General features: G+C 42.0%; 1 protein-coding gene and 1 pseudogene across 4 annotated transcripts; both read left to right on the top strand.

Annotated features, from left to right (window-relative positions):
• The first annotated feature begins 7,078 nt into the window (after positions 1 to 7,078).
• Positions 7,079 to 197,265, top strand: LOC140205987 (cytosolic phospholipase A2-like). Of its 4 annotated transcripts, XM_072273964.1 has the most exons (20): positions 7,079 to 7,328; positions 12,187 to 12,206; positions 12,710 to 12,948; positions 13,249 to 13,421; positions 68,282 to 68,363; positions 87,070 to 87,218; positions 87,842 to 87,958; positions 106,225 to 106,262; positions 119,427 to 119,571; positions 121,179 to 121,315; positions 122,167 to 122,389; positions 133,152 to 133,266; positions 134,256 to 134,393; positions 139,554 to 139,649; positions 153,812 to 153,880; positions 160,856 to 161,110; positions 166,862 to 167,046; positions 184,414 to 184,609; positions 190,240 to 190,397; positions 192,611 to 197,265. In XM_072273964.1, exons 4-20 carry the CDS (start codon positions 13,389 to 13,391, stop codon positions 192,776 to 192,778), a joined length of 2,304 nt encoding a protein of 767 aa, XP_072130065.1. In that variant the 5' UTR covers positions 7,079 to 7,328; positions 12,187 to 12,206; positions 12,710 to 12,948; positions 13,249 to 13,388; the 3' UTR covers positions 192,779 to 197,265. The 4 variants fall into 4 exon arrangements, with proteins under 4 accessions (XP_072130065.1, XP_072130063.1, XP_072130064.1 ...); XM_072273962.1 differs by lacking the exon at positions 12,187 to 12,206; XM_072273963.1 differs by lacking the exons at positions 12,187 to 12,206; positions 12,710 to 12,948.
• On the top strand, positions 21,413 to 22,651 carry LOC140206418 (eukaryotic translation initiation factor 4E transporter pseudogene; annotated as a pseudogene).
• Positions 197,266 to 288,168: the final 90,903 nt, after the last annotated feature.

Genomic DNA, 288,168 nt, shown 5'->3' on the forward strand with positions numbered 1-288,168 from the left:
TCATGGGCATGCCTGTAGAGCAGCACTGAGAGGAAGTGTGAAGTACTTTTGAACAAAAACTAAAACTATGCCATGAACGTTTTTATTGGTCACGGGGAGCAAATGAAAATTCCATATAGACAGCACCAAAGCTCATGATCAAACCGAGGTCACTGAAGTTGTGAGGCAACAACTCGATTAAACATATGTCTGGATTGTTTCGAAGGCTTTCCTCCTTGCTATATCCAATGCACAGCCATTTCTTGATTGTGGAGTAAATCCATTAGCTGATGCCTGGCTTCTCTGATGGTGTAAACACCAAGAGAGGCTGGAATGGGTAATTTTGTGAGATGTTAGGAGCAAACGTTTCAACTTCACCTTCATTACATAGATGTTAGATGTACCCTGGGTGACATATGGTGACATAGATGTGTCAACAGGAATGCAGGAGATTTTGTGAAAATCTGAAAAATTGCTTGTACCTTAGTCAGCCTGCCAACATGTTGAATTGAACTTCTGTGAAACTGCATTACACAGAATACAACAATGTCTTCACTTAAAAATAATATTGTTACAAGCAAGATCAGCAACTTACTGCCATTTAAGTAGTACTCTTTCTGAGGATTTATTTGGTCATCATTGGTTTCATGAATTTTGGATTCTGTTTCATTCATGGTGTATTTTGGTCAATGTGCCAATGGCATTGATCCCAATTCCAACATGCTGCACTAGGAACTTGGCCCTGTAGGTCACAATTCTCATGTACACATTCAAGTATATTTAGGAACCACGTGAGATTCTTCAGATGCTGGAAATCTTGAGCAACACACACACACAAAATACTGGAGAAACTCATCAGGGCATCTACGGAGGGAAATAAACAGTCAACGTTTCAGGCTGAGACCCTTCATCAGGTCTGATGAATCCAGCTGAAAGGTCTTGACCCAAAACATTGACTATTTCCCTCCACAGATGCTGCCTGACATGCTGAGTTCTTCCAACATTTTGTGTGTGCTGCTCAAAGCAGTGATGCACTATTCACAAAGGTTAGATATACTGAGAGATTATTTTTAAAATGTATTAGCTATAAATCAATATTGATAATTACGATTGACATTAGCTACATAATCAAATTAGAGAAAAATAAAATGGAACTTTGCCAATTATAGGCTTGTAAAATATTAGATTATTGCCTTACTGTAAAAAAGCCAGAATTTCTGCAGAATTTCTCAAAAGCTAATCCTGAATGATCAGATGTACTGTAGTTATCTGAGTGCTGTGCTCACTGTGACAGTATTTGCTGTAACAGCCTAACACACATCTCCCTAAGATAAGAAAAGTTCTTATCGAAGGGCAGGGCCAGTACCTTATTAAAGAATCTGATTAAATTTCACCAGCAGATTGAAAAGGTGGCGAATACTTTGATGAAAGGATTGCCTGTTCTTAAACTCAACATGCAAGCTTTCTCATAAGACAAATGCAAGTGCAGTCGTAACTAAACAAACATTACATGATGCTGAAAATTTAATAAAAGTACGACAGATTCTGGGAATGTGGGTACTTTTCCTGTTTTTACATTGGACTTACATTCAAGTAATGTTCCTGTACCACACATGGCACAAAAGCAATGGTAATAATGGGGATCAAAGAAATAGTGGTCAAACTGAATTGGAAGAGAGTCAGGGGACTCTTCGCAATAGTAGCTATTACTAAGGAAAAGGTATTGTGAAACTGAAAGGTCTGAAGGCAAGTCAGCTGGATTGGACAAACTACACACCAGTATTCTGAAAAAGGTAGCTGAAGAGATTGTGAAGACATTAGTAGCAATGTTTCAAGAATCTTTAGAGTCTGGAATGGTTCCAGACTGGTGAAAAATCATGAAATTCACTCTACTTTTTAAGAAGGGAAGGAGGTAAAAGACAGGAAATTATAGACAGTTATCCAAACTTCCATAGTTAGTAAGATGTTAGAGTCCATTTTAGTAAGTTGTAAGTTCAAGTTTATTATCATCTGACTGTACATAAATACAACCAAACGAAACAACAATCCTCTGGACCAAGGTGCACCCACAATACTTATATCACACACAATACATAAAGAAAAATATCATCACAAATAAGTTAATAAAATATAATTCAAAATGCATGTGAAGTGCACAGCACAGGTAAATAATAAACAGCAGAGTTAGCAGCTCGCTGACCAAGTGATGAGAACTTAGTGGTGGCATGGTATTCATTAGTCTTATAGCCTGGGGGAAGAAGCTCTTATCCAGTCTGACAGTCTTAGTCCTGTTGCTCCTGTAGCTCCTTCTCTATGGTAGTGGGTCAAAGATATTGGCATATCTCTTTGCCAATCCAGTAAATGACACAAATGGGGGTCGGGGGGGGGGGGTGCAGGAGGAAGACTCCGGAGACCCTCTCCGTGGCTTTTACTATCCTCTGTAGGATCTTACAATTCAATGCCTTGTAGCTTCCGTACCACACAATCATGCACCAGACTGAACACACTCAATGGTACTCCTGCAGAAAGTTGTTAGAACGGGGGCAGACAGCCTTGCACACTTCAATCACCTAAGAAAGTGCTGATGCTGCCGTATGTTCTTGACTAGTGAGGAAATATTGTGGGTCCAAGTTAGATCATCCATTATGTGCCTACCAAGGAATTTTGTGCTCTTCACTCTCTGCACAGCAGAGCCATTGATATGAGGAATGGTCGACCTACACTTTCCTGATATCCACAAAAGCCTCCTTTGTCTTGCTCATGTTGAGATCCAGGTTGGTTTTTTTCACACCATTTGACAAGCCTCTCTACCTCCTCTCTGTATGCCGACTTATCATGGTTGCTGATGAGGCCAACCACTGTTGTATCATCAGCGAACTTGGTGCGGTTTCAGCTGCATCTGGCAGTGGTCGTGAGTCAGCAACGTGAACAGCAGTGGGCTAAGCACACAGCCCTAGGGGGCACCAGTGCTCAGCAAGATGGAGCTTCAGATGTTGCTGCCAACTCGGACTGACTGGGGTCTTTCCATCGAGAAATTCAAGATCCAGTTACAGAGACAGGTGTTGAGCCCCAGTGAGGATAGTAAACTACCAGCCTTTGAGGGATGATCGTGTTAAATGCTGAGCTGAAGTTGATGAATAACAAGCAGGAATATTTGGCATCATTTTCTAGGTGGGATAGAACGGAGTGGAGGACTGAGCTACGGCATCATCAGTGAACTGGTTTGAACAGTAGGCAAACTGGAAAGGGTTCAATGTAACTAGAAGGCGGGATTTTATAGGATCCATTAGCAGCCACTCAAAGCACTTCATGATTGTCAGTGCCACTGGGGGGGGGGGGGGGGTAATTGTTTAAGCCAGTTACCATCACTCTCTTGGACAGCAGAATGATGGTAGCAGCCATGAAGCCTGCAGGGACAGCGGAACTGTTGCAGAGAGATAAAGGTGTCTGTAAAGCTGTGTCATACAACCCTCAGCACCCGGCCAGGTACAGTGTCCAGTGCTGCAACTTTGTGTGGGTTTACCCTGGCTAGGATCCTTCTCATCTCTGCTACAGTCAGACATGCTGCCTGTTCCTCAGTAGGAGACGGGGGTTTCCTCGATGTCATGTCATTCATTACGAAGATGAGGTTTCAGAATACGTGGAAACACATGACAAAATAGGCCAAAAACAGATTGGTGTCTTCGAGATCCTGTCTGAAAAATCTGTTTAAATTCTTTGAGGAAGTAACAGGCAGGATAAAGAAAAGACAGTCCACCAGGGTAGTGAATTTGCGGAATTCATTGCCACAGACAGCAGTGGAGACCAAGTCATTGGGTATATTTAAAGCGGAGATTGATAGGTTCTTGATTAGGAAGGGTGTCAAAGGTCTGGGGAGAAGGCAGGAGAATGAGAGAGAAAATAAATCAGCCACGATCAAATGGCAAAGCAGAACTGAATAGGCTGAATGGCTTAATTCTGCTCCTATGCCTTAGGCTCTTTTTTCTAAGGTGCTGTTTGGAGAAAGTCCAGAGGAGAATTATGAGAATAATTCTGGAAGTGAAAGGGTTAACATATAAAGGGTGCTTGATGGCTCTGGGCCTGTACTCATTGGAATTTAGAAGGCTGAGTTATCTGATTTCTGAATGGACATTGAAACCATGAACACTACTTTACTACTTTAGCCAGACAGTGGTGAATCTGTGGAGAGTAAGTCATTCGGTATATGTAAAGCAGAGTTTCACTGGTTTTTGATTAGTAAGGGTGTCAAAAATTATGGGGGGAGAAGACAGGAGAATGGGGTTGAGAGGGAAAGTAGATTAGCCATGATCGAATAGCGGAGCAGACTCTATGGGTCAGATGGCCTGATTATGCTCCAATGTCTTAGGGTCTAAGTGTTTATAAATGTGCTGAGGGTGTTTGCCTTTTTTGCAGTGTGGTGTAGAATCCCACCACATTCCAACTTTCCTCATCTCCCCTGTAATATTTCCTTTTTTTTCAGAATCATGTGCACTGGGTTTTAGCCTAACTTTGAGAACTGTTCTCATCTTTTTACTCTGCCTAGCCCCTCCCCTCATATTTTTAACCAATTTAAATATCTACCATCAGTCCTTAATGATTTAAAAGGACCAGCTTTAATTTAACTATTCTTTCCTCAGGGTTACAAGTTTCTTATCCCAACAACTTTTCAGAATCCCCTCTGATTTGCTTTCGTGCATCACAGCTGTTCTGCAATATGGTACCAAAGATAGACACATACTTAAACTGTGACCTAACTACATAAAGTACAATGCATAAGTTCATTTTCTTCCATTTTATGCTCTGGGGATAATAAATAAAAGGAACCCAAATGTACATTTAATCAACTTACTGGCCAATGAAATTATTTTAAGGATCTATGAATGCATAATCCAAGGTCGCTTTGATCCACTACACAAATCAATAAAGGCTCTGACTCCATCCTCCCGCCACCCCACTAGGAATAGAGTTCCCCTTGTCCTCACCTACCACCCCACCAGCCTCTGGGTTCAACATATAATTCTCCGTAACTTCCGCCACCTCCAACGGGATCCCACCACTAAGCACATCTTTCCCTACCCCCCCTCTGCTTTCCGCAGGGATCGCTCCCTACGCGACTCCCTTGTCCGTTCGTTCCCCCCCCCCCCGATCCCTCCCCACCAATCTCCCTGCTGGCACAAATCCTTGTAAGCAGAACAAGTGCTACACATGCCCTTACACTTCCTCCCTCACCACCATTCAGGGCCCCAGAGTCGGCTAGGGTGATATACTGCGTCCGGTGCTCCCGCTGTGGCCTTCTATATATTGGCGAGACCCGATGCACACTGGGAGATCGTTTCGCTGAACACCTACGCTCTGTCCGCCAAAGAAAGCAGGATCTCCCAGTGGCCACACATTTTAATTCCACGTCCCATTCCCATTCTCATATGTCTATCCACGGCCTCCTCTACTGTAAAGACGAAGCCACACTCAGGTTGGGGGAACAACACCTCATATTCCGTCTGGGTAGCCTCCAACCTGATGGCATGAACATTGACTTCTCTAACTTCCGCTAATGCCCCTCCTCCCCCTCGTACCCCATCCGTTATTTATTTATATACACATTCTTTTTCTCTCTCTCTCCTTTTTCTCCCTCTGTCCCCCTCACTATACCCCTTGCCCATCCTCTGGGTTTCGCCCCCCCTTTTCTTTTTCCCTAGGGCCCCTGTCCCATGATCCTCTTATATCCCTTTTGCCAATCACCTGTCCAGCTCTTGGCTCCATCCCTCCCCCTCCTGTCTTCGCCTATCATTTCGGATCTCCCCCTGCCCCTCCCACTTTCAAATCTCTTACTAGCTCTTCCTTCAGTTAGTCCTGATGAAGGGTCTCGGCCTGAAACATCGACTGTACCCCTTCCTAGAGATGCTGCCTGGCCTGCTGCGTTCACCAGCAACTTCTACGTGTGTTGCTTGAAATTCCAGTATCTGCAGATTTCCTTGTGTAAGGCTCAATTTATATACTTTAAATACAATTCCCTTGATCCTCAATAAGATGCAGTTCTTAGAAACAAATTCCATTTGCTGCTCTTGAAGATAGATGAAGATGAAAAAATAGCTTTACTTGTCACTTGTGCATCAAGGACCAACATAGTCCGAGGATGTGCAGGGGACAGACAGCAAGTGTCGCCGCATTTTTGGCATCAATATAACATGCCTCCAACTTACTAACCTTAACCTTTGTCTTTGGAATGTGGGAAGAAACCAGGGCACCCAGGGGAAACCCATGATGTACAAGTTTCTCACAGACAGCAACGGGAAGCAGACCCTATTTGATCAAAAAAACACTCTCAAATATGTTTCTGTATCATTTGCATTTTTATCGTGTCCGCTGTAAAGTAAAGGCATCCATTAGTCTTGTCTTCACTCTCCAGGGCACAGACCTGGCCAAGGTTGTATGGCAGTTGCCCATGCTGCAAGTCTCCCCTCTCCACGAGACCCCAATGTTGTCCAAGGGAAAGGGAATGGACCCATACAACTTGGCACCAGTGCCTTGCTCAAGGACACAACACGTCCCCTCGGCTGGGGCTCGAACTCACGACCTTCAGGTAGCTAGTCCAATGCCTTAACCACTCGGCCGCGTGCCCTCTGTACTTCATGACAAAAAGTAAAAGACTGAGTATTGAGCACCGAGAACCGAGCAAATGGGATTGGTTTCGATGGTTGGCATGGACACGGTGGGCTGAAAGATCTGTTTCAATGCCGTTTGCCTCAATCACAGAAAAATTGATTGACGATCACTCTTTGCTACCTGCAAAGATTTTGGATTCAATTTGTTAATCTTCCTTGTATTCCCCCAAACGCCGTCTCGAGGAACCTTATCGAAAGCTAGGAAGTTTGTATCGAAATGCCGTCTTCATCGGGACCTACATGTAAACAAAACTGCATGGCTGCAAAATGTTGCTGTCTTCTAGGAACAATACACACGTCTTTTAAAACTGCATAATGAAACATAATATTCAATGGGATAAGTAGAGCTACCAAATATCCCAACGTTCCCTGAAGGGCGGGCGTCAAAAAAGGAGACGTGACCTCCGCTTTGAAACAAAACGGGGAAAGGGGCAGCGAGAACTGAACCCAAGCGAGAAGGTGTGAAGTGGGGTTGTGAAAGGGTAAGAGTGTGGAGAAACTCACTGTGTTAAGTCTGCGGGTCCCAACAGCCTCGCTCGGCGTGGAAGATCCGCCCTCCGGTGGGGTGTGTAATATCCGCCTTCGCATCTCATCTTCTCTATTTTTTCGCTTTTTCTTCATTGAAACGCTTCGAAAGAGCCGCCACGGAAGAAGGTAGAGGCAATTGAGAACCCAGCCCCATCCGAGGTAATGTAAAGTTTTATTGGGACGCTGGAGCGATTGGCGGGGTCGGTATGTGGGGTAAGGGGAGAGACTTTGGCAGAGTTTCGGAGTTTGACTTTCTCTTGAGAGGGGAAGGAAGGAAGGAAGGGAAGAAGTCGGCTTCTGGAAGAAATAGGCTAGTCCGTTTGTCAGTTCCCCCGGACCTCCTAAGAGAAAGGGACGGCCGCGACAGGAGCCTGGGTACGAAACTTACGCTTTTCCGAGCAGCGATCTCTGACTTCCCTCAGCCACAAAACCATTCTCCCGCGCCCCAGTTTCCGCATCTCCGCTGCGCCAGCATTAGGAATGTTGGATTAAAAACAAGTTTCGGTACTAAGGGAAAGGTGAATTCAAAGAATTTGTACAATTCCCCCCCCCGTAAATGTTTTAATTTCCTATCAAGAACAAGTCAAACTCTACATGTAGTGAAAGTTTCCTGTGAGCTGGAAGTTGAATGAAACGAAACCAGAAAATACTGGAAACACAGCGAATCGGGCAGCATCAGTGGAAAGAAAAAGACTTTCAGGTCTGAATTAATATGAAATTAAACAAAATGGAATTAAAGTAAAATGTATGAATTACGAATCTCTCTACTCCCTGCCTTCAAAGTTCAAATTAAATATATTATCAAAGTACATGTATGATACTATATTCTATCTTGAGATTCATTTTCTTACTGGTATTTACAGGGGGTAAAAGAAGCAATCGGATTTTACAAAAAGCTATACATTAACAAAGACTGACAAACAACTCCCACACCCCTCATGCAAACTCTTCTCTCTCCTGCCATCTGGCAAAAGGTACCGAAACGAAGCATTCAGGCTCTCACTACCAGACTGTGCAACACTTTCTTCCCCCAAGCCATCAGACTGCTTCATACCCAGAGTCTAGACTGACATCTACATCATTTATTATTATATTGTAATTTGTCCTCTACTGTGCCTATTGTCTTGTTTATTATTTATTGTACTGCCCTGCACTGTTTTGTGCACTTTATGTAGTCCTGTGTAGGTCTGTAGTCTAGTGTAGTTTTTGTGTTGTTTTACGTAGTCTAGTGTAGCCTTGTGTTGTCTCACTTAGTCTAGTGTACTGTAGTTTTGTGTTGTTTCATGTAGCACCATGGTCTTGGAGGAATGTTGTTTCGTTTTTGCTGTGTACTGTACCAGCAGTTTATGGTCGAAATGACAATAAAAAGTGACTTGACTAATGTGCAAAATTAAACTGCAAATGAAAATAATAACAAGAATGAGTTGTAAAGTCAAAGTAAATTTATTATCAGTGCACACAGCATACATATCACCATATAGTACACAGGTTCATTTTCTTGCAGGCAAATTGAGTCTGCAGATTGTAGAATCAGTTCAGAGTAGTAGTGAATGAAGTTATCCACAAGGGTTCAGGAGCCTGGATAGTTGTAAGGTAATAACTGTTCCTGAACCTGGTGGTGTGGCGTTTAAGACTTCTATAACTCCTGTCAGATGGTACTCGAGATAAAAGGGCATGGCCTGGATGGTGGTAATCTTTAATGATGGATGCTGCTTTCTTTTGGCAGTTCACCATGTAAATGTGCTTAGAGGTGGAGAGGGCTTTGCCTGTGATGGGTAGAGTTGTATCCACTATTTTCTGTAGCCTTCTTTGTTTCTGGGCATTGGTGTTTCCATACCATGAGGTGATGCAACTAGTTAGGATATTCATCATTGCATCTAGAGAAATTTGTCAAAGTTTTCAGTGATATACCAAATCTACACAAATTTCTAAGAACTTAGAAGCTCTGTTGTGCCTTTGTGATGACTCTTATGTTCTGGTTTCTAGACAGTTCCTCTGATCTGTTGATGCCAAGGAATTTAAAGTTACTACCATACTTCTGACCCACTAATGTGGATGGGCTCACAGTCCTCTGCTTTCTTCCTACTGTCACAATGGAAAGTGAGGTATTGTGATCTGCTTGAAGTGGAGCTATTTCCATTCAGGTAGGGGAGGGATCCAAAAAGAAATGGGCACATAAAAGTGACCAAATCCATCAGGGAATTTTTGAGAAATATTTCTACCCAGTGAGCAGTGAGAATATGGAACCTGCAGGCAGGTGGAATAAGTAAATTGGCATTTAAGGGCAGACTGAAAGGAAGATGAGTCATTGGCTGTTTATTATCTGTGAAGAGATAAAATGCTGAGTCATTGAAGCCTTTGAACATCTTCTATTGTGGATTCACTGATGGATTTTGAAGGTTCGTAACTGCAAAGTCCAGTCTTGCTGGGATTTCTTATAGATCTTATTTGACCAAATTGAGAAGGGTATAAAATTGTGAAGGGCAAAGATACGGTGACTACACACAGTTATTTTTTCCCCAGGGAAAGTGAATAGCAAAACTAGTGGGCATAGGTTTAAGGTGCGAGGGAAAAGATTTAAAAGGGAATTGAGAGGCAACTTCTTCATGCAGAGTATGGGAATTACATGGAATGAACTGCCAGAAGATGTTGTTGAGGGAGGTAAGATCATTTAAAAGCTCCTTGGGCAGGTTCACAGATAGAAAAGCTCTAAAGGGGTATGTGTCAAATGTGGGTAAGTCAGACTAGCTTAGACAGGCATCTTGATTGGCATGGACGTTGGCACAAAGGGTCTGTTTCATTATGTTGTTCCATGATGGAAGAGGAATTACTTACTTAAAATTGCTTTATATTAAAATTTTAATAGTTTTCATGAATTAAACTATCTCTATCTCACTAAACTATCTTTTTAAATTAGTTACTTCGAATATCTGATATTTGATGTCCCTTATTGTCAGGAAATAGTAACTTCTTTGACAACTTTTGTAGCTGGTAAAGCTCGGTCCCAGCTGATCTAGGATCTAACGAGAGAGCATCATTGGAGCAGGGAGGGATTAAATAGTTTACATTTTAGCCATGACAACAAAATTGCAGTGATTTTAGTTTATTTTTTGCCTTTGGAGATCTGAGAATATAGATTCATACAAGTTACTTCGAGTAATGTAAAGAATGTTTTGAATGCTTTACAAAGAAGGGGTGTATTTAGCGGTTGGATCTTTGTGGCCGTTTATACTCCTTGCCAAAACAATCCAATGTGCTTTATTTTTTCACCATTGCCTTTAAATTGCTTCCCTTCAAAAACTGATGCATTTAGTAGTTTAAAAACGCAAACACAGGGTGCCCTGACGAAGGGTCTCGGCCCGAAATGTCGACTGTACCTCTTCCTAGAGATGCTGCCTGGCCTGCTGCGTTCACCAGCAACTTTGATGTGTGGTACTTAGTAGTTGCTATCTTAGCAACACTGGTTACAGACTACAGCAGTGGCTGCATTTAAAAGCTTTCGTGAGATCCTCCTCCTTATGTAAATTATCAGTCATTCCAATTTCTGTGACCCAAATTCTATCTCCAAGAATTGTGATGTTCATGATTTTGTATTGTTTAGTCCTTCAATAACTTAAATTTTAAAATTCTCAACTGTGTTCACTTTTCCAAGATCTCCTTACTTCAGCAACCTCCTCCTATGTTACAACTCATCACCAACCACATATTCTAATCCAGTGATTTCCAGGTGCTTACCTAGCCTTGCTTCTTTACTCCTGCCTTGCTGGAATGCCTTCACCCACTTGGACTTGTCTCCTTCGCTTTTACTCCTTGCCCACTTTCTCCATCTCGTTTGAGTTTCACAATGAAACATAGTTTTCTGAACTTTAGGGTATGCCTTCTAATAGTGACTTGCCATTCCTATTTTCTACTTTGTAGAGTATCTCAAGGCACTTTTGCATCCATAATTGTGATGTTTTTTTAACCAGTCTAGACCTATTCCTTAAACTTACACTGACCAAATAATCAGAAGTAATTATTTAAAAATGGAATAAATTGCTTTATTAAAATTGATCAAAATACAAAGAGATAATACGGAATTGTAAATTCTGAGGCCTCAAAATCGCCTAGAGAGATAGTTGCTAGTTTAAAATGAAAACATGAGCTCCACAGTATATTATTTCAAAACAATTTTTATTAAAGCTAAAATACAATGCCTCCATATCTTGCCAGAGTGCATGTAGCAAACTTCAAGGGATATAATAGTCTAGTGGTTAAGGTCCTTTCTTTGGGAATTTGAACTACTGAAATGGCAAAAAGGGTCTCAGTGTAAAATTTCATCTGAACAGCTGAGCCCAGTGCAAAACTTATCTCTTGGTTATGACCCACTGAAGTGAGCTATGGCTGCCTTTTACTAAAGAAAGTTTCTTGGCTCCTCTTTCATGCTAAATGACAATGATATCCCTTCACTGAAGAGGTGTATCTACTGACCTATTAAACTATAATAAATGCCACTTCATACAGTTTATTTTCTAAAATGCAGATACAGAAAAAAATGCATGAATCACGTTGAAATGAATGAACTTCAGAAGAAAAAAGTCATTTTTTAAGCTTGTTTGCTGTTTAGTCTTGGTGCAATATTTTCACAATTGTGCTAATATTAGATCAAAATTCTGACGTGTCAAATTCCTGTTTAAAGCTGATGCTGTAAGCAAAGTGGAGAAGATAATAATTGGAAGATCAGGGAAACCTAAATTAGGGGTGATAAAATGTTTATTTTTGATTCTCAGAGAAACATTCTTAACACTGTTCATAGAATGTGGAACTCACTGCCACAAATTAATTTGAGGCAAATAGTATAAATGCATTTCAGGGGAAGCTGGGTAAGCGTATGATGATGAAGGAAGTAGGACGATTTGCTGATTGGCTTAGATAAATAGGAAAGTGGGAGGTTCAGGTGGAGCATAATCTTTTGTTTCACATTGGACTGTATGACCTGCTTCTCTAATGTAAATATGATGTAATTCTATGTAACTAGATATATCTGGAGATGTGTGGGTAAGTACTGATTTAAGTGATTCTCTGCTGTTTGGGATGGAGTGATTGCCATCTTTAAAGCAGACACAAGCTTTAACATTAGTGACCGTGATTTTTACTTTATTTGGGGAGGATGATTTACCCCCAGCTACATCGTCAATTCCCCAGGTATGGCTACTTACTAATATGTAGTGCATTTCTTGCTGCTAAGACAACAGGAATTGCCTCCTCCGTCAATTGGATCAGCAAAGAAAATATAACTGATTGATAAATGTGTTGGTGGAAGACCAAGTAAAAACTGCTTCATCACGTATATTTTGCATGCGTGATTTGTGCATGTGTTTTGTGGAGGTGTTCTATGTATGTTCTGTGCACATGTATGTATGTGTGCATTTGTATTTTTATTGTTTGATAGAATAATCTAACTGGTACCTGGAATATTTGTAGTTGAGTAGAATTTGGATATTTGTAAATTTATAATACTAATGTTCGTGAATAAATGTGTTTTTTTTTATTTTCCTAAGATTACTCTGCCCCTCTTCAAAGTTCAGTTGGACCTCATTCTACAAGTATAATTCAATTTCAGTAGATTGTCACAATTTCTTTCCGGTGACTGCATCAGACATACTCTGCAAATAGTTTGTCTTTATTAAAATCAACAACTTGATGGACAACTTGAAGTAAAGGAGAGAAAACAAAATAGTATTGAAGGGTAGAACAGAGCTACATCAAGACCAACATACTGCAATGATGGGGCTTGTGGGTAAGGATGCTGGGGTGGGAGGAAGGCTTAGGGTAAGAACTTTATTTAAAAATTGCAAACTTGACATTAATGCATGAGGAATTTTCACACTGTAAACATAATGTACCAGACTTTCTGATGTGATGACGGAGACAAAGCCTTCTGATCACGTATGGATAAGCTGAATGATGGAGAGAATTAAATGGGTTGTACTTGGCTGACTTTCTTCATTCTATTAATTGATAATTGACTATTATACAGTACACGTTAGTACAGAGATTAATTGGTTGAATGGCTACTAATTGTTATTCTGTATTACAGGAATGAAGACAGATGTTTGCTGAAGATTGCTTAATTTATTCATCTGCAAAGAGGAAACTTCAAGTTACAGATTATTTTCATTTGTTGTCACTTGAATTCATTATAAAGTGCACTGGAGTTCTGTTAACTGGTGATAGAGAATGGCTTCAATAGATCCATACCAACACATAATAGTAAGTACCACATATCACTTCTAACACAATTTTCTGTTTGCTAATTATGTTCCTTATTTTTAATGCTGCGCATGCTTTTATTGGAAAATAAAACAATTCACATTTCAAGAACTCAGTGCTGACAGATTTAAAATAGCCAGCTGTGTTGCAGTGCAGCTTTAACTCTGCACAGCAGTACTCGTCAGTATTAACCATACAGTACAGAGAATAACTTTGACATTTTGTATGCCAATTGGGACTACCCAATTATCATTTTGAAATGGTGAAAATTTTTGGACACTTTGATGTTACTTTTCCTTCTTGGAAGTACAAAGAAAACTGGATTGAAGTGAGCCAGACTCATTCTACTCTGAATTGTTGCTATCATTCTCTTTGGCCCAGGTGTGGAAGTGCACAAGTAAAGATTTAGACTGGGGTTATTTGCTTAAGGGTTCTGCACATCCGGTCATTTTTGCTGCCTCAGCTTATCCTGTATAGAAATATTTCAGTGAAAGTGCATTGCAGTTACATTGTAGATTTAAAAAAAAATGCTGGAGCAACTCAGCAGGTCAGGCAGCATCTATAGAAAGGAATAAACAGTTGATGTTTCTGGCCAAAAACCACTTTCAGGACTGAGAAGGAAGGGGAAAGATGCCAAAATAAAAAGGTGGAGGCAGAGGGGAGAGGCTAGCTGGGAGGTAATAAATGAAGCCAGGTGGGTGGGAAAGGTCAAGGGCTAGAGAAGAAAGAATCTGATAGGAGAAGAGAGTGGACAGTGGAAGAAAGGGAAGGAGGAGGAGATGGGGGAAATGGGAGGCAGGTGAGAGGAAGTAAAAGGTCAAAGTGGAGAATAGGTGGGGGAGGGGTGGAATTTTGTTCATCAGAAGGAGAAATCAATATTCATGCCATCAGGTTGGAGGATACCCAGACAGAATATAAGGTATTTCTCCTCCATCCTGAGTGTGTCCTCATCTTGACATGAGGAGGCCATGGCTCGACATGTTGGAAAAAGAATTAAAACGCTTGGTCACCGGGAAGACTCGCTTATGGCAAATGGTGCGGAAGTGCTCAACAAAGCCATCCCCCAGTTTGCAATGGGTCTTATCAATGTAGCGAAGGCTGCATTGGGAGCACTGGACACAACAGACGACCCCAGCAGATTCACAAGTGAAGTGTTGTCTCACCTGGAAGGACTGCTTGGGGCCCAGAATGGAGGTGAGGGAGGAGGTGTGTGGGCAGGTGGAGCACTTAGACTGCTTGCAGGGATAAGTGCCCGGAGGGAGATTAGTGGGGAGGGACAAGTGAACGAGGGGATCATGGAGGGAGTGTCCCTGGGGAAGGTGCTTAGTATGCTTAGTAGTAGGATTTGTTTGGAAATGGTGAAAGTTGTGAAGGATAATGCGTTGGACGCGGTGGCTGATGGGGTGGTAGGTAAGACACAAGAGGGACTGTATTGCTATAAAGGCAGTGGGAAGTTCGGGTAAGTGCAGATGTACAGGAAATGGAGGAGATAAGGGTTAGAGCCACATCAATAGTAGAGAGAGGGGAACCCAGTTCTTTAAAGAAGGATGATATCTCTAATGTCCTGGAATGGAAAGCCAGGTCCTGGGAGCAGATGCAGTGGAGCCGAAGAAACTGAGAAAAGTAATAGCACTTTTACGGGGGGGGGGGGGAGGGCGTGAAGAGTTTTGGTCATGTTAACTGCGGGAATCAGTAGGTTTATAAAAGCTGCCAGTTGACATTTTGTCTCCAGAGAGATCAAGAAAGGGGAGGGAGGTGTCAGAGATGGACCATGTGAATTTAAGAGCAGGTTGTAAATATCCTGCCAGCTGTTGGATTATTAAAAGATCTACAGGACTAGAACTAGCCATTCAGACCAACTGGTTATGTTCCAGTTAACCTAACTCCTACTCTAATGATTTCTGCTTTTTGCTGTACATCGTAGAAATGAGCCCTTTGCTTCATCTTGTCCAGGCCTACTGTGATGTCTGTCTACTCTAATCACATTTGCCTCCATTAGGCCCATATCCTACTTTTCTTTTGCTATTCAAGTGTCTGAGCAAATGTGTTTTGAACATTGTAATTCTTTTGGCCTCTATTATTCCTCTGGCACTTCATTCCATGTATTCACCACCTCTTAATGGAGAATCTTACAGCTCACGTCTCCTTTAAGTTTCTTCCCTCGCACTTTATACCTGTGCCCTCTTGTTTTAGAATTCCTTCACCTGCAGACAAGACCCTATCCATAGCTCTGAATTGTATCATGAACTTTTTCTGGTTTTTAAAAAAAGGAGGTGCATGGCAGGTATATGGAGACAGGAACAAATGGGGAGTATAAGAAATACAAGAGAACATTTAAGAAGGAAGTCAGGAGGGCTATAAGAAAGTGTGATGTTACTCTAGCAGACAAGGCGAAAGAGAATCCCAAGGGTCTCTACAGACATGTTAAGAGTAAAAGGATTGCAAGGGACAAAACTGGCCATCTGAAAGATCAACGAGGTAATCTAATGTATGCATAGGGCTGAAAGAGATGGGGTAGATCTTAAATGGATTTTTTGCATCTGTATTTACTCGGGAGATGGACACAGAGTCTCTCGAAGTGAGTCAAAGCAGCAGTGAAGTCATGGACCCTATACAGATTACAGAGGAGGAGGCATTTGCTGTCTTGAGGCAGAGTAGGGCGAATAAATCTCAGTGCCTGCCAAGGTGTTCTCTTGGACCCTTGCTATTACAGTGTAGAAATTACAGTGCTCCAAGCAGAGATAGTTAAAATATCCTTAGCCACGGGTGAAGTGCCAGGGGATTGGAGGATAGCTAATGTTGTTCCTTGTTTAAGAAGGGCTCTAAGAGTAAGACAGGAAGTCATAGGCTGCCATCACTAAAAGGAAAGTGACTAGATGGTATTCGGTAGGACTGGATGTGTAAGCATTTGTATAGACAGGGACTGATTAGGAATTGACATCATGGCTTCATTCCATCAACACATGTCAGCACTAAATTCCATCTGCCAGTTTTCAGCCCATTGTTCTAGCTGGTCCAGATCCCACAGGAAGCATCCACAAATTTGCTGATCCAGTTTACTATATTATCATACAAGATTGTGGTAGGTCATATCCAACCAAACTTGTAGAATCTTTTTGAGGAAAATACCAGGAAAGTGATGAAAGCAAGGCGGTGGATGTTGTCTACGTGGATACTAGCAAGGCCTTTGACAAAATTGGTCATGATGAGGTAGTAAATTGAAGTTGACATTGGGTTTGGGGGAGAAGCCAGAGAGTGGTTGTAGATGGAGACCTGTGACTGGTGGTGTGCCGCAGGGAGTGGTGCTGGGTCTGTTGCTGTTTGACATCTATATCAATGGTCTGGATGACAGTGTGGTAAACTGGATCAGCAAATTTGTGGATGCTTGTGGCGGAATCTGGACTAGCTGGAAAAATGGGATTAAAAAATGGCAGATGGAACTTAAAGCAAACAAGTGTGAGGTGTTGCACTTTAGGAGAACCAATAAGGGTGGTCTTACATGGTCAGTGGTAAGCTACTGAGGAGTGCGGTTGAACAGAGGGATCTGGGAATACAGATCCATAATTCCTTGAAAGTTGCATCACAGGTTGATAGGGTCATAAAGAAAGCTTTTGGAACTTTGGCCTTCATAAATCAATGTATTGAGTCCAGAAGTTGGGATGTTATTTTGAAATTATTTAGGACGTTGATGAGGTCTAATTTGGAGTATTGTGTGCAGTTTTTGGTCACCTGCCCACAGGAAAGATGTACTGTAAATAAGATTTGAGGAGTATAGAGAAAATTTACAAGGATGTTGTCGGGACCTGAGGAACTGAGTTATTGGGGAAGTTTGAAAAGGTTAGGACTTTATTTCTTGGAACGTAGAAGATTGGGAGGAGATTTGATAGAGGTCTACAAATTTATGAGGAATATAGATAGAATAAATGCAAGCAGGCTTTTTCTATTGAGGTTGGGTGAGACTACAACTGGAGGTCATGGGTTAAGGGTGAAAGGTGAAATGTTTAAGGGGAATATGAGGGGGATCTTTACTTAGTGCTGGTGAGAGTGTGGAATGAGCTGCCAGTGCAAGTGGTGGATGTGAGTTTGGTGTCAACGTTTAAGAGAAATTTGGATAGGTACATGGATGAGGAAATTATGAAGGGCTATGGGGTACACATCAATGGGACCAGACAGGTTAATGGTTCAGCACAGACTAGATGGACTGAAGAGCCTTTTTCTGTGCTGTTGTGTTCGATGAATCTATAAGCCTTCATGAGGTCACCCTTGAACCTCTTTTGTTCTAGTGAGAATAAATTCAGTCTATCCAATCTCTCCTGATAAGTGAAGCCCTCTGTCCCAGGAAACATCCTGGTGAATCGCTTGTGCGCTGTTTCTGAAGTTACCATATTCTTCCTCAGTGTAGTGAACAGAACTGTACACAACACGGCAAGTATGGCCTGACCAACATTTTGTATAGCTGCAACGTGACAGCCCAACTCTTGAGCACCCCACAATCCTTCTTCACTGCGTATTCAACTAGGTCACTATTTTCAGAGAGCTCTAAACTCCACTAAAAGGTCCCTGTGTATCAAAGGTATTTACTGTGTGTGTCCTATTAGTATTTGGAGGTTTTGGCTGGCACGATAGTTAGCAGTTAGTATAATGCTATTACAGCAGCGACAGTACCGTTGGGGTTTGATTCATGCCACTCTCTGTAAGGAGCTTGTATTTCTCCCCCTGACTGGGTGGGTTTCCTCCAGGTGTTCCAGTTTCCTCCCACATTTCAAAGACGTACACCTTAGGGGTAGTGAGCCATGGTATGCTATGTTGGCGCTGGAAACATGGTGTCACTTTGTTGATTTGATTTGGTCAAATGAAGCGTTTCACTGTATGGTTTGGTGTACATGTAACAAAAAAAGCTCAGCTTCAATCTTTAAAAAGCATTACTTGATACTTGTCTCAATTAAATTTCATTTCCCATGACTCTGTCCAACTTTACAAATTTAAGGTGACATTATTAACTGAAAATGTCCTTACTCCAGATATTTCTGCCGTGCTTACTTTTATAATCTGCCAAAGTCAAAGTAGCCAAAATGTACATCCTTGACTCAGCTAGTTTGAGTGGTAACTCCTTTGCAGTTGGTTAGACTGTCATTCTAACAACGTCATGTTTAAATCCCTTAGATTCTGTGAGAGAGTATTATTGAAATGGTTCAAAATCGCCTTCTCTCATTTATCTCGGTGGAGCTTGCCAGCCTTTTTCCAAACACTCTGGGTAATATTTTTGTTTCAGTTCTGTCTATTCTAACTGAGTGTCTCCATCACTTCTCAAGTTCGCCAACTATTCCTCTTCCTTATCTACAAATTCCTCGCTTTACCTGTATCGGCTTGGGATGAGTTCCAAGCAAATCCCCCAGCCTCTGCACTAGACACCTGGAGCTGCCAGCCATACCTCGGACACACCGAGATCCAGACTCCCTCTCCTCTGGCCTCACTTTCTCCATGGCGGTGAGCTGGTGGTGCCTGGAAGGCTGGAGGTTTTGCCTCTGATTTTTTTTTTTTGCAAACCACTGGGCAGCAAGGTATTGGACAGCATGTTACAATGACACTTCTCACGTTGGATTTATGCACAGAGTGATTCAATACATGTAAAGCACACTATAACTGTTGCACACTTTTTATATATGTTTGCAATCTTCTTGGGGGAATCCATGTTGGCACCAGTGCAGTGAACAACAATACACCTGATTAATTCAAGGAACATCCTGTCTCATTTCCCAGGTCATCCTGATTGCTCCAGCCGCTTGTGATGTACTCATGTATATTTTGACCCTTACGGGTTGCTGTCAAGCTTCCCCGTATATTATGTACTGAATGTCCTGTGAGAGGGCATTCAGAGTAGATGATTACAAGTAAAATAACGGCAGCACCTTTGTTCCTCACCTCTCCGTCTCTCATGTGTGTTAGTCACGGCCACTCAGCTTCCCAATACCACAAATATAACCACTGGCGACGAGGTGACAGGTCCTCACGTGATACTTGTTGTTCTGTCTCCTTCGGCAACAAAAGTCTGGGTGTACCGCTGTGTAATGTGGGTGGGTGAGAAGAAAATGGCCGCAGAAAGAGTGGTGAGTGAAGAATCGCGAGGGGAGAGAATGAGAACAGGGTGGTTAAAACAAATTAGAGGGTGGAGTGAGAAAGGGAAAGAGGTGGATAAGGCTAGTTAACTCTTCTGGAAAATGAGTGTGTTTGAAAATGGCAACAGTGGTTGGAAGTAGGGCTTGATGAACTGACAGAGCAATGGAGTTCAAAGGCTGAAAGATTTTAATATATTGCACTGGCAAATCAAATTTCAGATGATATTCCTGTTCCAACTTTTCTAACTGTGATGGGTGCAAAAACGTTTAATTTATTACACAGTCTTGTGCAGTCTGCTGAGCCTGGTGCTAAGCTTTATGAGGACATAGTCTTAAAAGACCAGTGTTCACCTAAACCTTTCATTATTGCTGAGAGGTTTAGATTTCATAAAAGGAATCAAGTGGAAGGTAAGTCTATTTCACAGGTTGTGTCTGTGCTGAAGCAACTGCTTGAACACTGTGATTTTAGACAGTCGCTTAGTAACATGTTATGACTCATATGTGGTCTGCTTAGTGAGGCAATCCAGAATGGTTTGCTTACAGAAGATAGGCTAACATTACAGAAGGCAATTAAAATTAATACATCTATGGAGATGGCAGTTAAAAATGCAGCTATTAAATGCATCTTCCCAAGTTCATAAAGTTTCTACTGACTGTAAGAATGCTGGCTAGAGGTGTAGTGGCATCAGCACCAGCCTTCCAGGCAAGTAGTCCTGGGTTCAAATCTGGCTGGCTCCTTTCACGCTTTCCATCCGTGCTGGGTTGAGAGTCAAGTGACCTCATTTTTTTTGCAAGGTTGTCACCTGATGCACCACAAGGGCACTGAGAGGACTGACAGAACATTTGACCTTAAGGTTAAGAGACCTTTTGGCAATCAGTGTTGCTGTAATGCAAAACTGGGCATTCAGTAAAAGAATGCTGGTATAAGCATTTAGATTGCCGAGGCTGTGGCAAAAAGGGGCATATTGAATGTGCCTGCAAATGCAAAAAGATACTGTCAACAAAGACACTGTATTCAGGAAAAATGATTTTTGGAAAAAGAGAGAAACGTGTGAACAAGAAGGGGCATACCGAGGACAGAATGAGTGACTCACTCTGTGGTCGAAGAAAGTTTGCATGTTTTGTTTTTGGACACACACACACACAATTATTGGATAATCCTGTGGTTATATGGGGCAACAGTGAGCATGTAGGTGGACACGGGTGCTGGTGTTAGAGACAATGGTAAGGAGAAATTGCAGTAACTCACCCCAGAGGGGCAAGATTGATTTTAAAGACAAGGTTGTTCCAGAGAGGGGAGTAGTACATACTATAGAAACATAGAACATAGAAAACCTATGCTATACCCGCAATGCTGTGCCAAACATGTACTTACTTTAGAAGTTACCTAGAGTTACCCATAGCTCTCTATTTTTCTAAGCTCCATGTACCTATCCAGAAGTCTCTCAAAAGACCCTATCGTATCCGCCTCCACCACCGTCGCCGGCAGCCCATTCCATGCACTCACCACCCTCTGCGTAAACAAAAAAAACCAACAACAACTTACCCCTGACATCCCCTCTGTGTCCACTGTTATAGTGGAGATTAATGAACAGAAACACTGTACATTGGTAACAGGTAGTTATTCAGTGTTTCTGGGCAGCTAAGACTTAACTGGCAATAAGTGCACTTGATTGGTGGTAACACTAGTCTCCAAGAGGTTTTGAAGAAATATGCAGAAGTATTCAACAAAGAACTGGGCAGTATGAAAGGAATCACTGTTAAGCCTGCGTTCTAAGCAGAATTGTGGAGGTGGTTGCTGAGCCTTGGTGACAGCATGGATTTAATAAAAAAAAGGGATTGAAGAAAAAAGATCAATTAAATGATACAATAAAAATGTGTGGCATGAAGAAACCATATAGATATTACAAGGAAAGGCTGCTAAAAATCAAAGAGTACCCATATGCAAAGGAGAGACCAGCGTGTCTTTTGGAAAAATATGACAGGGAAGGCATCTGGGACCCTGTAAAGTGGCAGGCGTCCTTGTATCCCAGTTCTGGCAGGAGTTTGCCACTGGGTGGAACTAAGAAAGATTATGCGTTAGATTTGGAGTGAGGAGTTCTCAAGCGAAAAGTTGTAGATCCATGAGAGAGAATAAAGGAAGAATATTTTGATGTTGTACTCTATCCTCAGTGCTGAAGCTTTGTTGTTGGCTGTCGAGTGACTAATACCTTTATGAGTCAATGACCTGGACGCGTATTTGGAAAATAAGGAAAATGAAAATATTTGTCAGTTGGGTACTGGTGGAAAATTAGAAGTGGATACAAAATAACACTAAGATCCTTTGGTCAGGATGGCAGAGACCAAGACTTGTGTGACAAAGAAGCTAGAGAAGGAAGGGAACGAGACTATATGGAAAAGCGCATTCGAGAGTTTGGTGATGGTAAATGTGTTGATGGTGAGCAGAGGTGATGTGATTCTTATCAGAAGCTGACCAAGAAGTTCCCAGGAACCGGTCTGACTTAAGCCCTCATTGGGAAACTTTGACCTCAACAAGGAGAAACGTGTACCTGGACTAGCATCGATGACTGAAGAGGTGCTTAGTGAAGGGTCAGTGTCATCCAGCTGGTTCAGTCAATGGTTTTCAAGTAACCAGGTAGTCACTCCAATGGCCTACAGTTTACCCCACATGAAGAGCTTGAGTGACATGCTGTTCTGGAGCAGGAGATCCCAACTGCTGTTTCACAGCTTGCAAACTACTTTGCTCCCATTCCATCAACTGAAGATATTAAAGAAATTAATGAAAAGGTCAATATTTTAGAAATGCTGTGAAAAGAAAATGTGGATGTGAAATGACTGCTGTCTAGTCGTACTGCCAACAAGGAGAGCCTAAAGGAGAGTTCAGACTGGGGTGGTTTTGTCTGTGGAAACAGAACTGAAAGGTCTCAAAATGGAATCTGAAAGGAAGCTTGCCATCCTGTTCATCTGAAACAGACTCTAACTACATCATTTGGTCCTCAAAAATACAAGAAAAAGGCACATATGACTGCTTTCAATAAGCTAGTTAACGGAATGAAGGCAAGTAGTACATTGCCTTTGCAGTCAAAATCCCCTGAAATTCTACTGCCCCTGTAATGTGGCCTGCATCCCCTGATATTCTAGGTGACCTGCTTGCCCATCAGAATCATCAAATTGCTGGTGAATCAGCAAGGCCATTCATGCCCCATCACCTGATGCCCCCTACTGACAATGCAGTGTGCAAGCCAGATCCATACATACAGGACCAAGAGATAAAATGGCTTTGGTGTTATCGCTAGGCTGTTGACACCCTCCTAGGCGGTCTCCGGATATATTGAACCTCTCGTGATAAACCCTCAGCACATGGGGCAGAACATTCCCAGGGTTATGTCTGGGACTAGAGACAGTCTACCCTGTTTCCCTAGTTTAGAAAAAAATGCTCTTTGTTGTTTCAATTTAATAATTACTCCATTAATAGTTCAGCAGCTGGTTTGTATATGGGAAGAGGGAGAAACCTTTAAAATAAGGGGGGAGGGATATGTTATATATTTATGTACAGTTTAACCCAGGGGTCCCCAACCTTTTTTGCACCGCGGACCGGTTTAATATTGACAATATTCTTGTGGACCGGCCAACCTGGCGGGGGGGGGGGGGCGGTGGTGTTCAAGTAGGGTTAAACTCACTTCAACGTGTCTTTTACAGTTAAGATTGCCAACTTTCTCACTCCCAAATAAGGGACAAAAGTAGCAGTCAAATCCCGGGACACTTTACCCCAGGAAAGACTAGCATGACCATGAAGCCTTGCGTGGGCACCTGTGTGTTCATGCGTGATGTGCGCGTAGCTGTGCACATGCGCGTATTTGCCGATTTTTTTTTTCCCACAAATCTGTTTTGCCTTCATCTTCCCGACAATACTGTACATACATTATTTCTACTTTATATAGGCTGTGTATTTATCATATCATTTCCCATATAAATTAATAGTAATTGCTTCACAGCATTTCAGCACGAAAGGTTTTATAGGAACGCTCTACCTTAGCGGGAGAAATACAGGCCAAGGGAGGTCCTGTATGGGACAAACCAATTTAGCCCAATATACGGGATGTCCCGGCTAATACGGGACAGTTGGCAACCCTATGTTCAAGTTCAACAGTGCGTGACGGAATGAGGAAAGGTGCAGCTGACTCACATCGTTTCCTGCACCCCGGTACCAGTCCGTGGCCCGGTGGTTGGGGACCGCTGGTTTAACTCTTATGGGTAGCTGTCAAGCTTCCTGGGTGTGTTATGTACTGAAAGTCATGTCGGAGGGCATTCTGGGTAGATGACTTACAAGTAAAATAAACAGCAGCATGTATCTTCCTCACGTCTGTCTCTCATGCGTTATTCTTGGCTACCCGGCTTCCCAGTACCACAAATCTAAAACCTCTAATGAGTGGCTCTGCTGAGAAATGCCGGCACACTTACCAGCATGTTCCAGGTGGAACAAGGATAACGGTGGAAATCAGACGCAGGACCACCACAGCTTTTGCTCCATTCCTAGAGCAGGGGAGCAGTTTCTAATGTCACTGAGATGAGAACATAGAACGTAGAACATAGAATAGTACAGCACAGTACAGGCCCTTCGGTCCACAATGTTGTGCCGACCCTCAAACCCCACCTCCCATATAAGCCCCCACCTTAAATTCCTCCATATACCTGTCTAGTAGTCTCTTAAATTTCACTAGTGTATCTGCCTCCACCACTGACTCACGCAGTGCATTCCACGCACCAACCACTCTCTGAGTAAGAAGCCTTCCTCTAATATCCCCCTTGAATTTCCCACCCCTTACCTTAAAGCCATGTCCTCTTGTATTGAGCAGTGGTGCCCTGGGGAAGAGGCACTGGCTATCCACTCTATCTATTCCTCTTATTATCTTGTACACCTCTATCATGTCTCCTCTCATCCTCCTTCTCTCCAAAGAGTAAAGCCCTAGCTCCCTTAATCTCTGATCATAATGCATACTTTCTAAACCAGGCAGCATCCTGGTAAATCTCCTCTGTACCCTTTCCAATGCTTCCACATCCTTCCTATAGTGAGGCGACCAGAACTGGACACAGTACTCCAAGTGTGGCCTAACCAGAGTTTTATAGAGCTGCATCATTACATCGTGACTCTTAAACTCTATCCGTCAACTTATGAAAGCTAACACCCCATAAGCTTTCTTAACTACCCTATCCACCTGTGAGGCAACTTTCAGGGATCTGTGGCCAGATTCTCTTTGTGTTTTGCTTTTTGGCTTTATGCCAGCAATAGGTGGCACCTATAGCATATGCACACTGACTAGTCTGATCACTAACCATCAATAAAATGATAAGCCAAGTTAAGTAATTTGTGTTTCTTAACATTTATTTTGACTTAATATTTTCAATTGACTTACATAAGTAAACACTTATATTTTTTAAATATGTTTCAATTAGTTAAATGTATTTCCACTGTTTGTAAATATCTCTAATCTTTGGAGGTGTTGGTTTAGTCTTCTGACAGTATAAATTAGTAGGTGACTTGCAGACAGGGCGACTTTGTGGAGATGCGGCAGCAGTGAGACCTCACTATTTTTAGTTGTGCATCCACACAAGGGACATGCAAGTAAGCCATTAACTTTGTGGATTGACAGCCTTTGGTGCACTGAAGCACTTCAATGACCAAGGTTAAAGATAAGTGTAAACAATTATGAACATGGAAAGGATGCAGAAGTAGCTTGAAATGAAGTGGAGGAAACTCGGACTGAGGCTGATGGTTTGTTTCAGTTCTGCAAATCCTGTGCATTTCTGTTTAAATTGCAGACATGTGACTCTGCAGTTAGGAAGGAAAAGTAAGTTCATGAATTTTTGGTGAAAGGTTTTTCAATGTGGAAAAGCAGTCAATAAGCCAAGTGATTGCAAATGAAAACTGTTCAGTCTGGTTGTGTCTTGCCAAGGCCATAGCTTAAGTTAATGAATTCAGCAATAACATTGAAAACACAAGGATGATATTGCACTGTCAGAGCAGTGCAGCAAAATATTATGAGGCAGTTCCTTCCAAAACTAAACTCTGCTTCTTGCTGATGCAGTCATGAGCTCTGATGCAGGGCTGACTTTCAGCAACCTCTTTCCTTCCGCACGTGCTTCTTGATGTGCTAAGTTCTTTCCCAGCAGATCGTTGTTCTTGATTCCATCATGTGCAGTCTCTTGTGCCTCTCACTGTTGCTGAATTTTATTTTAGATCCAAAGGAAAATCGTTTAGAAGGCATGTTCCCCTCTTCTTTAGTTCAGCAAACTTTTTTTTATATATATACTTGTTTAAATTTCCTCATCCTCCGACCATGTAATCTCAGTTTTGACTAATTCATGAATTCTTTTTAAATTTAGTCATACAGTTCTGTACATGGCCACAGATATCTAACCTTTCCAGATTGTTCTTCCTTGATCCTATTTCACTGTACCTCTCCATAATCTGTAATACAAATTATAATTTGATTTTTGTTTCCACGCTGTGTTGCTAAGGCAATTTCTGGAGAGAAACCGACCCTTCAGCCTCCCAACTTTTCAATACCAAATCTGTTGTGAAGTTCAGGGGAAAAAAACTGCATAATCTGAAAATCTCAAACAAGAACAAAATACTGGGGAAAAACCCAGCAAGCTGGGCAGCATCTGTGGCAAGAGAAACAGTTAATGTTTTGGGTCTGCAACTCTTCATCAGAACTGACTCCATTTTATTCTCCCCACATCCCCATCAGCTCCTGACATCCCACCCCCTCCCTTGTCTGCCACTGCCCATCAAATTGTACCACCGTTCTACACCTGAGGACTAAATTAGTGACCATGCATGGGATATTGGAGGAAACCGGAGTAACCAGGGGAAATCTACACAATCTCAAAAGCAATGTGTGAACTCCACACAGCCAGCACCAGCAGTTTGGGTTGTTGGAGCTGTGCATTTGCACTCAGTTGTCACATTATTAGGCACACCTGCTTGTTAATGCAAATATCTGATCAACCAATCATGTGACAGCATCTCAATGCATAGAAGCATCGAGACAGCATCAAGGGACTCAGTTGTTGTTCAGATCAAACATCAAAATGGGGAGGAAATGTGATCTAAGTGACTTTGACTGTAGAAAGATTGTTAGTGCAGAGGGAGTGATTTGAGTATCTCAGAAATTACTGATCTCCTGGGATTTTAATGCACAAATGTCTCTACAGTTTGCAGGGAATGGTGTAATTTTTGTTTTAAAAAAGAAAACAACATCCAGTGAGTGGCAGTTCTGTGGGTGAAATTGTCTTGTTAATGAGAGAGGTCAGAGGAGAATGACCAGACTGGAAGGCTACAGTAACTCAGGTAGTCATGCCTTATAACAGTGGTGTGCAGAAGAGCATCTCTAAATGCACAACATGTCGAACCTTGATGTGGATGGACTACAGCAGTAGAAGACTATGAACATACAGAAATACACCCAGTGGCCACATTATGAGCTCAAGGAGGCACCTAAGAAAGCTTTTGAATATTTGCATTTTCAAAGTGTAGTAACACCACTGAGGTACTTACTATAGATTCAAATTGATTCAAAATTCAGGTTTATGTATCACATGTATATCAGAGCATACAGGGAAATGCATTGTTTATGTTATATTAAAGTAATGAGAAAAGCCGTGGTAAGCTGTCATAAAGACTCCTGAAATAAACATCCAGATCATTGTCATTTTAGGCATTGGGTTGGGATGAATGCTGGCCAAAATATCAAAGCAAAGTAGTCAAACTATAGAGCCCACTGGCTTAAGCAGGATGGTAAAGCCGCACCCTTTGTGTACCTCAGCCTGTTAATAAGCCAATGCAATTCAGTCGACACAGGGAAGCTAATGATTGATAATGTCTGTTCATTTCCTGAAATGGAACCGAAAAGTATACTAAGGTTATTGTATGTCACTGATGATGCAAGTCAAAGCATACCCGGACAGTTTGGTCGTTGAGTAAATTTTGCTTTGGGTTAAAAATGAAAGCAATCAGCTATGCAAATCTTTTCTTTGGAGAAAGACAATGAAGAGGAAAGTTTCAAAACTTGGAGGGTTAATTCAGTGGTGTCAGACTTGGTCTGAACAACAATGTGAAAAAGAAATAAATGTTTTAAATGTTGTAAGCACTCAGCAGTTCAGACAATATCTGTGGATAGGGAAACAGTTAATTTTAAAGGTTGAAAGCCCTTCATCAGAACTAGGAGACAGGGGAAAAAAATGGTCCTATGTTGGTGGGAGGATTCTATCTATCTCCCTCATTATGTTCTCTGCAATGTAAAACTACCATTTTATTTCTTTCCCACTTCTGGAAGAAGGCTAGCCTGAAACGTTATCTTTATTTCTCCTTTCACTCCTGTTGCCTGACCTCCTGAACGCTTCAAGTCCTTATTTCAGATTTCCAGCATCTGCAGATTTTAAAAAAAAAACACTTCCTTAAGCTTAGTTTCAGGTAAGGATCATGATTGTGGTCGGGCTAGCAAAGTTGTTCTGGAGAGAGCAAGGAAATGGAGGAAATGTCTGTCTGTCTTGCAATTTCACAGGGGTTTCAGACTTTTAAACAGCATCATTAAAATTGCTTGATTTTGTTTTCTTTGTTCCTTTTACCATCTTGTGTATTGCCAGTGGCTTTCCAGAACATCATTAATGAAAACATAAAACTTAATTTTGCTCTCGCCCTGTCTAAATCTTGACTTTTGCATTGTTTTGGGAGGATAAACTAAATATTAAGTCTGGCATAACTGACTTGTACCAAAGTTTGTGATCTAGGAGACTCATCCTTCTCTTTTTCACCCGACTCTTTTCTTTCTAATGCATCTCTGTATGCTCCATGTAATAACTTGATTTGGATTGTAGTCATTCAGTCTGAACAGCTTCCCACTAGTTCTGGAAAAATTAACTGCATAACTATGTGAAAATTGTCAGCATGAGGTGAGGAGGACTGAAAAATGCGTTGGAGCAAAAATACAGTTTTGTTTTTGTTCTGTGACATTAATCATCCCCTCTTTTGTAAACCTAGTCATCAGGATTATGGCTTGCAAGCTGTCAGCCCAGGAAATAATGCCGTTACACTGAAGCCCAACACAGAGTCAAAGAGCATTGCCTTGTGGGCTTAGTGTTGATTTCTCCAAACTGAGGTAACACAAGTTCACTGTCTGTATCAGAACTGGTCATTTTTGCTGTAGAACATCCATCTATTATAGGGTTTTATTTTTCTCTTCTCACTGGCATAGCCTGTGCTGCTGGAAATGACCCACATAGCCTTTCTGTTTGCAACACGTCATTGTTCTTTGCCAGTATTGTCTCCGTTAACTATTTTACTCCATAACTGTTGCAGCTCACTGGCATAGTAATTCTGATCTCACCCCATCACAAATATTCCCTTGTCCTTTTCTGCAATTTAAAATCACAGTACCTTTTAATTTTTCCCACCCAGTCTTTGACCTAAAAAAGCAACCTTTATTTTCACTTTCCACAGCTGCTGATTGATTTTTTTTTTCTGGCCTCAGTCCTTGGTTGGTGCAGGAAGTTAGCACTGGAATATTGGGATTTTCCCCTTGCCTGCTTTGCTCAGTATGTGAAATCATCCTTTGTAATACTAATGTTTTAGAGGTATTTATTGCTGTTTGTGAGAAAGTGTTTCCATAAATACCTGACGTCAATATGGCCTTTTTTTTATTGGAATGGAATGCACAACCACGGAGCTGGCAGAACGCCACCGACAGAAGAAATTCTGCGGTGCTGGAAGTGCAGAATAACACACACAAGGAGGAATGTGGCGGGTCAGTCAGCAGTTATGGAGAAGATCCTCTCTATAGATGCTGCCCGACCACTGAGTTCCTCCAGCATCTTGTGTGTCACTGCTGTCTAAGTTGCACAAGAGAGAAAAGACATACTTTTCCTGGAGGAATGCTTGTTTGCATATTTTCATTAACAGTGATGGCGGGAGGAGAAGATAGCAGTGCACTGCGCGTGCGCAGCTCTCCAGTGAAAAATGATGTTGTATCTGTTAAATAGGGGCTGTGGACAATTCTGATTTGATGGAGAATGGACGTGAAATCCCAGAGGGACATCTGGAGAAATTTCTTAATCGCCCGTTCGCTGCTGTTGTTACTGCGCAGTCGGGAATCTTCCGAAGGGTAGGCCTCAAAATCCCCGGCCTTGCCTGATTTTGGCGACCAAGAAGGAGGTCAAATCTTTCGGCAGAAATGCCGCTTGGTACTTGGTGTCGGAGAGTTGATCAGAGCTCGAAGTTTTCGGATGACTCAGAGTCGGATTGTGGTCGGCATGGCAGGGAGAGTTTTTCTTCCCTCTCCCGTCTGCATGAGGTGTGGGACATTTGAGAAACCTTGAACTTTGCTGTGCTCACAGACTTTCTTCATCAAGTTATGGTATTGTGCACTGTTGTAACTATATGTATAATTATGTGGTTTTTTCAGTTTTTTCAGTCTTGGTGTGTCCTGTGTTTTGTGATATCACACCGGAGGAAATAATGTACCATTTCTTAATGTATACATTACTAAATGACAATAAAAGGGGACCACGTGTCTTCATAATCTTAAAAAAAAAACTCTTGGTTTTTTGTCTCGTTGAAGCACTCATGATATGAGACAATGCTTAGCCCATGAAGTAGTTAGTTTTTAATTTCTCCTCCTCTATCTGTTCTGTTTTTTTTAAAGAATAAAAACAGTCTGCACCTTTAAGTAATTGGTATTCTATTAACATCAGTTCAATTAGTAACATACAGTAAGTTCGAGGTGACCTTCACCCGAGGATTGAGTACATACTCAAGGTGAATCATGCATTGTCACAAGTTCTTCACCTGAGACCTTAAGGCTCTGTCCCTTTGTCCTGTTGTTTAGGAAGCCACTTAAAATTGTCTAGCACTAATTAAAGTTCATGTTTAATTCCTGATGAAGTATGTGCCACATTTGTGTAGGTATCTTAAAGATGTTGCTGTTGAATATTTTTGTTTGAAAGGTGCCGTTCCCCTATTTTTATAAATGAACAAATATACGTTGGAGAGAATGAGATAATGGGCTACATTTTTATTGGAGATAACATTTCCATGAATACAGTATTGGTTAATATTTGAACTTTCTGTTATAGTGTCCTGGGGGGGTGGGGGGGGTGGCACAATTCAAAGTTCAAGTGCACGGTAGCATAATGGTTAGCACAACGCTTTACAGTATAGATGTCTAAGGAGTTTGTGCGTTCTACCCGTGCGTGATTTCCTCCAGTGTTCCAGTGTACTCCCACCATTCAAAGACGTACTGGTTGGTAGGTCATTGTTAATTGTCCGGTCATTAGGGTGCGATTAAATCGGGGGATTGCCGGGCAGCGAGGCTCAAAGGGCCTATCCCACACTGTATCTCTGTAAGTAAATAAGAAAACCAGAAACCAAACAAGGGCCGCATAGGGGTGCAGCTGTTTGACAATTCCACTAGTTTTGGGTTCATTCTGAGGGTGCTTGCTTGGAGTTTGCCCATTCCCTTTCTGACTGTATATTCCTCCTAGGTTCTCCAGTTTCCTCTCATCTCAAGAACCTGCTGATTAGTAAGTTAATCTATCTATATACTACTAAAACTCTCATGCTCTGTTTGTGACCTCCAATTATTGCAAACGGTGCATTGCAGCGGCACTATTTTTGGCTAAGTCGACTTAAAATGCGCTAACTTATAGAATGCAGGCAAAGTTCAGGGGTTATATGTTCGTATAAAATTGCTCACTCGCCAAGATCAACAGCCCCGCTTTCACCCGAGAGCCGATGTCAGCCATGATGGAAACTGTGATGCGACACCACGACGCATGCGCACGGCCACCCTCAGAAGCGACTCACAATGCTCACAGCAGCGACACCAACCGGAGCAAAAGGGAAGGGCAGCTCTATTTCGAGTGGTCACATTCTGCTAATCACCATCAGCATGTGCAGGATTGGGACAGATCAAACTGAGACCCACCAATAAGAGATAATTAAATCTTATTGTAATTACATACTTCGAGACACCCATCAAACCCTTTGCTGCAGTCAAAGGACAGCAGTGACTATATCACGTCCATTTAGGAGAGCACCAACCACATCATCAAGAATAATCAGCATCCTGGAGGCTTTGGTGTTGCTGCTTCGTATCTTCTATCCAGCATTAGGGTAAAAAAATATGGCCAGCCTAATTATGCCGCGTGGAAAGAGAAGTGTGACGTTATGGTCAAGAGATGACGCCAAATGTCGTTGGGAAGCAGCAAGGAGAAGGAGAGGGAGAGAACAAGAATCGGATGAGGCCAGGGCCGCACGACTCCAGGATCAAAGAGTCAGGACAAAAAAGATGAGAGAAGAAGAGACAGAGGAGGAGGAGAGACATGAACGTCTTCAAAATGACAACAACTGGCATAGAAGGAGGAGAGAGGAAGAGACAAAGGAGCTGAGAAATGCATGTCTGCAGGATCAGAGACAAAGAACAAACAGCAGAAGAGATGAAGAGACAGAGGATGAAAGGGTTGCATGTCTCCAGAATGACAACGAGAGGCACAAGGGTGACAGATCAACCAGAAATGATGCCATCAAAAGAGTCCTTCGTTAAACGAGGAGGAGCTATATTTGCCTTGCTATGCGTCGTTCTTCTTTAATAAACTGAGGTTTTCTGCTTCAATTTCCAAAGCAAAACGATACCAATAGCATTCAGGAAAATTTAATGTTCATTCTGGTCACATCAGTCTGCACTACCCTTCTCTCAAAGGGTGCCCCAACAGGTCACCCCATTGTCTAGCTGTACACTGAAATTATCCCTTGGTGTAGATGGCTGGTAGGGGAATAAGAGGAGTCGATCGGCGTGAAAGGGAATAGGTCATAGAGGAATAATTGGGAGAATGGAATCACTCCATGAGTTGACATTGTCTCCGTGGACTGAATTGAATATAGTAAATACACTTGGTGGCTCCAAAGAGAATGTCATGGGCTGGGCATCAAGGGATAGCATAAGTTATTTAATAGATGCTAATATCATTTGATATGAAAACTATAAACCTAAACTTAAAACTATGGGATGCAGACTTAGTTGACACTTGTAAACATCAGCTCAAAACCTATTTATTTATTTGCTTTTAAATAAACATTTGTCTTTTATATTCACGTTTATTTTTATTTTAACTTTTTATTTTCATGCTTGTATTTTATCCCATTGTAAAGTACTTTGAACTACATGATCTGTATGGTAAGTGCTCTATAAGTAAAATTATTATAAAAGGCAATGCGACAGATGTTTAAAATGTACTTGTACATTTGCAGATACAGAATACTTTTTAAATAAAATGGGTGAGCTATCTGTGATGGGCTAGCTGATAGGTATTTTACACATGCAGTGTTTAATCATATCTAGAAGTTTAAGACATGTTGGATATGATGTCACTTCCAAGCAATGGTTTCAGTTCTTGATTCTATTTGTTCACTTTCTGATTCTTATCTGAAGAGAAATGTTGAATCAGATCTAAATGAATAATTGAAGTTGGCTAAGTCAGGGTGAACCGGCTTCCAAATGTGCATTGGATGTGTCCTACAGTTGCCTTGAGTGTACGTGTAGTCATCTGACCAATTGCTTTCAGTTCTAAATCCCCTGCAGTTGGTTATGTCTTAGTGTTCTGGGTCCGCTATTCTTTGCAATCTTCATTAAGGTAACATAACAAATCCCTCACAGGGATTTGTGATGTATGGAGTCTGAATGACATGGAAGCAGATAAGTCGACTGGAATAGACAGTTGTGGCTGAAAAACTGCTTGAGATAGTGTAGGTTTATACGAATGTTCGTACTAGCCGGAAATATGCATTAGTTTGGTTTGCCTCCCCTTCTGTGAATGAATTGACATTTTACAGAAATGATATGGCAGCACAGTAACATAGTAATTAGCACAACGCTTTGCAACAGATGACCCAGGTTCAGTTACCGCCACTGCGTGTAAGGAGATTGCATGTTCTTCCCGTAACCATGTGGGCTTCCTCCAGGTGCTCTGGTTTCCTGACACAGTCCATTGGTAAGTTAGTTGGTCATTGTAAATTGTCCCATGATTAGGCCAGGATTAAATTGGGGAATTGCTGGGCAGCTTGGCTCGAAGGGTCAGAAGTGCCTACTCCGTGCTGTATCTCGATCAATAAATAGCGTCAAAATCTTGTTTATTCAATTCATTTGAATTCAAGTTTAATACTCATTTAACTAATATGAATATTTATAAGTATAGCCAAATGGGACAGCGTTACTGCTGGGTCAAGGAGCAAAGACACATTACCGACAGTCCCACACAGTAAGCACACACAAGAGTCCCAACATTCACCCCCTCCCCCCCCAACCCCGCGACTTGATGTTCAGTCCTCCTACATTAAAGTCAACAAACGCAAAGAGAATATAAGCAATACACAATGATGCAGAATGTACATATTTATATATTGTCCAGACTCCCCCAACCCATCCCACTAATATCATCTGTCATCTGGCTCCGACACCTGCAAGGTGACCCTGTGGGTTTGGGGCCTGGTGCTTACCCATTGCTCTGCTCTCGGGCGCTTCTCCTCTGGTGGCAGAAAAGCAAGTGACCCTGCAGCTTGAGGCCCAAGTCCATTGAGAGCCGATAAAAAAAAAAATCTGCAGCCAACCACAGCAGAGCTTGTCTTCTGCAGAAACTCTGGGAGGGGAGCTCCAGCTCTATTCTGGAAATCATGCCACACCGCCCCCAGTGAAGCACAACAGCTTCATCCCCTGACTCCGGGCGGCTGCAAACAGGCAACACTGTGGCTTCAGGCCTAGTCCTTGCTATGACTGAGGACTAGGCTCCCTCTATCTACCCCTGCTCACATCCAATAAATCAGCAGATCGAACTTGTGGTGCACCAGATTAAACAGTGCCCAAAGGGGTCTTACGATCACAAGAAAAGCAACCATGATGACCACTCGCTATTTGACTGTGAACCTCCATCGACTCAGGCAACAGCACGATGCACAGCTCCTTCACTTTCTCCACCAGCAAACAACTTGCTGAAGGCGTAGACCTGTAGTACCTTGAGTTCTTAACATACACGTTGAGACTTTTTACCGTGCCCATGGTCTGTTCTTTATCAAATTATGGTATTGCTTTGCACTGTTGTAACTATATGTTATAATTATGTGGTTTTTGTCAGTTTTTCAGTCGGTTTGTCATGTGTTTCTGTAATATCATTCTGGAGAAATATTGTATCATTTCTTAGTGCATGCATTACTAAATGACAATAAAAGAGGACTGCGTGTCCTCATAATCTAATCAAATCTATAGCAGGATCATCAGATGAACATTTAAGTAGTACAGTAGCACCTTTTGTTGAGCCCTTAGAAGCCACTGCGACAAGTTGTGCCTCCATTTTGCCAGATGTGGAGAAGGTATTTCTTTCACATGGTTGCTTAAAGTCCAGTATTGAAACTATTGCACAAAGTGTTATCCTTCACTTGAATGACATCACAGGGCTCACCTTATGTGCTGAAGTTAATGTACTTTAAACTCTCTGATAAATTGAGCCAGGCTGCAGGCCATTACTGAATCAACTGGGGATGCAGATAATCTGTTTCCCCATCTCCTCTGCAAACTGCTGATGGCAGGCAGATTCGAAACAAAAGCAGAACATGGTGGAAACACTTGGAGGAAGAGAGTTAATGCTTCAGGCTGAAGACCTCGGCAGAACTGGGAAATAGCAATAAAAGAGATAAATTTAAATTGCAGATAAGGCAGCAGGAGGATTAGATCGGGAAATTAGAATATCTAAAGTCTGGTTAGATGGTTTAATGGGTTATTTAGATAATTATGTTTTTGTCTCAATATGTGTTATTAATTACAGGGCTGTGGCTCCTGAGTGGATGTGGAGAGGTTGTTTCCTATAGTCATGGAGTCTTGGACCCGAGGACATAGCCTCAGAATAGAGGGACATCCATTTAGAATAGAGATAGGGATGAACTTCCTTAGCCAGAAAATGGCGAATACAAAAACGTTGAGTTAATTGGTGTTTCTCAATGGTATGATTGGAAGTGTACTGTACATTTTGCAACTGGAATGCAACAAGCCCATATTCTTTGGAGCTGCTACAGGCCATGCACTGAAATCATTATGACATCTATTATTCACTGATAACGAACTTCTAATTCCAGTATTGCACCTCTTTCCAAAATTGAAATGTGAATGACTGCAGTCTGCATAATGTGGTTATAAAATATATTACAAAAAATTGGAGCAATGCAGTGGTGTAGTGGTTAGCACAATGCTTTCCGATGTAGGTGATATGGTTTCAATTACAACCACTGCTTGTAAAGAGTTTGTACGTTCTGCTCATGACTGTATGGGTTTCCACCGGGTGCTCCAGGTTCCTCCCACAGTCCAAATATGTACCAAGTGGTAGGTCCTTGGTCATTGTAAGTTGTCCTGTGATTAGGATTAAATCGTGAGATAGCTGGGCGACGTGGGTCAAAGAGCCTATTCCATGTGGTATCTCAATAAATAAATAAATAAATAAAGCTATACGAGTGGGCAGAGCAAAATTCAGGAAGTATCATTGTTGGATGACTCACAGCAGAAGTGGCCAAGTCTAATACAGTCAGAGAAAGTCGGTGACATGAAGTTGGAGGATTTGATATCAGTCTGGAAAGCTACATTATACAACTCTGCAACTTTGCATTGAGTCTCATTGCAGTGGTGCAGGAGGCCACAATAGGAATTGGATGGAGAGTAAAGTAACAGGGAACAGAAGACAGTGTCATTCCTGTGAATTGACAGCAGGTACATCATTCAGCCAGCGTTTGGTTCTGCAACGTGGAGGAGTCCACATTTGTGAATGAGTGGAAGTAGTGCAGGTGAATTGTTGCTTAACCTCGAAAGACTGTATCTCTGAGTTATAGGAAGGGAAGAGATGAAAGGGCAGATGCTGCATCTGCACTACAACTTTAAACAAACCTACTTTTCTCCTTTTCCCAATCCTGACAAAGGGTCTTTGAACCAGAAAAGTTCATTCAATTTCTGCTGCCTAATGTTTCTAGCACTTTCTGTTTTGGTTTCAGAATTCCAGAAATGTAAGATTTTTAAAATTTTCTGGCTGGGATTAGATGCTGAGGAGAATAGCTAGAGAGAGGTACTGCTGTGCAAACTCAGTAGGACCATATTACAATGGGACCATAGGAGCAGAATTAGGCCATTTGGCCCATCAAGTCAGCTCCGACATTTTATCATGACCAGTCCATTACCCATTCAGCTCCAATCTCCTGCTTTCTCGCCATAACCCTTTATGCCCTCAAGAACCTATCGACCTCTGCCTTAAATTTATCCAATGATTTTGCCTCCACAGCCACTTATGGCAATGAATTTCACAGATTCACCTCTCTCTGGCTAAAAAAAAATCTCCTCACGTCTGTTCTAAATGGACGTACCTTCTGTTCCAAAGCTGTGCCCCCCGGTCCTAGACTCGTCCACTGCAGGAACTGGCCAACATTCGATACGTTTCAATGAGATCCCCCCTCATGCTCTGAGTTCCAGTGAGGATAGACCCAGAGCCATCATACGGTAAATGTTTCAATCCCAGAATCATTTTCATGAAACTCCTTTGAATCCTCTACAATGTCAACACATCCTTTCTTAGGCCCAAAACTGCTCACAATACTTCAAGTGAGGCGTCACCAGTGATTTATAAAACCTCAACGTTACATCTTTGCTTTTATATTCTAGTCCTCTTGAAATGAATGCTAACATCACATTTGCCTTCCTCACCACTGACTCAACCTGTAAATCAACCTTTAGGGAACCTTGCACAAGAACTCCCAAATCCCTTTGAATTTTTTTTTCCATTTAGAAAATAGTCTGCATTTTTATTTCTGCTACTAAAGTGCATGACCGTACATCTCCCGTCACTGTATTACATCTGCCACTTCTTTGCCCATTCTCCTAATCTAAGTCCTTCAGCAGCCTCCCTGCTTCCTCAACACTACCTACCCCTCCACCTATCTTCATATCATCCGCAATCTTGGCTGCAAAGCTATCAATTCCGTCATCCGAGTCATTGACATATGATGTAAAAAGAAGCTGTCCCTCTGTGGAACACCACTGATTACCAGCAGCCAACCAGAAAAAGCTCCCTTTATTCCCACTCTTTGCCTCATGTGAATCAGCCACTGTTTTATCCATGTCAGAATCATTACTGTGGGCTCATAGATTGTTAAGCTGCCTCATGTGGCACCTTGTCAAAGGCTTTCTGAAACAACATCCATTGATTTCCCCTTTGTCTATACTGCTTGGTTTGTCAGGCAAGATTTTCACTGCACTAACTGTGCCCTCACAGACAAAGAATGAAGAACAAAAAACAATATTATCCTTTAGTTACGTTGACAATCTTTTTTGTGTCTTCCCAATCATACTGATACCAATCTCTGAAGTTGTGTAATCTGCTGTTTTGATTTGGATGAGGCGAGTGCACCTGGCCAATGTGAATTGTAATCTTTACAAATGTAGAAACTTTAAAGATGTGTGTCAGGAAATTGTGTACGAGTTGGTGTTTATCATAACTGAGGCTTTAAGATATTTACAGAACTGTGTCTTAAAGCAGCTTCTTGATCTTGTAACTCTATCTCATGGTTATTATATGAGGGGTGATTGATAAGTTCATGCCCTAAGGTAGAAAAAGTCAATTTTAGAAAACCTAGCACATTTATTTTTCAACATAGTCCCCTCCTACACTTACACACTTAGTCCAGCGTTCGTGGAGCATACGGATCTTGGACCTCCAGAAAGTGTCCACGGATGGGTGATTGATAAGTTTGTGGCCTGAGGTAGAAGGAGATGAATTATACAGCTTTCTTTACGTGCACATGCAGGTCAACTCTTTGAGTGATTATGCAGGAAGTTTGAAGTTAATAACTCCTCTCCTACCTTAGGCCACGAACTTATCACTCCTGATGAGTTATTAACTTCAAACTTTCTGCATAGTCACTCAAAGAGTTGACCTGCATGTGCATGTAATGAGAGCTGTATAACTCATCTCCTTCTACCTTAGGCCATGAACTTATCAATCACCCCTGCTGTGGACACTTTCTGGAGGTCCAAGATCCGTATGCTCCACGACCGCTGGACTAAGTGTGTAAATGTAGGAGGGGACTATGTTGAAAAATAAATGTGCTAGGTTTTCTAAAATTGATTTTTTCTACCTTAGGCTATGAACTTATCAATCACCCCTCATACATGGTTGTATAGTCAAAGGTAATGTAACTCGGGACTTCTGCTACTGAAAGGTTTGTATGCCATTTACTTTCTGAAGGGTCTCCTTTTCCCTCATGATCTTTTCCACATCATCCCTCAGTTGGGAGCATGCAGGTTATGGTTATATAATTACATGCATTTTTACCAACCATTAGAGATGTCACAAAAGAGTCAAGGCTGAACATGACTCGTGTTACTCTCATATCATGTCAAGCTGACATTGAAGAACTCTTGCATAGCAGGTAGTTATGCACAACCTTGCATAACCACAACTAAATCCATGTTTAGACATTGCTTTTCTTTGTCAATGGATTTTAAAATCGTGGCTTGGTGTTCCTAAAATTCCTAAGTTTTACAAGGAACTGAAGCTGGCCTTGACTCAGATCTTATTTCGCTGTAACTTTGACATCCACTTGCAGTCTTCAACTTGCAGTCATGCCCACTTTGTGTCTGTTGAACTGTCATTTTTTGACAAATTTAGCATTCTTTGAAAGACATCTTGACAGGCCTTAGTAATACAGAAACCAATGTTCAGGTGGTGATATTGTTGTGCCTCTGAGTATGTGTATCATCAGTAAGATGCAACCACACGCGGTCATTTCCACAGCAACTGACGTGCTGGCTGACTACTGTCAATTTTCGATAGCGCATGAGCTTTTTAAAAAAATCGTTGCAAGGACTTAACTACGTGGGAAATTGGTGCCAAGTCAACACTACTTCAAAAGAGTCTCATTTTAAATTGTTACCAGTATTATCAAATGAGGTATGTACCCATTCTTGAATAGATATTGAAGTTGTTTTCTATCAGGTTAACACATGATATTAAAACAAAGAAAATCAAATCGGTGTTGAATAACAGAAAGTTCTAAATAATTTTTCATCAGTTGATAAGTTATTGCCAATCTTGGTTGTTTAATGGTTTAGAAATTGCTAGATCTTGTGAGATAACATCTAAAAAGCCAAAATGACCTGCTAAATGATATTAACATCCTGTCTGACCTAGAAAGTAAGAAAGTGCAGTGTGATCAAAAGCCACTGAAAATTTTTGGAAATGTACTCTGTTTCAGACTAATCCAATTCATGTCCTCCTCCCAAATGTCATTCTACATATAGTAAGTATTCAGTGATTTCACAATAGTTTTCAAATTCTATTTGAAAACATCAGTGGTTCACTACATTGCTCTTCAAGTGGTTAGCCAAAGAGATGAGCTGCTGCCGTAAGGTCAAATTGCATGCAAATTTGTGCCTCAAGAAATTCAAAGCATAATGGCATACTTCTTTCAAGAGAGTGAACCGTCACAAGGCATAAGGCCCTATTGGTGTAGCTGGTAGGGCTCTGGGAAAAACCTGTGCCAACCAGCTGGCAAGATTATTTAAGGACATCTTTAGTCTCTCACTGCTGCAGTCAGAGATTCTCACTTGCCGTAAAAGTGCCCAAGAAGAGCAGAGTGAGCTGCCTCAATGACTATCGCCTAATGGCACTCACATCTATTGTGATGAAGTGCTTTGAGAGGGTGGTCATGGCCAAAATCAACTCCTGCATAAGCATGGACCTGGACCCAATACAATTTGCCCATCGCCACAATAGGTCTACAGTGAATGCAATCTCACTGGCTCTCCACTTGGCATTGCACCAGCTGGACAATAGCAAAACCTACGTCAGGCTTCTCTTTATTGATTACAGCTCTGCGTTCAACACTGTTATTCCCTCAGTACTAATCAACAAGCTACAAAACCTGGGCCTCTGTACCTCCCTCTACAAGTAGATCCTTAATTTCCTCAGCAGGAGACCACAGTCAGTGCAGATCAGAAAATACATCTCCTCCTTGCTGACAATCAGCATGGGTGAAGCTTGAGGATACGTGCTTAGCCCACAGCACTGTTCTGCTCTACACCCACAACTGTGTGGCTAGGCACAGCTCAAAAGCCATCTATAAATTTGCTGATGACACAATTTTTGTTGGCAGAGTTTCAGACGGTGACAAGGAGGCGTATACGAGTGAGATAGGACAACTGGTTGAGTGGTGAAATAATGACCTTGCCCTTGCATCAATAAAACCAAAGAGTTGAATGTGGACTTCAGGAAGGAGAAGTTGAGGGGGCACACACCAGTCCTCACTGAGGGATTAGCAGTTGAAAGGGTAATCAGTTTCATATTCCTGGGTGTATCTCTGAAGATCTATCTTGGGCTATATGACATTACAAGTTTGAGGAGACTTGGTATGTCACAAATTCACTGGCAAGTCTTTACAGATGTACCATGGAGAGCATGCTAACTGGTTGCATCACCATCTGGTACGGAGGGGCCACGGCACAGGACTGGAAAAAGCTGCCGTAAGTTGAAAATTCAGCCAGCTCCAATATGGCCACTAGCCTCCCCAGCATCGACATTTTCAAAAGGCGATGCCTCAAAAAGGTAGCATCCATCATTAAGAGCCCCCATCACTTAGGACACATTCTCTGCTCATTGCTGCCATCAAGGAGGAGGTACAGAAACATGAAGACACACACTCAGCATTCCCATCCACCATCAAATTTTTGAGTGGAGAATGAACCCAGGTAGACTACCTCACTATTTTTCTCCTCTCTTTGCATAATTTATTTAATTTATCAGGTTACCTAATTATGTTCAGGCTGAGGAACTTACTGCATTTATCCAGTTTAATCATGTCTTCAAATGCAGTTTGAATATCGTTTTCAAGGGAAACCACTCTCCCTGATGTCTCTTTTGCCCTCTGTCTTGTGCTTATGTTAGTCCCATTTCATTTCTTTTATTCTTTTGCTACCACTGGAATATTTGTTTCCCAATGCTTTCCTCCCCTGATTCTTGAGCTGTGCACTGACTATCAAAATGCCAGTTTACTCAGAGTTTACTGCTCAACCACCTTCAAGGTAACTTCCATTGGCTGCTGATCCCTCAAAGTGTCAACTTCAAATTCCTCTCCATCTCTGCACATCCTTACTCAGCAAACATTTTCCCTCCCAACTGCAATCTCTTTCAGCTCTTTATCCCATCTTGAACTCTGTTGTCCCACTTCTATTTTGCATAGCACTTTCTCCATTTTTAGAATAGTACAGAAATGTTATGCTCTTCTGCCTGCTTCTCTGTTTTTGATGATCTTTGCTAACCCCTCTTCTGGTTGCTGCTCTGACTGAAATTCCAAGTTTGCTTTTGTGTTTCCTTTTCATTACTCCTGAATTCTCCAAAATGCCAGTGATCCTTTCCAGCTCCTTGCTATGGTCAGTAGACTTGCAATATGAAAAATTTTGCGCACCAGCTGTGAGTTTTAGATTTTTGCTAGTGTATAGTTGGAGAGGAAGAGTGATAGAGGTTTATAAGTTTATGAGAGGCATAGATAGAGTAGACAAGGAGTATCTGTTTCCCCGGGTTGAAATGTCTAACCCCAAAGGGCATGCATTGGAGGTGAGAGGGGATAGATTCAAAGAGGATGTGAGGGGTAGGTGTTTTTTTTAAACTCAATGGTGGATGCTTGGAATAGGCTGGTATGGTGGTAGAGGCAAATACATTAGAGGCTTTTAAGAGATGTTTAGATAGGCTCATTAATGTGAGGAAGATGGAGGGATGTGGACATGGTGTAGATAGGAAGGATTCGTGTTTGGGTGTTTTGATTTGCTTTTTAGCTGGTTTGGCACAACACTGTGGGCTGAGTGGCCTGTCCCTGTGCTGTACTCTCCTTTGTTCTATTCTGTATATTTAACATGAGCACCAGGTCAACTGTACTCTCCTCTGTTCTATTCTACATATTTAACATCAGCATCAGGTCAACTGTACTCTCCCCTGTTCTATTCTATATATTTAACATCAGCATCAGGTCAACTGTACGCTTCTCTGTTCTATATATTTAACAGCAGCATCAGGTCAACTGAAAGATTGCATTAGGTAATAAGCAACAATGGAGGAAGAAGAACTGCAATTTGAAGAAATAAAACAGGAATTCAGTAGATTCTGGTTAATTGGGATGCATGGGGACTAGTACATTTTGGCCCAATTATGTGGCTGCCCCAATTAGCCAAAGTTTCATGGAAATAGTTTAAAAGTATGAAAGAGACAAGTTACTGTTTAACTGAGTAACAATCTATGTATTTAAATGAAATACAGAATCAAATAGAACACTACCACTACCTCTAAATTACTATAAAGCTATGTATTAGTTTCCTAATAGTTATCAACAGAGGAATTCATCTATCGTGTTCTTTTGATTGACTGTAATTGAATAAAATCAGTGTCGACACCTGGTGCAAATAATGGAATACCTTCATACAATACTTGCGATGATTGCGTCCTTCAAATCTTCATTTTCATTGTAACATTCAAGATGATTGTCAATACCTTCAAATTTTTCGCAGTTCCTAACTTGTTGAAGTAGTGAAATTATTTAATCTTTACTCCCAGCAATTTCTGGCATCTCCAAGTCAGAATGCTTGAACCACAGTGAGCAAAGCAGTTCTGAGTTGTCTTACTGCTTATTTCTCACCACCTATCAGTGACAAAACTCTCTGCTTTTTGGACACAAGCACACGCAACTGGCGCTACTTAAAATCTGATCGTTCTAAGCATTGTGTAGTGTCTCAACGGCCACGCAACTGATGCTAGTTAGGAACTGTTCAGCAACAGTCTCCTACCCACGTTAATAGTATAGTGTCCCAACCAGACGAAGGGAATCACAGCTATTTTCTCAATTTAGTTTGTGTTCTTTAAGAGTTGTCCCAAGTAAACGGCTGCCCCAATTAACCAGAATGCACTGTATTTGGTAAATATAGTGCATATTGCAAAAATACTCTGTTATGAGAGGTTAATATTTTTGAGTTAAAAGTCTATAAGTTGAAATGTTTTGTAAGTTGTTCTAGATTGTTTGTGCAACTGCTTATAGATTTTACTATAATTTCATTTGTTGACCATTGTTATTTTGTGGGCTTATATCCAGTGCGACATGATTGAAAGTGCAATTTTTTGTTGTATTTGGATACCATTACCAGAAGTGGGAATTTCAATTACTTATGGACTCACGCACACTTTTTTAAACATTTCAATATAAATTTCAGGTAAAATAACCACTTCCCTTTGCCTGTTCATTCATTTTTGTTGCTAAGTATTGAGTTAATATGCTAATATTGACTTGTACCACCTGTATCCATTCCTGTCTTTGGTGTAATCTGGGCCATGTGACTGCAAAAAATGAAATTTGGAGAACATCCAGGAAATGGCCTAATTTTGAATTGTGTAATAGACTTGCCTATTAGCAGCAGAACAGTGAGCAACTTTGAATTATTTCCCCTTCTTTTTGCTTGGTTGCCACTGTGGTTGTTCTTGATCCCAGAGGACAAGTGAAGTCAGAACACCTGACTGTTTCCTGAAGTGATGTTCCCATATATGGATGTTCCAGAGGAAGTTACAGGATAGTTTTTGCATTAAATCTTCATCTCTTCTGTCCGTAAAAGCATTTTAAAATATCAGTCATAATATACATAGATTAAAGGGAGTGGGTAGGACCACTGAAGGACAAAGGAGGGTATTTGTGCCTGGAGCCGGTGAAAGTGGGTGAAATCCTGAAGAATTACTTCACATCAGTATTTGCTGAGGAGGAGGACATGGAGGATAGTGAAATCAGGGAGGAGTATGCTAATGTTCTATGATGTGTTGACATCGAGGAGGAAGTGTTCGGTCACTTGACGTACTGTAAGGTGGATTCGTCACTAGGGCATGATGAGATCTATCCCAGGCTATAGACAGAGGCAAAAGAGGATATTACTAGGAATGTGACAGAGGTGTTTGTATCCTCTTAAATCACAGGCAAGATCCCAGAGTACTGGAGACTAGCCAGTGTTCCTTTTCAAATACATGTCCAAATCCCTTCTGAAAGTCGTGACTAAAACTGGTTTCACTATCTTTTCATCTAGTAAATTGAATAGTAGTTCTTGTTCAAAAAGGTCCATGCTCGTCTGCCAGAGATAGTCATAGGATGAATGAGCTGAACAAAATTTTGTCTTTTTTTTAAACCAAGATCAAACTACATACCGTTAGCAGGGAAATGTGAATGAGGTTTGGAGCCCTGTGACACACGTAGCTGTGCGCTGCCCTCTTTGGATAGGACTGGGTGGAGATTGAGTCATGTGCTCAGTGACCGAGTTTTGCCAGTGTACTTTCTTTCCCTGTACTTGATTATTATATATCTCCTTCATGAAGGCAGAAGATATTTGTTTAACTTATTTGCTATTAGGGTGTCACTCCAGTCTCTGTCTTTATGGCACTCAGGTTAACTTTTACATTTGTGTTTCTTTTTGCATACTTATGCAATCTTTTACCGTTTTGCTTTTGGCTGGAATTACCCTTAACAATTTTCTGGTTCTCCTTTGCTGGAGCCTGACAATCTTCAGGCTTTGTGCACTTTGGTGATAAGCCATTTCCTATTGATTTTTTTTGTTTGTGCCTTAGAAAGAAATACATTTGCAGCAAAGCGTGTGTAAGTACTAGTTATGCTGGTTTACTGTCAACTCTTTTAAATTATTTCCCCAACCCTCCACAGCCAACTAACATTTCATAACTGCATGGATTATTTTATCTAGATGTTAAGATGCTGATTCTAGCTTGAATGAAATGGTTTTTATTCCTTTTACAAAAAGATTATCCTATCAGTATAATTTTTCCCTAAATGCTATTTAACTACTACATTATTAATAAAATCTCTCATTGACCATCCCTTTGCCTCAACAGACGTTGCATGACATGATGATTTTTTTCTTTGTCCAGTGTTAGATCTGGAAAAAAAAATTGCCTGGACACTTAAGCAACACACATCAAAGTTGCTGGTGAATGCAGCAGGCCAGGCAGCATCTCCAGGAAGAGGTACAGTCGACGTTTCAGACCGAGACCCTTCGTCAGGACTCAGACTTCGTTAGTCCTGACGAAGGGTCTCAGCCTGAAACGTCAACTGTACCTCTTCCTGGAGATGCTGCCTGGCCTGCTGCATTCACCAGCAACTTTGATGTGTGTTGCTTGAATTTCCAGCATCTGCAGAATTCCTGTTGTTTGCCTGGACACTTGTTTCTTCTTTATACTCTTTATACTCTTGTACAAAGTTATCTCTATAGAGTCCACAGCTTCAATAGAGTATTTTAAGACCCTCTTAGATAGGTACATGGAGCTTAGAAAAATAGAGGGCTATGCGCTAGGGAAATTCTAGGCAGTCTCTATAGTAGGTTACATGGTTGGCACAACATTGTGGGCCGAAGGGCCTGTAATGTGCTGTAAATTTCTACGTTTTATGTTCAACCTCCATTCCCTTCTTTTCCCTCTTGACTGACCAATCATGCAGATCTTAATTCAAGGGATGTGGCTGTCTCTTGGAGAAAACTTTAATCCCCTGCATGATTCCTGGGACTGTCTGAATCTCAGATTCCAGCTCATTTGGCCCAAGTCCCTTCAGCTGCTTTTGCAATACATTTCTAACTACTGGCACTTAGCCAATCTTGTTGTCACAGTGGTTTCCATGAGCTCCCACATGTTGCAGCTGCAACACATTATCTGTGCACTATTGTATGTCAGATTTATGTAACTACTTTTTGAAGTTGCATTACTTTCCAGGTTCCTGACACTGGAATGTCCAAATGTGAACCCACTGATGAGAATCCACACTGTAGTTCTCAGTAGACAACGCATGCTGTACCATCACTCAACATGCCGGAGAAGGTACATAAAGGTAGCATAGGTCTGACAAAGAGTTGTGGACATGCATATCATCGTATAAGCCGGCTTCCCTTCCATAGACTCTGTTTATGCTTTCTGCTTCAGTAAAACAGCCAGCAAAATCAAAGACCCCACCTACTCTGGACACTTTCTTTTCTTCCCTTTCCTGTTGAGCAGAAGATATAACTACCTGATGGCACATGCTACCTGGCTCAAGGACAGCTTCTAGCCTGCTGCGATAAGACTACTGAATGGTTCCCTAGTATGATAAAATGGACTCTGACCTCACAATCTGCCTTGTTATGATCTTGCACTTATTGTATACCTGCACTGCACCTTCTCTGTAGCTGTTACACTTTATTTTGCATTGTTATTGATTTATCTTGTACTTTGTAAGGAATTGATCTTTATGAACAGTACACTAGACAAGTTTTTCACTATACCTCAGTGTATGTAATAACAATAAACCAGTTACAATTCCAAGGTCCCCAACAACATTGAATTGAATTGCACATAAGAGTCCAAAGCACTACCTGATCGTCCCAAGTTTTTTTCTACTCCCTGGATTGGGCCTGTAACTGATTGTAGGGTGATGAGGGTAGGGGTTGGTTTAGTTGTGTGAATGGGCTGAGGGCTTATGACGGGGGATATTGAACCTTTTGGGGATGGTGGTGCTGCTGTGTTTGGACAGAAGATTGGATGTTGGTAGGAAGAACATGTTGGCTGGATAAATCCAGCACTGGTGGCCTTTGCATGCTGGCAACATCCCTGATTTCTGGCAGCTAGGGCACAGGAGGGTGCAAACAAAGGTGAAGGAAATGACTTGAAGGAGGACCTAGCTGCAGCACAGTGGATGCCTTGGACAATATGGCAGTGCAGTTGTTCAGTTGGACCCCCTTTAATTAACATTAAAGTAGATTTCAATTCTTTTGCTTGTACTATTCATGAGGCTTGGTCACTTGAAAGAATTTTGAACTAGTGATGAGAAGAGTCTTATGGCATGCTGTTTGAAGTTACACTGTTTGGCTATTCACTGTCTGGCTCTCTATCCATATGTATCATGTACAAATCCAGTTTAATGCAATGTGAAGGATGCAAATAAATTTAATGATTTCAAAAAGCGACTGTGTGAGGTGCAGCAAAGCGATGGGACAAGAAAACGTCCAATCTGCAGTACAGAAGACCTGTGCTCCAGAACTTGCCATACCCCTGGCCAAGCTATTCCAACACATTTCCAACTATCGGCACTTATCCAATCTTCTTGAAGATTGCTATTTCCCTATACCTCAGCACAGCTTTGGTCCAAGCCTGGACCAGAGCAGTGAATTCTAGAGGTGAAGTGTGAGTGGCTACCCTTGGCATCAATCAACATTTGTTCAAGTATGGGATCCAGGAGTAGAAAGAAAGGCTCTCAAAGTGATAACTCTCCATCTGCCAGATTTGTGCCTCAAGCAAAGGAAGGTGTTGGAAGTTAAACATCCTATATCTGTAAAAAGACTAAGGAGCTGGTGGTAGACCTGAGGAGGGCTAAGGCACTGGTGACCCCTGTTTCCATCCAGGGGGTCAATGTGGACATGGTGGAGGATTACAAATACCTGGGGATACAAATTGACAATAAACTGGACTGGTCAAAGAACACTGAGGCTGTCTACAAGAAGTGTCAGAGCCGTCTCTATTTCCTGAGGAGACTGAGATCCTTTAACATCGTCGGACGATACTGAAGATATTCTACGAGTCTGTGGTGGCCAGTGCTATCATGTTTGCTGTTGTGTGCTGGGGCAGCAGGCTGAGGGGTAGCAGACACCAACAGAATCAACAAACTCATTGGTAAGGCCAGTGATGTTGTGGGGTTGGAACTGGATTCTCTCACGGTGGTGTCTGAAAAGAGGATGCTGTCTAAGTTGCATGCCATCTTGGACAATGTCTCCCATCCACTACATAATGTACTGGTTGGGCACAGGAGTACATTCAGCCAGAGACTCATTCCACCGAGATGCAACACTGAGCGTCATAGGAAGTCATTCCTGCCTGTGGCCATCAAACTTTACAACTCCTCCCTTGGAGGGTCAGACATCCTGAGCCAATAGGTGGTCCAGGACTTATTTCCTGGCATAATTTACATACTACTATTTAATTATTTATGGTGCAACTGTAATGAAAATCATTTTCCCTCGGGATCAATAAAGTATGACTATGACTATCTTAGGATATTACTACAAAAGATCCAAGCCGCACCATTAATGTGAACAATATTTGCATCTAGTAAGACCGAAAAAATGTTCAGAAGTCAGCTGATAAAAGATGAGTATCAATTATTTCAGTTACCATTGATACTTTGATGGATTTCAATTTCCAAGTTCCCTGTTGATGGAGTCACCATTGACCGTGAACTTTACCAGACCACTCACATGAATTTAGTTCTAAAAGCAGGTCAGGAACAGGTTTCCTTTAATTCACCATATGACACCCTGTAGATTTTCCAATATCTATAAGACAGAAGATAGAAATGTGGCAGAGGACAAGGTCTGTGCAACTATCACAGATCAACACGGAGCTCACTGTGGCTCGTGTTGCAAGGTGATTTTCCCAATACAAACTGCAAACCCGCAGGCACAAGAGATTGCAGATACTTGAAGCTGGAATAACAGAAAAAGCTGGAAGAACTCAGTAGGTCAGGCAGCATCTATGGACAGTCAATGCTTTGGGTCTTGATACTCTCAGAGCTTCTTCCAGGTTCATCCAGGAGCATGGATACAATAACTAAGGAAGGTGTTGTAAAGCCACAGGTTCATTTTCATGCCAATATGCTTGAAGTATGTGACACAATCTGTGTGGAGAAATATAATCAAAGGTCAGCACTGACCACTAAATCAAACTGGTAACAAAAGACTTTGGAGGTCAGCAAGAATTTTGATACAAAAAACATTATTATTGGGAGTTGTCATTTGAGTTCGGGTGAGATGTCCAAGAGCCGGTGCTTGATGGATTTGTGGTGAGTGACTTAGAGTGTAGTCAAGTGGCTTTCCGGTGTTTATTTTGTGATGCCTGTGGAAACACATAATTTTATATCTAACATTTAATAAAGTCTGAAGCCACTAAAACGGAATAATGTTTTGAAGGCAGCATGGCTTTTAAGTCTTATCACAGTGAGATAGAGTACCTTTATGTGGTTAAAGGTAACCTACCACACTTCCAACCACAAATGTCTCACAGCATAGCACTTGGAGAACAAAGGTTTAAACATGGTAAGATTTTCTTCTTCTTTAGTCTAAATCATCGAACAACAATGGGTGAGAAAAGTAAATGGGTTAAGAGAGTTTCTCCATTAAATATTTATACCATATTTTTCATTTAGTTATTTCTTTCATCAATTTTTTAGTAGATGAGCACTTGCCCTTTAATAGAAAGTTTTAACTTTGAGCAAATCATGGGCAAATGATTCAGATCTTTTGATTATTTATACAGTGGATTCTGGTTAATTGGAATACATCAAGACCAGTACATTTTGGCCCAATTAAGCAGCTGTCCTAATTACCTGAAGTTTCATGGAAAGAGTTAAAAAAGTATAAAAAGACAAACTACTGTTTAACTGGGTAACAATTTGTATATTTAAATGAAATACAGAACAAATTAGAACACTACCAATACTACTATTTATATACTACTAAAACTCTCTTGCTCTGTCTGTTTGTGACTTCCGATTAGCGCAAACCGTACATTACAGCAGCACTTTTTTTGGCTAAATCGAATTAAAATGCACTAACTTACAGAATGCAGGCAAAGTGCAGGGTTATATATTCGTATAAAATTGCTCATTTGCCAAAAATCAACAGGCTGCCTTTCACCCGAGACCCTATCGACCATCATGGAAATCGGGATGCCACAGCCCGACGTATGTGCATGGCCAGCCTGGGCAGCGCCTCACAATGCTGACAGAGTTGGCTCCAACTTCTATGGAGACTGCGACGCCACACCACGACGCATGCACGCGGCCTGCCTCAGCAGCTACACCTACCGGAGCAGAAGGGCAGGGCAGCTCTATCTCGAGGGCACAAAATAATCTGCAGATGCTGGGGTCAAAGCAACACTCACAACACACTGGAGGAACTCAGCAGGTCAGGCAGCATCCATGGAAAAGATCAGTCAACGTTTCGGGCCGGAACCCTTCATCAGGACTGGAAAGGGAGGGGGCAGGGGCCCTATAAAGAAGGTGGGGGGAGGGTGGAAAGGAGAAGACTGGTAGGTGCCAGGTGAAAAACCAGTTAGAGGAAAGAAAAAGGGGTGGGGGAGGGGAGGCAGGGAGGGGATAGGCAGGAAAGGTGAAGAAGGAATAGGGGAAAACACAATGGGTGGTAGAAGGAGGCGGAACCATGAGGGAGGTGATAGGCAGCTGCGGGAGGGGGCAGAATGAAACTGGGATGGGGGAAGGGAGGGGGAGGGGTGGGATACTGGGATGGGGGAAGGGAGGGGGAGGGATTTCGAGGGGTCATATTCTGCTAATCACCATCAGCGTGTGCAGGATTGGGACAGATCTAACTGCCACCCATCAATAAGAGATAATTAAATCTTATTGTAATGACGTACTTCGAGACACCCATAAAACCCTCTGCTGCAGTCAAAGGACAGCGGTGACTATATCACATCCATTTAGGAGAGCACCAACCACATCATCAAGAATAATCAGCATCCTTTGGAATTAGTGCTTCGTATCTTCTATCCAGCATTAGAGTAAAAAAAAAATGGTCAGCCTAATTATGCCGCGTGGAGAGGGAAAGGGGACATTATGGTCAAGAGATGATGCCAAATGTCGTCAGGAAGCGGCAAGGAGAGGGAGAGAACAAGAATCAGGTGAGGCCAGGGCCACACAACTCCAGGATCAAAGAGTCAGGACAAAAAAAAGATGAGAGAAGAAGAGACAGAGGAGGAGAGGCATGCACATCTCCAGGATCAGAGATAAACAGCAGAAGAGCTGAAGAGACGGGAGATGAAAGGGCTGCACATCTCCAGAATGACAACGAGAGGCACAAGGTGGCAGATAAACCAGAAATGATGCCATCAAAGGTGTCCTTCGTTAAATGAGGAGCAGCTATATTTGCTTTGCTATGCGCCATTCTTCTTTAATAAACTGAGGTTTTCTACTTCAGTTTCCAATGCAAAGCAATACCAATAGCATTCAGGAAAATTCAATGTTCATTCTGCTCATATCAAATTGCACTACCCTTCTCTCAAAGGGTGCCCCAGCGGGTCACCCCATTGTCTAGTAGTGCTATAAAAACTGTGTATTGGTGCCTGATAATTATTAATAGAGGAATTTATACAGTGTATGGTGCCATGTTCTTTTGATTGACTATTAATGAACAAAATCAGGGCAGACACCTAGTACAGATAATGAATTGACTCTAATGATTGCATCCTCCATATCTTAATTTTTATTGTAACATTCAAGATGATTGTCAACACCTTCACATTCTTCATAGTTCCTAACTTGCTGACGTAGTGAAATTGTTTAATTTCCATTCCTAACCATTTCTGGCATCATGCTTGAAACTCTGGTGAGCAAAGCAATTTGGAATCGTCTTACTGCTTATTTCTCGCCAATTTTCGGCAACAAAGATCACTGCTGTTTAAACACAAATGTAACTGGCGCTATTTAAAAACTATTTGCTCTAAGTATGGTGCAGTGTCTAATGGCCACACAAGTTGCACATGACTGACATTAGTTAGAAATTGTTCGGCAACAATCTCCTATCCCAATTAAGAGGCATAGTGTCCCAAATAAACAAAGGCAATCCCAGCTATTTTCTAGATTAGTTTTTATTCTTTTGGTTGTCCCAAATAAGTGGCTACCTCAATTAACTGATGACCCAATTAATTGGAATCCTCTGTATTTCTCTTCAGTGTTATTGGATGGTCAAAGTTGAGCTCTGATAGTCCCTTACTGTATTAGTTGTTCTACCCTTCGACTTCCACTGTATTTCCTATTGCAAGTTGCCTGAACATTGATTATTATCATTGAAGATCAGTGTAGAATGATTTAATTCTGATCAAGAGAGGCTACTTCAGCAACTCCTTTAATATAAGGGATGTTAGGTGCTTCAACAAACATCCATTTATTAAATAGAACAACTACAAACAATGCCATTTGTCAAGTCCTAATAATTATATGGATTTTTTTGAAGGCATTTATATTCTTCCAAGGTGTCCAGCCACGTGGAGGCAATAGCCAAGAAAATACTGCAGTAACTTTCTCCTTAGAAAGCTAAGGAAATTTGGCATAACTGATAACTCTCACCAATTTTTATATATCGAACAGGGTGAGCTGCCTCAACGACTATTGCCCACTCACATTTACTGTGATGATATGCTTTGAGAGGTAGATCATGACTAGAATCAACTCCTGCTTAACCAAGGACCAGAACCCTCTGCAATATGCCTTTTGCCACAATAGGCATATAGCAGATGCAATCTCACTGGCTCTCCACTCAGCCTTCGATCATCTGAACAATAATAATACCTACATTAGGCTGCAATTTATTGATTACAGCTCAGCATTCAATGCAATCGTACCTCCAGTTCTAATCAGCAAGCTCCGAAATCTGGGCCTCTTTATCTCCCGCTGCAATTGGATCGTTAACTTCCTCACAGAGAGACCACAGTCTGTGCAGATCGGAAATAACATAGAACATAGAACAGTACAGCACAGGAACAGGTCCTTTGGCCTACAATGGTAGATTAGATTAGATTATGAGGACACGGAGTCCTCTTTTATTGTCATTTAGTAATGCATGCATTAAGAAATGATACAATATTCCTCCGGTGTGATATCACAGAAACACAGGACAGACCAAGACTGAAAAACTAACAAAAACCACATAATTATAACATATAGTTACAACAGTGTAACAATGCCATAACTTGATGACGAACAGGCCATGGGCACAGTAAAGAAGTTCAAAGTCTCTCAAAAGTCCCACATCTCACGCAGACGGGAGAAGAAAGAAAACTCTCCCTGCCATACCCAACTACAGTCCGACTCTGAGTCGTCCGATAACTTCGAGCCTCCGACCAGCCCTCCGACACCGAGTACCAAGCACCATCTCTGCCAAACGCTTCGACCCCAGCCTCGATCACCAGCAGCAGGCAAAGCCGGGGATTTTGGGGCCTTCCCTCTGGAGATGCTGGATCGCACAGTATCAGCAGCAGCGAACCGGGCATTGCAGAAATTTCTCCAGATGCTCCTCTGTGCTTCTCACGTCTGTCTCCATCAAATCAGAATTGTGCATGGTAACACACATCAAAGTTGCTCTTGGCTCCATCCCTCCCCCTCCTGTCTTCTCCTATCATTTTGGATCTCCCCCTCCCCTTCCCACTTTCAAATCTCTTACTAACTCTTCCTTCAGTTAGTCCTGACGAAGGGTCTCGGCCTGAAACGTCGACTGTACCTCTTCCTAGAGATGCTGCCTGGCCTGCTGCGTTCACCAGCAACTTTGATGTGTGTTGCTTGAATTTCCAGCATCTGCAGAATTCCTGTTGTTTGTGCACGGTATCCTACTTACAAATACAATATCATTTCACCGGAGAGCTGCACGCGCTGTGTCGCGCTGCCATCTTCTCCTCCCACCAGTGTTGGGCTGAACCAGCTAAAAAGTAAATTTAAATAACCCAGAAGCTAATCCCTCCTATCTACACAATTTCTGTATCCCTCCATCTTCCTCATATTCATGTGCCTATCTAAACATCTCTTAAAAGCCTGTAATTTACTTGCGTCCACCATCATATCAGGCAGTGCATTCCAGGCATCCACCACTCTGAGTAAAAAAAAAACTTATCCCTCACATCTCCCTTGAACCTAACCCCTCTCAATTCAATGCATGTCCTCTGGTATTAGACATCTTTACGCTGGGAAAAAGATTCTCCCTGTCTACTCTATCCATGCCCCCGTAATCTTAAAACCTCGATCAGATCTCCCTCAGCCTCTGCCACTGCAGAGAAAACAACCCATAATTGCCCAACCTGTCATGATAGCATGTGCCTTCTAAACCAGGCAGCATCCTGGTAAACCTTTTCCACACTCTCTCCAAAGCCTCAACATCCTTCCTATAAGTGGAGCAACCAGAATTGTATGCAAATTTTCAGATGTGGCCTAACCAGAGTTCTATAAAGCTGCAATATATTAAATTCAATATCTCAACTAGTAAAATCGCAAGCATTCCATAAGCCTTCTTAATCACCCCATCAACCTATACAAAAGCTTGAAAACACATAGCACTTGGCTCAAGGACTGCTTCTATCCTGCTGTCTGTGGTAAGTTTCTTGAACAGACCTCTTATATGATAAAGTTGAACTCTTGATCTCTCAGTCTACCTTGTCACGGCCCTTGCACTTCGTCTATCAGCACTGTACTTTCTCTGTAACCCTACCACTAAACCTTGTATTCTTTGTTTTTCCCTATGTACTGATGGATGGCATTGATTTGACTGGATGGCACACCAAATAGATAGCTTTTCCTTGTACCTTAGTAAACCAATTACATTTCATCATATTTAATAAAGGACTTGTATTAGTAGACCAGCAGGGTCCTGGCACCATCAACCAGCTGTTGACTGCCCTATCGCTTAGGATTTGCATTGTCTGAATCACGAGTTGAGAGGTCGGATGCCCTCTCTCCATTTGACTCCACCTTTTCAATAATCCTACTAAAGCTGTGAAAGAAGATTTAAGTAAGCCTCCCAGCACCATTGAGTTACCTTTTGTCTATGCTCTGAAGAAAGAACCACTATCTTGGCAAGGATTGATCTGAAAGGAGCCACATCGAGTAGTTCAATGCTGCCTCGTAATAGAATAAGTCATTCAGTTCCTCTGTTCAGGGTAAGAATTCATGTTCTAATCATCTCATTGCCCTGAGGAATGTAAGTATTTATTGCCTCTAGTGACTAGAGTCTAGCCCATTCAATGTATATCTATAGAAAAAGATGTTCTGAATCTACTTTCAGAGGTTTAGTTATAATTACTCTTTTCAAATACAGGGTAAAGGTCTTTGGCTTATTGATGCTAACATACAATATCAAGAGATTTGTCTGTAAATTGAAACTTCTTGGTCATTGAAGGAATTTACTAAGGCCGTGCCTTAACAGCTGGCTGCAGGTTTAAATAAGCTTTTGTGAACTTAATGTATGAATGATTACTGCTGTAAATGGGAGGGTCAGTTTCTGTACTCTGTGTTCAGGTTAAATGTATGAAGATTCAAGATTTTTTAATGTCATTTCATGATTATGTAACATGACTCTCAGGTGGCTTAAATCTTCATAATGATTTTGTTACTTTGTGCTGTATTTCACTTAAATTACTGAAAGAGAGAAATGTTAGACAACAACTTCCATTTGGCTGTAACCTTAACATTGCAAAGGTGGTTCAAAGCATCATCTCAAAAATTGACAACAAGCTACGTAAGATAGTAGGACTAATGACCTAAGGCTTCTGCTGAGCAACTGAATGAAGGCAAAAAGATTTGGGAGGGAATTCCAGAGACCATGGTAGCTGAAGAAATGGCTTCCAATGGTAGAGTGATCATATTTAGAGATAACCAGAAGACCAGAATAAAACCAAAGCAGAAATCTCATGGAGGAAATGGGACTGGAGGGGGATTTTGGAAATGTGGATGGGGCATGGGACCATAGATGTATTAAAAAGGATGAGAAATTTAAACAGGTTCCCATTTAAGCAACATTATGTCGGTAGTCACAGAGTTATAGGTGAACAGGACTTGCTCAGGGTCGGATACTAAGATTTTAGATAGCGGTCCCCAACCACCAGGCCGCAGACCGGTACCGGGCTGCAAAACATGTGCTACTAGGCCGCGAGGAAACAATATGAGTCAGCTGCACCTTTCCTCATTCCCTGTCACGCACTGTTGAACTTGAACATAGGATTGCCAACTGTCCCGTATTTGCCTGGACATCCCGTATATTGTGCTAAATTGGTTTGTCCCATACGGGACCACCTTTGTCTCATATTTCCCCCGCTAAGGTAGAGCGTTCCTATGAAACCTTTCGTGCCAAGATGGCGTAAGGTGAAGGAACAATTACCATTAATTTATGTGGGAAAAACTTTTGAGCATTCCCAGACCCAAAAAATAACCTACCAAATCATAACAAATAACACACAAAACCTGAAATAATACTACTAACATACAGTAAAAGCAGGAATGTTATGATAAATACACAGCCTATATAAAGTAGAAATAATGTATGTACAGTGTAGTCGGGAAGATTAAGCCAAAACCGATTTGTGGAAAAAAATCAGCGTGTACGTGCATGCGTACACAGGTGCCCACGCAAGGCTTCATGGTCATAGTAGTCTTTCCTAGGGTAAACACAAGTGTCCCGTATTTGACTGCTACTTTTGTCCCTTATTTGGGAGTGAGAAAGTTGGCAACACTAATTGTAAATGACATGTTGAGGTGAGTTTAATCCTACTTGAGAAGGTACATAAAGGTAGCATAGGTCTGACAAAGAGTTGTGGACATGCATATCATCGTATAAGCCGGCTTCCCTTCCATAGACTCTGTTTATGCTTTCTGCTTCAGTAAAACAGCCAGCAAAATCAAAGACCCCACCTACTCTGGACACTTTCTTTTCTTCCCTTTCCTGTTGAGCAGAAGATATAACTACCTGATGGCACATGCTACCTGGCTCAAGGACAGCTTCTAGCCTGCTGCGATAAGACTACTGAATGGTTCCCTAGTATGATAAAATGGACTCTGACCTCACAATCTGCCTTGTTATGATCTTGCACTTATTGTATACCTGCACTGCACCTTCTCTGTAGCTGTTACACTTTATTTTGCATTGTTATTGATTTATCTTGTACTTTGTAAGGAATTGATCTTTATGAACAGTACACTAGACAAGTTTTTCACTATACCTCAGTGTATGTAATAACAATAAACCAGTTACAATTCCAAGGTCCCCAACAACATTGAATTGAATTGCACATAAGAGTCCAAAGCACTACCTGATCGTCCCAAGTTTTTTTCTACTCCCTGGATTGGGCCTGTAACTGATTGTAGGGTGATGAGGGTAGGGGTTGGTTTAGTTGTGTGAATGGGCTGAGGGCTTATGACGGGGGATATTGAACCTTTTGGGGATGGTGGTGCTGCTGTGTTTGGACAGAAGATTGGATGTTGGTAGGAAGAACATGTTGGCTGGATAAATCCAGCACTGGTGGCCTTTGCATGCTGGCAACATCCCTGATTTCTGGCAGCTAGGGCACAGGAGGGTGCAAACAAAGGTGAAGGAAATGACTTGAAGGAGGACCTAGCTGCAGCACAGTGGATGCCTTGGACAATATGGCAGTGCAGTTGTTCAGTTGGACCCCCTTTAATTAACATTAAAGTAGATTTCAATTCTTTTGCTTGTACTATTCATGAGGCTTGGTCACTTGAAAGAATTTTGAACTAGTGATGAGAAGAGTCTTATGGCATGCTGTTTGAAGTTACACTGTTTGGCTATTCACTGTCTGGCTCTCTATCCATATGTATCATGTACAAATCCAGTTTAATGCAATGTGAAGGATGCAAATAAATTTAATGATTTCAAAAAGCGACTGTGTGAGGTGCAGCAAAGCGATGGGACAAGAAAACGTCCAATCTGCAGTACAGAAGACCTGTGCTCCAGAACTTGCCATACCCCTGGCCAAGCTATTCCAACACATTTCCAACTATCGGCACTTATCCAATCTTCTTGAAGATTGCTATTTCCCTATACCTCAGCACAGCTTTGGTCCAAGCCTGGACCAGAGCAGTGAATTCTAGAGGTGAAGTGTGAGTGGCTACCCTTGGCATCAATCAACATTTGTTCAAGTATGGGATCCAGGAGTAGAAAGAAAGGCTCTCAAAGTGATAACTCTCCATCTGCCAGATTTGTGCCTCAAGCAAAGGAAGGTGTTGGAAGTTAAACATCCTATATCTGTAAAAAGACTAAGGAGCTGGTGGTAGACCTGAGGAGGGCTAAGGCACTGGTGACCCCTGTTTCCATCCAGGGGGTCAATGTGGACATGGTGGAGGATTACAAATACCTGGGGATACAAATTGACAATAAACTGGACTGGTCAAAGAACACTGAGGCTGTCTACAAGAAGTGTCAGAGCCGTCTCTATTTCCTGAGGAGACTGAGATCCTTTAACATCGTCGGACGATACTGAAGATATTCTACGAGTCTGTGGTGGCCAGTGCTATCATGTTTGCTGTTGTGTGCTGGGGCAGCAGGCTGAGGGGTAGCAGACACCAACAGAATCAACAAACTCATTGGTAAGGCCAGTGATGTTGTGGGGTTGGAACTGGATTCTCTCACGGTGGTGTCTGAAAAGAGGATGCTGTCTAAGTTGCATGCCATCTTGGACAATGTCTCCCATCCACTACATAATGTACTGGTTGGGCACAGGAGTACATTCAGCCAGAGACTCATTCCACCGAGATGCAACACTGAGCGTCATAGGAAGTCATTCCTGCCTGTGGCCATCAAACTTTACAACTCCTCCCTTGGAGGGTCAGACATCCTGAGCCAATAGGTGGTCCAGGACTTATTTCCTGGCATAATTTACATACTACTATTTAATTATTTATGGTGCAACTGTAATGAAAATCATTTTCCCTCGGGATCAATAAAGTATGACTATGACTATCTTAGGATATTACTACAAAAGATCCAAGCCGCACCATTAATGTGAACAATATTTGCATCTAGTAAGACCGAAAAAATGTTCAGAAGTCAGCTGATAAAAGATGAGTATCAATTATTTCAGTTACCATTGATACTTTGATGGATTTCAATTTCCAAGTTCCCTGTTGATGGAGTCACCATTGACCGTGAACTTTACCAGACCACTCACATGAATTTAGTTCTAAAAGCAGGTCAGGAACAGGTTTCCTTTAATTCACCATATGACACCCTGTAGATTTTCCAATATCTATAAGACAGAAGATAGAAATGTGGCAGAGGACAAGGTCTGTGCAACTATCACAGATCAACACGGAGCTCACTGTGGCTCGTGTTGCAAGGTGATTTTCCCAATACAAACTGCAAACCCGCAGGCACAAGAGATTGCAGATACTTGAAGCTGGAATAACAGAAAAAGCTGGAAGAACTCAGTAGGTCAGGCAGCATCTATGGACAGTCAATGCTTTGGGTCTTGATACTCTCAGAGCTTCTTCCAGGTTCATCCAGGAGCATGGATACAATAACTAAGGAAGGTGTTGTAAAGCCACAGGTTCATTTTCATGCCAATATGCTTGAAGTATGTGACACAATCTGTGTGGAGAAATATAATCAAAGGTCAGCACTGACCACTAAATCAAACTGGTAACAAAAGACTTTGGAGGTCAGCAAGAATTTTGATACAAAAAACATTATTATTGGGAGTTGTCATTTGAGTTCGGGTGAGATGTCCAAGAGCCGGTGCTTGATGGATTTGTGGTGAGTGACTTAGAGTGTAGTCAAGTGGCTTTCCGGTGTTTATTTTGTGATGCCTGTGGAAACACATAATTTTATATCTAACATTTAATAAAGTCTGAAGCCACTAAAACGGAATAATGTTTTGAAGGCAGCATGGCTTTTAAGTCTTATCACAGTGAGATAGAGTACCTTTATGTGGTTAAAGGTAACCTACCACACTTCCAACCACAAATGTCTCACAGCATAGCACTTGGAGAACAAAGGTTTAAACATGGTAAGATTTTCTTCTTCTTTAGTCTAAATCATCGAACAACAATGGGTGAGAAAAGTAAATGGGTTAAGAGAGTTTCTCCATTAAATATTTATACCATATTTTTCATTTAGTTATTTCTTTCATCAATTTTTTAGTAGATGAGCACTTGCCCTTTAATAGAAAGTTTTAACTTTGAGCAAATCATGGGCAAATGATTCAGATCTTTTGATTATTTATACAGTGGATTCTGGTTAATTGGAATACATCAAGACCAGTACATTTTGGCCCAATTAAGCAGCTGTCCTAATTACCTGAAGTTTCATGGAAAGAGTTAAAAAAGTATAAAAAGACAAACTACTGTTTAACTGGGTAACAATTTGTATATTTAAATGAAATACAGAACAAATTAGAACACTACCAATACTACTATTTATATACTACTAAAACTCTCTTGCTCTGTCTGTTTGTGACTTCCGATTAGCGCAAACCGTACATTACAGCAGCACTTTTTTTGGCTAAATCGAATTAAAATGCACTAACTTACAGAATGCAGGCAAAGTGCAGGGTTATATATTCGTATAAAATTGCTCATTTGCCAAAAATCAACAGGCTGCCTTTCACCCGAGACCCTATCGACCATCATGGAAATCGGGATGCCACAGCCCGACGTATGTGCATGGCCAGCCTGGGCAGCGCCTCACAATGCTGACAGAGTTGGCTCCAACTTCTATGGAGACTGCGACGCCACACCACGACGCATGCACGCGGCCTGCCTCAGCAGCTACACCTACCGGAGCAGAAGGGCAGGGCAGCTCTATCTCGAGGGCACAAAATAATCTGCAGATGCTGGGGTCAAAGCAACACTCACAACACACTGGAGGAACTCAGCAGGTCAGGCAGCATCCATGGAAAAGATCAGTCAACGTTTCGGGCCGGAACCCTTCATCAGGACTGGAAAGGGAGGGGGCAGGGGCCCTATAAAGAAGGTGGGGGGAGGGTGGAAAGGAGAAGACTGGTAGGTGCCAGGTGAAAAACCAGTTAGAGGAAAGAAAAAGGGGTGGGGGAGGGGAGGCAGGGAGGGGATAGGCAGGAAAGGTGAAGAAGGAATAGGGGAAAACACAATGGGTGGTAGAAGGAGGCGGAACCATGAGGGAGGTGATAGGCAGCTGCGGGAGGGGGCAGAATGAAACTGGGATGGGGGAAGGGAGGGGGAGGGGTGGGATACTGGGATGGGGGAAGGGAGGGGGAGGGATTTCGAGGGGTCATATTCTGCTAATCACCATCAGCGTGTGCAGGATTGGGACAGATCTAACTGCCACCCATCAATAAGAGATAATTAAATCTTATTGTAATGACGTACTTCGAGACACCCATAAAACCCTCTGCTGCAGTCAAAGGACAGCGGTGACTATATCACATCCATTTAGGAGAGCACCAACCACATCATCAAGAATAATCAGCATCCTTTGGAATTAGTGCTTCGTATCTTCTATCCAGCATTAGAGTAAAAAAAAAATGGTCAGCCTAATTATGCCGCGTGGAGAGGGAAAGGGGACATTATGGTCAAGAGATGATGCCAAATGTCGTCAGGAAGCGGCAAGGAGAGGGAGAGAACAAGAATCAGGTGAGGCCAGGGCCACACAACTCCAGGATCAAAGAGTCAGGACAAAAAAAAGATGAGAGAAGAAGAGACAGAGGAGGAGAGGCATGCACATCTCCAGGATCAGAGATAAACAGCAGAAGAGCTGAAGAGACGGGAGATGAAAGGGCTGCACATCTCCAGAATGACAACGAGAGGCACAAGGTGGCAGATAAACCAGAAATGATGCCATCAAAGGTGTCCTTCGTTAAATGAGGAGCAGCTATATTTGCTTTGCTATGCGCCATTCTTCTTTAATAAACTGAGGTTTTCTACTTCAGTTTCCAATGCAAAGCAATACCAATAGCATTCAGGAAAATTCAATGTTCATTCTGCTCATATCAAATTGCACTACCCTTCTCTCAAAGGGTGCCCCAGCGGGTCACCCCATTGTCTAGTAGTGCTATAAAAACTGTGTATTGGTGCCTGATAATTATTAATAGAGGAATTTATACAGTGTATGGTGCCATGTTCTTTTGATTGACTATTAATGAACAAAATCAGGGCAGACACCTAGTACAGATAATGAATTGACTCTAATGATTGCATCCTCCATATCTTAATTTTTATTGTAACATTCAAGATGATTGTCAACACCTTCACATTCTTCATAGTTCCTAACTTGCTGACGTAGTGAAATTGTTTAATTTCCATTCCTAACCATTTCTGGCATCATGCTTGAAACTCTGGTGAGCAAAGCAATTTGGAATCGTCTTACTGCTTATTTCTCGCCAATTTTCGGCAACAAAGATCACTGCTGTTTAAACACAAATGTAACTGGCGCTATTTAAAAACTATTTGCTCTAAGTATGGTGCAGTGTCTAATGGCCACACAAGTTGCACATGACTGACATTAGTTAGAAATTGTTCGGCAACAATCTCCTATCCCAATTAAGAGGCATAGTGTCCCAAATAAACAAAGGCAATCCCAGCTATTTTCTAGATTAGTTTTTATTCTTTTGGTTGTCCCAAATAAGTGGCTACCTCAATTAACTGATGACCCAATTAATTGGAATCCTCTGTATTTCTCTTCAGTGTTATTGGATGGTCAAAGTTGAGCTCTGATAGTCCCTTACTGTATTAGTTGTTCTACCCTTCGACTTCCACTGTATTTCCTATTGCAAGTTGCCTGAACATTGATTATTATCATTGAAGATCAGTGTAGAATGATTTAATTCTGATCAAGAGAGGCTACTTCAGCAACTCCTTTAATATAAGGGATGTTAGGTGCTTCAACAAACATCCATTTATTAAATAGAACAACTACAAACAATGCCATTTGTCAAGTCCTAATAATTATATGGATTTTTTTGAAGGCATTTATATTCTTCCAAGGTGTCCAGCCACGTGGAGGCAATAGCCAAGAAAATACTGCAGTAACTTTCTCCTTAGAAAGCTAAGGAAATTTGGCATAACTGATAACTCTCACCAATTTTTATATATCGAACAGGGTGAGCTGCCTCAACGACTATTGCCCACTCACATTTACTGTGATGATATGCTTTGAGAGGTAGATCATGACTAGAATCAACTCCTGCTTAACCAAGGACCAGAACCCTCTGCAATATGCCTTTTGCCACAATAGGCATATAGCAGATGCAATCTCACTGGCTCTCCACTCAGCCTTCGATCATCTGAACAATAATAATACCTACATTAGGCTGCAATTTATTGATTACAGCTCAGCATTCAATGCAATCGTACCTCCAGTTCTAATCAGCAAGCTCCGAAATCTGGGCCTCTTTATCTCCCGCTGCAATTGGATCGTTAACTTCCTCACAGAGAGACCACAGTCTGTGCAGATCGGAAATAACATAGAACATAGAACAGTACAGCACAGGAACAGGTCCTTTGGCCTACAATGGTAGATTAGATTAGATTATGAGGACACGGAGTCCTCTTTTATTGTCATTTAGTAATGCATGCATTAAGAAATGATACAATATTCCTCCGGTGTGATATCACAGAAACACAGGACAGACCAAGACTGAAAAACTAACAAAAACCACATAATTATAACATATAGTTACAACAGTGTAACAATGCCATAACTTGATGACGAACAGGCCATGGGCACAGTAAAGAAGTTCAAAGTCTCTCAAAAGTCCCACATCTCACGCAGACGGGAGAAGAAAGAAAACTCTCCCTGCCATACCCAACTACAGTCCGACTCTGAGTCGTCCGATAACTTCGAGCCTCCGACCAGCCCTCCGACACCGAGTACCAAGCACCATCTCTGCCAAACGCTTCGACCCCAGCCTCGATCACCAGCAGCAGGCAAAGCCGGGGATTTTGGGGCCTTCCCTCTGGAGATGCTGGATCGCACAGTATCAGCAGCAGCGAACCGGGCATTGCAGAAATTTCTCCAGATGCTCCTCTGTGCTTCTCACGTCTGTCTCCATCAAATCAGAATTGTGCATGGTAACACACATCAAAGTTGCTCTTGGCTCCATCCCTCCCCCTCCTGTCTTCTCCTATCATTTTGGATCTCCCCCTCCCCTTCCCACTTTCAAATCTCTTACTAACTCTTCCTTCAGTTAGTCCTGACGAAGGGTCTCGGCCTGAAACGTCGACTGTACCTCTTCCTAGAGATGCTGCCTGGCCTGCTGCGTTCACCAGCAACTTTGATGTGTGTTGCTTGAATTTCCAGCATCTGCAGAATTCCTGTTGTTTGTGCACGGTATCCTACTTACAAATACAATATCATTTCACCGGAGAGCTGCACGCGCTGTGTCGCGCTGCCATCTTCTCCTCCCACCAGTGTTGGGCTGAACCAGCTAAAAAGTAAATTTAAATAACCCAGAAGCTAATCCCTCCTATCTACACAATTTCTGTATCCCTCCATCTTCCTCATATTCATGTGCCTATCTAAACATCTCTTAAAAGCCTGTAATTTACTTGCGTCCACCATCATATCAGGCAGTGCATTCCAGGCATCCACCACTCTGAGTAAAAAAAAAACTTATCCCTCACATCTCCCTTGAACCTAACCCCTCTCAATTCAATGCATGTCCTCTGGTATTAGACATCTTTACGCTGGGAAAAAGATTCTCCCTGTCTACTCTATCCATGCCCCCGTAATCTTAAAACCTCGATCAGATCTCCCTCAGCCTCTGCCACTGCAGAGAAAACAACCCATAATTGCCCAACCTGTCATGATAGCATGTGCCTTCTAAACCAGGCAGCATCCTGGTAAACCTTTTCCACACTCTCTCCAAAGCCTCAACATCCTTCCTATAAGTGGAGCAACCAGAATTGTATGCAAATTTTCAGATGTGGCCTAACCAGAGTTCTATAAAGCTGCAATATATTAAATTCAATATCTCAACTAGTAAAATCGCAAGCATTCCATAAGCCTTCTTAATCACCCCATCAACCTATACAAAAGCTTGAAAACACATAGCACTTGGCTCAAGGACTGCTTCTATCCTGCTGTCTGTGGTAAGTTTCTTGAACAGACCTCTTATATGATAAAGTTGAACTCTTGATCTCTCAGTCTACCTTGTCACGGCCCTTGCACTTCGTCTATCAGCACTGTACTTTCTCTGTAACCCTACCACTAAACCTTGTATTCTTTGTTTTTCCCTATGTACTGATGGATGGCATTGATTTGACTGGATGGCACACCAAATAGATAGCTTTTCCTTGTACCTTAGTAAACCAATTACATTTCATCATATTTAATAAAGGACTTGTATTAGTAGACCAGCAGGGTCCTGGCACCATCAACCAGCTGTTGACTGCCCTATCGCTTAGGATTTGCATTGTCTGAATCACGAGTTGAGAGGTCGGATGCCCTCTCTCCATTTGACTCCACCTTTTCAATAATCCTACTAAAGCTGTGAAAGAAGATTTAAGTAAGCCTCCCAGCACCATTGAGTTACCTTTTGTCTATGCTCTGAAGAAAGAACCACTATCTTGGCAAGGATTGATCTGAAAGGAGCCACATCGAGTAGTTCAATGCTGCCTCGTAATAGAATAAGTCATTCAGTTCCTCTGTTCAGGGTAAGAATTCATGTTCTAATCATCTCATTGCCCTGAGGAATGTAAGTATTTATTGCCTCTAGTGACTAGAGTCTAGCCCATTCAATGTATATCTATAGAAAAAGATGTTCTGAATCTACTTTCAGAGGTTTAGTTATAATTACTCTTTTCAAATACAGGGTAAAGGTCTTTGGCTTATTGATGCTAACATACAATATCAAGAGATTTGTCTGTAAATTGAAACTTCTTGGTCATTGAAGGAATTTACTAAGGCCGTGCCTTAACAGCTGGCTGCAGGTTTAAATAAGCTTTTGTGAACTTAATGTATGAATGATTACTGCTGTAAATGGGAGGGTCAGTTTCTGTACTCTGTGTTCAGGTTAAATGTATGAAGATTCAAGATTTTTTAATGTCATTTCATGATTATGTAACATGACTCTCAGGTGGCTTAAATCTTCATAATGATTTTGTTACTTTGTGCTGTATTTCACTTAAATTACTGAAAGAGAGAAATGTTAGACAACAACTTCCATTTGGCTGTAACCTTAACATTGCAAAGGTGGTTCAAAGCATCATCTCAAAAATTGACAACAAGCTACGTAAGATAGTAGGACTAATGACCTAAGGCTTCTGCTGAGCAACTGAATGAAGGCAAAAAGATTTGGGAGGGAATTCCAGAGACCATGGTAGCTGAAGAAATGGCTTCCAATGGTAGAGTGATCATATTTAGAGATAACCAGAAGACCAGAATAAAACCAAAGCAGAAATCTCATGGAGGAAATGGGACTGGAGGGGGATTTTGGAAATGTGGATGGGGCATGGGACCATAGATGTATTAAAAAGGATGAGAAATTTAAACAGGTTCCCATTTAAGCAACATTATGTCGGTAGTCACAGAGTTATAGGTGAACAGGACTTGCTCAGGGTCGGATACTAAGATTTTAGATAGCGGTCCCCAACCACCAGGCCGCAGACCGGTACCGGGCTGCAAAACATGTGCTACTAGGCCGCGAGGAAACAATATGAGTCAGCTGCACCTTTCCTCATTCCCTGTCACGCACTGTTGAACTTGAACATAGGATTGCCAACTGTCCCGTATTTGCCTGGACATCCCGTATATTGTGCTAAATTGGTTTGTCCCATACGGGACCACCTTTGTCTCATATTTCCCCCGCTAAGGTAGAGCGTTCCTATGAAACCTTTCGTGCCAAGATGGCGTAAGGTGAAGGAACAATTACCATTAATTTATGTGGGAAAAACTTTTGAGCATTCCCAGACCCAAAAAATAACCTACCAAATCATAACAAATAACACACAAAACCTGAAATAATACTACTAACATACAGTAAAAGCAGGAATGTTATGATAAATACACAGCCTATATAAAGTAGAAATAATGTATGTACAGTGTAGTCGGGAAGATTAAGCCAAAACCGATTTGTGGAAAAAAATCAGCGTGTACGTGCATGCGTACACAGGTGCCCACGCAAGGCTTCATGGTCATAGTAGTCTTTCCTAGGGTAAACACAAGTGTCCCGTATTTGACTGCTACTTTTGTCCCTTATTTGGGAGTGAGAAAGTTGGCAACACTAATTGTAAATGACATGTTGAGGTGAGTTTAATCCTACTTGAACACCACCCCCCCCCCCCCCCCCGGTTGGCTGGTCCACAAGAATATTGTCAATATTAAACCAGTCCGCAGTGCAAAAAAGGTTGTGGACCCCTGTTTCAGATCACTTTAACTTTGTAAATGGTTGAAAATGAGCCACTGGCCAGGAGTGCTTTCAAATGGCCAAGTTTAAGGTATAAAAAAATACCATTGATGATTTTGGAAAGTAGGTCGGCTGATATGTGGTTGCGGTCACTCAGTATTGTGGAGATGCAGGAAAGATGTCCTTTTAGTATTTCAAAATGGAGGGAAAAGCTGAGAAATGCATCCACCCAGCGCTTCAATTTTGGACATACTTCCCTTCAAGGAGGTTCCTGGGGAAGTGCTACTAATATATCATTAATAAATGTCAGACCTTCTGCTGTGGGTTATTGAAATATAGAGCAGAGTGGGACAAGTACTATTAACATACCATAATTCTAACTTTAGTTTGTGGTCCTGCAGCATGGATTGTGGGAGAATGATGTTTCTTTGCTGACCTTGAGTTGTTTACATTCTTATTTGAATTGCAGCATAGACATCAAGAGAGATTAGAATGCATTGCAGTCTCTCAAATTCTACCCACTGAACATGAAAAGGCCTCTTACATTCTTAGCCAGTGTAGATATTGTACCTCCATGGTTTAACCGAATGTTTAGCATGTAGAGTAACAGTCAAAACAGGCATAAAGTATATACATACAATTCATCAAATATTTTTCCTAATCTTGAAACATTTTTGACTTTGCTTAGGGAGGCTTTGCACATTTTAAACTTTTTCTTTCCTGTTTTATTTTTAGGTAGAACATCAGGTTTCTCATAGATTAATCGTGTGCATTCTACGAGCTAAAAATGTGACCAAAGGAACTTTTGGTGATCTACGTAAGTACATTTTAGAGAGCTTTGTCTATTCCTTTTACCCACTTGCCCTTCATTCTTTCACATGTTATATGCAGGATTGTTTATCAAAGGACATTCAGACTGATACTCTAGGGCAATACATGAGGTGTTAATCTAAGGTCCAGTCTGGCTCTGAATTTGTGATTCAGGTGGAAAAACATTAAAAATAACAAAGATCAGGATATTTTGTCCTGCCCAATATTACTTCCTCAGTCACAATGGTAAAAAGGCCAAATAGGTTAATTGTTCATCTTGTTTATTATGCAATAAAGTTGTGGCATTTGCTAAAATAACAGACTGCACTTTAAAATTAACTCACCATGTTCTTGGAGAGGCATGATAAGCAGTAGTGGTTTTGGTCGATATTACAAATGATGCTGAGCATTTTTGAGGCATTTGCCTGCAGAGCCTCATACACTACATTCACAGCATTTCAAACTGCGAAAATAGAAAATGATCTAAAAACTGATAAAAGGTCTTGCTTAAAAATAAGATCATGCTTTGAAAATTGCAGCACTGTGATGCATTTCCCAAAGTGGTAGAATAATCAGCTGGCTTATGTTTTATTTGCAGGCAGTATTGAAGGGTGCACCATCATGACATCTATTAGTAGCAATGCATAATGGACCGTCATTAAAATTATAGATTTATTGTGGTATGCATATGTATTTTATTCAATGTGGTTATGTTTCAAAGCGAACACAATGTAATTGTTTGCAAAGAAGCCATCTTGGTGTTCTAACATAGAACAATATGCGTAACAGGCAAAAATTTGAGTGCTCTTTACTGGAATAAGGATAGCAATTACTTGATAGGGACTACATCTATTAATGGTTTATTGCTATATTCCTGATGTACATATGTTGTGAAAATATCTTAGCTTTTTATTACCTGGGTCCTCTGAATGAGTTTTATGTTTTTTTTCCCAAACCAGCTCTGAGCTGATGAATTCCAGGCAGATGTATCATGTGACTCAAATTTTGAACAATTCAATTAACTTGCACAATCTTTTTTCCAACCTCCATTACTTGGACAGAAAAAAACCAAAAATGTGTTAAAGAAAATGAAAATAATAATCTTCCAAACTAGTTTAATGATTCTTTTCTTTTAACTTCATCTTATTAGTTGCCAGCAGTTTAATCTTTAACTCTTGAATGGCCCAGGATATTTCTGGGTGGTAATGTCTGCTGCATTCAGATATGGTAACTAACATAAAAAGAGAGTTTGAGTAAACTGTCCCACTTTGGATTAACTTACAGTGCAGGTGGGTCCTGAGAGATACAGACTAAAACACATACTCGCAATAGCAATTGAATTATACAGGTGGATTTTGCTTATTTGTTTTTCAGCCCATATGTCCAGCAATACTACCTTAACCAGGTTTTACTGTCAGTGATATAAGCACTGCCACTCAGCACAGCACAATTCTTGCAATCATCTTGGTTTCAGACACCATCATGATGTACAACATCATTATAACCAGATATCAGCCTCTGATTCAGTCACTATAATTTCTCTCATCTGCCAGATCTCTGATATCACTGCAAAATGACGTAAATAGAATCACCAATATTACCACTATAATTTCTAATATCACCATAATGAATAATTTTTCCAAGTAATCTTCTAATATCAAATTCCATATCGTCCATAAATAACAAGAATAAATGTGGGTTATCTGCCTCCATCCATTTTTCAATGATTCTCTTTGTGATTGTGAGCAATGTGTTCTTACAAGTTGGCATTTCTGGTCCAATTAAGAAAGCTTGCTTGTTGCCATCAGATATAATGAGAAAGCAATTGTACCAATTCTTTGAGTTTGATAGATTTAGTCCAGGCAGCAGAAATCATACAGACCATTGCACAATGATGTGAGGCTGTCATCAATTTGTGTTAATAGTGTGTGAGAGATCTGATTATAGATCACCCAGGCCAACTTTGAAGAGATAAGTACATGCATCAAGTACCACAATGTGCTGTGCATCATTTGGTCACATGATCTCAATGTAGTGTTTTTTGCTGACTCTTCTAACAATTTGGATGGAGATGATCAGATAGGATGAGTGGTGGAAGAGAGAAAAAAATGTTAGTCCTTCAAATCATGTACAGTGAAAAATAGTAAACTTAATATGTTTTACACAAATAGTAATTACATAGGCTAATTCTTTCTCTGGCACTCCTGCCCTTCTTGAATCATAAAGATTCTCTTCCTTTCCTTCTGGTCATGTTGGCTTCAGCTGGGGTTGAGTCAGGCTGTTCACATCTCTGCGATGCACTTAGCTGCCAACCTTTGAGCTTTGTAAAACTTTATGGCTGCTCTACCTTTTGTTGCTACTCCCAAGTGGTCAACATCTCCCAAGGCAAAGATCAAAGTAAAATTACAATGACTGAGGTTGATATTACAGAAAATGGAAATAAATGAGGTTTCGGGTCAGGAGCAAGTGGCTACAGTGGGTGAGAAGTCACAGTTTCAGTGAACTTCTGCACTTCACTGTGCCCAAACTGCAGTGCTAAATTCCAACTCCTACAAATTCCATATTCAGAATAGCCCTTGACACATTCCAGCTGAGGTGACCTCTCATTTAACAGGTCTTCATTCTGCTTGCTGGTGTGCATTGCCCAAGCCCAGAGATAAAATTTGATGGAACAGCTGAATTTCCAGACCGGTGAAAAATGTACTGAATTGGCTTCGAGATGGGTGGTGACTAAAAGGAGATGAGAAATTTAGTAAAAACAGACCTCACCACTGCAGCCTCCTCTCACTGACCCCATTCCCATATGTTACAATGAGAGATAATAACGGCCAGGATCCGGAGCAGATGGGACAGCTACAAGCTCTACACAATAATACCATCTTCCTCTGAAATGTCATGATCAAACCCCCTATCATTGCTATCCTGAGCATCACCATTGATTATTGACAAGGTCATTACCAATAAAATTTAGTGTGGAGAAATTTCACATTTTAGAACGTAGAATAGTACAGCACAGTACAGGCCCTTCGGCCCACAATGTTGTGCTGACCCTCAAACCCTGCCTCCCATATAACCCCCCACCTTAAATTCATCCATATACCTGTCTAGTAGTCTCTTAAACTTCACTAGTGTATCTGCCTCCACCACTGACTCAGGCAGCACATTCCACGCACGAACCACTCTCTGAGTAAAAAACCTTCCTCTAATATCCCCCTTGAACTTCCCACCCCTTACTTTAAAGCCATGTCCTCTTGTATTGAGCAGTGGTGCCCTGGGGAAGAGGTGCTGGCTATCCACTCTATCTATTCCTCTTATTATCTTGTACACCTCTATCATGTCTCCTCTCATCCTGCTTCTCTCCAAAGAGTAAAGCCCTAGCTCCCTTAATCCCTGATCATAATGCATACTCTCTAAACCAGGCAGCATCCTGGTAAATCTCCTCTGTACCCTTTCCAATGCTTCCACATCCTTCCTATAATGAGGCGACCAGAACTGGACACAGTATTCCAAGTGTGGCCTAACCTCAGTTTTATAGAGCTGCATCATTACATCGCGACTCTTAAACTCTATCCGTCGACTTATGAAAACTAACACCCCATAAGCTTTCTTAACTACCCTATCCACCTGTGAGGCAACTTTCAGGGATAGTGGACATGTACCCCCAGATCCCTCTGCTCCTCCGCACTACCAAGTATCCTGCCATTTACTTTGTACTCTGCCTTGGAGTTTGTCCTTCCAAAGTGTACCACCTCACACTTCTCCAGGTTGAACTCCATCTGCCACTTCTCAGCCCATGTCTGCCACCTATCAATATCTCTCTGCAATCTTTGACAATCCTCTACACTATCTACAACACCACCAACCTTTGTGTCGCCTGCAAACTTGCCAACCCACCCTTCTACCCCCACATTCAGGTTGTTAATAAAAATCACGAAAAGTAGAGGTCCCAGAACAGATCCTTGTGAGATACAGTAGTCACAATCCTCCAATCTGAATGTACTCCCTCCACCATGACCCTCTGCCTTCTGCAGGCAAGCCAATTCTGAATCCACCTGGCCAAACTTCCCTGGATCCCATGCCTTCTGACTTTCTGAATAAGCCTACCGTGTGGAACCTTGTCAAATGCCTTACTAAAATCCATATAGATCACATCCGCTGCACTACCCTCATCTATATGCCTGGTCACCTCCTCAAAGAACTCTATCAGGCTTGTTAGACACGATCTGCCCTTCACAAAGCCATGCTGACTGTCCCTGATCAGGCCATGATTCTCTAAATGCCCAGAGATCCTATCTCTAAGAATCTTTTCCAACAGCTTTCCCACCACAGACGTAAGGCTCACTGGTCTATAAATACCCGGACTATCCCTACTACCTTTTTTGAACAAGGGGACAACATTCGCCTCCTTCCAATCCTCTGGTACCATTCCCATGGACAACGAGGACATAAAGATCCTAGCAATCTCTTCCCTCACCTCGTGGAGCAGCCGGGGGAATATTCCGTCAGGCCCCGGGGACTTATCCGTCCTAATATATTTTAACAACTCCAACACCTCCTATCCCTTAATATCAACATGCTCCAGAACATCAACCTCACTCATATTGTCCTCACCATCATCAAGTTCCCTCTCATTGGTGAATACCAAAGAGAAGTATTCATTGAGGACCTTGCTCACTTCCACAGCCTCCAGGCACATCTTCCCACCTTTATCTCTAATCGGTCCTACCTTTACTCCTGTCATCCTTTTTTTCTTCACATAATTGAAGAATGCCTTGGGGTTTTCTTTTACCTTACTCGCCAAGGCCTTCTCATGCCCCCTTCTTGCTCTTTTCAGCCCCTTCTTAAGCTCCTTTCTTGCTTCCCTATATTCCTCAATAGACCCATCTGATCCCTGCTTCCTAAACCTCATGTATGCTGCCTTCTTCCAGCTGACTAGATTTTCCACCTCACTTGTCACCATGGTTCCTTCAACCTCCCATTCTTCATCTTCCTCACTGGGACAAATTTATACCTAACATTCTGCAAGAGATCTCTAAACATCGACCACATGTCCATAGTACATTTCCCTGCAAAAACATCATCCCAATTCATACCCGCAAGTTCTAGCCTTATAGCCTCATAATTTGCCCTTCCCCAATTAAAAATTTTCCTGTCCTCTCTAATTCTATCCTTTTCCATGATAATGCTAAAGGCCAGGGAGCAGTGGTCACTGTCCCCCAGATGCTCACCCACTGAGAGATCTGTAACCTGACCCGGTTCATTACCTAGTATTAGATCTAGTATGGCATTCCCCCAGTCAGCCTGTCCACATACTGTGACAGGAATCTGTCCTGGACACACTTAACAAACTCTGCCCCATCTAAACCCTTGGAACTGATCAGGTGCCAATCAATATTAGTGAAGTTAAAGTCACCCATGATAACAACCCTGTTATTTTTGCACCTCTCCAAAATCTGCCTCCCAATCTGCTCCTCTGTATCTCTGCAGCCACTGGGGGGCCTATAGAATACCCCCAATAGAGTAACTGCTCCCTTCCTGTTCCTGACTTCCACTCATACTGACTCGAAAGAGGATCTTGCTATATTACCCACCCTTTCTCTAGCTGTAATAGTATCCCTGACCAGTAATGCCACCCCTCCTCCCCTTTTTCCGCCCTCTCTATCCCTTTTAAAGCACTGAAATCCAGGAATATTGAGAATCCATTCCTGTCCTGGTGCCAGCCAAGTCTCTGTAATGGCCGCTACATCATAATTCCATGTATGTATCCAAGCTCTCAGTTCATCACCTTTCTTCCTGATGCTTCTTGCATTGAGGTACACCCATTTCAGCCCTTCTACCTTACTGTCTTAACACCGTTTATTCTGCTTCTCTTTCCTCAAAGCCTCTCTATATGTTAGATCTGGCTTTACTCCATGCACTTCTTTCACTGCTCTATCGCTCTGGGTCCCATCCCCCTTGCAAATTAGCTTAAACCCTCCTGATCCATGCCAGCGAACCTACCTGCAAGGATATTGCTCCACCTCAAGTTCAGGTGCAACCCATCCAATTTGTACAGGTCCCACCTTCCCCAGAAGAGATCCCAATGATCCAGAAATCTAAAACTCTGCTCCCTGCACCAACTCCTCAGCCACGCATTCAACTTCCATCTCCTCCAATTCTTACCATCACTGTCACTTAGCACTGCCAGCAATCCTGAGAACGCCACCCTTGAGGTCCAGTTCTTCAGCTTTCTGCCTAGTTCCGGAAACTCACACTTCAGGACCTCATCCCTCTTCCTGCCTAGGTCGTTGGTCCCAACATGTATCACGACTTCTGGTTGCTTTCCCTCTCGTACCAGGATGTCGTGCACCCGGTCAGAGACATCCCGGACCCTGGTACCCGGGAGGCAACAAACCATGCGGGTGTCCTTCTCACGTCCACAAAATCTCCTGTCTGCTCCCCTGACTATGGAGTCTCCAATGACGACAGCTCTCCTCTTCTCCGTCCCACCCTTCTGCACCACCGGGTTTGACTCAGTGCCGGAGGCCCTGCCACCGTGGCTCACACCTGGTCGGTCGCCCCGCCAGCAGTATCCAGGATGGTAAACTTATTATTCAGGGGAATGGCTACAGGGGTGCTCTGCACTACCTGTCTGCTCACCTTCACTTTCCCCCCTCTGACTGTCACCCAACAACCTGCTTCCGACAGCCTAGGTGTGACTACCTCCCTGTAGCTCTCATCTATGACTGCCTCATTCTCCCTTATGAGTCGAAGGTCATCCAGCTGCTGCTCCAGATTCCTTACACGGTCTTCCAGATCTCCCAGCTGTAGGCAGTTCTGGCAGATGTGACTCTGCGGGAGAGAGGCGTTCCCCCAAGACTGCCGCATCTCACATGAGAGGCACATCACCGTCTCAGGAGGCATTGTAAAGACTTAACTGCGAGCAAGCTGGTCCTCTGCCTCTTCTCGTCGAAGCCTCAAAGCTCCACTCCTTCACTGGCCCACTCACTCACTCATTTTGATGGGAAGAGTATAATGAAGAAATAAAAATTGGATGATATGATGCTAAAAACATGGATTTGCAAGGTCATTAGGAAAGCTGTGAGATTGGGGATGAGTTGGATCGTTTATATTGAGCTAGTGTCTACTTGAATGACTGAGTGTCCCTTTTCCACATTCTAGCTATTTTGTGTTTACAAACATGACCACAGGAGCAAGCCTGAGATGTTAATTCTTTCTCCTCCTGGCTTCCCAACTAGAGATATGGGGAACATGTGCATAGCTTGCAATAGGTGGCAAGGCAGGTTGGGGAAGTGGTAAAGAAATCACAACACAACTATCAATTTTAGCAATTGAGTTTAAGTGCAATAACATCATAATGAGCTTTGTAAGAAGTGGTTTGGACACATCTGGAGTATAGTAGCCAGCTCTGGGCACCCCACATTGGAGAAAAATGCAAAGGTTTTAGAATGGGCACAGAAGAGGTATACCAAAATGAAACTAGGGATAAATGACTTGTACATGATTGATTAATGTAGATATACTGGAGAACCTTGGAACCAAGAAGGTTGTGAATGGATCCAATAGTTATTTAAAATAATGAGGGGCTTAGACATTCCTATGGCAGAGTGGTCAAGAATTAGTGGATATAGAACAAAGGCGATGGGAAAAAGACTAATAGTAGAATGAGTGATTAGAGTCTGGAATGCACATCTTGTGGAGGCAGATTCAATTGTAATATTCAAAAGAACGTTGGATAACTTCTTGAAAATAAAGAAATTATGTGGCTCCTGGGAGAGGGTAAGGAAGTGGAGATTAGCTAGATTGCTAACGTTTTGCAATTATAGACATGGTGGACTGTGGCTTCCTTATACATTCTAACTATTCTGTGATTAAAATTATATAGACCAGCCATGCAACTATGACTAGAGGAGAAGGGTAGAGGTGGAAATTGGTTTCCTCTCCTGACTTCCCAAAAGTTGTTCTGCTGTTAATTAGGGATGTGACTTCAATATTCTCCAAATAGTTGGATGTGTGCAACTCCATTAATGTTAACCTTGTTACCACCAGCAGCCTGCTTGATCATTAAACAACGTCCTAACCTTAAGCGTTGATTCTCATTAACATTAACACATCATGGCACCTACAAAACACATCTCTGCTCATTGCTAAGGCTTCTTCGAGAGATCACCTAAAGTACCTAATTCTAACACTCGGATGGAAAAGGGTAGCAGGCTTTTGTGTGTTTCACCACCTGTGAGTCTCTTCCAAGTTACATAGCTTCCTGAATGAAAATATACCATTAGTCCTGCATTGGTACACCACCGGGTTCAGGAACAGTTACTACCCCTCAACCATCAGGCTCTTGAACCAAAGGGGATAACTTCACTCAACTTCACATGCCCCATCGTTGAAATATTCCCACAGCCAATATACTCACTTTCAAGGACTCTTCATGTCATGTTCTCCATATCATTCTTTCTTTATTTATTTGCTCAGTTTGGTGTCTTTTGAACACTGGTTGTCCGGCCAAGTTTCTGCGCTCTTTCATTGATTCTGTTATGGTTATTATTCTACAGATTTATTGAGTATGCCCACAAGAAAATTAATCTCAGGGTCGTATAGGGTGACATGGATGTATTGATTAAAAATGTACTTTGAGCTTTGAATTTTGTTATTGATAGTACTGGTTCTTGCTACTTAACAATATGATGCAAGTGGCTTCACTTTGAGGGCTATGATCACCTTGATCAGTACGTAGAATTACAGTGTTATTGCCATTACAGAGGCCTGCTTGCATGAGGGACTGGAATGGCAGTTCAGCATGTTAAAGAGGGGTTTAAAAGATGTTGAGGGAGAATTCCAGATGAGCACACAAAGGCCACACTGGAGGGCTCATCTATAGAGGCCATTTCAGTGGCTCCTAAATAAGAAAAGTACATTTATGCTGATACTATTGAACCAGGGGATCCCAACCTTTTTTTTTAAATGCCTTGGACCCCAGCATTAACTGAGGGGTCTGTCGGCCCCAGGTTGGGAACCCCTGCTATAGACCCTCAAAAGCCACTGAGAAGTGGAAGAATAGATATGTAAACAACAGGGTTTTCATTGTGGGGGACTTTAACTTCCCCGGTATTGATTGGAGGTTCCTTACTGTGAGAGGCTCAGATTGAGCAGGATTTCTTCAATGCATCTAAGAAACGGTAGTCGGAAAACCCAACTAAAGAAGAAACCATATTGAACACTGGTCATAGAAAATGAGCAAGGCCAGGTGACAGACCTGATAGTGGGTGAACGTTTTGGAGTAAGATTTAAGATCATTATGAGAAAGGATAAAATTGAGTAGTGTAGAAAGGTACAAACTTGTGGGAAAATTATGAACATTATAAGACAGGAGCTAAGTAACAACTGCTGTCAAACAAGTTGACATCTGACATGTGGGAATTGCTTAAAGACCAGATAAATAGAGTTCAGGATTAGCATATAAGGAGTAAGGACAGGGATGATAAGGTAAGTGAACTTTGTATGACCCTAGGGATGCTAAATTTAGTCATGAAGGAAAAGAAAGTATATGTAAGATTTAGGAAGCCAAAATCAGACTGGACTCTTCAGGAATATAAAGACATCAGGAATGTACTCAAGCAAGCAATTAGGAAGGCCAAAAGGGGCCATGAAATGCCCTTGGTGAACAGGATTAAAACATTTTATACATATTAAAAACGAAAGGATGACTGAGGAGAGGGTAGCTCCACTCAAATATGTGCTTTGAGTTATATCAAGTAGGTGAGGTACAAAGTGAGCACTTTGTGTTGGTATTTACTAAGGAGAGGATTTGGAAGATAGTGAAACAGAATGGGATATGTTAATGTGCTGGGACATTTTGAGATTAAGGAGGAATTCCTAGATTTTCTGAATAGCATTAAGGTGGATAAATCCCCAAGGGCTAATGTCCCAGAATATCAAAAGAAACAAGATAAGCTATTTCTGGGGCTTTGACAAATATTTTTGTGTCCTCACTAACAACAGGAGAGGTCTCAGGGGACTGGAGAGTAGCAAATTTTGGGTCTTTGTTCAAGAGACAAAATAGGAATAATCCAGATAATTATAGACCAGGGAGGCTCACTTTAGTTGAATGATAGCTATTGGATAGGATGGTTGTGCATTTAGAAAGGCATGCTTGCTTAGTAACGATCAGCATGGATTTGTGCGGGGAAGATCATGTTTTACAAACTTGATTGCGATTTTTGAGGATATGACAAAAGAGCTTGATGAGGGTAAGGCAGTGGAATCTATGAATCTATTAGTAAGGCATTTGAAAAGATCTACTGTGGTAGGTTGATTCAGAAGATAAACATTGTTGGGATCCAGGGGGCTTGGATTCAGAGCTGGCTTGCTCACTGAAGACAGAGTAGGACTGGAGGACTGTTGTTCTAGCTGGAGGTCCATGACCAGTGATGTTCTCCAAGGATTGGTTCTGGGACCTCAGTAGAATCAGAATCAGGTTTAGTATCACTGGCATATGCTGTGAAATATGTTGCTTTTTGGCAGAGTACATTGCAATACATAACAAAAAAAAAGAACTAAATTACAAAAAGAAATGTATTTACATTGAGCAAGTAGTGCAAAAATAGAGCAAATATAAAGAAGAAAATACAGTGAGTTCATGTACTTGGGTTCATTGTCCATTCAGAAATCTGATAAATGATTTAGGTGAATATGTGCTCAATGGTGGGGTGGGCTTTTCCCTTGATAGATTCAGCCCAGTCCATCACAGACAAAGCCCTCCCCATCATTTTGTGCATTTACAAGGAGTGCTGCCACAGGACCCCCACCACCCATGTCATGCTCTCTTCTCACAACAACCATTGGGAAGGAGGTACAGGAGCCTTGGGCCCCACACCACCAGCTTCAGGAACAGTTATTACCCTACTACTGTCAGGCTCTTAAACTGGCATGGATAACTTCACTCACTCAAGTCTGAACTGATTCTATAACCTACAGATTTACGTTCAATGACGTTACCATTCATATTCTCTGAATTATTTATTTACACAATTTGCCTTCTGCACGTTAGTTGTTTGTCCATCTTTATGTATTATTTTATGTAAATTACAGTGTACTTCTTTATTTTCCTGTACATGCCTGCAAGAAAATGAATTTCGAGGTGGTATATAACTTGTACATACATTCAGTGGCCAGTTTATTAGGTACAGGAGGTGCCTAACAACGTGGGCACTGAGTGTATGTTTGCGGTCTGCTGTAGCCCATCCACTTCAAGGTTCAACTTGTTCATGCAGAGAAGCTCTCCTGCACACCACCAGTGTAATGCATGGTTACTTGAGTCACCTTCCCATCAGCTTGAATCAGTCTAGCCATTTTCCTCTGACCTCTCTCATTAACAGGGCATTTTTGCCAACAGAACTGGCACTCATTGATTTTTTTTGTTTTTCGCAGCATTCACTGTAAACCTTAGAGACAGTTGCATGAAAATACAAGATCAGCAGTTTCTGAGATGCTCAAGCCACCCCTTCTGGCACCAACGATTACTCCATGGTCAAAGTCACTTAGATAACATTTCTTCCCCATTCTGATGTTTGGTCTGAACAACAACCAAACGTCTTGACCATGTCTGCATGCTTTTATGCATGGAGTTGCTGCCAGATGATTGGCTGATTATATATCTACATTAACTAGCTGGTGTACATAATAACATAACTACTGAGTGTACTTTGATCATAAATCTAATTTGGCCTTGACTTTAAAAATGTACTGTAAATGGGCGGCTTAGCAAGTTTGCAGATAACTCCAAGATGGACGGACTTGTGGACATGTAAACGACTATCAAAGAATAGAGCGGGAAGTGGATCAGTTACAGATATGGCCAGAGAAGTGGCAGATGGAGCTTAATCTGGGCAAGTGTGAGTTGTTGCCCTTTGGGAGGTCAGATGAAAGGAGAAAGGATGGTAGAACCCTTAATAGCATTGAGATACAGAGGGATCTTGAGGTTCAGGTCCTTAAGAGGCTATGGAAGTGGATATGTTGTGAAAGAAAGCCTTCAGTAGCAGAGATATTAATTATAAGGGTAAGAACTTTTCGCTCTTGAGCATTGTGTGCAGAAGGGGTTTGCCAGGATGATGCCTGGATTAAGGGATATAAGCAATAAGGAAAGATGGTACAAATTTGGGTTGTTCTCCCTGGAGTATCATAGGCTGAGGGAAGACCTGATAGAGGTTTCTTTTTTTTTAAATTATGAGAGGCATAGACAGGGTAGGCAGTCAATCTTTTTCCCAGGGTAGAAATGTCAAACACCAACACCAGATTGGGGGAAGGGGGTGGGTTACACAACATTGGTCAGTGCATGGAATAGATTACCAGTGGTAGTAGTAGAATCAAACCGTTTGGTGAAATTTGAGGTTTTTAGATAGACACATCAATATGAAGGGAATGGAAGGATATGGATGTCACACAGGAGGAGGACATTTTGTATAAACTGGTACCTAGGTCAGCACAACATCGTGGGCTGAATGGCCTGTGCAGGGCCGTGCTGTTCTGGGGTTATGATAGCTCAAGAGGTTTGGGATGGGCAGTAAATGCTTGCCTGCCAGCAATGCTTATCCTGTGAATGAGTAAGTAATATTGAAACCCCTTTCCCTGAGTTTTGCTTCCCAAGATTTTGCTGGCACACTAAGGCCAGTGACTGAGATGAAGTGTGTCTTCACTTAATGTTGGAAGTGCTGTCAGCTGAGCCACACAGTTTCTGTCGATGTACATTGCAATTGGTAACTTGAGCAGGTTGATCGAACCCTGGGCACTCCTTCAGGTGATAGTATGTTTGTGTCATTTTTGGCCTTAAGTATGTTTTTATTTGGCAGATCTTTCTGCTAGGAAACCGGAATCCTGGATTATTGGCATTTACACAGTGGCACAATCTCTGGCTTCCAGTGGAACTCAATTACTCATGTTCTTGATTTGAATAGATGCTTATGCAAAAGTCAGGTTTGCCTTTGGCCTTTCGGTCTGTTAAGGACTTTTGTTAGTTGTCTGTAAGGTGAATCTAATTACAAACTGGTAGTGTTAAGGAATCTGATTTACGTGAAAGTATTTTTTAAAGGCAAATTTGTGGACTTAGCTGATGTGTAAGAATTTGATTTGTTTTTCATCAATGTTGCTTTTACACATTGGCACGTGGTTACTATCTTGTTTCTTTCATGGGCTCCTGACATCAGTAATGACCCATCCCCTCCAGGCCACTGTTCCAATCCCCAATCCCCTGAAATAGAAACATCTTGGCCAAAACAGTAAGATTAAAAAAACAGCTTCTTCCCAATGGCTGATATGCAGCTGAATAATGCTACACTCCAGCTTGCAAATGACCCTTCAGTGTTATGGACAATCAAACATATGAGATTTGAAGAAAAAAACACCATACTGCATGCATTGTGAATATGTTTTGCATGGACTGGGGCTGCATCTCAATCTGGTTGTCTTGGGCAATGACAATAAAGTTCAATTCTATTCTACATGGCAATGAACTGTTCATGAATACCCAGGATAGACAAAAAGTTTAGTGGTAAAAGTTTTGAAACTTTTAAAAAGGATGCTTTGTATGTAACATAATGATACTTTTCAAACCAGAGAAAGCTAATGATAGTGCTTAAAGTGGGTGGTGAGCACACATTGTTCCTGTCCCTTGTCCACGGTTAGTAGAACGTGATGATTAGGGCGGTGTTTCTCAACCTTTTTGAATAAAATCCCCATTTGTTTGCACTTAAAGTACATGGCTCTCCCCTGCCCCCCCCACCCCCAGCATTCCCTACCTCATAAATGCCTGAGGATGTTGTGGGTCAGAGAATTTAAATGATCTGGAATTCCTGCAGATTGCCAGCAGCTAATGTGCTGAGCAGAGTCATTTAGCGCAGAAAATGGCTTTTCGGTCCATCTGGCTCAAGCCAAGTTAAATTGCCATTTTACCCATGTCCCACCAAACTTATCCCATCCGTGTACTTGTTTAAGTGTCTTTTTAAATGTTGTTAATGTATGTGCCTCAACCACTTCAACTGGCGGTTCACTTCATTTACTTAACACTCTCTGGTGCATGTTTTCACTGTTTAAAAAAAAATAACTGGATCATCTCAATACTTTGAAAGCCTTGTGGATACCTTGTGATCTTGGAAGACCACTGAAGAGACTGTATATCCCAGAGCGGGAATGACAATGCCTCTGAATGTGAGGACCATATATATTCAAAGCTTGTCTGTCTTTGTCAGACTGAGAATTCATTCTGCCTATTTCCGGTGGAATCTCTGAGAGGCTAATGGTTCCACTGTTAAGTGGATGTATACCTTATCAAAGAGTAATATTTTAATGATCTTTCAATCTGTGCAATCTTAGTATTTTGTTAAACATTTTCTGATCTTTTTCACTAAAACCAATGAACAACAAATTCCCATTGTTTCTATCAAGACTAGTTCCTGCCATGAGGATTGAGAGATGAGTGCAGAGGGAATATTTCTCTAATTTTCAAAATATCTCATATCTTATTGTAGTCCAACCTGACTCTTCCCAACACCATGAATTGCAGCTCAGTCAATCCATACATGAGGCCTTCATATCCTTTTTTGGCTAGCTGACATCCAGTTCTGGGTTCTGCAATGACCAGGATCATTGGGTGGGTGGAGAGTGGGCTGAGTTGCTGTAGTATTCAAAGAACCTTGGAGCTGATTGAAAATAGATGTGCAATCTCTAAACTTCTGGTTTAATGTGTTTGGAAATTGACTGACGGCTGTGAAGGTAGTGGGGCGTGGAGACTGTTTCCCGTAAATCATTTGCATATTTTAAGACATAACAGCACTAGAAGCCCATGTTTATACAGCAGTAGACAATTTTGATTTTGCCAGGCTCTGATCTTTACTTGTTGTTCATGAACTAACAATGACCTTTTCTCACATCAAAAGCAACCCTGGAATTGAAAAGTTAGTTTATTGATTTGTCACGGGCAAATCCTAACGCACAAAACAGTTGCTCTTCTTTTTCTAATTTCTTGGTGTTTATTCAAATTAATTTGCATGAAAATTTAAAGCATATGCAAAATCTTGGCTAAGCTTTTTGCGTGGTTAAACTTCAGCTATGAATACATAATAAACAGAGGCAGGAAAAGCTAATTGGCTCTTCAAACTAGGTTGGCCATTTAATAAAGTCATGGCTGACCCAGTCTTGGTATCCACATTACTTTTTTTTGTTCTCTCCCCATTCCCTTTCACTGTGTAGTATTTCAAATGACTGAAGGTCTTTGCTTTGAATGTATTCAAGTCTTTCATATCAAAGTCAAAACTCTTAGTCAGTATGTATTGTTTGTTTGTCTCAGAATTACCGGTTCTGCTGTTGGTTATTTATTTGTAACACTATCTCAATTTTTCTCCATACCCAGAGCCCAGACACTTCCTGCTGTACAAGGCATTTATAACATGCTCCTCTTTATTTTGGTTCTCTTCAATAGATCTGACCTGTATGTTACAACTTTTACATGATCCTTTGTTCTCTCTTGTTCCTTTTCTCCCTCCCCCGCCCCTGGCATGTGCTCGGCCCCTCCCTCGCATGCTCTCATTCTTTTTTGTGCTCTCCCCATCACCTACACTCCAACTTCTCCTCCCTAACCCCCTTGCCTCCCAGTTCTCACGCCCCCCTCCGCCTCTCACACCCCTCCCGCTCCTGGCTCTCATGCACCCCCTCCTTGCCTCCCTCTCTCGGCCCCCCACCTCACTGCCCAGCTCGCACCGCCCAGCCCTCTCGAGTCCCCCCCCCCACCTTGCCACCCTGCTCTTTTAATCCCCTATTCTTTATTCACCTGCTACTCCACTCCCTGTTCCCTTCCCCTCCCTGGCGCAACCTGCGGGCTGTCCTACACCCTTCCTCAGTCCACCAATCGCCTCAGATTCTGCTCTCACCACTCCCCTTGTTATATTGGCTACCTGGCCTCCCTCACTTTCAGTCCTATTGCAGGGTTTTGTCAATCTCTATACTTCCTCAGTTTTTGATCAATGTGTTGAGTTCTTGCAGCAGATTGTTGCTTCACTGGCTTCACCTACAGTTACCTCCCTCAGCTTTCTTGGTTGAATGTGAGGATTAAGTCTTTTGATGGCTTCTTTTTTAGTTTTTAAAGTTATCCTTAAATGAATTTAAGATTTCCTTGTGGAAAGTGATTTCTGTTAAATGTGCCATTAGTATAAATTTGCAGAAAACATCCCACAATAACAGCCTAGCTAAATTAACAAATAGTGCCATGTTGATTTGGGTTCAGGAAAAATGGTCCTTCACTCAAGATGTGCCAGTGTTTCCTGTGCAAAAACAGCGGGGCGATCAATTACATTAAGGGTCAAAAGCCAAACCCGTGTTCTTCTTTCTTTTTCAATATTTTTATTGATTTCTATATAGAAGAATACAGAGTCCAAGAGAATACATATTATAAAACAAAAGAAAAAATATAATAATACCAGATACAGTATATTGAATCACATTAATGAACTCCTTACCCTATATTCATATAGATTAGATTATTTTGTATATTAGAATATAAACAATTTTATTTATAAAAAGATCTACACCCATTACCAAAGTCGAAGCTGTTCGGGGAAAAAAAAAGAAAAAAAAAACCTTATCAGATAATAAACTATGCTATTAACCAACTTCTGTACTTTAACAAGAAGTCAAAGATTATGAAAATAATTTTAAAACGGCACCCACAAATTTCAAAAATCTTGGTTAGATTCAGAAATTGAACAATGAATCTTTTCTAAATTTAGGCATGCCATAACATCCCATAACCACTGAGCATGGTTAGGCGGAACAGCATCCTTCCATTTAAACAAAAGTGCCCTCCTAGCCATAAGAGAGATAAAAGCCAGAATGTGCAAATCTGATGTCTTCAAGATGATATCTTTCCCTCCAACAATACCAAATAGGGCAGTCAAAGGATCAGTGTTAAACTCGGTGAATGTGTTAACCCAATATATTTTAGGAATGTTTCTCAAGCTACGTTTGTTGTTTTATAGCTATGTGATACAGAATTGTCTTCCATTTACTTGACACTTCCAGACTGCAAAACTGTTTCAAGCATTCCACAAAATAAAGAAAATAAAGATTTCTCAGACACCATTAGTTTCTATTTTTAACAAGATGCATAATTATTGGTGCCAGTTAATACGCACTATGGCAGTGTTAATTGTAGTTTTTAACTCTCTATTCTAAGGCTAGTTTGTAATTCCTTTGGCAACAGTGTGGTTTATATTATTGAACCAACATCCATCAATCCACAAACACAGAATTTTCTTTTTTAAATGCTTTTCCTCATGCTACTCACAATATATGTTAATGAAATGATTGAAGGAACCAAATGTAACCTTAGAAACATTACAAAAATGAGTGGGAATGCAAGTTGTCACGAGAATACAGCGAGTTTCTGAGGCAGTTTAGATGGGAGTGAATATGCCAATATCTGGTAGGTGTGATACAATACAGATTGATATGAAGTCATCCATTTTGCTGGCACCTTCAGCCGAGGTTCAAACCTCTGTTCAATATGCCAGGTATGTTTTCCTAGTGACCTCTCCTTTTTATACAGAGTGACTGACTTGGGTACTTTGCTTACACAGCACAGGATAGATAACAAGGTCTTTTCAGTCTTATTACAGTAGATGTTAAAAGAAAATTCCAAACCTCAGATTTAATATCCCACAAACTAATGATCATGCCATTTCCATAAAAGCAGAATAACGATATCCGTTGGCATCAAGATTTGTTATGCTGAGGCTAAATACAAGAGTAAAAGTATGTACGTCATAGACCAAGGAGATCATTGTGGACTTTAGGCATGCTAGGAGCCACACTCACATCCCCATCTACATCAACGGAGCTGTAGTAGAGTGTGTATCAAGCTTCAAATTCCATGGTGTCCACATTTCCGAGGATCTCACCTGGTCCCTGAACTCCTCTATCCTGATCCAAAAGGCGCAACAGCGCCTTTATTTCCTGCGGAGCATCAGGAAAGCTCACCTCTGTCCCAGGATACTGACGGACTTTTACCACTGTACCATTGAGAGTATACTCACCAACTGCATCTCAGTGTGGTACGGCAATTGTCCCGTATCGGACCGCAAAGCACTCCAGTGTGGTGAAAACTGCCCAGCAGATTATCGGCACCCAATTGCCCACTATTGAGAACATCTACCATAAACGCTGCCTGGGCAGGGCAAAAAGCATTATCAAGGATACATCTCACCCTAACCATGGATTTTTTACTCTCCTCCCATCCGGTAGGCGCTACAGGAGCCTCCGCTCCCACACTAGCAGGTACAGGAAGAGCTTCTTCCCTGAGGCTGTGACCCTGCTGAACCTCACATCACTGCGCTAAGCAGTATTGCACCCATATTGTACTCTCTCAGTACTTTTATATTTGTGTGCAGTAGCACTTACTCTTTATTCGCAGTTATTTTGTAAATAACACTGTTCTTTGCATTTCTGGTTAGATGCTAACTGCACTTCATTGGCTTTGTATCTGTACTCAGCACAATGACAATAAAGTCTAATCTAATCTGTAAAAAACATTATTTTTAACTGAAATTTCAATTTACAAACCTCATTTATACAGTAGAATAAAAGATCTAAGCTTCGGGGGTAAATCCCATTGCAAGTAAGCATCTTTGAGCAGTGATTTTTTTTTTCCTGTTCTGACTACTCAGTTGACACTCCCGACCCTTATGTGGAACTGTTCATCCCCTCGGCGCCAGAGGGTCGAAAACGGAGCAGATACCTCAACAATGTTGTCAACCCTGAGTGGAATGAGACATTTGAATTTCTTCTTGACCCAAACGAGAAGAATATTATGGAGGTAGAGTATCCTCTTTCTGAAAATAGTTATTGGATATTCAGTTCAATTCTATGTAATTAAGTGTAATGAAGGTAGGCATGAAGGTATGCATTTATTGTGGAAAAACAGATCACTCCAAAATCTTGAAAGATTGCTTTAGCTTTGCTGTCCTTACTTGAATGAACATTATCCTGATGACATGTTGTTCAGGAATATTTGCTATGAGAATGCATGTAAGATCATTGTTCCCTTCCTCACATATTGGAATTCTAACTGAAATGGCAGCAGCTCTTTCTCCCTTCCTTGCCCAAATGAAAGGCACCATTTTAAATCTTGTTCCAGTAATGATGTGGCCATCTTCATGCAGGAGGTTGTGTATCAGTTTACCCCAGAATGAAGCTTCTTGTGCTGTGATCCTAACATTGAGATATAAATTGTGACTGAAGTCATTTCTTAATATAATAACTGTTACTCCAGCAACCACCTGACCCAATGCCTCTCTCTCCCATTGTGTAGAAGGATTTTGTGCTTGAATAAGTATTCAGTTCAGTGTGGAGAAAAAGCTGCGTTGTTACCTTAATGTGTAGCTTGCTTGTACTACTGTAGATATTTGTGCATGAAAGATTTAATGTCTACTTTTTCAGATTACTTTAATGGATGCAAATTATGTGATGGATGAAACCTTGGGCACTACCTCTTTTAATATTGGAGAGAATATTAAAGTGGGAGGAAAAAAGGAATTTTCCTTTGTCTTCAATAATGTAAGTAAAATTTTAAAACCAAATGTAAAATTATAGAAGTATAACATGCCATACAAGTGCCTCTCTTAATCTTGGACGAACTCTGATAGCCATCTCCTCTTCATATCACAACTCACTTAAGCCCTTCTCCAGAAATACACCATCCCTTCCATCTTCAAACTCGCTGTCTCAGTGTCCTTCTCCGCCAAATTCATCACACGTCTCATCTTGGACAGTAATCCCAGCTATGAATTTCCTTATTTTTCCTAGCTTTGTAAATTTGAATTCTTTTTCTCTAGTTTAAAGCCATCTATCCAAAGTAGTTGTATCATTTTTTGAAGTATCTTGAATGTTTTTATTGGGCCATCTTATTTTCCTGTTTCCATAAGGGAATGATTTATCAAGTTAACACTTCATCACCTTTCAGTTGACTGGCTTTGATTAAAATGTTGGCCAAAAGGTGGATTAATCTAAAGGGGATGGAAATTCAAAGCTAAAATTCATAATGCAGACTTTGGGTCTTTTAGTTAAAAATAAATTAAGCTGCTTCTATTTTTTTTACTGTTTTCCTCCTTGTATTAAGCTGCTGTATGCTTTAGGGGAACAATAATGCAATTTCTCTGAACTAGATAATTTTGGTAAATTTAAAAAATCAAGTAATTTTGATCCTGCAACATTTCAAACAAATTCTGTTAAAGTACACATCACAGACTTTTATGGTGCATTGTTAGTGGGCTACTTAGCACTGTTCTAAAATCTCCATGTCACCCAGTAAACAATTAGATAGTACTTCTACGGCGTTGTTACATTGAAAGACACCATATAAATGAAGGCTCTCGGCCCGAAATGTCGACTGTACCTCTTCCTATAGATGTTGCCTGGCCTGCTGCATTCACCAGCAATTTTTATGTATGTTGCTTGATATAAATGTCATTGCTGTTGCAACCTAATCAGCATCCTTTATGACGCACACTCTGAAAGCAGAGTACCCCTCAGAACAAATCTGCACAATCAAGAAGAAAGAAAGTTGGTCATCTAGATTAAAATTGCTTTGCCTCTAGTGAAAATGTTGCCAGCAAGTGATTGCAGTGTCCTATCTTGGAGTTTGTCAAATAGCAAGTTACAGCAAGACATGAAGGGGGCTAAAGAAGCCAGAAGGGATGTTACTTAAGAGATAGGGACATAACTGACATTTTAACATCCATCCTTCATAGTCCCTGGAGGTAGCAGTTACAGTTCAACCACACTCATGGTCTGGATGTGCATTCAGGCCAGACTGGTTAAGAATGACAGATTTTCTCCCTGAAGCAAGTTTGTGAACTAGTTGGATTTGTATAACAATCCATTTGTTTTGTAGGTTGTGCAACTAGGACTGTCTTTTTATAAAAGATCAGATTTAACTTGAGGTTCAGTTACTATAGTAGGATTTGAAATTTTCTTCTGATTACTAGTCTAAGATTCCAGCTGCTACTCCAGCAACTTAACCAACTATTCCACTTTTCTTCAGATTCTATGGTATTTATACTAATTGATGACAAACTGCAATTTGCCATATAATTTAGGCTTTGTAATAAATATTTATCAGTCACAAGGATACATTTCCAGAGACTATCTCCATACTTGATTCATGTAATCTTCCAGCCTTCTGTTTAACACTTAACTGCACGGTTGTGTAGGTTAGAGGGTAAGCCAATTCTAGGTTCATTTCTTTGTTAGTTGGTTAATTTCACAAGATTGCTGTTTGTCACAAAATTCTAAGGTAGGAAGAAATTGTGAGATACAAACCAAAGAAAGCAGGTCAAGAGTGTGGCTTAGAAATTGCTTTGTGCCATTTGTGGGTCATGTTTGCAGTGTTTATGAACATGGCAATAGACCACAAGATATAGGAGTGGAATTAGGCCACTTGGCCTATTGAGTCTAGGCTGCCATTATGGCTGATTTATTACTCCTGTCAACTTCATTTTCCTGCCTTCTCCCTGTAACCTTTGATGCCCTGACTAATCAACAACCTATCAACCTCTGCTTCAAATATACGCCATGACCAGCCTCCACAACTGCCCATAGGAAAGAATCCTACTACCCTCTGCTAAAGAAATTCCTCCTCATCTCTGTTCTAAATGGATGTTCCTCTATTCTGAGGCTGTGCCTTCTGGTCCTAGAGGCACCCACTATAGAAAACTTACTTTCCACATCCACTCTATCTATTTGATAGGTTTCGATCAGATTACCCCTCATTCTTCTAAATTCCAGCAAGTACAGACCCAGGACCATCAATTGCTCCGTTCTTTCCCAGAATCATTCTCATGAACCTCCTCTGGATCCTCTCCAATACCAGCACATCGTTTCTGAGATAAGGGGCCCAAAACTTCTCACAATACTCAAGTTAGGTCTGACCAATGCCTCAGCATCATGACCTTTCTTTAGTATTCTAGTCCTCTCAAAATGAATGTTCACACTGCACTTGCCTTTCTTAATACCAACTCAGTCTGCAAGTTAACCTCTAGGATTCCCAAGTCCCTTTACACCTCAGATTTTTGAATTTCCTTCCTATTTCCACACCTTAATTCCTTCTACCAATGTGCATGACCATATACCTCCCTACACTATATTCCTTCTGCCCTTTCTTTCCCCATTCTCCCAATTTGTCTAGGTACTTCTGAAGATTCCCTGCTTCCCCAACACTACCTAGTCATAGTCATAATCATACTTTATTGATCCCAAGGGAAATTGGTTTTTGTTACAGTTGCACCTTAAATAATTAAATAGTGATAAAACCAAAAATAATTAAATAATAATATGTAAATTATGCCAGGAAATAAGTCCAGGACCAGCCTATTGGCTCAGGGTGTCTGACCCTCCAAGGGAGGAGTTGTGAAGTTTGATGGCCACAGGCAGGAATGACTTCCTGTGATGAGTCTCTGGTTGAATGTACTCCTGTGCCCAACCAGTCCATTATGTAGTGGATGGGAGACATTGTCCAAGATGGCATGCAACCTCGACAGCATCCTCTTTTCAGACACCACCGTCAGAGAGTCCAGTTCCATCCCCACAACATTACTGGCCTTACGAATGAGTTTGTTGATTCTATTGGTGTCTGCTACCCTCAGCCTGCTGCTCCAGCACACAACAGCAAACATGATCGCACTGGCCACCACAGACTCGTAGAACATCCTCAGCATTGTCTGAAAGATGTTAAAGGACCTCAGTCTCCTCAGGAAATAGGGACGGCTTTGACCCTTCTTGTAGACAGCCTCAGTGTTCTTTGACCAGTCCAGTTTATTGTCAATTCGTATTCCCAGGTATTTGTAATCCTCCACCATGTCCACACTAACCCCCTGGATGGAAACAGGGGTCACTGGTGCCTTAGCCCTCCTCAGGTCTACCACTAGCTCCTTAGTCTTTTTCACATTAAGCTGCAGATAATTCTCTCACACCATGTGACAAAGTTTCCTATCGTAGCCCTGTACTCAGCCTCATCTCCCTTGCTGATGCATCCAACTATGGCAGAGTCATCAGAAAACTCCTGAAGATGACAAGACTCTGTGTAGTATTTGAAGTCCGAAGTGTAAATGGTGAAGAGAAAGGGAGACAAGACAAGACAAGACCTGCATTTCCATCTACCTTTGTATAGTCTGAAAACTTCATCACAAAGCCATCAATTTCGTCATCCAAATCATTGGCATATAACTCAAAAAGGAATGGTCTCAACACCGACCCATGTGGAACATCATGAGTCACTGGCAACCAACAAATGAAGGCCACCTTTATTCCAACTCACTGTCTCCTGCCAGTCAGTCAATCTTCTATCCATGCTAGTATCTTTCCTGTAATACCATGGGCTCATATTTTAATTATTAGCCTCATGGGTAGCACCTTGTCAAACGCCTTCTGAAAATCCAAGTAAACAATATCTACTAACTCTTCTTTGTCTATCTTGCTTGTTATTTCCTCAAAGAATTCCAACAGATTTGTCAGGTAAGATTTCCTCTTACAGAAACAATGCTGACTTTGGCCTACCTTATCATGTGCCTCCAAGCACCCTGAAATCTCATCCTTAATAATGGACTCCAGCATCTCCCCAACCACGGAAGTCAGGCTAACTGGCCTATAATTTCCTTTCTTCTGCCTCTCTCCCTTCTTAAAGAATGGAGTGACATTTATAATTTTCCAGTCCTTCAGAACTTAGTGATTCTTCAAAGATCATCACTAATACTTCCACAATCTCTTCAGCTACCTCTGTCAGAACCCTGGAGTGTAATCCATCTGGTCCAGGTGACTTATCTACCGTCTAATATTTTAGTTTCCCAAGCATCTTCTCCGTAGTAATAGCAGCTGCACTCATTTCTACTCTCTGACACTCTTAAACCTCTGGCATACTGCTGGTGTTTCCACAGTGAACAGTAGCACGAAATAAAGTTCATCAGTCATTTTTGCCCCCCATTATTACCTCTCCTGCGTAATTTTTGCAGCGGTCCAGTGCCATTCTTGCCTCACTTTTTTGCACACAGACAAACACACACACACACACACAGAGATATATATACATGCAAATTTTCATGGTTGTCATCATCTAACTCTGAAGGTACCTTTTTAAAAAGGTGTACCAAATGTAAATAACCTTCATCCCATTACATAGCAGTTGTTGACAGCAAAAGATGTTGAAGAGTTTTCCTGGGAAGTTAGATCAAACTAAACAGGCTAGTGAAGAGCAGAGGCCAGTGAAGCTATGTTCTTTTTGTGGGAGATCCTCCAGGGCTATAATCAGGCACTTGTCGGTAGGTATTTGCTAAGGCACAAGGGCAGTTTCCGTATTCGTGCAATGCAAGTAAATCCCTGCATCTGCTCTGCATGTACCTGTGGACTAAAGGAAAAGTAGATGGCCTCCTCTCCTTGAGCGTGGAGTGCGGCTGAACTGCTAAAGGCAACAGAGACTGGCAAATCATATAATGAGCAGCAGCCGCCTGCAGTGGTTTTGAAGCTTGATAAAAACACAGACTTCGTGATCAAAGCAGTAAGGGCACAGAGAGTCATAGACCATTTCAGCACAGAATCAGGCCTTTCTGCCCATCTACTCCATGCCAGCCTGGTTATATGCGTACGGTTCTGTTTGAAGCTATTGCTCTCAGTGAAGACAAGAATGAGAATTATTTTGGCCTTTTATATAATGCGGTTTCAGAGTAAATTGGATTAATAAAACCTAATAGAAAAGCAAGAAACTGCAGGAGATGCTGGAAATCGGAAATAAAAACAAAATGCTGGAGATACTCAACATAAATGGTGGAGAGAGAAACATAATGTTTTTGATTGATGCTGTACTATTGGAATGGGAAAAGTGGGGAAGAAAAGCAGGGTTCTTTAAGTTCCAGAGAAGGGAAAGGATGGGGATCTTAAATGAATTTCTTGCATCAGTACTTACTTAGGAGACAGGCACAGAGTCTCAGTTGCTCAGGCAAAAAAGTACCAAGGTCATGATCTGCGTGCTGTCTTGAGGGTGTTTAGGATGGATAAATCCGCAGGGCCTGACAGGTTGTCCCCTCAGACCCTGCAGGAGGCTTTTGCAGAAATTGCAGGGGTTCTGGCAAAGATGTTTAAAATGTCCTTGCCACAGGCGAGGTGCCAGAAGACTGGAGGATAGTTCCTCCAGCATTTTGTGTCACCAGTCAACTTCCTAGCTCTTTGCTTTATCCCTCCCCCCCCCCAAGTTTCACCTGTCACCTGGCGTTTCTCCCTCTCCTCCCCTTACCTTTCAAATCTACTCCTCAGCTTTTTTTCTCCAGTCCTGGCGAAGTGTTTCGGCCCGAAACATCGACTGTACTTTTTTCCATAGATGACGCCCGGCTTGCTGAGCTCCTCCAGCATTTTGTGTGTGTTGTGGAGATTTCCAGCATTTGCAGATTTTATCTTGTTTGTGGAGGATAGCTAATATTCTGTTGTTTAAGAATGGCTCTAAGAATAAGCCAGGTGATTTTAGGCTGGTGAGTCTGACGCTGGTCATGGGTAAATTATTGGAAGGTATTCTAAGGAACGGAACACACAAGTATTTGGATAGACAGAGCATTATTAGGTATAGCCAATATGGTGTTGTGTAGAGTACATCGAGTCTAACCAGTCTTACAGAGTTTTACAAGAAGGTTACCAAGAGGTTTGATGAAGAAAAGATGGTGTCCATTGTCTACATGAACTTCAACAAGGGCTTTGATAAAGTCCTGCGTGGTTTAGAAGGTTAGGTGACTGCATTCAGGATGAAGTAGTCAATTGAATTCAACTTTGGCTTGGAGGGAGAAGCCGGAGAGTGGTAGTAGATAGTTGCCTCTGTGACTAATGGTGTGCCACAGGGATCACTGCTGGGTCGTTTGTTATTTGTCATGTATTAATCATTTAGATGATATTGTGATAAAGTGGATCAGCAAATTTGAGGATAACAACAAGATTGGGAATATAATAGACAATGAGGAAGGTAATCAAAGCTTGCAGCATGATCTGGACCAGGTGGGAAAATGGGCTAAAAAATGCCAGATGGAATTTAATGCAGACAAGTGAGGTTTTTCACTTTGGGAGGACAGACCAAGGTAAGACCTGAGAATGAAATGTTTAATGTATAAGGACTGTTTGATGTTTCCAGGCCAGTACCTGCTGGAGTTTAGGAGAATGAAGGGGGATCTCATTGAAATGTACTGAATATTAATAAGCCTAGATAGAATGGATGTGCAGAGGATGTTTCCAATATTGAGAGTACAAGACCAGAGGGTACGGCCTCAGAATAGAAGAATGTCTCTTTAGAACAGAGAAGAAGAGGAATTTCTTTCATCAGGGTGGTGAATCTGTGGAATTTATCACCACAGACGGCTGTGGAGGCCACATCATTGGATATATTTAAAGCAGCAGTTGATTGATTTTTTGATTAATAAGGGCATCAGATGTTTTGGGGAGAAGGCAGGAGAATAGTAATACGTACTTGATAATAAATTTATTTTGAATCCTGAACTTAATGAAGTCTGAAGGAAGTGGTGTGTAAAGTAAATGGTGCACATTGTTTAGCAATGAACAATGCCAATCTAATATAGTTTCACTCTGGCAGTGTGCTTCATTCAGCTTCTCCACAAAGAATTCAATACATGCAGACAATTTGTATAGTGGGAATGATACTAACAACACACACAAAAAGCTGGAGGAACTCAGCAGGTCAAGCAGCATATATGGAAATGAGTGAACAGTTTGAATTTTAAGCCAACAACCTTCTTCAGGATTGGAAAGAGGGGAAGACATCGGAATAAAAAAATGGGGGGGGGGAAGGAGTACAGCAAGAAGGTGATAAGTGAAGGCAGGTGGGTGGTAAAGGTAAAGGGCTACAGACAAAGAAATCTGATAGGAGAGGAGAGTGGACCATGGGAGAAAGGGAAGGAGGAGGGGCACCAAGGGGAGGTAATAAGCAGGTGAGGAGAAGAGCTAAGAGGCCTGAGTGGGGAGGAAGGAAAAAGGAGGGAAAAAATTACCAGAAGGAGAAATCCATGTTCATGCTGTCAAGTTGGAGGCTACCAAGATGGTATATGAGGTATTGCTCCTCTACCCCGAATGTGGCAAAAGAGGTGGCCGTGGACTAACACGTGCAGTCCCTCAGTGTACAACGAGTTTCACCAATGTAGAGGAGGCCTCATCAGGAGCACCGGATACAATAGACCGGCCCAGCAGATTCGCAGGTGAAGTGTTGCTTCATCTGGGAAAACTGCTTGAGAAATGAATGGAGGTAAGGGAGAAGGTGAATGGCCAGATGTCGTATATCTGTTGCTTGCAGGGATACGTGCCAGGAGGGCGATTTAACTGGGGAGGGATGAATGGGCAAGAGAATCACAGAGGGAGCACTCCCAGTAGAAAGCGGAGAGTGGGGAGGAAGGTAAAGATGTGTTTGGTGGTAGGATCTTGTTAAAGATGTTGGAAGTTACAGGGAACGATGTATTGCATGTGGAGGCTCATGGGGTGGTAGGTGAGGACAAGCGACTTCTACCCCTGTTAAGGTGAAGGGAAGATAGGCTGAGCGTAGATGTCCAGGAAATGGAGGAGATATGGGTGAGGCTAGCATCAATGGTGGAGGAAGGGAAGCCCCATCCTTTAAAGAAAGAGGATATCTCTGATATTCTGGAAAGGAAAGCCTCAGCATGGCAACAGGAGTGGCAGAAATGAGAAAGGCGGAGAAAAGGTTGATGACCTGAAGAAAGCCTTGAAGGTAGACGAGAGAAGCTCACAACATGGATGTGGATTAGAAACATGGATTTGTGAAACTCAGAACGTTTGCAAGAAAATTTCAGAACGTTAGCTCGGAAGGTGTACTTAGGAGATGACATTCGCATCTAAAGCTAATCGATATCATTATGCCACTGTTTAATCTTCACTGAGTCCATCGCCTGGTGGGGTCCTTCTGTCATGATGTGCACTGACAGTATTGAAACCTAAATGCAGAGGAAAGACAGACTCCAATGTAGAGACGATGACCAGTGTTCATTCATAAGATTTGCAACAGAACGCTGGAGCCTCAGCTGAGCAACACCACGAGATGTAACATTCTTAAAACTAGGACCTTGTGATTAACTCTAATTGGGCGTCCAGTTAAGTAATACAGGTAACATGGAATGCCTAAGCCTATCAAATTAAACTTGACAAATTTAAACAGAAAGCATCAGGAGACCACATTACAAAGAGCAAATCGCTCGAGTAAAAACACCAGGAACTCTAAACAATTAACCATCTCAGGTGTTCTAAAAACGTTGGAGCCCAATGCTCTCCAGCTCCCTGCACAAGTCCAAAGAGCTCATTACATTTAGTTTTCAAATTATGAGTTAAAATCTGGTCAGTGGAATGTAACTGAAGTAGAATTGCGTTGGGGAGAACAGTTAATAAGCATTTTTCATGTGTTGCTATAAATATCTTCATATGCTTTGTAACTAGTCTTGTTGAAGCAAATGACAATTACAATTTTTATAAGAAGTAAACTTGGGCAATATTTGATACATTGAATGAGAGCGAACAGTTTGATTATTTTGGATTTTAATAAACACAGATAATAAACATAGAAATAGCAACCATTCATGCCCCTCTGTGGATTTTGTGTCACTTTCATTTTTAACTCCCTTGCCAAGGCAGCTTATCAGATGTTGCTGCGATGCGTTTAACTGGAATTTGTGCCAACGTGCTCCTCCTGCCTTTCCCCTTCTATTTATTTTGGATGCATTTGGTTTCTGCTGACAGATCACAAATTCAAGGATTATGTTTAAAGAAAAATTTCCTTTGAGGCTGTGTTTGAACTTCAGTCACAGAGGGTTTTGCAGCCCACCTTTACACTGACATGAAATGTTGGGGTAGACACGATCAGAGAGAAAACAGTGTCAATCTGTGTCAGTAAAGACAACACCACCTCATCTGTGGCCTTTCCAGTGGGAAACAACAGAAACCCAGGAAGAATCTCAAAGATAGAGCTCTCTTGCATAGTGAGAGACCCCTAAGTTATAAGGCATGTCAGGTGTCAGAACCTCACATAGCCCCATTGTTGTGGGGTGGATGATATCACCGGAGACACAGAGTTACTGGTAGATACAGAGCAGCTTCTTTATTCGACACAGCCAGGTACAGCAGGCATCATATGGACAAAGACGCTTTCTGTAGAGAGGTCTGCTAGCCCAATGCGGGCTCAATATTTATATGCTAAACACAAAGGGCAATCGCTATTTACAAGGTTATAGACAATGCTTCCTTTTAAAGCTACGTACAAAACATCACACCTTCTGACTTCGTCCTTTCCTCCCGATGCCAACATGTCTGGGTTGGTACTCACAGCCTTTAGGAGTGCAAGTCAAATCCACAATACATTTATTTGGTATTTTACGTGCTAACATAGAGGACAATTAATATTTACAAAGTATAGATAGGGCTGTCTTCGAAACTACCTGTAAACTTCACACTTCCATCCGCAGCATCTGACTAGTATTCCAATATTCACAGCTTTTAGGAAATGCATTGTTATGAACTCAGTCCACAGTACTTTGTCAAACAGAAGACTGGTGACCAAAGTCATTTAAGTGTTAGCGAATCATCTACCCAAAAACCCACTCCAAAGTCCCTCCTATTGGCCCTCCTGGATAAAAATTAAATTTGTGTCAGGAAAGGCCAACCTCGAAGGACCTGCTCAAATAGGGCAGCAAAAACGCCCTGTCTCAAAATTTCCCCCCCAATTTTATGTACCTCCATATCTATCCTAGCATTACCTACCAAATGTTAAGCAGAGAGGCTGTTCCAAGTCTTTAGGAATGCAGCTCCTTTTGTGTGCCTGCAGGCTGACTGCATCTTAATCACATTCCTTTGTTTCAGCCCTTTATCCTCTGGTCGCTGAAACTCTCCTTCCAGGAGCGCTCACAGGCTCTCTCATCGATGTACAGGAAGGGGTTGGGGTGGCACCCCCTTCCAAGTTGTTCTGTTGATCACTGGCTCAACTGCTGAAAAGGGCCCAGCTCCTCAGACTCAGGGTGACTGCTTTCAGATGCCATGTGCAGTCTGAAATGCCATCGAAGTGGTGGAACTTGCCGTCTTTGCTTTAACTCAGAAATTCCTCCCTATTTCCCAATAAATTTCTATACTATGCTATAAAATTAACCATCTATCTTCAGCAACCAGCTTTCTTTACAGAGTACCATCGTCATCACACTTTAGCAGGCTATTCATGGTTTTCCAACACGTTCTCAGTGTCCCCTGCCACGCTCTCGGCGTTTTCTGCCTTAGCATTTTCTCCGGGTATGTTTTCATCAGCTGTGGTCGGGTCTGGCATGGCCGGCTGGTGTTCCTCTCTTAGGTTCTCTGTAATTACATGGTTACTGGGTACACTTGGTTCCCCACTCTGTCTGTGAGAACAACAAGAGGGTGAGTCGTATACTTTAACCTGAGTCCAGTGTTTGCACTGGCTGCCTCGCCGAGTCTGTACACACACACACGTATCATTGGTTAAGAATACCGTCTGTGGTCCTATCCCCTTCGGGGAAAACCCTGGCCTTTCCGGCAGCATCCTCACCATAACTTGGTTGCCGGGCTGTGGAAGAACTATCCCCTTTCCCTCTGGCTCTCTCTGATCAGCGATGTGCTGCTGTTGTTTCACTCGGTCCTTCAACACTTTAAGCTGGTTACAAAGGTCTTTCACATATTGGGTCATTCTATCCCTGTAAGCCCCAGGCTTCCTGCAACCCATAATTACCCCTTAAGGGAGTTGCATTGCTCGTCCCATCAATAATTCGTAGGGGCTGAGACCCAAAGTGCGGTTCGGGGTTGCGCGCAATCTCATCTGGATTCCTGGTAAGACATCAACCCATGTCTTTCCTGTCTCAGCTATAGCTTTGGCTAATGCATTCTTGATTGTTCAGTTCATCCTTTCTACCATCCCTGAAGTCTGGGGGTGGTAGGGTACATGGAACCGTTGTCGAATCCCTAGCATTCGACACATTTCCTTCATCACTTTCCCCGTGAAATGTGCTCCCTGATCTGAATCCACCTGAACTGGGGTTCCCCACCTCGGGAAGATTTCCTGAACTAGGATCCATGCGGCGGTGCGGATGGTGCAGTCCCTTGTTGGGAAAGCCTCTACCCACCAGGTGAAGTGATCCATAATTACTAGACGGTAGCTTCTCCCCCTGCTTTTTGGCAGGGGCCCTGTGAAGTCTATCTGGATGTTTTCCCAGGGTCCCCTCGGCTGAGGCTGATTTGCCATCTGTAGCTTTCTGCCCTTACCAGGGTTATGCTGGACACAAATGATACAACAGCGGCAGAATTTCTCAACATCCCCGCCCATCCCTGGTCACTACCAGTCCTGCTGGAAGGTTGTGATCATGCTCTGCCTTCCCTGATGCATCACCCCATGATATAACTTTAGTAGTATCGGTCTAATACAGGGTGGGGCCACCGTGACTCTTTCCTCCCCATGTGTCCAGCACCTATCTGGTCCCTCCTTTGCTCCTTTTCTCCTCCATTTTTCCTTCTCTTCTGCCTCTACCTCTTCATATAATTTTACTAAGCTGGCTTCTGTCGTTTCTTCCTGCACACTTGCAATTTCAATTGCCTCTTGTTCCCCTGCTTCCTTATTTGCAGTAATGTCTGCCCTCGGAGGAACTGGGAAAACTTTATGTTCTGGAGTGGCCACAGCATCTCCGGGTACCCCCTGGTGTTTTTGTTCCTTCGCTATACCCTGAACAGCGGTCAGTGTGTCATTTTGTATAGGGTCCTGCTTAGGAGGTTTATACAGACCCTCCTCTATTTTAACTGGGTTTATCCTTACTCAACCACAATCTTGCTTGTGTGTAGTCCACACAGCTGGGAACTGCTGACAAGGTAACCCATGGACCCCATCCGGGCTGCAGTCTCTGGTGATCGGGGCAGCTGCGACTATGCTAGGCAGGTTGTGTATACTGTCGGTTGTACCCGTCCGCTGCCCCTGACTCGTCCATAGTATTTCTCCCTTTCCCGAATCTGTAACAGCTCCTGCTTCCCTTAGGATGCCTATTCCAAGGATCGTGCCCTCATTATTTGGACATACCCAGAAATACACTGGAAGCTGCACTCCCCGATTTCCAGTATATGCGATTCGCTTCTTTCTGCTTTTACTGTTTTCCCTCCAACACCCCTGATATAACTGGCCTGTCCTGTTATTGGTAAGGGTAAGTCTGTTATCGATACTGATATTGCATTGCCGTCCCCCTAACAATGCCGTTGTGTACATCGGCGGGTCACCAGCGCTGGCAGTGGAGCCCGCTGCCACATCCTTTTCTGCCCTAAGAGACGCCGTTACTAGCTCTTTGATCTGATCGACAGTCAGACTGGTTGCTGATGGGGTGAGTGACTGGGTGTCTGCCGTGACCTTCGCCTGGGTTTTCCCCCTCTTGTTTGGACACTGTCTCCAGCCATGTCCCGATAGGCCACAGCTGTAGCATATGAACTCCTTTACCGTTTTATACCTGTGCTAGGTGCCCTGGTTGTTACAAACCCTCCGGGACATCACAGCAGCTGCATCCACTATACCCACTTTACGATTTATCTTGCCTTTTCTTTGGTCTATCTCACTGGCCCACGAAACTATCGCAGAGTAGTTGGACCCCACCGTCATACCTAAATCTAAGACTTCCTGGTGGGCTGAGCTCAGGCCTTCCTTCAGCATTTTTAGGAAGACTAGGTCGTCCCTCCCTGGATTATCCAATCCTGAATACTCCTCATGTGCTCGATATTTATGTTCTACATAATCCATGGCTGTCTCGTCAGCCCTCTGGGTCACTGACATTATCGTTCCCCAGCTACTCTTGACTCCCCCCAGTCACTGCCTCACTTCCCCTTTAAAAGAGCGATATCTGTCTTCATTACTGGCGCTCCCAGTAGTTACCCATGTACCATCCCGCACCCTCTGGGCCATTCTGTCCCACGTATTGCTCAGGCACTTTGCTTTTACCAACACGTGTATATTTTTAAGGTGCATCTGGTGAATTAAAACCATTTCCTCGAGCTTATGCCAGAATTCTGAATTCCCACAGGCGACTTTAAGTGAAGGTAACTCAGACAAGATACTCTGTTTCTCCCTGGGGGTGACGGGCTTGTAAATGGTCATAATCAAGGTCAAGGGCTGGCTCGGATCATCAGGGTTCTCAACCTGGTGTTGCCTGACCTCAATAGGTGCCATTCTGGTAGATCTATCTGGGTAAAACCTCTCCCTGAGATATCCTCACACTAATTCCCACACTACGCAAAATATAAAAGATGGGTAGCAGTTAAATAGTACATACTTAAAACCACAGAGTATGTATTCCACAATCTGCCACTTTTGAATACCTGAACTCATGATGCCTGCTGTTTCCCTTTGCATCACACTTGCAAACGCATGCACTAAAATGCCGCTCCCTGAACGAGTATACACGCCCCTACTCTGGCGTCTCGAACCGTACCGTCGGTTACCACCTTTTGCAGCAAGGTGGCTCCATCTCACCAAGTTAACCAATTTAACACACAAAAAAACACACGTACACGCACACACTACTTTTATATCTACCAGTTCAGCTCTCCACATTCGTGATACCTCGTGTTCCCGTATACCACCGACCAAACAGATCCAAGTGTGAGTGTTATTTTAGAAAAATACTCACCAATTTAGACTGCTAGGAACGCTGGCCACACGACGGGTCACGAAGTATCCCACCCCTGACACCAAATGTTGTTGGGTTGATGAAATCACTGGAGAGACAGAGTTACTGGTAGATACAAAGCAGCTTCTTTATTCAACACAACAAGGTACAGCAGGCGTCACACGGACAGAGACGCTTTCGATAGAAAGGTCTGCTAGGCCAATGTGGGCTCAATATTTATATGCTAAACACAAAGGGCAATCACTATTTACAAAGTTATAGACAATGCTTCCTTTTAAAGCTACATAAAAAACATCACACCTTCTGATTTCATCCTTTCCTCCCGATGCCAACATGTCTGGGTTGGTACTCACAGCCTTTAGGAGTGCAAGTCAAATCCACAATACATTAATTTGGTATTTTATGTACTAACATAGAGGACAATTAATATTATAAATCATAGATAGGGCTGTCTTCAAAACTATCTGTAAGCTTCACACTTCCATCCGCAGCATCCGGCTAGTATTCCAATATTCACAGCTTTTAGTAGATGCATCGTTGTGAACTCAATCCACAGTAGTTTGTCAAACAGAAGACTGGTGACCTAAGTCATTTCAGTGTAAATGAAACATCTACCAAAAAACTCACTCCAACACTTGTGTGATGATGATAAGAAGAATAGAGAGTATACAGCAGTACCTAATCTACTAAACGTATAGCTTTTAACCTGCATAGTAGGATATAAGAACATAAGAAATAGGAGCAGGAGGAGGCCATCCGGCCCATTGAGCCTTACCCGCCATTCAATAAGATCATGGCTGATCTGCCCGTAAACTCAGCTCCATCTACCTGCCTTTTCCCCATATCCCTTAATTCTCCTACTATATGAAAATCTATCTAACTTTATTTTAAATATATTTAATGAAGAAGCCTCAACTGCTTCCCTGAGCTGAGAATTCCACAGATTCACCACTCTGGGAAAAACAGTTTCTCCTCATCTCCGTCCTAAATCTTCTCCCCTGAATCTTCCTAGTTCTAGTCTCACCTACCAATAGAAACAAATTTCCTACTTTTATCTTATCTATCCCTTTCAAAATTTTGTATGTTTCTATAAGATTCCCTTCTCATGAATTCATCCCCTCTCTCTGAATTCCAGAGAGTATAGTCCCAGGCAACTCAGTCTCTCCTCATAGGTTAACCCCTTCATCTCTGGAATCAACCTGGTGAACCTCCTCTGCACTGCCTCCAAAGCCAGTATATCCTTCCTCAAATATGGAGACCAGAACTGCACACAATACTCCAGGTGCGGCCTCACCAGTACCCTGCATAGTTGCAGCATGACCTCCCTGCTCTTGAGTTCAACCCCTCTAGCAATGAAGGCCAACGTTCCGTTTGCCTTCTTAATAACCTGTTGTATCTGCAATCCAATTTTTGCAATTCATGCACTAGTACTCCCAAGTCCCTCTGCACAACAGCATGCTGCAATCTTTCACCATTTAAATAATAATCTGCTCTTCTATTATTCCTTCCAAAGTGGATGATCCCGCGTTTACCAACATTGTATTCCATCTGCCAGACCTTGGCCCACTCACTTAACTTATCTATATCCCTCTGCAGACCCTCCACATCCTCTGTACAATTTGCTTTTCCACTCAGTTTAGTGTCATCAGCAAATTTTGCTACGCTACACTTAGTCCCCTCTTTCAAATCAGCAACGTGAATGGTAAACAGCTGCGGGCCCAGCACCGACCCTGTAGCACCCCACTCAACACCGACTGCCAACTGGAGAAACACCCATTTATACCTTCTATTGGTTAACTAATCCACTATCCATGCCAATACACTTCCTCTGACTCCATGCATCCGTATCTTATTTATAAGTCTCTTGTGTGGCACCTTATCGAACGCCTTCTGGAAATCCAAGTATACAATATTCACCTGTTCCCCCCTATCCACTGCACTCATTATGTCCTCAAAGAACTCCAGTAAGTTTGTCAAACAGGACCTGCCTTTTCTGAATCCATGCTGCATCTGTCTAATGGAATCACTCCTTTCTAAATGTTTCGCTATTCTTTCTTAATGACAGCTTCAAGCATTTTCCCGACTACAGATGTTAAGCTAACTGGCCTTTAGTTGCCCATCTTTTGCCGACATCCTTTTTTAGAAAGTGGCGTGACGTTTGCTGTTTTTCAATCTGCCGGCACCTGCCCAGAGTCTGGAGAATTTTGGTAAATGATTACCAACATGTCTACTATAACCTCCGCCAATTCCCTCAGCACCCTGGGGTGCATTCTATCAGGACCAGGGGACTTGTCTACCTTCAGGCCCTCTAGTTTGCTCATCACTATCTCTTTAGTGACAGTTATTTTATCAAGGTCCTTGCCTCCCATTTTGTCTATAACATCATTCTTTGGCATATTAAACATGTCCTCCACCGTGAAGACTGACACAAAATAGTCGTTCAATGCCTCAGCCATTTCCTTATCACTCAATAACAATTTCCCCTTATCGTCTTCTAAGGGACCTACGTTGACTTTAGCCACCCTCTTCCACTTTATATGTTTATAAAAACTTTTGCTATCTGTTTTTATATTTTGTGCTAATTTACTTACATAATCTATCTTCCCTTTCCTTATTTCTTGTTTAGTTGTTCTTTGTTGCTTTTTAAAGTTTTCCCAATCCTCCAGTCTCCCACTACCCTTTGTGGCTTTGTACACTTGAACTTTTAATTTGATACTATCTTTTATATCTTTAATTATCCAAGGCTGGCTCTCCCCACACTTACTGTCCTTACTTTTGACTGGAATATTCTTTTGTTGAGCACTGTGGAAAAATCTCTTGGAAAGTATTCCACTGTTCCTCAACTGTCCTACCAAATAGCCTGTGTTCCCAATCCACATTAGCCAACTCCTCCCTCATCCTGTTGTGGTCTCCCTTGTTCAAGCATAATACACTAGTTTTAGATCTAACTATTTCATCCTCCATCTGTATGCGAAATTCAATTGTACTGTGATCACCCTTTCCAAGAGGATCCCTGACTACAAGATCATTAATCTTACCTGTCACATTGCACAGGACTAGATCTAAGGTGTCATTTTCCCTTGTCGGGTCACTAACATGCCTCTCAGGAAAGCCATCACAGATGCATTCTATGAAGTCCTCCTTAAAACTTCCTTGACCAACCTGATTCACCCAATCTACGTGGAAGTTAAAATCCCCCATGACAACTGCCGTTCTGTTCTTACAAGCCTCAGTTATTTCTTGGTTAATCGCCTCTGCCACTGCAATATTTTTATTAGGTGGCCTATAGACAACTCCTACCAGTGATTTTTTTTCCCCTTTACTATTCTTAATCTCTACCCAGATGGACTCAACATTCTGCTCCATAGATTTTATATCGTCTCTCACAATCGCCCTGATCTCATCCTTAATTAAGAGCGCCACCCCACCTCCTTTGCCTTCCTGCCTATCTTTCAGTATTACCTGATACACTTGGATATTTAATTCCCAGTCATCTCCACCTTACAACCAGGTTCCTATAATGGCCACTAAATCATATGCCTTGGTACTGATCTGTGCCACAAGTTCACTAACCTTGTTTCTAAGACTACGGCCATTTAGATAAAGTGCCCTTATACTCATTGTCCTTTTAGAATCTAGTGACCTATGTGATTTTTGCTTTTTACTTTTATGCACTCTACTCCTACGTTTTTCTTCACTAACTGTAGCTTTGGTCTCTGCATCACTTCCCTCCTCTTTTCTGTGTGGGTTCCCATCCCACTGCCATATTAATTTAAAAACTAGTATAGAGGGTACTACAGTTAGTTTCATTAGCTGCAGTCCACAGATACCCAAAGTTAGTCAATGCCTCAACTATTGTACAGTATATTTGTGTGAATGCTGGCTATGAATGCAGTTGAGCTTGGTGCTGAAGCATTCTGTAGCAGAACTGCCTGCCAGGATTTGCAATCAGGGTTTGTGCCCCACCTTTTCAGCATGAAAGGGAGAATATTTTAGAGCAACTATAAATTTGGTGTGTTTTGTGATTCCATTTATAGACCTGCTCCCATCAAAGCTTTGTTTCCATGAGTGCTGATAAGCAGTTGCTAGGCTGCACAATGCTCCATATTAATCATTTCCTTAATCTTTTTCCAGGTGACTACTGTATTTTTGAACATGTCCTTGGAAGTTTGGTACGTATTGTGATAAAGCTGGAATTCATGCCTTGTTACTTGTTAGAATTGGGAAGCCGGATGCTGGGCCTTTGCTGGCTTGCCTTGGTTGGATCTCATGGGCTTCAGTAAATTCCACGGTGGTTCAGTGAGCTTCCACTGCAGCATGAGCCCCCTGGAGAAGTCATACTGATGGTCCAGTACGTTGTTTCTTTGGATTGTTACCAAAGCTTCAGAAGGGAATTGTAGAAGCTCTGGTGAAGTAATAATTAATGATCTGTGAAAGTTTGAAATGAAAAAAACGAATGAAATATGAGTTTTTTTTTAAATTTCACTCTCACATATTTACCTTATAAGATGTCATTGTTTGTTGACATTTGTGGACTTGTGTGCAGAATGATGATCTTTGGCATTAGAGTTGCGAGTTATGTTGTAACTCTAGAGCTGAGATCTAGGAAAGCTGAGGCACTGTAAGTTGAGCTTCTGTGTCCCAATGTGGCATGGTGGAATGGGCCAAGAGATGGGGGTAACCTAACCATGGACTGTTTCTGAAGGCAGACATGCCGTCCCTATTTATAGGTTTACTATGCCCAAGGTGTAGTATTTATACAGGAAATTCAATCATTCAATAGTTGAGGAAACAAACAAGAGATTCTGTGAAAGTGTAAGAGGCACCCAGTTGGTACAATGCCTCCCAGGTGGCAGATGTCTCCGAATGAGTCCACAGCATTCCTAAGGGGGAGAGTGAGCAGCCAGTGTCTTGGTACATATTAGTACAAACGACATAGCTAGGGAAAGGGATGAGGTTCTGAGGAGCAAATATAGGCAGCTAGGATGGCAGCTGAAAAGCATGACCTCAAAGGTAGTAATTTCTGGATTTTGCTCCTGTGCCGGTGAGGGTAAGAGCAGGAAGATACGGCAGGTAAATATATGTCTGAAGAATGAGTTCAGGATGCATGGTTTCAGATTTGTGAATTATTGGGATCTCTTCTGGGGTAGTTAGGACCTGCACAAAAGGGATGGGTTACACCTAAATTCGAGAGGGACCAATGTCCTTGTAGGCTAGTTTGGTAGTGTTTTTTTGGAGGTTTTAAACTAGGTTTTCATGGAGATAGGAACTAGAGTGATAGGTCAGATGATGAAGCAGTTGGTGTAAAGGTAGATACAATGTGTAGAGAGACTGTTGGGAAGGACAAGCAGAAATTGGGGGTTAAGTGCAGTTGGATAGGTTGAAATGTGCTATTTAAATGTGAAAAGTACTTGGCTGTCACAAGGGCAGGAATGGCTGCTGGATGTTCCAGGTTTTATATGTTTCTAAAGGGACAGGGATGGAAGTAAAAGAGGTGGGGGAGTGGCGTTGCTAATCAGGTGCAGAAAGGGAGGACATCGTGGCAAGATCTTCTACTGTGTCAGTGGAAGTCAGAAACAGGAAGGGAGCAATCACTCTATTAGCAGTATTTTGTAAGTCCCAGAATAACAACAGGGTTACTAAGGAGCAGATTGGGAGGTAGATTTTGGAAAAGTGCAAAAGCGATAGATTTTGTCGGGTGTGACTTAAACTCCCCCAATATTGATTGGCATCTTGAAAGTATAAGAGGTTTAGATGCGGTTGAATTTGAAGGTGTGTCCAGGAAGGCTTCCTAACACAATATGTGGACAGGCCAACAAGAGGAGAGTCTGTACAGGATCTAGTAGTAGTCAATGAACATGGTCAGGTGACAGATTTCTCAGTGAGAAAGCATTTCAGAAAGAGTGACCACAACTCACTGACTATTTGGACAAGGATAGGAGCAGATGGTATGGGAAAGTATTTAATTGAAGGAGGGGGAATGATATTCAACAGGACCTCAGAAGCACAACTTGAGAACAGATGTTCTTAGGGAAATACAGTAGGTGGAAGTTTAGGGAGCACTTGCATGGGCTTCTGGATTGGTTTGTCCCATTGAGGCAGGAAAAAGATGTAGGTTGGAGGAACTATGCTGGACAAGTTGTAGAACGTTTAGTCAAGAGGAAGAAGGAAACGTATTTAAGGTTTAGGAAACAATGATCAGGCAGGACTCTTGAGCGTTATAAGGTAGCCAGGAAAGAGCTTAAGAATGGAACTATAAGGGAACATGAAAAGGCCTCAGCAAGTAGGATTAAAGAAAATGCCAAGGTGTTCTACGCATAAAAAAGAACAGGAGGGTGATTAGAATGAGGGTAGGACTGATTGGGTATAAAAGAGGAAAGATGTCTGAAATTGGGGAAGGGATGAGAAACCCTTAATGAATACAGTGGATTCCAGTTAATTGGGACCAGTACATTTTGGCCCAATTAAGCGGCTGCCCCAATTGGTCAAAGTTTCATGGAAATAATTAAAAGGTACAAAGAAGACAAGCTGCCGTTTAACTGAGTAACAAATGATGTATTTGATTGAAATGCAGAACAAATTAGAACACTACCAATGCTACTACAGTACTATAAAACTGTATTAGTTCCAAATATTTATAAACGGAGGAATTCACCCAGTGTATGCTTCCATGTTCTTTTTATTGACTGTAAATGAACAAAATCAGTGCAGGCATCTGGCGCAAATAATGGACTGCCTTTATACAAGGCTGTCGATGATTGCAAGCTCTGAATCTTCATTTTCATTGTAACATAGACAATAGGTGCAGGAGCAAGCCATTCAGCCCTTCAAGCCAGAACCACCATTCACTGTGATCATGGCTGATCATCCACAATCAGTATCCAGTTCCTGCTGAATCCCCATAACCTTTGATTCTGCTATCTTTAAGAGCTCTATCCATCTCTTTCTTGAAAACATCCAGAGACTTGGCCTCCACTGCCTTCTGGGGCAGAGCATTCCACATATCCACCACTCTCTGGGTGAAAAAGTTTTTCCTCAACTTCGTTCTAAATGGCCTACCCCTTATTCTTAAGCTGTGGCCTCTGGTTCTGGACTCACCCATCAGCGGGAACATGCTTCCTGCCTCCAGCGTGTCCAATCCCTTAATAATCTTATATGTTTCAATCAGATCCCCTCTCATCTTTCTAAATTCCAGTGTATACAAGCCCAGTCACTCCAATCTTTCAACATATGACAGTCCCGCTATCCCCGGAATTAACCTTGTGAACCTACGCTACACTCCCTCAATAGCAAGAATGTCCTTCCTCAAATTTGGAGACCAAAACTGCACACAATATTCCAGGTGTGGTCTCACCAGGGCCCTGTACAGCTGCAGAAGGACCTCTTTGCTCCTATACTCAATTACCCTTGTTATGAAGGCCAGCATGCCATTAGCTTTCTTCACTGCCTGCTGTACCTACATGCTTGCTTTCAGTGACTGATGTACAAGAACACCTAGATCTCGTTGTACTTCCCTTTTCCTAACTTGACTCCATTTAGATAATAATCTGCCTTCCTATTCTTACCACCAAAGTGGATAACCTCACATTTACCCACATTAAACTGCATCTCCCATGCATCTGCCCACTTTACCCAGCCTGTCCAAGCCACCCTGCATTCTCATAACATCCTCCTCACATTTCACATTGCCACCCAGCTTTGTGTCATCTGCAAATTTGCTAATGTTACTTTTAATCCCTTCATCTAAATCACTAATGTATATTGTAAACAGCTGCAGTCCCAGCACTGAACCCTTTGGTACCCCACTGGTCACGGCCTGCCATTCCGAAAGGGAGCCGTTAATCGCTACTCTTTGTTTTCTGTCAGCCAACCAATTTTCAATCCATGTCAGTACTCTGCCCCCAATACCATGTACCCTAATTTTGCCCACTAATCTCCTATGTGGAACTTTATCAAAGGCTTTCTGAAAGTCCAGGTACACTACATCCACTGGCTCTCCCTTGTCCATTTTCATAGTTACATCCTCAAAACATTCCAGAAGATTAGTCAAGCATGATTTCCCCTTTGTAAGTCCATGCTTACTCAGACCTATCCTGTTACTGCCATCCAAATGTGTCGTAATTTCATCTTTTATAATTGACTCCAGCATCTTTCCCACCACTGACGTCAGGCTAACCCGTCTATAATTCCCTGTTTTCTCTCGCCCTCCTTTCTTGAAAAGTGGGACAACATTAGCCACCCTCCAATCCACAGGAACTGATTGGAACATTCTAGATGATTGCCGATACCTTAAAATTCTTCATAGTTCCTAACTTTTTGAAGTCATTAAATCATTTAATTTTCACAGCTGGCCATTTCTGGCATCTCCAAGCCTTAATACTTGAAAACACAGTAAGCAAACAATTCTGAATTGTCTTACTGCATTTTGTTCTTGCCAACTATGAGTGAAAAAAATCCGTTTTTTGAACACACATACAAATGATGCTATTTTAAAATCTATTCACTCTAAATGTGGTGTAGTGTCTAATGGTCACACATTGCGTGTGACTGACTCTAGTTAGAAACAGTTCAGCAACAGTCTCCTGTCCCATTTAAGGGGCATAGTGTCCCAAGTAAGAGGCTGTCCTGATTAACAGATGGCCCAGTTAACTGGAATCCACTGTACTATGCTTCAGTATTCACCAGTGAGAGAGACCTTGACAATGGTGATTAGAACAAGCTAATGTGCTGGAACATGTCGAAGTTTAGAAAGGGGCAGTGTTGGAACTTTTAAAAAACATTACGATAGATATGTCCCTGGGCCAGATGGGATATACTCCAGCTTACTACTAGAAGTAAGGGAAGAGATTGCATTGCTGTTGGTGATGATCTTTGTGTCCCCACTCACCACAGGACTAGTACCAGAAGATTAGAGGGTGGCCAATGTTATTCCTTTGTTCAAGAAATGTAATAGAGATAATCCTGGGAATTATAAACCAGTTATTCTTACATCAGTGGTAGGCAAACTATCGGAGAGGATCCTTAGATACAGGATTTATGAGCACTTGGAGAAGCGTAGTCTGATTTGTGATAGTCATCATTGTCTTGTGAGGGGCAGATGGTGTTTTACAAGCTGGATTGACTACAAGGAAGTCCAAAACAAAATAATGAAGCTAGAGCTGTGGATGTGGTGTATATGGGTTTTAGTAAAGCATTTGACAAGGTTCCCTGTGGTAGGCTCATTCAGAAAATCAGGAGGCATGGGATCCATGGAAACTTGACTCTGTGGATTGGGAATTAGATTGCCTGTAGAAGATGGTGGGTGGTAGTAGATGGAGTGTATTCTGCCTGGAGGTCAGTCACTAGTGGTGTTCTGCAGGGATAATTCTGGATAATTTTGTGACTTTTATAAATGACTTGGATGAGGAAGTGGAAGGGTTGGTTAGTAAGTTTGTGTTGTAGATACTGCAGAAGGTTGCCATAGGTTACAACGGGACATTGGCAAGATGATGAGCCAGGTTGAGAAGTGGCAGATGGAATTAAATGCTGTGAATGATACACTTTGGAAGGTTAAACGAAGGGAGAGTACAGGATTAACAGTAGAATCCTTAACAATGTGGAAGAACAGAGGGATTTTGAAGTCCACATCCACAGATCACTCAAAGTTGCTATGCAAGTTGATAAGGTAGTTGAAAAGGCATGTGTTGGGTTGGTCTTCCTTTGCTGGGGGATTGAATTCCAAATCGCGAGGTAATTTTGCAGCTCCTTATAACTCTTGTAAGATGCCATTTGGAGTACTGTGTTCAGCTTTGGTCACCTTATTTTAGGAAAAATGTGGAAGCTTTAGGGAGAGCATAGATAAGATTTACCAGGATACTGTCTCGGTTGCAGAATGAGTCTTATGAGGAAAGATTGAACAAGCTAGGACTTTTCCCCTTGAAGTGAAGAAAGATTGGAGGTGTATAAGATGGTAAAAGGCATGGATAGAGTGGACAGCTAATGTCGTTTACCCAAGGCAGCAATGGCAAATATGAGAAGACGTTTTTAAGGCAATTTGAAGAAAGTATAGGAGGTTATCAGAGGTTGTTTTTTTAAACGGAGTGTTAAGTGCATGGAACACACTGCTGGAGATGGTGGTAGAGGCAGGTACATTAGCGACATTTACGAGACTCACATGGAAGAAAGAAAATTGGAGGGCTACATGGAAGAGGATTATATTGATATTGGAGTAGGTTAAAATGTTGACACGACAGTGTGGACAGAGGAGCTGTGTTGTACTCTTAAAACTACTGATATGGAGGGGATGGGAGACGTCATGAAGGAAATCGGGGAAAAATGAGTGGCAAAAGGAATGTGGAAAGATATCAGAGAGGGACCAAGAACAGCATATGGAAGAAGTGGCAATGAGGCAGAGGAAAAGGCATTGCAAAGTGAAATTGAAATTCAGGGTCAAATGGAGAAGGAAGATGGGAGTGTCTCTGAGAAGAGAGAATAAGGTGTGATATTCCAGATAGAAAACATGAAACAAAAAGGTGCAAAAATGCATTAAAATACAAAAGATAGTTCAAAATGTTAAAATGTGGTCCTGGATATTGGAGAATGCTGTTTAAAATATTGTAGAAATAGAGTAACTTGAGGGACCTATTGACTCTTTAATATAGGGCAGTGCTAAAGGCAATGTCAATGTGATTCATAGGCATTACAGTATACATTTTTGGACGATAAATTTCTCCTCCTACAGGGACAGTGAGACAGGACCTGGGGTTACTGGTGAAAAGATAAGTGGTCACAACAGTTGGGGTGAAGAGGAGGAGCAGGGATTGCTGATTGAAACTCCAGGAGGCTGATAAAGGTCTTTGGAATGAGAACTGATTATATGCTAAGACATGCCAGGGTATTGAAGGTGATGTGGTCAAGGTCATGGGGGGGGGGCGGGGGTTGCTGTGGGTGAGCATTGTGGGTAGGGAATGAACTTGCTGGTCCATAAGGAGAGGACGGAGTTTGTGTCTAAGCCTCAGTAGAAAAATCCAGCCTTCTGAGAAATGACACAGGAGCAAAAGCAATAAGGATTGGCCTACAAGTTACAATTGGAGATAGAAAGTGCATGCCAAAAGGGCAATGTTACAATAGTCATGGGGAACTTCAATGTGCAGATAGATTGGGAAAATCATGTTGGTGCTGGATTACAGGAGGGAGAATTTCTAGAGCACCTACAAGATGGCTTTTTAGAGCAGCTTGTGGTTGAGCCCACTAGGGGATCAGTTATTCTGGACTGGGTGTTGTGCAAAGAACCAGAATTGTTTAGGGAGCTTAAGGTAAAAGAACCCTTTGGGAAGTCATCATAATCTGATTGAATTCACCCTGACCTGAAATTTGAGAAGGAGAAGCTAAAGTCGGCTGTATCAGTATTACAGTGGAGTAAAGGGAATTACAAAGGCATGAGAGAGGAGTTGGCCAGAATTGATTGGAAAAGAACATTGACATGGATAACAGCAGAGCAGCAACAGCTGGAATTTCTGGAAGTAATTCGGAAGGCACAGGATATATACATCCCAAAGAGGAAGAAATATTCTAAAGGAAAGATGATAGAACCGTGGATAATGAGAAGTCAAAGCCAACATAAAAGCCAAAGAGGGGGCATATAATAGATCAAAAATTAGTGGGAAACTTTTAAAAACCAACAGAAGGCAACCAAAAAAAGTCATTAAGAAGGTAAAGATGGAATACAAAAGTAAGCTAGCCAATAATATTAAAGAAGATACCAAAAGTTTCTTCAGATGCATAAGTGTAGAAGAGAGGTGAGAGTAGATATCAGACCATCAGTAGATATCAGAGGTAGTAATAGGGGTTAAGGAAATGGTAGATGACATGAATAGATATTTTGCATCATTCTACACTGTGGAAGACAAATTTCCTACTGAATTACAAGTCACTGCTTGGGAAACAGTATTACAAGAGAGTGTTTGTTTTTTCTTCTCTATATTCTGTTCTCTGCCTAACCTAAAATTCAGATCTCTGGCTTTTTATCTTGACAAACATTAGACGATTCTTTGCCTTATTGCTCTGTTGACCCCTCCGTCTCTGTTATTGGGTTTCATTCTTCACACCATTGTTCAGTGAGTGACTACTAACCATCAATTAACAGTTGCTCCCAGAACAAAAGATTCAATTTTCCCCGCAGGATTTCACAGTATGCCAACTACAGGATTGGCAGAAGGGTGAAACACAGCTAGAGCCAGGTTGAATTTACACTGGATCATTAAATGTAACAAAAACATTACAATTGATATTTTGCCATCTCTTGATTGTGGATCAATCAAGGTAATGTTACAGCTATACATGACCTTAGTTAGACTCCACTTGGAGTACTGTGTTCAGTTCTGGTCCTCACTTACAGAAAGGATGTGGATACTATAGAGAGAGTGCAGAGGAGATTTACAAGGACGTTGCCTGGATTGGAGAGCATGCCTTATGAGAATAGGTTGAGTGAACTTGGCTTTTTCTCGTTGGAGCAACAGAGGATCTGATAGAGGCATATAAGATGAAGAGAGGCATTGATCTTATAGCCAGAGGCTTTTTCCTAGGGCTGAAAAGGCTAACACAAGGGGGTATAGTTTTAAGATGCTTGGAAGTAGGCACAAGGGAGATGTCAGAAGTAAGTTTTTCAGACAGAGAGTGGTGGGTATGTGGAATGCACTGCCAGCAAATTGGTAGAGGTGGATACAATAGGGTCTTTTAAGAGACTCTTAGATCAGTACATGGAGCTTAAAAAAATAGAGGGTCTGAGGGAGGGAAATTCCAGGCAGTTTCTAGAGTAGATAACATGGTTGGCACAATATTGTGGGCCACAGAGCCTGTAATGTGCTGTAGATTTCTGTGTTCTATCTGCTTATGCTCAAAGAAACAGTATTGTAATTTCTGCGCTCCATACCATGACAAAATCTTTCAGATCCAGGGAATTTTTTTTTTCCCGGTCTGGCTGTCTTTAAGAGCTGCATGCACTCCATTTCCCTGACAGTACCAAAAGCATGTGGAATTGGAACTACACCAGGGAAATTAAATGTAGGTAAAGGACCTTCATCTGACTGCCGATTTATGTTGTCTTTACAGAGGACATAACAATGTTGTTCCTGAGATACAGTCAAATCTCCTGTAGAAGCTTGTAATATGTTTTTTTAAAAAAAAACATAGCATATTCTAAGTTGTTCACGTTCCAAAGTCTGTCTAAGCTCACTGACAGCAAACATGGCAACTCCCTAGTTACAAAGCAAATCTGGTGACAAGCTGCCTGATTCATTCACATTGCCTCTTTGAATTGAAGTGCTGATCCTCCAAACTGAAATTACTTTCTTATTCTCATAGTGTATCTGCTTTTAGAAGCAGATTCCAATTTTACTAACCTTTGCTGTTTGCAGTATATTGGTATTAAAGGTTTGTTAAATGTCATAAGATTATTTTAATAGGAATGTTTTCAAAGTTTCCTGAGCCAAATTATCTGTGCTGGGAAACTTTGAATACATTTTTTTATTGGTTTGGCTCAAGGTTGGGTAAACGTCCTTCCACTGACGTCAGAGTATATCATCCAAACACGTATTGCCTGTTATTCTCAGATCATACAAGATTCAAGATTAATTTATTGTCAAAGAATGTATAAATTATACAACCTTAAGATTTGTTTGCTCACAGGAAGCCACAAAGCAAGAAACCTGAAATAAGCCAATTAAATAGATAAAAAGAATAAAAAATAAAAATAAAAGACCAGCATTCAATTCACAAGAGAATGAAACAAAAACACAAATCATGCAAACAATTGAAGCGAACAGCAACATTCCGAACTAAAACTGAGTCCTCAGATCCGAACCCTGGAGCAGTTCTCATATGTCAGAACTTCAATAAATTTCTGATTTCTGTCGTTTGACTTTAATAAATAATCCTATACTCGGTCATATATCTATTAATTTTCTCCTTTTGATATTGTCATGCCTGCCAATCTGCCTCTAGGCACTGCTGGAACAATCCAGCATCATTGTGGTCTGGCCATCATTCAGATGTCGTTTTCTTCATCAGTCCTTAAGACATTACCTGTCACTGGTGGCCCTGGAGACCTACCACTATTTCCCTCCGCTGATGCTGACTGTCCTCCTGAATTCCTCCAGCATCTTGTTTGCTTCAGATTCCAATGTCTTCAGTTTTTTGTTTCTCGACAACTGAAAACAGGGTTCCCTCTTTAGATGATGCTAATAGCTAAATTATATTTGAAGCAGTGGCATATGTCCTATCAAAGCAAATCAACACCTATCTCAGGAGGCTGCTTATTATGTGATTCCTTGTGTTCTAATCTTAGTCATTTCACCATGAGATACCATATCCAAGACATTATGTGTACACCTACAGTGTTGCATGAATATTTCTTTGTTACTTTGTCTAAATAATTCAATGAGGTTCATCAAGTGTTAAATTCCATTTTAAGCCTTTCCTTGTGTTATTCTTTAGTAATTTTTCCCTTTAAGTGTTTTTCTATTGTATTTTTAAGTAAATAATCCAATATCCCAACATGAATTTATCTGATATAAAATCCCTTGGATTTATTACTTCTCCTTTTGATTGGAGCCAATATTTGCTGCCCTTTTAGTTCCTTCACACTGAAGTTCTTTCAGACTAGAATTTCTGTTTAAACGTGAGTATCACTAAAGTGTCTTTTCTGTTTATCTTTACGAACTACCATTACGTGGAGTCATGATCATAGAGTTGTACAGCTACCATACAGGCCCCTTGGCTGATCTCATCCATGCCTACCAAGCTGCCTACCTGAGATAGTATATTTGGATCATATCCTTCAAAAAACTTCCTATCCAGGTATCTGTTCAAATGTTATTTAAATGTTATAATTGTATCTGTCTCTATTCTTCCTCTGGCAGTCTGTATGGAAAAAGTATCCCCTCGGCTTCCCTTAAATCTTGCCTTTCTCACTTTAAATCAAGTTTTAGATTTCACTAAAAACTGTGACCATTCAGCTTATCAATATCCCTCACAATTTTGTATATCTCTAAAAGCCCACATGTTAGGTCTCTATATTCCTGGGGGGATAAAAGCCCCAGCCTATCTAGTCTCTCTTTGTAACTCACGCCCTCCATTTCTAGTAACATCCTTGTTAATTTTTTCCTCACCCTTTGCAGCTTAATAATATTGTCTTTTAGCTCAGTGACCAGAACTGAACACTATACTCTAAGTGTGGTGTCACCAATGCCTTGCACAGTTGTAATGTGCCTCCCCAACTCTTCTCGTCAGTGCCCTTAATGATTAGGGCAAGTGTGCCAAATACCCTCGTCACCACTTAAAGGGAATTATGTCCTTGTACACCAAGGTCTCTCTGTTCTACAATGCTCTCTTCAGGCCTGTGAAGCAATACTTCACACTCATTATAAATGTTGATGATATTAGATATTTTCTTCTATTATCTTCCTTAGTCTCTAAAGTTTAAAAAGCCCTGAGTTAAACTAACTAATCAATATTTTTGTCTTTCTCTTTTGCTACCTTGATTTTATTTGCAAGACTGTTATTAGCATGTATCTTAATTTTACTTGTTTTATTTTGAGCCCTTGGACTACTTTCTATTCTTGTTCACCTTGCAGAACCTATTCTGTTCTTTTCCAGTAAACCTTTTCTTTCAGCTCTGTGGCCTCAGAGGTTATTGCTTCATTCTTCCTGTGGCTGGCATTTGGCATGCGTCCCCAGGACAGCAGAACAGGAATGCTGAAAATACTCCTCATTTTTGGCATCAAGAATCAGTTGAGAACATAATGGCCTTCATTGCAAGGGTTTTGAGTGCAGGAGCAAGGATTGTTTTTCTGTAATTACGCAGGGCATTGCTGAGGCCAGACCTGGGGTAGTTTTAGTCACCTTAGCTAGGGAAGGATAAACTTCCCATGGAAGGAATGCATCGACAGTTCTCCAGACTGATTCCTGGGATGGCCAAACTATTGCTTGAGGAAAGATTGATTGACTTGGTTTTAATAAACAAAGTTTAGAGGCTCAACAGGATGTTTCCCCTGGCTTGGCGGAGCAGGGGTGGCATTGTGGTTTAGGAAAAGGATTACAAAGTGAGGATACACTTAGGACTGAGTTGAGGAAAAAATTGTTGATGTAGATTGAGGTGAACTTGTGAAACTCTCACAGAAACCAGTGGAAGACAACTCACTAAATATATTTCTTGGCAGCAAAGAAATCAAAGGGTATGGGGAGAGAAATGAAATGTATTGCATTCAGGTTAATTGGGTCATTGGTAAATCAGGGTAGCTGCCTAATTTAGACAACTCTTAAGGAACAAAAACTAATCGAGAAAATAGTCGGGATTCACTTTGTTTACTTGGTACACTATGCAACTTAATTGGGACAGGAAATTTGCCAAACAGTTTCTAACTAGCATTAGTCACCTGCATTTGTGTGGTCATTAGACACTACACTGTACTTAGAGAGAACACTTTTTAAATAGTGTCAGTTGCTTGTGTTTGCATTCAAAAATCATTGATTTTTGTCACTGATATTTGGTGAGTAATAAGCTGTAAGAATGCAGAATTGTTTTGCTCAATGCGAATTCAAGCATTCAGGCTTGGAGATGCAAGAAATGGCTAAGAGTGAAAATTTAGTGATTTCACTAACTCAGTAAGTTAGGAACATGAAGAATTTGAAGGTATGACAATCATCTTGAATGTTACAATGAAAATGAAGATTTGGAAGATGCAATCATCAAAGTCATGGTATGAAGGCATTCCATTGACTGCATTAGGTGTGTACGCTGATTTTTTGCATTTACAGTCAATCAAAAGATCATGGCCACGTACACTGGATGATTTCCTTCATCAATAACTATTAGGAACTAAAGCGCAATTTTCTAATATTGTAGTAGTATTCATAGTGTTCTAATTTGTTTAATATTTCATTTAAATGCATAGTTTGTTACTCAGTTAAAATTAGTTTGTATTTTCATACCTTTTTAACTATTTCCATGAAATGTCAACTAATTGGAGTTGGTGCTTAATTGGGGCAAAATGTACAGGACACAATTTGTCCTAATTCACCGGAATCCACTGTATGGTATCAGGACCAAGAATCAGTTGAGGAGGCAAATAAGTAACTTCACCTCTTATTTTTCTATGTCCTAGCAGCCAAAGGATGTATATTTATTTTCACTAAAAAAAATTGATGAAAAATGCATCTGTCATCTGTGAAAATTTAACATAGTTTGTTTGATTCTTATGATTTTATCCAAATGGTAAAAGGTTGTGCTGAAACTCCCACTAACACTGTAATATATTCTCTATTACATTTCATTGCAATCACTCCCAATTTCCTTCTAGTTCTTCAGTTGATCTTCGATTTAGCATGGCACTGTGTGATGAGGAGAAGTCATTCAGGCAGAAGAGGAGGGAAAATGTGATGGAGGGAATCAAGAAGCTCTTGGGCCCCAAGAATTCCATGAATGCACCACAATCAATCCGGGAGGTAAACAGTCAGCTTGTTGAAGACTTTGTATTAGGGGACCAAGTCTAATATTTGGCACTTATTGTGTTTTATCAAACTGGAAATGAGGTTAGTAAACTTTTTGTTCCAATATGCTTTATGGTGAATGGAGCTTGTTCCCTGTTTCTACCCCAGGAACTGAAATTACTTTTTTAAACTGCTGTTACTATGGACATGCAAGTGATGTAACAGCATTTGAAATAATAGAACAAATGCTCTTCTTTTATTGTCAGTTGTGAGATAAATACTAGGCGTGACACCAGGAGATTTTCCCTGCTCTTCCAAGTGAACTCTGGGATCATTTCTGGCCTCCCAAGAGGCCCTGGTTTAGTGCAAATTAAAATTCTGGTTTTGATTTAAATCTCATTGAATACAATTAAGTTAAAGTTGGTTTCATTATCCCAAAACAATTGCTCAAAGCTCCTCTGAAGGTTCAATACTTCATTGAAGTATCAGCTGAATTATGTGATCACATCTGGGGCTGGACCCAACTGGCTCATGAGGCCAAGGCAAGACTTCTAACAAAAGGCCATATTTGGCATTTATAATCTGGCTTGATCATTTCCCCAACCCAGTCCCAACAGACCTGAAGTTGTATTAATATTTTTCCCAGCTGCTCCTTGTTCAAATGGCCTATAAAGATAAGCCTATAGAATGTTAAAATTGTGTGAAGTGACCATGATTCAATTACTGAATAAAACTAAGATGATTTTTCTTTTGCAATGATTCCAATATATCTTTAACCAGTTTAAATGATATCTAGTTCCACCTTGGGACCGTGAAGGGCTGTCTCTTATTATCTTCATATAGCCTTTGTATTTTTCTGTCTTTAAGTTATCTGCCCCACAGTACAGTCGAGGAGGGGTAGGTTAACCGGTTATGTTAAAATTATGCGGGCAGGAACTGTTACATAATTTAATGCAGGGGTTCCCAACCTTTTTCCTGCATTGGACGAATGCCGTTAGCAAGGAGTCCGTGGACCCCAGGGTGGATACCCCTGGTTTAATGCAAATTAGAATTCAGTAATTGGGCTAACATTAGTTGAGTACATCCTATCCACTTTACAACACTGCAGCATAGTCCAGATGTGATAAGAATCCGAAAATGAGTTACAATGACTTGGAACAGAATATTTGAAACATTCACAAGAACCATTACAGATTGAGTTTGCCATGACAGATGTCCTTCACTGTCAGTCCAGCTCAAATCTCGAGTAAAGCTAAATCAACAATAATGCATTTGCCAAAAGTGCTTGAAGTGATCTTTATTTAAATAGCTGTGTTTGTGTGCCCTGCAGCATTAGGCCAAATCATGCTGGACTGAAACCAGGCCTTACATCCGTCCTCTCTGATCCCTATGGTCAGTGACCTGCAGTCTACTTCGGCTGCAGGAATGGCTGCCACAGTCATCCGGTAAAGTAGAATGATCCGCGACTGGTGATTAGGCCTCAGGAGACTGAAGTCAGATATGTCAGCAATCCATTGGGTAAAAAGTAGGAATATACCATTCTATGTGCGGCTCATAACTGGCAGCCTCGCTGGAACCACAGCTTAAGAGGCCACCATGCTAAACTCTTGGTTATTTTTCAGGTGCCAACAATAGCTATTTTGGGTTCTGGAGGAGGATTTAGAGCGATGGTCGGGTTTTCTGGTGTAATGAAGGCATTGGTGGAATCTGGAGTCTTTGACTGTGCAACTTACATCGCAGGACTCTCTGGTTCTACTTGGTAAGTTCCAGTCAGAGGCGTTCTCTTGGTAGCCTTAATAAAACTAACATGATAGATTTATTTAGTCTCTCTTAATGGCCAGTTAAATAAGTGTCCTTTGTGTATGTGTGTGTGTTTTTTTAAAGGATATTTTGGTCAAATTGTATCCAAGCTTGATCACTCCTGTGCTAGGTTAGCTGATCATGGTGGATTCATTGACAGAAAACAATGTTGTTGGCTTTAATTCCGTAGCTAAGATGAGGGATAAGACTGATGCCTTATCATAATACTGTCTTTCATGTTGGTAACGTTTTTGCGGTTGAATTCAACCATGATGAACACATACCAGTTACTTCCAATGTCACATGCAAAGAGAAATGGTTCTACTGTTGTCCATGGAACCATACAAAGATTGTGAATGAACTTGAAATATTATGTTAGCTTTTGGCAGTTTACTCTTTTGGAAGAGTGTCATAAGTACTGATAGTATTCCCAAAGAGCAACTTATGACTGGTGACTAAGGAGCAGTATTTATCATTAGGTATGGCTGGAAACCCAGAATATTTATTGGGCATTTTAATTTTGCTCCTTCGCTCGTTTCAGATTTGATATAAAATATAATCATATTATTTAACTTGGCAACTAAAAATTCCACAGTTTAATACCAAAATCTGCAGTTTCACAAGGCCAAAAATTGTCATGACATGCTGTGTGCATCTTATTGGATATTGAGGAATAAGTGTTGGTGTTCAACTTTCTTTCTTTGGAAAGGCTTGGTTGTCAGGTAGAGAATACCAGTGCAAAAAAAGGAAAACATGGAAGTACTAAAAAGTTCTTAAATTATTGTCTTCCACATCTCCCCCTTCAATCAGGTACATGTCAACATTATATTCTCATCCGGACTTTCCAAAAAAAGGACCTGGTGAAATCAACAAAGAGCTGATGGAAAATGTCAGCCACAATCCAATGTTCTTGTTGACTCCTCAGAAGGTCAGACGATATGTTGAGGCCCTGTGGAAAAAGAAGAGCTCAGGACAGCCTGTCACTTTTACTGATGTGTTTGGAATGCTCATTGGTGAAACGTTGATTCCAGATGTAAGTTGAGAAGATTTTTTTGTTTCATGATGTCTGAATCCAGAGCCCAAGAGGCTGATGTGCTGAAGAGATTTTCAAATACAAGTCTTCCATAAGGCTTGAGTAAATTCAATTCCCTGCATTACTGCGTATTTCAGTTCACGCAACCTGTTTTATGATTAAGTTGAGATACCTGAGGCATAGTGAACCATGACTTGCTGAGATGAAATACAGTGCTGAGAAATCAGGTACTGAATCATTCAGCATAATGAAGGTTATAATTTGGTTGGAGGAAAAAGAAAAAATGTAAACTTGAAGGCATTGTTCTAAAAGGGGTCTAAGAACAGATCTATCTAATGGAAAATTTTGAGGGTAGCATGAAATGATCAGATGTGATTGTTATCAGTTAGACATCCATAGTGAAAATGAGGTGGTCAGAGCTAGGGAATTGCAAGTTTTTGAAGTGATCAATCATATGCTCTCAATCTTCCCACCTATATGCTCTGAGGAAGATGGTGGAGTTTGTCATTGAACCACCAGTTATGATGATACCTGTATCCAGATGGAAGTCCAAGAAGAGTTTATTTGTGCATCCTCAATAGTTCACATGCTCTTGATCTGCTCAACAACTTTCAGTTCCCTGGCCCTGACTGCCTAATTTTTTTACCATGGATGTACAGTCCCTATACATGTCTATCCCCCGTCAAGAAGACCTTAAAGCCCTCTGCTTCTTTCTCAACAACAATTCCCCTCCTCTGTCTGGCAGAACTGGACTTCACCATCAATAATTTCTCCTTCAACTCCCCCCACTTTCTCCAAAGTCAAGGGGTTGTCATGGGCACCCACATGGACTCGAGCTATACCTACGTTTTAATTGGCAACGTAGAGCAATCTGTGTCTCAAGCCTTCCCTGTTAACACTCCCCAACTCTTCATTCACTACATTGACGACTGCATTGGTGCTGCTTTATGCACCTATGCTGAGCTCGTCAATTTCAGCAACCTTGCCTCAAACTTCCACCCTGTCCTTAAGTTTACTTCGTCCATTTCTGACACCCCTCTCCCCTCTCTTGATCTCCTTGTCTCTGTCTCTGGAGATAAACCTACTGATTCCCACAGCTATCTTGACTATATCTCTACCCACACTGTCTCCTGTAAAATTGCTATTCCCTTTTCTCAGTTCCTTCATCTCTACTGCATCTATTCCCAGGATGAGGTTTTCCTTTCCAAAACATCAGAGATATCTTTCAAAGAACGCTCACCCCATTTTCCCGCCACCTTAACATTGATAGTTTTTCTTGTCCTTGCCTACCATCCAATGAACTTCTGCATCCAATACATCGTTGTCCGCAACGTCCATCATCTCCAAAGGGGTCCTACCACCATACACCAAACATCCCCCTCGTACACAAGAGAGAATCTGCAGATGCTGGAAATCCAAGCAACACACACAAAATGCTGGAGGAACTCAGCAGGGCAGGCAGCACCTATGGAAAAAAAAAGTACAGTCAACATTTCCAGACAAGACCCTTCGACAGGACTGGAGAAAAAAAGATAAGGATTAGATTTAAAAGCTGGGGGAGGGGAGAAAGAAATACAAGGTAATGAGTGAAACCGGGAGGAGGAGGGATGAAATAAATAGCTGGGAAGATGATTGATGAAACATGTAGGTCTGGAGAAGGGTGAGTCTGATAGGTGGGGATAGAAGGTCAAGGAAGAAAGAAAAGGGGGGAGGAGCACCAGAGGGAGGCGATGGACAGGCAAGGTGATAAGGTGAGAGAAGGAAAAACGGGATGGGGAATGGTGACAGAAAGGGTGGGGGGGCGGGCAATAGAGGAGGCCATGGATTGACATATCAGAATGGGAAAGTGGCCTCCTGTAAGTCAGTGAAACCCAACGTAGATTGGGAGACAGCGTCGTTGAGCACCTACACTCCGTCTGCCAGAAGAAGCGGGGTCTCCCAGTGGCTAACCATTTTAATTCCACTTCCCAGTCCCATTCCAATTTGTCAAATCATGGCCTATCTACTGTCGCGATGAGGCCACACTCAGGATGGAGGATCAACACGTTGTATTCTGTCTGGGTAGCCTCCAACTTGTGGCATGAACTTCGATTTCTTGAACTTCTGGTAATGGGCCCTTCCTTCCCCACCTTTTCTTCACCATTCCCCATCCCCTTTTTCCCTCTCTCACCTTATCTCCTTGACTGCTCGTCACCTCCCTCTGGTGCTCACCCCCCCTTTTCTTTCTTCCATGGCCTTCTATCCCCACCTATCAGACCCCCCCATCTCCAGCCCTGTATCTGTTTCACCAATCAACACCTACGCTCTGTCCGCCAGAGAAAGCAGGATCTCCCAGTGGCCACACATTTTAATTCCACATCCCATTCCCATTCTGACATGTCAATCCACGGCCTCCTCTACTGTGAAGATGAAGCCACACTCAGGTTGGAGGAACAACACCTTATATTCCGTCTGGGTAGCATCCAACCTGATGGCATGAGCATCGACTTCTCCAACTTCCGCTAATGCCCCACCTCCCCCTCGTACCCCATCCGTTATTTATTTATATACACATATTCTTTCTTTCACTCTCCTTTTTCTCCCTCTGTCCCTCTGAATATACCCCTTGCCCATCTTTCTTCCCGAACCTCCTGTCCCATGATCCTCTCGTATCCCTTTTGCCAATCACCTGTCCAGCTCTTGGCTCCATCCCTCCCCCTCCTGTCTTCTCCCAGTGGCTAACCATTTTAATTCCACTTCCCATCATTTCCTATCATTTTGGATCTCCCCCTCCCCCTCTCAAATCTCTTATTAACTCTTCCTTCAGTTAGTCCTGACGAAGGGTCTTGGCCTGAAACGTCGACTGTACCTCTTCCTAGAGATGCTGCCTGGCCTGCTGCGTTCACCAGCAACTTTGATGTGTGTTGCTTGAATTTCCAGCATCTGCAGAATTCCTGTTGTTTGCAACTTCCCGGACATTTATTTTATCCCTCCCCCTTCCGGTTTCACCTATTACCTTGTGTTTCTCTCTCCCCTCCCCCAACTTTTAAATCTAATCCTTATCTTTTTTTCTCCAGTCCTGTCGAAGGGTCTTGTCTGGAAATGTTGACTGTACTTTTTTTTTCCATAGGTGCTGCCTGCCCTGCTGAGTTCCTCCAGCATTTTGTGTGTGTTGCTTCCCCTTCACACTCTACTTTCCACTAGGGATCGTTTCCTCCGTGATTCCCTTGTCCATTTCTCCCTCCCCTCTTATCTCCTTCCTGGCACTTATCCCCACAAGTGGCCAAAGTGCTACACCTGTCCATTACCTCCATTCAGGGCCCTAAACAGTCCTTTCAGGTGAGGCAACACTTCACCTGTGAATCTGTTGGGGTTGCCTATTGTATCCAATACTCCCAGGGTGGCCTCCTCTACATTGTACATTGGGGAGCTGCTTTACTGCCCACCTTTGTTCTATCCACCAAAAGCAGAATTTCCCGGTGGCCATCCATTTTAATTCTTGTCCCCATTCTAGTACTGACATGTTGGTTGATGGTCTCTTCTTTTACCACGATGGAGCCACGCTCAGGTGGAGGAGCAACACCTTGTATTCCGACTAGGTAACCTCCAACCTGATGGCATGAATATCGATTTCTCCTTTGGGTAATTTTTTTCCCTCCCCCTTCTATCTTCTATTCCTCACCCTGGCTTCTTACCTCTTCTCCTCACCTGCCTACTACCTACCCTGGTGTCCTCCTACTTCCCTTTCTCCATGATCCACTCTGCTCTCCTATCAGATTCCTTCTTCTCCAACCCACCCACCTGGTTTCACTTATCACCTTCTAGTTGGTCCCCCTTCCCCTCCCCCCCATCTTTTTAATCTAGCATTTTGCCCCATTCTTCCTGGGCTGGAGATGCATCTCAGTCCAAAATGCTGACTGTTTTTTCATTTCCATAGATGTTACCCAACCTGCTGAGTTCCTCCAGCTTTTTTTGTGTGTTGCTCTGGATTTCCAGTATCTGCAGAGTCTTTTGTGTTTCTGATTTAAAAGAGGTTACTGGCTGCATTTAAGTTAGTAGTCATTTATTAGTCAAGTGAAATTTATTGGCGTATGTACTAATCTGGTGAAGTACAGGTACAGTGAGAAACTTGCTTTCGGCATGTAGATTCAGACAACACACAGAGCATAGCTATGCATAAATTATATACAACAGTGAAGAAAAGACTGCAAAACAAGTGCTTTAAAAAATCAGGGAGAAGTCCATGGTAGAGCAGGAGGTCAATAGTGTTCCATTGCTGAGGTAGAATTAGGATTGTGCAGGTTGGTTCAAGAACCCAATGAGTGTGAGAAAGTAGCTGTTTCTGAACCTGCTGGCATTGGACTTCAGGCTTCTGTAATTCCTGCCAGTTAGTAGTAGCAAGAAGGTGTGGCCCATCTGGTGGAATCATTGAATTGAATTGACTTTATTTCTTGCATCCTTCAAATACATGAGGAGTAAAAATCTTTACGTTACATCTCCATCTAAATGTGCAATCATAGTCATTTATAATAAATAGAACAGTCAATGTAACATAGAAATACACTCAAATCAGTGTGAGTTAATCAGTCTGATGGCCTGGTGGAAGATGCTGTTCCGGAGCCTTTTGGTCCTGGCTTTTATGCTGTGGTACCGTTTCCCAGATGGTAGCTGCTGGAATAGATTGTGGTTGGGGTGACTCAGATCCCCAATGATCCTTTGGGTCCTTTTTTCACAACTGTCTTTGTAAGTGTTCTGAATCATGGGAAGTTCACAACTACAGATGTGCTGGGCTGTCCGCACCACTCTCTGCAGAGTCCTGCGATTGAGGGAAGTACAGTTCCCATACCAGGCAGTGATGCAGCCAGTCAGGATGCTCTCAGTTGTGCCCCTATAGCAGGTTCTTAGGATTTGGGGACCCATACCAAACTTCCTCAACGGTCTGAGGTGAAAGAGGCGGTGTTGTGCCTTTTACACCACACAGCTGGTGTGTACAGACCACGTGAGATCCTCGGTGATATGGATGCCGAGGAAGTTAAAGCTGTTCTCCCTCTTAACCCTGGATCCATTGATGGCAATAGGGGCTAGCCTGTGTCCATTCCTCCTGTAATCCACAACCAGCTCCTTTGTTTTTGTGACGTTGAGGGAGAGATTGTCTTCTTGATACCACTGTGACAGAGAGATGACTTCTTCCCTGCAGGCCACCTCGTTATTGTTTGAGATTAGGCCAATCAATGTAGTGTCGTTGGCAAATTTAATTAGATTGGAGCTGTGGGTGGTGACACATTGATGACAGATCCTATCTATTTGTGGCAGTGCCTTGTGTAAATGTTCTAAATGTGGGCTGGGATGTGGCCATTGATGGTACTAAGATGAGTCACTGCAGCCTCTTGCATTCCCGTAAATTTGAATTGTTAGATTATGGCATGATGCAACCTGTCGTCTGTAGAGTGTTTGGTAACTTGCCAACTATCCTTAAATTTCTAAGAAAGTAGAAGTGCTGATTTCTGTTGGTGTAATCAAAAAAAAAAGTGTAAAAGCCTGGACATGCTTTAGAGTTCATTAAATTTTGTTGCAGTAAGTATGTAAGGCATGGTGTGGCCAGTCATCCCGAAAGACAGCATGACTGCTCAAATAAACGAGGGCAAACAGAATATGTATAACAACTGATAGAAGGAGGGGGAGAAAGCAGTGATCCTGCGTTCAAGAAACATTCTCGTACCTAGACCTCAAAGAAGCCTACAAGGTTCTTCAGCAAAAGCACCCATGTTTCATCCATAATTCCAGTCAAGGAGAAGGGGCAAGGACTGCTTTGTCACTGGTTGTCAAAGGCACCATAACCACGATTTTTTTTATCCATAGAGTTACCCCAGCCGGAGCTAGAAATATCTACAAATTTGAAATGTAGCCTGACCTGGAGAATAGGCAGAGGTCATGCAGTGCATGACACTGCTATAGAGTGGGGAGGGGAGAACGAGGGAGGTGTTAACAATTCAGTGGGCTTAGGAAGCATTCTTCTGTACGTTCTCAATGCTTCGACTCGAATGTCATTGTTGAAATTTATTACCTTCTCAATCCACAATCCACATCTCCTTTGGGGTGCGGGTTACCTTTGAGTAACTTCTCACAATTTCAACCCATTAGCACAGCATGTATTTGAATATAAGACCTTAAGATATAGAAGCAGAAGTAGGCCATTTGGTCCATGGAGTCTGCTCTGCCATTCAATCATGGACTGATCCAATTCTTCAAGTCATCCCCACTCCTCTGCCTTCTCCCCATTCCCTTTGATGCCCTGGCTAATCAAGAACCTATCTATCTCTGCCTTAAATACACCCAATGACAGCCACTCATGGCAACAAATTCCACCCTCTGACTAAAGTAATTTCTCCATACCTCTGTTCTAAATGGACGTCCTTCAATCCTGAAGTCATGTGCTCTTGTTCTAGATTCCCCTATCATGGGAAATAACTTTGCCATATCTAATCTGTTCAGGCCTTTTAACATACAAAATGTTTCTATGAGATCTCTCCTCATTCTCCTGAACTCCAGGGAATACAGCCCAAGAGCTGCCAGATGTTCCTCATATGGTAACCCTTTCATCCCTGGAATCATTCTCGTGAATCTTCTCTGAACTCTCTCCAATGTCAGTATACCCTTTCTAAAGTAAGGAGACAAAACTGCACACAATACTCCCAAGTGTGGTCTCACGAGCACCCTTATAGAGCCTCAACATCACATCCCTGCACTTATATTCTCTACCTCTAGAAATGAATGCCAACATTCCATTCACCTTCTTCACCACTGACTCAACCTGGAGGTTAACCTTTAGAGTATCCTGCACAAGGACTCCCAAATTTTGAATTCTCTCCCCATCTCAATAATAGTCTGCCCATTTATTTCTTCCATCAAAGTGCATGACAATACACCTTCCAACATTGTGTTTCATTTGCCACTTGTTTGCCCATTCCCCTAAACTATCTAAGTCTCTCCGCGGACTCTCTGTTTCTTCGACACTACCTGCTCCTCCACCTATCTTTGTATCTTCGGCAAATTCAGCCACAACTCCATTAATCCCATAGTCCAAATCATTGACATATATCGTAAAAAGCAGCAGTCCCAACACTGACCCCTGTGGAAATCCACTGGTAACCAGCAGCCAGCCAGTATAGGATCCCCTTTATTCCCACTCTCTGTTTTCTGCCAATCAGCCAATGCTCCACCCATGCCAGTAACTGCCCTGTAATTCCATGGGCTCTTACCATGCTAACCAGCCTCATGTGCGGCACCTTGTCAAAGCCCTTCTTAAAATCCAAGTACGCCACGTCTACTGCATCTCCTTTGTCTACCCTGCTTGTAATTTCCTGAAAAAATTACAGTAGGTTTGTCAGGCAGGAGTTTCCTTTCAGGAAACCATGCTGGCTTTGGCCTATCTTGTCATGTACTTCCAGGTACTCTCTAATATCATCCCTAACAATCGGTTCCAACAATTTCCCAACCACTGATGTAAGGCTCCCACTCTTCTTAAATAGCAGAGTAATATTTGCAATTTTCCAGTCATCCCAGTACAATGCCAGAATCTATCAATTCTTGAAAGATCATTGTTAATGCCTCCGCATTCTCTCCAGCTACTTCCTTCAGAACTCGAGGGTGCATTCCATCTGGTCAGGAGATTTACCCACCCTCAGACCATTAAGCTTCCTGAGTACCTTCTGAGTCGTAATTTTCATTGCACATACTTCTCTTTCGGGACACTCTTGAATATCCTGTATACTGCAGGTGTCTTCCACTATGAAGACTGATACAAAATGTGCATTCAGTTCCTCTATCATCTCTACGTCTCTTATTACCATCTCTCCAACGTCGTTTTCTATTGATCCTATATCTACACTCAACTCTCTTCTACCCTTTGTATACTTAAAGAAGCTTTTAGTACTTTCTTTGATATTAGTCGCCAGCTTCCTTTCATAATTCATCTTTTCCTTCCTAATGACCTTCTTAGTTTCCTTCTGCAAGTTTTTAAAAGCTTCCCAATCCTCTATCTTCCCACTAGCTTTGTCTTCCTTGTATCCCCTCTCTTTAGCTTTTACTTGGGCTCTGACTTTACTTGTCAGCCACAGTAGTGTCCTTCTTCCATTCGAAAATTTCTTCATATTTGGAATATATCTGTCTTGCACTTCCCTCATTTTTCGCAGAAACTCCAGCCATTGCTGTTCTGCTGTCCTTTCTGCTAGTGTCCCTTTCCAGTCAACTTTGACCAGTTCCCTTATCATGCCATTGTAATTTCCTTTATTCCATTGAAATACTGGCACATTGGATTTTAGTTTCTCCTTCTCAAGTTTCAAAGTGAACTTGATCATATTGTGATCACTGTTCCCCAAGTATTCCTTAACCGTTAGCAGCTCTCTATCACCTCCAGAACATTGCACAACACTCAATCCAGTGCAGCCAATCCTCTAGTGGGTTCAACAACAAGCTGTTCTAAAAAGCCACTCCTTACATCTTCTACAAACTCTCTCTCTTGAGGTCCAGTGCTGGCCTGGTTTTCTCAATCCACTTTCATGTTAAAATCCCCAACGATTATCATGACATTGCCTTTCTGACATGCCTTTTCTATCTCCTATTGTAATTTGTAATCCACATCCCGGCTGCTGTTTGGAGGCCTGTATACAACTGCCATTAGGGTCCTTTTACCCTTGCCATTTCTTAACTCAACCCATAGAGACGCTACACCTTCTGATCCTATGTCATCCCTTTCTAATGATTTAATATTATTTCTTATACCCAGGGCCACACCACCCCCTGGGTGTGAATATATGCAGTATATCAACACAGACACCCCCACCCCCTTAAGTAGAAATGAATGCACAGCTCACCCTCTTGCTTCACCTCTTTCCAGAACTGTGGTAAGACTGAGGAAGTGTCAGGGTTATGGCTGATGTGAAGTGGGTGTGGTGTTTGTGCATGAGAGATCAATTAAAATACAACATAAATATTTTGCAGAATAGAACCATAACATGACCAGCTTACATACTGTAACCACAGGATCACAAAACTAAATACCTAATTAAACTAGAGGGATAAACATAAAAAAGCTGGCTGATTAGTCTGCAAGACACTAAAACTGTGGAAAAATATTTACTTCTGTTTGTGTTGGTGATTTCTTAGGAAAACTGCTTAAGCTATATAAACATATTTACTCTTTATTTTTAACGTTAAAATTATACCATTAGGTTATGTCTTTGAAGAGTTTTCATCTTAGAAAATATAGTATGCCTATCTCTTGGTGTGCAGCAGTTAGGTGCTTGAGTCCAGTCTGGTCTGTACGATCTGCTGCAGATACAGGTGAATCTGGGAGGGGAGAACAAGGCCACAGGGGAATGGAGTTGCTGTAAAGGCCAGAGATTCCAGGGTGTGTGATTAACAGTGAAGTCAGAGTCCTCAGGAGTGGGTTGGATGATGCTGATCATCATAGTAGAGGCCTGGTATTTTAGTCTGTGGTTTTTGCAGTATTGCAGTTTTAGTAGGGTCATGTTCACATTTACTACTTATTGATATCCATTGACCATAGATCTGCCCTTAGCTTTAAAATAAACAAAGAATAATTGCTGGGACACAGTGCTGAATGTCACAGATGGAAATGTCCCTCTATTAAGCTACATATCTCATTGTGCTGCCATCTACAATGTTGTCTATCTTGGTGTAATTGACATACATTACCATGTGGCTTTTTATCTCATAAAGCAAGCATAGCCAATTAAAAGTAGCTATTATGTATGTGTTTTTAAAATTATCTTTGATATGAAAGGTGTTTTAACTTGGCTGGATAATTGGGTAAGAAAATATCACCTGTAGTTGTTTTTTGTTAGTTGATCTGGATTTGTGACATTCCTTGCTGTGGTTCATGGCCGCATTAGCTCTTCTAACCTTGATCACAAATCCCTAGGGAACTCAATCATTTTGAATTTACATTTCTTACTAAGTTACTTGTCCTTTGTTGAAAGCTATGTGGCTGGAGAAGTCCAGGTGAAACATTACCTCTGAATCCAAATAGGGTGATTCAGCAATAGAAAAGCAAAAATTTTGGTCCCCATATAACACACATATCTGAGAGCTTCAAACTTATTTCTTTGTATCTTTTACTTTAGTTGAATTGAAATATTTATCCCAAAGTGTACAAATGAAGCACAATAGTCTATTCCACTTTAAGACATTGTTATGAGTCTACTAGACGTAGTCAAGCCATAGTGTTTAAGTGAACCTAACATCGTTTAACCCATTGTCATTTTCCTTCTGAGGTCACTTGCCGAGTAACGGTTCCATCTGTGACACTTAGCATCATATTCTGCCTGTTATTCATTATGATGGTAAGAAGTCTAATAATCTTAGATATCGGATGTTATTTTGTATCTGTGTTCACTGTCTGTGGCACTGAAACGTCCATTATTTTCTGACAGGTGTTGTTTGTATCTTGCCCTTCCTAAATGATCTTCAGCAGTAGGGCAAAAGTTATGGAGGCAATGGGCACACTGTGTCTGGCTGCTGAAGGGTGAACAGTCAGCAAAATCCTCAGCTTGTGATTGGAAGTAAGGGGGAATATGTAGACATTTGGAAGGTAGATAAACGAGAGAAAAAATAATCAATGAAACTGCAAAATTAATGGATTGTTGTTTAAGTTGGAAAAGGAGAATGTGATTTTGAAATTGCTGTACCATTTCCACTTCAGTAATGTATTTTGATTGTTTTAGAAATCTCAAGCTCTATTCTGTTTCCTGTTATATTGCAGAGAATGAACTATAGAATGAGTGAGCTGAAAAACAAGATCCACAAAGGGCAGTGCCCAATGCCCTTATTTACCTGTTTACATGTAAAGCCCGATGTCTCTGAACTCATGTTTGCAGGTAGGTCCACTTAATTGGGTAATTATACATCAGTTGGTATACATGAGTTTGTATAACCAAGATGCTGCTTTATCATTCACAGCTAACCTTCAGGCTTTTCAGTTGGTGTGTGTGTGTGTGTGTTACATTCCTATTTTCTTAAATTATGAGCTTTATTTGATTATTATATCTCTTATTACTTCTATTTTCATAATTTGTAGAAATCAATTTTGACAAGTAATAGAGTTAAGTCTATGGTGAAGTGCTGAGAACCATGAATGTTATCCTCAAAATGACAAACTAAACCCACCACATTCTGCACTATATGTCATGAATTTCCTCCTTGGGCATGCAGCAGGCTTCATATCTTCATACCTGCCCACTCGCACATTCGTTCTGCCAATGCCCAGATCTGCCAATACACCTCTTTCCCATTAGAGTATATCAACACTTCAAAATTGTGAAAGCAAGGAATTGTGGCTGTCTCACCTGCTTGGTCTTGATTTTGAGATGGCATTACAGTATTTATGCTTGATGTTGACCTCAAAGAAAGCTGCCCTTGAAGATCTAATGATCACTGTGGCAATAACTTCTCTCTTCAGTGGCTGTCGGACATCAGTTCAGTGAGCATCATGACACCCTGAAGCTGTTAAGACATCAATCTGCCTGAGTAACCAATCACAATGAAGAATTCTCAAAGGTGAAATTCTTCAAATTTTTCAAATTCTCTGAAAATCCTGCCAGTGTTCTAAAACCAAAGTGCAAGATTATATATTCATGTGCAAACTAAAGTTTTCAATTTCATATGTGACCCTGTTTTGAACCCATGTGACTACAAAAATAAACTATTAGGTCAAATATATATTCCTATGCTAAATGGAGAGATTTAGGGATATACTGACTAACACTAAAAGGAGTACTTGGCGTTTATGTAGTAGATTGAATTAATGATGTCTTTCACAATGACTCTCTCTTCCTTCCTTACTTAAATTTGTTTCATTAATTTATAGACTGGGTAGAATTCAGTCCGTATGAGATTGGAATGGCGAAGTATGGAACATTCATGCACCCCAGCATATTTGGCAGCAAGTTCTTCATGGGAACATTGGTAAAGAGATATGAAGAGAACCCACTTCATTTCCTAATGGGTAAGAAGCAGTTTGATGCAACTGTGGCTGGCATTGGAAGTCAAAGAAAGCATAAAAGCAGAGATAGGCCATACAATATTGCAAAAATTGGCGGGAAACTGGAGGATCGGGAAGCTTTTAAAAACCAACAGAATGCAACTAAAAAGCAATAAGGGGTGAAAAGATGAAATAGAAGGGCAAGCTTGCCAGTAATATAAAAGAGAATCTCAAACTTTTTTTTGAGATATTTAAAGAGTAAAAGAGGGGCAAGAGTAGACATTGGACTGCTAGACAGTGATGCTGGTGAGTTAGTACTGGGGAACAAAGGAATGGCAGATAAACTGGTTAAGTATATTGTGTCAGTCCTCACTGCAAGACACCAGCAACATGTCAGAAATTAGGGAGAGTTAGGTGGGGGGACAGAAGTCAGTGTAGTCACTATTACTAAGCAGAAGGTGCTTGGGAAGCTTATAGGTGTGAAGGTAGATAAATCACTTAGACCAGATGGGTTTTGAAAAAGGTAGTTGAGGAGATTGTGAAGGCATTAGTAGTGATAATTCAAGAATCACTTGAATCTGGAATGTTTCCAGAGGACTAGATAATTACAAATGTTACTTCACTCTTTAAGAAGGGAAAGAGGGAAAAGACATTGAATTACAGGCTGTTTAGCCTGTATTCAGTGATTGGTAAGATTTTAGAGTCCATATTAAGGATGGGGTTTGCCATACTTAGAAGCACATGATTAAAATAGGGTGAAGCCAATATCGTTTCCCGAAGGAGAAATCCTTCCTGACAAATCTGTTGGAATTCTTTGAGGAAGTAACAAGCAGGATAGATAAAGGAGAGTCAGTAATTGTATACTTGGATTTTTAAGGTCTTGCACAAAAGGCTGTTAAACACGAGCCCATGATGTTGCAGGAAAGGTGATAGCATGGACAGAAGATTAGCTGACTGACAGACAACAAGGAGTGCGAATAAAGGGACTTTTCTGGTTAGCTGCTGGTGACTAGAGCTGTTTTGCTGTAAATGGTGATACATTTTCTATTTTATATGTTAATGATCCAGATGATGTAATTCAAGCTTGGTGGCCAAATTTACAGATAATGCAAAGATAGGCAAGGGGTTTGGCAGTGTTGAGAAAGCATTCAGTGTTCATAAGGATTTGGTCAGGTTCGGAAAATGGGCAAAGAAGTGACAAATGGAATACAACATAGGGAATGCATGGTCATGCACATTGGTTGAAAGAATAAAGACGTGGACTACTTTCTAAATGGGGACAGAATTAAATCAAAGGTGCAAAGGGACTTGGGAGCTCTAGTGTAGGATTTCTTAAAAGTTATTTTGAGTCGGTAGTAAGGAAGGCAAGTGCAATTGTAGCTTTTGTTTAAAGAGTACTAGAATATAAAAGCATGGATGTAATGCAGAGGATTTATAAGGCATTGGTCAGAACACATTTGCAGTATTGTGAGCAGTTTTGCACCACATATCCGAGGAAGGATGTGCTGCCATTGGAAAGGGTCCAGAGAAGGTCTTGGAGAATGATTCCAGAGATGAAAGGGTTAATGTACAGTGGCATGCAAAAGTTTGGGCTACCCCAGTCAAAATTTCTGTTACTGTGAATAGTTAAGTGAGTAGAAGATGAACTGATCTCCAAAAGTCATAAAGTTAAAGATGAAACATTCTTTTCAACATTTTAAGCAAGATTAGTGTATTATTTTTGTTTTGTACAATTTTAGAGTGTTAAAAAAGGAAAGGAGCACCATGCAAAAGTTTGGGCACCCCAAGAGATTTGAGCTCTCAGATAACTTTTACCAAGGTCTCAGACCTTAATTAGCTTGTTAGGGCTATTCACAATCATCATTAGGAAAGGCCAGGTGATGCAAATTTCAAAGCTTTATAAATACCCTGACTCCTCAAACCTTGTCCCAACAATCAGCAGCTGCCCAGTGCTCTGAAAATTAAAATAACCGATGCCCACAAAGCAGGAGAAGGCTATAAGAAGATAGCAAAGCGTTTTCAGGTAGCTATTTCCTCAGTTTGTAATGTAATGAAGAAATGGCAGTTAACAGGAACACTGGAGGTCAAGTTGAGGTCTAGAAGGCCAAGAAAACTTTCCGAGAGAACTGCTCGTAGGATTGCTAGAAAGGCAAATCAAAACCCCTGTTTGACTGCAAAAGTCCTTCAGGAAGATTTAGCAGACTCTGGAGTGGTGGTGCACTGTTCTACTGTACAGCGACACCTGCACAAATATGACCTTCATGGAAGAGTCATCAGAAGAAAACCTTTCCTGCGTCCTTACCACAAAATTCAGCATCAGAAGTTTGCAAAGGAACATCTAAACAAGCCTGTTGCATTTTGGAAACAAGTCCCATGGACTGATGAAGTTAAAATAGAACTTTTTGGCCGCAATGAGCAAAGGTATGTTTGGAGAAAAAAGGGTGCAGAATTTCATGAAAAGAACATCTCTCCAACTGTTAAGCACGGGGGTGGATCGATTATGCTTTGGGCTCGTGTTGCAGCCAGTGGCACGGGGAACATTTCACTGGTAGAGGGAAGAATGAATTCAATTAAATACCAGCAAATTCTGGAAGTGAACTTCACACCGTCTATAAAAAAAAATGCTGAAGATGAAAAGAGGATGGCTTCCACAACAGGATAATGATCCTAAACACACCTCAAAATCCGCAATGAACTACCTCAAGAGGCGCAAGCTGAAGGTTTTGCCATGGCCGTCACAGTCCCCCAACCTAAACATCATCGAAAATCTGGGTAGACCTCAAAAGAGCAGTGCATACAAGACAGCCCAAGAATCTCACAGAACTAGAAGCCTTTTGCAAGGAGGAATGGGCAAAAATCCCCTAAACAAGAATTGAAAGGCTCTTAACTGGCTACAGAAAGCATTTGTAAGCTGTAATACTTGCCAAAGGGGGTGTTACTAAGTACTGACCATGCAGGGTGCCCAAACTTTTGTTTCAGGCCCTTTTCTTTTTTTGTTATTTTGAAACTGTAAAAGATGGTAATAAAAAAGTAATCTTGCTTAAAATATTAAAGAAATGTGTCATCTTCAACTTTATGCCTTTTGGAAATCAGTTCATCTTTTACTCACTTAGCTATTCACAGTAACAGAAGTTTTGACCAGAGGTGCCCAAACTTTTGCATGCTACTATATGAGGAGCTTTTCATGGCTCTGAGCTGTACTCACTGGAACTTAGAATAATGAGGGGGATCTCTTTGAAAGCTGCTGTAAGTCCTGAACAGAGTGGATACAGAGAGGACATTTCCAGTATTAAGCGAGTCTAGGACCAGAGAGCTTATCCTCAGAGTAAAAGGACATTGCTTTCGAACAGAGATAGAAGGATTTCTTTTATTAGCCAGAGGATGGTAAATCTGTCACAAAAGGCTGTGGGGCCCAAGTCATAGGGCATATTTAAAGTGGAGGTCAATAGATTCTTGATTAGTAAGGGTGTTAAAGATTGGAGAAAATGCTGAAGAATGGGGTTGAAAGGGAAAACAAAATCAGCCATCATATTATGGTGGAGCAGACTTGATGGGAGAATAGCTTAATTCTGTGCTTATAGATTTTTTTCTTTGAAAAATGGGCTTTCTGGTCAATGTTGTCCTGGACAATGCCAATAGCTTATTATCAAATAATAATTTTAACATTTCTATTAAGTCAACCTGCTTAAAAGAAAACTCTTATTGAATTAATCAACTTGCATTTGGCTCAACTTCTCCAGAGCTTTATAGGGAGTCTAATCATAAATGAGTAGAATTTGTCCCCAGATATGTTTTGCATGGATCATAGTAGGCATCATCAGCTCCTACCACAAGTTCCAGCTATTTTTCTCTAGCAATTCGTTTTTCAGGCTTTCAATTGTCGCAGGTTAAAGAGACTTGTTATTGACTGGATTTTTGGGGTGATAATAGAGAAGATGATCGAGCAGTGTTTTCATTAGTATCAATGGGATTATTTGCAGGAATTGGACCAAGGATATCAAGAATGGAGATGGAGTGTAGATCGGGAAAATGTTTAGGATGCCACTTGTAAATCTTTTTTTATAACTCTTCCTGGACAGATAATTTGTCTCTGAGCTGGGACTATTCAGCTAATCTGACAATGAAATTATATCCCTCCAAGAATAAATTACTGGAACTCTTATTCTGTCTTTGTTAAAATGAATGGGACAATCTTCAGAGGGAAAAAAAAACAGATAATTTTAACTTTGTAATAATGAAAGTAGGGAATGTGGATTTACTCTGCATTATGTATTTTTCCTGAGTTTTTTTAAAATGTTCATTAAGATCAATAGACTTTTCAATTCTGAGTTCAAATTAGTAAAACTAACTTCATACTTCTTTGTCTTCTTCCCACTGGAGTACTGGACACCCAACCAGCTACAATAGCTGCACTGCAAGCTGAACTGCTTCACAAACTGAATTTAATTTGAAGCTAGCACATTTAATTTCAATGACCCTTAGCTTTTTCCACATCCAGAGAGCAGCACAATTTTAATGAGTTATTAATGTTGCATTTTGCCTTGCTATATGCTGCTGAAAGGTACGGATGTACATTTTGCTCTCTTTGCTCTTCTGTTCTGTTAAATGTTGAGTATTTTCATAGTAGCTACCTTTTTGGAACGCTGTACTTGACAGCTGTAAAATAAAGAAAGAAATGGGAGCATGAGCCGCACCAGTTAGTGCTTTGTGTGCATATCTGACCTGTCCCTGGCTCGGTTGCTAGGAAGAGGTTACTGGAGCAGAAATATAACCCTCATTGAAGAACAATGGGGCTGCAATAAGATCTGTGTTCGGGCGGACAGGGTGCCAACGGAGTAGTTTCGTTGACCCTATTTTACAGTGGGTAGAAGACAGATTAGTATGATGTAGTTTGTTGTAATCCAGTCAAATGGTCTCATCCAGTTTTTGATATGGCACGTAAGTTGTGGATAAATTTGTCCTTGGTCACTGGTTGTGCGTGAGAGCAAGCGTACAGGCTGTTGGCTATATGCACCATCCTCTTCAGTGGAACCAGATGTCAATCATAAGTGCAACTGGTAGCCAATATTCTCACTCAGCCACGATGAATTTCTCCCATCTTGCTTCTATTCATATTGTAGTATTAACTTTTTTTTAGTGGAATCATTATTGTTTTAATTTTATTTTCCTTTATTGCATTGATAGGTGTTTGGGGCAGTGCATTTTCCATACTATTCAATCGAGTGCTTGGAGTAAGCAGTTCCAGCAACCAAGGCACCACCACTATGGAAGAAGAGCTAGGTACTGCACACGTTATTCAATCTTAAACCTCAGCGTAAGATTTTAAATTGTTTCATTGTACTATTTATCATACTCTTTATTTCTTGTCCCCACTCCCAACACATTCAACAGTACAACAACCAAAGAAAATCCCTGCAGGATGCTGTTACCTACGTGAAACTTACTCACAAAATATTCTACACTTCTAGGATTTATATGAATGCATTTTCAGAAACACTGAAATGTTCTTCATGACCTTCTTGGAACATACTCTTACAGGCCCTGGACAAATATTGATCCTTTCCCCAGGGCTCTTTGCATGTATCAGTTAACTGTCTCCCATCTTTAGCTCAGAAGGTTGTACTTAATCACTCAAGGGGAAATTGTGTGATTCTGCAGAAAACTAGATGCAGTCAGCAATACGTGGGGTAAGGTTCAGTTTGAGTTCTGTAAACTGGTGAGTTGTGTCAGCACAATGCCCTCTAGAGGGGAGCTTTTGCACTTCTCCGCAAAACAAGCAACCAGGTGGACTGAAATCAGTAAATTCTGGTTAATTGGGATATATTGGAACCAGTACATTTTGGCCCAATTAAGCAGCTGTCCCAATTAGCTGAAGTTTCATGGAAATAGAAACATACATAGAAAATAGGTGCAGGAGTAGGCCATTCGGCCCTTCGAGCCTGCACCGCCATTTATTATGATCATGGCTGATCATCCAACTCAGAACACCGCCCCAGCCTTCCCTCCATACCCCCTGACCCCCATAGCCACAAGGGCCATATCTAACTCCCTCTTAAATATAGCCAATGAACTGGCCTCAACTGTTTCCTGTGGCAGAGAATTCCACAGATTCACCACTCTCTGTGTGAAGAAGTTTTTCCTAATCTCGGTCCTAAAAGGCTTCCCCTGTATCCTCAATCTGTGACCCCTCGTTCTGGACTTCCCCAACATCGGGAACAATCTTCCTGCATCTAGCCTGTCCAATCACTTTAGGATCTTATACGTTTCAATCAGATCCCCCTCAATCTTCTAAATTCCAACGAGTACAAGCCCAGTTCATCCAGTCTTTCTTCATATGAAAGTCCTGCCATCCCAGGAATCAATCTGGTGAACCTTCTCTGTACTCCCTCTATGGCAAGGATGTGTTTCCTCAGATTAGGGGACCAAAACTGCACACAATACTCCAGGTGTGGTCTCACCAAGGCCTTGTACAACTGCAGTAGTACCTCCCTGCTCCTGTACTCGAATCCTCTCGCTATAAATGCCAGCATACCATTCGCCTTTTTCACCGCCTGCTGTACCTGCATGCCCACTTTCAATGACTGGTGTATAATGACACCCAGGTCTCGTTGCACCTCCCCTTTTCCTAATCGGCCACCATTCAGATAATAATCTGTTTTCCTATTTTTGCCACCAAAGTGGATAACTTCACATTTATCCACATTAAATTGCATCTGCCATGAATTTGCCCACTCACCCAACCTATCCAAGTCACCCTGCATCCTCTTAGCATCCTCCTCACAGCTAACACTGCCACCCAGCTTCGTGTCATCCGCAAACTTGGAGATGCTGCATTTAATTCCCTCAACCAAGTCATTAATATATATTGTAAACAACTGAGGTCCCAGCACTGAGCCTTGCGGTACCCCACTAGTCACCGCCTGCCATTCTGAAAAGGTCCCGTTTATTCCCACTCTTTGCTTCCTGTCTGCTAACCAACTCTCCACCCACACCAATACCTTACCCGCAATACCGTGTGCTTTAAGTTTGCACACTAATCTCCTGTGTGGGACCTTGTCAAAAGCCTTCTGAAAATCCAAATATACCACATCCACTGGTTCTCCCCTATCCACTCTACTAGTTACATCCTCAAAAAATTCTATGAGATTTATCAGACATGATTTTCCTTTCACAAATCCATGCTGACTTTGTCCGATCATTTCACTGCTTTCCAAATGTGCTGTTATCACATCCTTGATAACTGACTCCAGCAGTTTCCCCACCACCGACGTTAGGCTAACCGGTCTATAATTCCCCGGTTTCTCTCTCCCTCCTTTTTTAAAAAGTGGAGTTACATTAGCCACCCTCCAATCCTCAGGAACTAGTCCAGAATCTAACAAGTTTTGAAAAATTATCACTAATGCATCCACTATTTCTTGGGCTACTTCCTTAAGCACCCTGGGATGCAGACCATCTGGCCCTGGGGATTTATCTGCCTTCAATCCCTTCAATTTACCTAACACCACTTCCCTACTAACATGTATTTCGCTCAGTTCCTCCATCTCACTGGACCCTCTGTCCCCTACTATTTCTGGAAGATTATTTATGTCCTCCTTAGTGAAGACAGAACCAAAGTAATTATTCAATTGGTCTGCCATGTCCTTGCTCCCCATAATCAATTCACCTGTTTCTGTCTGCAGGGGACCTACATTTGTCTTTACCAGTCTTTTCCTTTTCACATATCTATAAAAGCTTTTACAGTCCGTTTTTATGTTTCCTGCCAGTTTTCTCTCATAATCTTTTTTCCCCTTCCTAATTAAGCCCTTTGTCCTCCTCTGCTGAACTCTGAATTTCTCCCAGTCCTCAGGTGAGCCACTTTCTCTGGCTAATTTGTATGCTGCTTCTTTGGAATTGATAGTATCCCTAATTTCTCTTGTCAGCCACGGGTGCACTACCTTCCTTGATTTATTCTTTTGCCAAACTGGGATGAACATTTGTTGCAGTTCATCCATGCAACCTTTAAATGCTTGCCATTGCATATCCACCGTCAATCCTTTAAGTGTCATTTGCCAGTCTATCTTAGCTAATTCACGTCTCATACCTTCAAAGTTACCCCTCTTTAAGTTCAGAACCTTTGTTTCTGAATTAACTATGTCACTCTCCATCTTAATGAAGAATTCCACCATATTATGGTCACTCTTACCCAAGGGGCCTCTCACGACAAGATTGCTAATTAACCCTTCCTCATTGCTCAAAACCCAGTCCAGAATAGCCTGCTCTCTAGTCGGTTCCTCGACATGTTGGTTCAAAAAACCATCCCGCGTACATTCCAAGAAATCCTCTTCCTCAGCACCTTTACCAATTTGGTTCACCCAATCTACATGTAGATTGAAGTCACCCATTATAACTGCTGTTCCTTTATTGCACACATTTCTAATTTCCTGTTTAATACCATCTCCGACCTCACTACTACTGTTAGGTGGCCTGTACACAACTCCCACCAGCGTCTTCTGCCCCTTAGTGTTACGCAGCTCTACCCATATCGATTCCACATCTTCCCTGCTTATGTCCTTCCTTTCTATTGCGTTAATCTCTTCTTTAACCAGCAACGCCACCCCACCTCCCCTTCCTTCATGTCTATCCCTCCTGAATATTGAATATCCCTGAACGTTGAGCTCCCATCCCTGGTCACCCTGGAGCCATGTCTCTGTGATCCCAACTATATCATAATCATTAATAACAACCTGCACTTTCAATTCATCCACCTTATTACGAATGCTCCTTGCATTGACACACAAAGCCTTCAGGCGCTCTTTTACAACTCTCTTAGTCCTTTTACAATTATGCTGAAAAGTGGTCCTCTTTAATGCTTGCCCTGGATTTGTCGGCCTGCCACTTTTACTTTTCTCCATAGTACTTTTTGTTTCTACCCTCACTTTACACCCCTCTGTTCTCTGCACTGGTTCCCATCCCCCTGTAGTGAACTAACCTCCTCACGCCTAGCCTCTTTAATTTGATTCCCACCCCCCAACCATTCTAGTTTAAAGTCACCACAGTAGCCCCTGCTAATCTCCCTGCCAGGATATTGGTCCCGCTAGGATTCAGGTGCAATACTTAAAAAGGTGTAAAAAGACAAATTACCATTTAACTGATTAACAAATTATGTATTTAAATGAAATACAGAACATATTAGAACACTGACGATACTAGTACAGTACTATAAAACTGTGTATTAGTTCCTAGTAGTTATCAATGGAGGAATTCTTCCAATGCACTCTGCCGTGTTCTCTTGCTTGACTGTAAATTAACAAAATCAACGTAGACACCTGGTACAGATAATAGACTGCCTTCCTGAATGAATTAGTGTCGTAATCATTCAAAGTCAAAATAAAAATCAAAATGATCAAAAATCACCAATTTTTGAATCAGTGTCCGTCAGCCCAAATAGATAACACAACATGAACACGGGCAACTCTAAACACGGTGTAGTGTTCAACGGCCACACAAGTGCACGCAACTGACACAAGTAAGAGAAACACACACAAAATTCTGGTAGAACTCAGCAGGTCAGGCAGGATCTATGGAAATGAATAAACAATCGACATTTCAGGTCGAGATTCTTCATTAGGGCTATTAACGCTGGTTAGAAACTGCTGGGCAACAGTCTCCTGTTCTGATTAAGCGGCATAGCGTCCAAAATAACTGGTGGTCCAATTAACCAGAATACACTGTATCCTTCAATCAAAATAAAACAATCAGAATATTTCATTCCATATAAAATCATGAGCATAAAATGAGTTAAGTAAAGAGGAAGGGGGGAACTTAAATGTAAAAGGGATTGCCCTAGAAATCCTACACCATCAGGTGATGCAAAGTAAGCCAACTCCCCCACCCCCCCATTCATTTCATTTATTTTCTGTTCAAAAACTAATTGAAAAAATAGTTGGTATTCCTTTCACTTATTTGAGGCACTATGCACAATAAAACTTCTAGGAATCTAGAAACTTCACAGTGGAAGAAAATGTTTTCAGAAAATAAATTTAAACTTTTTTTTTAAACTTTGATATTTGAAATCTGGAGCAATAAGACTTCAAAGTTACTACATTAATTATTCAGTGTCATATATTTTTGGGAATAAGTTTGCTCTGTTTGTTGTAATTGCCATGCTTGCTAGGGATATTGTTAGTAGGCCCACAAATTGTGTACGTGGAAGAGGCATCTCGGACAGAAACCATCCTAGTTTTAGCTGTTAACCACAGAACTAGATACTGGAAATTTCTCCCTGATGTCCCTTAGTGTCACAAATGTTAATTGTACTAAGCAGTTTTTCAGGCTTTAATGTCAAGTGACTTATTGTATGTATCACTCTAAATGTCAGCATACTGATTTGACTCATTTGTTTTTAGTACCCAGGATGTTATAAGATGAATTTGTATTATAACATATCACATTACACAGGATTTCCCTAATGTTTCACATGCAGTGAAATATGTTTCAAATGCAGTCACATGTAGTAAGCAGATGATGTCATGAAAAGCACTGAGCTATTAATAGTCTCTTAAAAATCTCCAATTTGGAGTGCTGAACAATGTTTATCAATGGCAGACAGTTATCTATTGCAAAAATTTACAGAGGGCTTCTTTGTACAGTCAAATCTATTGGCTGAGCATGTGTGAAACTTGATATTTCTTGTATGTATGACAATGTAGAAATATTTATTTTCTCACAAAATGAGTGGTTTGTCCTTTATGATGTTGCAGACATTCTCTGACAGACTCTGTTCAGTCTCTATCTTTGAGAGTTATGGAACACCTTGAAAATATCTTCAGTGCCCCTTGATTAAGGAGGTGAAAAGTCAGCCAGGACACAGCTCCTTATTGCTGTTCCAGCTGAAAAGTACATATAATCTAGTTTGAATGAGACACAATTGTGTTCAGGTTACAATTAACCTAAAGGTATGACATGGCATTCTAGAATTTATCATTTTAAGTTACTTTGAAGCATTTCTAACAAATCTTCTCTAAGAATTACCAAACCAGGTTCCTTCCCATTACTTTACAGGGCCCAGAGTATTTTGTGCAGTTTTGTTCTCCATCCATAATGGTGCAGAGGCAGTATAAAGAAGGTTCACCAAACCGATTCCATGGACGCTGGGTCTGTCTGTGGGGAGAGATTGGGTTGTCAAGATCTGCCATCACAAGAGTTTAAAATAATGAGCAGTCTGATAGAAAAGCTTGACGGTCTAGGTGCAAGGAAGCTGTTTCCCATGGGTTCCCAGTCTCATGATACACAGTAAGACATTGAGGACTGAGGTGAACAGAGATGTCTTTACTCAGAAGCAGATGGTCCTGTGGAACTCTGTAGAAAGAAGTCAAGTTGGTGTATTTGTCTAGTGTGACTTCTAGACCTAGAAGTCAACAAATTGTATCAGAAGAGAAATGTTATTGAAATGAAGGATTGGCCATGATTAAATTTAACGGCAGAGCAAGTGTGAAAGGTCAATTGGTTAACTGCTTCTCTTATTTTCCCCTATATTCTGTTCATTTTACTCCCCCTTTAATTATTTGGTGTTGTGTGTTAAGAGCAGTTTTTTTTTCTAAACTGGGCTATGTTCTTTCTTTTTAAAAAAAAAGGAGGAAGAGTTAGAAATTTCGAACAGCTCAAGCAGCATCTGTGGTGCAAGAGATAAAGGGCTGAAGAAAAAACAATCTGATAGGACAGGACAGTAGACCATGCAAGAAGGGAAAGGAGGAGATGGGCAGGTGAGGAGATGCGAAAGGGTGAGAGGGGAACCAGAACAGGGAATGGAAAAAGAAAGAAAGGGATATGGGAGGAGAAATTACCGGAAGTTAGAGAAATTGATGTTCATGCAATCACAGGTGTAGTGTCGCCTCCTTATTCACTTGACCCTCCCCACTGATTTCCCTTCTGGCATTTATCCCTTCAAGTGTACCAAGTGCTACACCTCCCCGACACCTTCTCCCTCATCACGATTTAGGCCCTGTAAGTCTGTGCAGCCATCTATTGTATCTGGTGCTCCATGTGTGGCCTCCTCTACATTGGTGAAGCATGACATAAATGGTGCGGGGTGGGGGGCGCAGGGAGAGGACTGCTTTGTCGAGCATCTTTGTTCCATCTGCCACAAAAGGCAGGATTTCCTGGTAGCATCCCAATCCCAATCCCATTCCCATTCCCATGAGCTCGCTTTTTCCACCTGACCTACTGAGTGATCAGCAGTTTTTCTTTTCAATTCAGATTTCCAGCATCTAGTTGCATGATTTTCCAGTATTACTTGACTAATCTCTTTGGACACTGGCTTAATTCACTTTCACTTCAAATGATGTGGAAAAAGAAACACAGCATGCTGCGATTAATATTGTGTTCTTTTACTGCTATTTTGAAGGTCATTTACCTTGGTCATCATTTTCTTGAGGAGGGGATTATGTATGTTGGCAACACTTCTGGCCGATCCCCAGTTTTACCTGTCTCGCTTTTGGGTGGCTGTCCCTTGCTGATTTTTATTACATAATTAGATTAATCTGGTGTTTCTGTGGAATTTAGGACAATTAGAGAAACGTACAGAAGTTGATTCCCAGAGTTTCTTACACAGTCTGTAAGCCCTTAGCTCTCAGAAGGCTGAATTATAGACAGAAAATGTTGGAAACATTGATTTGGTAGGCAGCATCTGTGTGAAACTGCTTTCCATCAGATTGGTTGCAGTATAAAAAGGCAAAACTGCAAGTGTGGGAACTGTGAAATAAAGATGGGAAAATGCTGAAAATACCCATGCAGCATCTCCCAGAGCAGTATTGCATTGTGCTTCAGTGTAACCTGACCAGGACAGGGAAACTAGTATTTGCAGATTCTCTTCCTCTAAACTCCACGGAAAGACTTCATGCTCCCACTTTGCCTTTCATGGGATCCTGCAGAATATTCAGCTGATGATGCAGTTTGGAAGTGTCAGAAGTTTCTTTGGCAGGCAGCAGCCATCTGCTGCCAGAAGTGCCTTTCCTGTCAGCAGCTGACCACTGCAGCTTGTCTGTATTAGGCCAGCATCCAGCTGATATGTGTCGAAGTCGGGGAGGAGAGTGTTTGCCTCACTTATCTCGTATCCAGCTTAGAGCTTCTGTTTCCCCTTTAAGTAAAGTGTGCATGCTGTGTGTAAGATGGTGGTTTATAGAAGGATATTTGGTATTGTTAAACGTTCATGGTGATAAGGTTATAAACTTCACTTCAATGTTATAATTTAAGCCTTTCCAGTATGGAAGTTATTTTTCCTCATTGAAAATAGAGGAGCTGGCAAACTTTCAAAGTGAATTTACAAGTGGCTTCATGGCTGAGGGTGCGGTGGAAACAACAAAGGGATGCAAATCGTTACATCGGTCCTTGCCCTCCTGTACTGTCATGACGTGGCCATTCTCAGATTGAAGTTGCAACACCTGATATTCCCTCTGGGTAGCCTCCAACCTGATGGCATGAGTATTAATTTCTTTAACTTTCAGGAATTTCTCCGCCCAGCCCAGTCTCTCTCTTTTTCTATTCCCCATTCTGACTCCCTCTTACTCCTTCTCGTCTACCCGTCACCTCCCTCTAGTGCCCCTCCTCCTTCCTTTTCTCCCAAGGTCCGCTCTCTTCTCCTCACAGACATCTTCTTTAGCCCGTTACTCTTTCCACTTATCACCTGCCCACCTTCCCTCTCATCTGGTGTCACCTATCACCTACTAGTTTATATTCCTTCCCCTGCCCCACCTCCTTATTCAGGCTTCCTCCTCCTCCTTTTCCAGTCCTGAAGAAGGATCTTGCCCCAAAATGTTGACTGTTTAGAGATGTTGCCTGACTTGCTGACTTCCTCCAGTATTTTATCTGTGTAACTCTGTGGTAGCAACACTTGTACAAGGATTTGTACAAGTCTTGTAGAATCCACCTCGAGGCTAAAATAGGACGAATTCATTGCAAAGAAATGGATTTGTAATTCTCTTCACTTTATTCACAAAATACATGTAAAATAGAAGATTTCCAGTCTTTTTAAGAAGACTTGAAATTGTATGGATATAATGAAGGCATGAAATGAGAGTGGTGGAGGGAAGACAGCCGATTCTGTCTTACTGATTAACATCAATAGTTCACTAATGGAATTTTTATGCATATGAAACAGATAAGATCTGGGTAAGTATGAGCATCTCAAAAGAATTTTTTTTGTAGTCTAATCATGAGAAGCAATCTAGTTTAAACAGGATGCTTGGTCAATTTGAAGGTAAATAACTTGCTTAAGTTAAATAAAGCCTGAATCAGCTTCTCTACTGTCTAGAGAGAGAGGAAAAACTCAGTGGTTTCTGTTTTATTTGCTCATTTGCCACCTTCCACTGCCGCAATAAGTGCATTTCATATGGGTTTAATTTTTTGACTAAGAATATGCCATTTTGTTGTCTACCACTGGTATACACAAGGTTGCCTTCAGGCTACTTCCTTCTGTATTTAGTTGGAATTCTGGTCATGTCAACTACCTCTTGATACATTTCAATTGAGGAAACATGTCACCAGTTCATTTTGCAAGCCGTAACATTTTTTAGCTGTCCCTAGTATTCAGAACTTCCAGATCAAATACTGGTGTTTACAAATGCAGCAACTCTCCTGTCTGCTGGGGGTTTACACAAAGCTCTATCTGCACTGTGTCAGTGCAAGGGTCCTATACGCCCTGTAAGTCAGACTGTTAGCCTCAAATTGGTGGAGGTTGTTTACTACAGGCCTGCAGCTTCGACTAACATACAGAATAGTTATTCACAAAGAAACAGCATTGGCTGGGAGCTCTAAATTTGACTTACATCAATTTCTTTCCCCTCAGTGTTGCCTAGCTAAGCAAATTAGGCATTGCCCAATTTAAATACTAATTGGTCCAGTTTCCAGACCTGCTGGTGAGTAGTCTCCTTTGATCAAACAGGATTGTCACCATTTTCTTTCCAATTCTGCTTGCTTACTCAAGCCCATTGTCCTTACTGGGGTAAAGGCCATCAACAGCAACTCATGAGAGTCCTTTGTCCTGGGCCAACCTTTTAAGTTGTCCCCAGGTTTAGCCCATCTTGGAAAATCCTTCCCCTCCCAAGGGCTTCTGTTGGTGTCTCTGTAGCTCTGGGATTTTACAGGATGGGGTTACTAGCCCCATGCTCAAACCTTCTCCTTTTGCAGTCGGGTGTGGGACTGTCCATGGTGGAGCTTTTACAATTCTAAGTTAAATTTTATTAATGGTATGACCTTTACCCTATTCATGAAAAAAAACTTAGTATTTTTTTTTGCTAAAATGCAGGAAGTTTATATGGAATGAAAGGAGATTTTGGTCTCTCCAGAAAATATTTGAAAACGAGCATTAGGGCTTGCCAGGGTAGATATGGAATGTTCATTTCCCGCAGTTGGGGTGTACAGAACTAGCTGCTACTGTCTGAAAACAGGGATTCAGTCATTCAGGGCAGAAGCAAAGAAATTTCTTCATCCACTGGCTGGTAAATCTTCGAAGTCTTCTAACCAAGTGCGATGTACCTAATTGCTCTGTGTGACAAACAGATCATTTTTGAGTCTTTGAATATGTTCAAGAGAGACACCTTTGGATATCATTTAGTTCAGGAATGTGGTGGAGATGAAAAATCAGCCAGTATGATATTGGATAGCAGAGCGGGTGTGAGGGTATGAATGGCCTTGTCCTGTTTTGTGTGTGCTTACCAACTCTGCCTGTAACTCCTGTGTAAGTGAAGCTAGCTTCAATAGCAATTAATTAGTCACATAGAGATACGGTGTGGAAGCAAGACCTCACCCCAAGTGGACCATGCCAATCAAGGTGTCTCCCTGCGCTATTCCAATTTGCCTGCAGTTGGCCCCTGTGCCATGAAACATTTCATATTCATGAGTTGGTCCAAATTTCTTTTGCACGTTGTAATTGTACCTGCCTCTACCACTTCCTCTGGCAGCTTGTTCTGTATAACCAACTTCACATTCTTATCAATCACCCCTGCCCTACCCCGGCTTCTGCCAATCACGTACACATTAGGTTCAATTGACAGTGGCAAATGAATTTAATAACACACGTGTTTGGAATGTGGGAGGAAGCACAGGGCGAATGTGCAAGTGTTACCCAGGCAGCAACTGAAGTCAAGACTAAATTCGGGTCACGGGCACTGTGAGCACTGCCTCCACTATTGAGTTACACTTCAGCTTAGATTGTGTTATCATGACTTGTGACATGAGCCAATTCCTATTCATTTATGTGATTGAATCACCCCTCCAGTTTTGAAGATCTCAAAGTGAGATGTTTTATGCACTGCACACTGCAAACTGAGACTTTATACTTTATTATCGCCAAACAATTGGTACTAGAACGCACAATCATCACAGCGATATTTGATTCTGTGCTTCACACTCCCTGGATTACAAATATTAAATATTAAAAATATTAAAAATAGTTAAAATTAGTAGACATTAAAAATTTAGATTATAAATCATAAACAGAAAAATGGGAAGTAAGGTAGTGCAAAAAAAAAAACGAGAGGCAGGTCCAGATATTTGGAGGGTACGGCCCAGATCCGAGTCAGGACCTGAGGATGCAGTCCTTGATAACACTGTATTGTTTGGTTTCCCAGTGGTAGCATTATGACATTTATGGTCTTTGGAATGTCTAATCAACAAAGTCAGAAATGGTTTTCTTTGCCTTTGTCATAATATGTTTTGTATTGGCAGTCTAGATTTGAAATCCCAGCATTGCTGTTGACAATGCTGAAGTCAGAGCTGAAAGAAAATGTCAATTGGCTGCAGAAGAAGATGCACCCCACTTACACTTTGTGTACAATAGTGTAAACCTCTGAAAACAAATCACAGAAGTTCGTACAATCCTTCTCTTTAATGTGTTACAGCACCTTTCTGAAGAATTCGCTTTCATTTATGTTTTTTTTTCCAGAAGTGATGAACAATTGATAAACCAGAAAGAATTTTGACCCAGGTTTTGCAAGCCATGCACCCACTTCTAGAAATATTTCCTTGTGACATGTAATAATGATCAGTAGAGTCCCGTCAGTTGTAGGCACATGCAATTTGTATTTGATTCTCTTGATCACTCCAGCTTACTGACCACCCCCCAGTGCTGATCTTCTAGTAACACATGCAGCAGGCCAGGCAGCATCTCTAGGAACAGGTACAGTCGATGTTTTGGGCTGAGACCCTTCCTCAGGACTAACTGAAAGAAGAGCTAGTAAGAGATTTGAAAGTGGTAGGGGGAGGGGGGGGATCCAAAATGATAGGAGAAGACAGGAGGGGGAGGGATGGAGCCAAGAGCTGGACAGTTGATTGGCAAAGGGGATATGAGAGGATCATGGGACAGGAGGCCAAGGGAGAAGGAAAGGAGGGCGGGGGGAAACCCAGAGGATGGGCAAGGGGTATAGTGAGAGGGACAGAGGGAGAAAAAGGAGAGAGAGAGAAAAAGAATATATGTAAATAAAATAATAATAAATAAATAACGGATGGGGTACAAGGGGGAGTAGGGGCATTAATGGAAGTTTGAGAAGTCAATGTTCATGCCATCAAGTTGGAAGCTACCCAGATGGAATATAAGGTGTTGTTCCTCCAACCTGAGTGTAGCTTCGTCTTTACAGTAGAGGCCGTGGATAGAACATATCAGAATGGGAATGGGACGTGGAATTAAAATGTGTGGCCACTGGGAGATTCTGCTTGAAATTTCAGCATCTGCAGATTTCCTCGTGTTTGCTGGTCTTCTAGTCATGTTTTCCACCAGTTAGCGAGTATGATTCAAACTGAGAGTAAAAGCATAAAGGAAAAAAAACAAAGAGCTATTCTCACACTGCTCTACTCCAGGCATAAACACTGCCAGACATGAACTCGAGCGCTGACGCTCCCGGCTTCTATTTGAGTGATTCTATTAGTGACTCTTTCCTGATACTTTCCAAATGTGTATGAGTAAACATGCACTGTGGGGGGGTAGGGGCTTCAGTGGTTTGGGAGGGGATTGATCACTCAAATCATTTCCGAGCTCCACTTGCATGGAAAATGTTTTGTTTTAATTGCACCCAAACAGTTACTAATATTTATTGCTACGTTATGAAGACACAACCGCTGGAGTTTATTAACAGTTCATTTTCTGTTTCCATCTCAACCAAATAACAAACCAAGAATGGTTTCCTTATTTTAAATGCAAGAAATAGTAACGTCATTTTTATGTGGCTGAAAGCAAGATTTGAAGTGATTTTTTTTTACAGCCCTTTTGAATGCTGGACGCTTGATGGCAGCTTAGGTTTTTGATCTAAGCATCACTTCATATTTATAAAAGTGAAAAGTTTAAATCTATCTTGCTAATTAAAATATATAACAAAATAGAAATTGCAACAGAAGTTGCAACTACATTGCAACATATCAATTTCTACTCAGTGCAGACCCCTAGAGATCAGATGAGGTAAAATCAGTTTTGCTGCATTGTGATCACTAAAATACATCCACAAGCTGATTCTGGCTGATCTTTCCTTCTTTCCTGGCTCTACGGCACAATGCTCTTGCTCTCTTTAGCCACCTATCGCTGATGATAATTATTGTAGTACCATATAACTGTCCTTTTCCAGCTTGGTAAATCTGTACCAATTGGACTGAGTGGGGGAATATTGGGCCATTCACTCAATTATAATTTTCTTCTCATTTTAAAGTCATACAAAATTGTACAATTCAGTACTTAACATATTTCATATTTTAACTAGAATTGTCTTCGTAAAACTGTCAAATTGTGATTACACCTGTGTACCAGTTTTAGTATTGTAACTGTGGAGGATGGGATGTGACCTGTAAAACTTTGATCTGTTATATTTTTAATAAGACTGACAATCATAAATTCCAGATTTCATATTTTTGGCACAGTATCAGTTGATCTTGACTAAGTCAGTCACAGAGAAATGCCATGGCTATCTCAGTACCTATACACTAGGAAGGAATAAAATCAAAATCGACGTGTCATAATCCTTTCCTATTGAGTGTTGTTATTCCTTGTGTGGTGATATCAGTTTCACATTAATACAAGAAAACTAACAATATGATAGAATACATTTAGTATTTGTAAATAAAAATACAGAGAGTACTGCAAGAATAGATTTGACACAAGACTTATGAGGGGTAACTCTTTTACAGATACCCAAAGTCTGTTTACAAAGTGATTACCTTTTGACTCAGACTTCTACTTAAGTAATGGAGGTAAAGCTTCTGAAATGGATTTGGAAACAATATGAAGAAGTGTGATGAGTATGGGGTCACCCTCCATATAGGAACTAAGATCGTCTGGATAATTCACCCTTTGACGTTCTGAAATCCTGGAGCTATTTATCTCATGGAAAATGGAAATCAGACACTTAACATAAAACAATTCAGTAACTGATTTCAAACACTAATGTAATGCTTGGGTGATTTATTTCTTTTCATTTATATTACAGCCCAAATTCAGACCAAACATTTAATTGGAAACGACAGTTCAGACAGTGACGATGAATCACAATCAAAAGGTAAGAATTTAAATGCAGAGCCTCTGTGGATTTTAGAGGAAAAGGCTTATCTAAGCCAAGCACTAGACTTTTCACTCTGAATTTTAGATGTGCCTGCTTCACATATGCAGGATCATTACATGCGGTGGACTGGCTGTTTGTGAGGTGTGTGGAGAGACAGTAGGGAGCAATGTTTGAGAAGGTAATACTGAACAACAACTTCCATCTATGTAAACTTTAAAGTGCATCAAGGCACTTCATAGGAACAATAATAAATGCTTCATGGCACTTCACAAGCATGATAACAAACAAAATGTGCACCCTAAGCAGCACGTACAAGTATATCATCCAACAGGGATGACTTAACTGCTTTAAGGAGCATTTTAAATATTAGCTTTATTTATCATATGCACATCACAATATTGAAATAATAAATAAGTAAATCAATTATGTATATTGAATAGATTTTTTAAAACATGCAAAAACAGAAATACTGTATTTTTTTTTTAAAAGTGAGATAGTGTCCAAAAGTTCAATGTCCATTTAGGAATCGGATGGTAGAGGGGAAGAAGCTGTTCCTGAATCGCTGAGTGTGTGCCTTCAGGCTTCTGTACCTCCTACCTGATGGTAACAGTGAGAAAAGGGCACGCCCTGGGTGCTGGAAGTCCTTAATAATGGACGCCGCCTTTCTTAGACACCATTCCCTGAAGATGTCCTGGGTACTTTGTAGGCTAGTACCCAAGATGGAGCTGACCAGATTTACAACCTTCTGCAGCTTCTTCGGTCCTGTGCAGCAGCCCCTCCACACCAGACGGTGATGCAGTCTGTCAGAATGCTCTCCATGGCACAACTATAGAAGTTGTTGAGTATATTTGTTGACATGCCAAATCTCTTCAAACTCCTAATAAAGTATAGTCACTGTCTTGTCTTCTTTATAACTACATCACTATGTTGGGACCAGGTCAGATCCTCAGAGATCTTGATACCCAGGAACTTGAAGCTGCTCACTCTCTCCATTTCTGATCCCTCTGTGAGGATTGGTACGTGTTCCTTCATCTTACCCTTCCTGAAGTCCATAATCAGCTCTTTCGTCTTACTGACGTTGAGTGCCAGGTTGTTGCTGCGGCACCATTCCACTAGTTGGCATATCTCACTCCTGTATGTCCTCTCGTCACCACCTGAGATTCTACCAACGATGATTGTATCGTCAGCAAATTTATAGATGGTATTTGAGCTATCTCTAGCCACACAGTCATGGGTATATAGAGAGTAGAGCAGTGGTCTAAGCACACACCCCTGAGGTGCGCCAGAGTTGATCGTCAGTGAGGAGGATATGTTATCACCAATCCGAACAGATTGTGGTCTTCCAAAGATGTAATATTGAGACTTTATGAAACACTGGTGAGACCTCACCTGGAATATTGTGAGCAGTTTTGGGCCCCATATCTTAGAAAGGATGTGCTGAAGTTGGAGAGGGTTCAAAGGAGGTTCAAGAAAATGATTCCAGAGTTGAATGGCTTGCCAAATGAAGAGCGCTTGATGGCTCTGGGCCTGTATTCACTGGAATTCAGAAGAATGAGGGGTGACCTAATTCAAACCTATCGAATGGTGGAAGGCTTTGGTAGAGTGGATATGGAGAGGATGTTTCCTGTGGTGGGAGATCCTAAGACCAGAAGACACAGCCTCAGAACAGAGGGGCATCCTTTTAGGATGGAGATGAGGAGGAATTTCTTTAGCCAGAAAATGGTGAATCTGTGGAATTCTTCGCCACAGGCAGCTGTGGAGGCCATCTTTATGTATATTTAAGGCAGAGGTTGATAGATTCTTGATTGGCCAGGGCATGAAGGGATACGGGAAGAAGGCAGGAGATAGGGGCTGAGAGGAAAATCAGATCAGCCATGATGAAGTGGTGGAGCAGTCTCGATGGGCCAAAGAGCCTAATTCTACTCCTACGTCATGTAGTCTTATGGCTTTAAAGGAGCTAATAGAGTTAGCGATATTGGGGAAGGATATTCTCATCCAAGCTGCTGATTAAATTTGCTGACAACACTACACTGATTGGCCTAATCTCAAATAATAATGAGGCAGCCTACAGAGAGGAAGTCATCACCCTGACAGAGTGGTGTCAAGAAAACAACCTCTCCCTCAATGTCCTGGTACAAGAGGGAAAGCAACCAGAAGTCGTAATACATGTTGCACAATGACAATACATGTTGCACCAATGACATAGGCAGGAAGAGGGATGAGGTCCTGAAGTGTGAGTTTCGGGAACAAGGCAGAAGGCTGAAGAACAGGACCTCAAGGGTGGCGTTCTCAGGATTGCTGCCAGTGCTACGTGACAGTGATGGTAAGAATTGGAGGAGATGGCAGTTGAATGCGTGGCTGAGGAGTTGGTGGAGGGAGCAGGGTTTTAGATTTTTGGATCATTGGGATCTCTTCTGGGGAAGGTGGGACCTGTACTGATTGGATGGGTTGCACCTGAACTCGAGGGGGAGCAATATCCTTGCAGGTAGACTTGCTAGCATGGTTCGGGAGGGTTTAAACTAATTTGTGAGGGGGATGGGACCCGGAGCAATAGAGCAGTAAAAGAAATGCATGGAGTAAAGCCAGGTCTAAAATATAGAGAGGCTTTGAGGAAAGAGAAGCAGAATAAAGGGTGTAAAGGTAGTAAGGTAGAAGGGCTAAAGTGCATGTACTTCAATGCAAGTAGCATCAGGAACAAAGGTGATGAACTGAGAGCTTGGATACATACATGGAATTATGATGTAGTGGCCATTACAGAGACTTGGCTGGCACCAGGGCAGGAGTGGATTCTCAATATTCCTGGACTTCAGTGCTTTAAAAGGGATAGAGAGTGTGGGGGGGGGGCTGGGGAGGAGGGGTGGCATTACTGGTTAGGGATACTATTACAGCTACAGAAAGGGTGGGTAATGTAGCAGGATCCTCTTTTGAGTCAGTATGGTTGGAAGTCAGGAACAGGAGGGGAGCAGTTACTCTATTGGGGGTATTCTATAGGCCCCCTGGTAGCAGCAGAGATACAGAGGAGCAGATTGGGAGGCAGATTTTGGAAAGGTACAAAAATAACAGGGTTGTTATCATGGGTGACTTTAACTTCCCTAATATTGATTGGCGCCTGATTAGTTCCAAGGGTTTAGACGGGGCAGAGTTTGTTAAATGTGTCCAGGACGGATTCCTGTCACAATATGTTGACAGGCCGACTGGGGGAATGCCAAACTAGATCTAGTACTAGGTAATGAACCGGGTCAGGTCACAGATCTCTCAGTGGGTGAGAATCTGGGGAATAGTGACCACCACTCCCTGGCCTTTAGCATTATCGTGGAAAAGGATAGAATCAGAGAGGACAGGAAAATTTTTAATTGGGGAAGGGCAAATTATAAGGCCATAAGGCTAGAACTTGCGGGTGTGAATTGGGATGATGTTTTTGCAGGGAAATGTACTATGGACATGTGGTCGATGTTTAGAGATCTCTTGCAGGATGTTAGGGATAAATTTGTCCTGGTGAAGAAGATAAAGAATGGTAGGGTGAAGGAACCATGGGTGACAAGTGAGGTGGAAAACCTAGTCAGGTGGAAGAAGGCAGCATACATGAGGTTTCGGAAGCAAGGATCAGATGGGTCTATTGAGGAATATAGGGAAGCAAGAAAGGAGCTTAAGAAGGGGCTGAGAAGAGCAAGAAGGGGGCATGAGAAGACCTTGGTGAGTAGGGTAAAGGAAAACCCCAAGGTATTCTTCAATTATGTGAAAAACAAAAGGATGACAGGAGTGAAGGTAGGACAGATTAGAGATAAAGGTGGGAAGATGTGCCTGGAGGCTGTGGAAGTGAGCAAGGTCCTCAATGAATACTTCTCTTCGGTATTCACCAATGAGAGGGAACGATGACGGTGAGGACAATATGAGTGAGGTTGATGTTCTGGGGCATGTTGATATTAAGGGAGAGGAGCTGCTGGAGTTGTTAAAATACATTAGGACAGATAAGTCCCCGGGGCCTGACAGAATATTCCCCAGGCTGCTCCACGAGGCGAGGAAAGAGATTGCAGAGCCTCTGGCTAGGATCTTTATGTCCTCGTTGTCCATGGGAATGGTACCGGAAGATTGGTGGGAAGCGAATGTTGTCCCCTTGTTCAAAAAAAGGTAGTAGGGATAATCCGGGTAATTATAGACCAGTGAGCCTTACGTCTGTGGTGGGAAAGCCGCTGGAAAAAGTCCTTAGAGATAGGATCCCTGGGCATTTAGAGAATCATGGTCTGATCAGGGACAGTCAGCATGGCTTTGTGAAGGGCAGATCGTGTCTAACAAGCCTGATAGAGTTCTTTGAGGAGGTGACCAAGCATATAGATGAGGGTAGTGTAGTGGATGTGAGCTATATGGATTTTAGTAAGGCATTCGACAAGGTTCCGCACGGTAGGCTTATTCACAAAGTCGGAAGGCATGGGATCCAGGGAAGTTTAGCCGGGTGGATTCAGAATTGGCTTGCCTGCAAAAGGCAGAGGGTCATGGTGGAGGGAGTACATTCAGATTGGAGGGTTGTGACTAGTGGTGTCCCACAAGGATCGGTTCTGGGACCTCTACTATTCGTGAACGACCTGGATGTGGGGGTTGAAGGGTGGGTTGGCAAATTTGCAGACGACACAAAGGTTGGTGGTGTTGTACATAGTGTAGAAGATTGTCGAAGATTGCAGAGGGACATTGATAGGATGCAGAAGTGGGCTGAGAAGTGGCAGATGGAGTTCAACCCGGAGAAGTGTGAGGTGGTACACTTTGGAAGGACAAACTCCAAGGCAGAGTACAAAATAAATGGCAGGATACTTGGTAGTGTGGAGGAGCGGAGGGATCTAAGGGTACATGTCCACAGATCCCTGAAAATTGCCTTACAGATAGATAGGGTAGCTAAGAAAGTTTATGGGGTGTTAGCTTTCATAAGTTGAGGTATAGAGTTTAAGAGCCAGAGGTAATGATGCAGCTCTATAAAACTCTGGTTAGGCCACACTTGGAGTACTCTGTCCAGTTCTGGTCTCCTCACTATAGGAAGGATGTGGAAGCATTGGAAAGGGTACAGAGGAGATTTACCAGGATACTGCCTGGTTTAGAGAGTATGCATTATGATCAGAGATTAAGGGAGCTAGGGTTTTACTCTTTGGAGAGAAGGAGGATGAGAGGAGACATGATAGAGGTGTACAAGATAATAAGAGGAATAGATAGAGTGGATAGCCAGCGCCTCTTCCCTAGGGCACCACTGCTCAATACAAGAGGACATTGCTTTAAGGTAAGGGGTGGGAAGTTCAAGGGGGATATTAGAGGAATGTTTTTTACTCAGAGAGTGGTTGGTACGTGGAATGCACTGCCTGAGTCAGTGGTGGAGGCAGATACACTGGTGAAATTTAAGAGACTACTAGACAGGTATATGGAGGAATTTAAGGTGGGGGTTTATATGGGAGGCAGAGTTTGAGGGGTCAACACAACATTGTGGGCTGAAGGGCCTGTACTGTGCTGTACTATTCTATGTTCTATGTTCATTAATTGTGGAATTGAATTTAGGAGCCGAGAGGTTGTTTTGCAGCTATATAGGACCCTGGTCAGACCCCACTTGGAGTACTGTGCTCAGTTCTGGTCACCTCATGACAGGAAGGATGTGGAAGCCATAGAAAGGGTGCAGAGGAGATTTACAAGGATGTTGCCTGGGTTGGGGAGCATTTCTTATGAGATCAGGTTGAGTGATCTCAGCCTTTTCTCCTTGGATCGACGGAGGATGAGAGGTGACCTGATAGAGGTGCATCAGATGATGAGATGCATTGATCATGTGGATAGTCAGTGGCTTTTTCCCAGGGCTGAAATGGCTGCCACAAGAGGGCACAGGTTTAAGGTGCTTGGGAGTAGGTACAGAGGAGATGTCGGGTAAGTTTTTTACGCAGAAAGTGGTGAGTACGTGGAATGGGCTGCCGGCAACGGTGGTGGAGGCAGATACGATCAGGTCTTTTAAGAGACTTTGGATAGGTACATGGAGCTTAGAAAAATAGAGGGCTATAGGTAAGCCTAGTAATTTCTAAGGTTGGGACATGTTTGGCACAGCTTTGAGGGCTGAAGGGCCTGTATTGTGCTGTAGGTTTTCTATGTTTCTATGAAACAGTACCGCAGCACAGGCTTTGGGACAGCTTCTTCACCAGGCCATCAGACTACTTAATTCATGCTGATGCAACTGTATTTCTATGTTATTTTGACTAACCTGTTGTACGTAATATTTATTATAAATTGCTATAATTGCACATTTGAACAGAGATGTAATGTAAAGATTTTAACTCATGTATATGAAGGATGTAAGTATTCAATTCATATGTGGAGCATTGGCAGCTACCAATGGAGTAATTCACTTTCGAGCTAAGTACAAGACTGGAACTGGAGGAAAACTGATACCTCAGAGGAATGTAGTAAACTTGATAGAGATACTCAAGTTAGTGAAACATTTCAATATCGCAGGCTCACTAAATCAGTAGATAAGGAAGCAACTTGAACCATATCATTCCTGAAATGTTGGAGAGAGAATTGTGCATTCACTTTGAGGTTTCAATACATGACTAGGAAACCTAATTTGCAATTTACAGACATTGTATTCTTAGCACCAACTTCAAAAGAGTAACTACCAAGAGTCAAATTGCCAGATGATCTTTGCTCGCCAGCAGTTAACTCACCAAGAGTGTTTCAGTTTCAAGTTAATTGTTCAACCAATTATGATTATGTTGTAGGAACTATTATGGATGGTTACCTACTAACTTTGCTCAGGCAACTTTGAACCAGAATTACTTGGTACAGATCCCAGCAACGTAAGTTGAAACTTTGCAGAATATGTAACATGAATGGCAAATAAGTCATTGCATGAGACACACAGTACTTTTTTTTAAGCAACGTAAAAGCAGTGAATTGAATGCTAAAGAACAGATTGCAGTAAACATACTCAAGAGAAACGTGTTTGCCTTTTGACAGAGGAGCGGTATGGGAGTGAAGCAGCAGAGGCAGAAGAGGAGAGTCAGCAGATTAACCAGGATAGCTGGGTACAGAGGATGGTAAAGACCCTGTTTAGTGACACTGCACTTTTCAACACGCGGGAAGGCCGAGCTGGCAAAGTGCACAACTTTATGCTGGGCCTTAACCTGAACACGTCATTTCCACTGTCTCCCCTTGGTGACCTGATGCCACAAGAACTGCTGGAGGATGATGAAGTAGATGCTGCAGTCACAGGTTTGTAGTTCTCTTTTGGCCAGCGTAATGGACATAAAATCTTCCTTACACAAGTTATTCTTGTTACAGTTAACAAGCTTTTCCTTTAGTTGGAAGTATGAGAAGTGGCAATATAAACAAAGGGCATAATTTTAACAGACCCATGTAAACAGAGATTTAAGGTGTAACAGCATTGGATGTTGAAGACCGCATAACAAGTTGAAAAAGTTACTTTAAAAAGCACTTGGGATTCTGGATTTAAGAGTAGCGATTATAACGTGAGGAAGCCATGAGGAACCTTTATAAAACATGGGTTCAGATGCAACTAGAGCAATTTTGGGCTCCTTACCATGTGAAAGATGCAAAATCTTTGGAAATGGTGCAAAAGGATTTATGATAAAGATTCCAGGGATCAGGGAATTGAGTGATATGGACACACTGGGGAAGGATTTGGAACAAGGATTTTGCAAGGACAGCTAATAGAATTATTTAAAATCATGGAGGGTATAGGTACAGTAGATAGAGAGAAATTGTCCTCATTGACGGAGGTCTCAACAACTAGATGTGCAATGAAGGTGATCAGCAAATGAACCCAAAATGACCTGAGAGTTTCAATTCAGCAAGTAGTTAGCCTTGCCAGGGGAGTAGTGGAGGTAGTTTCACTTGTAGTATTGAAAAAGGAGCATCGTTAGTATTTGAAGAGTAAAGATTGTAGGGTTATGGTGAGAGTAGATTGAAATGGGATGAACTAAATTGGTATAGAAGATGAAAAAGCTGTAACCATTCTGTGACTCCTCTACTGACCCCACTTCATTGGATTTAAATAAACTATATCTGTAAAGGTCTGCTGTGCCTGCTTTCACTGGGGTATGCAGAGCATTCCCCTCACTTTTTTACAGTTCATTGTGACTGGAACAGCTTCTTCTTCATGTGCCTTGCGTGTTACACGCTTAGGCGATCATGGCTCTCCACATCGAATGATTCCATGCAGCATCAATGATATCTGGCACACTTAGATCTGTTAGTTCTTTCACAGTGTCCATATATTTTCTTTTTTGCCTTTCTCTTCTGTGTTTCCCAGGCATTCTATTTCTCCCTCTCTGATGACACGGCCCAGGAATTTAAGTTTCCTGTCATTTAATGTTCTCATTAAAGATCTTATTGTATGGGCACGTTGGAGTACTGTCTCATTAGTTACCCTATCTCTATATGATATTTCCAACATTCTTCTAAGAAACCACATTTCTATTGTTCCTAAGTTTCTTTGGAGTTCTGGTGTTATAGTCCATGTTTCGGAAGCATACAGCAAGATTGACCAGATGTAGCATTTTAGTAGCCTAAACCTTGTTTTCATAGAAATGTGTCTGTTGGTAAAAATGGTTTTAATTTTTTGGAAGTTGGTTTTGGCAATGGAAGTTCTTCTTTTTATTTCTACTTCACTTCTACCATCTTGTGATATAAAGCTACCAAAGTAATTAAAGCTGGTCTTTTGTTCAATTTCTTGGTTGCCGATGTACAATTGGCAGTTGGGAGTATCCTGCTGTTTTGATATTACCATACATTTGGCTTTTTTTTACGGTTGATGGTTAGACCAAAATCTGCACTTGTTTGTACTACTTTGTCTAGAAGAATTTGTAGGTCTTCTGCAGCACTTGCTATTAGGGTGGTATCGTCTGCATGTTTATCCCATTTAGGCCTTCTATTTCTCTGAGAATCATTTCACTATAGATATTAAATAATTCCGGTTAGGCAACGCATCCCTGTCTAACTCCTCTTTGAATTTTAGTCCAACTACTTATATTATCATTAATTTTTATCGCCGCCATTTGGTTCCAATATAAATTTTGAAGCAGTTGTTGGTCCCTTCTGTCAATGTTTAGTTTACTGAGAACTTGAAATAATTTTTCATGTTGCACTTTGTCGAATGCTTTAGTGAAATCAATAAAACATAAAAAGACATCATTTTGATATTCAATTGCCCTTTCTGAAAACATTGGTAGTATGAAAATTGCATTCCTAGTTCCTCTATCCTCAATAAATCCATATTGCAGTTTAGAAGTTTCTGGCCTTAACTTGTTTTTAATTCGACACAGAACAATTCTCAACAAGATCTTTATTATGTGACTCATAAGACTGATTGTTCTATAATTTTCACAATCAATAGTTCCAGGAATTTTTGGCAGAGTTATAAATACTGATTTCAAGAGATCTTCAGGCAATACACCAGACTCATATATTCCATTAAACAGTTCAAGAAGAATATCTGTGCCCAAATTTTCTAGGGCTTGTATCATTTCTACTGAAATTTCATCAGGTCCAGTGGCTTTACCATGTTTCATGCTTTTCATTGCTTTAGTTATTTCTTCTTTGGTAATAGGTGGGCCCGAATTAGGGTGCTTAATATCTGAGGGTCCCCCTCTATTATCTTCAAAAAGCTGCTCTATGTACTGAATCCACCTCTCACATACTTAATCTGGATCTGTTAGTATGGATCCGTCTGCTGATCTTATGCATCCTGTAGAGGATGTTTCCTTAATACCAGTAATTTCCTTAATTTTCTTGTGCATTTCTTTGCTGTTGTTAATATAGCCTTCTACTTCATTGCATTTTTGATTCAGCCATTCTTCCTTTGCAAAATTGTCTGGTCTGTCTGTCTTGCTCTCTGTATTGCACTTCATTATTCTTCACTAACCTCCTTTGTTCCATCAGATCTAGAATTTCTTGGGTTATCCACCCTTTGTTGGTGTGTTGGATTTCTTGCACTGGGATTATCTCCTCTGCTGATTGCTGTATAGCATATTTAAATCTGTCCCAAATAGGTGTTGTTAAGTTTTCGTTGAGGTGTTCTTCTACAGCTGTCTTAAATTGTTGCTTAAGTATGCTATCCTTTTTAAGTTCTCCCAACATATACTTCTTTCTCTTTTTTCCACGTGTCAGTTTCTTTAATTTTGTTTTAATGGTAGCTATTACTGGATGGTGATCTGAACCACAGTCTGCTCCTGGGTAAGCTTTAGGATTTGTGATACTATTTCTAAAGCATTCATTGATGGTAATGAAATCTATTTGATTCTTTGTTCTATCTCCAGGGCTAATCCAAGTACACAATCTACGTGGGTGGTTTTTATACCAAGTATTGGTGATCACTTGGTTGTTTCTGACACACCAATCAGTAAACCTTCCTCCATTTTCATTTTTCTCCCCTAATCCAAAAGGTCCTATGATGTTACCAACCCTTTCCTGTCCAACTTTGGAGTTAAAATCTCCCATGACTAGTTTTATATCCTGGGATTTACATTGCTCATAAGCACTGTCGAGGTTTTCATAAAACATGTTGATATCCTTATCCACATCATTTGCTGGTGCATAGGCTTGGATTATGCTAATGTTAAAAGGGTTAATTTAACTAAAAGCAGTCGGTCAGCTATCGCCCAATATCCCATAAGACATTTTGATACTTGTTTGTTTAAAATAATTTCAACTCCATACACATGCTGTTGACCTCCAGAGTACATTATCAGAGAACTATTCTTAGTGAATTTGCCACTGTCGGTCCATCTCATTTCTGACAGGCCTAAGATATCAACTTACAACCTTTTCATTTCATTTAATGTGTTGTCCAACTTTCCTTTCTGGTAAAGTGTACGTATGTTCTATGTTGCTACCCTTAGCCTTTCATTATTGCTTACAGTCTCTGGATGATGGTCTGGTGTCACCTGCAGCACATGACTACCCCGACCGAGCGAGGTGTTCTTCTGTTGATTAGAATCAACCCCATTCACGCTGTTGTCTTGTTTCCTTCCTTTGTTTCTTTCCGTGATTGACTAGGCAGAAATTACAACAGTGGTTTGCCATTGACTTTTGTTGCTGCAGTGCTCATCTAACTAGAGCATTTGGCCTCTACTGGTGTTCCCGATTGGGAACCATACACTAGACGTCGCCCAGCCTTTGCTGTTGTTGTACAAAAACAATCCTCTACCAAAGCCTGGAATCCATCTCCCTGCTGCTGGAGACTTCAGTGATTTTAGCTGACACCACCACCATTGGTCTGGTTATTTTTCTGGCGCCAAACACTCGCCATAGACAGAGCTCCTTTGGCGAGACAGCGTGCACCCAGACCTAAGAACTACGTGAAGGTAGAGTTGTCTTGGGTGGTAGAAGCTATATAATCGCTATTGTCATTTCTTGATATTTAGTCAGAACCCAACCACCCCATATACCCCGACTGGAACAGCACCATTTCCAAATTAGAAAGTCTCTACAGCTTCTTCCCTTACTTTCCAGTTTCAGCTTGTCCACTTCCAAATATTTCGCTAACTTCTGTATTTACGTTTCTGGGAAACTCCTAACCAATATCTACCTTAAGTCCACCAATTCCACTATGATGTAGGTAATGGAATGGGCATGTCTCCATTTGACCAGCTTTGCTGTCTATAGCTCATCTATTATGCTACACTCCACACCAAAGCCTCCAGTTTATTTTTTGTCCTCAAATGAGCATTGCCCTTCTGTGATGTTGACCACATTTGTCACATTTCCACATTTCTTTCATTCCTTCCCGTTCTTCACAGAACCATTAAGCTTTCCCTCATCCTCATTCTTTGCCCTCCTCCCCTCCCACCAACATCTTTACTGAACCGATCATTCTCCAGTTCTTCTACCAGCTCTGGCAAGACATTACTGGCAGATGATTTTCTTTGCCCTCCCATCCATCATTCAGAAAAGACCATTCCCTCCACAACCCTGTAGTTCACTCTTCAATCAGTTCTAGCATGTGTTTCACTTCCTTTGCTTTCACAGGACAAGGAACACCTTTTTTACTTCCTTTTACTTCCTCCTCCACTGTCAAGTCAATTTATTGTCATTTAACTATATACATGTATATAATGTATATAACCATATAATATATACAGAAACGAGATAACCTTTCTCCAAACCTGGGTGTAAAACGCAGTCCAGGATATAAGCAAATAAAACTGTGATCTGCTTCTTTATCCTATTAGTGTTCTGTATTATCTGTGATCAGCCCTGTTCTATGAACATCATTTTGCAGGATGCCTCTATTCATTTGAGAAATGAGATACCAATCTTCTGATCACATGTAAACCCATTCCCATTTTGACCGTCCTATCGTTAACGTTGTTCCAGGTAAACTCAATGAAACTTGAACTTCAAGGACTAGTACTCCACCATTGGATTAGGCACTTTACAATAGGGCTTTTGACATGCTGTTTGATGCATCTTGATTTATTTCGTATTCCAGATATTTTTGCTCTGCTGTGAAAGTCATCTGTTAAACAGAATAACGTCATCTTAGAGGAGTGTTACTTAGGGTTTGGAACAAAAGTAGTAACAGGATTGGGCCTTGAACCTTTTCGACCTTGCACTTAAAACACTCTATCAACTTCATCCAGTCTCCCATCATCTGTGCTATCAAAGTCTATCAGTTTCAGTTGTGACATTGTGACATTCTGAGGAGACGGGATGAATAAGGGCTGTGTTCACAAATTCAACCCACCCACCCCCCTTCAAACTGTGAAGCTGTACTACATAAACAAAGCTAGTTCAGTCATGACAATCATTGTATAAATGCACTAATTTCACATGTCCCTATAGTTTCACAGCTCATAGTTCTTGATGACACAACATTGATAGAAACTGTTAATAAATGGATTCTCCCTGTGTCTCAGCAATATTAATTCATAATCTAGAAGAGGGGAGGGCACTGCCAGAGGAGTGTTCTGTGTGTGATCTGAATTCATGTTTTCCTGACAGATCCAGATGAGTTTGAAAGGATCTATGAGCCACTTGATGTAAAAAGTAAGAAGATTCATGTGGTGGACAGTGGGCTCACCTTCAACCTACCCTATCCACTAATATTGCGACCTCAACGTGCCATTGACCTCATCATCTCCTTTGATTTTTCTGCCAGACCAAGTGACTCTAGCCCACCTTTTAAGGTAAAAGATAATCTATCTAATTTTGTGCTCGAAGGAGCAGGGTCTGTGATGAATAGTTCAGTTAAAAAAAACCACTGCTGGGAGAATATGAATTTGTTTTCTGTTATTTTAAAGTGATCTGTCAAGTTTCCCGTAATTTTTAAATAATTTTAACTTCCTGTTTTTTCATATATACTTGCCTTAAGTTATTTGAATGCAGGAGGTGTACAAATGGGTAAGAAAATTAATGCACTGCCATCTCTGTGGTTTGAGTGAAAGTAGATGAAGGTACTTAGATCATTAATTTGGTTGTCATAATGTAATTATAAATCCTTGGATGTAGCTGTAGCTTTGGCAGAAGGATGTGAGACCCATCTTATGGTTTCATTACCTTTCATTGCTGTGGTTTAATATGGATCTGACCTCATTGCTGATCATTACCTTCTCTCTGCTGCTGTTTTCTCCTGATTGAATCAAATTGTGTATTTCTGATGGCTCTGATATGATGCTTTCTTCCCTACTGTATTGAATATTGTGTCAGCTGTCACGCTGCAAGTTAAACTTGTAGAATAAATAACACAGGGTTCTACTCAAATTACATTTCAATGGATGCAGGAAGGAACGTGTGATTTTAGTTTTCAGGACCAGACATGCTGGCATGTTTCTGTAGATGGTTTCCCAAATATTGGTTTCTTTTATTTTTGACATATTAATGGTTAAAAATGAGTTTCACTTGTAGATGCACAATATTATACATTTAATCACTTTTTTCTTAAGACTGGCTTTCAATTAAAGAGATAATAACTTAATAAGTTTTTATTTGTTTTTTCTCGTTGCCGTTTACGTGATTTTTTTGCTCGTGGAGTTGATGTTTTTTTCTTTGAACAGGCTGGTTCCATGGTTGTTCTTTGTTTTTGTTGCTGTCTGTGGGAAGATGAATCTCAGGGTTGTATACTGCATACATTCTTTGATAATAAATGTACTTTGAATTCTTGAATCCTTAATACAGAAACCTCTTGTGGGACTTTGAAATGCAGCTTTAATTGGCAGCTATTTTAAATGTCTTTACAATTTAATAAAATTGGTGTGAATTACATATTTTCCTATTTGATCAATTATCTGCATTTATTGATAATGGCAGAATTATTATGAACTGTTAGTTCTATTACTAATTAATTTATTCAATTCTTATTAATTTTAAGAATATCATATCATGTATAAATTAATTGTGCTTTGAAAATTGTTTTAAATTTCCTACATTCAAAGCGCAAATGCCAGTCACCTTTTCTGGAGCACAACACTATAGGTCTGCCTTAGCCTTGGGGTTAAACCGAGCCTCCTGACCAATAAAACCTTTCTGACACATGTAGATAGGCCAAATACTTGTAACTTTTTTATTGTGATATTGACAACACTACTTTAAATTAGGAGCACAGTGCTAGGCTGAAATATCATTTCTTACTAGCTAAACGCAAAGTGTTAGACCGATGTGGTCATGTTTCATATAATTTATATCACACACATTTTAAGAAAACTCAGGTTAATCTACACTGTTCTGAACCTGATCATGTATTTTAGGTACTCTTGCACGAATCCATTTTGTGATAATATCGCAGACTTTCATGGAGCACAGTTGTCTTACAGCATGCCTAATTACATTGACTTTTCCCAGCATCCTTTAGCTCAAATATAGTTCGCCTATAATTTACTAGAAGCAAGAGTTGACGGCTACTGTGCACATAACCTCTGGGACCAAGGTGAGCAAAGGGATAAACAGTGCATCTATCTGTCTAACAATGAGATTTAAGATCTGAGAAAAAAATAAGGATCAAGGAGGATTGTGAATTATTCTGGGAAAATTCAGAAAGCAAGTTACAGAGATAGATTGAATCAAGAGTAAGAGGTACTTTTTTTAAAAAAGGACGAAAAAGACCTTCAACAATAGTTCACTATTTGAAATGATGATGGTTTCTTTCTAGTTGAGCATTTGATCAACAGTCGTAAGCAAATATTCTCTAGCAGTCTATTGAGATAAAGCATAATTTGCTACACAGCAGTTTTGGTGGTTTATGAGACCACTCTGAGAACCACAGAAAGGAAGGGTGAAGTGTGTGTTTCTTCCACTATTTATACTAGGTTTCTGTAATTAATGCTGTTAGATTCATTTCTTCTCTTGAAAGTGGTCATGATTTCAGCATCTCTATGTTCCTCTGCTTGTCTCCTTTTCTTCCCAGATGTGAACAATGTAGTTGTGTTTTTTTAACTGAAATTCCTTGGGATATTTGCAGAGAATGCATCTGTACACACAGTTATTTTAGATATTACATGGTCTTTTCAACCTCTTGTTGATCAGGCAAGACTGGACTGAATAGATTGCTGTTTATAGTCTTGCTCAGGATGACCTTTGCTAATGACTTTTGAAATGACAATGCCTTGGGATTAAAAATCTTTCAGGCCTTTGCTGGGAATGAAGAAATACAACAAAAATTTGCTAGTCTAATCATTTGTACAGTATCAATGCAATAATGGACCATTTTTCATACTATTGTTTGGCCAGAATTTGCTAAAGATGTGAGTTAAATAGGGACTTACTTAAGGCTTTTGATAAGGTTCCACATTGTAGGCTGCTCTGGAAGGTTAGATCTTATGGGATCCAGGGAGAGCTGGCTAATTGGATATGCAATTGGCTTGATGGTAGACAACAGAGGGTGCTGGAAGACGTCAGTAGGACTAGAAGCCCATGACCTTTGGTGTACTTCTGGGCTCAGTGCTAGGCCCACTGTTGTCTGTCAATTATATCAGTAATTTGGATAAGAATGTATAAGGCATGGTTGGTAAGTTTGCAATTGGCATGAAAATAGATTATATAGTGGACAATGAAGAAGATTATCAAAAATACAGGAGGATCTTGATCAGCCAAGTAAGTAGGCCAAGGAATTACACATTATTAAACTGGAAAGATTGCAGAGAAGATGTACAAGGATGCTGCCATGATTTGATAGACAGAGTTGTAGGGAGAGGTTACAGGCTAGGACCTTATTCCCTAGAGTACAGGAGACAGAGAAATCATCTTATAGATATGTAATAATGGGGGGGCATAGACAGGGTGAATGCAGTGTCTTTTTTCCCCAAAGCTGGGGTATCCAGCACTAGAGGGCATAAGTTTAAAATGAGATAGGAAAGGTTTAAGATGAATTTGAGGGTGAACTTTTTACTTACACTAAGGGTGGTATCTTTGTGGAATCAGCTGCTGGGGTAGTGGTTGAGGCAGGTACAATAACAGGTTTTAAAAGACATTTGTTCAGGTACATGCTGTGGAAAGGTTTAGAGGTTATGGGCCAAATGCTGGCAAATGGAACTAGCTTGAATGGGGCATTTTGGTGGGCGTGGACCAGTTGTATGACTGTTAATAACTGTGTAAATCGATGTACGACAAGGACATATACAATGAAATGTGAATATTTGGTGAATGACTTGAGATACAGAAACTTGTGTGGAGTTAAAGGCGAAGTGCTATAGTGTTGCTGCATTGCAGATTGATCGGCCATAAAATCCTTCACAGTAAGTTGAGTATTTTACATATAACCTTTTAACAATGTGATCATTGTTAACGGGGTAGTTACTGATCTGTGAGATTAGATTATTCTTATGGCTCAACTCACTGTGAGAAGATGGTAATTCTCTTCTGATTTACTCCTTCCTTATCATCACTTTCATATCCTTCTCAGCAAAATCAATATCAAGGTGTCTTAAGTTACTTTCATTATTGGCATTGGCCATGACATTTGAAATCCTGAGCAGTATATTAATGAATGGAATTTGCCTTTACGTAAATTCTTTTAAATATTTGTTAACCATATTAGTTACCACAAAAAGGCATCCATGGATCTGCGCCTGGAAAGTCTTCACTCTCCAGGGCGCAGGCCTGGGCAAGGCTGTATGGAAGACCAGCAGTTGCCCATGCTGCAAGTCTCCTCTCTCCATGACATCAGTGTTGTCCAAGGGAAGGGCATTAGGGCATGGGCACCAGTGTCATCGCAGAGCAATGTGTGATTAAGTGCCTTGCTCAAGGACACAACACGTTGCCTCGGCTGGGGCTTGAACTCACAACCTTCAGGTCGCTAGTCCAATGCCTTAACCACTTGGCCACATGCCCATACAGTTACCATATGTTTGAAAATTAGTCAGAACTGAACTGGCAGCTAATAATGAGGTATTGTTTACTGAGGAGAGAATCAAGATAAGACGAGGTAGTACCAGGAAGGAGTTATTTTCAGCCCTGAGGTGCATTAAGGTGGATAAATTCCTCAGGACCTAATTGAGTACATCTTTGGACTTAGTGTGATGCTAGAAAGGAAGCAGAAGAGGCCTTTGGAGAGATATTTGCTTCACCATTAGAGATGGGAAAGCAGCTAATTTTATTCTGTATTAAAAGTAGCAAGGACAAGCCAAGAAACTATAGGCCAGCCAGCCTGACTTCGGTACTAATTGGAGAGAACTGAGGGACAGGATCTACGAACAAGTGGATAGACATAATCTACCTATGAAGTAGTCAGCAAGGCTTTATGCATTTGAAGTTGTCCTTAACAAACCTGTTTAGTGTCTTATTTGAAGAAGTAACCAAAAGGTAGATGGTAGGCCAGTGGATATTTGGACCCTTGTTATTTTTTTCTATAAATAATTTGGAAATGAATGCACAAGGTCTGATCATAAATTTGCAGTTGAAGCAGATTTAGGTGTTGTTGATAGTGAAGATTATCGTAGATCAGTGAGAGAAGTGGGTTAGGGAGTGGCAAATGGATTTCAATACTGATAAGTGTGGAGTGATGCATTTTGGAAAATCAAGCCAGCACAAGACTGATACTGTGAAGGCTAGGGCATGAGGAAGTGTAATGGAAAAGGGACACTTGGGAATACGAGTGCATAGTTCATTGAATGCAGTGTTCCAAACAGGGTGGTGAAAATGGCTTTCATCAGTTATGGCATTAAGTACAGGAGTTAGGAAATCATGTTATGGTTGGTGAGACTGCATTGGAGAACTATGTGTAATTCAGGTCACCCTGTTATAGGAAGGATCTCTTTCCAGTTTAACCAGGACAGAAACAATATGATGTCACCAAGGGTTATAAGGAGAGTTGGCCGAGCTAGTTTTTTATTCTTTGGAACATAGGAGAATAAGGGTAACTTTACAGAAATATTTAAGATCGAGAGCCAGTCTTTCCCCAGGTTGGGAGACCAAAACTAGAGGGCATAGTTTTAGGATGAGAGGGGAAAGATTTAAAAAAAGGAAAAGGAGGTGTAACTGATCATGTGGATAGCCAGAGGCTTTTTCCCAGGACTGAAATGGCTAATAGGAGGGGGCATAGTTTTAAGATGCTTGGAAGTAGGTACAGAGGGGATGTCAGGGTTAATTTTTTCCACACTGAGTGGTGGGTGTGTGGAATGCACTGCCGGTGACGGTGGTGGAGGTGGATACAATAGGGTCTTTTCAGAGACTCTTAAATGGGTACATGGAGCCTGGAGGGTAATTCTAGGCACTTTCTAGAGTAGGTTACATAGTCGGCACGACATTGTGGGCCTCGGGGCTTGTAATGTGCTGTATGCATGCAAAGGATGGGGAGTATGTGAAACCGGTTGCTAGGGGTGGTGGTTAAGGCAAGTACAATAGCATCATTTAAGAAGCACTTGGATAGGTACATGGAGGGGCAGTGCCTGGAGGGATATGCACCAAATATAGGAAATTGCAACTAGTGAGATGGGCACCTGGGCTCATTGTGTCAAAGAGCCTATATCCATCTGTATTGCTGTGAATCTAGGCAATTCAGTTCACATAATATGGTTAAAAAAACATCAGAGAGCACTGCCAAGGGACCAAACAAACATTTTGGCTATAAAACTGAAGACATGCACTCCAGAATAAGCAATACCTCATAGCTGTTACAGTTACAGAACTGGCATCAACCAGCAAAGGCAATCTGATTAACTGCCACTGGTCAGTGTGACGGAAGCCATTATTGACAGTACTGTCAAGTAGCACTTATTCACCAGTAACCTACTCAGTGATTCCCAGCTTTGGCTTCTACTGAAACCACTTAGCTTAGCACCTTATCACAAACTCAGTGAAAACATGTATCAAAGTGCAGAATGCCAGAGGTGAAGCAACTACCCTTGACATCAAGAGTATTTTGCTGGATATGGTTCAAATGTGTCCTGGTGAAACTGAAGTCAATAGACATAGACAGAAAACATTCAGTAGCCGAGATCATGCTTCACACAGAAAGATGATTGTGGCTGGTTGAGGTCAATTATCCCAAAGTCACTTGAAGTAGCTCCTCATTATACCATATGAGCAGAATTAGGCCATTCAGCCCACCAAATCTGCTCTGCCATTACATCATGCGTGATTTATTATCCCTCTCAACTCCATTATCCCGACTTTTCCACATAACCTTTGACGCCCTGACTAATCAAGAACCTGTCAACCTCTGATTTAAATAAGCTTAATAAATTGGCCTCGACAGATGACTGTAGCAATGAATTCTACAGATTCACTCTGCCTGGCTAAAGAAATTCTCTTTATCTCTTTCCTGAATGGACATCCTTCTATTCTAAGCCTGTTCCCTCTAGTACTGAAGCATTATAGGAAATATCCATTATAGGAAACATCTACTCTGTCTAGGTCTTTTAACATACAATAAGTTTCAGTGAGATTCCCCCTCTCATTCTTCTAAACTTAAGTGAGTACAGGCCCAGAGTCATCAAACATGCCTCATACATTAATCCTTTCATTCCTGGATCATTCTTGTGAATCTCTCATGGACCCTCCCCAATACCAGCACATCCATTCTTGCATAAGAAGCCCAAAACTGCTCACAATACTCCAAGATCTGCAATCTGCTGAAGGCCAGATCAGAGGCATTCAAGTTTGGTGACCAAGAATATTACAAGAGGTCCAGGTACGGGATGTCCAGAAAGGCATTTCAAGGGATAAGTGACAATTCCAGATTAAACTTGAATGAAGAAAGGTAGTTATGGCTGAGTTTGAGTACTGTCACTTTGTAAAGTTAAATCAGGTGACATACAGTAGGTAACAACAGGGCTTTGCTTCCAGATGAGCTCAATGCCTTCTTTGCTTGCTTTGACTGTGAAACATAGAGGAACCATCATGATCTCCCACTGCCTCGATGATCCCGTGATTTCAGTCTCTGAGGCAGATGTGTGAGCAGCCTTCAGGAGGGTGAACCTAAGGAAAGCATCTGGCCCAAATACTATAAACCTGTGCTAATCAACTGGCTGGAGTGCTCACTGAGATCTTTAGCCTCTCGCTTTGGCTGTCTAAGCTACCCACCTGTTTCAAGCAAACTTCAATTATATCAGTGCCCAAGAACATCGTGGTAAACTGCCTCAATAACTATCATCAGTAGCACTTACATCTACTCTGATGACAAACAAGAGAAAATTTGCAGATGCTGGAAGTCCGAGCAACACACACAAAATGTTGGAGGAACTCAGCAGGCCAGGCAGCATCTATGGAAAAGAGTACAGTCACTGTTTTGGCTGAAACCCTTTGGCAGGACTGGAAGGTCTTTTTAGGGCCCTGAATGTTTGTCAGGCGAAACTTCACTTCCTTCCAGGTGAGGCGATACTTCACCTGTGAGTCTGTTGGGGTCACTTACTGTATTCAGTGCTCTCGGCGTGGCCTCTTGTGTATCGGTGAGACCCAACTTAGATTGGGAGATTGCTTCGCTGAGCATCTGCGCTCTGTCTGCCAGAACGAGCGGGGTCCCTCAGTGGCCACCCATTTTAATTCCACTTCCCATTCAGATTTGTCCGTCCGTGGCCTCCTCCACTGTCGTGATGAGGCCACACTTAGGCTGGAGGAACAACACCTTGTATTCCGTTTGGGTAGCCATGAACATTGATTTCTTAAACTTACAGTAATGCCCCCAACCACCCCACCCCCACCATTTTCCATCCCCTTTTCCCTCTCTCACCTTATCTCCTTGCCCACCCATCACATCCCTCTGGTGCACCTCCCCCTTTTTATTTCTTTCATGACTTTCTGTTTCTTTCACCAATTAACTTCCCAGCTTTTAACTTCATCTTTCCCCCCTCCAGATTTCACCTATCACCTGGTGTTTCTCTCTCCCCTCCCCACACCTTTTAAATCTACTCCTCAGCTTTTTTTCTCCAGTCCTGCCGAAGGGGTTCGGCCCAAAATGTCGACTGTACTTTTTTCCATAGATGCTGCCTGGCCTGCTGAATATCTCCAGCATTTTGTGTGTGTTCCATTGTGATGAAGTGTTTTGAGAGGTTGATGATGAAATGGATCAACTCCTGCGAGAGAAGCTATTTTGATCTGCTCCAATTTGGAGCAACAAGTCCACAGCAGATGCCATCTCACTGGCTCTTCACTCAACCCTGAAACATCTGGACAGCAAAGATGCATACATCAGGATGCTCTTTATCGACTACAGCTCAACATTCAATACCTCTGTGCAATTGGATCCACAGTTTCCTCACTTGCAGACCCCAGTCAGTTCAGATTGGCAACAATATCTCCTCCATGATCTCCATCAACATAGATGTACCACAAGGCTGTGTGCTTAGTCCCCTGCTCTACTCAGTTTACACTTACGACTGTGAGGCTAAGCACAGCTCCAATGTAATGTTTGAGTTCACTGATGACACCACTGTCATTGGCCGCATCAAAGGTGGTGACGAAGCAGCATAGAGGAGGAAGATTGAAAATCTGGCTGAGTGGTGCCAGAACAACAACCTCTTACTCAATGTAGTCAAGACCAAGGAGCTGATTATTGACTTAAGGAGGAGGAAACCAGAGGTCCTCCTTGGAAGATCAGAGGTGTTCCCGTTATTATTTTGGAGGACCTGTCCTGGGCCCAGCATGCAAGTGCAATTGTGAAAAAAGCACGGCAACGCCTCTAAGGAATTTACGAAGATTCAGCGTGACATCTAAACCCATCATCAGGGACCCCCACCACCCAAATCATGTTCTCTTCTCACTGCTGCCATCAGGAAGAAGGTACAGGAGCCTCAGGGCCCACACCGCCAAGTTTAGGAAAATATATTTATTATCCCTCAGCCATCAGGCTGTGGAACCAAAAGGGAAAACGTCACTCAGTTTCATTTGCCCCATCATTAAAATTTTCCCACAACCTTTGGACCCACTTTCAAGGACTCTTCATCTCATGTTCTCTATTTATTGTTTATTTATTTATTATTATGTCAGAATCAGATTTGATATCACCAGCATATGTCGTGAAATTTGTTAAATTTGCTGCAGCTGTACAATGCAATAGATAATCTAGGAAAAAACTGAAATACAGTAAGTATATATGTGTATCAGATAGCTGATTTAAATAAGTAGTGCGAAAACAGAAATACGAAGAAGTGAGGTAGTGTTCGTGGTTTTAATGTCCACTCAGCAATCGGATGGCAGAGAGAAAGAAGCTGTTCCTGAACTGCTGAATGTGTGCCTTCAGGCTTCTGTACCTCCTTCCTAATGGTAACAGTGAGAAGAGGACATGACCTGGGTGCTGGAAACCATTTTTTTTGAGGCACTGCTCCTTGAAGGTGTCTTGGATACTGTGGAGGCTAGTGCCTATGATGGTGCTGACTAATTTTACAACTCTCTGCAGCTTCGATTCCGTGCAGTAGCCCTCACTACTGCCCCCGCCATATGAGACAGTGATGCAGCCTATCAGAATGCTCTCCACAGTACATCTATGGAAGTTTGAGTGTTTCAGTTGACAAACCAAATCACTCCAGACTCCTAATGAAGTATAGCCGCTGTCTTGCCTTCTTTATAACTGTATCGATATGTTGGGACCAGGTTAGATCCTCAGAGATCTTGACACCCAGGAACTTGAAGCTGCTCACTCTCTCCACTTCTGATCCCTCTATAAGGATTGGTTCATGTTCCCTCGTCTTGCCCTTTCTGAAGTCTACAATCAGCTCTTTGGTCTTACTGACATTGAGTTCCAGGTTGTTGCTGTGACACCACTCAAAAGGCTGGTATATCTGGCTCCTGTACACCCTCTCAACACCATCTGACATTTTGCTGACAATGGTTCTATCATCAACAAATTTATAGACGGCATTTAAGCTGTACCTAACCATACAGTCATGGGTGTAGAGCAGGGGCCCCCAACCTTTTTTGCACTGCGGACCGGTTTAATATTGACAATATTCTTGCAGACCGGCTGACCCGGGGGCGGGAGGGGGGGCAGATTGGGGGACAGAGGGGAGGGTTGCCAACGGAGAAGAGTAGCAGTCAAATAAGTTGTGTTTACCCCAAGAAAGTCTACTATGACCATGAAGCCTTGCGCAGGCCCCTACGTGCGCATGCGTGTACATGCCAATTTTTTCTACAAATCGTTTTTGGCGATTCTGTTCAGTGAAACTACACTGTACATACATTATTTCCAGTCATTCCTGCTTTTACTATATGTTAGTGTTATTTTAGGTTTTATGTAACACAGCGCATGAATATAGTAAAAGTAAGTAAAGGCATCCGTTAGTCTTGCGAGACCATGGATCTGCGCCTGGAAAGTCTTCACTCTCCAGGGCGCAGGCCTGGTCAAGGTTGTATGGAAGACCAGCAGTTGCCCATGCTGCAAGTCTCCCCTCTCCACGACACCAATGTTGTCCAAGGGAAGGGCATTAGGACCCATACAGCTTAATGAATATAGTGATAAGTCAATTATAAGTCACTTATAAGTCAATAGCATCATAACATTTTAAGTAACGTTTGGATATTAAATACACAGCACATACTTTCCTCGTATGAACATATAAAATCATTACAACACACCAATATCACTGAATCAGTGGGAGCCCTGGGCCTGTTTCCCTGCAACAAGACGGTCCTATCGAGGGGAGACAGCGATACTCGAAGGGAGTTCCTTATGTTCAGTCTATTCTGCAATTTAGTTTTCGTTGCATTCATTGCAAAAAAGCCGACTTCGCAGATATGTTGGAAATGGAAGCAACATTTTCAGTGCTTTCGTGGCTATCTCAGGATATTTAGCCTTGACTTTGATCCGGAATGCCAGCAGAAATGTTACGTCAAACATACTTTTCAGCCCGCCATCAGTTGCAAGCTCGAGGACTTGATCTTCTTCCTGTGCTGACATGGATGACACGTGCATTCAAGTTCAACAGTACGTGACAGGGAATAAGGAAAGGCGTAGCTCACTCATATCGCCAAATCATATCGTTTCCTCACGGCCCGGTATCACATGCTTTGTGGCCTGGTACCGGTCCGCGGCCCGATGGTTGGGGACCGCTAGTGTAGAGAGCTAAGTACACATTCCTGTGGTGCGCCAGTGTTGATTGTCTGCGAGGTGGCAATGTTATTACCAATCCACACAGACTGTGGTCTTCCAGTTAGGAAGTTGAGCATCCAGTTGCAGAGGGAGATACAGAGGCCCAGGTTCTGTAGCTTTTCGATCAGGACTGTAAGAATGATGGTTTTAAACGCTGAGCTATAGTCAATAAACAGCATCCTGGCATAGGTATTTGTATTGTCCGGGTGATCCAAAGCCACATGGAGAGCTAATGAGATCGTGTCCACCGTAGACCTATTGTGATGACAGGCAAATTGCAATGGGTCCAGGTCCTTGCTGAGGCAGGAGTTGATTCTAGCCAAGACCAACCTATCAAAGCACTTCATCACCAAAGATGTGAGTGCTACTGGACGATAGTCATTATGGTGACTTTCACTATTCTTTTTGGGCAATGGTATAGTTGTTGCCCTTTTGAAGCATATGGGAATTTCCCACTGTAGCAGTGAGAGATTGAACTGTTTTTGATCACTCCCACCAGTTGGTTGGCACAAGTTTTCAGAGTCTTGCCAGGTACTCCATCAGGCCCTGCCATCTTGCAAGGATTCACCCTCAACGACAGCCTGAATTTGACCTCTGAGACAGAGATCACAGATTCACCAGGTGGTACAGGGATCCTCATAGCTGTAGTTTTAGTTTTCTGTCTTTATATATTTGAACAGTTTGTTGTCTTTTGCACACTGGTTTAATAGCCAAGTTGGTGCAGTTTTTCATTGATTCTGTTATGGTTATTATAGATTTATTGAGTATGCCTGCAAGAAAATGAATCTCAAGGTTATCTACATATATGTAATTTGATAATAAATTTATTTTGAACTTTGAACTTTTAAGTGAGGTCTGACCAATACCTTGTAATGCTTCAGCATTACATTCTTGATCTTATATTCCAGTCCTCTTGAAATTAATGCTAACATTGCACTTGCCTTCCTTAGCACTGACTCAACTTGCAAGTTAAACTTCAGAGAATCCTGCACAAGGATTCCTAAGTCCCTTTGCATCTCTGAGTTTTGAATTTTCTTCCCATTTAGAAAATATTCGATGTCTTTATTCCTTCCAACAAAGTGCATAACCTTGCATTTCCCTACACTATATTCCATCCGTCACTTTGCCCATTCTCCCAACCTGTCTGTCCTGCAGATTTCCTGTTTCCTCAACACTATCTGCCCCTCCACTTATCTTTGTACCATCCACAAACTTGGCAACAAAGCCATCAATTCCGTCATTCAAATCATTAACATGTAACAAAGAAAGAAGCAGATCCAACACTGATCCCTGCAGAACATGACTAGTCAGCAGCAGCCAATCAGAAAAAGGCCTAAGTAATCCCATTCTTTGCCTCCTAGCAGTCCAGTCTTCTGTCCAAGGAACCTCATGTGCAGCACCTTGTCAAAGTCCTTCTGAAAATCCAAGTAAACGATATCCATTGACTCTCCTTTGTCTGTCCTGCCTGATATTTCCTCAGAGAATTCCAAAAGATTTTTTCCACTTAAAGATATCATGCTGAATTTGGCCTATTTTATTACATGCCTTCAAGTACCCCGAAACCTCATCCTTAGTAATGGACTCCAGCATCTTCCCAATCACTGAAGTCAGGCTATATGGCCTATAATTTCCTTTCTTCTGCCTTTCTCCCTTCTTAAAGAATGGAGTTCCAACTGCAATTTTCCAGCCCTCCAGAACCATTCCAGAATCTTAAGATTCTTGAAAGATCATTACTAATGCCTCCACAATCTATTGTTTACCTCTTTCAGAACCCTGGAGTGTAGTCCATCTGTTCCAGGGGACATCAACTTTCAGACCTTTCAATTTCTCAAGCACATTCACCTTAATAATACCAATTGCACTCATTTCTGCCCCCTGACACTCTTGGATTTCTGGCATACTGCTAGGGTCTTCCATTGTGAGGATGTGTGCAAAGTACTTATTAATTTCGCCTGCCATTTCTTTGTCCCCCATTACCACCTCTCCAGTGTAATTTTAAAGCAGTCTGATGTCTACTTTTGCCTCCCCTTTACTCTTTATATATCTGAAAAATCTTTTGGTATCTTCTTTTATTGTCTACCTTACCTTCATATTTTATCTTTTCTGTCCTTATGGCTTTTTTGTACTTGCCTTATGTTGCTTTTTAAAAGCTTCTCAATCCCTCACTTTTGCTTTTGTACTGTCTTTGACTTCCCTTGTCATTTGCAGTTACCTCATCCTCCCTTTTGAATACTTTTTCTTTGGAATGTATCTATCCTGCCCCTTTTGAATTGCTCCCAGAAATTCCAGCCCTTGTTGTTCTGCCATCATCCCTGCTACAGCCCCCTTCGAATCAACCTTGGCCAATTCCTCTGTGATTTCCTTTACTCCACTGTAATACTAATACATCTGACTTTATCTTCTCTCAAACTGCAGAGTGAACTCAACCATATTATGTTCATGGTCTCCTAAGGGTTCCTTTACCTTAAGCTCCTGATCAAATCTGGTTCACTACACACAACCCAATCCAGAATTGCCTTTCCCCTGGTGGGCTCAATCACAGGCCGCTGTAAAAAGCCATCTCGTAACCTTTCTACAAATTCTCTCACTTGGGATCCAACACCAAACTGTTTTTCCCAATCTACCTACATGTGGAAATCCCCCACGGCTATCATTTAATTGCCCTTCTACGTGCTTTTTCTGTCTCCTATTGTAATTCGTATCCCACATCCTGGCTACTGTTCAGTATATACAAATTTTTGTAAATCCCATTAGGGTTATTTTACCCTTGAAGTTTCTTAACATATTTTGATCCTATGTCACCGCTTTCCAGGGATTTGATTTCATTTTTTACCAACAGAGTCATCCCACCACCTCTACCTCCATGCCTGTACATTCAATATAATGTGTATCATTGGATCTAAAACTCCCAACTTTCAGTCACAGCTCAACGATGCTCAGAATGCCATACCTGTCAGTCTCTTAACTGCGCCTACAAGATCATCAACCTTATTTTGCATAAAACGTGCATTCAAATATAACACCTTCAGTCCTGTATTCATCACCTGTTTCAATTTAGCCCCCATGGTACACTTTAACTCATCCCACTGACTGCTGTTTTGCCCTATCATCTGCCAGTCCTTCCTTACCACCTGACTACTACACACTGCATCTACTTGTATACCAATTGTTGTATCCTCAGCCCAATCACTCCGGTTCCCATCCCCCTGCCAAATTAGTTTAAACCTTCCCCAACAGCTCTGGCAAACCTGCCAGCAAGGATATTGCTGGTCACTGAATTATAGGAAAGATGTCAACAAAATAGAGAGAGTACAGAGAAGATTTACTAGAATGTTACCTGGGTTTCAGCACCTGAGTTACAGAGAAAGGTTGAACAAATTGGTTCTTTATTCTTTGGAACGTAGAAGGTTGAGGGGGGACTTGATAGAGGTATTTAAAATTATGAGGGGGATAGATATTGACTTGGATAGGCTTTTTCCATTGGGAGTAGGGGAGATTCAAACAAGAGGACATGAGTTGAGAGTTCAGGGGAAAAAGTTTAGGGGTAACACAAGGGGGAACTTCTTTACTCAGAGAGTGGTGGCTGTGTGGAACGAGCTTCCAGCAGAAGTGGTAGAGGCAGGTTCGATTTTGTCATTTAAAGTAAAATTGGATAGCTATATGGACAGGAAAGGAATGGAGGGTTATGGGCTGAGTGCAGGTCGGTGGGACTAGGCGAGAGTAAGCGTTTGGCACAGACTAGAAGGGCCGAGATGGCCTGTTTCCGTGCTGTAATAGTTATATGGTTATATTGGTCCCCCTTCTAGTTCACGTGTAACCCATCCTTTTTGTACAGGAAATACCTTCCCCTGAAGAGATCCCAGTGATCCAGAAATCTGAAACCCTACTCCCTGCACCAATTTCTCCACCATTCATTCATCTGCCAAATCATTGTATTCTTATCCTCACTGACACCTGGCAAAGCCAGGGTCCAGAGATTACCACCCTGGAGGTCCTGCTTTTCAGCTTTCTACCTAGTTTTATACTTTCTTTTCTGGACTTTCTCCCTTTTCCTACTTGTGTTGTTGATACCAATATGTACCATGACTTCTGGCTGCTCACCTTCCCCCTTTCAAATGACCGTGGACCTGATCCAAGACGTGCCTGATCTTAGTACCTGGGAGGCAACATACCATCCAGGTGTCTCGTTCACGTCCACAAAATCTCTTGTCTGCTCCTCTAACTATGGAATTGTCTATTGCTAATGCACCTCTTTTTCTCCCTTTCCTTCTGAGCCACAGAGCCAGACTTAGTGCCAGAGACTGAGCACTGCAGCTTCCCCTCGATAGGTCAACCCCCTTCCCCCTCCCTTCCGAACAGTGTCCTAAGTGGTCTACTTATTATTGAGTGGAACAGCCACAGGGGTATTTTGCATTGGCTACCTGTTCCCTTTCCTTCTTCTGAGAGCCACCCAGGTGCCTGTCACCAGCAACTTAGGGGTGACTACCTCCCTGTAGCTTCTATGCATCACTTTCTCATTGTCCTATATAAGCTGAAGGTCCTCAAGCTGCAGCTCCAGTTACTTAACACGGTCTCTAAGGATTTGCAGTTTGATAAACCTGATGCAAATATAATTAGCAGGGAGACTGGAGGCCTCCCAAAGTTCCCACATCTCACACCAAGAACATACCATTAACTCTGGGCCCATTCGCGCATTAGCTATGTACTAAAAGACAAAGAAAGAGGAAAAAAAACCTACTAGAAACTTATTTAGAACTTCCACCTGTGCTTGCCCAAGCCTGACCACTCTTAACACTGGCCCACTCCATCAATGGCTGCTCCACTTACACCTCCTTTTATTGGCTCAAAGAAATCACTTCCGATTAGACTTGTTCTTTTCAAATGGCTCCCGTTTTATAATGATGCTGCTGTCCCGCTCGTTAATTCAAGGTCCCTCATGACAAAGGGACTCACTCCCTTTGTCAAGGGAGTGACAAAGTCCTAGATCCAACCGTCCTTGGCTACACCCTCAATGACCTTCCTTTCATCAGATGGTCAAAGGTGTGTGTTTGCTGATTGCACAACATCCATTCATAGCTCCCTAGCAAATAAAGCAGTCTCTGCCTCATGCAGAAATACACAGGCAATACTGATGATGAATGGTGGGCAAAGTTCACATCACAATAGTGCTAGGCTAAGGCCATCTCTAATGAGATATCCTGACACTTTGGTATCCAATAGTATTAACTTTGCCGAGATCCTTACCAATAATAAAAAAAAATGACAATTCTTCAAGTGTACTTGATTAGTCACCAGTGATGAGTAACTCAACTTGACCAATTACACAAATACAATACAGTGGGTACAAGAGACTGGGTACCCTGTGATATGAGCTTCACCACCTGACAGTCCAAAGTCTTTCCACCTTTTGTCAGGTAAAAATCACTGACCTGAATTAGTGTAACAACAATAAGCTTAATATTATCCACACAAACCAAGATGCTTGATTAGCTCCTCATCCACCATGCTAATTGTTCATTCCCAACACCACCGGCACAAAATGGCTGCTGTATGTGAGAGGCATTGCACTTTTCCCAAACTGGTGAGCTCTATTTACCACCAACGACAATGGGTGTATAGGAACTGCATCACCAGCAGATTCCTCCAAGTTGCACAGTACCCTTAGCAATGTGCTGCTGGGTCCTACATTGGCACCAATTCTAAAACTTGGTACTGGCCAGTCAATGGCAGAAAGCCTACAACAGTTCAAGAAGGTGGCTTTCCAAAGGGTTTGGGAAAAGGCTACGAACGATGGCAAAAATCCTGAAAAATAATTTTTATAATATTGTAGCAGTCTGCAAGTTTGTGAAGGAATAAGCAGTGAGGACTGAATGATTGGCAGCTATCTTAAGGAAAGTGCAGAACATTGCTGTACTTTGTGAAATTAAAGTATTTTTTGGGCAGTAGCTATAAAATTACAGTTTAGCAAATATATTTACTATTGCATTACTTCTGAAAAATTGTGTAATGTATCTTAACTTAGTTCTATTCAATTTAACAGGAGCTACTGCTGGCAGAAAAATGGGCAAAAATGAACAAGTTGGCTTTTCCTAAGATTGACACCAAAGTATTTGACCGAGAGGGAATGAAAGAATGTTACATCTTCAAGCCCAAAAATCCAATGATAGAGAGAGACTGCCCAACCATCATACACTTTGTTCTAGCAAACATCAATTTTAGACATTATAAAGCTCCAGGTAAGTGGTTTCATCAGGTCTTGATTTGGTAATTACTTTAACCAACAAATACAATTCTTCCCTTTGTCCTTTTCTCGGTGATATCTGAGTGGCAGTCCTTCAATTTTAAGTTCAAACACAAAGGCAAGTGAGATCCTTGTTTAACCATACTTGTACATTTCATGAAGAGGCATTGTACAGGATTGTTGAAATAAGCTGTAGATGCACTAAGCAGATCCTGTGTCCAAGGCAGCTGTCAGCTACATACCAGCAAGAATTCAACTACAAACTGACTGTGCTTATTTTCACTTGCCAATGTAATGATAAGAAGAACTCAAGCCAAAAAGTTAATAAATTGTGTTGATTAGCATTTGTGATAATGTAGTTATTACCATTTCTTTCTCAGGGGATCCGCCTGGTCATCAAATGCTTATGCTTCTGCACGATACAGAAGCCCATGGTATTACAGGAAAAAATACTAGCATAGATAGAAGATTGGCTGACTGACAGGGGCAAAGAGTGGGAATAAAGGGATCCTTTTCTAATTGACTGCCAGTGACTAGTGGTGTTCTGCAGTGGCCGCCTTTCACATTATATTTCAATGATTTGGATGGTGGAATTGATGGCTTTGTAGCCAAGTTTGAGGATGATATAAAGATAGATGGAGGGGCAGATAGTGTTGAAAGAAGCAAGATGTCTGCAGAAGGAGTTGGACAAAGTGGGAGAATGGGCAAAGAAGATGCAGATAGAATATAGTGCAGGGAAATGTAGAGTCATGCACTTTGGTAGAAAGACTAAAGGCATAGACTATTTTCTAAATGGGGAGAAAATTCAAAAAGCAAAAGGACTTGAGAGCCCTTATGCAAGATTCACTAAAGTTTAACTTGCAAGTGAGTCATTGCTAAGGAAGGTAAATGCAATGTTTAGCATTCGTCTTAAGAGGACTAGAATATAAAATAAATATTTTTAAAAATATAAAAATAATGTTGAGGCTTTATAGGGCAATGGTCAAACCGCACTTGGAGTATTATGAGCCCCTTAACTTAAAAAAAAGATGTACTGGAATTGGAGAGATTCCAGAGGAGGTTCATGAGAATGATTTTGGAAATCAAAGGATTAACATATGAGGTGCGTTTGATGGCTCTGAAGTTTAGAAGACTGAGGGGCTTTCTCATTGAAACATTTCAAGTATTGAAAGGCTTAAGAGTGGATGCAGAGAGGATGGGTACATGGATGGTAGGAATATGGAGGGCTATGGTGCTGGTTCAGGTTGTTGGGAGTAGGCAGTTTAGATGGTTTGGCATGGACTAGATGGACTGAAGGGCCTGTTTCTGTGCTGTACTTCCTGATGACTCTCTGACTCTATTTCTGATGTACATTTACAATGATTGTCATGTGGTCTTGGTTAGAAATATGAATGGAGTTGAATCTAAAATATTCTGTAGAACTAGAACCCCACAGTGAAGCATGCACACAGTAAAAAAAAAAGCTCTTAATTCAAAATTTCAGTAAGAGCTTCTTGGAATGAATAGATGGGCTCCTGGCCATTCTCAGGTTCTGTCTCTAAGAACGAGCGCAGTAAGTTTTTCAATTTTATATTTTGTGGTTGGAGAGAGGTAATAGTTGTCAATTTATTTTTTATAAAAATGAGGAGAATTCAGTTATGTTGCAGATTTTGGCCAGTTAATGGCAAGGCAAAGCAGGGGGTCTAAAACTGCAGAAAATGTGATGTGAGCAAGATGATGGACTGGCTTCAGGTATTGTTCAGCTCAGCCCTTCAGAATTTGGAAGATTAGAGGAGAGTTCATTTTAGGAGAGTACCTTTTAACAGAATTCCAAGCAACTTAAAGCTTGGCATAGCAGAGACCCCAGATCCACCTAAGCAAAGCTCTGACCTCTTTGATTTGATTGTGAATTTTGAAAGCCATTTTAAAAAAAACAGATGTGAGAGGTTAGTGAGAGATACAGATGATCAGTCTATTGAGATCCTGAGATCTTGGAAAACCCCTGATTCAATTACCTCTCTGTGCTGAGGCACCAGCTCTCAGCTAGACTGACAGCAAGTGAAAGAAGGCTGTAATCTTCCCCATCATGCAAAAACTAACAAAAGCAAATAGCAGGTGAGGTGCCATATGCTTGTCAACACCCAGTTATCTGTTGAAATTTGCATTTGTGTGCATTTCTGGCAAATAGTAAATTGGTTTTAGCTGTGATAGCTTCTTCAGGTGAGGCAATGATTGGTATCTGACTATAATTAAAAGAAAGTCAAAAATAAAGCAGAAAATAAATAAAGCCATAATCTCAGGATTACTGCCTGTGCCACGTGACAGTGAGTATAGGAATAGAATGATGTGGAGGATAAATGTGTGGCTAAGGGATTGGAGCAGGGGGCAGGGATTCAGATTTCTAGATCATTGGGACCTCTTTTGGGGCAGGTGTGACCTGTACAAAAAGGATGGATTGCTCTCGAATCCCAGGGGGACCAATATCCTGGCGGGGAGGGTTGCTAAGCCTACTGGGGAGAGTTTAAACTAAAATTGTTGGGGGGGTGGGAACCGAACTAAAGAGACTGGGGAAGAGGCGGTTGGCTCACAAATAGAGAAAGCTTGGAGACAGTGTGTGACAGAGGATAAGCGGGTGATAGAGAAGGGACACGCTCAGACCGATGGTTTGAGATGTGTCTATTTTAACGCAAGGAGAATTGTGAACAAAACAGATGAGCTTGGAGCGTGGATCAGTACTTGGAGATATGATGTGGTTACTACAGGTGCCGGGTTTTAGATGTTTCAGAAAGGACAGGGAGGGAGGCAAAAGAGGCGGGGGTGTGGCACTGTTGATCAGAGATAGTGTCATGGCTGCAGAAAAGGTGGACGTTCACGGAGGGATTATCTACGGAGTCTCTGTGGGTGGAGGTTAGGAACAGGAAGGGGTCAATAACTCTACTGGGTGTCTCTTATAGGCCACCCAATAGTAACAGGGATATTGAGGAGCAGATAGGGAAACAGATCCTGGAGAAGTGTAATAATAACAGAGTTGTCATGATGGGAGATTTTAATTTCCCAAATATAGATTGGCATCTCCCTAGAGCAAGGGGTTTAGATGGGGTGGAGTTTGTTAGGTGTGTTCAGGAAGACATAATATGTAGATAAGCCTACAAGAGGAGAGACTGTACTTGATTTGGTATTGGGAAATGGATCTGGTCAGGTGTCAGTTCTCTCAGTGGGAGAGCATTTTGAAGAAAGTGATCATAATTCTATCTCCTTTACAATAGCATTGGAGAGAGATAGGAACAGACAAGTTAGAAAAGCGTTTAATTGGAGAAGGGGAAATTATGAGGCTATCAGGCAGGAACTTGGAAGCTTAAATTGAGAACAGATATTCTCAGGGAAAAGTACGGGAGAAATGTGGCAAATGTTCAGGGTATATTTGTGTGGAGTTCTACATAGGTATGTTCCAATGAGACAGGGAAGTTATGGTGGGGTACAGGAACCGTGGTGTACAAAGGCTGTAGTAAATCTAGTCAAGAAGAAAAGAAAAGCTTACGAAAGATTCGAGAGCTAGGTAACGTTAGAGATCTAGAGGAATATAAGACTAACAGGAAGGAACTTAAGGAGGAAATTAGGAGAGCCAGAAGGGGCCATGAGAAGGCCTTGGCAGGTAGGATTAAGGAAAACCCCAAGGCATTCTACAAGTATGTGAAGAGCAAGAGGACAAGACGTGAAAGAATAGGACCTATCAAGTGTGATGGTGGGAAAGTGTGTATGGAACCAGAGGAAATAGCAGAGGTACTTAATGAATACTTTAGTATTCACTATGGAAAAGGATCTTAGTGATTGTAGTGATGACTTGCAGTGGACTGAAAAGCTTGTGCATGTATATATTAAGAAAGAGGATGTGCTGGAGCTTCTGGAAAGCATCAGGTTGGATAAGTTGCCAGGACTGGATGTAATGTACCCCTGGCTACTGTAAGAGGCGAGAGAGGAGATTGCTGAGCCTCTGGCGATGATCTTTGCATCATCAATGGGGACAGGAGAGGTTCTGGAGGATTGGAGGGTTGCGGATATTGTTCCCTTATTCAAGAAATGGAGTAGAGATAGCCCAGGAAATTATAGACCAGTGAGTCTTACCTCAGTGGTTGGTAAGTTGATGGAGAAGATCCTGAGAAGCAGGATTTATGAACATTTGGAGGGGTACAATATGATTAGGAATAGTCAGCATGGCTTTTTCAAGGGCAGGTTGTGACTTACGAGCCTGATTTAATTTTTTGAGGATGTGACTAAACACATTGATGAAGGTAGAGCAGTAGATGTAGTGTATATGGATTTCAGCAAGGCATTTGATAAGGTACCCCATGCAAGGCTTATTGAGAAAGTAAAGAGGCATGGGATCCAAGGGGACATTGCTTTGTGGATCCGGAACTGGCTTGTCCACAGAAGGCAAAGACTGACTGTAGACAGATCATATTCTGCATGGAGGTCAGTGACCAGTGGTGTGCCTCAGGGATCTGTTCTGGGACCCTTACTCTTCGTGATTTTTTATAAATGACCTGGATGAAGCAGTGGAGGGATGGGTTAGTAAGTCTGCTGATGATACAAAGGTTGGGGGTGTTGTGGATAGTGTAGAGGGCTGTCAGAGGTTACAGCAGGACATTGATAGGATGCAAAACTGGGCTGAGAAGTGGTAGATGGAGTTCAACCCAGATAAGCATGAAGTGGTTCATTTTGGCAGGTCAAATATGATGACAGAATATAGTATTAATGGTAAGACTCTTGGCAGTGTGGAGGATCAGAGGGATCTTGGGGTCCGAGTCCATAGGACGCTCAAAGCATCTGCGCAGGTTGACTCTGTTGTTAAGAAGGCATACGGTGTATTGGCCTTAATTAATCGTGGAATTGAGTTTAGGAGCCGAGAGTTAATGTTGCAGCTATATAGGACCCTAGTCAGACCCCACTTGGAGTACTGTGCTCAGTTCTGGTCACCTCACTACAGGAAGGATGTGGAAACCATAGAAAGGGTGCAGAGGAGATTTACAAGGATGTTGCCTGGACTGGGGAGCATGCCTTATGAAAATAGGTTGAGTGAACTTGGCCTTTTCTCCTTGGAGTGACAGAGGATGAGAGGTGACCTGATAGAGGTGTTTAAGATGGTGAGAGGCATTGATCATGTGGATAGTCAGAGGCTTTTTCCCAGGGCTGAAATGGCTGCCACAAGAGGACACAGGTTTAAGGTGCTTGGGAGTAGATACAGAGGAGATGTCGGGTAAGTTTTTTATGCAGAGAGTGGTGAGTGCATGGAATGGGCTGCCGGCAACGGTGGTGGAGGCGGATACAATAGGGTCTTTTAAGAGATTTTTGGATAGGTGCATGGAGCTTAGAAAAATAGAGGGCTATAGGTAAACCTAGTAACTTCTAAGGTAGGGACATATTCGGCACAACTTTGTGGGCCGAAGGGCCTGTATTGTGCCGTACGTTTTCTATGTTTCTAAAATATTTCACATTAAGTGGATCAGCTACCTGCTTGTTTGTTGACTTGAGAGTGTTATTAGATGTTAACTAGCACTTTTCCACAAAATAGGAAAGTTTAAAAAGGATTACAGAAAGGAAGTACGAACACTGATTTCTGTACTGACACAAATGCTGTCTTTTATGAAGGTGTTAAACGCGAGAGTGAGAAGGAAATGGAGGATGCAGACTTTGACATCTTCGATGATGCTGACACACCATATTCTACTTTCAACTTCCAATATACTAATAAGGCATTTACACAGCTCCATGACCTAATGGAATTCAACACACTCAACAATATCGAGGTATACTTGAAATTATACATTGGCTTTAATTGCTAATATTTGAAGTCACTGCTTGTATATGTGATTTCAATTTCTGAAGCATCTTTTTATACTTTAGATTTTACGAAGTTTTTTATAACCAGCAATAAAAGATGTTGGGTTTTTTGAATGAATTTTATAAATCTCAATTTGTTCCTCTGGTGTTTTGTAGGATTTCATAATTAAAATTTTTGTGATCTTTCAATGGGCGCATAGGTGGAATCATTAATGCCAGTCCTGACAGGAATGTAGGTTAGAGAAAATACTCAATAATCTATACATAGGTTAAATTAATTGAATTCATAGATGAATTTACATGTGAATGTACAAGATAATTAGATCCCAAATCAAAGTATTGTAGATGCTGAAAATCTGGATTAAAAAAATGCTGTGTATTTAGCAAGACAGTGAGTTTCTGTGGAGAGACCAAAAAGAACAGTTAAAGTATCAGAATGATGATTGTTCATAAGAAATAATCAGCTCTTTTGCAGACCCTACATATCATCATCATGGGAGCAATATTGAACAGGATATGTTGGTGAAAATTTATATCAAGTGTTGATGGGGGGCAGGAATCTAATAATATAGAAACATAGAAAACCTACAGCTGTGCCGAACATATCCTTACCTTAGAACTACCTAGGCTTACCCATAGCCCTCTATTTTTCTGAGCTCCATGTACCTATTCAGGAGTCTCTTAAAAAAACCCTATCGTATCCGCCTCCTCCACCGTCGCTGGCAGCCCATTCCACTCACTCACCACTCTCTGCGTAAAAAGTTAGATACTGAATCATATTCAGCTGCAGAAGCACGGCCTGATCCTGATCTTGGAAAGCTGGAAATCTACAAATACATCAAGAATGAAGTAACTGCTTTAAATATTCTTTTGTATCTATCAGTCAAAGAGTGGTTCTATCTTGGCATGTAGAGCAGCCTTAATATAAATGATACCAGCATGGCTGCTGAATTGGATCATCTCCAGCAGAGGTCTGCTTAAGTTGCGAAACTTCTAATCTAATTGAATAAAGTCCGCATATGCTAAATCTGAATTAAACATACAATTAATTTTAACCCTGGATTTCAGCTTTCTTTGTCTAAATCCAAATAATAGTGAATTTTATTTCTTCTCATCCTCCTTAGATTTCAGAGATTCTCTTTGCTTTTCCTCTTGGCTTCACTAATTTCCCTGAATGTCACCTCAACTTAAAACCTTTGCTAGACAGACTCAACGTCATTCATTTCTCTATTCATTTTGATACTGAAATCCCACCTTTTCATCTCCTTTGAAGTGCCCATTGCTCTCTTATCACTACTCTTAGTTGTGTCGCAACGAAGTGAATCAAAGCTTGATTTTCAAATGTCTCTCTTTTTGATCTACATGGTTCCAATCCTTGAAAATTTGCAGCTCCTTGTGTTCTTACTGTTAAATTATCCAAATCTTTGCATTGTTCCATTGCCTTCCACACTTCTTTACACTCACTAACACGATGTCTCTGCTTCAGGAACCCTCCTCAAATCAAAGTGCCTTTTTCACCTTGCTGTTGTAAGATCTCTTCTATGCCATCACTGCATAAAACTGGTCTACTCCTAGTTAAGCAACACACATCAAAGTTGTCCTGACGAAGGGTCTCGGCCTGAAACGTCGACTGAAACTCTTCCAATAGATGCTGCCTGGCCTGCTGCGTTTACCAGCAACTTTGATGTGTGTTGCTTGAATTTCCAGCATCTGCAGAATTCCTGTTGCTACTCCTAGTTAAGCTTTTTCTTTCACTTTGCATCCTCCTGGTTTTATCCTTTTATTTCCTTCTTTCAAAATCAATTTGTACATTCTTTCATCAACTGATTTTTTTTTTTTGAACCGTAAGTTCATTCAACCTAAAAATCTACAACCTGGCTGGTGTCCATCTTCATTTACTGCTCAATGAGGAACTTCAGAATGCTTTCTGTCCTTTTAGTTCCCAATTAAATGTTATCTACTGTTCCTCCACATACATTGAATTCTTGAGTATGATGTATTAAAAGAATATCAATTTGTACCCTTAATATATTGGAAAATACCCATTTTACTGTCTAATCAAAGAACTGGACTTCTGAATGCTAATTTGATTGGATACATTGAATTTCAATAGCTAGTCAGTCTTGCTTTGTCTGCGAACTGCTAACAGACTAAACTGCTTTTCCTTTTATTTGAATAGTTGATTAAGGATACCATAATCGAGAGTATCAAGTACAGACAACAGAACCCATCTCGCTGTTCCGTGTCTCTCAGCGATGTGGAATACAGAAGACTGAAAAAGTCACTTAGTTTTGATGGGCTCCAGGCCAGGCGGAAGCGACATGCTACAGACGAACAACAGAAGTAGAAGTTACAGTTATCTGTAAGGCAGGACTGAACAAACACCTGCAGTCAAATCTCATCTTCAGGATGCCAACCATGTTGTGCCTTGAAGTGCATTAAGGTCTTTCTGTAATCCTCCTACAGCATTAGGCAAAACAAAATAAAAACAAAACAAAGAGATCTTGTTTTAAAAGGGAGCAATGTTGTTGATGTTTGGCCACAGAATGAGGATCCACCTCAAAAACTGAAGATTTTTACTAAATGATTAGAAGTCATTCATTTTAATCCATTTCTTTGAACCCTGGGCTATCCAGTAACACAGATTAGAATTGATCAGAGAAGAAAATATGATGAATACAGCAAGGTGTTTTATCTACCCAGTATTGAAACACTGAAATTGATCTGTATTTCTGCTTCCGTCATTTAAGTGGCAATGGTCCCCTTTAATATCCAAACAGTATCTGGCTGGATCAACATGGATCCAGAACATTTCATTTTGTTTCTGTGCAATGCTGTGAGTGTCTTGATATTCCATTTTACATTGTTGAACCAAGTTGTCCAATCACTTACCAGCCTTGGAAAAGAACTCTATCTTGGATTTCCTTTTAGAATTTGCATGTAAACCCCTTTTCATAGAGGTCTTCTAATGTAAACTGATGACAGAATTCTTCTGTCAAAGTATTGGAGATTGTACTTAATTTTGCAAAATGTTGCAATTATCCGACTTTCTAATAATCTGTGGTTACAACGAAATGTGAGCCTATTTATTTAATACTACTTCCCTGCTTTTATTTTTCTCTTCCTCAGATTGTCAGCGGTCAGGGAACATCACGCCCAATGGTTCAAATCTGAAGTAGTTTTCCTTTCTTTCTACAACTTGCCTTGACCAGGTGTTTCATGCATTTCAGCCCATTGAGATTGAGTAAAATATGGTGTTCCTCAAATGCAATACATGGTCCTGCTGCTCAAAGATATTAACCACCAAGATCTCAGAAGGAATTTTTTTAGCCAAATTTCTGTCCACAAAACTAAACAGCTAGCTAATGCAGTTAAGTACAATTTCTAAGGACAGAGTGATACTTTATTGTTTCTTGGTGAAATTTCCATCTACCCACATAGTTGACAATGATTTAGTGATTTTAGATGTCTCTGTATGTCAGTAATTAGCTGGCATGTGTCTGTTCAAAAGTGGACATACTGTAGAAGAATTTAGATCCTTGGTAGGAGAGTGAAAGATCAGGAAGATCAAGCTAGAAGTTTATCCTGTCTCCAGAAAACATTTTTTTTTGAGGCAGTAGCTTAACTTTATGACTGGCCCTTAAAGGATCCTTAAACAATTGTAGAAGGTCGCTTCTTCTTAAAGTTATTCGACCTTTGTTGCCTAAGTGAAAGACATGTCACAGTAATGTATATCCTTAACAAAGCACTTATTAGACGATGGTTAGAATATAGTGTTCAGTTCTGGGCAAGTTCTCTTGTAGAGTTTTTAAGAGCATGGGGAGGAAATTGATCTACATGAGATGTTGTGATAAAAGAAAAATAAATTTGATGTAGACACAAGAGACTGCAGAAAGAATCATTCTATAGCAGAGATTCCGAACATTTTTCATGCCATGGACCCCTACCATTAACCGAGGGGTCAGTTGAGAACACCTGTTTTAAAGGAACTCCAAAAGACTGTTTATCCAGCAAATTACTTGCTATAGATTTGGAGGAGTTGTAACCTGTGTGGATAGAGGGGAAAAGCAGAAATAGATTTTGATGGCAGGAAATTCAACAGCTAGAGGACACAGATCTGACATGTTTGGAAAATGAACCAGAGATAACACAAAGAAATATCCTTTACATGGAGAGTCCAATTAGGAATGCACAGACTGAAGGCAGAGTGGAAGGAAATTTGGTTGGGAGCTTTAAAACAAAACTGAATAAACATTTGATGATATGCAGGACTGGAGAAGTAAGAGTAGGGAAGTGGAAATCATTGGATATCGCTACAGAATGTGTGATGTAATGAAAATACATTCCACTATATCTCTATCATTAACATTAGTCTCATTCCATATTGTCTCATATTACTGTGGATGAAATACAAGGAATTATTTTGGAGAGCTACTCTTGCATTTGCATAAGATGTATCCTATCCATGCCTACCTAAGGGAATTGAAGGACATCTCAAAATGGATGCAGCACATTTTTTACCCTCTTGGGGCATTGTTCTGTAAAATGTATTAGGATATTAATTGGAAATTTAGCCATTTTATTCTTCTGTATATCCTTGGATGTGGTGTGCTGTACTTATCTCAATGCAGGAAGAGTCACATTGTCCCATGCTGATGAACAGAAAATGTACCTTGAAGATATATTTCATCCAAATAATTTAAGTCTTGAGGACTGCTTACCAGGAAAAGTCATTCTGTAACATTTACATTCTATCATTTCATAATTTTACAAATAATCTTAATAAGCTAAATTTTATAAAGTACAGTTGTTCTTTACAAGTTTTGGATTCAGTGATACAGCTCCTTGAGTTTCGGTAGTGGAAATTTATAAGGATTTGATGCACTGTATTGAAGTGCTTTAAATTTCCATCTAATTCTTACACTATATCCTTTAGAATAGAATTATCATAACACATAAACCAATCTACTTTGTATACAAGTATCTCAAAAGTAATGTGTTATTAAGTTTAGTTTGTTGACAAAAGGAAAATATTTAGGCTTACTGTACCACTTCCTGTTCATGGAGATTTTCATCCTTGCTACCTGCCAAAACATACCACCTGTCATCAAAAACATAGGCATGCCTGCTTGAGATTGCCACCCAGCACTCTATATGGTAATGTCCAATATTTACGTGTGATATTCATAATCCCCAAGAACTGCAGAGCCATAATGTAGTCCAATATACTGCACAGTATCCCGAGCTGAATATCTTCAGGCAATTGCCCAAACTTTATGACTAAATGACTTATTCTTGATTACTCACTAGCAGATTGTTTTAGAAAATGCATAAAATTGTGATTGTTATTTCATTATCATGCCCAGTTAAGGGTATGCCAACTTTCGCTGATGTCGATGTACTGAGCAAAATCAAAAAGGCAGTATTTAAGCAGAAAATTTGTCATAACATTACTGATTAGCACAGCATCTATCAGTAACTTGAGAAGATGATGCAACAGAGATTATAAATATATTGATATGAGATTTATTGCGAAACTTATTTAATTTTATCCCATTATTTGATAATTCAAAATACTGTGCTTAATGTGGCTGGAAAGTTATTTTAGTTAAATGATGTATTAAGTTTTAACAAGTGTGACTACCTAAATACAAAAATTACAGTATGTTGTAGTTTCTTGTACTTATTCTAAATGGTGTTGCTATGGAAATTCTTTATATTTAACTTTTTTTTAAAAAAACACATTCATGTGGAATTATTTAATTAAGTAATTAATGCCATGTGCTAATTTTAATTTCTACTTTGGAACAAATTTTATGGAAGTTTCAAATGATTTGATAGTATACTATAGACTAGTTTGCATGTTGTAGTTTATTGAAACACTATTTTTGTTGGTATGCACTCATTACTGGTCACATCTCCACCCTAAGCTTTACTTACAACTTGCCTTGTTATTCTAACACCACCACTCTCCTCTGTCTAGCAGAACTGGTCCTCACCCTAAACAATTTTTTCTTTCTGCTCCTCCCACTTTCCACAAATGCAAGGTATAGTTAATGGCATCTGCATCGGCCTCTGCTAAGGCTACTTTTTTGTTGGCTATGGGGAACGGTCCATGTTCCAAGCCTATAGTGGTAATGTTTCCCAACTGTTTCCAATCTGCAAATACATTATTGGTGCTACTTCCTGCACCCATGCAGAGCTCTTCAATTTCCTCAACTTTGCCTCCAACTTCCACCCTGCCTTCAAATTTACTTGGTCCATCTCTGACACTTCTCTCTTCCATTTCTCAATCTCTCTGCCTCCATCTCTAGTGACAGACTGTATGCTGATATCTTTTATAAACCTACTGACACTCATGCAAGAATGCTATTCTTTTTCTCAGTTCCTCTGCCTCCACTGCATCTGTTGTTATGATGTGTTCTTGACATATTGGCCTTCTCAATATAGAAGTTGGAAATGTATTTCACATTATCCACCTTGAAGGTGAGGGAGAGGAAAGCAGTTTCAGCACATGGTCTATTATAGACAGAGTAGAAGAGTTCACTCGGTCACTAATGTTGGCAACAAAAATATAATGATTTCCTGATTTCTTACTGTGAGTTGTTAAAGGTGTTTAAGGCAGTTTTTCTAACTGAATAAACTGTGTTCCACTGAACTTTAAAAAAATTCCATTAAAATTAAGTCAAAATGTACAACTTATATAAATAAAAATTGATTGAGTAGTGGTTGTCATTAAATTATGATTGTTTTGAATTAATGTCCTGTCATTGGACTCAATGTCATTTTTATACATGTGAATTGTTATTTGACCATAAAATTAAACCTAATTTCTTCAAAATAAATCTTGCCTGTTTATTTTTTTTGGAACCACTGATTAATTCTCCTGTCCATTACTCAGTACTGACTGTGTACACTAAAACATTATTCCAGTTATCACTTTCTGGCTTTCTTCTAAGGCTCTTTGATGAAGAGAGCTTCTGTCCTGCCATGTGATATATATGGGCATGAGATTTATTACTACATCCAAAGGTAAGGCACTTCCAACTCCCCTCCATTGCATAGTTATGCCCCACTTGCCATACTAGCCTAGAAATTAGATTGAAAATAGGCTTATCTGAAACTGAAAATAAATTCTGACCATTTACAGGTCATAAATTGAGCTTCAGAAATTCATCTAACTAAATACTTCCATTTGGCACACATGCATGTGCAATTTCACACCTGCTCCAATGACAGTCTGGGAATGGCACCTTTTCTCAGTTGTGGTAATATACATTTGAGCAATGCTGGTTCAAACAATGATGCGTGTACGGGTATCACAAGCCAAGTGGACGTGCAGAGCACCACACACTCTAGAGCAAGATCATGCACGCTGAAGCAGGGAATGTCTATGGCTGGCTGTAGATTGCTGTAGCAGGTATTTAGACAGGCTGAAAAATACTCAATCAGCACAGACACTCCTCTCTGGAATGAGTGGATCCAGCCAGTAGTGGTTTCTGACTAGAATCGTCAACACAGAGATCACATGTGCCACAAGAAATATTGAGAGCTTTAAGTGTGGGGGGGTGGGGAGAAGCAGAGAAGATCCTGTCCCAACAATATCTATAGGGATACATGTTCTATCTCACAATCTCTAGGTCCCAATTAACAAAGGAAATCAAAACAATGCCACACAAAAAAAAATCCACTGGAGGAACTAAGTGAATCAGGCAGCATCAGCGAAGGGAGAGAAAACAGTGTCAGGTCAAGACCTTTTTTCAGTACTGGAAAGAAAGAAGCCAATACGAAAGGATGGGGAATGGATGTAGAGCAAAAGCAGGTGGATGATGGGTGAAATTAGATGGGCATTAGCAGAATTGTTCCCCTGCCTTACTAGTAGCAGTAAACTGAGTGATGTCTCAAGCCATAAGGTTAATGACTGGGGTGGTGTACATTTCTGCTATAGCCAATGGTACCTCGTGGATATTCACCATTTTTGAGCAGCTAGATGTGTTCCAGGTCTATCCTGTTTAGCATTGGTACTGAGAGTGAAGACTAGACTTTGTCTTCCTGTGGACTGAGCATTGATCATTTCATCCAATGCTGCAATGGACACATGAAGCTACCACAGGGTAGGGTGTTAAGGGATAACTGAGGAAGACCTTGGAAAAATTCCACCTTGTAAAGTACCAGTGCTTCCATCCAACTTCTGCACATATCTGGATAGTCAGTCAAGAGAAGTTTCATAACGATCCCTGGTGTCTTTCTATAAAATCCAGAAACTAAATTTTAACAAAGTACATCATCTTTGCTCAGATAAAATGCTTTCAATAGAATTATGTGACAGGTCTAATTTCTCATTCAAAATGGGTTGATTTTAAAATGTCCTTTACTTTGGAGAGCTGACTTTGTGATCTTCGTAAAAATGGAGCTTGGGCAGCAGTCAGACCACAGGCACTACTCTGAGTGTGCTGACAGGTCAATCAGCTATATCGTTTATCCTTTGACATTGCTTAATTGTCAGAAAGCATCAAAAAAGGAGCTGAGGATTATGTGCAAGGAAGAATAAATTGCTTAAGTGCAAGGAAATAAAAAGGGAGAGTGCGACTAATGGGATTGTTCCCTGATCAGCTGGCGTAGACTAAATAGACTAGTGTGTAATTGCAAAATAAAGATAATATTGGTGGGGATGAGTTTAAGTAGTTTTAATCCTTGTGTTGATTTAATATCTGCTACAGACCACCTCAGACTATAGAAGTTTTACTGTACCACCCAAGTACATTCTGTTTATCATGGACAGAAGATTTATAACCCAAAGCTGGATGCTACATAGAAATCAGGAGCTTTTAGAGGAAAATAATGTGTATGTGTGATTGTCTTGTGCACCAAATGGGTAACTGATTAAGGTGAATGAGTGATGGCTTAATAATCCTGTGGACCCACCTGCAAGGGATTCCTCCTGTACAATGCTTTTACTGGCTAAGAGGTCTTTCTGGACGTGACTGACTGCTGTGTGTTAATGGTGTAATGTAGTGTAAAAGATGTTCGTGAGTATCACCCTAGTTGATGCTCGGGTCTGGGCTCCTCAGAGAGGACTTCATTTAATGAATGTATCTTTAAAATCCAACTAGGCTCTCCATTTCTTCAGGCACTCACATTTCTGAGGACAATATTAATTAAGTTGAAAGAATGTTAACTCAGCGGAGGTGAGGGGGGAAGGGTGTTACTTTGGTACCTAGACCTGTTGCATTGAATGAAGGTCAAGGATAAAGATATTGGAGAAGACAAAAATGATTAGAATAATCCAGATCAACTTGATTCAAAGAAGATTGCATTTTAATACTGATTTTGACATTTTAATCTTTCTACCGTACCACTGCCCTGCCCCCATTATAAAAGAAAACATGGAAATGTCACAGAAGCAGAGAAAAACTACAGCACAATACAGGCCCTTCAGCCCACAATGCTGTGCCGAACATGTACTTACTTTAGAAATTACCTAAGGTTGCCCATAGCCCTCTATTTTTCTAAGCTCCATAGAACATAGAACATAGAATAGTACAGCACATTACAGGCCCTTCGGCCCATGATGTGCCGACCCTCAAACCCTGCCTCCCATATAACCCCCCACCTTAAATTCCTCCATATACCTGTCTAGTAGTCTCTTAAACTTCACTAGTGTATCTGCCTCCACCACTGACTCAGGCAGTGCATTCCACACACCAATCAGTCTCTGAGTAAAAAAACCTTCCTCTAATATCCCCCTTGAACTTCCCACCTCTTACCTTAAAGCCATGTCCTCTTGTATTGAGCAGTGGTGCCCTGGGGAAGGGGCACTAGCTACCCACTCTATCGATTCCTCTTATTATCTCATACACCTCTATCATGTCTCCTCTCATCCTCCTCCTCTCCAAAGAGTAAAGCCCTAGCTCCGCTAATCTCTGATCATAATGCATACTCTCTAAACCAGGCAGCATCCTGGTAAATCTCCTCTGTACCCTTTCCAATGCTTCCATATCCTTCATATATTGAGGCGACCAGAACTGGACACAGTACTCCAAGTGTGGCCTAACCTCAGTTCTATAGAGCTGCATCATTACATCGCGACTCTTAAACCCTATCCCTCAATTTATGAAAGCTAACACCCCATAAGCTTTCTTAACTACCCTACCCACCTGTGAGGCAACTTTCAGGGATCTGTGGACATGTACCCCAGATCTCTCTGCTCCTCCACACTACCAAGTATCCTACTATTTACTTTGTACTCTGGCTTGGAGTTTGTCCTTCCAAAGTGTACCACCTCACACTTCTCTGGGTTGAACTCCATCTGCCACTTCTCAGCCCACTTCTGCATCCTATCAATGTCTCTCTGCAATCTTCGACAATCCTCTACACTATCTACAACACCACTAACCTTTGTGTCGTCTGCAAACTTGCCAACCCACCCTTCTACCCCCACATCCAGGTCGTTAATAAATGTATCCATCCAGGAGTCCCCTAAAAGACTCTATTGTATCCGCCTCCACCACCATCACCGGCAGTCCATTCCATGCACTCACCACTCTCTGCATAAAAAACTTACCCTTGACATCTCCACTGTACCTACTTACAAGCACCTTAAAACTGTGCCCTCTCGTGATAGCCATTGCAGCCCTGGGGAAAAGCCTCTGACTATCTACACGATCGATGCCTGTCATTATCTTGAACACTTCTAACAGGTCACCTCTCATCCTCTGTCGCTCCAAGGAGAAAAGACCGAGTTCACTCAACCTATTCTTGTAAGGCATGCTCCCCAATCCAGGCAACATCCTTGTAAATCTCCTCTGCACCCTTTCTATGGTTTCCACATCCTTCCTGTAGTGAGGTGACCAGAACTGAGCACAGTACTCCAAGTGGGCTCTGACCAGGGTCCTATATAGCTGTAACATTATCTCTCGTCTCTTAAACTCAATCCCATGGTTGATGAAGGCCAATGCACCATACGCCGCCTTAACCACAGAGTCAACCTGCACAGCAGCTTTGAGTGTCCTGTGGACTCGGACCCCAAGATCCCAGTGATCCTCCACACTGCCAGGAGTCTTACCATTAATACTATGTTTTGCCAAAATGAACCACCTCACACATATCTGGGTTGAACTCCATCTGCCACTTCTCAGCTCAGTTTTGCAATATCGATGTCCCTCTGTAACCTCTGACAGCCCTCCACACTATCCACAATATCCCCAACCTTCGTGTCATCAGCAAATTTACTAACCCATCCCTCCACTTCCTCATCCAGGTCATTTAAAAAAAAATCACAAAGAGGAGGGGTCCCAGAACAGATCCCTGAGACACACTACTAGTCACCAACCTCCATGAAGAATATAACCCATCTACAACCACTCTTTGCCTTCTGTGGGCAAGCCAATTCTGGATCCACAAAGCAAGATCCCCTTGGATCCCATGCCTCCTTACTTTCTCGATAAGCCTTGCATGCAGTACCTTATCAAATAACTTGCTGAAATCCATATACACTACATCTACTGCTCTACCTTCATCAATGTGTTTAGTCACATTCTCAAAAAATTCAATCAGGCTCGTAAGGTACAACCTGCCTTTGACAAAGTCATGCTGACCGTTCCTAATCATATTATGCCTCTCCAAATGTTCATAAATCCTGCCTCTCAGGATCTTTTCCATCAAGTTACCAACCAGTAAAGTAAGACTCTCTGATCTATAATTTCCTGGGCTATCTCTACTCCCTTTCTTGAATAAGGGAACAACAACTACAACCCTCCAATCCTCCAGAACCTCCCCGTCCACATTGATGATGCAAAGATCACTGCCAGAGGCTCAGCAATCTCCTCCCTCACCTCCCACAGTATCCAACTTGATGCTTTCCAATAGCTCCAGCACATCCTCTTTCTTAAGGTATACATGCTCAAGCTTTTCAATCCGCTGTAAGTCATCTCTACAATCGCCAAGATCCTGTTCCATAGTGAATACTGAGGCAAAGTATTCATTATGTACATCCACCATCTCCTCCAGTTCCATACACACTTTTCCACTGTCACACTTGATAGGTCCTATTCTATCTTATCCTTTTGCACTTCACATACTTGTAGAATGCCTTGGGCTTTTTTTAAAATCCTGCTCACCAAGGCTTTCTCATGGCCCCTTCTGGCTTTCCTAATTTCAATTTTAAGTTCCTTCCTGCTCGCCTTATAATCTTCTAGCGCTCTATCATTTAGCTAGTTTTTTGAACCTTTCATAAGCATGTCAATAAACGTTCAGTGTTTGAAATGTAGTATGATTAGGAAACATTTTACTGTGTTTTATTATGCAAAATGAGGTAAATTTCACAGTGTGTACCTGGATAAAAAGATTGAGTCTAATCCACGAGCACTGTGAAGAAGCCAGGACTTTCCACTGTTCAGAGTCTGACATGGATTTTTTGACAAAGATTCATCTTGAACAGCAAGAAAATCACAGGTATCAATTTGTTTGCAATACAGGGAGCTTTATGTGGAAGATTAATTCTGGTGGCATACTATCAAAATTGGAAATAAAAGTAGATCCCCTTCAGTTTGGATTAAGGAAGAACTGGTTGTGTTATGGAACGAAGGGGAAAGCATAGACCTAGAGAAATCATAAAATGCTGATATCCTGCAAGCTGAAACCTAAGACCAACAAATAGATAATAATTGATGTTGATACCCAAGCCCAACAAATAGGTGATCCTTACACAGTTGACTTTATGAAGAGATGCGTGGTTTTAGAAGAGAAAATTATCATTCCTGTGAGACCATGGATTAGAGCGCTCAGGTTGTTTGTCATTTTAGCTATGAGCAGGACAAAATCCTCTGCTGTCTTAGACTAGTGTTAGTATAGAGAGTGGTTCTGGTGAATGTGTAGATTCTCAGTATGGAATGGGTCATAGGCTAATCCTATTTTAGTTCCATTTTAACCAGAAAATTTAAAACAGAATGGACTAAAAATGCCTCATGTTGTTCCATTGTTTAAAAAGGGTTCTAAGAGTAAACCTAGCAATTATCAGCCTGTGAGTTTGTCATCAGTGGTGGGTAAATTGATGGAAAGTATTCTTAGAGATGGTATTTATATACAATCATCTGGATAGACAGGGTCTGGTTAGGAACAGTCAACATGGATTTGTGCATGGAAGGTCATGTTTGACAAATCTTACTGAATTTTTTGAAGAGGTTACTAGGAAAGTTGACGAGGGTAAAGCGGTGGATGTTGTCGATATGGACTTCAGTAAGGCCGTTGACAAGGGTCCACACGGAAGGTTAATTAAGAAGGTTCAATTGTTAGGTATTAATATTGAAGTACTAAAATTGATTCAGCAGTGGCTGGATGGGAGACGCCAGAGAGTAGTGGTGGATAACTGTTTGTTAGATTGGAGGCCAGTGACTAGTGGTGTACCTCGGGGATCTGTATTGGGTCCAATGTTGTTTGTCATACACATTAATGATCTGGATGATGGGGTGGTAAATTGGATAAGTAAGTATGCAGATGATACTAAGATAGGTGGCGTTGTGGATAATGAAGTAGGTTTTCAAAGCTTGCAGAGAGATTTAGGCAGTTAGAAGAGTGGGCTGAAAGATGGCAGATGGAGTTTAATGCTGATAAATGTGAGGTGCTACATTTTGGTAGGACTAATCAAAATAGGACATACATGGTAAATGGTAGGGCACTGAAGAATGCAGTAGAACAGAGGAATCTGGGAATAATGGTGCATAGTTCCCTGAAGGTGGAATCTCATGTGGATAGGGTGGTGAAGAAAGCTTTTGGTATGCTGGCCTTTATAAATCAGACCATTGAGTATAGGAGTTGGGATGTAATGTTAAAATTGTACAAGGCATTGGTAAGGCCAAATTTGGAGTATTGTGTACAGTTCTGGTCACCAAATCATAGGAAAGATGTCAACAAAATAGAGAGAGTACAGAGAAGATTTAATAGAATATTACCTGGATTTTAGCACCTAAGATACAGAGGAAGGTTGAACAAGTTGTGTCTTTATTCTTTGGAGTGTAGGAGGTTGAGGGTAGACTTGATAGAGGTATTTAAAATTATGAGGGGGATAAATAGAGTTGACGTGGATAGGCTTTTTCTATTGAGAGTAGGGGAGATTCAAACAAGAGGACATGAGTTGAGAGTTAGGGGGCAAATGTTTAGGAGTAACATGAGGGGGAACTACTTTACTCTGAGAGTGGTAGCTGTGTGGAACCAGCTTCCAGTAGGAGTGGTAGAGGCAGGTTCAATATTGTCATTTACAGTAAAATTGGATAGCTATATGGACAGGAAAGAAATAGAGGGTTATGGGCTGAGTGCAGGTCGGTAGGGACTAGGTGAGAGTAAGCGTTCGGCATGGACTAGAAGGGCCGAGATGGCCTGTTTCTGTGCTGTAATTGTTATATGGTTATATGGTCAAAATGGAGGAATGACAAGTGCTGTCTTGTCTCCAGCCCCAGCTTGAACCTGAGTTACTCCAGTGTCCATTTAATACTGCTTCATGAAGCATCAGCAGGAGGAATCTCATCCCATTCCATCCCTCTCCAGCCCAGCTCTGTCTGGTTGTAGGGAAGTTAGGGATGAAAAGAAGCAACAAATTAACTGAAGACATACAGTAAGAGAGACTACAGATGCTGGAAATAAAAAGTGATACACACAAAATGCTGGAGGAACTCAGTGAGTCAGGCACCATCTCTGCTGAGAAATAAAGAGTCCACGTTTCAGGCTGAGACCCTTCATCAGGACTGGAAGGAAAGAGGACAGAAACCAAAATGAAAGGGTGTGGTGGTGGAAAGGGGAGGAACACAAGCAGGTGACAGGTGAATCCAGGTGAGAAGGGGAGCTGTGGGAAGGAGAGAAATGGGGATGATGTGAGAAGTAGGGGGGTAGAAGTGGGCTCATTTTGTCAAACATCTTCACTCCATTCGTTATAATAGCAAGGATCTCCCAGTGGCCAACTATTTTAATCCCATTGGACATGTCGCTAACTTTCAGTAACCACTCCCCTCTAATCCACCCCACCCCGTTTTCCTTTATTCCTCTGGGCCCATTACCCCTGCTTTCCACTACCCTAACCTCAAGGCTTGCTCACCACCCACACCTTCCTCCTTCTAATTCCCCAGCTCCTTCCCTTTATCCCACGGTCTACTGTCCTCTCCTATCAGATTCCATCTTGTTCAGCACTTTACGCATTCTATTCATCACCTTCCAGTTTCTCACATCATTCTCACTTGCACCCCTCTCCACCTTCCTTCTACCTCTTAGGATTCACCTTTCACCTGCCAGCTTGTGCTCGATGCCCTCCCCTAACACATTCATTATGGCTTCTGCCTGCTTTCTTTCCATATGTGATGAGGGGTCTCAGCCCGAAATGTTGACTGTTCATTTCCCTCCATAGATGTTGCAGACCTGCTGAGTTCCTCCAGGATTTTGTGTGTGATGCTTGCCAATTCACTGAAGTTCACCAATGACATTTCTAAATAAGCTGCTCTACCCAAGGGTTTGTGACCAGTTGGTGATAGGTGGAGGGAAAGAACACATGTAAATGCTGCACCTGAAAGCAGGATCCTTGAAGACTAATTTCAAGTTCTTGCTTGACACATCTTGATTTGATATTTCTAAATTGCTTGGTAATTTTGGAGACCAAGGGTTCTACCACCTCCTGCAGAAACCTTTGAAGAACTCCACAACAAATCCACAGCATATTCCCCTCCCACCCACTCCCTTGCACGCAACTCCTTCCTCCTGACATGGACGTCATCAACCAGTATTACTATTACTACCATCAACAAATTGGAAATCTCCACCATTCTTCTGCCGTCTGTCTCTCTCATTCATGGCAGCAGATGTATGTTGGCTATCTTCTTCAACACTTGCTGTGTGGTTAACTTGTTGCAACAGCTTGAAATTCAGACAGCAAACAGTGTGAACTTTCCATATGCAGAAGCACTGCTTGTAAAAAATATGTTTACTGTGTTAATGATTATACAGGATAATAAAAGGGAGTATCTCCATAGATAACACAATAGGCACTCAAATTGGTTTATTACTGGAACATGTACGAAGGTACTGTAAAAAACTTTTGTTTTGCATGCCACCTGTATGGATAATTTCATTACAACAGTGCATTGAACAAGTACAGGAAAACAGTAATAGAATGTAGAAAAGTGATACAGTTACAGAGTAAGTGCACAGAGGCAAACAATAAGGTGCAGGGCCATAACAAGATAGGTTATAAGGTCAAACTAAAGGTTATTCAATATTCTTATCACAGCAGGGTAGAATATGTCCTTCATCCTGGTGGTACGTGCTTTCAGGCTTTTGTATCTTATGCCCAATGGGAGGGGTTAGAGAGAGAAGGTAGGTAGGTGGGGTCTTTGATTATGTTGCCTGCTTTGCTGAGGCAGCGAGAAGTGTGGACAGAGTCCATGGAAGGGAGGTTGGTTTCCATGATATTTTGAACTGTATCCACAATTCTCTTCAGGTTGTTGAGGTCTCAGGCAAAGCCATAACAAGCCGTGATCCATCTGGATAGGATGCTTTCTCTGGTACGTTGATTGGTGGGGTTCAAAGGGGTCATGTATATTTCTTTAGCCTATGAAGTAGAGGTGGTAGTGAGCTTTCTTGGTTCTGGTGTCTATGTGGTTGAAATTTGACAGGCTACTGGTGATGTTTCATCCTAGGAACTTGAACTTTAACCCTCTCAACCCCAGCAACATTGTTGTTAACAGAAGCATGTGCACTACCTCCATGTTCCTGACATCAACAATCAACACTTGCATTTTGCTGGCATTGAGGAAAAGGTTACTGTCATTGACGCTATGCCACTAGGCTGCCTAACTTCTTCCTGCACTCCGACTCATCATTATTTCAGATACAGATCCCTCCTGTGGGGTCATCCGCAAACTTGTAGATGGAGTTAGAACAGAAACTGGCCATGCAGTTGTGAGTATATTAGTAGGGAAAAGGTTGCTGATGTTGCAGTCTTGTAGGAAACAGATTTGAGAGTACATTAAAAGGTTTCAAAACCGTTGAACAGATTTTTGTTTATTAAAATCATATTTTCTGGTTTTATCATTTTTTTTCATTCAAGGATGCAACATCCTGCAGCTTTATTTTATCAAGCAGCCTTCAGCCAGTGAGAGCTTCTTTGTGAGAAACTTCATCATTAGGGCTTTGTTCTCCTCTTCAGTCTCACTTGGCTCTGTCATTTATCCGTACACAATGTACTGTGTCATTCAGGGAAATCAACTCATATTTGTTTTCATGGCAATTGATAGCTACCAACTCCCTACTATTTTCGGTATTAAAATTATTGCCCCTCTTTACTTTCTGTACAACTTCTGCCAAGCCTACTGCCAATATTTTTCCTTCACCACAATAGGAAGGATTTGTTCTATGTTCTGGTCAAGTTGATTGATTCTGTTCTCTGGTTGCTTCATATATCTCTCATCTGATACATAGAGAAAAATCTAAGCTTGTCTCCATCATCAACATGCTTTTAGAACAAGCCCAGATCAATCATACTTTTTAATACATGCAGTCAAATATGTTAACAAAAGATTTGCCTAAATATTTCCATCTGTTCTTGTGCAAAAACTGTTTAAGGGCACAAGGAGTATTCTCCACCATTTGTGGCTGGGTCTCCGATTATTGGTGTGCTAGGATATGAGGAATAAAATTCTTATCAAAACACTTTGTGAAAATGATGCTATTTATCATCAAAGTCCACTTCTAGCAGAAACAATCCACTTTTTTTTCATGTTATAGGTTTCAATACCTTTAAAAGAGCGTTGTATTTTCACATACACACACACACACACACACATAAGCACACACGCACACACACACACACACACACACAGAGTTACGAAACAAGATGGTAAATCAGAAGCAGCTTAACTGAGAGTCCACTGTAATTGCTCTCTATTTTCTTTTTGCTGGGATTGCATTTAGCTGTGTCCAGGTATGTGTAGATTGTAAGAGTCTCTATAGGTCTGTGGAAAGGAAATTCTACAAGAGCAAGAATAGACACATTACAATGACGTAAGTGTTTATTACGGTGAAAATGGAAATGGCAGATGATGTAAGCCTTCTTCTATGAAGACAGGCACACAAAAATCCAACAGAATTAATCGAGAACAAGTAACCGCAAGTAAGAAGCACAGAAACTCTCCCTGAGAAGATAATAAGCCCAAAAATTGATGATTCAAAGATCAAATGATACATATCACATAGTTTTGAAATGTTGATAACGGGTGCTCTAGGAAGGAGGGAGACAGGAAAATGCCAGCCTGTTAGCCTGCCATCATGAATTGGGAAAACACTGGAATCTATAATTAAAAGACAATTTGTAAATAATAATATGATTTAGTTGAGTCAACACGGATTTTAAAAAAGAGAATTTTGTTTGACCAGTTAATTGAAATAGATGAGGAGTATCCAGTAGATGTACCAGTGTATTGAGATTTTCAGACTTCTTCCAATAAGACCCTTCAAAGTTGATTAGTTAAGTGATTAGAGCACCTTGAAACTGAAGATAAAATACAAGCATGAATTGAGAGTTGGTTAATGGACAGCAGGGGTGAATAGGTCAGTGATCCATGATTAGTCGGATGAAATGGGTAAAGATGGTTAGACCCAACCATTCACAATCTACACTGGCAATCAGTCTGAGGGGAGACAACATTTAGCAAATCCAAATTTGCTGCCATTTCAAAACTGATTAGGAATGTGAATACATATTAAGAGGCTTCAAGAAGATGTAGACATGCTGAATGGATGGGGACATGTGGGTGGAATACAATGTTGGAAAATGTGTTGTTATCTATATTGGGAGGTAAAAAGACAAACACTTTTTCAACTGATGAGAGATTGGGAAATCTTAAAGTTCAGGGGGACATCAGTTATCAAAATCTAATTTGCAGGTTTGGCAGGCAGGTTAGAAGAGAAAATATATTTTGGTGTATATGGAGGTTTGACGAAAACAAAGAAAGAATGTCCTGACAGTTTACCCTTTTCCATAGATGCTGCCTGGCCTGCTGAGTTCCTGCAGTAGTTTGTGTGTGTTGCTCAGATTTCCAGCATCTGCAGATGTTCTCATGTTACAGATGTCTTACTCCAATCATGTTGCACTTGATGGGACTATTGTGTGTATAACTGGACTCCTAGCTTGAAGGATTAATGGGAGTGCAGCAAACTAATCTCTGGGATAAAGATCAGTTTGTTACCAGCACTTTTTTTGTCTTGAATTTTCAGTATTGATGTGCAGTATTTAAATCTGCCGAATTTTTTGCTATGTATAAGATGATGAGGAGCATTTATCGTGTGGATAGCCAGAGGCTTTTGCCCAGGGCTGAAATGGCTAACATGAGGGGCATCGTTTTAAGGTGCTTGGAAATAGGTACCGAGGGGATGTCAGGGATAAGTTTTTCACACAGAGAGTGGTGGCTGCGTGGAATGCACTGCCAGCGGCGGTGGTGGAAGCGGATACAATTTGGTCTTTTAAGAACCTCTTAGATAAGTACATGGAGCTTAGAAAAATAGAGGGTTATGTGCTAGGGAAATTCTAGGCAGTCTCTAGAGTAGGTTACATGGTGGGAACAACATCGTGGCTGAAAGGCCTGTAATGTGCTGTAAATTTCTATGTTCGATGTTCTATGTTCCATGTTCTATGTTGTTCTTATGCACCAGTGCATGGTGCTGATGAAGTGTTACTGATTAAACCTCGAGACTAACAAACTAGTTTTCAAATTATGTGAAAAGCACTTTAGGTGGGACAGACACAGATAATCAGATGTGTCTGTGAAGCATTCTGATAACTAATCTTCAGAGATTAACAGGTTTTACATGAATCAGCTGTTACAGATAAATAATGTTTCAATAACATGATTCCATTTTGTGCCAGCTATTCTCTTGTACTTGAAAGTAAGAACAGTGTGCTGCACCAAGTGACCATAGCTCATAGAACAGTTTTAAACGGAGCCCTGATAGAGAGGCATCATCTCTATGGTATATCTGGTAGTGTCCCTTCACATGATACATTAGTGAATAGGCACCTCCTGCCCTGGAGGAGTCTGTCCTTCCAACATTGACTCCTCAGTTCTATCAGAACCCACAAAACCAACAGAGAACCAGGTAATCCTCTGTCCCAAGGGATTGCCTAAGAAGAAAACAACATAAGTGATTTTAAAAACTGGCTAACAAGTAACAAGAACTTTAGAATCCAACAGTTAAAATATTGCATTGAACCTTATGAAGTTGATGTTAACATTTATTGTTTATTAGCATTGTAAATGTAATTGTGATAATAAACCAGAAGGGCCACTGACACTCAAAGATTGTGTTCCTTTAATAGCGAGGCATCTTTGTCCAGCCCTGTGTCAAGCATTAGCTAGGCAAACCAAAAGAAGTGATAAATTCTGTTTCTTGGTTCCTTGCCTAGAAATATCATTTATTAAAAAGCAGGAAGGAAATGGGAGGGGAAGAAGAACATTTCCAAGCAAAGCTCAAAGACACAAGATAATTTTAGTTATCCTGAATTGGTTACTGAAGTAAGAGTGCTAAAGGGGAATGGAAGACATTTAGAAACTGTGTTCAAGGTAGTTTTCTTGATGGGCATGTTTTCAACTCACAGTGAAAGGATATTCCAATGCATGGTATGACAGGAGTTCAGTGGAAAAACGAATCCCAACTTGGTCAAATCCCACGGGTATTGTTCTGTGATTCTGACTTGCAACCACTTCACAGGGCTATGCAACAGACAATAGAATAACTATATATTAGAAATATAGATGAACAGATCATTGTGGAAAAATAATTATATTATACCACAAATAGTAACTTCTAAACTACTCCATAAGTGGCTGGATTACCCTTCAATTTTTATCTTGCAACTGTGTCCATTGAAGAGGTGGCTTGACTGAAAATGCAAAATTTAAACCAATGTTTGGAAACCAATTGCCCTGCACTGGACAAAGCTGATAATGCCCATTCTTTATGAATTCACGCATCTAGAGTGACCAAGGTCAGTTTCAGCCAAAAATGAAATGAAGTTATTTTCAGAGAGATTAAAAACTTAATGATCTGATAAATTATAAATTCATCATGTAATTGATAAATGAATTCATGAGAGATTGCAACCTGTATGCACAACTCTTTAATTTACAACTCTACGTAAAGGTGACAGATTTCAAATGAAAATGATCTGACATTGGCTGTATTCCAGAAGCACTGCCCAACCTGGTTTTCATCAAGTCAACCAATCAAAGTTGTTTGCAAATGTGAGCAAAGTTAAAATCTGCTGAAAACTATCGGTTCTTTACCAAATGGCATTGTACAAGAACTTGGATATGTGCAAGAAATGAGCATCTTTTCCAAGCATAATAATAGAAATTCAGTTTTAATTTGTCTCGAATCCATCTGAGATGCTGCTAACTTAGGAAGTTAATGACTGCATGGGTACTTACAGTAGTTATAGTATCTATTAGCCAAGCTGGGGTCTCAGTTGAGATCATGGCTCTGACATAGTTGTTTTTAAAGTTCATAGGGATGATTTTGGAGGCAGAGGGGGTTGTTAGGGACCAGGTTAGCATTTAGAGAGATGTGGAGGAGTGAGAGGTCAGACTTCTGCTCCATGCTCCATGTTCGAAGTCCAGAGATGTGGATGCATGACGAACGAAGCATATCTGGAATCCATACACCACTCTGGGCTCAAAGTTCAGCATGTGGACAAGGGAACAAAGGACTTCCGAAGTCTAGACCTCCGCTCCATGCTTGAAGAGCAGTGATGTGGACGGGTGACAATGGATATCCATAGATATTGGAGTGTCTCAGGTCAGTGGGTCCTGGGACTGGATGCCCATGCAGCAGGACATATGAGGAGGCACAAAGCTGGTCAGTCGGCGAGCTCAGTGTGGTAAACCATGTATATATGTTATAACTTGGTTACCTGTCTGGACATACACCTCTGCTGACTGCCCCTGTGGCTCCTCCCACAGAGTCCTGTATAAAGGTGTTCGCCTTGCCCCTCCCCCTCAGTCCGGGGGCAGACACTCACTGTGGAGGTCGTATTGTACAGCGAATAAGAGCCTTTCGGTATTTTACCAAACATCAGTCTTTTGGAGTAATTGAAGGTGCTTCAAGTTTATTCGCTGTACGTTTTAAAACATGGAACAGGCTCTGAGACCAGACAAATTAGATCTCGATCTGCAAATGCCTGACGCTGGAAACGCTTTCGAACTCTGGCTGGCCTGCTTCGAAGCATACCTAGAGGAGATTAAAGTGACCGACCCTGTAGCGAAGCGCAGAGTTCTACTCTCCAGGGTCAGTCCACGGGTCTATTCGCTGATCAGAGACCAGCCGAACTACGACGGCACAATGAACGCCTTCAAAAAACAATACCTGCGGCCGATAAACAGCGTCTATGCTCGGCACCGCTTAGCGACGCGGCAACAACGGTCCGGGGAATCGAGTGCTGAGTTTGTCCAGGCCCTACGGATGCTCGTGTGAGCCTGCAATTGCCAGGAGCTGACGGCGGCGCAGCATGCAGAACTCCTAGTGAGAGACGCCTTCGTCACGGGGACCAGGTCAGTGTACGTGCGCCAGTGGCTGCTGGAAAAAGCCGATCTTACCCTAAGTTCAGCGATGGAACTGGCTGATATGTTGGAGGCCGCTCTGCATAACTCCGAGGTTCTCCAGGCACGCGATCCCCCGATGGCCTCGTGGGCGCTGCAGACCCCGCAACCCGCTGGCGAATCGACCTCGGCTGCTGCCAGTCATGAGTCTGGAGAAGCACCCCCGGAAACGCTGCCCGGCCCGACAAGCTACCTGTTCCAGCTGCAGAAAGAAGGGCCACTTCGCCAAGGTCTGTAAGTCAAAACCGCGAGCGGGATCGAGCAGCACCGCGTGCAAGACGTGAGGGTCGCCATCTTCCCTGCATACTGCCACCACGTGCGAGACATGGGGGCCGCCATCATCCCTGCTGCCATCTTCCCTGCACGCCGCCACCACATGCGAGACATGGGGGCGGCCATCTTGGTCGGCGCCACCTCCCACCGCCTACGACCAACGGGTGCTCACGGGCCACCCCACCGTGCCGGACCAAGACAGTGACCCCACCCTGGCTTCCGTGACCCTTGATCAAAGCGCTCCCCACCAGCTCGCAAGGTCAATGATGGACATCCTGGTGGAGGGGCACAGGACAAGCTGCCTGTTTGACACAGGCAGCACGGAGAGTTTTATCCACCCAGCCACGGTGCAGCATTGTGGACTCATGATACGGCCGGTAAGTCAGAGGGTCACCATGGTCTCCGGGTCGCATACAACAGACATCCGGGGGGGTTGTGTAGCAACACTAGTGGTGCAGGGCACAGAATATTGGGACTTTAAGTTACTGGTCTTGCCTCAACTGTGTGCCCCTGTGCTGTTGGGGTTGGACTTCCAGAGCCACCTGAAAAGCGTGACAATGAAGTATGATGGGTCCCTCCCGCCAATTACTGTCATAAATCCCGTTTTGTAGAGATATGTCATGTACCCCGCTACTGACCACACACACACACACACACACACACACACACACTGACCCGCGCATCCCACCCAGCATCATACCAACTGCCACACTACCGACACCACTTGCAGCCTCTCCACCCTCAGGATCCCTCCCCCACCGCTGTTCGCCAACCTAACCCCCAACTGTAAACCCGTGGCAACTAAAAGCAGGAGGTACAGCGCGGGGGACAGGGCCTTCATTAAGTCAGAGGTGCAGCGGCTGCTCAGGGAGGGGGTCATTGAGGGAAGCACAAGTCCTTGGAGGGCGCAGGTGGTCGTTGTTCGGAACGGGGAGAAGAATAGGATGGTCGTGGACTATAGCCAGACCATCAATAGGTTCATGCAGCTCGACGCATACCCTCTACCCCGCATCGCGGATATGGTCACTCAGATAGCACAGTACAAGGTGTTCTCGACCATAGACCTAAAATCCGCTTACCATCAGCTCCCCATCTGCCGGGAGGACCGCCCTTACACTGCCTTCGAGGCGGACGGCAGGCTTTATCAATTTCTGCGCGTCCCCTTTGGTGTCACGAATGGTGTATCTGTCTTCCAGAGGGCAATGGACCAGATGGTGGACCAGTGCCAACTGAAGGCCACATTCCCATATCTGGATAACATCACCATCTGCGGTCACGACCAGCAGGATCACGACAACAACCTCCAAAAATTTCTCCAAGCGGTCAAATCTTTCAACCTCACCTATAACAAGGACAAGTGTGTATTTGGGACCACCCAACTTGCTGTCCTTGTGTGTGTCGTGGAGAATGGAGTCATTGGCCCTGACCTCGACCGTATGCGCCCCCTGTTGGAACTCCCTCTTCCCAATACCCTCAGAGCCCTCAAAAGGTGCCTGGGCTTCTTTTCATATTACGCCCAATGGGTCTCTAACTATGCAGACAAGGCCCGCCCCCTGGTCAAGTCCACCACATTCCCCCTCTCTGCCGAGGCCCACATGGCCTTCAACCACATAAAAGGGGACATTGCCAAAGCAGCAATGCATGCGGTGGATGAGGCCACTCCCTTCCAAGTAGAGAGTGACGCCTCCGACATTGCACTGGCTGATACCCTCAACCAGGCAGGAAAACCAGTGGCGTTCTTCTCCCGTACCCTTCAAGGCCCTGAAATTCGGCACTCTGTGGTAGAGAAAGAGGCCCAGGCCATAGTGGAAGCTATAAGGCACTGGAGGCACTACCTTGCCGGCAAAAGTTTCACCCTGCTAACTGACCAGCGCTCAGTCGCATTCATGTTTAATAATCAGCAGCGGAGCAAAATCAAAAATGATAAAATTCTGAGGTGGAGAATCGAACTCTCCACCTACAACTATGACATCATGTACAGGCCTGGGAAGCTCAACGAGCCCTCCGATGCCCTATCCCGGGGAACATGCGCCAGTGCACAGATGGACCGGCTATATGCCCTACATGTAGACCTTTGCCACCCGGGAGTCACCCGGCTTTTCCACTTCGTGAAAGCCCGGAACCTGCCTTACTCCCTTGAGGAGATCAGGATGATGACCAGGGACTGCCAAGTCTGCGCAGAGTGCAAACCGCACTTCTACCGACCCGAAAAGGCACCACTCATCAAGGCCACCCGCCCCTTTGAGCGACTGAGTGTTGACTTTAAGGGCCCCCTTCCCTCCACCGACCGCAATGTGTACTTCCTTAACGTAATTGACGAGTACTCGCGGTTCCTTTTCGCCATCCCCTGCCCCGACACCACTACCACGTCAGTTATAAAAGCCCTGCGCAAGCTCTTCACTCTGTTCGGATACCCATGCTATATCCACAGTGACAGAGGGTCCTCGTTTATGAGTGACGAGCTGCGCCAATACCTACTGGCTAGGGGAATTGCAACCAGTAGGACCACGAGCTATAATCCCCGGGGCAGTGGACAGGTGGAGAAGGAGAATGGCACGGTGTGGAAAGCCACACTCTTAGCCCTCAGGTCAAAAGGAATGCCGGTCTCCCGCTGGCAGGAGGTCCTTCCCGAGGCACTCCAGTCCATCCGCTCCCTGTTATGTACATCCACCAATGCCACCCCTCATGAGCGGCTCTTTTCTTTTCCCAGAAAGTCGACCACTGGAACCACCCTACCAACTTGGCTGACGTCCCCGGGGCCAGTGCTGCTTCGGAAACATGCGAGGAGCAATAACTACTCCCTGATGGTCAAGAGGGTTCACTTACTTCATGCGAACCCTCAGTATGCCTATGTGGTTTTACCTGATGGGCGGGAGGACACGGTCTCCATCCGTGACCTGGTGCCCGCAGGAGCTCCGGGCCCCTACCGTGGTGACTATTGACCCCGTACCCACCAATGTATGTACCGAGACACCGTGCACCCCAAACCCTATACAGACACCACACGACACTCCCATACCGGGTGCGACGCACACGCACGAGGGATTACCGACGCCTAACGTGCTGGCACCTGAAGTCAGGCCGGAGCCAGAACAACCGCCATCGCCGGTGCTACGTAGATCACAGCGATGGACTCGACCGCCTGATAGACTTAACCTGTAAATATACTTCTTGTAAATATTGTCAGTCACTTCACCCGGCGGGACTCTTTTTAAAAAAAGGAGGGGTGAATGTGGTAAACCATGTATATATGTTGTAACTCGGTTACCTGTCTGGACACACCCCTCTGCTGACTGCCCCTGTGGCTCCTCCCACAGATTCCTGTATAAAGGTGTTCGCCTTGCCCCTCCCCCTCAGTCCGGGGGCAGACACTCACTGTGGAGGTCGTATTGTACAGCGAATAAAAGCCTTGCAGTATTTTACCAAACCTCGGTCATTTGGAGTAATTGAAGGTGTTTCACTCAGAGTTTGAGCCTGGAATTCAGGATCCCATTATTGCCTAGCTGGAGCGTCAATACCAAAATTCAATGTCGATTTGAGGTCCGGAAGTCAAAGAGAACCTAGAATTCATGAATTTGCAGCATACCAAGGCACAGTGGAAATGGCAGAAAGAACTCACCACCACATCAACTACCTACCTACCCACCCCTTCAGGTACCAGCTGTCCCATTTGTGGAAGAGTCTGTGTGTGATTCCTACATTAGCTTCATCAGTCTCCTCAGGATCTAGAAAACTGGAATGGAAGCAAATATTCTTTAATTCAGTCAAAGAACATTTGTAGTTGCAGTGACATCACTGATGCACTTGATCTCTCTCAAACTCTGCAGCTTCTGCATCAGCCTTGACACTCATTGGTTAGCCCAGAGTACACTCTCTCTTTTACAGGGGATTCCTTCCTCATTAAGCTAAGTATCCATTTCACCAAAGTAGGAAATGATCTGGAATCTTCATAAAGTTCAATAACCAAAGTAATATAAACTTATACGTGTGTGTGTCTGTGTGTGTGAGAGAGAGAGAGAGAAATATTCCCACTCCATAGTCACAAATAACTGTTGTCTTCTCCAGTTATAGTCATAGTCATACTTTATTGATCCCAAGGAAAATTGATTTTCGTTACAGTTGCCCCAACCAAGAATAGAGTATAAATATAGCAATATAAAACCATAAATAATTAAATAGTAATATGTAAATTATGCCAGGAAATAAGTCCAGGACCAGCCTATTGGCTCAGGGTGTCTGACCCTCCAAGGGAGGAGTTGTAAAGTTTGATGGCCACAGGCAGGAATGACTTCCTATGATGCTCAGTGCTGCATCTCGGTGGAATGAGGCTCTGGCTGAATGTACTCCTGTGCCCAACCAGTCCATTATGTAGTGGATGGGAGACATTGTCCAAGATGGCATGCAACTTGGACAGCATCCTCTTTTCAGACACCACCGTCAGAGAGTCCAGTTCCATCCCCACAGCATCACTGGCCTTATGAATGAGTTTGTTGATTCTGTTGGTGTTCCCTTCAGCAACACCCCTCCCACAGAGCTCCAAACTGGGCAATATTTGTGGAAAGGTTGGCATTGTTATACCACTGTGCAATATATGACTTGGAGTCCTAGATATAAGATACTTTCCATACTGATTTGACTAATTCTTGCAGGTAGAATTAGAGCTTAAGGGGGGATATATATAATGTATCATGTCAACTAGTGATAATTACCCAATTCCCCCTGCGAAGAAGTGGCTGCCGTGTGTAGTGGACACGGAAGATTGGGTGTTGCTGTATCTCCCACATTAGAATAGCCTGCAGGCAGTCAATTTCCAAACTTATAAATGAAGAATGGAAAATAAAGCAAGATACCTGGCAACTGTTTGTATTCACAAAGGACAGAAAGACAGGAAGTAAAAATGATAGAACAAAATTGCAATTGAAATCATGTTCTGTGAAGATTCAAAGGAAGGAAAGGGAATTGAGGGGATTTCTATTTCAATCATACAATTATCTTTAAAATCAGGGAAAGCCCTAAAATTTTGTAAATATAGGTGGAAGGATACCAAAAGATGGAAAATGATCTAATAGAGACCAAAACATTTGTCTGAGCAAGGAAAAGAAGAGTTACATAAATCTTTTTGTCTATCTTCACAGAAGAGAGAATAGTCTGAACAATTACATATTAAAAAGAAAGAATATCTGGTACTGATTATTAATAAATTATTTAAAAGAGATTGAGAGAAAAATAGCTTCACCCAAAGAGTAGTATAAGCCTGTAACTCACTGCTTCAAAAGAAACAGAAAGCTTCATAATATTTAAAATATGCCAAGACGAGCAGGTATATTTTAACTACAAAACTATGGATTGAGAGCTGGGAATGAGAGTAACCAATATTTAATAAGGATGGGTACATTAGGTAAATATTCTCCTTTATTCTATGAATCACTGATTATAACCATATAACAATTACAGCACGGAAACAGGCCATCTCAACCCTTCTAGTCCGTGACCGATTGTCACGGTCCCGACCGTTAATTCCTCATTTTTCCCTAATTCCCTTTGATTGTGCACGGTCCTGACTGTTAATTGCAACACACATAAAAGTTGCTGGTGAACGCAGCAGGCCAGGCAACATCTCTAGGAAGAGGTACAGTCAACATTTCCGGCCGAGACCCTTCGTCAGGACTAACTGAAAGAAGAGCTAGTAAGAGATTTGAAAGTGGGAGGAGGAGGGGGAGATCCAAAATGACAGGAGAAGACAGGAGGGGGAGGGATGGAGCCCAGAGCAAAAGGGATATGAGAGGATCATGTGCATATGTGTGTACGATCTCCCAGTCTGCATCGGGTCTCGCCAATATATAGAAGGCCACATCGGGAGCACCAGACGCAGTATATCACCCCAGCCGACTCACAGGTGAAGTGTCGCCTCACCTGGAAGGACTGTCTGGGGCCCTGAATGGTGGTGAGGGAGGAAGTGTAAGGGCATGTGTAGCACTTGTTCCGCTTACAAGGATAAGTGCCAGGAGGGAGGTCGGTGGGGATGGATGGGGGGGATGAATGGACAAGGGAGTCGCGTAGGGAGCGATCCCTGCAGAAAGCAGAGAGATGGGGGAGGGAAAGATGTGCTTAGTGGTGGGATCCCGTTGGAGGTGGCGGAAGTTATGGAGAATAATATGTTGGACCCAGAGGCTGGTGGGGTGGTAGGTGAGGACAAGGGGAGACCTATTCCTAGTGGGGTGGCAGGATAATGGAGTGAGAGCAGATGTGCGTGAAATGGGGGAGATTCCCCCTCCCCCCCGCTTTCTGACGCAGACTGGGAGATCGTTTCGCTGAACACCTACGCTCTGCCCGCCAGAGAAAGCAGTATCTCCCAGTGGCCACACATTTTAATTCCACGTCCCATTCCCATTCTGATATGTCTACCCATGGCCTCCTCTACTGTAAAGATGAAGCCACACTCAGGTTGGAGGAACAACACCTTATATTCCATCTGGATAGCCTCCAAGCTGATGGCATGAACATCGACTTCTCAAACTTCCGCTAATGCCCCACCTCCCCCTCGTACCCCATCTGTTATTTATTTATTTATATACACACATTCTTTTTCTCTCTCTCCTTTTTCTCCCTCTGTCCCTCTCACTATACCCCTTGCCCATCCTCTGGGCTTCCCCTCTCCCCCTTTCTTGCTCCCTAGGCCTCCTGTCCCATGATCCTCTCATATCCCTTTTGCCAATCAACTGTCCAGCTCTTGGCTCCGTCCCTCCCCCTCCTGTCTTCTCCTATCATTTTGGATCTCCCCCTCCCCCTCCCACTTTCAAATCTCTCACTAACTCTTCCTTCAGTTAGTCCTGACGCAGGAGCTTGGCCCGAAACGTCGACTGTACCTCTTCCTAGAAATGCTGCCTGGCCTGCTGCGTTCATCAGCAATTTTTATGTGCGTTGCTTGAAATTCCAGCATCTGCAGATTTCCTCATGTTCCCGACTATTAATTCCCCATTTTCTCCTAACTCCCTTTGATTGTGTCATGGTCCTGACCGTTAATTCCCCATTTTCTCCTAATCCCCTTTGATGGCGGCACACCTGGTCCTCATCAAGACCTGCAGCATAAAAACCCTGGCTTTGCATCCACTCATTGCCAGATCGTTGTTTTAGCCAGTGTGGTAATTAACGTTCCCGGCCACTTAGGATTGTGTATTCTAAGTTTTCCTTCCGTACTGATGTTTACCCTATGTAACTCTGTCTCTCTGTGTCAAGATAAGTATTCTAAGTTTTACTTCAGTACCGAGATTTACCTCCATCTCTCCATGTTAAGAAAAGTATTGTCTGCCGCTTGCCTTTCTACGCTGCTTGTCAAGGTAATTCTTGCCTGCCGCCTGTCTCCTGTTTGCCGTTCAGCGCCAGCAACGCCCTGTGTCAAGATAAGTTCTACCTGCCTCCTGCTTTCCTGTTCACCCTTCTGTTTGCCGTTCAGCTCCAGCCACGCTCACGCCTTTGTCTGCATCCTAACCCAATCTCCAGGCCAATGTCCTGCGTTTGTGTTCGCCCCATTCCTTGCAACGCTGATTCTGTTTCCAAAAAGCTAAGTAAAATCCCAGATGAACATATATATTCACCTACTTGGTCATACAATGACAATAATACCACCTTCGTGGACTTTTTTATATTTTCCCCTAAAATCTTCCAAATCCAGTCATAATACTCTTTAAGTATATTTTGTAGCCTCAATGACAGATAAAAAGTTTTGGGGTATTATTTTTGTTATATTCCTAAAGAACTTGCCATTATTTATCACTGTGACCTATAATATTGCCCACATTTTGTTTTTATATTTAGGGAGGTATGAAAGCTGTTCACATTGCAAACATAAAAATAAATCAGCTCTACAATCTACACAGGGCTCCATGAGTTTTCAGTTTATGATCAATGAAAGATTAATATCTTTACCAACACACAATGTGCACCATACCTTATGAAGTCAACCGATAAAGCACAGGAACAAATTTATGTTGCAGAAACGAAAATAGCATTTCATTCAACCAGGATCCAAACATCTAGATCTGGATGTTTTATCTGGCCTGTTCTCCCTCTCTCATCATCATCAGGCGCCGTGCCCAGTTTGAGCTTTGACTGCCATGGCCCACACACTCCTGTTTCGGGTCAAATGAACCAATTCATTGGTATTCATTTCCAATTCTCTGGCTGCTGTCTCCATCATCTTTGTCTTCCTCTTGCTTTCTTCCCTTCAATCTTTCCCATAATTACAATGCATCTAACTCCTCTTTCCTAATCACATGTCCAATGAAGTTACGTTGCCTTTTCATGATTTTTTCATGAACTTTTCCTCAACAAGTTCTCTCTCAACTTGTTTTAAAATGATTGTTTTCAAGTCATTCTCCTTCCCACCATCCCAATTTCTATCAGTAGGGCTGTGAGATCAAGTGTCCGTCTCAATGTAAAGAGGTCCATTCAACAGAGGTGGGCTAGAAGCTGTCCTTAAGCATAGTGGTGCGTGAATTCAGGCTTTTGGATCTTCTGCCCAATGGAGAGGGTGTAGATAAGAGAATGCCCAGGGTTGGGGGGGAAGGGTAGGCAGGGGTGGGGGTTGGGGGTGGAGTGTCTTTGCTTATGTTATCTGCTTTACCAAGGCAGTGAGAAGTGTAGACAGAGACTATACGGTAGGGGTGGGGTTGGGTCACATAGAAGACACTAGACACTAGAATACTACAGCATAGTACAGGGCCTTTGGCCCTCAATGTTGTGCTGACCCATATATTCCTTAGAAGTACTAAACCCACACTACCCTGTAACCCTCTATTTTTCTTTCATCCATGTGCCTGTCCAAGAGGCTCTTAAATACCCCTAATGTTTTAGCCTCCACCACCATCCCTGGCAAGTCATTCCAGGCACCCATGACCCTCTGTGGGGGGAAAAAAACTTACCCCTGATGTCTCCCCTAAACTTCCCTCCCTTAACTTTGTACATATGCCCTCTGGTGTTTGCTATCCGTGCCCTGGGAAACAGGTACTGGCTATCCACCCTATCTATGCCTCTCATAATCTTGTAGACCTCTATCAAGTCCCCTCTCATCATTCTATTCTCCAAAGAGAAAAGTCCCAGCTCTGCTAACCTTACCTCATAAGACTTGTTTTCCAATCCAGGCAACATCCTGGTAAATCTCCTCTGCACCCTCTCCATAGCTTCCACATCCTTCCTATAATGAGGTGACCAGAACTGAACACAATACTCTAAGTGTGGTCTCACCAGAGATTTGTATTCGACTACAATAGTTTCGCCTACATTTTTCACTGAGTCGGTAACTCTGAAATTCCTTGTGGTCTTGGGCAGAGAAGTTACCATATTAAGCTGTGATGCATCTGGATGGTATGTTTTCTATGACATCCATAAAACTGATGAGGGTCTATGGGAGGAGTTTCCAACCTCTTTTATGCCACGGACCAATACCATTAAGCAAGGTGTCCGTGGACCCCAGGATAGAACACCTCATCTATGGAGGCTTGCAGAGTTGGAAGGGAGATACACTGAGGGGTAATGTGTTAAGTTATCACTGAACCCATGTTTCAAGAAGCTCAGTGGGGCAAAAGTAATGAAGTATCAGGAAGTACCATTTTCCCATCAACTCACAACTCAGGAACTGAATCAATGTGGTGTTACGATTTGCTGTGCATGTCATCATTTCTCACTAATGTTGTCTGGCATAATCCCATTGCTTTCAATAATAATCAAAACAGACATCTTGGATAAGGGGCATTTCCCTCTGTTGCCCCTCCCACTCCCCTTTTCCATGATGTGCTGTTCCGGGGGGGGGGGGGGGGAATAGATCTTTCCTCATTCCCTACAAAACAGAATACAATACTTTCTAAAAGCTGCAGCCTATGTATGTTTATGGGACCATAACAATAAACACAGTATGAAGATGTCTGCTGTTGATCAAAGCGCAGAAGATATTCTCATCACAAGGAAACTTCAATGGTGAGCATGCCAGCAACCTTGTGTTTTTTTCAGCATTTGTGCTGGAAGAGGGCCGAAACTCTGTGACTTCTTATTGGTAATGGTGTAGTCTCCTCCATTGTAGTGAAGTGCTCCACATGCGTATGCTGCCCTCCTGTGCAGAAGACCAGCCAGTATCTGTGCAAGTGACAGTGTGGAATTATTTACATTTGTGCATGATTCACTATGTTAAGTGAGTTCATGAAATTCCTGTTCGAACTTCTTCACAGTTCGTGCAGTGCTCCAGCCAGTTCCTCCCAGCCCCTTCTGACAATGACCCTGCAAGTTTTCTTCAGCTTCACACCTGCTGTATATTTAGGACACTAACACACCCTTTCACTAAATCTGGGATTATACTCCATCTCCCTGCCCTTAACCTTGAGTTTCTGAGCTCCACTGAAGCCACACTGAAGGTGTGTGGCAGCCTGCCTACTTGCATGTGTCTATAAGGCCCAACTGCCTAGTGTGATGATCTTCAACTGTGCTGAACGGTGTGAGCTGCCACCGGACATTCATAGTTCCTGTGTTAATGGGTGTTTCTCTCCTCAACCAGCATCACCCTGTTTCACATCTGAGGTTTTGGAACTTTACATTTATTCTCTCTCACTGATACTAGTGGACATATGGCACTTTTATTTATTAAACCTGGTTCTCTTTATACTGAGGAGTTAAAATTGTGTTCATTCAATATGCAGACAGACCAACTTCTAATGCAAGAAGCCTGAACTCTGGGCATAGTTAGATACATAGGACTGAGATGTTATGACTGTTACCGTAACAGAATTCAGGGATAGGCAGGGCTGGCAGCTCCGTGCTCCAAGGTACAGATACTACAGACATGACAGGTGGGGATAAGAGCGAATGGGTGTTTTTTTTTTTTTTGACTATAGAGAACATCATGACAGTGCTAAGAGAGAGGATCTTTCTGGAGCATCATTCAGTGAAGCTATCTGGTGCAACTCACTTTGATGGGTTTGTCCTATAGGCTTCTTCAGTGATCAGTGGGAGTTAAAGGGGTAAATATGTACAGAGATCACAGAAAGCTATGGAAAAAAATAAGGCTGTAACAAAAGATGATTTTAACTTACCCAATATTGACTGGGACTGTCATAATGCCAAGGGGTTAAAGTGGGGCCAAGTTTGGTTAATATGTCCAGGAAAGTTTTCTGAAGATATAGGTGGCCTCATCAGAGAGTGGATAGCAAAGGGCCTCATGTTGGGATACAAAGCAGGGCTGATATAACCATATAACAATTACAGCACGGAAACATGCCATCTCGGCCCTTCTAGCCCGTGCCGAACTCTTACTCCCACCTAGTCCCACCCAGCTGCACTCAGCCCATAACCTTCCATTCCTTTCCTGTCCATATATCTATCCAATTTGACTTTAAGTGACAACATCACACCTGCCTCAACCACTTTTGCTGGAATCTCGTTCCACACAGCTACCACTCTCTGAGTAAAGAAGTTCCCCCTCATGTTAGCCTTAAACTTTTGCCCTTTAACTCTCAACTCATGTCCTCCTGTTTGAATCTCCCCCACTCTCAATGGAGAAAGCCTATCCACGTCAACTCTATCTATCCCCCTCCTAATTTTAAATACCTCTATCAAGTCCCCCCTCAACCTTCTACGCTCCAAAGAATAAAGACCCAACTTGTTCAACCTTTCTCTGTAACTTGGGAGATGAAACCCAGGCAACATTCTAGTAAATCTCCGCTTTACTCTCTCAATTTTGTTGACATCTTTCCTATAATTCAGTGACCAGAACTGTACACAATACTCCAAATTTGGCCTTACCAATGCCTTATACAATTTCAACATTACATCCCAATTCCTATACTCAATGCTCTGATTAATAAAGGCCAGCATACCAAAAGCTTTCTTCACCACCCTATCCACATGAGATTCCACCTTCAGGGAACTATGCACCATTATTCCCAGATCCCTCTGTTCTACTGCATTCTTCAATGCCCTACCATTTACCATGTATGTCCTGTTTTGATTAGTCCTACCAAAATGTAGCACCTCACATTTTTCAGCATTAAACTCCATCTGCCATCTTTCAGCCCACTCTTCTAAGTGGTCTAAATCTCTCTGCAAGATTTGAAACCCTACTTTATTTTCCACAACTCCACCTATCTTAGTATCATCAGCATACTTACTAATCCAATTTACCACCCCATCACCCAGATCATTAATATATATGACAAACAACATTGGACCCAGTACAGATCCCTGAGGCACACCACTAGACACCGTCCTCCAATCTGACAAACAGTTATCCACCACTACTCTCTGGCGTCTCCCATTCAGTCACTGCTGAATACATTTTACTACTTCAATATTAATACTTAACAATTGAAACTTCCTAACTAACCTTCCATGTGGAACCTTGTCAAAGGCCTTACTGAAGTCCATATAGACAACATCCACCGCTTTACCCTTGTGAACTTTTCTAGTAACCTCATCAAAAAATTCAATAAGATTTGTCAAACATGACCTTCCACGCACAAATCTATGTTGACTGTTCCTAATCAGACCCTGTCTATCCAGATAATTATATATACCAACTCTAAGAATACTTTCCATCAATTTACCCAGCACTGACGTCAAACTCACAGGCCTGTAATTGCTAGGTTTACTCTTAGAACCCTTTTTAAACAATGGAACAACATAAGCAATATGCCAATCCTCTGGCACCATCCCCATTTCTAATGACATTTGAAATATTTCTGTCAAAGTCTCTGCTATTTGCACACTAACTTCCCTCAAGGTCCTAGGGAACATCCTGTCCGGACCCAGAGACTTATCCACTTTTATATTCCTTAAAAGCGCCAGTACTTCCTCTTCTTTAATCATCATACTTTCCATAACTACCCTTCTTGTTTCCCTTACCTTACACAATTCAATATCCTTCTACTTAGTGAATACCGAAGAAAAGAAATCGTTCAAAATCTCCCCCATCTCTTTTGGCTCTGCACATAGCCATCCACTCTGATTCTCTAAGAGACCAATTTTATCCCTCACTATCCTTTTGCTATTAATATAACTGTAGAAACCCTTTGGATTTATTTTCACCTTACTTGCCAAAGCAGCCTCATATCTTTTAGCTCTTCTAATTTCTTTCTTAAGATTCTTTTTACATTCTTTATATTCCTCGAGCACCTCATTTACTCCAAGCTGCCTATATTTATTATAGATCCCTCTCTTTTTCCGAACCAAGTTTCCAATATCCCTTGAAAACCATGGCTCTCTCAAACTTTTAACCTTTCCTTTCAACCTAACAGGAACATAAAGATCCTGTACCCTCGAAATTTCATCTTTAACTGACTTCCATTTCTTTATTATATCCTTCCTATAAAACAAATTGTCCCAATCCACTCCTTCTAAATCCTTTCGCATCTCCTCAAAGTTAGCCTTCCTCCAATCAAAAATCTCAACCCTGGGTCCAGTCCTATCCTCCTCCATAATTATATTGAAACTAGTGGTATTGTGATCACTGGACCCGAATTGCTCCTCAACACATACCTCCGTCACCTGCCCTATCTCATTCCCTAACAGGAGATCTAACACTGCCCCTGATGACTGAGGTATAAGTAGAAGAGCACTTTGGGAACACTGATCACTTTTCAGAGTGAGTGGAAAGGCTGGCAGGATTAAGGAACTCTGGTTCACAATAAATTTTGAGGCTTTGGTCAGGAAAAGGAATAGGCAAAAGGAATACATCAGTATAGGCAACTGGGATCAAGCAGATTCCCTGGAGTCTATAATGGGTCCAATTAAGAGGGAAACCAGGAGGGTAAAAAGAAGAAATGAGATAGCTTTGACAGGAGTATCTTTACAAATATGGAAAGGCGAATCCAAAGAGATTTTAGAAGAATACTAAAAGCAGAAAGGTAACTAGGGAGAGATGATAAGACCATAAGACATAGGAGCAGAATTAGGCCACTCAGCCCATTGAGTCTGCTCCACCGTTCCATCATGGCTGATCTATTATCCTTAACGTTCCATATGGTCATCCCTGTGTGGAGCTATGGAAGAGGGGCAAGATCTTGGATGAATATTACTCATCTACATTTTTCAAGGATAAGCTCACAGATGCTAAGGATTTCAGGGAAGAGAGCAGTTATATCTTGGAATATGTTTGCATGCCAAAATAGGAAGTGCTGATGGATTAAAGTGCATAAAGGTGAATAATTCCATGGGGCATGACTAAGTATATACCAGGTCATTGTGAGAAGCTGGGGAAATAATTGCTGGGGTCTTGGTTGCAGTCCCTCCTCCTGGCCGTCCTGGACAAAAGCAAATTTGTTTCAGTAAAGGCCAAACTTTAGGGAGGATTGAATGAAACAAGGCAGCAAATATGCCCTGTACTTCACAATCCCTGCCCCAGTTACCTATCATATCCCTATGTGCATCATCTATGCTACCATCCTTAATGGCTACAAGACTCTAAGCAGAGATTATTCTCTCTGATTAGAAATTTGATCTACAGTCTTTAAAATGTAGCTTCGTCATTCATACACCTGTTGCTTCCTTCCCTGCTGGTTTATTGCAGTTTAATCACATTCTTTATCTTCACCCTTCTTTCTCTGATAGCTAAAACTATACAGTGGCTATCAGTAGTTGCTCTCTGGTCAGGAGCACCAGCAAGGTAAATGTGTTAGGTTCGCAGGCCCTCTCATTGAAGTACAGGAGGGGGTTAGGGAGGCCGGTGACTAGTGGTGTGCCTCAGGGATCTGTACTGGGTCCAGTGTTGTTTGTCATATACAAACAACATAGTAGCAGTGATTGAAGTAAAGGCTCACCAGAAATGGGATAGAAAGGACCAGAAAGGGAGCAAGTGGACAGACATCAATGCGAGGAGGGCAGCGGAAGGACAGGAAGCAACAGAAATTACAAGTGTACAGGAAGAAACTACAACTGCCAATTTAGTAAGATTATATAGAGATTTGAAGGACCACTGTAACCAGGGCAACACATTGCTACCTCCTTAGACAGCTGCACTGCTTCTAATAGCTCCTGACTGTGTCTGTCCCTTTCCTTGGGAGCTTCTGACATGATACCCACACATCATCCTGTCCCTCCTCCCTGCTTGGAGCTACTGACTCTGTGGGCTATGTTAGCTGCTTTGTGGGTCACACATGTTCATTGTCCCTGTCTTGTCCATGTTTTTCTCCTTTTCCTGATAGTACCTTCATTGTTTGGGCACACCAAGAAATCTACAAGAAACTGCAGTCCCACAATATCAAGTACCTGGGGCTGACTTCTCTCTGCTCTCACTGTTTCACCTCCTGCACTGGTAATGTAAATCACCTCTCCAGTCGTGGGCAACAGTAGATTAGTTATCGATACTGATGACCCTGTGTCCACTAACATTTCACATTGCTGGCCCCCAATAAACCTCTCGCGTACCACCACTGGCAATAGAGGTGGCCGTCGTCCGTTTGTCCGACCTCACCAGCTCTATAATCTGGTCAGCAGTCAAATCCAAAACAGAAGGTGCTGCTTTGGATTCTGCTGATGTGCTGAGTGATCCTCACACTCTTCTCTCTTTTCAGGACACTGCCTCCGACCATGGCCCAAGAAGCCACAGCTGAAACAAATCACCTCCTTTACCCTTTCACATCTATTCCAGCAGTTCCTTGCTATGTGTCCCAGCTGCTGGCACACAATGCAAGTTCTCTGGAACGTTACAGCAGCTACCGTACATTCACTACAGAGGTTTCCACCTCCTCTGATCTGTCTCACCAGCCCATGATCTCACTGCTATCCCCGAATTGAAAGTTTTCTGGTGGGTTGAGCTCAGGTCTTCCTTCAGCATTTTCAGGAAGATTGGGTCATCCCTCCCTGGATTATTCAACCCTAATACTCCTCATTCCCCATTTACTCTCACCTCCCCCCAGTCACTGCCTCACTTCCCCCTTCATTGCTGGAGTTCTCAGTAGTTGCCCATGTACTATCCTGCACTCCCTAGCCCATACTGTCCCACATATTCCTCGGACATTGTGCTTTTACCAACACATGTAAACCTTTGGGGTGCACCTGATGAATTTCAATCATTTCCTCGAGCTTGCGCCAGAGTTCTGCATTCCTGCAGGTGACCTTAAGTGAGGGTAACTCTGAGAAAGTGCTCTGCTTCTCCCTGGGGGGGGAGGGGGGCGAGGGACTTAAGGATGATCATAATCAAAGTCCAGGGCTGGCTCGATCCTCAGACATTGCTTCACCCCAATCAGTGCCATCCTGACAGATATACCTGGGTATAAGCTCTCTCTCAAATATCTCCACACTAATTCCCACACTACACAAAATATAAATGATGGATAAAAATTAAACAGTACATACTTAAAACCACAGAGTATGTACTCTGCAATCTGCCATTTAAGTGTGGCTGAACTCATAATGCCTGTTGTATTCCTTTGCATTTAAAACTGTTACACAGAGGTTACAGACTTACTATTAAAATGCACAAACAAAATCGTAAGTGCATCTGCTACTATACAATTCTCCAAATGAGTATACATACATTCCACTGGTGGCGCCGAATGCTCAGTAACCACTCTTTGCAACTAGTGGCCCTGTCTCAACAAATTAACACAAAAATATCTTGTCTCCCATGTAAATGCACATGCATGCACACACACCACACTACTTTTATATCCACTAGTTCAGCTCTCTGCGTGTTTGTGAATCTTAGTGATTCAGTGGTTACCGACCAAAACAGAAACAATTGTGAATGCTATTTTTAAAATACTCACCCACCTAGACTGGTGATGCACCTTCAATTACTCCAAAAGACTGAAGTAGGGTAAATACTGAAAGGCTTTTATTCGCAGTAAAATATGACTTCCGGCATGCTGAGTGTCTGCCCCTGGACTGAGGAGGAGGAGCAGGGCGAAATCACCTTTATTCAGGGGTCTGTGGGAAGAGCCACAGGGGCAGTCAGCAGAGGGGTGTGTCCAGACAGTTAACCCAGTTACAACATATATATATGGTTTACCACAACTGGTGAGAAGGCTGGTGGCACAATGGGCCATCAACGTATCCCTGAAGAGCCCCCAAATGTTGTAACATGGACAAAGTCACCAGAGAGGCACCAAAGTTAGTGGATATAGAAGTATTTTATTCAATAAAAACAAGAAGCAGGAATCATATTGAGGCATACTTGGAGGAAGAGGCCTCTTGATTTAATATTACATGACATTTTTAAATGCTAAAGATCAAAGATAATAACAGGATAATTCTATAGTTACTATGTACCTACAATGACATTGAGATGTGGAACCTGCTCCAGAAGAAACACACCACCCATCAAATAGTACCGTCCAGACCCGACGACCAAGCAGCCAAGGCAGAACACAAAGCTGTATACAGCACCCTCCAAGCCGAACTGAGAAAGATGCAAAATGATTTGTGGACTGCCCTAGCAGAATAAATGCAGCACTATGCAGAAATTGGCAAAACCCAAGCCTTCTATGAATTGCTACACACGGTGTATGGCCTGATTCGTCAGATTCAAGCTCACCTATGCTCATCCAATGGCTCCAGCCTGCTGACAGACAAGGAAGTCATTGTGCAGTGATGGACAGAACACTATGAGAGCCTTTTTGGGAATAATCATTGTATGAGAAACATTCATTGAAATGATCCCCCAGCATGAGACTAGGCTTAAGCTGATGGCCTGCCAACTCTGGATGAGGCCAAAGCCACTTTTTCCAAGCTGAAATGCCATCGAGCCCCAGGCATTAACGGGTACCCAGCAGAAGCGTACAAAATGGATGGAGACATTTTCCTGAGCAAACTCACAAACCTTTTCACACTCTGTTGGGAGAAAGGTTCAGTCCCAAATGACTTAATTCACATTGTAATTGTCTTCCTGTACAAAAACAAAGGGGGGAAAATCGGATTGCTCAAACTACAGAGAAATTACCCTGCTGTCCACCACTGGGAAGATCCTCACCAGAATTCCCTTGGACAGAATTATCCCTAGAATTGCTAAAGGCAACCTCTCAGAGAGTCAGTGCGAATTCAGAGTGAGCAGAGGCACATCCGACATGATCTTCGTCCTACACCAGACACAGGAGAGGTGTCCTGAACAGAACATGGGACTGGATGTGACGTTCATTGATCTGACCAAGACCTTGGTTTCAGACAGGCACAATGGTCTCTGGCGGATTCTATCGAAGCTCGGCTGTTCCCCTAAATTCCTCACCATCCTGCAGCAGCTCCATGAAGGCCAAAGTGGTCAGGTTAAACACAACTGCAACCTGCCTGACCCATTCCCCATCAATACCGGTTTCAGACAAGGTTGTGTTTTGGTACCAATGTTCTTTGCCATCTTTTTCAACAGGAAGTGAAAGAGACTACCTCAGGGAGTATCTACATTCAGTTCCACACTGACCTATATACCCTCAACCTCCGCCGCCTTCTCATCCCGAACAAAAACCCCACAAGAGCCCATTCTCGAGCCACTATATGCAGACAACTGTGCTCTTCTCACGCAGACAGAGGACACTATACAGGCTGCAGTCACTCAGTTCACCGAGGCTGTTGGGCTCTCGGGTTAATGGTCAGTCTAAAGAAAACAATGATCCTCCATCAGAAGCCCCCTCATGGCATTTACAACCCACCTTGGTTCACAATTAGTGACCAACCTCTCACCACAGTTGAGCAGTTCACCTATCTGGGCAGAATAATCTGTAACGATGCTATGATGGTAAGGGATGTTGACAATAGACCCGCCAGAGCTAGCAGTGCCCTCAGCCCCACCCCCCAGAAACGTGTATGGAAGAACCATCAGCTGCGTCTGTCCACAAAAATCCAGGTGTACAGAGCTGCTGTCACCACATCACTGCGATATGGCTTTGAAGCCTGGGTCTTGTACCACAAGCAAATCTGTTTATTCAGATGCTTCCATCAGCACTGCGCCCACTCCTTCATGGGAATCAGCTGTCAGGATTGTGTCTCCAACAGCAAGTCCTGGAGAAGGCTCAGCTTCCAAGCGTTGAAGCCACTTTGCTGCTCAGGCAGCTCTGTTGGCCAAGCCACGTGTCTCACATGGACAACTCCAGGTTACCAAAAGCAGTACTTTACGGAGAACTCTCTCAGGGCAAGAGAGATCATGGTGCCCCGTGTAAGAGGTACAAAGACCAACTTAAGCAGCGGCTCTCTCAGGCAAATATCAAGGTCGACGAGTGACAGCAGGCGGCTTGTGACAGAGATACTTTGCTACCAAAGGAGGTAGAAGACACTTCTTCCCTCTGCTAGCCCTCAGGTCACCCTTGGGCAATCTGTAGCATGGGAGTAAGAGGTGGACAGTCATATGAGCAGGTGGTGCATGTCACAAGTCCTGGTTATGTGATCACTGACACCAGGCAGACAATCTCTAAACAGCATTGGTAACAGCTCGGATAACCTCTTAGAACATAGAACATAAAACATAGAAATCTACAGCATATTACAGGACCTTTAGCTCACAATGTTGTGCCGACCATGTAACCTACTCTAGAAACTGCCTAGAATTTCCCTACCACATAGCCCTCTATTTTTCTAAGCTCCATGTACCTGTCTAAGTCTCTCTTGTATCCGCCTCTACAGCTGTCGCCGGCAGTGCATTCCACGCACGCACCACTCTGTGAAAAACTTTCCTCTGACATCCCCCTTGTACCTACTTCCAAGCACCTTAAAACTATGCCCCCTTGTGTAGCCATTTCAGCCCCGGGAAAAAGCCTCTGACTATCCACACGATCAATGCTCCTCATCATCTTATACACCTCGATCAGGCCACCTCTCATCCTCCATCGCTCTTAGGAGAAAAGCTCAAGTTCACTCAACCTATTTCTCATAAGGGACATTCCAATCCAGGCAACATCCTTGTAAATCTCCTCCGCGGAGCTTAGGAGGGATAATGGCGCCTAATGGTGACTCCTTTACTTGCATCTTATCTTCCATCTGCAGACTTTGTCATGTTAGGCGAGGATCGCAAGATCTTCCATCTGCAGACCCCAGAGCCTGCTGGCTCTGACACTAGCAGGCATGAATTTCGGATTGCAGCCCCTGCCGTCGGTCTTGGTGGCTCTACTAACCCAGGGCATATTCAAAACCCGGACTCCAGCACCATCAATGTGGGTTCCAATGACTATAGACATCTTCAAAGCGATTGCGCAACCTCCAACTGCGACTCCAGCCTTGAATTCCAGGCTGGGTCTTCAGGTGCTGCCATTGTGACTCCCGCCTCCCCTTCCCCCACCACTACTCTGCAACGCCATCTCCCTCAGATCCCATCATCAGCTCCTGGGCCCTTGGAGGCTTCATCTTCCTCTCACCCCAACCCTCCCCTCTCCACTGACACCACCAGCTTCCCTCTCCCTCCCCCCTCCGATCCCAGCTCTCATTCATGCTGGGTCTTTACCATCCCCTCCAACCTTCAACTGTCGGAGGCAGAACGCTCTGTCCTCAGTAAGGTCCTCACCTTTGTCTCCCTTCGCCCACACCTCAGCGAGTTCCATGTGCGCCATGACGCTGAACTCTTCTTCCGCCAGCTCCCTAATTCTTCGGCAAGGACTCTCCCACCCCCACCGATGACCCCTTCTCCCATCTTCAACACTCCTCCTCTTCATGGACACCCCGCTCTGGTCTTCTGCCTGCTCTGGATCTCTTTATTGCTAACTGCCGACAGGACATCAACTGTCTCGACTTCACCGCACCTTGTTCCCATTCCAACCTCACTCCTTCCGAACGCTCTGCTCTCCACTCCCTCTGCACTAATCTTAACCTTACTATAAAACCCGCCGATAAGGGGGGTGCTGTTGTAGTCTGGCGTACTGACCTCTACCTTGCCAAGGCACAGCGACAACTCACTGATACCTCCTCTTATTTACCCCTCGATCATGACCCCACCAAGGAGCACCAGGCCATTGTCTCCCACACCACCACCGACTTTATCAGCTCTGGGGATCTCCCATCCACTGCTACCAATCTTATAGTTCCCACACCCTGCATTTCCCATTTCTTCCTCCTACCCAAGATCTACAAACCTGCCTGTCCAGGTAGACCCATTGTCTCAGCTTGCTCCTGCCTCACTGAACTTATTTCTGCATACCTCGACACTGTTTTATCCCCCCTTGTTCAATCCCTTCCCACCTATGTTCGTGACACTTCTCACGCTCTGGATTTTTTCAATGATTTTAAGTTCCCTGGTCCCCACCGCCTTATTTTCACCATGGATGTTCAGTCCCTATATACCTCCATCCCCCATCAGGAAGGTCTCAAAGCTCTCTGCTTCTTTTTGGAGTCCAGACCTAATCAGTTCCCCTCTACCACCACTCTCCTCCGTCTAACGGAATTAGTCCTTCCTCTTAATAATTTCTCCTTTGGCTCCTCCCACTTCCTCCAAACTAAAGGTGTAGCCATCGGCACCCGTATGGGTCCCAGCTATGCCTGCCTTTTTGTTGGCTTTGTGGAACAGTCCATGTTCCAAGCCTATACTGGTAACCATGTAGCCCCCTGGCCACTCTCAGGATCACTCGGCTTGCTGTCGTCTAGGGAAACAGCCTCGGCCCCGCCAAACTGGGTAATTAGTTTGTGTGGATGCTGTGTGAGATACCCCACCCCGCCCAAATAACAGACAATACACCAGATGCAATTAAATGATTTACAGTTTATAGATCTTACTGGAACGATATAATTAAAAGAGAAGAAAATACAAAAGGAAAATAAAAGGCACCACACTTATCAAAGTTCAATCTCTTCGTGCACAAAACCGTTGGAGCTCAAGGACCTTCTTCTTCACCCTGCGACACCTTTGGACCACCTTGACCGGCCGCCTGCGACCAACAACAGTGGTCGACCAGACGCTCCACACCAGTCTGTCTCCGTCTCCTCGCCGAACGTCCCGCTCGGGGTCTGACCCCATTAGCGGACTCACAGCACCTCGTCCATCCTCTGTCTCGATCTCCCGCCTTCTGCCCCAAAACCCCGCGCATACAGTATTTTCAAATACACCAAAACCATAACAACTATCCCAATTGGTTAATAGCACTCTCTTACCACACACTAAAGCAAAAACAAACTGTTAGCGCAAACTTTCTCAGCGTTTAATACAACAAAGCCGCATTCCCCAGATTAACATAACAAAGACACCATTTTAATTAGCCTCCGCAGTAACATAAAAGTCGAAACCCCCTTACAACCGTCCCCCACTTTTCCTTCGCTCAGCGACAACTGCATTGGTGCTGCTTCCTGTACACATGCTGAGCTCATTGACTTCATTAACTTTGCCTCCAACTTTCACCCTGCCCTCAAGTTTACCTGATCCATTTCTGACACCTCCCTCCCTTTTCTGATCTTTCTGTCTCTATCTCTGGAGACAGTTTGTCTACTGATGTCTACTATAAGCCTACCGACTCTCACAGTTATCTGGACTATTCCTCTTCTCACCCTGTCTCTTGCAAAAATGTCACCCCTTTCTCACAATTCCTCCATCTCTGCCGTATCTGCTCTCAGGATGAGGCTTTTCATTCCAGGACGAGGGAGATTTCCTCCTTTTTTAAAGAAAGGGGCTTCCCTTCCTCCACCATCAACTCTGCTCTCATACACATCTCTCCCATTTCACGCACATCTGCTCTCACCCCATCGTCCTGCCACCCCACTAGAGATAATGTTCCCCTTGTCCTCACCTACCACCTCACCAGCCTCCGGGTCCAACATATAATTCTCCATAACTTCTGCCACCTCCAACGGGATCCCACCACTAAGCACATCTTTCCCTCCCCCCTCTCTCTGCTTTCCGCAGGGATCGCTCCCTACGCGACTCCCTTGTCCATTCGTCCCCCCCCATCCCTCCCCACCGATCTCCCTCCTGGCACTTATACTTGTAAGCGGAACAAGTGCTACACATGCCCTTATACCTCCTCCCTCACTCAGGCCCCAGACAGTCCTTCCAGGTGAGGCAACACTTCACCTGTCAGTTGGCTGGTTTGATATACTGCGTCCAGTGCTCCCGATGCAGACTTCTACATATCGGTGAGACCCGATGCAAATTGGGAGACGGTTTCGCTGAACACCTATGCCAGAGAAAACTGGATCTCCCAGTGGCCACGCATTTTAATTCCACGTCCCATTCCCATTCTGATATGTCTATCCATGGCCTCCTCTACTGTAAAGATGAAGCCACACTCAGGTTGGAGGAACAACACCTTATATTCTGTCTGTGTAGCCTCCAACCTGATAGCATGAACATTGACTTCTCAAACTTCTGCTAATGCCCCTCCTCCCATTCTTACCCTATCCCTTATTTATTTATCTATTATTTTTTTAATTTTTTTCCTTTTTTTCTCTCTCCCTGTCCCTCTCACAATAACTCTTTGCCTGCTCTCCATCTTCCTCTGGTGCTCCCCTCCCCCTTTCTTTCTTCCTCCGCCTCCCATCCCATGATCCTCTCCCTTTTCCAGCCTTGTATCCCTTTTGCCAATCAACTTTCCAGCTCGTAGCTCTATCCCTCCCCCTCCTGTCTTCTCCTATCATTTCGGATCTACCCCTCCCCCCTCCACTTTTAAATCTCTTACTATCTCTTCTTTCAATTAGTCCTGACGAAAGGTCTCAGCCCGGAACGTCGACTGTGCTTCTTCCTGCTGATGCTGCCTGTTCTGCTGCGTTCCACCAGCATTTTGTGTGTGTTGCTATTTCCACCTTTAATATCTTTATTTTTCCCTTTCAGGGTTCTTTTGAAGACCCTGACCTGGAGTTACACGCAGGCTTCGGTTCTTTGCAGGAATGGGACCCGTTCTCGGGGTTCCACGACTGGCCATTATTCGACTTGCCAAGGGTTTGGCCTGAGAACCTCAGTCGTGTTCGGAAGCCTAAGACCTCAGGGCTCTGGAGACGGGCAGATTGAGGGTCAGTGACACGGCAGGAGACTAGTGTGTCGTCAGGGATGCCGGAAAATCATTCGCTGTGGGCCCGAAGACCCAAAGTCTTTGTGATCTTCGGACACAGAGCTCGAAAAAAGCGACAAAACGGACTTTTAACATCATAAACCAGTGGGTTGTTGTTATGTCTCTCGCTCGTTGTGAAAATGGGGGACACCTCCTTCTCCCTTGCCAGGGAGAGAGAGAACCAGTGCTTTGTCGAATGTCAGATGAAACGCCAAGCCTTTGGGGTAACTTTGGTCTGTGTCTTTGCTATTGCTTAGCTCACGCTTGGGCTCGGTGATGGTACTGATGCGCTTTTTGTTTTACCGGTGGTGGGAGGGGGATTGTTGCTCGCCACGCTTACGTGCAGGAAGAGGGATCAGGGGGTTCTTTGGGGTTCTCACGTTTAAATGTCATTCATTCTTTGGGGCACTTCTCTGTTTTCATGGATTTTGCAAAGAAAAAGCATTTCAGGATGTATATTGTATACATTCCTTTGACATTAAATTCGACCTTTGAACTTTCAACTCTCTCTATGGTATACACATCCATTCTGTAATGAGATGATCAGAAATGAACACAGTACTCCAAGTGGGAACTGACCAATGTCTTACATAGTTGTAACATTACCTCACGGCTCCTGAACTCAATCCCATGTTTGATGAATGCCATCACACCATACGCCCTCTTAACAACACTGTCAACCTGCGTAGCAGCTTTGAGTGCCCTATGGACAAGGACTCGAAGATCTCTCTGATCCTCCACACTGCCAAGAGTCTTACCATTAATAATATATTCTGTCTTCAAATCTGACCTATTGAAATGAACGACTTGTTGTAAAGACACTCCCCAGACGGCGGCAATGGCAAACCACTCCAGCAGAAAACCACTTGTCATAGTTGTGTCAGATGAAAGACATTGATCTCCCACGTCGTATGACGCAGCACATAATAGTAACGACGATGAATGTATAGAGGTCGCCTTCTCATCATAGCTTTAGAATTTAACTGTTTGTGCATGTTTGAGCCGATGCTGTGTTCAGACCTGGACCTTTGTTTGTCCTGGCTTCACTGTCTTATCCTTGATTAGACCATAAGACCATAAGACAAAGGAGCAGAAGTTGGCCCTTCGGCCCATCGAGTCTGCTCCGCCATTTTATCATGAGCTGATCCATTCTCCCATTTAGTCCCACTCCCCCACCTTCTCACCATAACCTTTGATGCCCTGGCTACTCAGATACATATCAATTTCTGCCTTAAATACACACAATGACTTGGCCTCCACTGCTGCCCGTGGCAACAAATTCCATAGATTCACCACCCTCTGACTAAAAAAAATTTCTTCGCATTTCTGTTCTGAATGGGCGCCCTTCAATCCTTAAGTCATACCCTCTCGTACTAGACTCCCCCATCGTGGGAAACAACTTTGCCACATCCACAACGTCCATGCCTTTCAACATTCGAAATGTTTCTATGAGGTCTCCCCTCATTCTTCTAAACTCCAAGGAGTACAGTCCAAGAGCGGACAAACATTCCTCATATGTTAACCCTCTCATTCCCGGAATCATTCTAGTGAATCTCCTCTGTACCCTCTCCAATGTCAGCACATCCTTTCTTAAATAAGGAGACCAAAACTGCCCACAGTACTCCAAGTGAGGTCTCACCAGCGCCTTATAGAGCCTCAACATCACATCCTTGCTCCTATACTCTATTCCTCTAGAAATAAATGCCAACATTGTATTCGCCTTCTTCACTACTGACTCAACCTGGAGGTTAACTTTAAGGGTATCCTGTACAAGGACTCCCAAGTCCCGTTGCATCTCCGAACTTTGAATTCTTTCCCCATTTAAATAATAGTCTGCCCGTTTATTTTTTTTTGCCAAAGTGCATAACCATACACTTTCCAACATTGTACTTCATTTGCCACTTCTCTGCCCATTCTTCCAATCTATCCAAGTCTCTCTGCAGACTCTCCGTTTCCTCAGCACTACCAGCCCCTCCACGTATCTTCATATCATCAGCAAACTTAGCCACAAAGCCACCTATTCCATAATCCAAATCGTTGATGTACAATGTAAAAAGAAGTGGCCCCAACATGACCCCTGTGGAACACCACTGGTAACTGGCAGCCAACCAGTATAGGATCCCTTTATTCCCACTCTCTGTTTCCTGCCAATCAGCCAACGCTCTATCCACGTATGTAACTTTCCCGTAATTCCATGGGCCCTTATCTTGTTAAGTAGCCTCATGTGTGGCACCTTGTCAAAGGCCTTCTGAAAATCCAAATATACAACATCCACTGCATCTCCCTTGTCTAGCCTACTGGTAATTTCCTCAAAAAATTGTAATAGGTTTGTCAGGCAGGATTTTCCTTTAAGGAATCCATGCTGAGTTCTGCCTATCTTGTCATATGCCTCCAGGTACTCTGTAGCCTCATCCTTGACAATCGACTCCAACAACTTCCCAACAACCGATGTCAAGCTAACAGGTCTATAATTTCATTTTTGCTTCCTTGCCCCCTTCTTAAATAGCGGAGTGACATTTGCAATCTTCTAGTCCTCCAGAACCATGTCAGAATCTATCGACTTTTGAAAGATCATCACTAATGCCTCTGCAATCTCCACATCTACTTCCTTCAGAACACGCGGGTGCTTCCTGAGTACTTTCTCTGTCGTAATTGTGACTGCGCACACTTCTCTTCCCAGCCACCCTTGAGTGTCCGGTAGACTGCTGATGTCTTCCTCAGTGAAGACTGATGCAAAATACTCGTTCAGTTCCTCTGCCATCTCCTTATCTCCCAATACAATTTCTCCAGCATCATTTTCTATCGGTCCTATATCTACTCTCACCTGTCTTTTACTCTTTATATACTTGAAAAAGCTTTAAGTATCCTCTTTGATATAATTTGCTAGCTTCCTTTCATAGTTAATCTCTTCCCTCTTAATGACCTTCTTGGTTTCCTTTTGTAAGGTTTTAGAAACTACCCAATCCTCTGTCTTCCCACTAATTTTTGCTTCCTTGTATGCCCCCTCCTTTGCTTTAACTTTGGCTTTGACTTCTCTTGTCAACCACGGTTGTATCCTTTTTCCACTCAAAAATTTCTTCTTTTTTGGAATAGACCTGTCTTGCACCTTCCTCACTTCTCGCATAAACTCGAACCACTGCTGCTCTGCTGTCTTTCCCGCCAGTGTCCCTTTCCAGTCAACTTTAGCTAGCTCCTCTCTCATGCCACTGTAATTTCCTTTACTCCACTGAAATACCGACACATCAGATTTCGGCTTCTCTTTTTCAAATTTCACAGTGAACTCAATCATGTTATGATCATTGTCTCCTAAGGGTTCCCTCACCTCAATCTCTCTAATCACCTCCAGTTCATTACACAATACCCAATCCAGTACAGCCGATCCCCTAGCGGGCTCAACAACAAGCTGTTCTAAAAAGCCATCTCGCAGACATTCTACAAATTCTCTCTCTTGAGATCCAGTGCCAACCTGATTTTCCCAATCTACTCACATGTTAAAACCCCCCACGATTATCATAACACTGCCCTTCTGACAAGCCTTTTCTATTTCCAGTTGTAATTTGTAGTCCACATCCCTGCAGCTGTTTGGAGGCCTATAAATAACTGCCATCAGGGTCCTTTTACCTCTGCTATTTCTTAGCTCAACCCATAAAGATTCTGCACCTTCCGATCCTATATCACCTCCTTCTAATGATTTAATATCATTTCTTACCAATAAAGCCACGCCTCCCCCTCTGCCTACCTTCCTATCCTTCCGATACACCGTGTATCCTTGGACGTTCAGCTCCCAGAGACATGCATCCTTTAGCCATGTCTCAGTGATGGCCACAATATCATACCTGCCAATCTGTAGCTGTACGACAAGATCATCCACCTTATTCCTTATGCTGCGTGTATTTAAGTATAACACCTTAAGACCAGTATTTGATACTTTTTGCTTTGATTTCACTGCAACTTTATTGCACTGCAACTCATCCCAATGGCTACAAATTTGTCCCATCACTTGCCTGTCTTTCCTGACATCTTTATTGCTCACTACCTTAGATTTATTTCTGTTTTCCCCTTCCTCTGCTTGCATGTTTACACTCGTTTTAAGCATTTACACTTAGATAGTAATTGATTTACAAAATAGATGGTCTGCTTGTGACAGATTATCTCTTATTCCGCCACATTGACTCGGAAGTATCGTGTTTCTACTACATGCGTCATGACTGATTGCGTGTAACACCCATGAGAAACTAGAGCCAACCGTTTCTTGTTAGTGTTGGATATAATGACTAGAACATACTGCAATAACATTTCCTTAAGAAAGAAGATAGCAATGTGGTAACGATTTGCATCTGTGAGTTCTCTTGCATGCATTCACATACACTGTATATGTAGAGAACAAGAGCCAGTTCAGGAAGCAAAAGAGAAATAAAAACAATTGGCATTCATTGGTCCCTAGTATTGAGGTTCAAGGTTCAAAGGTCGAATTTAATGTCAGGGAAATGTATACAACATTTATCCTGAAATGCTTTTCCTTCACAAACATCCACGAAAACAGAGAAGTGCCCCAAAGAATGAATGACATTCAAAAGTGAGAACCCCAAAGTCCCCCCAGTTCCCCCCTCCCATGTGTAAGCGGCAGCGAGCAACGATCCTCGCTCTCCCCACCAGCAAAAAAAAACTTTATTATATACAGTCTGAAATGTATTTAAGGTGGCACGTTGGAATTGCTACTTTAGAATGAAAAAAACGTTGCACTTATTGTGTGGACCAGTCACAGAAGAAAATTACAAGATAATAGGATTATTTTATATAAAGTTATGTGACTTAAAAGTCAACCATAGGCAGCTAAAATTTTGTTCATTTTTGTCTCATAATTGAAACATAGATGTGTCTTATGCTCAACAATTATGTATAGATTTTTTGGGAAGAGATGATTTTTGCGAATCACTTTTCGTTGAGTTAACTGACAAGATCTTTTATAATGACAGTGAATACATTTGGTTGTGAAAACGGTCAACCATTCTATTAAGAATGCAACATTTTATTAAGAAACTAAAAGTAAACATCAGAAATAAGTCTGTTTCATCACTCAATAAGATCATACTTGTTCTATGTCAACTTCACCTTCTCACATTGGAAACATATCCCATGATTCTCTTCTTTAAATATTCCCAATAACAAAGTGTAATGTCCTCACAGAGGTGTTGTTACATCAACTAGACAGTCAGCCAAACTCCATTCAAAAATGACCTGAGAGTCAGAATATTACTGCCGAGCCTCTTGGTTTTATTGTAGACTCAATGGCATGACAAGGTAATAACATTCTATTTTGGCAAAATCTTATTGATATCTTTAGATTAACTTCTAAACAATATAACATCAACTTACAAGCAATGCTTCTGCTGGGGAAAAAACATGATGGCTTTAGACACAAACTTTTTAAACTTCTAACATAAACCTGTGGCTTTCTGCCAGCCAATGTGCTTTCCTATTTACTACTTCCTGAGTGCACAGGAAGTGACTTAATCTAGATCTGAAAGTGCTCATTTTAAAATACAAAATGGATGTGCTTAATCACATAGAAAAAAACAAATCAATTTCCAACAGACTAGAACTCAAAGATTCCACAATGATACTCCAGTGATAGAAGTATTCCAGTGAAGTTTCCCTGGAATTATTCCTGTTGATGAGGGTATTATTTCTGGGTAAGTGATTGAGTGCAAAGGGTCATACTGTGTGGAGCCTGGAACTCTAATACAGTTAAAATTCCATTGTGTGTTATAGACAAGTGTAAGTCATGGTAATGTATTCATTACTCATTGTGCTCTACTAGTATTTTGATCTTTGGTTCAAAACCACATTCATTTTACTTGGAAAGCTTTTCATTCTCTGAGACAATAAAGGAGTATCAGTTTAATCTTTTACCATTTCCTGATTGTCATCTGAATTTCAACAACAAAGTTAATTCCTGGAATGTTACTACTGAAATAAATCTGAACAACGTGCCAGCCATTTTCATTCTTTATGCCCCAACACTTGACCCTTCATTAATGGAAACAGTTTCCGTCTTTCTTTCCTCCATCCACCTCTACCCATACCATTTACTATCTTAATCAAATCTCCTAGCACCCTCATGAGCCCCAAGGAAAATAACCTTAACTTCTACAATCTATTCCTCATCCTTTGAATCATTTTGCAAAGCCTTTACATCTTTCCTAAAGTATGTCCCCAGAACTGACCACAACACTCCACTGTATCCAGACCAGTACTTTAGAAAAAATATCACCATGACTTTCTTGCTCTTATACTTTCTGTCTCTATTTATAAAGTGTAGGACACTATGTGCTTTTAACCACTTCCTGACACATTCAATAAACTATGCACATACCTGACCCTCCCCCCAAACATTCATCCACATCTCCTCCATTTCCCATACATCTGCGCTCACCCCATTTTCCTGTCATCTTGACAGTGATAGAGTTCTTGTCCTTATCAACTACCCCTTGAGTCTCCACATCGAACACATTATCCTCCACAGCCTCTGCCATCTCCAAAGGGATCCTACCACTAAAGATACCTTTACCTGCCACACTCTCCGCACTTTCTGTAGGGATCGCTGCCTCCATGAATCTCTTCTCCATTCATCCCTCCCCACTAATCTCTCTCTCGGTACTTCTCCCTGCAAGCAGCCTAAGAGCTACACCTGCCCATTCACCTCCTCCCTCACCTCCATTCAGGGCCCCAAACAATTCTACCAGGTGAGGCAACACTTCACCTGCAAATCTGCTGGGGTCGTCTACCTTATGCAGTGTTCCCGACACAGCCTCTTCTACATTGGTAAGACCCGTCGAGAATTGGGTTATCACTCTGTTGAGCACCTCCACTCCATCCACCGAAAGCGAAACTTTCTGGTTGCCAAATATTTTAATTCTGATTCCCATTCCTGTTCTGACATGTTGGTGCATGGTCTCCACTTGTGCCAAGATTAGGCCACCCTCAGGGTGGAGGAGCAACACCTTGTATACTGTCTGAGTAGTCTCCAACCTGATGACATGAATATTGCTTTCTCCTTCTGGTATTAAAAAAATTCCCTCCCCCATCCCTCTTCCTCTATTCCCCACTCTGGCCCCTTACCTCTTCTCACTTGTCTATCACCTCCCCCGAGTCCACTCTCCTTCCCTTGGTCCTGTGGTCCACTCATCTCTCCTATCAGGTTCCTTCTTCTCCAGCTCTTTACCTTTCCAACCTTCCTGGCTTCACCTACGACCTTCTAGCTATTCTCCTTCCCCTTCCCCTCACCTTTGTATTCTGGTGTGTTTCCCCTTCCTTTTTAGGCCAGAAGAAGGGTCCCATAGATGTTGCCTGACCTGCTGAATTCCTCCAGCATTTTCTGAGCTTTGCTTCATGTTATTGTGTTTATTTTAAAATTATATCCACTAGCTTAATAGAACATAGAAAACCTACAGCACAATACAGGCCCTTTGATCCACAATGCTGTGTCGAACATGTGCTTACTTTAGAGATTACCTAGGGTTACCCATAGCCCTCTATTTTTTCTAAGCTTCATGTACCCATCCAGGAGTCTCTTAAAAGACACTATTGTATCTGCCTCCACCACCACCGCCAGCAGCCCATTCCATGCACTCGCCACTCTCTGCGTAAAAAAACTTATACCTGATATCTCCTCTGTACCTACTTCCAAGCATCTTAAAACTGTGCCTTCTTGTGTTAGCCATTTCAGCCTTGAGAAAAAGCCTTTGACTATCCACACGATCAATGCCTCTCATCATCTTATGCACCTCTATCAGGCACCTCTCACACTCCATCGCTCCAAGGAGAAAAGGCCAAGTTCACTCAACCTATTCTCATATGGCATGCTCCCCAATCTGGGCAACATCCTTGTAAATCTCCTCTGCACCCTTTCTATAGTTTCCACATCCTTCCTGTAGTGAGGTGATCAGAACTGAGCACAGCAACCCTCCAACCCTCCGGAACCTCTCCTGTCCCCATTGATGATGCAAAGATCATTGTCAGAGGCTCAGCCGTCTTCTCCCTCACCTCCTACAGAAGCCTGGAGTATATCTCATCTGGTCCTGGTGACTTATCCAACTTGATGCTTTCCAAAAGTTCCAGCACATCCTCTTTCTTAATGTCTATATGCTCAAGCTTTTCAGTCTGCTGTATGTCGTCCCTACAATCACCAAGGTCCTTTTCCATAGTGAATATTGAAGCAAAGTATTCATTAAATACCTCCGCTATCTCCTCCAGTTCCATACACACTTCTCCACTGTCACACTTGATTGGTCCTATTCTGTCGCATCTTATCCTCTTGCTCTTCACATACTTGTAGAATGCCTTGGGGTTTTCCTTAATCTTGCTCGCCAACACCTTCTCATATCTCCTTCTGGCTCTCCTAATTTCATTCTTAAGCTCCTTCCTACTAGCCTTATAATTTTCTAGATCTATATCATGACCTAGTTTTTTGAAACTTTCATAAGCTTTTCTTTTCTTCTTGACTAGATTTTCATCAGCCTTTGTACACCACAGTTCCTGTACCCTACCATCTTTTCCCTGTCTCATTAGAACCCACCTATGCAGAACTCCACACAAATATCCCCTGAACATTTGCCGCATTTCTGCCGTACATTTCTCTGAGAACATCTGTTCCCAACATATGTTTCCAAGTTCCTGCCTGATAGCTTCGTATTTCCCCTTCCTCCAATTAAACGCTTTCCTAACTTCTCTGTTGCTAACCCTCTCCAAGTGATCACTATCTCCAAAATGCTCTCCCACTGAGAGACATGACACCTGACCAGGTTCATTTCCCAATACCAGCTCAAGTACAGGCTCTCCTCTTGTAGGCTTATCAACATATTGTGTCAGGAAACCTTCCTGAACACACCTAACAAACTCCACCCCATCTAAACCCCTTGCTCTAGGGAGATGCCAATAATATTGGGGAAATTAAAATCTCCCACCACGACACCCTGTTATTATTGCACATGTAATAATATTACACTACCATTAGTTCCACTACCTCTAGTGGAATGAGAAGAGTTTGCACTACCTCCTCCCATTCTTCCTATAAAGTGTAACACTTCCCATTCCTCAACATGAAATTTCATCTGCCATCTAGATGCCCATTCCATCAATCTGTCAATATCACCTCGTGGCCTGCAAGTTTTGTGTTGTCTATATGCACAACTCCATAGCATGATTATTTATAAAGGAAAGCAGTAAACCTTGTACTTACCCCTGGAGAGCTCCTCTGTAGATTTCTCCAGTCTAAAAATTCTTCTGCAATGACTCTATTTCTTACCAATTAATTAATGAACCATGTTGCATCAGTTCCTTTTATTAATATTTTTGGTTTGATGACTTTTCACCAGCACCCAGTTGAAAGTAATTCTTCTATTCTTTTCCCTTATTTCCCCACACACTATAATTTTCAGTTCGTCTCTGTCATTGATTGGTCTACAGTTGCTTTGTTTTTCTTTTATTGAACTCAGGTATAACATTTCTAGCTTTCCACTGTTTTGGGAGCCCCAGCTTATTCATTGAAGCAGTTTCCCAGGTCTGAAATTGCTGATTATCGAAGACCATGACCAAGTTTCCTTGTTCTAGGATTCACCTTATCCAATAGAAGTTTCCCCTTGATTCCAATTGAATCTCCTATTATGCAGGTTTTTGACACTATATTAGGTCAGATGCTGTGATGATCATATCACATTTCCACAGGTTAGCTCTTTGATGGACATTTTGACCAAAATCACAATAAGATCTGCAGCAAAGGCCTAAAAGAATCCTGATTGAACATTGATGGCCAGGTATTGACAACCAAATAGCTGCATAGTCGTATGGTTAATAAGACATCTCACTTTTTCATGGATGTGTGGGAACAGTTTGCTGTAATTAGCTGGTTTGGATTTGTCTTGGTTTTGTGAGTGGAATTGTGTTTAAACTGATCTTTTTGTTACTCTGGAACAGTGGTCCCTGACCACCGGGCCTCAAAGCATGTGCTACCAGGCTGCGAGGAAACGTATGATTTGGCAACATCAAACGATATTATATCTCTGCGAAGCAGGCAATGAAAACTAAATTGCGGAATAGACTGGACACAAGGAACCCATTCGAGTATTGCTGTCTCCCATCACCCCTCGATGGCACCGTCTTGTTGCAGGGAAACAAGCCCAGGGCTCCCACTGATTCAGCAATATTGGTGTGTTGCAATGATTTTACATGTTCATACAGGGAAAATATGCGCTGTGTGTTTAATATTAAATTTGTTAGATAAACCCTTTTAGAAACAAAATTGAGTGTATTAGCCACTTATAAGTGACTTAGTTGACTTATCACCTATATTCCGGTCATGATTAACACCCACAACCCCCCCCCCCACCCGTCCGTCGGCCGGTCCGCAAGAATATTGTCAATATTAAACCAGTCCGCGATGCAAAAAAGGTTGGGGACCCCTGCTTTGGAGTAGTGCGGCTAGGGATAGAGATAATTCCCTGGCTCATGACTACAAGAAAGCTGAGACCAGTTAGTGTAAATGGCAATGACCTATCACTCCTGGGTGAGCTCAGTGCCTGTTAGGCATGGTTTTGATAGGGAAAACTATGCTGATGGGTCGCCGCACCTCCAGATGACTCTGTCATCTCAGTCTGTGAGGCCAATCTCTGGGCATCCATCAAGAGGTTGTGCTCTCATACACTGCCTTGTCTAGACCAAGCACTAATGATCTGTGCAAACCAACTATCTGAAGTAATTACAGTCATATTCAACCCTTTGCTTTCCCAGTCTGATTTCCCCACCTGCTTTATTGTCCTGTTGCTCAAGAAAAGCATGGAGGCCAGCCTCACTGATACTGTCCAGTGGCACTTACATCAACCGTGATGAATGATTCCAAAGGTTGGAATTGGTGCAAATCAACTCCTGTCTCAAAGATGAGCTGGAAACACTTTAATCTGCCTACTGCTACAACAGATCAACAGCAGATGCGACTTATCTGGCTCTTCACTCTGCTCTGGGCCACCTGGACAACAGGAACACAGTTCTCAGGCCAGGGGTGGGCAACCTACGGCCCGCGGGCACATATTGAGATACTATGCTTATCCGGCCCGCGAGCGGTTTTTCCTTATTCTGAGTGTTTCACGCGACCACACTGATGGACATGCATGGCGTCTTGTTCACTGGCCCCAGGTTCCGTTTTGTTCCAAACCAAACACTGGTAAATACGAATGACGGGAAGGCAGACTACCTTATTAATATGTATTAGATACTCTCCGTGTTCGCGCAGGTTTTCGGATGGGATCGTTCAAATTTGTAAACAGAAACAGCGTCACTGTGTTTTAACAAGAAATCAGCGCTAAATATCCAGATATTTACATGTGCTACGATACTTGTTGAATAACTGACGTTTCGAAATAAAAAATTAAAGAAAAAAATTCCAATGGCAATGAATGCAAAACGCAGGAAGGTAGACGTTGAGTGCCGAAAAAGCAGTGAAAATGAAGGATGTACCCGTGCCAACTACGAAGTCTCAAAGCGTATTGCAGAAAAGATTTAAGCCTTTTACAAATGGAGAGTTTGTCAAAGAATGTTTACTGGCAGTGGTGGATATTGCTTGTGTTGAAAAGAAATCTTTACTTGCATCTACCAGCCTGTCAGCAAGAACGATCACACGGCGAGTTGAAGAAATATCAGCAGATGTTAAAAGTTGTTTCAGGGATGCCTGCAACGAATTGCATTTTTTTTTTCCAATTGCGCTTGATGAGAGTACAGACTTGAGAGACACTGCTCAACTTGCAGTGTTTGTGTGAAGAGTGACCTCAACTTTTCAAATGTTTGAAGAGTTTATTCAATTAATTCCTATGAAGGACATGGTAACTGGAGCAGACATTTTTGAAGCTTTGCCGAAAATGATGTCAGAAATGAAACTTAATGTGTTGAAGCTAATTGGCATCACAACTGATGGGGCACCAGCAATGGTGGGACAGAAAAACTAAACTGAGTTCTTTGATTACTAATTGGCATCCTTCGTTAAGCACAAATCATTTTCTAGCATGTGTTATTCATTAATTTGAGGCAAAACATAACTAGATGTATTTATGGATAATTCCCATATTTCAGAACCCTGTCTTAGGCTGTGTTCAGCATTTACAATTATGGCATCCAAATTTATCATCAAGCTCCAAAACATAAGACTCTGTATCTCTTTCTGCAACTGGACACTTGACTTGCTCATTAGCAGACCTCAGTCAGTGAGGATTGGTAACAACATCTCGTCACCGACCATCAGCACAGGTACACCTCAAGGCTACATGCTTAGCCCCTGCTCCATTTTCTGAACACAGCACCAATGCCATCTACTCGCTCACTGGTGCCACCACTATTGTTGGACGAATTATAGGTGGTGACGAGAGGCTGTACAGGAGCGAGACAGGCCACCGGAATGAGTGGTGCCATAAGTATAGCCTCTCATTCGGTATCAGTAAAGCTAAGGAACTGACTACTGACTTCAGGAAGCTGAAGGAGGATGAAAATGCAGCAGTCTACAGTGGAGTTCGATGGAGAGGGTAATCAGCTTTAAATTCCTGGGCATTAACGTATTGGATGGCCTGTCCTGGGCCCAGTACAAAGATGCAATCACTAGGAAAGCATCCCAATATCTTTACTTTCTTGAGAAGTTAAGGAGATTTGGCATGTCACCAAACACCCTATCAAGCTTCCACAGATATACCGTTGAAGGTATGCTGGCTGGTTGCATTGTGGTGTGGTTTGGCAAATCAAATGAGCATGAATGCAACAAGTTGCAGAGCGTAACGGACTGAGCCCAGTACATCACAAGCACATCCTCTCCACCATTAAAATTATCTACTTTCTGAGAAGTTTGCACATGTTCGGCACGTCATCTAAAACTTCGACAAACTTACAGTATATAGATGTACAGTGGAGAGTATCCTGACTGGTCGTATCACAGTCTGCTATGGAAACACCAATTCTAACCATTTTTTAACAGGAGCACTGTCGAGAGTGTCCTGACCAACTGCATCACTGCTGGTACTGGAACTGCAAGCCTCTACAAAGGATTGTGAGAACTGCTGAGAGAATCATTTGGATCTTTCTTCCACCCATCAGAGATATTTACAGGAGTGCTGCATTCGCTGACCCCTCAGCAATGTCACTGATCCCTCCCATCTCTTTGACTCTCTATCATCGGGTGGGAGATACAGTAGCACTCGGACAATAATTATTAGGTTGGAAAAACCGCTTCTTGCCCCAGGCTGTAGGATTACCGAACTCCCTGCCACCACCCAGGTCTCATCACATATGAAGCACAAGTAGCATTATGCTGTTTACTTGTGCCAATAAATTATCCTTATTATTTGTGATAATATTGCCTTATGTGTTGTGTGCGCGAGTTCTATGTACTGTGTTGTGCACCTTGGTCTGGAGGCATTTGACGATATACATGTGCACAGGCGGATGATCAAACTGAACTTGAATTTGAACTTGAATGCCAGAAAGCAAATGAATCTCTGAGTAGTATACATACTTTGATAAAGAATTTATTTTGAACTTTAACCAGTTTGCACTACAGTGGACATATTTTAGACCATAAGATAAAGGTGCAGGATTAAGCCATCTGGCCTGTCGAGTCTGCTCCCCCATTTCATCAAGGCTGATCCATTTTCCCTCTCAGCCCCAATATCCAGCTGTCCCTCCTGTATCCCTTCATGCCCTGACCAATCAATAATCTATTAACCTCTGCCTTAAATATACATAAAAACTTGGCTTCCACAGCTGCCTGTGGCCAAGAATTCCACAGATTCACCACTCTCTGGCTAAAGAAATTCCTCCTTAACTCCAGTCTAAAAGGACGCTTCTCTATTCTGATGCTACATCATCTGGTCTTAGACACTCCCTCCACAGAAAACACCCTCTCAACATCCACTCTTTCAAGGCTTTTCATCATATGCCAAGTTTGAATTAGCCACCCTCATTCTTCTGAATTCCAGCGAATACAGGCCCAAAGCCACCAAATGTTCTTCATCTGTCAAGCCATTTAATCCTGGAATCATTTTTGTGAACTTCCTTTGAACCCTCTCCAGTTTCAGCACATCCTTTCTAAGATAAGGGGCCCAAAACTGCTCACAATACTCCAAGTGAGGCTTTATAAAGACTCATATAATATCCTTGCTTTTATATTCTAGTCCCCTTGAAATGAATGCTAACCACATTTGCCTTCCTTACCACAGACAACCTGAAAGTTAACCTTTGGAGAATCCTGCACAAGGGCTCCCAAGTCCCTTTGTGCCTCAGATTTTTGTATTTTCTCTCCATTTAGAAAATAGTCAACCCTTTCATTTCTTCTACCAAAATGCATGACCATACACTTCCCGACACTGTGTTCTTTCCTGTATAATTTTGTGTAAGTTATGTTTAATTTATTTTTCTTGTGAATGTTGTGTCTCTAATGACACAGTATATGCCTGCAATGCTGCACGACTAAGTTTTTCACTGCACCAGTACATACATGTATTTTTTCACCTGACAATAAACTCAACTTTTCGACTTTTCAAAAGATGTTGTGGATTATATACTCTGCTCTGTAAGCTAATAAATATGAATTTGCTGCTGGAATTTGTATGTAGGAACCTGTGGCAACTTATTGAAGCCCAGAATGTAAGAATTAGTTTGTCTGATGTTTCATGCCATTTGAGGTGAGTCTATTGCTATAATCTCTACTAAAGAAAAGTGCAATCTGATAGAAGTAATTACTGGTTGTGAAGCAAGTTACCTTCTTTACAAAATCCAGAAAAAAACCAAATATCTGTTCACATGATATATTTCTATTTTCTGAAATGGCCTGTTATTGTGAACACAAATTAATAAACATGAAGTTTAGCGATAATATCTTAAGTCTTTTGTTTACCCAAGCTTTTCAAGGCAGGTCATCTTAGAGTTCTCAGGAATCAGTATCTCAGGAATGCAGCAGCTATAGAGGAGCAACCATATGAGAACAAGCTGATTTATTAAGTATGACCAAAGCTGCATTAGGGCTCATTTATCTCCTGTCTTCAGATTATTTGACCCCGTTCATCACTGTCAGTTCTGATAGGACTCAGTTTCATCCCAGGGGAGCAATTAGTAAACCTTTGTGGGACTAACTTCATGATGGACGTGTCCTTTCTAAAATATGAAGATTAAACTGTATGAGTTTCTACTTTTGTCTTTCTAAAGCAATTGTGTGGGTGACATTTGAAGCCTACTGTTAGCATGATGGTTTTCATCAGCATCTCCTCGTACAAACAATGGTGTAGCAAATCACATGAAAGGTCAGTGGAGCAACACACACACACACAAAATGCCGGAGGAACTCTGCAGGCTAGGCAGCACCTTTGGAAAAAAGTACAGTCGACATCTCGGGCCAAGACTCTCCAGCAGGACTGGAGAGAAAAAGATGAGGAGTCAGAGTAAGAAGGTGGAGGTGGGGAGGGGTGAAGTAAAGAGCTGGGAAGTTGATTGGTGGAAGAGACACAGGGCTGGAGAAGGGGGGATCTAATAGGAGAGGGCAGAAGGCTATGGAAGAAAGAAAAGGGGATGGAGCACCAGAGGGAAGCAACAGGCAGGTAAGGAGATAATGTGAGAGAGGGAAATGGGAATGGGGAATGGTGAAGACAAGGGGGAAGGCATTACCAGAAGTTGAGAAATTGATGTTCACGCCATCTGGTTGGAGGCTACCCAGAAGGAATATGTTACTCCTCCAATCAGAATATGGCCTCATCACGACAGTAGATATGTTAATCCTCCAATTGGAATGGGAAGTGGAATTAAAATGGGTGGCCACTGGGAGATCCCACTTTTACTGGCAGACGGAGCGTAGGTGCTCGTGAAGCAGTCTCCCAATCTACATCATATCTCATTGATATACAAAAGGCCATACCAGGAGCACTGGATACAGTAAATTACTCCAACAGACTCACAGGTGACGTGTCGCCTCACCTGGAAGGACTGTTTAGGACCCTGAATGGTAGTGAGGGAGGAGGTGTAGGGGCTGGTGTGGCCTCCCTCATTGGGGAGGGATGAATGGACAAGGGAGTCACATAGGGAGTAATCCCTGCAGAGCAGAAAGTAGGGGGTGGGGGGAGGGAAAGATGTGCTTGGTGGTGGGATCCCATTGGAGGTGATGGCAGTTATGGAGAATTATATGCAGGACATGGATGCTGGTGGGGTGGTAGGTGGGGACGACAGGGACCCTATTCCTGATGGGGTGGCAGGAGGATGGGGTGAGGGCAGACGTGTACAAAATGGAAGAGATGTGGTTGAGGGCTCTGTTGATGGTGGAGGCAGGGAAGCCCCTTTCTTTGAAGGAGGACGACATCTCATTCATCGCGGAATGAAAAGCCTCATCTTGAGAGCAGATGCGGAGGAGTCAGAGGAATTGAGAGAAGGGGATGGCGTTTTTACAAGTAACAAGTACAGTCCCGGTAGTGAGAGTCAGAGGGTTTATGTTAGACATCAGTAGACAAGTTGTCTCCAGAGGGAGAGAGACAGAGAAATCAAGAAAAGGGAGGGAGCTGTCGGAAATGGACCAGGTAAATTTGAGGGCATGGTGGAAGTTGGAGGCAAAGTGGATGAAGTCGACAAGCTTTGCATGTGTGTAGGAAGCAGCAGCAATGCAGTTGCTGATGTAGCATAGGAAAAGTTGGGGAGTGATACTGGTGTAAGCTTGGAACATAGACTATTCCACGTAGCCGACAAAAAGGCAGACATAGCTGGGACCTATGTAAGTGCCTGTGGCTACACCTTTCGTTTGAAGAAAGTGGGAGGAGCCGAAGGAGAAATTATTAAGAGTGAGGACGTTTTGCCAGATGGAGAAGAGTGGTGGTGGAGGGGAACTGGTCGGCTCTGGTGTCCAGAAAGAAACGGAGAGCTTTGAGACACTCCTGGTACTGGATGGAGATGTACAGGGACTGGATATCCATAGTGAAAATAAGATGATCAGGGCCAGGGAACTTGAAATCATTGAAAAGACCAAGAGTGTGTAGAGTGTCACAGATGTAGGTAGGCAGGGACTGAACAAGGGAGAATAAAACTGAGTCGAGGTAAGACCCACTTTGTTCCTTTTCTTCCACCCATGAATCACTATATGGACAGAGTATCTTTCATGAGTTATATTTTTATATAAAGCTCCTATTTTTCCGACAGTAATCCAATCAATCTCATTCACACTTTCACATAGGGTGTCAGGGATGGGCTGATTCACCTCACTGTTTCATGACAGTAGGATAGAGAGAGAAGGAAGCAATTGTGGTTCATTATTGTAAAACTAGTAATGAAGGTGGAGGCAGAGCACCAAGGGGCTGTGATGGAGAGTGGGAATCTGAAAGAAATTTCTCTTATGTCTGGTACCAGCCCAAAGCTCATCCTAATTGCTCACAGACTGAGTTGTTTGCAAGGCAATTACAAGTCAACCTGTTTTCAATAGAGCTGGAGTTACACAGTACCATATTTCCTACCCTCATTAGGGTGCATTCCTCATCTGATACACTCGACTGACCAACTTCGGCAGCTTCCTGACAAACTTCACTTCATCAGAAGTGTAGCTGTTCATTAATTTTGTAATGCATAGTTTCACCTACAATGAAGTAATGAAGTTATTCACACAAATACACTGGATTATATTCAGATTTATGCTGGTAAGCGGAAAAAAAAGACTGTGCCAGGCAATGATCATCTCCAACTACAAAAAGGCATGTTGGTGCAATGAAAAGTCGGAGCGAGGTCGAGGCATGTTCGAGGAGAAGTGGCTGAAGCAAGGTCAAGACACGGTTGAGACAGAGTCAGAGCGTGCAAAGCAGAGAAAAGTCGGAGCGGAGGAATTTCAGAGCCTGTCCACCTAAACTGAGAGCGAGGTCCAATCGATCTAAGCGCCAGACCAACTTGGAAAGGTCAGGGTTGGGCCAGAACATGGCCGCAGGATCCAGGCCCAGAGCACATTAATGCGACAGGGCCCGGGTTTTAGAGCAAGGAACAACCCGCCGTTTGGTCGATTTAAACACGGGGATGGATGGATTGAAAAGGCAGGGTGTTGGGACCGGAGGTGAGGGTCAGGCTGGTTCTGCCACTGCCCCGCAACAGTTGCTCTGCTGTTCCCTGCACTAAGGCTGAGGCTGTGGGCCTGCCCTGGCCACTCCAGGCTTCATGTCTGCAGGCACCACAATGTTTAGCTCTGCTATGTAACGAACTGAGGCTGAGGCTGAGGCTGAGGCTGAGGGCCTGCGCTGGGCGTCATGTCTTTGGACTCACTTTTGTTCTGAATGCTGTTGCTTGCTTTTATTCTTTGCATGATTTGTGTTGTTTTCTCCCTCTCTGCGCATTCGGTATTAGTTGATCGTTTTTTTAGTCAGTTCTTTTGGGTTTCTTGTTTCGTGGCTCCCTGTAAGGAGACAAATCTCAAGGTTGTGTAATGCATACATACTTTGATAATCAATGTACTTAGAACTTTTTGACTCTAACCATTTAACTTTGCCATTCACTGTTATCAATTTATCAATATTAATTTATCAGCTTATTATCATTAATATCCTGGGAGTTTAACCGGAAACTTATTTTGATCAGTTATTTCAAAGATATAGCTGCAAAAACATATTTTGAAGCTGGATACTGTTCAACAAGTGATTCACCTGCTAACTCTCCAACTCATCATCACCACGAATGCAAGGCAAATCCAGAATGTGATCAAATTCTTTCCAGTTGACGAGTGCAGCTCCTGTAGCACTTGGGAAGCATGACATTATGCCTCACAAGCAAACTACTTAAGTTAGAGAATGGCAAAAGGCCCTTCAGCCCAACACATCTGTGCTGGCCATCAAGTACCTATCTATATCAATTACATTGACCAACACTTGTTCCACTTGTGTTCCTGAAAACTTGCATTGGCTTGTCAAGACACTTGTTGAGACAGTTCCTGCCTTCAACATCTACTCAGGAAGTGCATTCCAGCATCCTAGCAACAACTAGGTGAAAATATTCTTCCAAAGATCCCTTATAAATTTCTTACTCTTTACTCTAGAACTATTTCCTGTAGTTTTAAATACCTCGGCAATGGGGAAGGGTTTTCTTCTACTTACCTTCTATTTTCCCGTCATAATATTGTCACTTCAATTAGGTTGCTCCTCAGCCTCCTCTGCTCAAAGCAAAACAAACTCAGTCTTTCCAATCCCACCTTATAACTTAAGTGCTCTGACCAACAACATCTTGGTGAATCTCTTCTGCATGCGTTCCAGTGCAATCAGATCCTTCAGGCATCCACACCCCGGTAATGTAAGTTAGGATCCTCGATGATATTTTCACCAACTTGCTTAAGTAGGCTACCATCTTCAGGGTTTCTTGGGCTTGTACATTGAAACCTCACTGTTTGACGATATCTCCTAAAACCCAACAATTCATTGTGTATATCCTATCCTTGTTAATTCTTCCAAAATGCATCTTCTCACCCTCAGTCCTAGAACAGTTTAGCACAGAAAGAGGCCCTTCGGCAGTCCAGTCCATGCCAAACTGTTAATCTGCTTATTCCCATCGAAGCATACCTGGACCAAAGCCCTTCATACCCCTCCCATCCACATCCTCCGGCAGCTCATTCCACAATCGCACCACCCTCCGAGTGACAAAGCTCCCCCTCAGATTCCTCTTAAATATTTCATCTTCCACCTTTAACCTATGACTTCCAGTTCTAGTTTCACCCAACCACAATGGAAAAGGCTTGCTTGCATCAATCCTATCATTATCCCTAATAATTTTGTATACCTCTATCAATTCTCTCCTCATTCTTCAACACTCCAGGAAAAAAAGTCCTCAACCTTTTCCTATAACTCAGGTCCTCAAGTTCCAGCAACATCCTTGTCAATTTTCTCTGTACTCTTTCAATCTTATTAATATCTTTCCTGTAGGTAGGTGATGAGAACTGCACACAAAACTCCAAATTTGGTCACACTAACATCCTATACAACATCAACAGGACATCCTAACTCCTGGACCCAATGCGACCTTACCTACCTGTTGAGTCACTTTCAGGGAATTATGGATCTGTACTCCCACATCCCCTTTTCTTTGGTGTCCTACTGTTCACTGTGTAAGCCCTAACCTGGGTTGACATCCCAAAGTGCAAACACCTCACACTTGTCTGCATTAAATTCTATCTGCCACTTTTTTTAGCCCATTTTTCCCGGTGGTCCAGGTCCCACTGCAAGCTTTGATAGCCTTCCTCACTGTCCACTATGCCCTCAATCTTGGTGTCTTCCACAAGTTTGCCACATTATCAGAATTAAACTCCATCTACCATTGCTCAATATCATATTGAAGCCTACAACTATCCTCCTCACTATGAATAATGCTACCAGTTTTCGTGTCATCTACAAACTTACATTCATATCTGAATTGTTAATATACTGTATATCACAAAAAGTAAGTTGATTCATGCGGTATGTCATTGGTTACAGATATCCAATCATAAAATCAATTTACAACCATCAACCTCTCCACCTTTCATTGAAACAGTTTTGAATCCAATTTATTAATTTGGCTTGAATTGCATGGACTCTAACCTTTTGTTCCATTTTCCCACGTGGAAACTTGTCAAGTGCATTTGCAAAATATATTCACTACTGTCCTTTCACTTGTAAGACTATAGACATACTGGTTCAATAAGCTCTTCTGTGAATGTCATTAAAAACTCTGCATCCCGTACGCTTTTCACACTCTCAGTTAATATTAGGGAAGTCCCTATAATATCTCAGACATTCACTCTTGAACCACCTGTCCACCTCGGCTATTAAGATTATCTTCTACAAAATGTACAATAGCAACTACCAAGACGTCCCCAATTTCACTTCCCAAATCTAGGGACTGTACCACCCAAAAAGCTGCAGGAGTATAGTCGTTCCATTACCTGTGCCCTACAATTCTTCCATCAACCTGACCTGGAAATACATCATTGTTTTTCATTGTCAAATGGTCAAAAGCAAATGGGAACTCTCTTCACCACATGGACTGTAGCAGTTCAGGAAGGCAAATCACTTTCTGGTGCACTATGAGGGATGGGTAATACAAACGTAAATGCTGGTTCTGTAAATAACCCTTATTTGTGAATGAAGAAAATACATACGAACATCTCATCCTGCCAATAATCGTGAATGCTTGCAACCACAGAGCCAAAAACATCATGACTCAGACCAAGCCCTCCTTATGAATTTAAAAGGTTTCATCAGAAACAAAACAAATATTTTGAAGAATGAAGTAAATTGACATCTATGCTCATTGATGAGGAAACCATAATATTTCCAGACTAACTATCTTATTGGCTGAAATGACACAAGGCATATGTGCGCAGGATGAATGGATTTGTACTCAGGAAAAGTTTACACACACAAACTTTCTTTAAATCCTTTTAAAGCCCTCTTTCTTGTTTTTACAACTGGTTCCACATCATCCAACTTCTACATCTCAGAGATCTAAGAAACAAACAAAGATTTTTAGCTTAACTTTCATTGAGGAATTAGGTTCTGTTTAACATCTGTTTCAAATTACAGTGCAGCTGTGCAGATTTCCCAAGGCCCAGGAAACTGAAAGGGAAATGATAGCTCAGGTGACAAGATCATTACCCTGTCTGCCAAACAAATTTGACAGGATCTCATAAGTCATCAGACTGGTTCACTAAGCATGAACTAGATTTATATTTATTGCATCTTTATGTCACATTAGACCTGGAGTCTCTACAAAATGGCAAACAGGGGAAACTCACACTGTCCTGGGAAAAACTGAAAACAGAAACTGCACAATTTAGTTACACCATCCAATGCAAACTAATTCTCCACATTATTTGAATGATGTCAGTTTTAAAGCTATACTGAAATGGGCTGGCTAGAGGTAAAACTTTTTCAGAAGTCATAGGCTTACAATACGTCAGCTGGGATGTTGTCTAGTTACATAGCCTTACGGTGCTCTCATCCATTTCTAGATATCATACACAGAACCAAATTACCTGAAGACTGACTTCTGAGATATTATTTATTTACTTACTTAGGATACAGTGCAGAATAGGCCCTTCTGGCCCTTTCAGCCACACCACCTAACAACCCCTCAAAATCCTAATTTAACCCTAATTTAATCAGGGGACAATTTACAATGCCTAATTAACCTACCCAGTACATCTTTGGACTGAGGGAGGAAACCGGAGATCCCAGAGAAACCCATACATTCCACAAGGAGGACGTACAGAGACTCCTACAGAGGACACCGGGATTGAGCTCCAAACTCTGACACCCCATGCTGTAATATTGTCGCACTAACCGTTACGTTACTGTGGTGTCCAGATGGCACAGTCTTGAGAGGAAACTAAGATGTCTTATGTCCGAATGTGGTCGCAGAACTTCAGGCTTGTTTCTACTTTAATGTGCGAAAGCCTGGAATTATTGAGGATGGTCATATTATGTTAGCCATTAATTGTTAAGCAGTTTAATTCCCCACCACCATTCAGAAATACGAACCAATCTGTTGGCTGAGAGATTGCATGTCTATTGGTCTTCCTGCTTAGCATGCATGGAGCCCTGTGTTACATCTTCACAAGGTTGGTACAACACTCCTAGGTATGTCTGGCAAAGATCCCAGCAGAAACACAAGAGAATCTGCAGATGCTGGAAATCCAGAGGAACCCACACAAAATTCTGGAGGAACTCAGCGGGTCAGGCAGCATCCATGGAAATGAGCAAACAGTCAACATTTTGGGCCGAGACCCTTCTTCAAGACGGAAAGGAAGGGGGGAAGATGCCAAATAAAAAGGTAAGTGGAGGGAAAGGAGGACAAGCTAGAAGCTGATAGGTGAGACCAGGTGGACGAGAAAGGTAAAGGACTGGAGAAGAAGGAATCTGATAGGAGAGGAGAGTGGACAATAGTTGAAAGGAAAGAAAAAAGGGCACTGGGGGAGATGATAGTCAGGTGGGGAGAAAATGTAAGAGGACAGAGTGGAGAATAGAAGAGGGAAGAGGAGGGAAAAATTACTGGAAGGAGAAATCAATATTCATGCCATTAGGTTGGAAGCTACTTAGACAGCATATGAGGTGTTGCTCCTCCACCCTGAGAATGGCCTCATCCTGGCAAAAGAGGAGGCCAAGGACTGATATGTTGGAATGGGAATGGAGGGGATGCAGGACGGAATGAGGGTGTCAATGTGGAAGAAGGAAACCCCTTTCTTTGAAGAAGAAGGACATCTCTGATGTCCTGGAAAGGAAAGCCTCGACCTGGGAGCAGACACAGCAGAGATGTAGGAACTGAGAAAAAGGAATAGGATTTGTACAGGAGAGCAGGGTGGAACGAGGTATCGTCAAGATAGCTGTGGGAATCAGTAGATTTATAAAAGGTATTGGAAGATAGTTTACCTCCAGAGATGGAGACAGAGAGGTCAAGAATGGGGAGGGAGGTGTCAGACATGGACCAAGTGAATTTAAGAGCAGGGTGAAAGTTGGAGGCAAAGTTGATGAAAAATGTTGCTTGCCTTTGTGCACTTGCCACTGAACTCAGGACATTCCACTGGTTTGATTGCAAGCCAGTGGTCATTCAACTGGTTTGATCGTAAACCAGTGGACATTCGACTGGTTTTATTGTAAGCCAGTGGACGTTCCACTGGTTTCATTCAGCATTTGCAGAAATACAAGTGTCAAAATCTGCAGTAAGAGAGAGACGTTACAAATGTTGATGCTTGTATTTTTGTGAATGCTGACAGTTAAAAGCACCTCATGGCTACCCAGTCTTCAGCTGTCAATTCTGTTCTGCATCTATCCCATTTAGCACACTAATAGTGCCACTAACAAAAAATTCAAGTTTATTGTCTTTCTTTTTCAATATTTTTATTAATTACTTGTATAGACAAATACAAAATACATTATGATATTATGGAAACAGAAACAAGATTGAAATGCCCCATAACTATGTATAGTAAATTAACCGTTATATTGAAAAGGTATATTTTATTCTAATCTAAAGCAAAATCAAAACCCCATAACAAAACAAAAAAAGAGAGGAAAAAACAGCTGTTTGGTTAAAAGAAAACATATAGTCATACATTCAAATATATAATAGCCATCATCATTGCTGAACAAATCGAAAATTCACAATTCACATTATTGTCATCGGCCTGTACGTGCAATATATACAACCAAATATAACAACATTCCTCCGGACCATGGTGCACCCACAAAACACATATCACACACAGCGCATAAACCAAAGTATTACCATAAATAAGTGAATAAAATATCATTCAAAATGCAGCACAGGTAAACCATAAACAGAAAACAATATAGTAAATAGCTTGCTGTCATAGTGATGACTCGTCAGTGGTGGCAGGGTCTTCATTAGTCTCACAGCCTGAGGGAAAAAGCTGTCACCCAGTCTGGCAGTCCTAGTCCTGATGTTTCTGTACAACCTCCTGATAGTGGGTCAGAGAGATTGTGGGACAGGTGGTGGGGATTCTCAACAATGCTTTGGGCCCTTCATCTGCAACAGTCCCGGTAAGTGTCACAAAGAGGGGAGAGGATCCTCTCTGAAGTGTTTACTGTCCTCTGCAGGGACCTGCAGCTTCCATACCAGACAATGATGCAGCCAGACAGGACACTCTCAATGGTGCTCCTGTAGAAAGTTGTTAGAACGGGGCAGGGAGCTTTGCACACCTCAGTCTCCTCAGAAAGTTTTGATGGTGCTGTGTCTTCCTAACGAGTGAGGTGTTGTTGGGGATCCAGTTAGGTTGCCCATTTTGTGCTCACCGAGGAACTTCGTGCTGATGTGCACTGCCACTGATGTGCAATGGGGAGTGGTCGACCTGTGCCTTCCTGAAGTCCACAATCATCTCTTTTGTTTAGTAAGGTGGATGGTAACAGTTCGCTCCCAGGATAGGGGAGTCCAAAACTAGGGAACATGGGTTACAGGGTGAGGGGGGAAAAATTTAAAAACAACCTGAGATACATATTTTTATACAGAGGGTGATGAGTGTATGGAATGAAATGCTAAGAGGACGTGATTGAAGCAGGTACAATGGTATTATTTTCAAGAAGCAATCGAACAGGGGCATGGATTGTTCTATGACTCTAGGCTCTATGAGAATATTAGTCAGACAGATTAAGTTGAAGAATCTTCTGTTAGTTTTGCAGTACATTACTCATGACTAGCTTGCTTTTCCTTAGAATTTCAGATTATGAGTTAAAATTTAATAGCTGAGCTTTGAACTGGATTTGGATTGTTTGTGGAAGCCTCTGAATTATTTGTCCAATATCCTAATATTTGTTCAATCTCCGTAGCCTCTGTTGTGAATTACTTTACAAAGTTAATTTCAAAAATATTAAACAATTTAAGAAGCTTCAATTTAAACCAAGGGGCATTGATACGAACTATTCAGAAAAAAGGTCAGATGCCTGAAAGTTCGAGAAAATAAGCAGGATTAAAAATGATCAGTAATGGATCGATGCTCACTCATGAGCACCATCATGGAGCTGGGCATTCCACTACAGAATATGCCCAAATAAAGCAATCCTGTATACCCTTACGTATTGCTTTATGTGCTATGGAACATTCTGGAGAAAAGTTTACGGTAAATGATTAAGCAACCTAACCATTTATTTGAACAATGCCAGCTACGCAATTAATTAGATACACTGCTGCTTTATAACTGAAACAATGTTTATCCCAATATAAATGTAAAGCAAACAGGCTTTTAATGTCTAAAGTACGTATAATTATGACCTTTATTAAAAAGCACAAATGTTTAAAAGAAACAATGGAAATGGAAGCGGAAACAGCAGAGGTAGAAGTAGTGATTCCGACAGAAACTATGCTTTCTAATGAGAATTCCCATGTTTTGGATTAGCAGGGTTTAAGTGGCTTTGTATTTCATTGTTTTTATCTGAAACTTTTGTTTGTCTCATTTTTCATAGGGATTAGGAGCCTATTTGTTCAGTCCTTTCCATTCAAAAATTTCACCGAACTCTTATCTGAGTGCTCTCAGAAGCATGTTCTGATTAGGGACAGTAAGCATGGATTTGTGAAGGGAGGGCAGGTCATGCCTCATGAGCCTGACTGAATTCTTTGAGGATGTAACAAAGCACATTGATGAAAGTCAAGCAGTGGATGTGGGTGTATATGGATTTTACGAAAGCAGTTGATATGGTAAGCTCATTCAGAAGGTAAGGAGGCAGGGGTCCAGGAAACTCAGCTGTGTGTATACAGAATAGGCTTAGCCGTTGAAGACGGAGGGAGATTGTAGATGAAGCATGGTCTGCCTGAGGGTAGTGACCAGTGATGTTCCACAGGGATCTGTTCTGGGACGCCTACTATTTGGTGATTTTTACAAATGACTTGGATAAGGAAGTGGAAGGATGGGTTGATAAGTTTGCAGATGATACAAAGATTGCTGGAGTTGTGGATAGTGTAGAAGATTGCCGTAGGCTACAACAGGATATTGATAGGATGTAAAACAAGGCTGAGAAGTGGCAGATGGAGTTCAACCCAGGGAAGTGTGAAATAATTTGAGGGCAGAATACAGGGTTAATGGCATGATTCTTGACAGCATGGCAAAACAAAGGGATCTTGGGGTCCATGTCCATAGATCCCTCAAAGTTGCTGCACAAGTTGATAGGTTGGTTAAGAAGGCATATGCTGTGTTGGCCGTCATTAGTCAGGGAATTGAGTTCAAGAGCCACGAGGTAATGTTGCTGCACTATAAAACCCTGCTTAAACCACATTTTGAATACTATGCTCAGTCTTGGTTGACTTATTATAGGAAGGGTATAAGTGCTTTAGGATGTGAAGAGATTTACCAGGATGGTGCTCAGATTACAGAACATATTTTATGAGAATAGGTTGAGCAAACTCAGGCTTTTCTCTTTGGAGCGAAGGAGGGTGAGAGGTGATTTGATAAAGATTTACAGAGGCATAGATTGAGTGGACAGCCAAATAATTGTTCCCCAGGATGGAAATGGCTAGTACCATGGAGCATAATTTTAAGATGACTGGAGGAAAGTATGGGAGCATGTCAGAGGTAAGTTCTTACACAGGGAGTGGTGTGTGTGTGTAGAATGCCCTGCCAGGGGTAGTATTAGAGACAGATACATTAGGACTATTTCACAAACAGTGGAGGTCCCAGCACAGATCCCTGCGGGACACCACTTATTCCAGACCTCTGTCTTGAGTAAGTCCTTCAACCACTACCGTCTGTCTTCCATACGCAAGCCAGTTCTGAATCCAAACAGCAAATTTACACGGACTCCATGCATCTTAATCTTCTGGGTTAATCTCCCATGAGAGACTTTGTCAAACACCTGACTAAAATCCATGTTGGCAAGATCCACTGCCCTACCCTCATCCATCTCTCTCATTGTCTTGTCAAAAAGCTCATTAAAATTGGTAAGGCGTGACCTGCCATGCACAAAGCCATACTGGCTCTCCCTAATTAAGCCAAGGGTTTCCAAATGTTCATATATCCTATCCCTAAGAATTTTCACTCGCAATCTCCCCTACAACTGACATGAGACTCACCAGTTTATAGTTCCCATGGTTTCCCTTGTTCCCTTCTTAAATAGAGGTACAACATTAGCCACTCACCAGTCCTACGGACCTCGCCTATGCCTAGGGAGTACATGAAGATACTGCTCGAGGGCCCAGCAATCTTGTCTCTTGCCTCCTTCAATAATCTGGGGCAAATCCTATCAGGCCTGGGAACTTATCCACTTTAATATTCATTAGGAGGCTCAACACTTCCTCCTCCTTGACCTCTAAACACTCTAACATATTTACACACTCAGCACTGATCTCCTGACCCTCCATGCCCTTTTTCTTGGTAAAGTCTAAAGCAAAGTACTCATTAAGTACCTCACTCATATTCTCTACATCCAGGCATATGTCTCCCCCTTTATCCTTAAGTGATCCTACCCTCTCCCTAGTTATCCTCTTACTCATAATATATGTATTTAATGCCTTAGGATTCACCTTAATCCTACTTAACAAAGACTTTTCATGGCCCCTCTTGGCTTTCCTAATTCCCTTCGTTAGACCTTTTCTGGATACTTTGTGCTCCATTTGATCTTAACTTTCGAAACTTTACATACTTCTCCTTTTTCTTCTTGACTAAATTCATCACCTCTCTAGACATCCAAGGTTCTCTTTTCTTTCCACCCCATCCTTCCTTTTAACAGGAACATGCCTTTCCTATACTCTGTGCAAGTCATCTTTAAACACCCTCCACATGTCTGATGTGGACTTGCCAGAAAAAAAGGTGTTCCCAGTTAATTCTTCTTCTTAGTTCCTGCTTACTGCCCTCATATTTTCCCTAGTTCAATTTCAAACTCTCCCACAAGGACCATACCTATCCTTATCTAAAATTCAAAGCCTTTCAACAATATACCTCTACTCCTTTTGAAAAATATTCCTGAATCTATCATCCACTCAGGGAGGGCATTCCAGATCATGCCACCTGAATGTGTAAGTAAAAGTTCTGTTCTGTTCTTGGACTCTTCTGCACAGTGTCCTCTCGCTAACAGAGGAGGAGAAGATGGCGGCGCGCCTGCATGTGCGCAGCCCTCTGGTGAAAAATGATATTGTATCTTTTAGATAGGGGCCGTGGACAATTCTGATTTGATGGAGAATGGACATGAAAGCACAAAGGAACATCTGGAGAAATTTCTGAAACGCCCGTTCGCTGCTGTCATTACTGTGTGGTCAGGAATCTTTCGGCAGGTAGGCCTCAAAATCCCCAGCCTTGCCTGCTTTTGGCGGCCGAGAAGGAGGTCGAATCGTTCGGACAGAGATGGCGCTCAGTACTCGGTGTCGGAGAGCTGATCAGAGCTCGAAGTTTTCGGATGACTCAGAGTCAGATTGTGGTTGGCATGGCAGGGAGAGTTTTTCTTCCTTCTCCCGTCTGCGTGAGATGCGGGGCATTTGAGAAACTTTGAACTTTACTGTGCTCATGGACTTCTTCATCAAGTTATGGTATTGTTGCACTATGGTATCTATATGTTATAATTATCAAAGTTGCTGGTGAACGCAGCAGGCCAGGCAGCATCTCTAGGAAGAGGTATAGACGACGTTTCAGACCTGAAACGTCGACTGTACCTCTTCCTAGAGATGCTGCCTGGCCTGCTGTGTTCACCAACAACTTTGATGTGTGTTGCTTGAATTTCCAGCATCTGCAGAATTCCTCTTGTTTGTTATATGTTATAATTATGTGGTTTTGCCAGTTTTTTCAGTCTTGGTCTGTCCTGTGTTTTGTGATTTCACACCGGAGGAAATAATGTATCATTTCTTAATGCATGCATTACTAAATGACAATAAAAGAGGACTACGTGTCTTCATAATCATATCATATAACTGTTCTGCCACTGCAAACCACTTCTTTTTATTTCCCCTATCAAACATTCCATGATTATGAATAGTTCAGTTAAACCTCTGCCTAGCCTACTCTGTTTTAAGGAGAATGACTTCCATTTTTCCACACAATTGAAGTTCTACATGCTCACCATCTTTAACACTATTCTGAAAGTGATGTGTCTATTACTGGATGACATTCCCCTGATCTAATTCAGGTCATATCCTTTCTTCTGTTTGTAAAGTGACATATACCTGAGTCCTTCAACATCATTCTCATTTATTCTAACAGTTTCAATTATTTCTACCTTAATACCACCTTATTCCCATTCTCACTTTTAAAATTGTACATTAATTTATACTGGCTCTTCTATTGTAGTGTAGCATAATTCTTGGTATTTTCTCATTTCACAACTCCAATTTCCCTAAGCCCCTTTTTAGTTTGATCATAACCATTACTTGCAAGTGTGAGGAACGTTAGCACACCCAGGAAGTTTTTTGAATATAGCACACTTGAATGATTTCAACTTTCGTGGAATGTATATTTTTAGAGTTTGATTAAGACTCATTGTGGCAAAGCTATGGGAAAGCAGCTCCTCAGAAGGAGGAGGTGCTGACCAAAGTGACTAATGGAGAGGTGCTGATCAAAGTGATTAATTTGGCTTGGTCACTGCAACTCATTGTTTTGCATTGGCACCTATCCATGTGTGTCCTAACAATTCCATAGCACTCATGATTAAGTCTTGTTGAAGGGACTTTAAGGAAGAAGTGAACAATTTGCCAAAAATGTTCAAATCTTGAAGCCAAGCCTTTGATATGGGTAGCCTGGTGTATATTCAATCAATAATCTAGAGGTTGAAAAGTTTCAGTGGTGATTAGGGGAAGATGGCTGAGCCGTTTCATGTCTTTTACCTGCTGCATACGTGACATTAACCTCAACTGTCATTTACCAACTCAACCATGGCTACAATCCAGTTTCAGCAGGAAGGTAGGATAGATTAGTCCAATATTTCTGCGATTGTGATTGCTGTTGAATTCTCAGTTGAAATAAAACCAGAAAATATTGGAAACACTCAACAGTTCAGGCAGCATCTGTTGAAGGAGGAATAGAGTTAATGTTTCAGATCTCTGACGTCTGCAGTTTTGTTGCTATCACTTGAAACTGCTTGAACTGAGGGGCAGCAATGTCCTGAGATTGAGGTGACTGACTTCTAATAACTTTGGCCATTCTTGTTCATTGGAGGAATAGTCGTTACCAATGCTGAGTTTTCACTTTGAACCATTTACTATTCATTGATATCTTACAAATCCAATTTTATCCAAGATCACAATTTGCCCATTTCCTCCAATGTGCTAAATGCTTGTTATTTTTATCCCCTACTTTTGAGGTCAATAATTTGCCTAATTCCAATGAAGTTTCCTTTCTCTTATTTGCATATAAAATTCACATTCAAGAAAATGGGCCAAAATTATTCCAGAGTTTAGAAAGATATGTGATTAATATTCAATTAAATTTTGACTAAATTAATCTTATATTTTGAATCCTTTCCAACCACAGCTACAATCCAATTTTTTAGCAGGAATCTCTCTCCATAATCTTACAGGTACCAGCTGATGGAGCAGTGATTATTTTAAGGTTGAAGTACTGTTATGCTAGAGCCCCACCTCCTGGAGATAAGCTTATCTACACTTGGCTGTGCGTTCTGCTGCTGCCTTTTATTTGGCCAGACAGACTATGACGAAACAGAAAATTAAAAATTGACCATCCTGAATTAATCTGATTCTTCACAGTGAGGCAAATTCACAGAAATTGGAAGGAGGCAACATAGTGGGGACCAGAGGACAAAAATGGTTGGAGAAAGGAAGAACAGACAACTGGCTGGTGTTGCATACTCAGTGCTCGAACTAATGAAGGCCAGGCCAGCATGCCAAATACCTTCTTCACCCTGTTTATCAGTGATTTTCAAGGAACTATGTACATACTCCTAGATCTCTCTGTTCTACAACACTCCCCAGGGTTCTACAGGTAACTGTGAATGTCCTATCCAAAATGCAACGCTTCTCATTTACCTGAATGAAACTCATTTGTCATTCCTCAGCCCACTTACTCAGCTGATCAAGCTCCCTCTATAAATTCTGATTCCCATCTTCATTGTCAATGCCACCACCCTACTTTAGTGTTATCTGCAAACTTACAAACCTTGGTTTGCGTATTCTCATCCCAATCATTGATATAGATGACAAATAGCAATGGGCCTTGCACCAACCCCTGGGGAACATCTCCAGTTTTGGCCTACAGTCCAAGAAACAATCTTCCACCATCACCCTCTGCTTCCTACCATCAAGCCAATTGTGTGTCCAATTCGCCATCTCTCACTGGATTCCATTCCATCAACCTTCCATAGCAGCTGACCAGGTGGAACCTTAACAAAGACCTTACTGAGGTTCATATAGACCAGGGGTTCCCAACCTTTCTTATGTCATGGACCCTACTATTTACCGAAGGATCTGTGGACCCCAGCTTGGGAACCCCTGATATAGACTAAGCCTAGCACCCTGTCCATATCAACCTTCTTGGTTACTTCTTCAAAATGTCAAATTCATGATCCCCCATTTACCAAGTTGTGCTGACTATCCCTAATTAACCATTGTCCTTCTATGCCCTGGTTTCCTCCTACCGTCCAAAGATGTATTGGGTACATTAATTGGTCATTGTAAATTGTCCCATGATTAGGTTAGGGTTAATCAGCGCTGAGGAGTTGCCGGGGCAGCATGACTCAAAGGGATGGAAGGGCCTACTCCGTACTGTATCGCCAAATAAAATAAAATAAAATAAAAATAAACTCTTGTTGCATCTTATCCCTCAGAATTCCCTCTAGTAACTTGGCTACCAGAGATGTTGAGCTTATATATGTTGATCTATAGTTCCCAGATTTTTCTTTGCAGCTTTTCTTAAATAAAAGCAAAACATTAGCTACTGGCACATTACCTGTCACTAACAATGATGCATTTCTCTGCCAGGGATCCCACAATTTCTTTTCTAACTTCCCACAATGCTCTTGAATATGCTTGATCTGACTCTAGAGATTTGTCTACCAATATGCACATTAAGACATCCTCTGCTATAATGAGAGCTGTTTAATGTCCTACTACATGCCCACATCCTTTTACACTATTCTGAAAGTGAGTTGTCTATCACTGAATGACATACCCATTACTGGATGACGTATCTGTCTCTACTATTTCCCTTAGCAGCTCATTCCATGCACCCACCAGTCTCTGTTTAAAAACTTACCTCTGACATTCCTCCTGTACTTTTCCCCAATCACCTTAAAATTATTTCCCCCTTCTATTAGCCATTTCTGCCCTGGGAAAATGTTTCTGGCTGTCCACTTGGACACTACCTCTTAACATCTTGTATACCTTGATCAAATCACCTCTCATTCACTTTTGCTTCAAAAAGAAAAGCCTTAGCTCACTCAAACTGTCCTCAGAAGACATGCTAATACAAGCAGTATTCTGGTAAATCTCATCTGAACTGTCTCTGAATCTTCTATATCCTTCCTATAATGAGGCAACCAGAACTGAACGAAATATTCCAAAAGTGTTCTAACCAGGTTTTTAAGAGAGCTGCAACATTAACTCATGGCTCATGAAATCAATCCCCTGACTAATGAAGGCCTACACATGCCTTATTAACAACCCTGTCAATTTGAGCAGCAACATTGAGGGATCTATGGACATGGATCCAAGCTCCCTCTGTTCTTCCACAATGCTAAGTATCCTGCTATTAACTCTGTATTCTACCTTCAAAGTCTACCTTCCGAAATGAATTACTTCACACGTTTCCATGATGAACTCCATTTGCCATTACTAACAGCCCATTACTTTTCCTGTGATCTAGAAGTAGCCCATTTTATTTAAATAAGGCTCAGGTGTCCCTAACATCTAGTAGATTATTTTGAAACAAAATTTAATAACAAGCAAAATGAAAATGACAAAAATTGCCAAAAGAGGTAGGCTTCAAGGTTTCTTTTGAAGAATGAGAGGTAATGGGGCCAATTGCTTTGGGGATGATTTTCTAGAACTTACAGCTTAGGAGATCAAGGCTAATGGTTTGGTGATTAGAATACAGAGAGTGGGGCCGGCTGGTGGCGCAATGACATCGGCGCCGCACCCGGGAGCGATGGTTGCCGGGTTCGAAACCAGTTGGGTGCGCTCCCGAGTACGCTTTCCATCCGTGCTGGGTTGAGTGTCGAGATCACAACTCGACCTCGTAAAATTAAGGGAAAATACTGCAAAAATGTCTGTGTGAGGAGTGGCGCGCCACACAGTCTCTCTCTCTCTCTCTCTCTCTCTCGTTCCACGCCTCGTAAAAAAGCCATGAAAAAGACATCATCACGGATGCACACACGCAGATGCAGACGCACAGACTCACACATACGCAGGTACATGTCAAAAAAAAAGAATACAGAGAGTGCAACGAGCCATACCTGGGCGGGCTTAGAAAGCTTGGAGCGATGTATGGCTTAAGGCACAGGTGTAGGAATTTGGAAACAAAGCTGGGAATTGTAAAATCAAAATGTTTCTGAACTGGGGTGAAAATATAGGTCAATGAATTCATGGGTATTGTCTGAATAGTATTTGGAGTAAGCCAAGATGTTTAGAGGAGTAGAAAGAAGGAAGCTAGAGCCAGGAATGTGTTGAAATGGTCAGAGCTAAAGGAAACAAAGAGTATGAATGAAGATTTCTGCTCCAGACAACTTGAGCTATAATAGACAAGACAACGTTGCTGACCCAAAAGATAAATATGTATTGTGGTAAGGGAAAAGGAAGAGAATTATTTTTAGTTGTAGACGCATAATGATGTGTGGGTGGAAGGATGATTTGCTGGTGACTGAAATGGAGAAGGGATCAAAACTCTTCCTGGAACAAAAGATTTCATAATTTTCCAGAGAATTTAGAGCAGATGGAATGAAAATTTGTGATACCTATTTGTTGTGACCTTTGAAGATACTGACACTCATTTTGAATGTTACAATGATACTGGAAATTGGCAAGGTTGTAATCATTGATAGCATTGTACAAAGGCAGTCCATTATCTATATTGGGTCCCTGCATTGCTTTGGCTCATTTACAGTCAAACGAAGGAACACAGCAGCATATACTAGATGAATTCTTCCATTGATAATTATTAGAAACCAATACACAATTTTATAGGATCATAGGTAGTGTCCTAATTTGTTCTGTATTTCATTTAAATATGTAATTTGTTACTAAGTCTGTCCCTTTATTTCTTTTTAACTATTTCCATGAAACTTTGGCTAGTTGGAGCAGCTGCTTAATTGGGCCAAAATGTATCCTAATTAACCGGAATCCACTGTATTTCTGTTTTTTTCATATTTATTCTGAATTATTTTATTTTACTTCTTTACTTCATTTTATTTATTTTTATTTAATTATATTTCAGTTTTCCAGTATCAGCAGCGTTTTGATTTGAGTCTAAGTTGAGCTGATCGTGTCAGTTTCTTGTTGAAACAAGAATGGAATTCTGGAATGCATTTCAGATTCAGCTCACGCAAGGTAAGAGCGTGACTCACCTTCCACTGGAAAGAAAGTTGTTCTGTTTGCATTACGGAAGAGCCTAAATTGATTTCCTAGACTGACTCAATTTTTTTCCCTTCCTGTTTTCTACAGGCAAGACTGAATAACCACTTTGGGCATAAGCTATCTCAGTATTAGAATGGCAATATGAGTGAGGATTGTGAAGAAATAGCTACTGCTACTTCAGAGTGAATGAAGAAGAGAGAATCTATAGAGACTTGTAGGAAATTAGAAATAGGTAATTTAGCTACTTGAGAATGTTTGCCTCCCAGATGCCAGGGTTCGGGATGTTTCTAATCGCGTCCACGATATCCTGAACTGGGAAGGAGAACAGCCAGAGGTTGTGGTACATATTGGTACCAACGACATAGGTAGGAAAAGGGAGGAGGTCCTGAAAACAGACTACAAGGAGTTAGGAAGGAAGTTGAGAAGCAGGACCTCAAAGGTAGTAATCTCGGGATTACTGTCTATGCCACGTGACAGTGAGTATAGAAATAGAATGAGATGGAGGATTAATGTGTGGCTAAGGGATTGGAGCAAGGGTTCAGGGATCATTGGGACCTCTCCTGGGGCAGGTGTGACCTGTACAAAGAGGACGGGTTGCACTTGAATCTGAGGGGGACCAACATCCTGGCCAGAAGGTTTGCTAAGGCTATTGGGGAGAGTTTAAACTGGAATTGCTGAGGGGTGGGAACCGAACTGAAGTGACGGAGGAAAGGGAGGTTGGCTCACAAATAGAGAAAGCTTGGATAACAGTGCGAAAGGGAGGATAGGCAGGTGATAGAGGGGGGACGCACTCAGACCGATGGCTTGAGATGTGTCTATCTTAATGCAAGGAGTATTATGAATAAAGCGGATGAGCTTAGAGCGTGGATCAGCAATTGGAGTTATGATGTTGTGGCCATTACAGAGACTTGGATGGTGCAGGGGCGGGAATGGCTACTTCAAGTGCCAGGCTTTAGATGTTTCAGAAAGGATAGGGAGGGAGGCAAAAGAGGTGGGGGTGTGGCACTGTTGATCAGAGATAGTGTCATGGCTGCAGAAAAGGAAGAAGTCATGGAGGGGTTGTCTATGGAGTCTCTGTGGGTGGAAGTTAGGAATAGGAAGGGGTCAATAACTCTGCTGGGTGTTTTTTATAGACCACCCAATAGTAACAGGGACGTACAGGAGCAGATAGGGAGACAGATTCTGGAAAGGAGTGATAATAACAGTATTGTTGTGGTGGGAGATTTTAATTTCCCAAATACTGATTGGCATCTCCCTAGAGTGAGGGGTTTAGATGGGGTAGAGTTTGTTAGGTGTGTTCAGTAAGGATTATTGACACTATATGTAGATAAGCCTACAAGACGAGAGGCTGTACTTGATCTGGCATTGGGAAATGAACATGGTCAAGTGTCAGGTCTCTCAGTGGGAGAGCATTTTGGAGATCGTGATCACAATTCTATCTCCATTACCATAGCATTGGAGAGGGATAGGAACAGACAAGTTAGGGAAACTAATTGGAGTAAGGGGAAATATGAGGCTATCAGGCAGGAATTTGGAAGCATAAATTGGAAACAGATGTTCTCAGGGAAATGTACAGAAGAAATATGGCAAATGTTCAGGGGATATTTGCGTGCAGTTCTGAGTAGGTACGTTCCAATGAAACATGGAAAGGATACAAGATCTGTGGTGTACAAAGGCTGTGGTAAATCTAGTCAAGAAGAAAAGAAGAGCTTACAAGAGGTTCAAAAAACTAGGTAATGATAGGAATCTAAAAGATTATAAGGCTAGCAGGAAGGAGTTTAAGAATGAAATTAGGAGAACCAGAAGGGGCCATGAGAAGGCCTTGGCGAACAGGATTAAGGAAAACCCCAAGCATTCTACAAGTACGTGAAGAGCAAGAGGATAAGACATGAGAGAATAGGACCAATCAAGTGTGACAGTGGAAAAGTGTGTATGGAATCGGAGGGAATAGCGAGGTACTTCAGTAGTCACTACGAGAAAGGATCTTGGCGATTGTAGGGATGACTTGCAGTGGACTGAAAACTTTGAGCATGTAGATATTAAGGAAGAGGATGTGCTGGAGCTTTTGGAAAGCATCAAGTTAGATAAATCACCGGGACCGGACGGAATGTACCCCAGACTACTGTGGGAAGCGAGGGAGGAGATTGCTGAGCCTCTGGCAATGATCTTTGCATCATCAATGAGGACAGGAGAGGTTCCAGAGGATTGGAGGTTTGCGGATGTTGTTCCCTTATTCAAGAAAGGGAGTAGGGATAGCTCAGGAAACTATAGGCCAGTGAGTCTTACTTCAGTGGGTGGTAAGTTGATGGAGAAGATCCTGGGAGGCAAGATTTATGAACATTTGAAGAGGCATAATATGATTAGGAATAGTCAGCATGGCTTTGTCAAAGGCAGGTCATGCTTTACGAGCCTGATAGAATTTTTTGAGGATGTGACTAAACATATTGATGAAGGTAGAGCCGTAGATGTAGTGTACATGGATTTTAGCAAGGCATTTGATAAGGTACCCCATGCAAGGCATATTGAGAAAGTAAGGAGGCATGGGATCCAAGGGGACATTGCTTTGTGGATCCAGAACTGGCTTGCCCACAGAAGGCAAGTGGTTGTAGACGGGCTTAAGAGCCGACAGGTAATGTTGCAGCTATATAGGACTCTGGTCAGACCCCACTTGGAGTACTGTGCTCGTTTCTGGTCGCCTCACTACAAGAAGGACGTGGAAACCATTGAAAGTGTGCAGAGGTGATTTACAAGGCTGTTGCCTGGATTGGGGAGAATGCCTTATGAGAATAGGTTGAGTGAACTTGGCCTTTTCTCCTTGGAGCAACGGAGGATGAGAGGTGACCTGATAGAGGTGTTCAAGATAATGACAGACATTGATCATGTGGATAGTCAGAGGTTTTTCCCCAGGGCTGAAATGGCTAGCACGAAAAGGCATAGTTTTAAGGTGCTTGGAAGTAGGTACAGAGATGTCAGGGGTAAGTTTTTTACGCAGAGAGTAGTGAATGTGTGGAATGGGCTGCCAGTGACGGTGGTGGAGGCAGAAATGAAAGGGTCTTTTAAGAGGCTTCTGAATGGCTACATGGAGCTTAGAAAAATAGAGGGCTATGGGTAAAGCCTAGGTAGTTCTAAGGTAGGGACATGTTCAGCACAGCTTTGTGGGCCGAAGGGCCTGTAATATGCTGTAGGTTTTCTAGGTTTCTAATGTTCTGCTATTCTTTTACATCATGGTAGACTTGCACATTAGCTCCATTTATTCACCCTTGCTCCATATCCCCAAAACATGAACCTATTCATCATTTCAACTGTCATAGTACTGTATCAACATTCTTTTAGAGGAGACAATTCTGAACAACTACTGGTTTGTGCAGAAAATGTATGTACTTGCTTCACCCCGGTTGTCCTGGTTTTAATTTCAGGATTACCCCTTATTGATCAGAGTTTCTTCTTTGGGTGTTTTACCTCATCAAATAATAGCAATATTTTAATCTCCACAAGATTTTCATCTGTGATTTCCTTGAGTTTAAAAACTGTAGAGTACACATAAAGAAATTTGATATCAGCTAATTGATTATGAATGTTAACGCTGATAAGCAAACATAAAGATTATCTGAGAAACCTGTAGTGATAGGCACGGGAAGTGACTGCAACAGAAGAGGATGAAACTTCCTATGAAACCTTCTCTGTACAGATCAGATGAAGTTGAAGATCTGATAATTAGAAAATATGGAATTAACTGGGTCTCCATGATGGGGTTCGTTTGATTTTGCTTCAGATGGGTGACAATTTCTGTCACCTCTGCTAGATGCAAAAGCCAATGAGAAATCAAATTGTCTCAGCATAGTTGCCATAAGCAGACCATTCTGAGATGTTTGATATATTGCCAGGGTGAGGGTAGGGGCAGGAAGGGGAGTTTAGAGGGGTAAATGATTTATTTTATAGATATTGACCCCTAGTCCAGCCTCATGGTCATAATTACACAGTGAACACCTCAGAATAGAGAACATTGTTAGATGAAATCTTTTCGGTTCTCATTTTAGATCCACTACTGCCACAATGGGAGGACTAACTGTTAAATAAATTGCACCGAAGAAGCTCCAGCTCTCCCAATATTGACGTGTTGCCAAGTGGAAGATTTTGCATGGTGAATGAGATATATCCTTTGCTTGTGTCCATATTGACAGCGGACATTTAGCTTTAAACTTAGTAGTTTGTGGTAGTTTTACAGGCCAATTCAGGATTCATAGATTAGCTAACTGCATTATCTTGGATCTAAAATGATGTGTGGAATGGACCAAGTAAGGATACCATATTTTCTTCCAGTTAGTAAGCAGGACAGGATATTATAGCTGTACTGATACTGAGATTAACTAATCAAATGTGTAAATGAGCAAATTAATATCCTCTGCTACCTGGAGGGTAGCTACCAGTGAGATCAAGCAACAAAACCACTTCACATTGCCAATCTATTAATGTTATTAACCTACTGTATTTACATAGATTGCCTAAGTCTCCTTGGTTCTGCACTGCTTCATTGTTTTGAAAGTACTCTGATATGTCGTTTCCAGTTACAAAGTGACCAAAGTCAAAGTTGCCCACATTGAAATTCATTTGTTTAGTTTTTCTCTTTCACCTAAGCTCATCCTATATCTTTGTAATTTTACATCCAATAATCAATTTGCAATGCTACCTATCAATCACTAGCAAAGTCTGTGGAATTTCTGTATCCACACGTCCAATTCCTGGAATGAGTTTAGAAAGCAGGGTTGACTGAATTTCATTTTCAAGCTGCTCATGCATATTCTGTGGCTGAATCACATGAAATAACTTTTGCCTGAGTCCTTCAAAAAGTGTAGAGCAAAACGAGTGAAATTGTGAAATAGTGGAAAATTCAGAAGTAGGCAAGTTAGGACTAATTGACAAACCTGTGCAGTTGAGAAGATTAAGTATTTCTAAAACTGATAGGCAAAGATGAGCAGTTTTCTTTCTATAAATTGAATGGTAAGTGCACCCAGAACTTTCAATACAAAGTCCTTTGCCACTTGGTTTTATGAGGAACGGTGGAGAGCAGGAGGGAGTACTTTATAGCCCTAGGCATTGAAACCAACCCGGGGGAAGACAGGGCCTGTACCAGCTGGATACACTACACTGCAGTGCACAGGCTGGAACCAATGTCCTCATGGGTAGATTTGTAAGAAGTTTTAAACTAATTTAGAAGGGAAGTGTATACCAGACAACAGCATTAATAAGGATGAAGGTAGAGCAGTAGATGTAGTGTATATGGATTTCAGCAAGGCATTTGATAAGGTACCCTATGCAAGGCTTGTTGAGAAAGTAAGGCGGCATGGGATCCAAGGGGATCTTGCTATGTGGATCCATGATTGGCTTGCCCACAGAAGGCAAAGAGTGGCTGTAGATGGGTCATATTCTGTATGGAGGTCGGTGACCACTGGTGTGCCTCAGGGATCTGTTCTGGTACCCCTTCTCTTTGTGATTTTTATAAATGACCTGGATGAGGAAGTAGAGGGATCAGTTAGTAAATTTGCTGATGACTCAAAGGTTGGGGTTGTTGTGGATAGTGTAGAGGGCTGTCAGAGGTTACAGTGGGACATTGAAAGGACATTGTGGGCTGAGAAGTGGCAGATGGAGTTCAACCCAGATAAGTGTGAGATGGTCCATTTTAGTAGGTCAAATATGATGGCAGAATATAGTATTAATGCTAAGACTCTTGGCAGTGTGGAGGATCAGAACGATCTTGGGGTCTGAGTCCATTGGACACTCAAAGCTGCTGCGCAGGTTGACTGTGTGGTTAAGAAGGCATACAGTGTATTGGCCTTCATCAACCATTGGATTGAGTTCAAGAGCCGAGAGGTAATGTTACAGCTAGATAGGACCCTGATCAGACCCCACATAGAGTACTGTCCTCGGTTCTGGTCGCCTCACTACAAAAAGGATGTGGAAACCATCGAAAGGGTGCAGAGGAGATTTACAAGGATGTTGCCTGGATTGAGGAGCATGCCTTATGAGAATAGGTTGAGTGAACTTGGCCTTTTCTCCTTGGAGCAACGGAGGATGAGAGGTGACCTCATAGAGGTGTTCAAAATAATGACAGGCATTGATCATGTGGATAGTCAGAGGTTTTTCCCCAGGGCTGAAATGGCTAGCACGAGAAGGGATTGTTTTAAGGTGCTTGGAAGTAGGTACAGAGATGTCAGGGGTAAGTTTTTTACGCAGAGAGTAGTGAATGTGTGGAATGGGCTGCCAGTGACGGTGGTGGAGGCAGAAATGAAAGGGTCTTTTAAGAGGCTTCTGAATGGCTACATGGAGCTTAGAAAAATAGAGGGCTATGGGTAAAGCCTAGGTAGTTCTAAGGTAGGGACATGTTCAGCACAGCTTTGTGGGCCGAAGGGCCTGTAATATGCTGTAGGTTTTCTAGGTTTCTAATGTTCTGCTATTCTTTTACATCATGGTAGACTTGCACATTAGCTCCATTTATTCACCCTTGCTCCATATCCCCAAAACATGAACCTATTCATCATTTCAACTGTCATAGTACTGTATCAACATTCTTTTAGAGGAGACAATTCTGAACAACTACTGGTTTGTGCAGAAAATGTATGTACTTGCTTCACCCCGGTTGTCCTGGTTTTAATTTCAGGATTACCCCTTATTGATCAGAGTTTCTTCTTTGGGTGTTTTACCTCATCAAATAATAGCAATATTTTAATCTCCACAAGATTTTCATCTGTGATTTCCTTGAGTTTAAAAACTGTAGAGTACACATAAAGAAATTTGATATCAGCTAATTGATTATGAATGTTAACGCTGATAAGCAAACATAAAGATTATCTGAGAAACCTGTAGTGATAGGCACGGGAAGTGACTGCAACAGAAGAGGATGAAACTTCCTATGAAACCTTCTCTGTACAGATCAGATGAAGTTGAAGATCTGATAATTAGAAAATATGGAATTAACTGGGTCTCCATGATGGGGTTCGTTTGATTTTGCTTCAGATGGGTGACAATTTCTGTCACCTCTGCTAGATGCAAAAGCCAATGAGAAATCAAATTGTCTCAGCATAGTTGCCATAAGCAGACCATTCTGAGATGTTTGATATATTGCCAGGGTGAGGGTAGGGGCAGGAAGGGGAGTTTAGAGGGGTAAATGATTTATTTTATAGATATTGACCCCTAGTCCAGCCTCATGGTCATAATTACACAGTGAACACCTCAGAATAGAGAACATTGTTAGATGAAATCTTTCCGGTTCTCATTTTAGATCCACTACTGCCACAATGGGAGGACTATAATTAAATAAATTGCACCAAAGAAGCTCCAGCTCTCCCAATATTGACGTGTTGCCAAGTGGAAGATTTTGCATGGTGAATGAGCTTGGTATCCATTGCTTGTGTCCATATTGACAGTGGACATTTAGCTTTAAACTTGGTAGTTTGTGGCAGTTTTACAGGCCAATTCAGGATTCATAAATTAGCTAACTGCATTATCTTGGATCTAAAATGATGTGTGGAATGGACCAAGTAAGGATACCATATTTTCTTCCAGTTAGTAAGCAGGACAGGATATTATAGCTGTACTGATACTGAGATTAACTAATCAAATGTGTAAATGAGCAAATTAATATCCTCTGCTACCTGGAGGGTAGCTACCAGTGAGATCAAGCAACAAAACCACTTCACATTGCCAATCTATTAATGTTATTAACCTACTGTATTTACATAGATTGCCTAAGTCTCCTTGGTTCTGCACTGCTTCATTGTTTTGAAAGTACTCTGATATGTCGTTTCCAGTTACAAAGTGACCAAAGTCAAAGTTGCCCACATTGAGGTTCATTTGTTTAGTTTTTCTCTTTCACCTAAGCTCATCCTATAACTTTGTAATTTTACATCCAATAATCAATTTGCAATGCTATCTATCAATCACTAGCAAAGTCTGTGGAATTTCTGTATCCACACGTCCAATTCCTGGAATAAGTTTAGAAAGTAGGGTTGACTGAATTTCATTTTCAAGCTGCTCATGCATATTCTGTGGCTGAATCACATGAAATAACTTTTGCCTGAGTCCTTCAAAAAGTGTAGAGCAAAACGAGTGAAATTGTGAAATAGTGGAAAATTCAGAAGGAGGCAAGTCAGGACTAATTGACAAACCTGTGCAGTTGAGAAGATTAAGTATTTCTAAGACTGATGGGCAAAGGTGAGCAGTTTTCTTTCTATAAATTGAATGGTAAGTGCACCCAGAATTTTCAATACAAAGTCCTTTGCCAGTTGGTTTTATGAGGAACGGTAGGAGAACAGGAGGGAGTACTTTATAGCCCTAGGCATTGAAACCAACCCGGGGGAGACAGGGCCTGTACCGGCTGGATACACTACACTGCAGTGCACAGGCTGGAACCAATGTCCTCATGGGTAGATTTGTAAGAAGTTTTAAACTAATTTAGAAGGGAAGTGTATACCAGACAACAGCATTAATAAGGATGAAGGTAGAGCAGTAGATGTAGTGTATATGGATTTCAGCAAGGCATTTGATAAGGTACCCCATGCCAGGCTTATTGAGAAAGTAAGGCAGCGTGGGATCCAAGGGGATCTTGCTTTGTGGATCTATGATTGGCTTGCCCACAGAAGGCAAAAAGTGGTCATATTCTGTATGGAGGTTGGTGACCAGTGGTGTGCCTCAGGGATCTGTTCTGGTACCCCTTCTCTTTGTGATTTTTATAAATGACCTGGATGAGGAAGTAGAGGGATCAGTTAGTAAATTTGCTGATGACCCGAAGGTTGGGGTTGTTGTGGATAGTGTAGAGGGCTGTCAGAGGTTACAGTGGGACATTGAAAGGACATTGTGGGCTGAGAAGTGGCAGATGGAGTTCAACCCAGATAAGTGTGAGATGGTCCATTTTAGTAGGTCAAATATGATGGCAGAATATAGTATTAATGCTAAGACTCTTGGCAGTGTGGAGGATCAGAGGGATCTTGGGGTCTGAGTCCATAGGTCACTCAAAGCTGCAGCACAGGTTGACTGTGTGGTTAAGAAGGTATATGGTGTATTGGCCTTCATCAACCATTGGATTGAGTTCAAGAGCTGAGAGGTAATGTTACAGCTAGATAGGACCCTGATCAGACCCCACATAGAGTACTGTCCTCAGTTCTGGTCACCTCATTACAGTAAGGACATGAAAACTATAGAAAGGGTGCAGAGGAGATTTACAAGGATGTTGCCTGGATTGGGGAGCATGCCTCATGAGAATAGGTTGAGTGAACTTGGCCTTTTCTCCTTGGAGCGACGGAGGATGAGATGTGACCTGACAGAAGTGCATAAGATGATGAGAGGCATTGATTGTGTCAGTTAAAAGTCAGAGGCTTTTTCCCCAGGCTGAAGTGGCTAACACAAGAGGACATAGTTTTAAGGTGCTTGGAAGTAGGTACAGAGGAGATGTCAGGGGTAAGTTTTACGCAGAGAGTGGTGAGTGCATGGAATCGGTTGCGGTGACAGTGATGGAAGCGGAAACAAGAGGGCCTTTTAAGAAACTCCTGGATAGGTACATGGAGATTAGAAAAATAGAGGGCTATGGGTAACCCTAGGTAATTTCTAAAGTAAGTACATGTTCGGCACAGCATTGTGGGCCGAAGGGCCTGTATTGTGCTGTAGGTTTTCTATGTTTCTATGAGACATGGGTATAAAAGGACAGAGGGAGAGAAGTAGAACTCGAACAAGAAATCAAAAGCTCTTAGACAGGAATAGAGTAAGAGTATAGGAAGGAATGGGTAGGTTTACAATATCTACATAGGTATACGCAAGAAGTACTCCAAACAGGATTGCTGAGCTGCTAGTCCATAAAACCGCATGGGAGTACAATATTGTGGTAATAACAGAGACCTGGGTAATGATAGAGCATAAACCCAAGAAATTTTACAGATTCCATAAATCTAGAGCAACACAAACAAAATGCTGGAAGAACTCAGCAAGTCAGGCAGCATCTGTAGAGGTGACATTTTGGGCCAGACCCTTCATCAGGTCATAAGGATTCGTAAAAATAGAGTAGGTGGTTCAGAATATTCCTGGACACAAGGGGCTGGGATAAAAATCAAGGGAATGGAAGTATTTATTAAGTAGAATATTACAGTGCTGGAGAGAGAGGATGTCCTGGAATAATCAAGAAAAGAATCAATCTGATTAGTAGGAAGAAATAATGTAGGTGGGATTACATTACTGGAATTTGGTGGCTACTAACTGGTGTGAAGGATATCAAAGAGGAAAGTTGGAAGAACATAACAGAAATGTGCAAAAGCCCTATGGTAGAAATGATGAAGTCAAAGTCAGAGTAAATTTATTATCAAAGTACATATATATCACCAGAAACTACCTTGAGATTCATTTTCTTGCAGGCATTTACAGGAAAATAAAGAAATACAGTAGAATTTATGGAAAACTATAAATAACAAAGGCTGACAAGCAACCAATGTGAAAATAATTTTTAAAAATAAATAAATAATACTGAGAACATGAGTTGTAGAGTCCTTGAAAGTGAGTCTATAGGTTGTGGAATCAGTTCAATATTGAGGTGTGTGAAGTTACTTACGTTGGTTCAGGAGCCTGATGGTTGTAGAGTAATAACTCTTTCTGAATCTGGTGGTGTGGGACTTTAGACTCCTGTACCTCCTGCCCAATGGTAGAAGCAAGAAGAGAGTATGGTCTGGATGACAGGTGTCCATGATGTTGGATACTGCTTTCTTGGTACAGTGCTCCATGTAAATATGCTCAATGATGGAGAGGGCTTTGCCAGCAATGGACTGGACTGTATCCACCACTTTTTGTAGACTTCTATTCCTGGGCATTGGTATTTCCCCATCAGGCCATGATGCAACCAGTCAGGATGCTCTCCACTCTGCATGCACCTATAGAAGTTTATCAATGTTTTAGATGACCTGCCGAATCTATGCAAACTTCTAAGAAAATAGAGGCGCTGACATGCCTTCTTTGTAACGGCACTCCCGGGACAGATCCTCTGATTATGATAGTGCCAAGGAATTTAAAGTTACTGACACTCTCCAACTCCAATCCCCTAATGAGAACTGGCTCATGGAATTCCAGCTTCTTCCTCCTGTAGTCAATAATCAGCTTTCTGGTTTTGCTGACATTGAGTGGGATTTTATTGTTGTGGCATCTTTTAGCCCGATTTTCAATCTCCTTCCTATATGCCGATTCATCACACTTGGGAGATTTCGACTCTACAAATATAGATTCGGTTATCAATAATATAAGAGGCAAAGTAGGGGAGGAGACAGTAAACACGAGGAAATCCGCGGATGCTGAAATTTCAAGCAACACACATAAAAGTTGCTGGTGAACGCAGCAGGCCAGGCAGCATCTCTAGGAAGAGGTACAGTCGACGTTTCGGGCCAAGACCCTTCGTCAGGACTAACTGAAAAAAGAGATAGTAAGAGTTAGTAAAATTTGTTCAGGAGGACGTTCATTTCTGCCCAAGTGGAAAGAGGCATTGATGGACCTGGTTGTAGGAAAGCTCGGTAGTGTCATAAGGGTGGCACTTGAAAAGCAGCAACCATAATATCATCAGATTTAGAATTGCTATGAAAATGAATATAAACTACTCCATGATAAAAATGATTAATTGAAGAAAGAACAATTACTAAGGGATGAGAGCAGATCTGGACTCAATACACAGGAACCAAAGCCTGGCAGGCAAAACTATAATTAAACAGCAGGAGGAGGCCATTAAAGTAGAAACGTTTCCTGTATGAGTGGAGGATAAAGAAACTAAAACCAGAGCTCGGTGGATGACCAAAAGTACTGAAAGTAAAATAGAGCAGAAATAAACAACAAATGATAAATGGCTGGTTGTTAACACAAATAAACAGCAGGAAAACTACAGAAAGTTCAATGGGGACATACAAAACAAAATGGGAGAGGCAAAGAAAAAGCATAAGAAAGGACTGGCAGCAAACAAGAATAGGACTCCAAAAGTATGCTCAAGAGGTGCAAAAAGTTGACTGAAGTCATCAGATATTTGTTTACACCTCAATTTGGCAAAGCGGAATCTTGAAGAAAGTGGATACTTTGGCTGTAGATAATATGTAATCACTTCAAAAGAGGGATTATTGAGAAAATCTTTTCAGAATGCTCAGAAAGGAGTGGATCACAGGCCTTAATTGCAACATGGGTTCTGACAGTAGTGACTAAGAAGGGCCAACATGTTACTTGCACCCCAAACATGAGAAAACAAGTAGAAATTGATTTTCTTCCATGGTGCTCTAAAATACTTTATGCCATTTTATACTAGTACTAACAAAGGGAAGATCCCATATGTAGACAAAGTCTCACGTGATGAAAGAGTTCCACCAATCCCTTGGATGTAAATGGCATGGCACAATTCTTTAGCTAGAGAGTGGTGAATCTGTGGAATTCTTTGCCACAGGCAGCTCTGGAGGCCAAGTCTTTATGTATATTTAAGGCCCAGGTTGATAGATTCTTGATTGGTCAGGGCATGAAGGGATATGGGGAGAAGGCAGGAGATTGGGACTGAGAGGAAAATTGGATCAGCTATGATGAAATGACAGAGCAGACTTAATGGGACAAACAGCCTAATTCTGCTCCTATATCTTATGGTCTTAACTAGCAAGTTTGTTATCGATAGTGAAGCAGGTAACAATGAATTACAGAGAGATCTTCATCAATTTGGGAAGTGGGCTGAGGAACAGCAAATGGATTTCAACTTAGATAAATATAAGGTGATGCATTTTGGATATTTAAACCAGGATAAAACCTACAGTACACATACCATGAATGGGAGGACACTGAGAAGTGTTATGGAACAGAGGGGCTGAGGAATCCAAGTGCACATTCACTCAAAGTGGCTGTGCAAGTGTACAAGGACTCTCCACCCTGCACTGATGACCCTACTCCCATCTTCAACCCTCCTCCTCTTTCTGGACACCCCACTCTGGTCTTCTACCTGTTCTGGATCTTTTCATTGCCAACTGCTGAAGTGACATCAACCCTCTCAACTTCAACACTCCTCTCTCCAATTCCAACCTCACTCCTTCCAAACGCTCTGCTCTCCACTCTCTCCGCACTAATCCTAACCTCACCATCAAACCCACAGGTAAAGGGAGTGCTGTAGTAGTCTAGCATACTGACCTCTACCTTGCTGTGGCCCAGCAACAACTCTCAGACACCTTCTCTTACTTACCCCTCAAACAGGACCCCACTAAGGAGCACCAGGCCATTGTCTCCCACACCATTGCCAACCTTATTAGTTCAGAGGATCTTCCAGCTACTGCCATCAACTTCAAGTTCCTCCCGTTTCTACCTCCTACCCAAGATCCACAAACTTGCCTGTCCAGGTAGACCCATTGTTTCAGCTTGTTCCTGCCCACTTAACTCATATCTGCATATCTTGACTCCGTTTCATCTCCCTGCACCCCCCCCCTCCCCACCCAGTTTAGTCCCTTCCTACCTACATCCATGACATTTCACATGCTCTGGATCTTTTCAATGATTTCAGCTCCCTGGCCCCCATCATCTTATTTTTACTATGGATGCCCAGTCCCTATACACCCCTATCCCCCAGCAGGAAGGTCTCAAAGCTCTCTGTTTCTTTCTGGACACCAGACCCAATCAGTTCCCCTCCATCATCACTCTCTTTGGTCTAACAGAACTTGTCCTCACTCTTAATAATTTCTCCTTTGGCTCCTCCTATTTCCATCAAAGTAAAGGTGTAGCCATGGGCACTCAGATGGGTCCTAGCTATGCCTGCCTTTTTGTCGGTTACACGGAACAGTCTGTGTTCCAAGCCTACACTGATGGCCATCCCTCACTTTTCTTATGCTACATCAACAACTGCATTGGTGCTGCTTCCTGCACCCACGCTGAGCTTGCCGACTTCATCAACTTTGCCTCCAACCTCCACCCTCCTCTCAAATTTGCCTGCTCAAAACGTCACTGTACTCTTTTCCATAGATGCTGCCTGGCCTGCTGAGCTTCTCCAGTATTTTGTGTGTCTTTTTTGGATTTCCAGCATCTGCCGATTTTCTCCTGTCTCAGATTTTCCTGGTCCATTTCCAACACCTTCCTCCTCTTTCTCGATCTCTCTGTCTCTATCTTTGGAGACAGCTGATCTACTGATGTCTGTTATAAACCTACGGACACTCACAGTTACCTGGACTATACCTCTTCCCACCCTGTTACTTGTAAAAACATCATCCCCTTCTCTCAATTCCTCTGTCTCCACTGCATCTACTCTCCATATGCAAACAGAACCAGTTAAAGTAATTTGTGATGGTGCAGGGGCACTAATGTAAGGTTGCTTTAGCTCATTAGACCATAAGACATAGGAGCAGAATAGGCCATTCGGCCCATCAAGTCTGCTCTGCCATCTCATCAAGCTGATTTATTTTCCTCTGAACTCCAATCTCCTGCCTTCTCCCCTAACCTTTGATGATCAAAAATATATCGACCTCTGCTTTAAATATACCCAATGACTTGGTCTCCACAGCCATCTGTGGTAATGAATTCCACAGATTCACCACCTTCTGGCTAAAAAGATGTCCCCTCATTTCTGTTCTAAAGGGACATCCTTGCATTTTGAGGCTGTGTCCTTTGGTCCTAGACTCCCCCACTATAAGAAACATCCTTTCCACATTCACTCTGTCTGGATCTTTCAATATTTGATAGGCCTCAATGAGAACCCCACCTCTCTAAACTTCAATGAGTAGGCCCAGAGCCATCAAACACTCATGTGTTAACCCTTTTATTCCAGGTGACATGTTGAAGGGTTGAAGGGGTTGGGGGGTGGTTTTCAGACCCTTGTGAGGTGGGGTTACTCCGACTTCTGTCTGGGTGGTCTGCCTGTGTTGCTTTCAGACTGACAATTTTGCAGGAGTTACGTTTTGTGAATTGGGTTCTGCTTTTCTGTCTTTGTCTATAAACCAGTCCTATAAATACCCTTAAGTTAGACAAAGGTTCAATATGACCTTGTAATTCTTGTTTCACCTTGCACGCTGTGGTAAAACTGTCTAAAAAAAAAATGAGGAACTACCTCATTGTGCACAATCTCAGTTTCATGGCTTTTGCCTTTTAAGGTAACCAAAGGGTCTTTGTCTTAAAATACCACTGTTGCTGGGCTTGTGACTATGGGGATAGCTAAGACTTGTTTCCTGTTACGTGGCATAAATGATATAAAAACTCAGTGTCTCTGTACTTTGAGGGAGAGAGACCACTGGTACTGATCCCGTGTGTGTTCGTGAAGTGCGCTCTCTTTCCAGTAGCGAGCTACTAATAAAGAAGTTGCTTTATCTCCCGTAGTACTGTGTGTTCTTGCATCGGGTAAAGGTGATAACTAGAAGTAAGGTTTCAGCAATTTGGCGAGCCAGCCAGGAGTCCAAGACAAGGTGTTTCCGTGAGACGGCGTCAGTGGTCCACTCAGTGGCAATGACCTGAGACGGATGGGCCCACAAGGTAAGATTTACCTTGATCTCTCTCATTAATTGTCCACCTTGACGACCCCTTCGTCTGGCGGGTAATCCTCTGACGGACTCCTGAAAAACCATTAAGATTCCCCGAGTACTACGGTAAGGAGAGTGGGCTTGAGGATTCGCCCTGGTATATGAAGAGTGGGTTTGAGGATTCACCCCGGATAACAGTTAGAGGATTCACTGGAGTAAGCTTACAATAATTTGCCTGCCTCGGACACCCTGCCTTACACCGGTTGTTAAGAGGGGAAATCCCCCATACGAAGGTCAGGACCCTGAAGTGGGTGCAGAGAGACAGGGCACAAAATTAACTGATTAAAGGAAAATGGGTCAGACGCTTGATAAGTCAGGACCGGACACCCCCTTCTTTAAAATTTGTAAGGAGAATCCTAGAGACGAAAAAAA

Source organism: Mobula birostris, chromosome 12, assembly GCF_030028105.1.
Source record: "Mobula birostris isolate sMobBir1 chromosome 12, sMobBir1.hap1, whole genome shotgun sequence".
Classification (NCBI taxonomy): domain Eukaryota; kingdom Metazoa; phylum Chordata; class Chondrichthyes; order Myliobatiformes; family Myliobatidae; genus Mobula; species Mobula birostris.

Excerpts from the sequence above, each read along its gene's own strand:
- LOC140205987 (XM_072273964.1), top strand. The coding sequence starts at position 13,389 with ATGGCTTCAATAGATCCATACCAACACATAATA. Across the intron at positions 134,394-139,553 it reads CCCACTTCATTTCCTAATGG|GTGTTTGGGGCAGTGCATTT; the intron begins GTAAGAAGCAGT and ends TTGCATTGATAG. Across the intron at positions 184,610-190,239 it reads TAGACATTATAAAGCTCCAG|GTGTTAAACGCGAGAGTGAG; the intron begins GTAAGTGGTTTC and ends TCTTTTATGAAG.